At 52.2% G+C, this 274,840-nt stretch overlaps 13 protein-coding genes, 1 long non-coding RNA gene, 2 other non-coding genes and 1 pseudogene across 63 annotated transcripts in view; 8 read left to right on the forward strand and 9 right to left on the reverse strand.

Annotated features, from left to right (window-relative positions):
- Positions 1-2,513: 2,513 nt before the first annotated feature.
- Miox (myo-inositol oxygenase) lies at positions 2,514-18,015 on the reverse strand. 6 transcript variants are annotated; one of them, XM_063243656.1, is made up of 11 exons: positions 16,154-16,185; positions 9,696-9,718; positions 4,274-4,354; positions 4,083-4,163; positions 3,771-3,933; positions 3,512-3,579; positions 3,322-3,431; positions 3,179-3,246; positions 3,043-3,092; positions 2,839-2,951; positions 2,514-2,753 (listed from the first exon to the last, which is right to left on the reverse strand). In XM_063243656.1, the coding sequence occupies exons 3-11, from the start codon at positions 4,319-4,321 to the stop codon at positions 2,645-2,647; spliced, it is 810 nt and encodes a 269-aa protein (XP_063099726.1). In that variant the 5' UTR covers positions 4,322-4,354; positions 9,696-9,718; positions 16,154-16,185; the 3' UTR covers positions 2,514-2,644. The 6 variants fall into 6 exon arrangements, with proteins under 6 accessions (XP_063099726.1, XP_063099723.1, XP_063099727.1 ...); XM_063243653.1 differs by lacking the exon at positions 16,154-16,185 and adding an exon at positions 12,378-12,408; XM_063243657.1 differs by lacking the exons at positions 9,696-9,718; positions 16,154-16,185 and adding an exon at positions 17,889-18,015 and having other exon boundaries at positions 2,839-2,892.
- Positions 18,016-26,372: 8,357 nt separating this feature from the next.
- On the reverse strand, positions 26,373-28,230 carry Adm2 (adrenomedullin 2). The gene is made up of 2 exons (XM_013153498.3): positions 27,968-28,230; positions 26,373-27,331 (listed from the first exon to the last, which is right to left on the reverse strand). Exons 1-2 carry the CDS (start codon positions 28,073-28,075, stop codon positions 27,134-27,136), a joined length of 306 nt encoding a protein of 101 aa, XP_013008952.1. The 5' UTR covers positions 28,076-28,230; the 3' UTR covers positions 26,373-27,133.
- Positions 28,231-32,083: 3,853 nt separating this feature from the next.
- Sbf1 (SET binding factor 1) lies at positions 32,084-58,997 on the forward strand. 6 transcript variants are annotated; one of them, XM_004999720.3, is made up of 42 exons: positions 32,085-32,331; positions 38,596-38,681; positions 38,962-39,099; positions 39,237-39,395; positions 39,477-39,587; positions 39,906-39,929; positions 40,181-40,286; positions 40,418-40,550; positions 40,660-40,768; positions 40,845-40,958; positions 41,077-41,154; positions 41,460-41,573; positions 41,638-41,766; positions 41,846-41,944; positions 42,023-42,227; positions 42,316-42,428; positions 43,613-43,762; positions 44,079-44,147; positions 44,227-44,385; positions 44,471-44,739; positions 44,813-44,985; positions 45,062-45,135; positions 45,218-45,413; positions 45,610-45,737; positions 46,035-46,213; positions 46,306-46,442; positions 46,591-46,756; positions 47,073-47,269; positions 47,356-47,493; positions 50,101-50,178; positions 50,556-50,737; positions 50,814-50,993; positions 51,476-51,577; positions 51,650-51,835; positions 51,909-52,035; positions 52,107-52,237; positions 52,307-52,537; positions 57,336-57,443; positions 57,522-57,730; positions 58,184-58,271; positions 58,343-58,474; positions 58,556-58,997. In XM_004999720.3, exons 1-42 carry the CDS (start codon positions 32,277-32,279, stop codon positions 58,652-58,654), a joined length of 5,661 nt encoding a protein of 1,886 aa, XP_004999777.1. In that variant the 5' UTR covers positions 32,085-32,276; the 3' UTR covers positions 58,655-58,997. The 6 variants fall into 6 exon arrangements, with proteins under 6 accessions (XP_063099754.1, XP_004999777.1, XP_004999776.1 ...); XM_004999719.4 differs by having other exon boundaries at positions 32,086-32,331; positions 46,549-46,756; XM_063243684.1 differs by lacking the exon at positions 58,556-58,997 and having other exon boundaries at positions 32,084-32,331; positions 46,549-46,756; positions 58,179-58,271; positions 58,343-58,479.
- Trnaa-agc (transfer RNA alanine (anticodon AGC)) lies at positions 53,842-53,913 on the reverse strand. The gene has a single exon. It is a non-coding gene; the product is annotated as a tRNA-Ala (tRNA).
- Positions 58,998-60,900: 1,903 nt separating the features above from the next.
- On the reverse strand, positions 60,901-152,868 carry Ppp6r2 (protein phosphatase 6 regulatory subunit 2). 7 transcript variants are annotated; one of them, XM_063243686.1, is made up of 26 exons: positions 152,671-152,853; positions 150,338-150,478; positions 123,812-123,942; positions 123,595-123,724; positions 103,532-103,774; positions 97,041-97,227; positions 84,431-84,568; positions 83,169-83,234; positions 78,412-78,524; positions 78,019-78,132; positions 75,439-75,565; positions 74,200-74,352; positions 71,596-71,811; positions 70,262-70,326; positions 69,217-69,332; positions 67,582-67,667; positions 67,020-67,100; positions 66,551-66,645; positions 66,275-66,332; positions 65,862-65,986; positions 65,458-65,618; positions 64,512-64,668; positions 64,319-64,407; positions 63,341-63,533; positions 61,147-61,359; positions 60,901-61,067 (listed from the first exon to the last, which is right to left on the reverse strand). In XM_063243686.1, exons 5-26 carry the CDS (start codon positions 103,756-103,758, stop codon positions 61,019-61,021), a joined length of 2,829 nt encoding a protein of 942 aa, XP_063099756.1. In that variant the 5' UTR covers positions 103,759-103,774; positions 123,595-123,724; positions 123,812-123,942; positions 150,338-150,478; positions 152,671-152,853; the 3' UTR covers positions 60,901-61,018. The 7 variants fall into 7 exon arrangements, with proteins under 7 accessions (XP_063099756.1, XP_063099755.1, XP_013009121.1 ...); XM_063243685.1 differs by lacking the exon at positions 150,338-150,478 and having other exon boundaries at positions 152,671-152,835; XM_013153667.2 differs by lacking the exons at positions 123,812-123,942; positions 150,338-150,478 and having other exon boundaries at positions 152,671-152,868.
- Positions 79,622-81,115, reverse strand: LOC111757082 (small nuclear ribonucleoprotein E-like; annotated as a pseudogene).
- On the forward strand, positions 81,120-81,441 carry LOC106027934 (cytochrome c-like). The gene has a single exon (XM_063243689.1). It carries the CDS (start codon positions 81,120-81,122, stop codon positions 81,432-81,434), a length of 315 nt encoding a protein of 104 aa, XP_063099759.1. The 3' UTR covers positions 81,435-81,441.
- LOC111757180 (small nucleolar RNA SNORD62) lies at positions 117,211-117,296 on the reverse strand. The gene has a single exon (XR_002791544.1). It is a non-coding gene; the product is annotated as a small nucleolar RNA SNORD62 (small nucleolar RNA).
- A 10,734-nt stretch (positions 152,869-163,602) lies between the features above and the next one.
- Dennd6b (DENN domain containing 6B) lies at positions 163,603-176,254 on the forward strand. Of its 4 annotated transcripts, XM_063243874.1 has the most exons (21): positions 163,825-163,946; positions 165,033-165,152; positions 169,017-169,055; positions 169,126-169,168; positions 169,635-169,747; positions 170,221-170,301; positions 170,823-170,928; positions 171,027-171,106; positions 171,185-171,247; positions 171,361-171,416; positions 171,961-172,083; positions 172,159-172,254; positions 172,357-172,451; positions 172,597-172,662; positions 172,917-172,981; positions 173,073-173,162; positions 173,237-173,290; positions 173,494-173,603; positions 173,686-173,788; positions 173,891-173,965; positions 174,053-176,254. In XM_063243874.1, the coding sequence occupies exons 5-21, from the start codon at positions 169,667-169,669 to the stop codon at positions 174,173-174,175; spliced, it is 1,467 nt and encodes a 488-aa protein (XP_063099944.1). In that variant the 5' UTR covers positions 163,825-163,946; positions 165,033-165,152; positions 169,017-169,055; positions 169,126-169,168; positions 169,635-169,666; the 3' UTR covers positions 174,176-176,254. The 4 variants fall into 4 exon arrangements, with proteins under 4 accessions (XP_013009146.1, XP_003461617.1, XP_063099944.1 ...); XM_013153692.3 differs by lacking the exon at positions 165,033-165,152 and having other exon boundaries at positions 163,603-163,946; positions 170,224-170,301; XM_003461569.5 differs by lacking the exon at positions 165,033-165,152 and having other exon boundaries at positions 163,604-163,946.
- Positions 176,255-177,117: 863 nt separating this feature from the next.
- Positions 177,118-201,950, forward strand: Plxnb2 (plexin B2). 4 transcript variants are annotated; one of them, XM_063243861.1, is made up of 39 exons: positions 177,118-177,245; positions 186,112-186,163; positions 188,473-188,557; positions 189,721-190,816; positions 191,074-191,256; positions 191,339-191,467; positions 191,722-191,822; positions 191,932-192,058; positions 192,302-192,452; positions 193,053-193,167; positions 193,262-193,370; positions 193,448-193,555; positions 193,966-194,058; positions 194,425-194,506; positions 194,591-194,751; positions 194,824-194,972; positions 195,089-195,197; positions 195,381-195,517; positions 195,617-195,787; positions 196,111-196,240; positions 196,331-196,558; positions 196,646-196,822; positions 196,900-197,039; positions 197,172-197,272; positions 197,352-197,581; positions 197,670-197,851; positions 197,956-198,022; positions 198,151-198,297; positions 198,801-198,957; positions 199,072-199,172; positions 199,246-199,330; positions 199,520-199,674; positions 199,754-199,914; positions 199,992-200,139; positions 200,480-200,544; positions 200,694-200,769; positions 200,996-201,070; positions 201,144-201,287; positions 201,371-201,950. In XM_063243861.1, the coding sequence occupies exons 4-38, from the start codon at positions 189,734-189,736 to the stop codon at positions 201,246-201,248; spliced, it is 5,538 nt and encodes a 1,845-aa protein (XP_063099931.1). In that variant the 5' UTR covers positions 177,118-177,245; positions 186,112-186,163; positions 188,473-188,557; positions 189,721-189,733; the 3' UTR covers positions 201,249-201,287; positions 201,371-201,950. The 4 variants fall into 4 exon arrangements, with proteins under 4 accessions (XP_063099931.1, XP_013009161.1, XP_063099929.1 ...); XM_013153707.2 differs by lacking the exon at positions 188,473-188,557; XM_063243859.1 differs by lacking the exons at positions 177,118-177,245; positions 188,473-188,557 and adding an exon at positions 178,485-178,666.
- A 4,029-nt stretch (positions 201,951-205,979) lies between these two features.
- Mapk11 (mitogen-activated protein kinase 11) lies at positions 205,980-212,071 on the forward strand. 4 transcript variants are annotated; one of them, XM_063243879.1, is made up of 12 exons: positions 205,980-206,172; positions 208,019-208,148; positions 208,384-208,442; positions 208,536-208,647; positions 208,719-208,748; positions 208,816-208,863; positions 208,931-209,045; positions 209,370-209,441; positions 209,638-209,717; positions 210,293-210,371; positions 210,454-210,627; positions 210,856-212,071. In XM_063243879.1, the coding sequence occupies exons 1-12, from the start codon at positions 206,057-206,059 to the stop codon at positions 210,933-210,935; spliced, it is 1,095 nt and encodes a 364-aa protein (XP_063099949.1). In that variant the 5' UTR covers positions 205,980-206,056; the 3' UTR covers positions 210,936-212,071. The 4 variants fall into 4 exon arrangements, with proteins under 4 accessions (XP_063099949.1, XP_063099950.1, XP_063099948.1 ...); XM_063243877.1 differs by lacking the exon at positions 205,980-206,172 and adding an exon at positions 206,303-207,094; XM_063243880.1 differs by lacking the exons at positions 205,980-206,172; positions 210,454-210,627 and adding an exon at positions 206,290-207,094.
- Positions 212,072-213,546: 1,475 nt separating this feature from the next.
- On the forward strand, positions 213,547-226,992 carry LOC100725246 (mitogen-activated protein kinase 12). 18 transcript variants are annotated; one of them, XM_063243865.1, is made up of 29 exons: positions 213,555-213,790; positions 213,861-213,990; positions 216,107-216,165; positions 217,032-217,143; positions 217,233-217,262; positions 217,532-217,579; positions 218,003-218,117; positions 218,370-218,441; positions 218,557-218,636; positions 218,717-218,795; positions 218,871-219,044; positions 222,064-222,193; positions 222,398-222,494; positions 222,738-222,835; positions 222,927-223,031; positions 223,188-223,256; positions 223,433-223,559; positions 223,758-223,823; positions 223,971-224,030; positions 224,107-224,196; positions 224,312-224,418; positions 224,492-224,559; positions 224,639-224,894; positions 224,999-225,083; positions 225,625-225,716; positions 225,833-225,889; positions 226,134-226,212; positions 226,426-226,605; positions 226,688-226,992. In XM_063243865.1, the coding sequence occupies exons 1-29, from the start codon at positions 213,666-213,668 to the stop codon at positions 226,913-226,915; spliced, it is 3,018 nt and encodes a 1,005-aa protein (XP_063099935.1). In that variant the 5' UTR covers positions 213,555-213,665; the 3' UTR covers positions 226,916-226,992. The 18 variants fall into 18 exon arrangements, 9 of the variants coding, with proteins under 9 accessions (XP_063099940.1, XP_063099941.1, XP_063099942.1 ...); XM_023565554.2 differs by having other exon boundaries at positions 224,678-224,894; XM_063243867.1 differs by having other exon boundaries at positions 213,605-213,785.
- Positions 226,993-227,117: 125 nt separating this feature from the next.
- Tubgcp6 (tubulin gamma complex component 6) lies at positions 227,118-243,583 on the forward strand. Of its 3 annotated transcripts, none has more exons than XM_003461587.5 (25): positions 227,118-228,147; positions 229,946-230,109; positions 230,962-231,172; positions 234,179-234,352; positions 234,508-234,629; positions 235,012-235,090; positions 235,183-235,292; positions 235,383-235,474; positions 235,563-235,702; positions 236,059-236,208; positions 236,827-236,908; positions 236,993-237,081; positions 237,158-237,273; positions 238,465-238,603; positions 238,817-238,891; positions 239,040-240,327; positions 240,477-240,535; positions 240,619-240,781; positions 240,856-241,024; positions 241,106-241,247; positions 241,340-241,534; positions 241,605-241,737; positions 241,832-242,045; positions 242,139-242,338; positions 242,411-243,583. In XM_003461587.5, exons 1-25 carry the CDS (start codon positions 227,407-227,409, stop codon positions 242,500-242,502), a joined length of 5,139 nt encoding a protein of 1,712 aa, XP_003461635.1. In that variant the 5' UTR covers positions 227,118-227,406; the 3' UTR covers positions 242,503-243,583. The 3 variants fall into 3 exon arrangements, 2 of the variants coding, with proteins under 2 accessions (XP_003461635.1, XP_023421319.1); XM_023565551.2 differs by having other exon boundaries at positions 227,962-228,147; positions 229,946-230,074; XR_010045773.1 differs by lacking the exons at positions 242,139-242,338; positions 242,411-243,583 and having other exon boundaries at positions 241,340-241,527; positions 241,832-242,019.
- On the reverse strand, positions 242,540-251,078 carry Selenoo (selenoprotein O). The gene is made up of 9 exons (XM_003461588.5): positions 250,528-251,078; positions 249,382-249,585; positions 247,813-247,999; positions 246,623-246,753; positions 245,757-246,037; positions 243,863-244,013; positions 243,299-243,484; positions 243,062-243,218; positions 242,540-242,979 (listed from the first exon to the last, which is right to left on the reverse strand). Exons 1-9 carry the CDS (start codon positions 251,046-251,048, stop codon positions 242,806-242,808), a joined length of 1,992 nt encoding a protein of 663 aa, XP_003461636.4. The 5' UTR covers positions 251,049-251,078; the 3' UTR covers positions 242,540-242,805.
- A 3,319-nt stretch (positions 251,079-254,397) lies between these two features.
- On the reverse strand, positions 254,398-261,417 carry Trabd (TraB domain containing). Of its 4 annotated transcripts, none has more exons than XM_063243876.1 (10): positions 261,301-261,417; positions 257,757-257,960; positions 257,592-257,670; positions 257,151-257,317; positions 256,841-256,981; positions 256,275-256,385; positions 256,040-256,179; positions 255,720-255,892; positions 255,520-255,631; positions 254,398-255,381 (listed from the first exon to the last, which is right to left on the reverse strand). In XM_063243876.1, exons 2-10 carry the CDS (start codon positions 257,925-257,927, stop codon positions 255,204-255,206), a joined length of 1,272 nt encoding a protein of 423 aa, XP_063099946.1. In that variant the 5' UTR covers positions 257,928-257,960; positions 261,301-261,417; the 3' UTR covers positions 254,398-255,203. The 4 variants fall into 4 exon arrangements, with proteins under 4 accessions (XP_063099946.1, XP_003461620.1, XP_023421328.2 ...); XM_003461572.5 differs by having other exon boundaries at positions 257,898-257,960; positions 261,301-261,413; XM_023565560.2 differs by lacking the exon at positions 261,301-261,417 and adding an exon at positions 261,049-261,285.
- A 2,952-nt stretch (positions 261,418-264,369) lies between these two features.
- On the reverse strand, positions 264,370-273,749 carry Panx2 (pannexin 2). Its single transcript, XM_063243873.1, has 3 exons — positions 273,470-273,749; positions 265,980-267,428; positions 264,370-265,626 (listed from the first exon to the last, which is right to left on the reverse strand). The coding sequence occupies exons 1-3, from the start codon at positions 273,693-273,695 to the stop codon at positions 265,283-265,285; spliced, it is 2,019 nt and encodes a 672-aa protein (XP_063099943.1). The 5' UTR covers positions 273,696-273,749; the 3' UTR covers positions 264,370-265,282.
- LOC106027942 (uncharacterized) overlaps positions 267,435-274,840 on the forward strand; it is a 20,001-nt gene continuing 12,595 nt past the window's right edge. The window contains exon 1 of the long non-coding RNA XR_001201524.2: positions 267,435-273,334. This is a non-coding gene — a long non-coding RNA (uncharacterized LOC106027942). The remainder of the gene's footprint in view (positions 273,335-274,840) is intronic.

Genomic DNA, 274,840 nt, shown 5'->3' on the forward strand with positions numbered 1-274,840 from the left:
GACAGCTGCTGTACCACTGAGCTATACCCAGGCCCATTGTTGCTGTTGTTTGAGACAGGTCTCGCTGTATTTGAAAGGGAAAAACTGTACAAGAGAGATTGTTCTTTTTAAAACTTTGTTCTCTTGAAACTGCCTAGCTCTGTAACTGCTTCATGGCTTTGTAATTACTTTCTTGACCCCTGTAACCACAAAAGCGTGACAGAAACACTCCAGATGCCTGGTTGTACCATTAGACCAAGCTTTATAAACTGGTGATCATTAATCTACCCTTGTAACCAATGATCTCAACCTGCTGGCTGGTCAGAAGAAGTGCCAGGCTGTTTTGTCTCACCTTTGTACCTCCTTTGTGCCTCCTGCTTGTGCATCGTATAAAAGCCCTAGGCCACCAGAGATCGGAGCCCGACATTCTGGGAATGATCCCAATCAGCGCCTGTCACTGTAAACAAATTTGCCCCCAAATCCTGGGAGTCATTTTGGTATTTCTTGCTATTGCACATTGCCCAGGCTAATCCAGCATTCACGAGCTCACACGATACTCCTATCTCAGCCTCCTGAGTAGCTGAAACAACAGCTACACACCATCCCACCCAGCAAGGATGGAGATTTAACAATATTAACTTCACTGCTTCATAAAGACAGAAAGTTTAATGATGCACTGTGTGCTTTAAAATTGCTAGGGACACCCTGAGCAATGACAAATATCTATAATCCTGGAAAACTGACCTCTTCCACCCTGGAGAACATGGCCGGACAGCCACTCTCTCCGTGCTATTTTGTTGTCAGGGTAACACTGGCTCTTTGAAGAAGGCAGACAGCTGCTTGAAGTACCATGAAAATAGCTCCGGCCTCCCAACCCTCCATGGAAATGAGTAGACACCAGGGGCTGCTGCCAAAGCCTTAGCACAGGAAGGATGGTTGGAGGCAGCTCTCTGGAGGTCTCAGGCTTAAGAGAGCCTCTTGGGGGACAAGGGTGGGGGACAGCAAAGGCAATGCAGCAAGATCCAGTGACCACACTAGGGATCAGAGGTGGGAGTGGCCTTTCAAAACGTCGTCAATTTTGAGGCTTGAGGGTAGAGCACTTAGCATGCACAAAGCTCTGTACTCCTTCCCCTACACTGAAAAAGCAGAAAGAAGTTACTGATTTAGTCTTCAGCCCCTTCGTGGGAATTTGAAATACAATTTCAAGGAAGCCAGGGATCCTTGGTGAGATGACTGACACCTGGCTTGGGGCAGCTTCTAGCTAGGCTGGAAAATGGCGAGCAAAAGATGCCAGCGTCATGCCCTAGAATCTGTAGATTGTAGCATCGCTGGAAAAAGCATTATGCAAATGTGAATGAAGAGTCTTATGACAGGAAAATCATCCTGGACTACTGCGTGGACCCTAAACACTGTGTGAAGTTGGCACAGTCAGACCCCCCTGGGCTGGGGCACACTGATTAGTGCTTGCTGGATCTCCCAGTAGGAACACTTGCCATTTTTTGACAAACTACCATACCTATTGCGGCTGGGGATACAGCCAGTGGCACAGTGCTTGCCTGGCAAGTGTGATGGCATGAGTTTGATTTCTGATAGCAAACAAAACAAAACAAAACAAAACAAATTCCATACTATTTTCCATGATATTAATTACATTTCCCTGACTCTGCATGATTCCCTTTCCTCACACTTTCACCAAGTTATCTTTCTTGGGCTTTTTTTTTTGAGACAGAGCCTCACTGTATAGTTCAGGCTGACCATGAACTCACTATGTAATCTAGGTTGGCCTCAAATTCATGGTGTGATCCTCTTGCCTCAGCCTCAAACACTGGGATTACTGGTGTGCACCACCACCGCAGCTTTCTTTCAACTCTTTTATAACAACCATTCTTATAAGTGAGAGATGATATTTTTATTTGCTTTTCATTTGCATTTTCTGGTGATTCATGATATTGAGAATTTTTCATATATCTGTTAGCTATTTGTCTCTCTGTGCTGTCTTTATCTGTCTCTGTCTCTCTGTCACTCTGTCTGTGTCTCTGTCTCTCTGTATGTATCTCTCTGACTGTCTCTCTCTTCCTTCCTCCCTTCCTCCCTCCCTGAAATAAGGTCTTTCTGGCTTCCCCTGGCTAATCTCAAACTCATGGATTCAAGGGATCCTCCCTTCTCTGTCTCCTAAGAGGCTACAACTACAGACAGAACTATACATGTGTGGTTTTTCTTCGGTTTGTTTATGGTCCTGGGAATTGAATCCAGGGCCTTCACACTGAACTACATCCCCAGCCTTACTTGTATATTTATTTATTTATTCATTCATTTTTATCACAGGATAAGGTCCCACACTCAAACTTGTGATCTTCCTGCCTCAGTCTCCCAAAGTGCTGGGATTACAGGGAAGCATGATGCCGAACCCTGTTTTGTTGACTTTTCTAGATGTGGGGATAAATTGAGTGATTGGTCTCCCAGGCTCTGGAACACAGGAGCCAAGTAGTGCTAGGGCCATGCCTGCTGCCATAAAGAAGAGTCAGACACACATATTGTGTCAAGTTATTTATTGCAAGGAGGGGTACAACTGATCATGAAGGGTGGTGCTGGGAGTGGGTACATGGGGCCCCCGGGAAGGCCAGGGTAAGGGTCATTGAGCCTGAGGGGCCAACGCTGGTCCGGGTCACCAGCTCAAGACACCAGGGCAGTACTTGTCAATGAGTGCCTGGTAGTAGGGCCGCAGCTTGTCCACATCTGGCAGGTCAGGGCACTTGGTGTAGAGGTCAAACTTGCTGCAGGGTGGAGGTGCAGTGAGCCTCACCAAAGCAGCCCTATTTGTCCCCATCCCTCATCCCTGGGCCCTTGGGGAAACCCTACTTGAACTCCTGCACCCAAGGCAGCATATCCAGGTCCCGCTGACTGCACAGTTGCCTGTAGTCACCGCCCGTGTGCCATGGGTAGAAGGAGTGGAATCGGATCATATAGAAGGCCTGCAGACCACATCCGTGGCTCAGGCTGGACAGCCCAGTGGACAGCTCAGCTGGGTCAGGTGCAGCTGCCTGGCCCCACCCCTCTACCTACCTCCTCGGGCAGGGAGAACTTGTTGAACCTCATCACCTGGTACATGTACTCTGCAGGACAGAGGTGTCAGCACAGGAACCTGGAGGTTAACCCTGCCCATCCCCACTGGCTCCCTGCCCGCCTATGCAGGTCTCACCGTCATGGCCCCAGGACATGAGGACATTCTCCAGCCCACAATGGGGTTGGTACATGCCAAATTCTGTGCTGCAACAAGAGATGAGTTTGAGGGGGCGGAGGTGGCCTGGGAAGGGGGGTGACCCACCCTCAGGCAGCAGGCACCTGTATCGAGGGTCCTGGAGGTCAGGATTGTCCTGAAATGTGGAGTCACAGAACACCACTGAAGCCTGTGGACGGCAGCCGACAGGAAAGGTATCTCCAACAACAGCCCACTGGGGAGGATAGCAGCTGTGGTTGGGGGTGCTGGCTTGTCCCCCATGGGGTCTGGCCCCACCCCACTCACAGCTCTTACCTGGGGCTCCCCCCACAGAGCCAGGACCTTCCCTAGGTCATGCAGAAGCCCTACAAGGTGGAACCAGTCTGCAGGAGAGAAACAGGGGAGGCTGGGGGACAGGGGAGGCTGAGACCAGAAGAGCAAACCCTAGACTGAGAGTGAAGAGGGGTCTGGGGCTCCTTCTGCCAGGGTGGAGCCTTCTGGCAGAAGACTCCTCCCCAGCTTTCCCCTTTTAGGGCAGAGGCAGCACATCCACCACTGCAGCTGGGGAACAGACCCTTGTCAGGGTGAGCCTTCCGGATGCCCTCTGCTGTCTGGAAGGCATGGAAGGAGTTAGGAAAATCCACATCTGGGTCTGACTCATCCACCAAGTGGTCCAGCATGTCCACAGCCTCCATGATAGTCATTTTTTTGCAGGAGAAGTCCCCAAACTGGGCATGCTGGCAGGAAAGGAAAAGGGAGATGTCAGTTCCTCCTGCAGCACACAGCACCAGGGACTCTCATGGTTGCAGAGCAGGGCCTCCCATGGAAGCCTCTCTATCCCACGGGTAAGTACATGATCAGTTTGTGGGGGAGCAGAAAGTGCTACCTTCTTCCTGACGAAGTCCACTGTCTGGTACGTGTGCATGTGCTTGTAGGTGATGAAGACACGATCCAGAAGGGGGCCTGACTACAAGTCAGACAGATGGAATGCTGAGTCACTACCTCCCTCTCTGGGATGGGGCCCAGGGTGGGGCTTCCCGAGGGTCCCTGGAGCTATGGGATGGATGCAGTCCTCACAGTGTAGTTCCGGAAGTTGCCCTTGTCTTTGGCCATCTCTGGGTCCATATCAGGTCGGTAGATCAAGGAGGGGTCTGGGCCCTAGCAAGAGGACAGATTTGACCCATTTTACCATTATGCAGCCACCCCAGGAAGTGAGAGTATCCCCACTGGGGCTGGAGACCAGTGGGCTGCTGAGGACACAGCCCCGCCACACATCACGGCAGCCCTGCCTGGCTGCTGAGTCTGAGGAAATCCTGCTGCTGGTGCCCTTATCTATCTGTATCTGCCGTGGTGTCGGCAGACCCTGCTTGGGATGGCGGATGCCAGTGACAGCTGGGTGGAAGCTACCTCCAAGAGGAGGCCAGGGGGTCAGGGCCTGAACCACAACAGGAAGCAGGGAGCCCTTTGACCTGGACACAGAGGCCCAGCAGGAACCCGCTGAACAGGATAGTGATGCTGCTCTTCCCACAGGAAGGGCTGGTCTGGGCAGCCGCTTCTCACCAGTGTAGGATACTCACCATAGCCACCTTCATCCTGAGAAGCAGCAGTGCTCAGAGGCTGAGAGAATCGACTCCCCGTTTATAATGTAACCCCCCCACCCCCCGAGCTATAGAACAGAGCAGTAAGGAATGTTTCACTCCCTAAATCCTCCTTGAGATATCGGGGCAGGACAGGAAGGAATGCATCTGCTAGTCATTAACCACAAGGTGATCTGTCCTCTAACCACAAGGTGATCTGTCCTCTGTAAAGATAAAGATAAGTAAAGGAATATGCTAGATTAGACCAGGACTCTCTGTCTCCATGGTTACTCAGCCCTAGATCCCTCGAATCAGCATCTGCCAAGTCCTGCACCGTTCAAATTAACCAATACGATCTGCTTCTGTAAACTTGCTTGCTTCCCGCTTGTGCCCTCAAAAATCCTGCACAAATTCCCCTCGTGGCCCTCCGCACTCGTTTGCCTGGAGGACCCCATGCGCATGGAAATAAACTTTTTTCCCTCACCAAGAGTTGAGTCCTTGGGGTCTCTTTCCCTGCGGCGTCGGCCCTAACATCTTGGAGGCCCCAGCGAGATAACACGCCTCACAGGAGGTGACCTCAACGGCTCTGCGGTGGGTGAGTACGACCGGTTGCTTCTTATTTTTACTCTGAGGATCAATCTACCGGTATTTTACGCCCCGAGCCAAACGGCTCCGATCTAGGGGCAATTTTTGTTACCAGTTTTTGTTATTTGTTATCTGTTCTCTGTTCTCTGGTGACCGGGGGACGCCCCACACGGTTTTCCGTGACTCACCGTCTGCGATAGGATTTTCCTATCGGTTTGGGGCCCAATCTGTGGTCCGTCAGGGCCAATTCGGAGACACCCTCTGAGGTGACTCGTTCGGGGAATTTCATTCCCAATCTGTGGTCCGTCTGGGCCAATCTGGGGAATTTCATTCCCAATCTGTGGTCCGTCCGGGCCAATCTGGAGGCACCCCCTAAGGTGACTCGTTTGGTGTGAAACTGATGCGTGAGAGTGAGGTGGCCGGCCTGTTTGTCCTGTGTGTCGTGGGTGTTGTGATTGGTTATTTGTTGTATCGCACTTGCGTTAACCGCCCTGTGACTATAGAACATCATGGGATAGTCGACCTCATCCCCATTGTCCCTCACCCTCGACCATTGGTCGGAGGTGCGGAAGAGGGCTCACAATCTCTCCTTGCAGGTCAAGAAGAGTAAATGGCAGACTTTCTGCTCGTCTGAGTGGCCCACATTCTCCGTGGGTTGGCCACCGGAGGGGACTTTCCACCTTCCCCTCATCTTAGCAGTTAAGAACATCATCTTCCGCCCCAGATGAGAGGGCAGGTCGCCTACATCTTGGTATGGCAGGACATCAGGGAGGAGCCCCCACCGTGGGTAAAACCCTTCCTTCCTCCGCCCTCTCCTTGGTTGCCTGTTTAAACTTGTTACTAACTTAGGGGCTTGTTGCCCATTTCTGTTGCAGGATTCATGTGGCTTATTAGATTAAAGGTTCATGATAAGAAAAATTATTTCCTTTAGCTGACCAAACTGTACAAGAAGCTCCCTTTGTTTGTGTCTTTAATGTTGTGGCGCCTTGTTTAATATGTAAGACTTCAATTGATTGCTTGCAACCTCGGCATGCCTTTTAAAAGGAGTATTTTTTTCTCTTCTTTCTCTCTGGTGAAAATGTAAACATGTGCACATATATATGTTTATCTATGGTTGTTAAGAGTCATGTCAACTTTGCCAAGTAAAAACCAGGCGATACTATATTTGAGCCAGTTAAAAGGTTACAGTTTTGTTTTTAAAATACAGCATTTTTATGTGGTAAATAAGTATGTTTTGGACTACTAGAAGGTGACTTCAAGGGTTTTGTTAAGAGCTTTGATTTTGTCTGAGAAGTGAGAGAAAAGGTAATTGACTGGTAATAGTAAAAAGAGGGACAAAGAGTGGTCTTCAAGTAAAGGTGTCTGGCTATGCCAGAATGTGGAAAAAGATTAAAGCTTAGTTTGAGAGGTATTATTGTAAGTTGTAGAAGGCTCAAGAGGATGTAAATTTTATTTGTCTTGATTTATAGTACTACAAATAACAGGTTTGACAAGAAGTAAGTGTGTTCAGAATTTGACAGTATTAGATCAGTTTTGGTAGAAGTATACATAAGATTGTACTTTGCTGCAAAATGTTTCCATTAAAATGAGATTATAGGTGATACTAGAAATAAGATAGAAGTTCTTGCATGTGCTGTAAACATCTGGGAGATTATGCAGCACAATTTTGTTACCTGTGAAAAGCCCTTTTTGTTAAGAATATAATTTTAGTAAAATGATGGCCTGCCACGTGACACCCTTGGACAAGAAGCAGTGTGCCATCCAGATGAAGCCGGCTCTCTGATCCAGAATGCCAAAACCATGTTCTCCTTTTGTGCCACCCTGACTGAACATCCAGAGGTAAGAAGGTTTCCCAATATTGCCAGTTGTTCTCTTTGTAACTCAGTCGGCCCCACATGTTAGACAAAAATTACAAAGGTTTGAGAGGTTTAAGGAAATGCCCCTCAGCCAGTTAATAGAGATAGCACAAAAAGGTCTTTGAGAACTAAAAATTTACAAAAAGATAGCCAAGGTGTTAAAATTGCTCTATGAAAGAAAACTTTTAAAAAACCAGACGAGAGTTTCTGGGGGCAGTTGGGTACTGTAGGCTAAATTTTACTGAAAAGCTTGCCTCTATATGACTCCCATAAGGGAGAAACTCAAAATTCGCTGAACTGTACTGATGAATGTGAACAGGCCCTCCAGCAGCTCAAGCGGGCCTTGACAGAGGCCCCAGCCCTGGGACTCCCTGACGTTACCAAGCCTTTCATCTTGTTCATAGATAAACTCAGGGACATTGCCAAAAGAGTCCTAACTCAGGACATTGGCCCTTGAAAGAGGCCTATAGCCTACCTCTCCAAAAGACTTGATCCAGTAACAGGAGTATGGCCCCCTGCCTTAAAATACTAGCTACTGTGACAATGTTACTTAAGGAAGCGAAGAAACACGCTTTGGGCAAGTGATTTCTGTGGTAACTTCTCACAGTTTAGAGACTCTTATCAAAACCCCTCCTGAAAAAAAAAGGCTCTCAAACACCAGAATTCTACTGTCAAGCCCTGCTTCTAGACCCAGAGTCAATGATATTCAAGACTTCTTCAGCTTTAAACCCAGCCACCCTTATGCCTGATGATGATCCGGAGGAACAAAGGACACCTCTCTCCATGAGTGCGCTGACATCCTCGAACTGCAGCAGAACCTACAGGCTGATCTTACTGACCAGCTTTTGGGAAATGCCGACAACTGTTCGATGAAAGCAGCCTCATCCAAAACGGCAAACGAATGGCCGAGGCAGCAGTGACCACCGAAAAGGAGGTACTCTGGGTTAAGCGGGTAGAGCCTGGCACTTCTGCCCAAAAGGCGTAGCTTGTTGCTTCGACTGAGAGGCTAAAACTAGCCACGGAAAAGAGGGTAAACAGTTTTTTACTGAAGATATCCCTTTGCTACTGTACATATACGTGGAAGCCATCTAAAAATGCTCCACAGATTCTAGACTTGCTGGCAGCTGTCTGGCTGCCTCAATGGGTTGCTATTCCTTACAAGGCTCACCCAACCGGAGATGAAAAATAGCAACCACATCAGAGGGGTCAACCAAGAAAGTAACTGCTCTGATACTAGTCCTCCGACCTTGTCAGAACCAGTCTACACAAAGAAAGACCTACGGTTGGCATCTCAACTTGGAATAAAGTCTCCCACCCCAAGGGGCTAATACCAGTTACCTGATATACAAGTACGGTTACTGGAGACACTAGGGCAGGAGCTGTTATACCGGGCTCGCAGACTACTCGTTTAGAAAAAACTAAACTTGTGGATTTGTCCAGAACTCAGTATTTTATTCCAAAACTCTACAAACTGACCACCTCTTCGAGCTCTAGATGCCCACAGTGCTTGTTAGTCAACTCAGCCAAGAGCTCTGCATTGGAGACCACCCGACATCAAGAAATTGTTCCAGGAGAACATTGGGAAATAGACTTCATGGACATGGTAAAACTTAATTTACAGGGACATTGCTATCTCTTGGTATTAATAAACATTTTTACTGGCTGGGTAGAGGCTTTCCCTACTAAGTCTGAGTCAGCCTTAGTGGTAGTTAAAAGGCTATCGCATGAGATCATACCTTGATTTGGCCTCCCACTATCAATGGGGTCCAATAATGGCCTGGCTTTCATAGCCCGAGTCACCCAAAAGTTAGCCCAGGCATTAAAGATTAATTAAAACTCCACTGTGCCTATCAGCCACATAGCTCAGGGCAAGTAGAACGTATGAACCAAAGTCTCAAGGACATTTTAGCTAAGCTGTTTTCAAAAACTGGCGATAATTGGATGAGCCTTCTTCCCTTTGCACTGTTAAGAGCTAGATATACCCTATATGTTTCTAGAATTTCCCCCTTTAAAGCCATGTTTGGGAGGCCCCCGCCATTGGTTCCAAGATTGTCAGAAGACAAATTAGCTAAAATTACTAATCGAGATCTTAAGTCCCTGCAGACACTCCAACCTGTGTTGGCCTGGATCCACCAGCTGTTTAGACAAAAACACTTGGACCCGCCTTCAGAGACCAAGGCCTCAAGGACTCCAGTCTTGGTTTGATGTCATCACCATGACTCCCTCGAATCCCGCTGGGAAGGACCTTTCACCGTGGTGCTCAGTACCCCCACTGCCATCAAGGTAGCAGGAAAAACTGCGCGGATTCACTACACTCATGTAAAGCCACGGGAAACAGCAGACAACGAGGGACATACTCAGTGGACTACACAACAGACTGGTAACCCTTAAAGTTAAAAATTGACTAAAACATAGTTAGATTATGCTGGTCATGAACTATTTTAGCTTGCTTGTTTTGATTTTAATAACATTGATGCCGACCTTGCATGGCGGCTTTGGTCCCCCTGTAAGCAAAAAAAACAATTGTTAAAGATCTTTGTATGGGAGCCCCCTTTAGAAAATGTAAAACGGAATTCTCCCCATCTCCTTCCCTTGATAAGACCATTACTGACCTTAATCCTAATCCTAGCCATTGCCCCTTGCCTTATTAACCGGATTACCCAATTCATAAGGGGACAAATTTCTCAGGTCAAAGTAATGGTCATAGGTCAACAATATGAACCCCTAGCTACAACATACCTCTAAGATTAGAGGTCATCCACAAGAAAAAGGGGGGAATGAGAGAATCGACTCCCCGTTTGTAATGTAACCCCCCCCACCCCACCCCCACCCCCCCGAGCTATAGAACAGAGCAGTAAGGAATGTTTCACTCCCTAAATCCTCCTTGAGATATCGGGGCAGGACAGGAAGGAATGCATCTGCTAGTCATTAACCACAAGGTGATCTGTCCTCTAACCACAAGGTGATCTGTCCTCTGTAAAGATAAAGATAAGTAAAGGAATGTGCTAGATTAGACCAGGACTCTCTGTCTCCATGGTTACTCAGCCCTAGATCCCTCGAATCAGCATCTGCCAAGTCCTGCGCCGTTCAAATTAACCAATGCGATCTGCTTCTGTAAACTTGCTTGCTTCCCGCTTGTGCCCTCAAAAACCCTGCACAAATTCCCCTCGTGGCCCTCCGCACTCGTTTGCCTGGAGGACCCCATGCGCATGGAAAAAAATTTTTTCCCTCACCAAGAGTTGAGTCCTTGGGGTCTCCTTCCCTGCGGCGTCGGCCCTAACAAGGCAAGGCTGGCAGGTAAATGGGAGGCCTGTGGACTCAGATACATATATATCTGCCCACAGGTTACACAAGTGACCGGACACCACGTGGCCTCTTGGCCTTGGGCCTCAGTAATGAGAGACCATCCATCCTTTGCTGGCTTCAGCAAATTAATGTGTCAGCACAGGAGCGGCCCGGCCTCCTTGCTGCTCTGACCTCAGCTTCCCCGTGCTCTAGGGAGGACTGACCTTTGTAGCTGTCCAGGCCTACTCTGCAGCCTGCCTGTCTGTCCCCTGTTTTGCCCACTTCCATGCTTGCAGCCAGTTCCTCCCAATGAACAGTACAGCAAGACCTCAGTCTACGCCATAGCACACCACACACACGTCTCAGGAAGCAGTGACATCTTTGAGGATGCAGGGATTGTGGGTTGAGCTCATTAAAAATTATTCTAATTCTGGGCTGTAGCTCAGCACTAAAGCACTTGCCTAGCATGTGCAAAGCACATAGTTCACCCCAACACTGTTATTAGGACACTGAGGTTGCATCCCATGGTGACAAAGCATGAAGCCATGAGTGGAGGAGATCAGGTACAAGCAAATTTACTTAACAGCCATGAAGGCAAGGAAGTAAAGCTCCCACTAGGCAGGCAGAGTTTCTGAATGGGATACCCCGGAGAGCTCTTTGCCTGGTTTGGTTTTGCTTTGTTTTGTCTCACTATGTAGCCTAAGCTGGCCTCAAATGTTCTCCTGCCACCTCTTCCTCCTGCTGTGGATTATGGGTATGTGCCACACTCAGGTGCCTAGAGATTTTTAAGTTTTAGAAGAGAGCTTGGACTGCTGTGTAAGTAATATAATCGCTACAGAAGACAACATATTTTTATGTAGTTGGCACAGTGCCTATGGAGGGCCTGTTTACCTCCTTGAGTCGATAGCCCACCTGATCATGTTTTACAGAGGCCCCAAACAGCTAAAGAACACTTTGAAGACATTTTTGTAAAATCTATGGAGGTCTGTGATTCAGTAGACTCTATTCTGGGGTTTCTGACAATTTTGGAGCTGCTGTCCGTATCATCTAACAGAATCTTAACTCTTTTTTAAAAAAATAGTGTTTCATTATGCATTTCAGGCTTGCCTTGAACTCACTTTGTAGCATAAATTGGCCTGTTACTCACAGAAATCCTCCTGCCTCAGCCTCCTGAGTGCTGGGATTACAGGTGTATACCACACCCAGCAGAATTCTTGATTCACTAAAGTTTGTTACATTTTTCCCCCTTGTTTGGGATAGGGAGTGATGATTGCTTTAGCTGTTTTGAGCTGTATAGGGGCAGCGAGGAGGGGTTGGCAGTCGGGGCATCCTCCAGAGGGCTGGTCTAATGGCCTATGACAGAAGTCAGATGAGACCTCTGTGGTGGGTTTTACCCCAAGAACCACCAGAAGTTTAACAGACTAGGCAAGAGGAAACAAAACAAAGGAGGTTGAGTAAGCAGGGTCAGAAGATGCGAAGAAGCAGCACAGCACTGGCATGCAAGGTCCCCCTTCCCACGGAGACTTAAGAAGGGAGCTCCTGGGGCTAGAATGGGTGAGAGATTATCTTGGGCAGGAGTCCAGATCAAGAGGCATCTACACATTTGGAAAGTGGATTTCTTAGAGAATTGAAAGCTATTGACGGCCCTGGCAACAGTGTATCTTTTCCTCTAAAAACAGCAGACCAGTTTTCTGTGAGGGACAAATTTAAAGGTGGCTGGTAAACCTATGGCAGGGGAGCCCCAGGTCACTAGAGCTGACCAAGAAAGTTCTAATTCTAGAAAACCAGCTGTCTATGCACAGAGGAGGGCCCTTAATGTTGTGATGGAGGGGGACTTGATGTGAGATGTTTTAGGTAATGAGAGTGAAAAGAAAATACCTGGAGACAAGGTCATTGTCAGGTCTCTGAACTGGACCCGGGCCCAACTAGGAGAGAAAAATCTCCCCAAACAGATCTGTTATTCCCACTAGCGGGGCATGGTGGACAACAGGAAGCCGGCAGCTGTCCCCACACAGCTCGACCTGCAAAGAGCTGGTTCCATGAAATATCACGAGAGACGCGCTGTGCCTGCGAACCTCCCCTATACCCAACAGTCTATCACCTGGCTTTGGACCCCTACTCAGAGACCCAAAATTTTGCACCTCCCTCAGCCATACCTCCCTCCCCTACCTAAACTTCCCTATAAAAGCATGCCCTCACCCCTGCTCAGAGCTAAGGGTCTTCTCAGCCTTGGCCTGACTACACCCAGTTGCAATAAAATCCTTACACATTGCTTCAATTTTGCCTGCCTCAGTGGTCTCAGTTGCACCTTGGTCTAGTCTAACATCTAGTGTCCCATGTGACAGAGGTATTGAGGTCCCCTGTCCCAAGGGTCTGACCTCCCCTCCCTGGACTCCACCTGGGTGCACTGTGAACCCCATCAACATCAGACCTCCGACCACTCCCTCGCCTGGACTGGCTCCTAATCTCGAGCCTCCCTTCAGGTTGGGTAAGTGATCTTTATTTCATCTCCTCCCTCCTTTCGCCCCTTACTGCACCATCCACCCTTGATGAACCTCAAGAGCCAGTCAAAGTTGTGATGCAAAAAACCCAGGCCTGGTCACGCTCACCCCTGGTCGGGAGCCAGGCTCCCTGACAGCCGCCCAAGCTCAGAGACGTCTGGTCTGGTTGCCCCGTCACCCACTCTGTTTCTAGCCTCGAGGGACTGACGGGAGATATCCCCATTTTCTCTTGAGTTGTACTCGTTCAACTGTAGTGTCTAGTCACCACTGGCTTGAGCTCTCAAGCCTCTCTGTCTCACTCCCGACTTGAAGCCAAAATGCCTCACTGTCTTCTATAGCACAGCCTAACCAGCCTATAAACTGGATAATTAATTCCTATGGTCAATTAACAGGACCTTTGACTTCTTAATCCCCCATAGGTCCAGGCACTGTTTGTTCTCCAGTTCCCTTCACTGTGCGCCTCCAGTGACCCCATCAAATTTCTACTTCTGAGGGCTGGGGATTTAGCTCAGCGGCATAAGCACCTGCCTTGCAAGTATGTGAGTTCCATCCCTGGTACCGATAAAAAAGAAAAAGATAAAAACAAAACAAAACAAAACTTTTCTACTTCTCTCCACACGTCCTCCCACCCTTCTTTGGCTTCCCCAGATTATGATTCAGCCCGCACTACTGACCCCTCTTCTATAGCCCCACCACCTTGCCCACCTCTATCCAACAGCTCCTCCTGCAGTATCCGCACCATCCTGAAATTCTTTACCACCCCTACCCCTTCCATTTCTCCTCACCAACAACCTCAGTCTCAACTGTCCTTCTCCCTCTCATACTCAATCTAGCCTACCCTTTGACCTCACTACCCCCCCCCCAAATTTCCCCTTCCTGAAGTTGCTAGAGCCAAAGGTATTGCTCAGGTCCATGTTCCTTTCTGTCTCAAAGACCTTGCTCAAATCAATTGCTGCCTTGGTTCCTTCCTATCAGATACTTGCACCTATACCCAAGAGTTCCAATACCTAGTCCAGACTTACGATCTCACTTGAGATGACAGCACTGTTGTCCTAACTTCTACTCTCTCTTTCAAGGAACAAGAGCAAATCTATATGATGGCTCAGGCTTATGCTGAGGATTGTTGCCACACAGAGCCCCTCTTGCTGGATGGTAGAATGGCTGTCCCTCGAGCCAGACCTCAGGGGGACTTCAGTGTCACAGACAAACAAGCTCTCTGTCCATCTAAAAGGGCACATGATTACATGATTACTTGCCTTGTTGAGGGACTACAAAAGGCAGCTCACAGATCAGTTGATTATGATAAACTCAAGAAAACTACTCAGACTAAAGATAAAAAATTGGCTCAGTTTATATCTCACCTGACAACCACCCTGACAAAGTATACTATTTTCAATCCAAAAAGTCCAGAGGGGCAACTAATTCTTAAAATGCATTTCATCACCCAGTCAGCCCCTGACATCAAGGAAAGCTCCAAAAAACTGAGACTGGGCCTCAGATCCCACAACAGGAATTAATCTCCCAGGTCTTCTTTTTTTTGGTACCGGGGATTGAATTCACGACCTCACACTTGCCAGGTAGGTGCTTAAGCCACTGAGCTAAATCCCCAATCCAGTCTCCAGGTCTTTAAGGTCTAAAATAACTAGGGCTGGGGATTTAGCTCAGTGGTATAAGTGCCTGCCTTGTAAGCAGGTGGTCGTGAGTTCAATCCCCGTTACTGATAAAAAAAAAAAAAAGTCTAAAATAACTAAGACAAGACTGTCCACTAGCAGTACATCTCTGACCTGCAGTTATTTGCATCCACCACACGAAACCCAAAGCCTAAATCCAATAATAATGCTAAGTCCAAAGGGGCAAAAAGGGGAACTCTTCCCCCAGGACTCTGCTTCAAGTGTCAATAATCAGGCCACTGGGCCAAAAAGTGCCCTAACCCCACACCCCATCCTAAGTCATATCTCTCATGTGGGAGTCTCACTAGAAGTCAGACTGTCCCTTGGCAGCCAGGCTTGGAGCAGGAGTCCCTTCCGAGGGTGCCCCACTGGACACCCTGCCCTCTCCAGTCTCATCGGCTTGACCTCGGATGACTGACACACCCTGAAGATCTCAAATGCCCCCTGGACCATCACAGTCACTGAATGGGTAACTCTTATGGTGGCAGATAAGACTGTTTCATTCTTAATTAACACATGGGCAGCCAGTTCCACCCTCCCCTCTATCTCAGGACAGCTGCTTTTAGCTGATATCTCTATCGTGGGGAATGACATCATATCTAGGCCCCCAAAGACACCCTCTCCTCTGCCAATTACAAAACCACATATTTTCCTCATGCTTTCATAATCATTACAACCTGCCCTGTCCCACTCCTTGGAAGACACAATCTAGTAAAATTGTCTGCTACTCTAATCTGGCCCCACCTCATGCCTCATGGCTCCTCTGCTGTCCCCCACTCCCCTAGCTGTGAGCCCCCCATCACTTCTCCCTTCCTTAATCCCACACTCCTGGGGTAGCTCTAGCTCTTCTATAGCCACACACCAAATTCCCCTCCTGCTCCCCTAAAAGACAGTCACCTGTACCTCACCTGTACCATTGGCACCTGTACCAGTGCCAATACTCACTGCCCAGCTTGGCTCTAAGAGTACGCACATCTATCATCAGTGACCTGTCTCCACAGCCACAACCTTTTCACACCTGTCAACTCCCCCTTCAATACACATGTCCTGGCTTTCAAGAAGCCAGACCAATCATACCATCTGATCCAAGACCTCTGAGCTATCAAACAAATTGAACTCCTGATCTATCCTAAAATCCCCAATCCCCATACCCTCCTATCCCCTCTACCCTCCTCCACCATCCACTACACCTTGACTTCAAAGATGCTGTCTTCACTATTCCCTTTTCCCCCAAATCACAGCCACACTTTGCCTTTATGTGGACTGGCCCAGACATCCACCAATTCCAGCAACTCCACTTGGCCAATCTTACCCTGAGGCTTCCATGACAGCCCTACTACATCAGGGAGGCCCTCACTGAGGACCTCCCCTCTTCCCACCCCACTGCTTCCCACCTTCCAATACGTCTGTCAAAGACCTACTTTTCTGCAATCCCTCTGCTGCGTCTTGCCACCAGGACACACCAACCTCCTCCAATACTTACACAGCAAGGGATATCAAGTCTTCCCCTCCGAAAGCCAACTCTGTAAGACCTCAGTCCTTTATCTAGGCACCCTATAAAAACCCCACAAAACTCTTATCTCCCAAACACATTCATGGTATCACCCACACCCAGATGCCCACTACAATCCAAGAGCTCCTTTCCTTCCTGGAAATTACAGGCTGCATCCACTTCTGGATCCTCATTTTCTCTACACTTGTCAGACTCCTCTATGAACCCACCCAGGACAGACCCTCAGGACACCTAGACCAGAAAACTTTTCCCAATGTGTCTTTCAGAAATTAAAACAGGCTTTACTCTTTTTTTTTTTTTTTTTTTTTTGTCTTTTTCATTTTTATCGGTACCAGGGATCGAACTCACGACTGCCTGCTTGCAAGGCAGGTGCTTATGCCGTTGAGCTAAACCACCAGCCCCAGGCTTTACTCTTAACCACTGCTCTATCCTTTCCAAAACCCATTCTCCCCCTCTCCCCACATGTAACAGAACACAAGGATTGTGCCACAGCAGTTCTGAGTCAGGGTCTAACACCCCATCCTGTCGCCGTTCTCTCCTGAGAGCTGAACCCCACCACCAGTGGATGGCCCTCCTGGCCCCTGTATTCATGCTCTGGAAAGCCCTAAATATCACCCTCCAAGCCCTGATAACTTTATACTCCCCTCATGACTTCCAAGCTCTCTTCGTCTCCTCTCGTCTCCTCCACCTATTCTCAACCCCACGTCTCATATAACCAACCCCATGCCCTCCTCCTTGAGACCATCACAGTTACCTTAGCACCAGGCCCTGTCTTCAACTCAGCAGACACCCTAATTTTACTGCAAACAACAGAGAACAACTCAAGCCCCTCTTGGGAACGTGACTACCCTCCTCCTGCAATTATACACCAAGCTTTTACCCCACATTTCAGATCTTTCTATACCTAAGCCACAGCTCCTGCAAGGTCTCTGCCACTTCAACAACAAAAATGGGATACATAATAGTTACAACAATCAAAACTCTACCTCTCCCCACAAATCCCACCTCATAACAGGCTGAGCTCACAGCCCTGACTCGAGCTCTCCGGCAAAGGGAACAGCAATCAACATTTATAGAGACTTAAAGTGTGCTTTCCACAACCATAGCAGTCTGGGCAGAAGGAATTTCTCACCACTTGGGGATCCTCTGTCATTAATTCCAACTTGATAAAGAGGCTCCTAGGGGTGGCACTCCTGCCACTCAGGAAGGGTCACTGCAAGGGACATCAAAACACCACAGATCCCATAACATAAAGAAACTCCTTTGCAGACCAGGCAGCAAAGAGGGCTGCTGCCTCTGTCAAGACTCTACTCACTCCTCAGGGTGATCTCTCCCTAATAGGCATCACCCCCAATTATTCCACAGAAAAAGTTACAATATCAGCCACTGCCCACTTCTGAGGAATGATTCCTTGACCAAGGAAAATATCTCTTGCCTGCCTCCCAAACTTGCCAGATTCTTTCTTCCCTCCACGACAGCATTTTATAGAGACTACAAACCCTTCATCTCAGTCACCTCCTAGAGGACAACTCTCCGGCAGATCACTGTTCAGTCTGCCACTTAGCCTCTCTCCATGGCTTCCTCCATCCCCCTCCTTACCCCACTCACCAAGTCTGAGAATTCTCTCTGGTCCAAAAGTGGCAAATGGACTTCACACACAGGCCAAATGTTTAAAAATTAGATATCTCCTAGTCTGGCTACACACCTTCCCTTGGGATGGAGAGGACACATCTTCCAAAAAGGGTGAATGTCTTGGCTGCTTCATGTTCTCAGGCCCCTGGTCTCAATCTTCTTACTGTTGTTTTTTGGGCTTTGCCTAATGAGATTTGTAATAGATTTCATCCAAGGACAAGACCAATCTGTGACAGCCAGATGACTTCCCCTGAGGACTCTCTATACTGCTGTCCCGCAAGAACCCCACACTGATCCATGCAGAGTCCCTGCCCACCACAGCTGCCAGCCCCCCATCTACTTTTTTAGGTTGCCTACACAGCCCTCAGTCATGCTTGAAGAAGTCTTAAGAAACTACACCCCAACTCCCCACCCCTTTATAACACAACAGACAGGAATGTCAGGTCTCTGAACTGGACCCCGGCCCAATTAGGAGAGAAAAAACTCCCCAAACAGATCTGTTATTCCCACTAGCGGGGCATGGTGGTCAACAGGAAGCCGGCAGCTGTCCCCACACAGCTCGACCTGCAAAGAGCTGGTTCCATGAAAAATCACAAGAGTCGCGCTGTGCCTGCGAACCTCCCCTATACCCAACAGTCTATCACCTAGCTTTGGACCCCTACTCAGAGACCCAAAATTTTGCACCCCCTTCAGCAATATCTCCCTCCCCTACCAAAACCCCCTATAAAAATATGCCCTCAGCTCTTCCTCAGGGCCACTGGTCTTTTTGCCCTTGGTCTGACCATACCCAATCGGCAATAAAATCCTTGCATGTTGCTTCAACTTTGCCTGCCTCAGTGGTTTTCATTGTACCTTGGTTTAGCTTCGCAGTAATGTCTTGTCTCATTAAGTAAAAGGCCCAAACATTGGGAGAGATAACCCCAGGAATGATTATTAGCATCGAGGCTGGGGGTTTAGCTTAGTGGCATAAGTGCCTGCCTGACAACCATGAGGTTGTAAGTTTGATCCCTAGTACCAAGAAAACAAAAAAAGCTTGTTAATGTTATTTAGTTTTAACATCATCGATGTTCCTGAATAGTTACGATGCTTGTTTTTTGTCCAAAGGAGGGGTGAGAGAAGTTATCTGTAAAACCACCACTCTGGGTTTTTGGGGGGCGTAGTCTCATGCATGTCTCTTTATCGTAGTTCCACATGTATTGGAAGACGATATCACAGAGGAAAGTCCAAGGAGTTCCAGAGTAGGTCTTGTGCCATTCAGGTTGCAGAAGGAATAAGAAGGTGTAAGAAATGGAGATGTGAGGGGCTGGGGATTTAGCTCAGCGGCATAAGCACCTGCCTTGTAAAACAGGCAGTTGTGAGTTCGATCCCCGGTACCGATAAAAAGGGAAAAGACAAAAAAAAAAAAAAAAAAAAAAAAAAAAAAAAAAGAAAGAAAGAAAAAGAAAAGAAATAGAGATGTGGAACCTGGTTTGGTGGTGCGCTCCTGTAATTCCAGCACTCGGGAGGCTGAAGCAGAAAAATTGTTGTGAGTTTGAGACCGGCCTGGGCTACAAAGTGAGCCCAAAGTGAGCCCCAGCATGAACTGCACAGTGGGACCCTGCTCAAAAAGACAAAAGAAGAGAACTATTAAAAAAAGAAACAGAGATGTGGCCTGTCTTGCAATCTGATCATTCCAGCTTCCTGTTGAATGCCATGCCCTCCCAGTATTTTTTTTAATTGGGAAATTGAGGCCAAGGTCCTCTTTCCCCCAGAAGGTAGAACACCCAGATGAGATGTAAAGAAAATCAGCTGGCATTTTTTAGGGTGGGGGGTATCAAAAGAATCCCAAATTTTTGAGGATGTATTTTTAAAAGGTAACGGGAGCTGAAAATAAGCTTCTTGTTGTTGTTGTTGTTAGTGTTTTAAAAAACACCCAAGAGAGAGAAGTTGTCTCTTGTTTTTCCTATTGAAGCACTTTCCAGCCAGGGAATCCTTTGCCACTACCTCTGAAGGCTCAGTTTTTAACCACTACAAACTAGAGCTGAGAGAGGGGTGAGGGTGAGGCTACCAGATTACTTGCTCTGACCAGTGTGCCCTTTGTCTTCTCTTGTGTCCCTGAAGCCCTTTGGTTGTCACCAGAAATTAGACTTTCTCTACCCAAAAGAACTGAAATACTTCTGTAAGTGAACTGAGGATCAAAACTTAGACCCCTTGATAAGTGTTGAAAGGCAATAAAAGCTAAAATAGGGCAGGGTCCTGGCAGCCACAAAGCCAAGCAAGGTAGTTTGAATGTCCTTTTAAAGGTTATGTTTGTCATTAAACCCAAACTCCAAGCGGAGACTATTGTAACCCAAATATCATAATCTCTTTTCTCATCCTCTTTACAGCTTGAGAAATTTTATATTTGTTATCCCTTTGAAACATTATTGGAATCCTAGCAAGTTAATTTCACTCCACTGCAACCCATAGCGTGGATAAAGACACTGAGACAAATTTGTAGTTACTGGCAGCCAAGGGTGAGTCTGGTCCAGGTGAGGGTGCACAGAACAAAGGCCCTGATCCAAGGCCTCACCCAGAATTTATTATCTTGTGAAGAAGGGAGAGGCTCGAGGATGAGCGACTGTGAGATTGGCGGGAATTATGTGAGCAAGGTGAGTTAAGCTGGCCGGGTGGTGAACAAGCACCTCGGCAGTATGCAGGGAGAAGGGCGTGCAGAAAGGCCGGTCTGCATGACTCAGCTGAGGCAGCATCTGGAGGCTGTTGCTTCAGTTTGTGATGTGTAAACTTTTGCACCCTGGGAAGTCATAGCCTCCTATCTTGTGGCTCAAACCGAGTTGACAGTCCCGGAGCTATGTGGCTCTGCCATCTCACTGTGCTCAACCGTTTAGAGGGAACATGGTGTGGGTGCCAGGAAACAGGACACTGCGGCTGGCTTCCAGGATTATACACCAGTATCTTAGCTGGCCTTATGTGCATTGCTTAGAGCCAATTGAAGGAAGAAGGAAATAGCACAGCCTGCTCTGTACATATCAGTACATGGAGGCAGAGTCTGGTTTAATTAATGCTAAAGCAATTGTTTGGCATTCAAGAGCAGCTGCCCAGGTTGTCTCCTACAGAGATCTGGACTAGACCTAGATGGTCACCTGTCTATCAGGATGTCACCCACATGTGGGCCTATGTCATCTCTAAAAAGACAGAACATTTTACTCAGCTGTGGTGTCCATCACCTTTGTACACCTGCATGGGAGACAATGAAGAAAGACCGTTATTGACAGACCAGGGAGGGGAGGTGGGACCAAGCATAAGACTGATGATTTGCGAATTGGTTCTATGCCCTTTACCCACCATTGAGCAACAAGGAGGCTTAGAAGGAACAGCCTAGGCTCAGCCAAACCAACAAGAGCAAAAATTTAAAATAACAAAACATATGTTTATATTTTATAAACATCATCTTTTGCAAACCTTTCTCTTTTTTTTTTTCTTTTTGGTACTAGGGATCAAACTTATGACCTTGCGCTTGCCAGGCAGGCACTTAAGCCACTGAGCTAAATCCCCAGCCCCTGGAAACCTTTCTCAATGGACTTAGATTTTCTAATTTTGTCCCTATCTTTATTTTTGATCTTTGTAGGGAAAAAATTTATCATACAAAATCCTTTCATCCTAGCTGGGGATTTAGCTCAGTGGCATAACAGCCTGCCTGGCAAGTGCAAGGTCATGAGTTGGATCTCTGGCACCAAAAAAAAAAAAAAAAAAAAAAAATCCTCTCATCCCAAAATATAGCTTTATATTTATAATGTCTTTATGTTTCCTTCCTGTCCTACTTATTGGTTACTTTCTGTAACACTCTTAGTAACTGCTTCGATTTTAAAATGCCCCTATCACACTTTTTCTTTAGCCCAGAGTGCATTTATAGATGTTTATATTCCAATTAAGGTTGGTTAAGCAAAGGACCTCTAAATGGTCTTAAGTAGGGGCTGGGGATTTAGCTCTGTGGCATAAGCACCTGCCTTGCAAGCAGGCGGTCATGAGTTCGATCCCCAGTACCGATAAAAAGGAAAAAGACCAAAAAAAAAAAGAAAGAAAGAAAACAATAAATGGTCTTAAGTAGCATCCTTACCTTAGTCCAAGCAGAATGCATTGGAAAAGTTAACCCAGTAATTATAGTTTAACAACTTCCCAACCCACAAGAAGTATTTTAAGCATATCAATTAAACAAAAATTTCAACTCTAATTAGAATCCAAAAGTAAATTTATCAAGCCAAGCTTTACCCAGTGAACTCCTGTTAACTTCTCAGAGGCTCCCAGAAAGGCTTGTTCCCTTCCTTAGATCCCTAGAGAGGAGTTAAATCCAACTTTGTTATTTAATAGGACCCAGTGCAGACTACACACCACTAAAGAGTAGAGGTTTGGGTTGTTTTTTCACTAACCTCAGAAATGACAGACATACCCTTATCTAAAAGCACCAATTTGTCTTACATTCATTAGGCTGGAGAGTAATTTAGCTGATGAGATGGTAGAAGGAGACAGAAAAAGTATGACTCTGAAGGGAATCAAAGGACTACAGGCAAGACCCCCAGAACTCAGAAGCAACCAGGACAAAACATTTAGGGTACCAGGTTATGGAACAAAGGTACTTTATGTTTTGTTTTTTGGACAGGGTTTGTACCCCAGGCTGGCCTGAAACTCCCAGCAATCTTCCTTCCTCAGCCTTCCAAGTGCTGGGATTATGGCTGTGTGCCACCATGCCCAGCCTGACATTTCATCTTTCATTATGCAAACATAAAACATGAAGCTGGCAGTTGCACAGAAGCTGCCTTGAGCCCAGTAGAGCCTACAGTGCTCTGTCCTATGACAAAGTTATTCTTTTATAAGAGTCTTAGAAACAGCACATGCACTAATGGCTTTGAACTGTCCAGCCTGTGTCTGCAAGAGTGCAACCAGACAATTAAATGAGATAAGATACGGGGTCTGTCTTACTCCTGGCCTGGCTCATCAAGAAAGGGAGTCATGATAGAAAAAGGTGACTTGGTATCTCTAATGCCTGAGGTGAGTCAAAGGAGCAACATGTCCAAGGCACCAAGGACAGAGATCGCTCCCTGGCCAGCAGAAGGACCCCACTGCAGAGGAGTACCAAGGTGAGACTCAGCTCAGCCCACAGCAGTGAAACATGTCCGAAGACCTCAAGATTGGTGAGCGTGCTCATCACTTTTACCCGGTTGACAGGGTCCCAATACTCCTTTGAGCAGAAAGCTGCAAAATAAAAACGAAGAGTCTAAGAAAACATAGCCCTTGCCCCCTCTTGGAATCCCAGATTAGGCCCCAAATATGATACTGGAATGCTGGGGTTATATCCCATAGTGACAAAGAATGAAACTTCAGACAGAAACGGTAGAGTCCAAAATTTTTTTTTTTTTTTTTTTTTTTGAGACAGGGTCTCCCTATGCAGTTCAGGCTGGTCTTCAACTCACTTTGTAGCCCATGCTGGCCTCAAACTCATGGTGATCCTCCTGCCTCAGCTAGTATACTGAGTGCTAGGAAGAAATTTTTTTAAAGACATAAAATCAAGAAAGTAAAGTTCTCAGTAGTTGGAAGATGGTTTTTGTGGGTTTTAAAGAAAGGAGTTCAGGTGGTGTTACGGTTGATATACTGCGTCAACTTGAGTTAAGAGTTTAACTAAGAGACTCAGCAGCGAGCCAAGATCCTTACTATGTAAATATCCTTAGCCTGTGCAAGAGGAGGGCACAGAAGTGGTGTGAGTGCCACACTCGCACTGGGTGAGGACAACCTGCTTACGATATAAGGGGAAGAGGTTTGTTCTCTCCACTTCTTTGCTTTGGCTGCTTTTGCTAGCTGCCACCTTGAAGAGCTGCCCCAGTGGGGTTGGGGATTTAGCTCAGCGGCATAAGTGCCTGCCTTGCAAGCAGGCAGTCGTGAGTTCGATCCCTGGTACCGATAAAGACAAAAAAAAAAAAAAGAGTTGCCCCAGTACCATGCCACCCTGCCTTGGAGCCACAAGGTCGGAAATCTCCACAAACAGTGAACTAAATAAACCTTTCTTTCCTTCATTTTGGATGACAGGTATTTTGTCCCAGCAACAGAGAAAAATAACCAAAACAGGTAGTATGTAAACAATATAATCTCTACCTTATAGGAGACTATTGTTTTTATCATCCAATCTAAGTAGTGTTCCCACAGTGCTCAAGTAGGGTTCCTGTGCCTTTGAAACAATGGGCCTCCTGACTGCATTCTGGGAGGTCCCAGACACCCATGGGGTACCTGGAAGGTGTTTTTGTAAGGTCCCAGGAGGGTTATGACTTAGCAGATTCCATTTGGGGCTTCTCAATTCCATTTGGAGCCACTGTGCCTACTGCCTAATAGAATCCTAACTCTTGTCTCACTAATTTCTGTGACAGTACCACCACCCAGAGAGAGAGAGAGAGACAGACAGACAGACAGGCAGAGACAGAGACAGAGAGAGAATTATTCTGACACTTTACAATGCAAGGAGAACCATATTTAACACTGTTGCAATAGGGCAGGGAGATGACTGGAAACTACCAAGAGGGCTGGGGAATCACAGTCAATGAGCAGAATGAGGGTCCCTGAGAAGCTGCTCTGCACCAAGGATAGGAGGCCCTGGAGACCCTGGTAGATTCCTGTGGGGGGAGGGGCCAGATAGGGAGGTTGGGACGATTCTCCATAGGGCCAGGCAGGCCCAGCAAGGACGGGGCAAGGTCAGGCCTAGTCCTGAGGAGGCCCAGGAAGTTTGGCAAGGAGAGTGCTGGGCTCCTGTTGAGGGCTTCCACATACCAACGACTCCTGACCAGGATTTAGGCAACAGAGCTGCATGGTCAGCTCCTGAGGACACAGCAGAAACCAAGCACACACTATGCCTGCCTGGGGAGTGACCATCTCATGGGAAGGGGCAGAGTGGAGAGTCCAATCGAGCGGACCATAAGGGTCAGAGCTCTGGGCAAGAAGCTTGTAGTGGACCCTGTATGCAACAGAGTCCTCACACAGCTGTGTGAGATGAGATGGTGGGGAGTCCTTGGTGACCTCTCCCCACTGAAGATGGCAGCTGTAGCCTGCTCCATCCTCCACATATCCACCTGTGTCATATTTCCTGTCTGCCTGTGGGAATGCGGAGGTGAGGTAATCCTGTGGCTATTGCCCACAGAACCGGTGGCACCGTTAGGTGTGTTGGTGCACACCTCTCATCTCAGCACTTGGAAGGCTCGGGCAAGAGGATAGTTGTGAGTTCAAGGCCAGCCTAAACTACATAGGGAGATCCTGACTCAAAAAAGCAAAAAATAGGCGATGACAAGTCATGAGAAGGTGACAGTGCCTGGAGGGGCTTTGGGAAGGGGCCAACAGAATATGCCAGTGGTGTATGAAGGGCAGCAGGAAGGTGGAGCCAGGGAGACTTCGGGTGGAGATAAATGCTGTGCCTCCTGAACTCAAGTGGAGGCATCCCAGGGTGGTGGAGCATGACGAGGGGGCTGGCATCACTCCAGATGCAAAGCTGTGGGTCATGACAGGCACAGGACAATGGGGGCCACTTCAGGGAAAAGTCCAAGACTAAGGGGCCTTGGCTGAGAGTACTTGTGGATGGAATTCTGGTGACTGACAGCCCATCCTGGAGTCTGGGCTGGAGGACTCAGGATGGGGTTGTTCTTTGAGAAGGGAAATATTGTGTTCTGAGGGGCAGAGTGTGAGGCTGGACTCTGCCCTGTGTACAGGGAGCTGCAGCAGGACATGGGGGAGCTGAGTCTCAGGGCTGAGCTCCTAGCCCTGCCCAGCTGGCCTCCTTTCTGCCATCACTCCTGGGTCACCACTGCCTTTCTACCTCTGTAGCAGCCTTCAGCGCCACAGAGTATATGACCCAGCCTTTCAGGAAGTCCAGCCTTAGCCTTACTCACTCCTGACACAGCTCTTGGCTGAGGAGCCCTGCTACTCCCGAACTTGGTGCAGAAATCTGCTTCTCTGTCTCACTCTGCTGCTGCTGGAACAGGGGACACTTTATACTATCAACCTGGATCTGGTTCCTGGGATGCTAAGGCCCACTCAGTCCCATGGCCTAGAGCAGGGAAGGTAAGTCACCTGGACCAGGTGGCTTTTCAGTTGCCACAGAAAGCACAGAAATGGGAGCCCAGAGGAGCACTTCCAGGACCCAATGGGAAGCCTGCTGAGGACTCTGGGTAGAGGGTCTGAGGGCTGCAGTAACCACAGCTGGATGGCTTAAGTAGTAAGGTGCCTCTGCCAGGGCAACTGACACAGTGATACTGGCAAACACTTGGAAATTAAGTGCTGTGTGAGCACCTGCTAAGTGACAAATAAGCCTTCTGAACCTGGGTTCTGCTGGCCAGTACTTAAGGATGACAGTGACATAACTGACACATGCAAAACTCTGTAAGCGACAGACACGCTCCCAGCCTGTGGTCCTCCTTGTTGACACTCAAGGCCAGTCACCATGCCAGGCTTGTTGGCCCAGACTCTGTCCTCCCCAATCACGGTCCCATGGGTGCCAGCATCGGTTGCCTGTGAGGCCCCGCCCTTCTTTGTCTGTCCCAAACTCCCCTTGAGGTGGCAGAGTCGTCCTTTTATTTTCGTTTTGGTAAGGGATCAGGGCACACACACACTCACACACACCACACCTGCTTCAAGGGGAAAAGGGATGTTTTTGTTGGCCCATAATGGCCCTGGAACCCTTGTGCCACCTCCCTGGTTGTGCACAGGGGACCCAGAGGGGTCTCCACTGTTTCTTCAGCCTGAGCTCCGGGGCTGGCAGAAGTCCTTCACAACCTTGTCCCTCATCCAAGCCTGAGGAGCAGTGTCATCGTGTCTCAGGTAATACACAGAGAGAGGTCCTGGGCCCGGGTAAGGTCAGACAGAAAGGCAAGTCACACCAAGAACAGCATCCACCAGAACCACAGCAGACCACACTGAACCTGTCAGCCTCTCCTGCTTGCTCAGAGAGGCCCCTGGGTGTCCAGGACCCTGGTTTCTGCACTCTGACTTGGGTAGCCCCCTTGCCTCTGAAGTCCTCTTTGGTACCTGATGCTGTCAGCAACCTCTGCTCAGCACCTGTCCTCAGTGTGTGCAGAGTTCTGGGGTGCCCAGCCCACTGGTATGCAAACACTGTGTGGAGACTGGCTGGGTCTGCACATGTGTATGGGTTTACGTGTCCAAAACCGTGTGGGCATAGTTGCTGCAGCACCAGCTGCGGACTGCAGCTATGAGGACCAACCAGATGGGAGCTTCATCAACTGGGATAAGTTCATTCCAGCTGGGCTGGGACCCACAGAGTGTCCAGTACCCACAAAGTGTCCAGGGCCCACATTAGCCATAACTGTGGGGGCTTCTGGGGTCCACAGAAGCTGAGTCCTGCCAGCCAGCTGGCCCTGCTAGCTGCCATAGACGGTGGCTGAGTTTCTGCACCAGGCAGGTTCCCAGCCCACAACCCACTCGCAGAAGCTGGGTGAAGGGTCTCCTGAGGCCCAAGTGTTGCCGGGGGCCTGGGTGTCGTTGGCCACCATCCTAGAGAATCCAGCCCACAGTGGAGGCTAGACTGGCCCTCTCCTGTGGCAGGTGGGGTAGGTGAGGGTGCTGGAGATGCAGACCACTGAGGCTCCGGGCTGAGGGCTCCCTGTAGAAGGGGAGATAAGATCTAAACCCAGTGGCTGGGCCTTGCAGGGCCTCCCCAACCTACCACCCTCTCTCCATCGAGGCTGAGCATTAGGTAGGGGAAAGCCCAGCTGCTTCCCAGTAGCCTGGCACGGGATCAGGGGAAGCCCAGACCCCACACAGCCTGCTGAAGCCAGGGATAGCCCACCATCCCTTTTGAGCCCAGGTCATAATGTCTTGAGAACATCACTTATCTGTGCAGAGGGCCCCTACACACGGTGACACTGTGGGTCACTACCTTGGCCTACCTGGGGGTGTCCTGGCCTCCCCTTCCCCTTGGGGACCCTCTGGTTGGGAGGCCACTCTCCCTGAAGGGCAGAGACAAAGGACTAGCATCCTCCTGCTGCTCAGCCAGGGATAGGGGTGGCACTGGATTGAAGATAAACCCTAGCAATGGGTTCCCCAGGGGAGGTGGAGGGCAGGGAGTGACACAGGCCTCCAGGGCCAGGGGTCGGGAGGGGAACGAGTGTAGTGGCCTCACCTGGATCACGGGGGCACGAAGTTTCTGCGCAAGCTGCGGGAGCACGCGCCTGGGAGCTGCAGGTGTAGGAGGCTGATGCAACCGAGGGCGACAGCGACCGTCAGCGGCCGGGCCATGGAGGGACTACGGGGGTGGGAAGCCCGCACCCCGGGAGCCCCGCTGTCTGGACGCGAGCCCCGAGTACTTGTCTCTCGCGGCGCCGCAGGGGTCAGCTGCCATCCCCGAGCGCGGCGCAACGCTGGGAGCTGGCAGATGGCTGATGTCTCGTGCCTTCGCGGTCTTGCCTGGGGTCCGCAAGTGACCCAAAGTGGCACCCCTGGTGCTAAATAGACCTCGTAGCAGGAGGTGGAGCCCGGCCCCGCCCCCTGCGCCCCCCACCTCCCCACCCAGCTTCGCGAGACCACTCGCGCCGTGGGAGGGGGGGGTCGGGCCCAGAACCTGGGGAGCTCCCTGACTGCTCCAGGCGCCTTCTGGTAGGAAATGTCCCAGAGCCTAGTGGAGCTGTCTGGGTGCTGGGAGCGACCCCCCTCGGCCACCTCAGCGTGGGGGTGGAGCGGCCCCACCGGGAGAGCCGCTCAGTTCTGCAAGATGATCTTTCCGGCCCTCTTCAAGCCTCTACAGCCCTGCTTAGTAAAGTAATGCTTGAGTTCTGTAGGAAGTTTGAGAGTGGAAAGCGAAACCTTCACCTTGGTTCCTTACCGTTGCTGTACACAGGTGTACTGTGGGAATATAACACCCACACCCAAGGGTAAAAACAGCCAGACAGAGACCCAGATTCTTTCTTATGGTTGGCTGTACTTCAACACTGGTGTTCTGTGACTTACTCGGTCCTCTATAAAATGAAACTAGGTGATTTCCAGTCTTTTCATGAGCAAGAACCCCGTGCTGCTGTAAGCTCACAGTGTGACAAGTCCAAAAATTTGCACCAATACACTACCCAAGGTCTTTTGTGATCCATCCTCTGCTTGACACTTCTGAGAGGGGACCATATTGTCTCACTGCTCCCCACAGGCTCTTCTGACTGCCTCACCCCCTGTTGGGCTCATCTAAGACCTGGTTGCCTCCTGCAGAGCACACCACCTTGCTCCATGAGCACTTGTCCATGAATATGTAGATGGGTGTTGTGGTCAGGGCACATTGGAGGGCAGGCAAGCATCAGCTGATTCTCACTTGCTTGTGTATTTCTGCCGGTTGGGGGCAGGAGTTGTTTCATTTGTTGTCAGGAGGTGTCTGGCAGAAGTGGAAGCTGTGAGCAGAGCAGGGAGTGCACAGGAGGCCCCTGCTCCAGGCCCAGGCCTCCTGTTTGCAGATGTGAGGAACTGCTAGAGAGCAGGAAGAAGGTATGGTTTGGACACGCTGTGGCTGGCCTGTCAAGGGACATCCAAGCAGTGGTGTCTGTTGGGTTGACCTCCAGCTTTGTGGGTCCAGGACTGGAGACAGGGCCAGCACGAGTGTGGAGTGTGGATTTGAGGCCTCAGGGACTGAGAGGGAATAGAAGCTACAGTGGGCATTCCCCAGAGAGAATGCAGAGGGTGGCCTAGGACAGCACAGCCTGCCAGCTCTGAAGGGGCAGCAGCAAAGGAACAGGCTCAGGATCCCGGGGCCGAGTCCAGCCTGCAGCTCTGCCTCCTCTTAGTATCAGCCTCTCTTCATGCTCAGTCTGTCTCCATGCTGCTTCCAGGAGGATCTTTTCCAAAACACCACACTGATGAAGAAACTTAAATTAAAATTTCTGTCTTCCTCAGGGAAAGTGAACATCAGTGAGACCGTGGGCAGAAGTTACATGTTCTCTGGTTTAGACCCTGGCATGAGAGAACAGTCACTGCCTTTCTGAGCCGAGGAACTCATCTCTAAAAGCCCATGGCAGGGGCCAGAGTCTATCCTCTGGTCTTCAGGCATTAGCCTGGCTCTTTCTCCTACCCTTGCCCATCCTACCTGAATCAGAGGCTCACCAAACCCCCCTCCATGGCACATTTTTTGCACTTGCTGTATACAGCTGTCTGTGTGACCTTCAAATGAAGTCCCAAGTGCCTTGTTCACTACACTTAGTTGGAGAAGCTGCTTTTAGTGGTGCTGGGCTACCCACAGAAACAGGTGGAAAGTAACCAAGAGATTACTAAGGAAGCCAAGACTATGTGCAGAGGGGTGTGTGGCACGGGTGATCCTGGGGAATATTTTTCAGAGGTGTGCTTGAAGATCACCTCTGTAAAATAAAAAAGGGTGGTAGCTGCATTACAGGAGGGTCTTAGTGTGTTAAAGTGGAGAATGAAGTTTGATCCTGATGGTAAATATCAGAGAGGGGGAGAGAGACAGAGAGAGACAGAGAGAGAGATTGAGTGTGGTGAGGACACTAATAGCAAAGAGTGGGAGATGGGCAAGCGGGCAGATTTTTTGAACTGGTCTTGCTATGTAGTTCAGGCTGGCCTTGAACTCATTGTGTAGCTGAGGCTAGCCTTGAACATATGGTGATCCCCCTGCCTCAACCTCCTGAGTGCTGGGATTACAGGTGTGAACCACCACATCCAGCTTGGTAACTGTAGGGAGGTGGGGGAGAGGCAGGCAGGCTTGGTGATGGGACATAGTTCTGCCGTCTGATGTATCTGTTTCCTCTGGGAAGGCGGTGTGGCTGACCATCCTTGAGACATGGAAGAGCAGGTCAGAGGATTGAGTTAAGTACAGACCAGAAGACAGCTGATACATATCCACAGGCTGAGCATGTGGAAGGGGCATCCTCCATCTATGCTAGGGCTATCTATGGTGTCACTGTGAATCACTCTGTCCTGTGTGGTAGGTGCAGGGCTGGAAAATGTGGGTAGTTAGAATTGTAGGTGGCTAGGTTTTACCAGATGAGGACAGGGAGAAAACAGGAGACAGGAGGGTTAGGGTTAGATGGCAGGCCATGGAAGGTAGGCTAGATGAGGGTTGGGGGAAGCACTGAAGCCAAGAAGCCTGTGGGCTGATGAGAGAGGCTTTCTGGAGTTCTGAACCTGTTAGGAGAAAAGTTTGGGGAGAACCATAGCCCCTCAGGAAACATAAGAGGCTGGGTCAGGAGCAGGTGACCTGGGCAGTGTGGAGTGGTCAGGAAACTTGGGAGAGAAAAGGTGGGCTGGGAGAGGTTATTGCCAGGAATGGGGGATTCTTAGGTTGAGGACATTGAACCTGGTGGCAGGCATTGAAGGAGAGGGGATGAGGATGTTCACTATAAGAACCTGCCAGATTTGCACCAGGACTCCACTAGTCCATGCACACACGGTGGTTTGGAGAGGACTGTTACTGACAGCAGTCAACTCAAGACATTTCAGGCAGAAAGGAGGACTTCTCAGCCCTGCAGCACCCAGTAGTGGGAGGGGCTGTTCCTGGAGGCAGGCAGGGACAGAGTCTTCCTCAGGTCTCCCCTCAGTTTAGTTTCACTGCCAGCATGTAAAGAAAGCCCAGATACCAACGGTTAGCTCCTCTGACCCTTCCTGCACTGGCCAAACTCATCTGAAAACAAACCTGGCACAGGGCCTTCCTGGAAGGCGCCCCACACCTCAGATTACCCCCTCTTCACACTTGGACTTGCAGCACTTCTAGTCTATTGAATGTTCTGCCGCACAGAGACGGGACTCCTACGCAGCCCGAGCCCTCCCAGGACTGGAAGCCCTAAGAACAGGGCCTGGGCATTCTCTTGTCCTCCAGTGCCAGGCTGGCATCCTCGTGGCGACAATCCTGGCCGGATGCAATGTCTTCCAATTTAGTAACCGAGTGGGCAGGGCCCGGGCCATCATGCTCTTCCCCCTTGACAGCATAGGAGTCCAGGGACCTCATCTACAATTTATCTACAATCCCCAGGCTGGGAGCTCTAGGGCGGAGCTAAGGCTTCTCTCCGCCCAGATGCCACAGTACCCAGGGCGACGCCCGCCCAGGTGCAGGTCCGCTCACACGGTATACCCCACCGCCGCCCTAGGGAGGCTTACTGCCCTGCAGGAGTTGCCATCTGCGTCACACGCCAGAGGGTGGGGCCTAGGGTTTGAGGAGCTGGGCGGGGGAGGTGCTCGTTGTACCCGCCCCTCTCAGGGTAGACCAATGATACGCGTCTTTCCCCAAAACTCCGCCCATGCAGGGGCGGGGAAGGGCGCGCAGGCGCACGACGCGTCCGGGCGGGCCGGCTGGCTGGGAAGATGGCGGCGGGAACCTTACCCAGCGCCGCGCCTGAACGGGCCTGGGGTGCCCGGGGTGCGCGGCCCAGGGCCGGGGCCGGGCCATGAGCGCGCCTCCCCCGAGTTCCCGAGCCGCGGTGCCCGCCCGCGCCCCTCGGGCTGCCCCGCGCCTCTCGTTATGGCACGGCTCGCGGATTATTTTGTGCTGGTGGCATTCGGGCCGCACCCGCGCGGTGAGTGCCGCGGAGGAGCGCTGAGGGTCTGGGACGGGGCAAGGCTTCGGCGGACCGAGGGCGGGTGAAGAGCCAGGCGCGGAGGGATAGGCCTGGGCGCCGGGCGACTGTGTCAGAGACCGGGCACGGAACTGGGCGCCAAGGGCGCCCTCAAAGATTCGGGCGCTGGGCCTGTGCGAGGGCCGCTCCCGGTTACCTGTCCGGGGCGGAGGTGGGCAGGGGCGCGTTACCGCAGCCCGGAGGTGGAAGATGAGAGGTGGGAGGTGACAGGGCCTGGGGTTGCGCAGCCTCACCCACTCGCAGTTGGATGGGATGGGCGCTTCTCCTCTTGGCCGCCTGCTGTGAGGTGATGCTGAGCTTCGAGGCCAGGGGTCTTTTGCCAGCCCCTCCTCTGCACCGGGCTTGAGTCTGAGTCTCAGGTTGACTTGGTAAGGTGCAGAGGAGGTGGAGTTCAGGAGTTACTTCATAGAGAGGTAATATTTGACTTAGAAATCATCCTCGAAGTATTTCACATGTGTTTGGACCAGAGAAGAGCCTTCTTGGCAGTAGGCCTACCTGTCCAGACCCTGCAGGCCAAGCCCTGAGTGAGGGATCAGTGTGGTCTTGGGAGCCAGTGTCCAGGAGGTCCCAGGTCTGGGGTCAGCATCTGTATCTGAGAATCCTTGGGAGGTGGGGTAGAGAAAGCAGAGCCTGATGATGACATCAGCTCAGCTTGGAGACAGTGGTGTTGGGGTATTGATGAGCGTGCTCAGTGTGCCAGGCCCTGCACAGCCCTTCCTATGATCTCACTTCTAGCAGCCCACTAGGGTTGTCTTGATATTGCCCTCATCTGTAGAGCAGAATCGGGTGCAAGTCTGAACTGGTTGGGACTCGGACCCTAGCCATCCAGTCGCGGTTGCAATGGGGAAATGTGTCGTTGGGGGCAGCCATGTGGTGAGGCCAGGGTTAGCTCTTAATTCTTGGAGGTCAAGTTGAGTCCTCCCTACCCCGTTATCCTGCTTCTTTTTTTTTTCCTTGCATCTTCACACTCCTTTCTTTATGCCTATAGTGTTGGAGAATCAAACCCAGGGCTTCATATATTCAAAATGAGCACTCAATCTCTGAGCTATGTCCCTCAGTCCTATTCTTTTTATCAGTCCAGGTACCACTGTCACTATCCAACTTTTTCTTTTCTTTATCTTCTTGCTGAGCCTTTGCTTGACTGTCTCCTTGTGTGGTGTCCACCTCCTGGACCCTGCACATTTTCTGAAGTCTCCTCAGCATCTTTTTCAACTCCAGATCATACTTCTGTCTTCTCACTCAGCACTTTTCTTCTTTCTGCTTTCATCTGTCCAGGTATGTGTACACACACACACACACACACACACACACACACATGTTTTTTATGGTTCTGGCATGAGCATGTCTTTCCCTTCAGAGAGAGTTCTTAAAGGTAAAACATTGTCATTAGCCCCCTGTCCTCTTTGCACAGTGGGCCTGACATCAGTGTTTTATTGGCCCTCACAAGGGGCACTGTCTGCTCAGGAACATGTGGCAGTGAGGCCATAGCACCTGGGTCAGAAAGCTGCATACATATCCAGGGAAACAGGGCTGGCTGAGAGCTGCTTGAGGGTGAGTGACCTTGGGCTGGGCTCTGAGGCAGAGGCTTAAGGAACAGAACACTCGGAGGAGGAGGAGGATGAAAGCAAGCATGGGTGGGCTTCCTAAGAAGCTGGCTGTGGCTGTGTTCAGTTTTGGAGCCACATGAGGGCCAGGCACCTCTGGTCTTGTGGCTTCTGAGCAAAATAGGATAGAAGACTGTGGCCCAGGGTACCCACTCCCCTGAAGGAGTGACTCCTATGCTGCCCACCACTGAGTGGAGGGGCACCAAGGAGCCTGCAAACCACTGCCTTCTGGGATTGCAGCTGTCAGCTGCTGTCTGGTCACTCAACCTTAGGCATTTATCACAAGGCCTTAACTATCCCCGAGAGGAACAAGCTACAGCTTGGGACCCTGACCATGGGATGAATACAGAGCTAATCGGTAGGCTGGGGGTAGAGATGGGATCAACCAAAAGGTGCCTGAAGCAGAGGTATACAGGGTGGGGGAACCAGTTGTTTCTGCTTTGCTACCCTATATCTCTGTGATCTTGGGCTGTTGATCAGCTCTTGGTGTCTCAGTTTCCTCATCTGGAACTGGGACAAGTCATGATAACCTAGCCTATGTGAGGATGTGGACACACACATGTGAGATCTTAGAAGGCAGCAGGTGTGTGAACACTTCCAGGAACAGATGGCTCCAGGTGCCTCTGCAGGAGGGGAAGGGCTGTTTGTCAGGCCTGCAAGGGTGGAGCAGCTATGCAGGGGCTTTTTGGTTGAGGGATATTGAGTGGGGATATAGCTTTAGCTGGATTTGAAGATCCTCCCTAGACTCTCTGGATGCATGTATCTCAGCTCTTCGGTTTAGAAGTCTTGTCTGAGGCAGCATCGTGGTTGCTAGTGGTTACCAGCTGGCAACCTCTGGGGAGGTTGGACGGGGTACTGAGGAAGGAGAATGCTTGGGCTGTGGTGCCACTCTTTTACCTCAGAAGGTACCAGCTGGGCCTGGCTCTGGGGCTAGTGAAAACTAGAGGGATTACCCCTGCCCAGCTTCCAACAGAGGTTAGCTGATGTAGTGCAGTTTGACCAGTACTAAGATATCTTTGGGAGCAAGAAAGGCACCTGACCTGACCTAGACCTGGCTTAGAGCTGCCTGGCAACCTCCTTGCTGCCACTGGGAGAAAGAGATTGGACCCCCCAGCATCTGAGAAAAACACCTGCCATCCTATGGCCTGGCCTCTTTCAGTATTGGGTGATGAGCTGGCCACATTCTTGGGCCCCATCTACTGTCCCCACCCATGTGCCTGCCTTTCCTCAGGAGCAGGTTGGGGCTGTTTGGGATGGCTGACATTGCCTCCCAACCCCCATCTGGGGTCCAAGGCCTGGCTCCGAGCTGCTGTGGGCTGACTGTAGGGTGGGGACAGGTTAGGAATGGTGAGGGAAGAACCTGGGAGCCCCTTCTGCTTGTCCCCTCTTGTGGCTGGCTTGGGGCAGCATGCCTGTATGTTGAGGTGGAGCAGCAGGAGGTGCTGTCCTTCTTTCCTTGTCCTTATTATAGCTGGGCTTATCCCAGACAGAAGCTGGCCAAACTGTCTAGTGTGCACGGTGGGTGTACGGTGGGCTGGCTAGAGGAGGATGCCTTCCTAGGCCTCTTCCCAGCACACACTGGCACGCTGGTCTGGGCCAGCTCTCCAGGCATCAGAGCCTGGCATTGTGGATGGGGTGCTGCCAGCAGATGACAGAACTTATGGTCTGTTTTCTCTACTGGCCAGCCTTGCCTTCAGGCCTGCAGCCTGCACGAGGCTGACAGGTGGAAGAGGTTCTCACTGAGGAGTGCCCTCGAGCGCTTCCCTCAACCCCTGGTTCAAGAATAGAAGGAATATCCCTCAGGTGACCAAGGTACCCTCTGCCTTGGGCCACCAAAGAGTAGCGACTGCCCCATGATGCATAGCTGTGCTGATGGGGTTAGTCTTGCACTGTGGGGCAGGGAGGGGAGTGTGTCCTCCTTCCTGTCTACATCTGTGGGGTTACGAGCTCGGTTCCTCATTGCAGATCACCTTAGTAACTGTAGGGTTTGAGTGGGTGGGGGACACTGACGAGACTTGGCAGAACCTCTTTACTCTATAAAGGGCACAACCAAGTTGCAGCCTGGCCCCTGACGGTACAGAGCTGAGTTGCAGGCCATGGTCTCAGAAAGGGCCAGAGCTGTAAGGCCTGTTTATGGTATGCCTGTCTCAGGAGTGCCCCAGGTCCTGGTAAAGCCTGAGGCTCCAAAAGCTGCTCTGTACTTCCGAGGAACCTGTTTGCTTGTGGGGTGTGAGTAGGGCTGGGTGTCAGGAAGATGGTCATGTAGCCAACTGTATGCATTCGGCAGGCCCTAATTAGTCTGTGGTTTATGTGGGGCACAGTGCTTTTGGACAGGTGCACCAGTTGTGGGATGGGGAGGGCTGTAGAAGAGAAAGGAAGTCCCAAGAATCCTGCTCTGGGGTCATGCGGAGAGCTTCCCAAGGAGGGAACACAAGAGGCACAGGGAAGGCGCTCATGAGGTGCTTGCCAGGTTGAGCCACCCATATTCCCTCATGAGGCTGGGGGACACACGAACCTGTGGCAGAGATGAATGGGATGGGGAAGGGATGGTGGGTGCAGTCCCCTGGTGGGTGAGTCTGCTGAGAGCAGCCCTTGGGAGACCCTTACCCAACCTGGCCTTGGGAGAGGCTGCAGAGCCGAGGCTGCTCTCCCTATCATCACACCCCCTCTTCCTTCCTCTGCCTGCTGCCTCGTGGCAAGAACTGGGTGAGCCCTGGGTGCCAGCCAGGGCTGGGCCCAGATGGTGGTTTGGGACTGAGCACAAGGAGGCCCTTGGTGGAGTGGGCGGGGTGGGGGAGGAGCCACGCTCTAGGAGTGTGCATGGCCTCAGCCTGCCCCTGGGGGCTTTGTCTTGGTGGGGCAGGCAAATGTGTGGGTGCGTGTAGGTGGGCAGACACCTGTCCCTCCATATCTGCTGCCTGCCACCCTGAAGGCAGCAGTGGTGTGGGGGGAAGGGAGCAGGAAGCTGAGGTTTTGTGAGTCAGAGTTGGCCCCTCATCGCCCCGCCACCTCCAGGGCAGCAGCAACCTGTCTGGTGCTGTCTTGGGCTCTGCCTCCATGATCCCAGAGCCCTGGTTGCTCTGCCTCTGCCTCTGCTTTTCTGTTGGGGTCAGCTTGCCTGTCAGGCGGGCTGGCTGGGTAGGTCTAAAAAAAGCTGTATGTAAGGCAGCTTCCTGGGACTCAGTGGGGTCCACGGAGAAGCTTTATGTTGAACATCCTCCCCTTTCTGCCTGCCTCTGCTGCTTCTGCTGGTCTAAGCAGGGAATGGTAGACATGATTCTTTAGGAAGTGAGCATCATAGGCCTTTGTCTTTCCCACCATACCCAGCTCTTTCTCATGAGTTTGGTACGAAATGGAGCAGTCACTTGGCAAGAGCTGGGTCCTGGCTCCCCCTGTTCCTGTGGTGGCTCACATCATGCTTCCTGATTTGGCCCTGAAGTAGGTGACCCATGGGCAGAGCCTATGCCCCATTGGTGTGGGCTGGACTTGCAAGCAGTGCCCTGGCCTTGGTAGTGAGGGAGTGCAGGCCACAGGGCACTTGGGGACTGTGGAACTGCCAGGGCAGGCACTTGAGAATATTGTCTTCTGAAACCTGTGCTGAGATCTGTCTCTTGAGTCAGGTGCCATGGGCTTGGGTGGTCCCCCAGCTGCACACACAAGGGGACCAAGGCCACTTGAACTGCAAGCCATAAAAAGTGTCCTAAGCACCCTCAGTGTGGCCCCAGGTGGATAGGTGACAAGGAGCTCTAGTATGCCCAAGTACGTCCTGTACACTGGATATTCCCTCTTGTCTGTGCAGTGTTCCCTGCCTGGTAGGCTGTGAGGGTTGTCAGGCTAAGGGCCCACACTGGGGCTCTGGCCATGGGGGCAGATGCCAAGGGGTATGGCTCAGCCAAATTGCTACCCACCCCCATGGAAGGGCTCCATGCTTCAAGAGATTGGCCTGGCAGGTAAGAGGAGGGCTCTGGCAAGGGTCTGGGGTAAAGGGAAGAACAGAGAACTTGGAGAGACCTGGGCGCTGTTCTCTGCCCTGTGCTACTGGAGATCTACAGTTGCCTAGTGGCCTCTCTACCCAGAGCCATTGTCTTAGTTACTTTTTCAAGGCTGCGACAAAATACCCAGCATCCACAAGTTAAGGGAGGAAAGGTTTATTGTAAGTCACAGTTTGTAGAGGTTTCGTTCCATAATCAGATGGCTCCAAGGCAGGATGGCACGACAGAGGAGCATTGCAGAGGAGAAACAGTTCATGGTAGGCAGGAGCAAAGCAACAAGGGATGACCCTTTTATCTTATCCTGGCTATTAGGATGGATAATACACCCATTACCCTAGTGCCCTTGACTCTAGCATTGTACCATGAATTGGTCTCAGCATTATACTTTCTAGAGCCAGCCATGTCTGAAAAAAACCCCACTTACGGCTGCTTGAGGCTTTGGGGGGACGCCTGGATACAAACTATAACCCATTTTCAGGGAAATGATGGTGGGTCTGGGAGCTCAGGCTGATCTGGTACCAGAAGATGGGGTACATTTCTATTCTGGACCATGATGCCTGGGCCAGTGGGGTATGGAAGATGCTCTGACCCCTTGCTCTTGTTCTCAGGGAGTGGGGAAGGCCAGGGCCAGATCCTGCAGCGATTTCCTGAGAAAGACTGGGAAGACAACCCCTTCCCCCAGGGCATTGAGCTGGTGAGTGGGAAAAGCCGGTGCCAGGGCCTCAGACTTGTGGTGGGTGGGGATGGCTGGGTATTTGGTGTCCATGTGCTCTCATTTGCTCTTGGTGGTGAGGTCAGAGGCTCTTGCTCCTTTCGCCTGGAGGGGCCTAAGCCCAGAAGCTGAGGTGTCTCACATAGGCTTTTGTCTGTGAGCCATTGCCCTCAAGCCCTGGTATCTTGAGGGCAGGTAAGGTGGGGTATCCTCTGCTGCTGCAGTGTGAGTGCACTTGGCTGACTGTGCAGTCCTCCTGCAGTTTTGTCAGCCCAGTGGGTGGCAGCTGTGTCCTGAGAGGAACCCACCAACCTTCTTTGTTGCTGTCCTCACTGACATAAACTCTGAGCGGCACTATTGCGCCTGCTTGACCTTCTGGGAGCCAGCGGAACCCACACAGGTCAGCTGGGCTCTGGGGTGTAGTGTGTGGAAGCTCCCTCTGTTCTGGGAATGTCTCCCACCTGGTGGAGGCCTCAGTGCATCAAGCCCATGTCTGTTTTAGTTGGCCTTGTCCTCCACCTGGGCTTCTGTCTGCAGGAAGCACTGGGCACTGAGGATGCCTCGGAGAGGGAGGAGGAGGCACCCGAGGGAGGCCAGGGGCAGCTGTCACCTGCAGCTGCAACCCTGCCTGGTCAGCTCTTCGCTCCGAAGACTCTAGTGCTGGTATCGAGACTGGACCACACGGAAGTGTTCAGGGTGAGCAGGGATACTATGATGGTGAGGCAAGACACAAGGTGCCCCTGTCAGCTGACTGTCCATCCTGTCTGCTCACTGTAGAACAGTCTCGGGCTCATTTATACCATCCACGTGGAGGGCCTGAATGTGTGCCTGGAGAATGTGATTGGGAATCTGCTGACATGTACTGTCCCCTTGCCCGGGGGCTCACAGGTGGGTCTTGGCGACAGATAACACCCCCCCATACACCCCCACCCCCGTGGTCACAGGTCCTGGTGTGGTCATGGGGGTGGGCCCGGAGCCTTGGGCGCTCCCCTTCTGCTCTCAGAGTTGTCATCTCGGCCCTGTCTGCTCACTGCTTTCACTCTCATACCTGCTCCTTTGGGCTGGCATCTTTCATTCCCGTCTTATCGATCCTTGGGTACATCCTGTCTCTGGATGTTGTGTCTGCTTATCTGTCTGCTCCTTGCTGTGTGCTGTCTGTGCCGGGGTGTCTAACTGTGTGTCCTTTTGCCTGTCTGTCCTGTGCAGCTGGACTCTGTTGAGGAAGGAGCGGTATGGACCCTTTGTTTCTTCTGTCCAACCAGGCCCTGCCCCGCCCCAGGTCAGAGGCAGCCACCCCTGCCCTGAGTTTTCTCTGCAGCACCACTCAGCCAGCAGAGGCAGGGTGTGGCCTTTCCCTCCAGCCATCCCAGCCAGTCCCATCTTGGGGTCTGTCATATACCAGGGCCTGCCTGGGGCCATTGAGCTCTGGGCTGACTCATGTTTTGTTAAGCTGCTGAGCTCTGACCCTTTTCTTTCCACAGAGAACCATTTCTTTGGGAGCTGGTGACCGACAGGTCATTCAGACCCCACTGGCCGACTCGCTGCCTGTTAGCCGCTGCAGTGTGGCCTTGCTCTTCCGCCAGTTGGGTGAGCCCACTTGTCTTCCTTGCCCCTCCTCCCCACTTCCTGTCCATGGCTGGAGAGTGGAAGTGTAGGTTTTTAGTGTGTGCCTGGGGAGCACATGCAGAGCCCATACCATCTCTTCCCTCTTCCCCCAGGCATCACCAACGTGCTGTCTCTGTTCTGTGCCGCCCTCACGGAGCACAAGGTTCTCTTCCTGTCGCGAAGCTACCAGCGGCTTGCAGATGCCTGCAGGGGCCTCCTAGCTCTGCTCTTCCCTCTCAGATACAGGTGCCTCTCTGTCCAGACCCTCCGCCTGGCCTTTCCTGGCTTCTCTGCCCGGCCCTACCCTCTGGCCCTGCCCTCCAGGGCTCACTGTGTCCTCTGGGGCCTGCTGCAGCTTCACCTATGTACCCATCTTGCCGGCTCAGCTACTGGAGGTCCTCAGCACACCTACGCCCTTCATCATTGGGGTCAATGCCGCCTTCCAGGCAGAGACCCAGGAACTGGTAAGGGATATGGTGTGTGTCTGCCTTGCTGCCCAAGCCTGCAGGTCTCTGACCACTTGCTGCCTTTGGTTCACAGCTGGACGTGATTGTTGCTGACCTAGATGGAGGGACAGTGGCTGTCCCTGAGTGTGTTCACATTCCACCCCTCCCAGAGCCACTGCAGAGCCAGACCCACAGCATTCTGAGTATGGTGAGGCCAGGGGCCAGGGTGTGGCTGGAGCTCAGGCCTTTGGGAGCCATTGCCCAGCGGCAAACAAAGCTGAGGCTGGCTGTGTAACTTCACATCCCTCTCGCCCCTGTTTCCGCAGGTCCTGGATCCGGAGCTGGAGCTGGCTGACCTTGCCTTCCCCCCTCCCACAGTGTCCACTTCTTCCCTGAAGATGCAGGTGGGGTTTGTTGATGCTCCTTTTGGCGGCTCATTTAGCTCTGCTGCAGGGTGGGTGGTGGGAGCTCCCTGAAGCCCCCTGCAGGCTGGCCTCGAGCTGGCACAGGCAGAAGGAGCTTGGGAGCAGAGCAGCTGCTATAGGCATCAGATTTGGGGTGGTACACTAGAAGAGCCAAGGCTGTGGGCAGGAGTCATTCGGCTGTGGGGGTGGCAGGAGGGGTGGAAAGGGATGCTGAGGAGCCCACTCCCGACCCGGGGTGGGCTAGGCAGTAGTGGGCCTGGCGCTCACTATGCTGACTGCTCCAGGACAAGGAGCTACGTGCTGTCTTCCTGCGGCTCTTCGCTCAGCTCCTGCAGGGCTACCGCTGGTGCCTGCACATCGTGCGCATCCACCCTGAGCCTGTCATTCGCTTCCACAAGGTAGGCTGCCGGGTGGGGGTGGGGCCCTGCAACCCTCAGGACCGACCTCCTGGCATTCTCTCAGGCAGCCTTCTTGGGCCAGCGTGGGCTGGTAGAGGACGACTTCCTGATGAAGGTGCTGGAAGGCATGGCCTTTGCAGGCTTCGTGTCAGAGCGTGGGGTGCCTTACCGCCCCACAGACCTGTTTGATGAGGTACGCCCCTTGTCCCTGCCTGCCCCTTCCCCCCCTCCCATTTCCCCCTCTCACGCTGTCTCCTGCCCACCCTTCCCAGCTCGTGGCCCACGAGGTGGCACGGATGCGTGCAGATGAGAACCAGCCCCAGCGTGTCCTGCGTCATGTCCAGGAACTGGCAGAGCAGCTCTATAAGAATGTAAGGCAGGTAGTGTAAAGGGAGGTGTGGTTACCTTAGTCCCTGCCCTCTAGCTATCGCCTGTCTGTTTGCCCCCAGGAGAACCCGTACCCTGCTGTGGCAATGCACAAGGTGCAGAGGCCAGGCGAGGCCAGTCATCTGCGGCGGGCACCCCGACCCTTTCCCCGGCTAGATGAGGGTACCGTGCAGTGGATTGTGGACCAGGCTGCGGCCAAAATGCAGGGTACACCCCCAGCTGTGAAGGCCGAGAGGAGGACCACTGTACCCTCAGGACCCCCCATGAGTGCGTAATGAGGGGGGAGAATAGGCCTCAGGCTTGGCCCAGGATGGACATGGTGTCAGGTTGGGGTGAGCATGTCCTGTCTCCTCAGCGGCCATACTAGAGCGGTGCAGTGGGCCACATGTCAACAGTGCCCGGCGGCTGGAGGTGGTACGGAACTGCATCTCATACGTGTTTGAGGGGAAGATGCTTGAGGCCAAGAAGGTGAGGCATGAAGGGCAGCCTCTGGTCTGGGGCCAGCCAGCAGCGTTCAGAGGGGCTTAGGGCTAGAGGACAAGCCCTCAAGTGCTATAGACACTGTGGGGTAGACACTGAGTCTCCTATCTTGAGCCTAGTGGGCAGCAAGACAGGCTTTCTGGGAATGTTTTGTGAGGGGGTGGCATCAGTTTTTAGAAATCATAAGACTTCAGCTGGGTGTGATGGCATGTGTCTCTGATCCTAGCACTGAGGTGGGAGATTGAGGCAAGAGGATGGCAAGTTTGAGCCCTGGGCAATTTAGCAATTTAGTGAGACTTTTTTTTTTTTTTTTTTTGTCTTTTTTGTTTTTATTGGTACTGGGGATTGAACTCACGACTTGCCTGCTTCCAAGGCAGGCACTTATGCCGCTGAGCTAAACCTCCAGCCCGGAGACTTTGTCTCAAATTGTAAAAGGCCAGCTGGAGATGGTGGTACACACATGTAATCCCAGTACTAGGGAGGCTGAGGCAGGGGATTGCTTGGAGTTAGAGGCCAACTTTGGCTACATAGTGAGTTCAAGGCCAGCCTGGGCTACATCGTGAGATACCCTCCAAAAAATTTTTTTTGGGAATATAGCTGAGTGGTAATGGCTTTGGCTTAACCATCAATACTGAATGAAAGAATAAGTAAATTAGAAGACTTTAAAGATTTTCATTATTAAGTTTCTCTTGCATCCTTATCACAAAAGAGTGTAGACCTATATGTTCTGTGTTTTTTTTTTTTAGTTTATAGAAATCAGAACTCAATTCTGCAATTTTCCTGGCTTTCAGGGTATTCATGTAACCACAGGTCCCTTTGTGGCAGCCAGTTTGAGTCTCATTCTTTCCTTGTCTGGCTTGTGTCCCCATGGGGTTCCCTGTGGTTTTATAACAGCCCTCCTGTGGCCTGCTATGTGACATCTGTGCTCCTCAAGCCTGTAGGCCAAGTGACTTGGCCCTCAAGGGCTGGCTTGAGCGTCACACGTCCCTGTCCTCATGTGGAGTTGCTGGGTCAGTGAAGCCCAGTACCTAGGCACACCAGACCCCTGTGGCTTTGGTCTCCTCCTCTATGTTTGGAACTGGACTCTGGGCTCCTGCAACCTGTTGCATTCTCGCCCTTGCCTCCTGGTAGAGACCCTCAGCCCATGTCCCCTTGCCTTGCCTTGCCTGTAGCTGCTCCCAGCTGTGCTCAGGGCTCTGAAGGGGCGTGCTGCCCGCCGCTGCCTAGCCCAGGAGCTGCATGTTCATGTGCAACAGAACCGGGCAGTTCTGGACCATCAGCAGTTTGACTTTGTCGTCCGCATGATGAACTGCTGCCTGCAGGTGAGGTCAACTTAGGCCCTGTCCTGCAGTGCTGTGGCATGTGGGGGTGGGCAGGAGTTCCCTGAGACTTCCTGTGGTCTTCAGGGGGAGTGGAGAGGGCTACAGAGGGTGATCGCTGTGCCCATGGGATGGGGTTTGGCTCTGTAGGGAGTGACGGGGAAGTGGGGAGAGTCCTCCTGGAAGACTCCTCCAACCTTGGGTAGTTAAAGCCAGTGGCTTCGGGTGACCATGGTGGGAGGTGGTGGCCACAGGGATACCTAGAGGTGGGCAGTGTTGGAGGAGAGGGGGTCCCCACAGGCTTTGGCTCTGCCCACAGGACTGTACTTCCCTGGATGAGCACGGCATCGCAGCTGCTCTGCTGCCCCTGGTCACTGCCTTCTGCCGGGTAAGTATAGGGTCCCTCAGCTTCTTCCCTGCTACCTAACTGGCTGCATCCAAGTGACCTCCCCAGTTTGCTTCTGCAGAAGCTGAGCCCAGGGGTGACGCAGTTTGCATACAGCTGTGTGCAGGAGCATGTGGTGTGGAGTACCCCACAGTTCTGGGAGGCCATGTTCTATGGAGACGTGCAGACCCATATTCGGGCCCTCTACCTGGAGCCCTCTGAAGACAGAGCCGCCTCCCAGGTGCTCAGGGTTCTCTGGTCTGGGTGGAATTGGTTAGCCCTGGTTGACCGAGTAGTCGCGGTTGGCTTACCATACACCCTGGCAGGAGGCTGGGGAGGTGTCAGCTCAGGAGGACGAGCGCTCTGCCCTGGATGTGGCTTCAGAGCAACGGCGCCTGTGGCCAACCCTGAGCCGAGAGAAGCAGCAGGAGCTGGTGCAGAAGGAGGAGAGCACTGTGTTCAGCCAGGCCATCCATTATGCCAACCGCATGAGCTACCTCCTGCTGCCTCTGGACAGCAGCAAGAGTCGTCTTCTGCGGGAACGGGCAGGGCTAGGGGACCTGGAGAGCGCCAGCAACAGCCTGGTCACCAACAGGTGGGGCGGGGCCTGGGTGCACTGGGGGGGTCTTAAAAGAGGCAGGGCCTGAGCCTACCTCCTCCCTGGCCAGCATGGCGGGCAGTGTGGCTGAGAGCTATGACACGGAAAGTGGCTTTGAGGACGCAGAGACCTGTGACGTGGCTGGGGCCGTGGTCCGTTTCATCAACCGCTTTGTGGACAAGGTCTGCACAGAGAGTGGGGTCACCAGCGAGCATCTCAAGGGGCTGCATGTCATGGTACCAGGTATGGACTCTGGGCATGGGAGCATTTCCTAGGCAGGCAGCAGCAGGGGCTTGGCATGAGAGTTGCTGTCCCTTAGATATCGTGCAGATGCATATTGAGACCCTAGAGGCCGTGCACCGTGAGAGCAAGAGGCTGCCTCCCATCCAGAAGGTGAGCAGGGACCTGGCAGGCTGTGGGTGTGCGTGCCAGAGAGCTTACGCTGTGTCCTGAGGCCCTGCTTGTGTCTGAATAGCCCAAGCTGCTCCGGCCTCGCCTGTTGCCTGGAGAGGAGTGTGTCCTGGATGGCCTGCGAGTTTACCTGCTGCCAGATGGCCGTGAAGAGGGCACAGGGGGCAGTGGAGGAGGCCCTGCATTGCTCCCAGCGGAGGGTGCTGTCTTCCTCACCACATACCGAGTCATCTTCACAGGGATGCCCACTGACCCCCTGGGTAAGCCTTCGGACCCCTATCTGGCCCTCCTCTCCCTACTAGTTCTTTAGAAGGGGCTTCCTTACCTCTCCTTCCCTTTCCTCAGGGCTCTTGGCTGGTCCTTCCCCACCCACTCAGAACCCCTATAACTAGGCCCTGAGGTCTGTGACCACTCCACTTCCCTTCCCTCTTGCTGACTGACTTGGCCTGTTATAAGTGGGGGAACAGGTGGTGGTCCGCTCCTTCCCATTGGCTGCATTGACCAAGGAGAAGCGCATCAGTGTCCAGACGCCTGTGGACCAGCTCCTGCAGGATGGACTGCAGCTGCGTTCCTGCACATTCCAGGTTGGTGGTGTGGGGCCTCTTCCCATTTCACCTCCAGTTTTGAGTCTGCTGTCCCCTTGGAGGGCTAAGCCTCGAGTCCTTGTCTTGGGTGTGCTGTGCAAGCTGAGTTGCTAGCCACTGAAATTTCCCTGTTTATACATCATGAATTAACATGGGCACCAGGCCTTCCCTAAGGCTTCTGTGGCCTGGCTGCTATGAGAAGGGGGCCTGGGTGCTCACAGCATTGCAGTGGGGAGCAGGCTGCTGATCACTCACACCATGATGCTGTCTGTCTGTCTGTCTGTCTGTCTGTCACAGCTGCTGAAAATGGCCTTTGATGAGGAGGTGGGGTCCGACAGTGCTGAACTCTTCCGCAAGCAACTGCACAAGCTGCGGTACCCACAGGACATAAGGGGCACGTTTGCATTCAGCCTGGGCTCCGCCCACACGCCTGGCAGGCCAGCCCGCATTGCCAAAGACAAGGGCCCTTCCCTCAAGTAATGGACTAGGCCTCGGGGTCAGGGCGGCTGGTACTGGATGTGTGCTTGGCCAGCATCTCCTTTTACTTCTGTGGACCCTTTGCACCTAGAACCCTGTCCCGGAACCTGGTGAAGAATGCCAAGAAGACCATGGGGCGGCAGCATGTCACTCGAAAGAAGTACAACCCCCCAGACTGGGATCACCATGGCCAGATGCCCCCTGAGGACCAGGAGGACGAGATCTCAGGTGAGTGTGGATAGGGGGACCCCAAGTAGTCTCCATCAGGCACGACCCCGAGGAGGACAGGTGGGCTAAGTAGTCTTCGGGCAGTGACCCCTGTGTGCCTGCACAGTGTCAGAGGAGGTGGAGCCCAGCACACTGACTCCGTCCTCAGCCCTGAAGCCCTCCGACCGAATGACCATGAGCAGCCTGGTGGAACGGGCATGTTGCCGTGACTACCAGCGCCTGGGCCTGGGTACCCTGAGCAGCAGCCTGAGCCGGGTCAAGTCTGAGCCCTTCCGCATCTCCCCAGTCAATCGCATGTACGCCATCTGTCGCAGGTGAGGACTGCCAGGATGTGCCAGGAGGATGCAGGCAGGGCTGCGTGGGGTCGAGCAGTGCTTGTGTACCTCCCGTGCTTGCTGTGGGCCTGGCCATGGCTTGTGGGTCAGCAAAGAGGCTACAGGTCTTGGCAGGGGCACCTGGCTGAGCACCAGAGTCTTAGAAGTACTTTTGATCTTCTTGTGCTGAGAGCCATGAACTTGCGTCTTTTGTTGCTGCCACCTTACACTCCTCTTTCTTTGCTGTCTGAGTCCCTCAGGTGGGCACAAGGGCAAGGGCTTGGAGTTGCCCTCACAAAATCCCTACTTTCTACAGCTACCCAGGGCTGCTGATCGTTCCCCAGAGCATCCAGGACAACGCCCTGCAGCGCGTGTCCCGCTGTTACCGCCAGAACCGCTTCCCTGTGGTCTGCTGGCGCAGTGGGCACTCCAAGGCTGTGCTTCTGCGCTCTGGGGGCCTGCATGGCAAGGGTGTTGTTGGCCTCTTCAAGGCCCAGAATGCACCTTCTCCAGGTACCCTTCCTGGCTTCTGCCCGGACCCCCCTCAACTTCCCATGCCCTCCCCACTCCAGCCCCTCCAACTCCTGCCCCTCGCCTAGGCCAGTCACAGGCAGACTCCAGCAGCGTGGAGCAGGAGAAGTACCTGCAGGCTGTTGTCAGCTCCATGCCCCGCTACGCTGATGCCTCGGGACGCAACACGCTCAGTGGCTTTTCCTCGGCCCACATGGGCAGTCATGGTGAGAATACTCGGTGGCAACAGGCGGGCATGGGTCGAGGAAGACTTAGGGGACTATGATAGCACTTGTGATGGACAGTGAGGGGCAGAAGTGAGCTTGGACAGGGATGAGTGGGTTGGGAAGAGGACAGGGCCCTCTCGGCACTGTGGGGAGGATGGGAACCCTGCCTAGACCAGGTGAGTATTCCAGGGTCCTGCCTGCTGTGACCGCAGTCTGTCCACCTCCTCGCCTTTCCTAAGCTGCAGCTCCCCCAGCGGCAGTGTTGTTGGATGCTGGTGGCAGCTCCGAGCATCCCGACCTCCCCTCCTAATCCCTTCTCACTGTTCCGGCCACGGCTCGGCCTCTGTCCTCGTCTCTTCGTGCTGCTTTCACTGCTGCTGTCATTCCTTCCCATGCACTGCCAGATGGCCCTGGCAGCTTGTTCCCCACACTGCGCCCATGAGGTGCCCACAGGTCTCCTGGCCATCATTGTAATTGTGGAGTGCTTTCTGTCCCTGTGGGGTAGGGGTCCACTGTTGCTTTCTGCAAATGAAATGCCGGGCCAGGAGGTCAAGTGTGTGCTGTGCACTGACTCTGGGCTGGGTCATGTCTCTGTGCTGACCCCAGGCTTGTCAGTGCTGAGAGTATGTGGTATTGTGTTCATGCTGGGCAGACTGCTGATGTGCAGTGGTGGGTGGGAGGTGAGTCCTGGGGGCTGGGCACAGGGAGAAGCTTCCAGGCAGGTAGTGTGACCCAGGGCCTGAGGGCCATGTGGGTAGCTCTATAGGGAAGAGAAGGAGGGTTGGGTTGGAGCAGGACATGACCTTCCTTCTTGGAACTCTCCTTCCAAGGCAGTTGCTTCTCTTGTCTGCCCCCTGGCCAGCCCTGACTGGCCCCTTTCCCCTACCTGATCCCATCTTCACCCCATCTCCAACATCTGACTCCCCTAGTCTAGCCACATCTGCTTCTCTGTTCTTTCCTGGTTCCTGGTCTCTGTCTGACTGGCCCTTTTGCCCCAGCTCTTAGATGCTAGGGTCTTGGGGTTGCTGGGATGTTGGTTCTTGGGCCCTGGATCTTGCTGGCACATCAGGAGCCATGTGTCACCTATATGTGTGGGATGTGTTTGTGTCACGTCTCAGTACCGGATAAGTGATCTGGGAGCTTCCTTATTGGGCCTGTAGAGCCCAGGTTCATGTACCCAGCCTGTCCTGGGTGCTGTTGGTGGTAGCAGTACCCACCTAGGGACTGTGTGGGATGTGAGCCATTTGCACACAAAGCTGGGGCTGTCCTGGCTGATTCTGGTGTTCGGAAGGTGATGACACTGTGTCGGGCATTCATTCTTAGCTCCTTGCCCTCTCCCCCTTGACTTCATGGGGTGTGTTTTCCTCTGGGAACAGAGTGGGGTGCACAGGTGCTAGTAGCATCTCCCATAGCAGAGCCATCCTGCAGCCAGGGTGCCACTGAATCTGTCTGCTGTGTCCACCCTGGCTGACCACAAAGATCTACAGTCCTTGTCTGCACCATCTGCTGTCCCCTCTGCCTGGGACTCCTTGCTTCCTGTTGAGCACGTGGTCTCATCTGTGCTCAGCAGTGTTCCTCATAGCACCTGGGTCCTTGTCACCATTTTCTGGGCCCTGGGGCGAGGACCAGGGCAGTAAGCCCTCGTGGTCATCAGTGACAGTTAACTCTGGCCCTGCCATACTTTTCCTTTGGGAATACCTACTTTCTGTACTATTGAGTGTGTTGTGTAAGCACTCTCTCTGCTGCCAAAATCCTGACTGGTGCCAGTAGGTAGCCATGTCCTGAGTGTCCCTGACTACTGCCTACTTCTGGTACTGCCTCCGCAACTGTCCTTGAGAGCTGTCTCAGTGGTGTGTGGCAGGCTTTTCTTGTACTTGGCCTGTGATGACTGCCACAGTGAATAGGGACATTGCCTTGCACCCCTCTCTGTCCTGCGCAAGGCCTCTGCATAGGTAAGCCTGAGGTGGGCTGGTACCAAGACTTCCGCTGTGACCCAGCTGCCTCCGTGCTCAGGCCTCGTGGCCAGGCCTCCAGGCTGCGTCACCCCCGCCTGTAAGTGTGCCCAACGTGACCCCTGTAAGTCTGTCCATCCTGGACTGAACTACACCATCCTTCTGGTCTGGTCTTCCTCCCTCTTCAGGAAGCTTCTAAGCCTCCTTTTCTGGCCTCTGCCTCTCAGGTGCCCCCTGTTGCTGTGTCCTGTGCAGCTTGGTGTAGGCCCTGTTGAGAGTACTTCTGAGTGGTGCCTGCATGATGGGACTTCCCTGAGCCAAGGGGGAAGAGTCTGGGAAGGACAGGTCCCTCAGGGAGGGACTTGAAGACAAGGTTGCTCAGAGCTGTTGTGTGTGGGAAGAGAGGGGGCACTGGGAGGAGAGCCCAGTCTCGGAACCCCCAGTCTCCTAATGCATGGAGCCCTGTAGCCTGGCCACTGGGGCAGGATGATCCTCGTCTAGACCAGATAAGGCTCTTCATCTCCCAAGATTAGAGGCTTGCCCTGACTTTTCTTGGCTCCAGGGGTTAAGTGAGGGGTCTTGGTGGGAACCCCTGGCCTGTAGGTTCCCACGGGCCTGGGGCCAGGCCTGAGACTTCTTTCTGCTGTGCCCCCAGTGCCCAGCCCCAGAGCCAGGGTCACCACGCTGTCCAACCCCATGGCGGCCTCGGCCTCCAGACGGACTGCGCCCCGAGGTACCGTACCAGGGGCTCCTCTCTCACCTGGCGCTGATGGCCCCCAGCGTGAACTGAGTTGTCTTGGTCACTAATGTCTCCCTGCACACCTGACACTAACGGCCCCCCTATGACAGACCAACATAACTGATTCTTTCTCTAGCCGGTTACTTACCTGCCTGACATCCCAGTCCTGCCCCAGATACTAATAGGGCCGCCCCGGCGTATCTCAGCACCGGTGTGGTCCAGCCCTTCTCCCTTACACAGTCCTGCTGGGGCCTGTCAACCACCCCACCCTGCCCCAGAGCTCAACCCTCTCCCCGGAAGCTGGGCTGGCCAGCCTGAGGTAAGTGGTGCCTTGGCCCTGCTCCGCAGTTCACCTGGTCTCTCCTCTACAGGTAAGTGGGGCAGTGTTCGGGCCAGTGGACGCAGCAGTGGGCTCAGCACTGATGTAGGCTCCCGACTAGCCAACAGAGATGGGTTGAGCCCCCCACAGGCCAATGGGGCCCCTCCTGACCCAGGCTTCCTGCGGCCCCAGCGTGCAGCCCTCTACATTATCGGGGACAAAGCACAGCTCAAGGTGACTAAGGTAGAGGGCCGGGGCCAGGTGGGGGCTGTTTAACTGGCATGGCTCACAGTGCCTGGCTGGCTTCTAGGGTGTGCGGCAGGATCCCCTGCAGCAGTGGGAGCTGGTGCCTATCGAGGTGTTTGAGGCCCGGCAGGTGAAGGCCAGCTTCAAGAAGCTGCTGAAGGCCTGTGTGCCAGGTTGTCCCGCCACTGAGCCTGGCCCGGCCTCCTTCCTGCGCTCACTGGAGGATTCGGAGTGGCTGATCCAGGTTTCTGCCCGGCCCCTGCCCCACTGCTTGCCTGGGTGGTAGGCTAAAGCTGGGGGAAGGCTTTATTTGACAGTCTGGGGACCACGAAGATCTGACAGCCACTTCCCCCATGGGTCCCAGTCCCTGGGAAGCAGCTAAGGGTGGTAGTTGCGGAAGATGGATGGGTCAGTGAGCTGGGGCTCAGGAGGCAGTGGTTGGTCACATGCAAAACGAGGCTTCCAGACGTGTTGCCTCTTTTCATGGAGTAAGGGGCTGACACCGCCTCACTGGTGTGTGGTATGCTTCAGAGGGCTGGGGCTGGGGCTGCCATGACTCTCGAGGACATCTGAGTCTACTTCCTTGTCCTGGGGCCCAGAGAGGGTGGGCTATGATGGGCAGCAAGTGTCTCTCCAGTGCCGTGTTGACCCTGTGCTGTGGACACTGCCAGCATCGTGTGGGTCAGGCTGAATCAGAATGGGGTCCAAGGGCTGCCTGTCCTTCAGATCCACAAGCTGCTGGAGATCTCAGTGCTGGTAGTGGGGCTCCTGGATGCGGGCTCCTCTGTCCTAGTGAGCCTGGAGGATGGCTGGGACATCACCACTCAGGTGCGTGGCAGGTGCAGAGATGGGGTGGGGCAGGGTCCTCGGGTGCCATCCTGACCAGTGGTGGTGCTGCAGGTGGTATCCTTGGTGCAGCTGCTCTCGGATCCCTTCTATCGCACACTGGAAGGCTTCCGCCTGCTGGTAGAGAAGGAGTGGTTGTCGTTTGGGCATCGCTTCAGCTACCGTGGGGCCCATACCCTGGCCGGACAGAGCAGTGGATTCACGCCTGTCTTCTTGCAGTTCCTGGACTGCGTGTACCAGGTGGGCAGATGGCCATGTGGGCAGACCTGGACTATGCTCCCCGATCTGACCTCTGGACTCCTGCTGCCTTTAGGTCCACTTGCAGTTCCCTATGGAGTTTGAGTTCAGCCAGTTCTACCTCAAGTTTCTTGGTTACCACCATGCATCCCGCCGTTTCCGCACCTTCCTGCTTGACTCTGACTATGAGCGCATTGAGCTGGGTATGTAGGTTTGGGGGCCTCGGGTGGATGTGTGGTGGGAGCGGCTCAGGCTCAGTGCTGCCTCTGTGCAGGGCTGTTGTATGAGGAGAAGGGCGAGCGCAGGGGCCAGCTGGCATGCAGGTCTGTGTGGGAGTATGTGGACAGGCTGAGCAAGAGGACTCCTGTGTTCTACAATTACATGTATGCGCCTGAGGATGCAGAGGTAAGCTGGGGCCTGGTGGGCTGGCAGCTTCTGTCCAGCCTGGCCTCGTAACACTGGGCTTGCCCCTAGGTCTTGCGGCCCTATAGCAACGTGTCCAACCTGAAGGTGTGGGATTTCTACACGGAGGAGACGCTGGCTGAGGGGCCCCCCTATGACTGGGAACTGGCCCAGGGCCCTCCAGAGCCTTCAGAGGACGAACGGCCTGATGGGAGTGCTCCGCAGAGCCGGCGTCGTGTGGTGTGGCCATGCTACGACAGCCGCCCTCGAGTGCAGCCCGATGCCATATCACGCCTGCTAGAGGTGCGCGTTACTCAGGGCAGGGCCTGGCCTGGCATCTCCTTCCCCTTGCCGAAATGCTAGTGGTGCCTTGTGGGCTGTTGGTCTGGTTACTTGCAGGCTAGGGTGGCTGTGGCTCCCCTGGGTCCATGCCCCATGCCAGGTGGAGTTGCAGACAGTCCCAGAAGGAAGGCTGTCATCACCAGTCCCAGGTCTTAGGACATGGCTCTGCTCTGGGCATGTGTGCTTCTGACAGTTGTGTTAGTTTTTGTCACTGTATGAAATAGCAAGGACAGGCTAACTACTGCAGAGAGATGCATGCTGCTCCACCTGGGAAGTCCAAGGCACAGCACCTGCATCAGCCCAGTGTTTGGTGAGGCCTCTCTTGGCTGCATCACATCATGGCACAGGGCAGTGGCAGGAGTGGATGTGGCACCAAGGCTCTGTCCTCTCAGTACTCACTCAAGGTCCCCTGAGAAGTGCCTTATTCCCTCCTGGAGCACCCTCCCAAACCGGGAGTACCATGGACTTTCAGGAGAAAAACCACACCCCACGGCACCTGGCCTCGCAGGCTCTAGCGGTTGCTGTGGACTCAGCCTGCAGGGAAGACAGGGTTTCCCCAGGAACCATTGCTTATCTCTGTGAGGCTGTGTCCTGTGTATTCTGAAGTGAACAGCAGCTCTTGTAAGAGAGAAGCTTGTGGTCTTTGTTGGCCTTCACTCTGCCATCATGCTTAGCCTCAGGAACCAGGTTTCCACAGGATGGCAGAGAGCCATCCAGGGTTGGGTGACAGTTGGAGATAATGGCTGAACCAGTGCAGGAACTGGGGCGCTGTCACCACAGGTGGTTTGTGTGTGTGCGTGTATTTTTTTATTTTATATATGGTGATTATATATAAAGGTATTTATTTATTTACTTTGTGAGTACCAGGAATCAAACTCAGGACCTTGTACTTGCCAAGCAGGTGCTGCACCTTGGAGGTATATCCTGGCCCCACCACAGGTGTTTTTTACATGGGCTGAGTGTTCAGAAGGAGGTGGGCCTCTCTCTTTCAACTCCTTATTTATTTATTTATTTATTTATTTATTTATTTGGGGATCCCAACTCATGAATTCCAGAGATCCAACCAGGGCTTCCAACTTACGACTTTGCGCTTGTCAGGCAAGCACTTATGCCACTGAGCTAAATCCCCAGCCCAGTAACTCTCACTATGTTGCCCAGGCTGGGCTCAATCTCCTGGACTCAAACAGTCCTCCCATCTCAGCCTCTTGAGTAGTGTGGACTACTGATGTGTACTACCATGTGCATGCTTGCATGCATATGTGTGTATGTGGTGCTGGGGATTGAACCCAGGGCCTCATGCATGCTAGGCAGGTGCTGTGCCACTGAGCTACACCCCAGCTCATGTGGTTGTATTTTTCGTTTTTGTTTTTGTTTTGCTTTAGTAGGGCAGACTGGCCTTGAACTCGCTCTGTGTACCAGACTGGCCACAAACTGGCAGCAATCCTTTTGCCTTAGCTCCCCGAGTCCTGTGATTACAGGCATGTGCCACCATGCTCAGCTGTTCATAGCCTTATCCACTACATAACATCCCCTTTTTTCTTAGTCTCTAAAATTGTCTCTTCTTCCTGGTTGCAGCTCTTTTTGCATTCATCCCGCTTTGGGGCTCCTTAAACTCCTTCTGTCTGTGCACTGATCATTTTAATATATTTTAGACTATGGCTTCTCAGTTTATTTTTTTCTTCTCTATACAATCTTTCCCTTTTTTCCTTCTAAGACTGTTATTCTCACAGATGATAGAAATTCTATGTCTTTTTTTTTTTGGAGAGAGGGTCTCCCTATGTAGTTCAGGCTGGCCTTGAACACACTTTGTAGCCCAGGCTGGTTTCGAACTTGCAGTGATCCTCGTGTCTCAGCCTCTTGAGTGCTGGGATTACAGGCATGCACTACCATGCCCCCCGGCTCTTCAATCTCTTTTTTTCTTTGCAGTTCATTTTGGATGATTTCTGTTGCCTTATATTCAAGTTCTCTGTTCTTTCAACTCAGATACTGTAGTTTTCAGGTGAGCATAGTGTGGATGTCTGTAATCCCAGCACTCAGTAGACTGAGTGTCTTAGTTACTTTTCTCTCATTGCTGAGACAAAATGCCCAACACCCAAAGTTAAAGGAGGAGAGGTTTATTTGGTTCACAGTTTGTAGAGGTTTTGGTTCATAATCTGCTGACCCCAAAGCAGGATGATGCAGACAGGCACTGCAGAGGAGAGACAGTTCGTGGAAGGCAGAAGGTGGCAAAACAACAAGGGTCGACCGTAGTTTTCTGTGTCTTGTGTCTTTCTCAGACTACTTAAGGTGGGCAGCACTCACACCCTTGACCCTAGCATTGCACATGAATCGATCCCAGAATCACACAGTCTAGATCTGGCCACCTCTGAAAAAGCCCCACCTATGACCACTTGAGGCCTTGGGGGAGGACATCTAGACCCAAGCCGTAACAGTGAAGCAGGATTGCCACATGTTTGAGAGCAGTCTGGACTATGTAGTGAGTTCAAGGCCAGCTGGAACTATATAGTGAGATCCTGTCTCAAAAACCCCCCAAATGCTGCACTTTTCAGTTCTGCAATCTTTTTCTCTTTCCCCACTATTTGTGATTGAACCCAGCTCACTTGTACTGAACCATACCTCCAGCTCTTTTAATTTGAGATAAGGGTCTTACCAAGTCACTTGAGTTGTCCAGGCGGGGCTCAAACTTGTGATCCTTCTGTCTCAGCCTTCCAGAATGCAAAGATTATATGTATGCATAAAATTTGCTTTTTTGTTGTTTTTTACGGTACCGGGGATTGAATTCATGAGCTTGCCAGGCAGGCATTTATGCCACTAAGCTAAATCCCTGGTCCCAAAATTCACGTTTTTAACAAAATTATTTCTGTTTGCATGTGGTGCTGGGGATTAAACCCAGGGGCTCACACGTGCTAAGCAAACACTCTACCACTGAACTACATCTGTAGCCTGGGTTCTGTCTCTGTCTCTTTTTTTTGGTCTTTTTGAGACAGTGTTTCACCATGCAGTTCAGCCTGGCCTTCAACTCACTTTGTGGCCTATGCTGGCCTTAAACTCGGTGATCCTCCTGCCTCAGCCTCTGGAGTGCTGAGATTACAGGCATATGCACCACACTTTGTTGGCCTGTTTTTTTAAAAACAGTTTTATGAGATTTCCCCATCTGTTCAACCATTCTGTTAATTTTTTTCTTTAAGTCTTGAAACATGCTTATAATAACTTAAATTTCTTGTGTATTTGTTCCAACACAGATTTTGAGTGTGTCTGGTTCTTTTTCCTTCCTTTGTTGCTCTTCTAATCTTTTATTGTAAGCTGGACATTGTGAATCAGTATATTGTTGAGGACCAGTATTATGCTGTCTTTTAAAATCTTGCGTTTATTGGGGGCTGGGGATTTAGCTCAGCGGCATAAGCGCCTGCCTTGCAAACAGGCAGTCGTGAGTTCGATCCCTGGTACTAATAAAAACGAAAAAAAAGACAAAAAAAAAAAAAAATCTTGCGTTTATTTTTGCTTGTGGCAAGTCTGCTGCAACTGAACTCCAGTGACGGGGGAGTCCTGCAAAGGCAGGGCCTCTCTGGAGTCCTGTCTTCCGTGAGGTCTCACTGCTCTGGGTACAGTCTGGACATCTAGCACTGTGTAACCTCACAGGCCTTCTCTCTGGGTGTTTTCTGCCAGGCCTGTGACACCTTGCTTTGCCTCGGTAGACTTACTGTGGCCAAAGGCTGTGGCAGCCTCTGTGGTTTCTAGGGCTTCTCCGTGGTACTCACTCTCGCAGCCCTGGCAGCTCCCCTTGCCCCAGCACCCTGAGCCTTGTCTCTGCCACCTCAGCTCAACAGGCTGCCTCCCTCAGCCCTTGCACTCTGGGCAGATAGATGGTTGGGTCCGTTGTATGCTCACTTCGTGCTCCACTCACTACTAGTTGTCCGGCAGCTGGAAACGATTGATGGCTTGTTTTTCTTTTTCTTTTCTTTTGAGACAAGGTCTTGCTATGTAGTTCAGGCTGGCTTTGAATTCACTGTGCAGCCCAGGCTGGCATCAAACTCAAGGCAGTCCTTCTGCCTCAGCCTTCTGAGCCCGGGCGTACAGCAGTGTGCTTCCACCCAGCTTTGCTTACTGTTCTTGCCCAGCCTCATACCTGCTTGCTTCTGGAGGGGTGGAGACTAATTTGTCTGACTTGGCTGGAAGCAGAAGCCACCACCCATGGTTCTGTTTGGAAGTCATCTGATGTAATAGATTTAGGTTGCTTTTTTGAGGGAATCATCTTTTTTTCTTTACTTTCTTAATTTTTTTTTTTTGTACTGGGAATTGAGCCCAGGGTCTACCACTGAGCTACACCTTACTGGTGTGTGTGTGTATTTATATATTTAACCTATCCTGTTTGGAGTATGTAGTAGTACTTCGTTATGTTGTTTGATGCCTTGGTTTGCAAAGTTTTTTAGCTCCCCCCAACATTGGTTTTTTGGGTTTTTTTTTTTTTTTTTTTCCTTTTCCTTTTTTCTGTCCTCTCTCTTGCCTTCTGTATTCATTACACATTTTAGGGGTTTTTTTCTCCATTGTATTTTTCCCACATCTTCCTTTCTTTTGTCTTTTCATGCTCCATTCTAGATTCTTTTTTTTTTTTTTTTATAAATTGAGACAGGGTCTCATTGATGGCGGCAATCCTCCTGCCTCTGCCTTCCCACCACTGGGATTACAGGTGTGTACCACCACACCCAGTTGGGTATTTTCTTTTGAGTAGCTTTTCTGAATGTTCATGGATTCTCCCCAGGAGCTACACCGTCTGGAGACAGAGCTAGGCCGACCTCCTGAGCGCTGGAAGGACACCTGGGACCGTGTGAAAGCCGCTCAGCGCCTAGAAGTTCGGCCAGATGGACGTGTGAGTAGGGCAGGTGGGGCCAGGGCTGAGTATGTTGCCAGGAGTCAGCTGACATAGGCCCCTCTCTTCTGGCCCCAGGGCACTCCTAGCTCCCTGCTAGTGTCCAGTGTGCCTCACCACCGCCGCTCGCTAGGCGTGTACCTACAGGAGGGGCCTATGGGCTCTACCCTGAGTCTCAGCCTGGACAGTGACCAGAGCAGTAGCTCCACCACGTCTGCCCGCCAGGCTGCCCGCCGAAGCACCAGCACCCTGTACAGCCAATTCCAGACAGCCGAAAGTGAGAACAGGTACAAGGGCTGCTGCCCACCACTGCAGTCATTTCATAGCTGGAAAGACTTGAGATGTGGAGCTAGTGACGGGGTCCTGGCGTGCTCATCGGGTAGGGCAGGTACCAGTGAGCTTGGTAGTTCCACACTTTGTGGTCACCCCACAAATCTGCATGCCACATGTCCCTCCTCTCTGTGAGTGTCTGCCCTGTGTGTGAGGCTGCTTCCCTGGGACCCAAGGCTCTGGTGTCATGGGACTTGCTATCTCTCGTTATGGCTTTCATTTCTTTCCTGGAGGATGCCCCTGACTCGCAGGCCTGAAGCCCAGGGCTGCTTCATGGCTGTAGCCTTGTTAGGTCAGTTCTGGGGGACAGGAGCCTTGGTCCTGCCCAGTGAAGATAGCAGGTAGGGTGACTGCTGGGCCTTAGCCAGGCTGGGCACTGAGGTGGCCCGGTCCTGGCTCTGCAAGTGCAGGTCCTACGAGGGCACCCTGTATAAGAAGGGGGCCTTCATGAAGCCCTGGAAGGCCCGCTGGTTCGTGCTGGACAAGACCAAGCACCAGGTGAGCAGCTGGTGGCAGGGAGGTGGAGACTGACAGTGCCAGGGCAGTCCTGACTCATGTCCCTCTTCCAGCTGCGTTACTACGACCATCGTGTGGACACAGAGTGCAAGGGTACCATTGACTTGGCGGAAGTGGAGGCTGTGGGGCCAGGCACACCCACCATGGGTGCCCCTAAGACTGTGGATGAGAAGGCCTTCTTTGACGTGAGCCATCCAGGCTTGGGAGGTGGGAGGGAAGGGCCTGCAGCATGGGGGCCATGCACAGAGCAACCTACCTTTTCCTAGGTGAAGACCACGCGTCGTGTTTACAACTTCTGTGCCCAGGACGTGCCCTCAGCCCAGCAGTGGGTGGACCGGATCCAGAGCTGCCTGTCGGACGCTTGACCTCCCAGCCCCGCCCAGGCTGCTCTGCTTTCAGTCACTGCAGACCACTAGGGGTGGGCAGGCCGCCCCGGCCATGTTTACAGCCCCGGCCCTCGACAGTATTGAGGCCCCAAGCCCCCAGCACTTGTGTGTACAGCCCCCGCCCCGCCTGCCTGCCCGCCCGGCCGGCCGGCTCTAACTTATTGTGGTGTCATGGCTGAGCACCGTGCCGGGACGTGGCCATGGTACAGCCCTGTGATGGGCCTGTAAATAGTCCAGCCCTCCAGTTCTGCCTGTGTGCTGGCCCCGGCCGGCCAGCCACAGACAGTTTCTAGAAGAGTCTATATAAAGAGAACTAACAGTGTGCTTGTGTTCGTGCCTCAGCCCAGGGCCTGCTCAAGGGCACCCAGGCCCACCACACGGGTGAAGGGTTGGCATACGGCAGCTTTGCTCTGGGAGGGGCTTCATCAGGCCGCTGGCTTCTCCCAGCTCAGGGTGGTGTATGGGTTGCCGTGCCAGCAAGGAAGGCTCCCCCAATCCCTGGTCAGCAAGGAATGGGGTGTGTAGTGAAGACGGGGAAGATACTAGTCACTTGCCCAGCCTCCTGGTATTGCCTTGGGTTACAGGATGAATGCCAAACCCAGGAAGCCATCTGGGATTGAGAGTCCTCAAGGCAGCAAAGACACTGCCTGGCAGTGAAGGGTAACACCTAGATGCCTGACAGCTCCAGTTCTCAAGAATCTTGCTATAGACACCCACCTAGCCCATGCCCTGGAGTCTCGCCTTAGGACCTGCCCATCCATCTTGAGGCTCTGCCCTCTTTGTCCCAGAGGGCTGGGGCCTGACCTGCTCCCTCCTGTGGTTGCTGTGACCTCACAGCTAGCAGTGGGTGTTGGGTAGGGATGCCAAGGGTGGTAGCCATTGGGGAGCAGACTGGGGGCTGGTGGTGTGGGGCAAGCCCGAGGTTGCCCTTAGCTAGGAGATGAACCACAGTGTGGTGAGGGTGAGGGACCAGTGAAGACCAGGGGCTTGAGCCACTCAGCTTCAGTGCTGTACCGTCATCACACGCTCCTCCCAGGTTGGACAGTGGGTGCTAAGTGCCTAGGTGCCTCTTGGAGCCAAGTAGACAGACCCTGACCAAAGGCATGGGCTAAGGTGAGAGCAAGAGCCCCTTCTGTCTGATTTCATGTTTTGGGGTAATGGGTGAGAGCTGGGACATGAGCTGAAGTCACCTGATTGCCTGTAGGACAGGATGGGGCTGCTTCCCCTCTGGCTATCATGTGGTGGCTGGTCCTTCCCAGTAGGTAAGCCTGGGGTTCTAGGAGGGCAAGAGCAGGGATCCCAGAGACAGCAGCCATGATCCCACCTGGTCCATGTGTTTAACTTCTAGGCTTCTGCGGGAGCTTTTCCTTCTTAAAACACCAAGCTCAGTGTCTACCTCAACACAGAGACCCCCTGCACCTGTGGCCTGCCTGCCCCATCATCACACAGGGCAGACCTAAGGGATGGCAGAAAAAGTGCTGGAAGACATACCCCACCTGCTAGGCTGGAGCACCGAGGCCTAGAGCTTAACAATACACAGGTTTTGTCAGTAAGAAGGGTGCAACTTTTATTGGGGTGCCCCGTCAGATGATCTCAAAACATGAAATGGTGCAGATCGAAGACGCTCAGACCTTTCTAGGACAACACGGGCCCAGCCTGGTGCCCCCTACCCCAGCACCCTGTTGGGTTGTTCCTCATTCCTGAGGTCAGTTCCTGCCAGTTGTACCTGGCACATGCCTACAGGGCCACTCCTGCCAGGCCCAGAGGAATTTTAAGGCAGTCAGAATTTGCATGCTGGTTCAATGCCAGCTCCCAGGGCCCTCAGGCGACTGATCCTGGAGTCTGACCCCACATAGCCAAAGCAGCTCTTGACCCTGTTGGGGGTCAGGTCTTCCCCAAGCCAGGCCCTTACCTCTGCCCTGAGCCAGGGGAAATCCTGTGCTGCAGCTGGGTACAAAGTACAAAAATCTCAGTTCTTCCTGCGTATGTTAAAAATTATCAGTGAAAACCAAGCCTCGGCGTCCATGCCCTTCTTGCCCACCAGGTCCTCAGGGTCTAGGCTGTCCTGACTGCTGTGGGCAGTGGTCAGAACCTGAGACTTTATTGCTGTGGTGGGGCCTGGACCTGGGCGGTAGCCAGGTGTCTCTGTCCTTGAGCAGCACTGAGTGACTTGGCCAGGCAGCGGAGACGCAAGCTGGGTCATCCGACTGGTTCCAACTGCCAGCTTTACCAATGCAGCATTTATTTTAAAATTAAATTTAAAAAAACCAAATTGCATCACCAGGTAGTTTTCTGATTAAGGATGCAGCCTGACCAGGGTGGCCATGGCTGGTGGCAGCAGCGTTACACAGGCCCATTTAAGGCAGCTCCTTCTGGCCGTGCATCTGTCTCCCTGCAGAAACAGAGCAGGGTTGGAGCATTTTGGCCTGCAGGGCCCTCCAGTCCCACCCCAGCCTTGTCCCACTGCTCACCTGTCCTTTGTTACAGTCCCCAAGGTGGCCACTGGGGCTGGGATGGTTGTGACCTCCATGATGGGCCCTGCAGGGAGGGCTTCAGCCATTGCAGTAGACACTACTGGGGTGGCCATGGTTGCCTCTAGGGACACAGCCATGGCCAATGCAGAAGTCACTTTGGAGGGCACAGGGCCAGCAGAGTCTGGTGGTGTACAGCTCACACATTCAGCCCTGGGTGGCAGAGGTGGCTTCAGTTAGGGCTACTCTGACTTCAGTGCTGCTGACTCCGAAGCACATACTTGCCCCCGGCCGTTCCAGAAACCATGCCCAGCTAGACAACTTTGCTGCCTTACGTCCCAAACACCAGGACAAGCTGCCCACCCACTGACCTCCATCCTTCAAAGCAGCACTCAGACCCTGTAAGGTGCCACACTGCCCAAAGCCCTAGGTACCCCTTCTGTGTGATTTCAGTTCTAACCTTGCTCTAGGCACAGGGGTGATGGAGCCACTGCAAGGGCGGCAAAGCAAAGAGTTGGCAGGCAGGCAGGCATTCTAAAACCAGACCCACCAGCAGCAGCAGGTGGAGGCTGGTCTCCTGATCTGCCCCAGGGAGGGGCACCCAGGTGGCAGTAGTGGGCAGAAAGCCCCTCCACAGGCTGGCTTGGGATCACTGTAGTGGTATAGGTAAATGGGAGGTTTTACACAGATGGCCAGGGAAAAAGGGAGCTACCTTGTAAAATAACACACTTTTTACAGCAGGTAAGCAGGTTATAGGAAGCACTAGGGGAAGAACCTAAAGGAGGCTGAGGTAGGAAGATTGCTGCGTGTTTGAGGCCAGCCCGGGCTACACAGTGAATGCAAGGCCAGCCTGGACTACATACTGAGACCCTGTTTCAATACCCCCACACATACATACACACAATAGAAGAACGTTAGTAATTCTAACCCTAAGGAAGTCATTCTACTCAGGAACCCTACATGTACTTCAACCAAGGAGTCCAGCCATGGTGCTCCACTGACAGGTATACGGGGCTCACTAACCCAGGCTGTGCTTGTCCCTGCTGCACATGCCCTGGGGCAGGTGGTAGCTCCCTGTCTAGGGAGGGTCCTTGGGACATGGTCTCGGGTAGCGGTGGTGAACCTATGCCATGTGTGCCACAGTGCACTGAAAGCTCTAAAAGGTTTGTTGGGGGGGGTGGTTTGAGCACTACCCTCCAGCACCCAGGGTAGGCGAAGCCCTACCTAAAGGGGACGGGGAGGGCAGGCCAGGATGTAGGCCTGAGGCCCCTGCATGCTAGTGGGACTGTGAGGGCAGTCAGCCTGGGGGCCCTCACCAATCCTGGCAGCAGGAGGCAGGGACTGTAATGGGGAGCAAACAGCAACAGGTGTAGTTGGCTCAGAGTGGGCACAAAGGCACCGCCCCTCAATACAGTGCTTTGGGAGACTGGCACCTCATCCCCTCCTGATGGGGCCCAGCCACAGGGACACTCCTCATTGTACCTTGAACCTACTAGGAGGTTCTGCGACCCAGCCTATTACTACTGCCAGCTCCAAGCGTCTTAGGCCCATGTTCACCAAGGCCCCCACAAAGCTGGGGGACAGGTTCAGTAATGGATTCCAGGGACTCTTCTGCAGGGGTGAGATGATCTTCCTTGCAGGAAGATGTCCCTGTCTTTGCCCTAGGGAAGGCTATGAGGCACCTATAAGCTGCTTGCACCGCCAAGTCAGGTCTGAGCCCTGGTGAGCAGTCTTGAGACACGCTCAGCCTCTCTAGTGAGCCAGGTGCCATCATAGAGGTGGGCACACACCAGGTAGTCTATATAGTCCTCCAGCAAGGAAGCAGCAGGTGAGGTTAGGAGCCCCACAGGCATGCAGGTGCCCTTCTTCCACCATCGTGGGCAACCCAGGCTCAACACCCTGAGAATCCAGCTGTTCTCTGCAATCAGGGCTCCTATGGCAGGGGCTGCCCTCCCCCGATTTGGTGGGGGGGGACCTTCCCAAGCTATTCGGCCTGTCTCCTCAGCCACTCACAACAGAGAAAGCAGGCCCTCCAGCTCACTGCAGTGCACAGGTATTACTGTGTACACCACAAGGCCACCAGAGCAGCAGGGAGGAGCCCTGGCCTGGCCTCTGCTTGCTCCCAGGGGAGCTGAGAGCTGAAGTCACGGTGTGTACTGACTGAGGGACCCAGGGTGTGTGCCACTCCACACACCTGCCAGCAGCAGCCTCCTTCCTGGGTGGTGAGGGCGCCTCCCGGCTAGGGCCTGAGCTCACAGTTTCTGCAGTGCCAGCCGCCTTTTCCTCATCCTCACTGTCAGAGCCCCCGGAGGAGCTGCTGTCGGAGGCCACCAGGGGGGCCTTCCTCGCGACACACACATTCCAGGCACAAGGGGAGGCAGGACCGACTGTAAAATAAGGAGGCTGTGATGCTCATGAAGGCAGAAGGGCCACAGGGTACAGCTGCCACAGCCTCAGGGCCGCCAAGCCACTGTGAGCAGCACACAACATACGAGACAGAAACCCCTCCTGTGTGGCCCACTGCACATTACTGCACCACACTCTGCACAGAAACTCCCGAGGAGCTGTGCTGTCCACATAGGCAGCGTCCTCACCCTAGACAGGGAGATGTGTGCTCTTGTCAGATGAGGAAGGCTCATGAAGGGGCTCCCCGCAGCTGCACGGGCCTTGCCACTATCTTTTTCAAGCCTGGCACCCAGGACAGAGGAGACAGGCGGCAGCTATCCTTCTATCTGGAGCTCTAGGCCTGGGCTTGGGAGCTTTCAAGCTTGTCTGGCCAAGGGATGGGAGGATGAGGGCTGGGAACTTTGATCGGGCCCCAGGTCAGATTCCTGCCAGTGGCCCATCCCCACACCTTTCCATGCTGCAACCCAGGATGCAGATTACAGACTGAGGCTATGCAGCTGGGTCAAACCCAGCTCTGAGGCAGCCCCTGGGCTTGCTGCTCCTCCTTACCCCTAGGACTAGGGTTCCACCATCTGGACAGTTTCAACCCCACAAGTGTTTATTGGCACAGTCCACTATCAGCACAGAGACATGGCTGTAACTTAGCTTTGGCCACTCCCACTGACCCCAGTGGTAGAAGCAGCCTGCCTAAAACATGGTCACTGGGCAAGGCCAGGTGGCCCAGCAGGAGACTGGGATGGATGTAAACTGTGCTGGTCCTACTTACAGGTTTTCTCTGGGCTTGGGCACTGGCCACTTTCAGCATGGCTGGGGTTTGTGTCCACAGGAGAGCTGCACCTGGGCCCCGACTCAGAGCTGCAAATGAGTATAAGGACAGGGTAAGTCCTCAGGGGTTGTGGGCTCCAGGCCTCAACAGCAATTCCTGGCACAACCCTGCATCCCACCAATGCATTTATTACCAGCAGAAAGGCTGGAAGTCAGTGAACTTGGCCCAGCCTTTCTCTTCTGAGGCCAAGGCGCCAGCTGCCCACACACTAGAACCCACATCGCTTGCAGCTCCTGGGACTGGTGCCGCTGGGATCACTGGCTCATCAAAGACTGCTGTCCATGCAGCCTCTGTCAGAAGGAGATGCAGTGGTCAGGCTGAGAAGGCTCGTGCTCCACAGAGCACAGCAGAACCCAGTTGTGCCTCAGCAGGTGTCTGAGCAGGCAGCACCCCACTAGAGAAGAGACTAGCCTTGAAAAACATACCATGTACCGGCTAATGAGGTACTTGGCAGGGCCTCTGAGAGTCCCCTACTGGCCTCTAGGAGGCCTCACAGTGTTGGAAGTGATCCGGCAGCACCCTACCTTGTCCCTCCTCATCCAATCCAGGATGGACTCTGACCAAGGCAGGGACATTGGCCAAGCACAGGGCCACCTCTGTCCTGGACACTCTTGCTCTCAGAGGCCCTTCCTTCTCCATGTCTTGGCCACATCAGTACCACCCAGAGGCCTCACTGGAGGCGGAGTAGGAGGTGGGTGAGCAGCTGAACATGTCTGAGGGTAGTCAGGCTGGGGTAAGACACACAGCGTCCAGGTGGCATAGGGCAACCCTTCCTCAAGAGACCAGGCAGATACCAGCTGTTCATGTGCAGCCTAAAGTGACCACAACAGAGGGGACTGGTGGGAGCCATCCTGTGGCGGGCACAGCACAAAGCAGATCCCTCACCCAACACAGTGGGAGAACGGCTGGGAAGTTGCTGGTCCTGGGAACACTTAATAAAGGTATGTGCAGGTGGGGGCGCAGGCTTTAGGCATGAGCAGCTGGAGATGCAGCATCTCTAAAAGGAGCCCCAGAGAGGCACAGGCCAGGCACCATGTGCTGTCCTTGAAACAGAGTTCCCTGCAGGGCCCCAGCACTACCTTCAGAGTTACTCTCTGAGAAGCCTTCATTCTGCTCAAGGGCCAGGGGGGTCGCTGCTCCAGGTTTGTTCCTGTCTGCCTCAGAGCCTGCCTTCCTGTCCTGGCCTCCATAGTCCACGCCATTCTTAGAGCAGCTTTCTGGGCTGTGTGGGACTCCAAACCTGGAGGGACATGGGCACAGTCAGCTGCCTGGTGCCCAAGATGGACACCTGACTCTGAAGAGGCAGTGAAGGCCCAGGGTTTAGGGCCCACGGTGAGCCCAGGATGTACAAAGAAGCACTGCTTGTCTCCCGGCCTCAGCTTTGGTCTCCTTAAGAAAGAAGGGCTACTACCTCCCTGGGCCTGAGCTCTGCTTGGCGTCAAGCATCTGCTCTCAGGTTTTGGACAGTGGGTGGGCCCCACACCTGGCTCTGGCCATCACCCGGGAAGTACTGCAAGTTTCCTCATCCTCCCAGATGTCTTCTTCCTCCTCATCATCAAAGGGCTGAATTCGGTCACTGCAGCAGGCTTCAAAGAGAGCTGTGCTGGGCTGCAAGATGGAAAACACACAGACAAGTTTCTGCAGTGCCTAGAGAAGCCAAGGCCCCCATGGCTCCCTGTGTGGCTCAGCTCCCAAGACAGGGACCTGCCTGGCTGGTGGGTGGCTCTGTACACACACACGTGCACATGCATACATACACTGGCGCTCAGCGCCCACCACAGCCCTGTCTACCTCCAAAACCAAGGACCATATGTGGCAGTCTTGAGCCACACATGGTCCCTCTTTTGGACAAATGGCTCTGACGTACCCACATGACCCCCAGCTTCCATCACTCACGCTGTCCTCATCTGCATCAATGTTGAAGTTGATCTCTGCGATCCTGTCAAATGGAGCACTGCAAGAGCAAAGGGGACGCCTTCAGTGCCTCCTCGCTGGTGCTGGTGTGGCAGGCCTGGGTGCTCTGGAGCAGCAGGTGGACATCTGCCATCTCCTCAGGGGGCACCAGGCCACACCCCTGACAAGACCACAGGGAGCTGCCTTGAGGGGTCCACACAGCAGGGAGGGAACTCATGCTATTCCCAGAGACCGAGGCCACAAGACGCCCAGGCTCACTTGACGCTGTCATCCTGGTCTGCAAACTCGTCATTGAAGCCAAACTGATCCACGAAATGGGCTGTCATCTGCTGGATCTGGTACTCAGAGAATGCCTAGGAGAATGGATGCCACCATGAAGCAGACCTTCTCTGCTCGTTGGCTGCTCCTTGGCCACCAGGTGGCTCTGGCAAAGCAGCTGTACACTCCTGCCGTCAGGCTTGGGAGCCATTGTACACTGGCTGCTTGCTCAGAGCGACCATGTATGAGCCACTTTCCTCACTCTCTCAAGTTTAGTATCCCTGGGGACTTGCCAAAGTCATGTGACATGGAGGGTCTCACCTGGACTCCCCTCTCCCCCACACACACTGAGGGATGAACTACTTTCTCCTATGAACTACTATGAAATACCACCAGGACCAAGTGCTACCAAGGGCATGGGCTCCAAAAAAGGGCCCAGCAGGATGCAGAGTGCCGGCCACGCCCTCACCTGCTGAAGGGACAGCTCGTTAGGGAAAGCACCCTCAATGTCCTCGTCCTCACTTGAGGAATGAAGGTGGTGAGTGCTCACCTAAAACACAGGCCAGATGGGGTGGGCATGTGAGGCGGCTGGTACACTGACCCCACCCAGCTGGAGTCCCAGACTCCACCCAGCCCAGCCTAGGGGTCCAGCCTGGCGTTCACCAGATCTCAGCCTGGGAAGTGTGCTGTAAAGTGCCAAACAAGGCCAAGGCCAAGGCCCTGTAACAGCTCAACCTCTCTTGTGCCAAGGCACATCACAGGTCCTAGGCACAGGAAGCTCTTCTTGGACAAACTATGGTTCCTGAGGTAGGAGGGGCGGGGACCAAGGACCACACCAGCTCTGCACAGAGGCCCTCAGGGAGCCAGTCCCACTATGACACAGGAGAGTCAGAGGCTGCATCAGCTGCTTATGGACACACTGGCACATGTGCATGTAGGGTGGGCAAGCAGGCATGTGCAGCCCCTTCTTCAATCTGTCTGCCAGCATCCTCGGCTGTGGCCACATGCCACAGGAGCTGCTGCTTCCTCACCAGGTCCACGGTATTCCTCCGGTTGGTCTCAGTCAGTGTCTCCTCTACGAAGCTCTCCCAGCGTCCACGGCAATCTGCAGGGAGTCCTGTGAGAGAAGTGCTGCCTGGTGAGTGCTCAGGATCCATGTGGACACTGTGAGTACTCAGGAGCACTTCTGGGCACATCCTGGGCCAGGGAGGGCAAGCTCCTGTACCCAGGGACTTGCAGCTAGGAAGAGGCCAGCATAGCTAGGTGAGGTTTCCACAGGGTCTGAGGCCACACTGAGGATGGGGTACAGCAGCCTTGAGCAGCATACTGGGTACTTTCTTGTTCTTATGGGGACTTGACCCTCATCAGAGTTCTGACTGCTTGTTGGTGCATAAGCATACCCTACAGAAGTCCAGAAACACACGAGCTGCAGAGCAACCCTCCTCCTTGTCCCATCACAGTGCAAGCTCAGCAACAACCTGCAGGCTGTGTATCTGTGGTCTGCCTAGGAGCCAGAGCCCCAGGGATTCATGATCCGAAAATGGTGAGAGATGATGTGACAGAGACTCCTGGGCTCCCTCAGCTCTCCACATGCCTCATGCTAAGGAAGCCTTCGTGGGCCTCCACCTCACTCTGCTTGTTTTGCCCCTCTGGAAGCATGAGGCCCACCCAGACCACCAGCCTCCACACCCTCGCAAGGGGCTATGGAGGCAGAGGGCCATCTGGAGCTTCCTCACATCACATCTGCCCTGTGTTCTGGAGCCAGGCAGCACCTTGTGAACCTCCACAGGGAGACCATCTTCTCTGGCCAAGAAAGCCAGGGCTCCAGCCAGAGCGCTACCACGGCCTCAGGCTGCTGACTGCACTGACACCAACTGTGCCTATGCCACTTCCTGGCATCCTCAAGGCCACCTGCCTGTCCATCTGACCATTTCCCACTGGGGAGGCTGGGAGGCCTCTTGCCCACTGCTCAGCCTGAGCACTCAGGTCAGACAACAGAGCCCCGGGCGTGAGGACATGGGTGTGGCCATGTGCTCAGCCCTTGAGAGGGCCAAGAAGCAGTGCCCTGGGGTGCAAAACATCACGATGAGGGCAAGGCTCTTCTTAAGAGGCCGCTCTGCGGGGGTAATCCATTTGGGACTCCTGTCTCCCCACTCCTTTTCTCTAATAAACTTTCCTACACTTAAAAAAAAAAAAAAAGCTGCTCTCCTACATGTTCAGGGACCAGAGCAGGATCTTCCCCCTATAGGGTCAGTCTCCCTGGGTATGATTCTTCACTGCCTGCTCCTAGGAATAGGATGCCTGTGTTTCTCGAGTTCCCCCAAGGCTCACATGAGGAAAACTCCCTAACTGACTGTTGGCTGTGCTGACTTCAGAGCACAACTGACAGTGGGCCAGGACTGCCAGCACTAGGCCTGGCTCCGGTGGCCCATGAGCACAGGACAGCCTGAAGCTCATAGCTGCTGAGTGCCAGTGCCAGACCCATGAACTGTGCTGGCAGGGTCCAGTCTCCTGCACTATATGCTCGGCTGTCAACAGGATCCCATCATGTCTGCCCCACACAGTGGACCACTGGGCCCACCCTGAGATCACTGTGGGACAGCATGAAACTACAGCATGTATGTGGCACCCACGGAGAGCCAGAGGTGACGAGGGTGCAGGCTCACCTTGGATGACCTCACTGATGTGGGTCTGCACAGGCCCCCGCTCTAGGTTCTGCACCACTGAGTTGGCAATCCGTGTAAGGTGGCCCATATTTCCACGCCTCATGCCTCCAGCTGCCCTGAAAGTGACAGAGACTTGTCAGGATGGCCACCTAGCCCTGGCCTTGTCTGACCAGTGGCTGGGAAGGCCAAGTGACACAAGTGCTTGATGCTCATTTCTTCTGTCACCTCCATGTCTCTCGCCCTCTTTGGGTAACCCCAGATCAGTGTCCAGGGAACCTGCCTGGCTCTTCAATGCTTGCTCAGTAGCCTCACCTCAGCACTCAGGGTTATGGAGCACCTACCATACCCTGCAGGCTTAGCCACTGGTGGGCCTGCCAAACTTACCAAGAAGTGCTACGGGGCAGACACTGCTTGTGTATGACAGAAAGACTGTGATGGCAGGCCCATGGCATAGGCCCAGTTGGCTTGGGCAGCAGCAAAGCAGGAACTGAGCAGGGCAAGTGGCTACAGAGTCAGCACTGGGTGCTGCTCCATGGATGTATTTTCCTACAGCAGAGGGGGGCTCTGCTCACCTCCTGCATAGGACTAGCGTGATCCAAACCCAAGAGTCAGGCTCCTGTGAGCCCCCCCCCCCCATTGTCCAGAGCCACACTGTTCCATAGTTGCTTGGACCCTAGACAACATGTGAGACTTGCTTCCTGACCTGAAGGATGACTCAGTTATGTAAAAGACACAGAAAAACTAAAAAATGCAGCCTTGTGTGCAAGTTCTGACAAGTGATACAAGGTGCCCCAAATCCTTGGGAAGACCAGAAATGTGGGCTCAGAAGTATGCAAGGCTTGGTTGGCTAAAACAGACTGGGGAGGAACCATGTGGGTTCCTGGGGTAAGGCCTCTCCCCTGACCATTGTCCAGCCACTCGTTACTTGATCTGCCCTTCTCGTAACTTCCCATGTCACACACTCCTGATGTGTCACACTGAGTGTGGGGTCCTATGAGGTGAAGCTCTGCACTCCACACCACTAGGGCAGTCCCCAGGTTCTTACTGTGTGTGGTCATTGGCTTCCCAGGCCTCCAGGATCCTCTGTACCAGGCAGCACTTCTGGAACAGCTGTGGAGAACAAGACTGGGTGAACTGGGGCCTTAGGGGATGCACCTCCTCCCCAGAGCCATGACAGTGAACCAGGCCATCAGCTCTCACTTCTGTGGGCCCTGCCAAACTCCAGAGGCAGGTACCTCCCAAGACCGTGAGTCTCACACGCTGTGTCCTCCCGCACCCTGGAATGGCCCTCACCTCCAAGTCCCTCTGCCTCCACCTCTGTCTAGAGGGAGCAGTGGGGCTCCTGTGCACCTTGTCACTACCCGGCCCTGGCACATGCTGCTGCCTATGTCTGGAATGTTTGTCTCAGGGCCCCCCAGCCACACCATGGTATCCCTTGCTGGTCTATGCAGCCTCTGTATGTCTCCCTATCCTACCCCAAGACCAGGCACTCTCATCATGGAAACCACCTTCCCTCTGGCCGTTTATCAACTAGGCCTTGGGGGTGAGGCCCTGGATTCTTCCTCTCTGGTGTCAACCCTCCCGGCCCCACACAGAAAGCACCTGCAGCACTTCGGACTCCTGTGAGGCTTCTGACTGGAAACCTGGGCACCCCTATCCAAGTCTTTGCCTCCTTCACATACACAGTGTGGTCCATGCTGTCCCCCAGCAATCCACCCCTCCTCAGTAAGTAGTGACAAATGGGTCTGAGCTCAGATAACCTCTCTGCACTCATAATACCAAACTTCTCCTTGCTTCCTTCCTTAACAAACACGAAAGCTGCTCTTTGCCAGGGACAAAGCTCGATGCTAACAACAGCCAGAACCTAAGAGGCAGATTCTGGGCCCACACAGCCAGAGAAGAGAGGCAGTGAGAGCACAGCTCTCTGGAAGTTTCAAGGCGGGGAGAGAGACGGGTCAGAGGGAGGGCTGATGTGCCCATTTCTAAAATGCAGAGTCCCAGAAAGCTTTCTCATGTGAGAATCTGACATTTGGATTTTCCTCACAGTCTGCTCATGCAGTGTCAGGAGCCCAGCCCTAAGGGGAGAGTGTCCAGAACCTGCTGGGCTGCAGCCTGCCACCACCGTGCACACAGCTGCCTTCCCTCTGGCCACCTTTTCCTCTCCTATCACCAGCTCTGCTCTGTGACCCTGGTAAACGTGGATGTTTCTCATCAGTCAGTATCCTCACGAGTTAAGCAGTACCTTGTGCCTATGAGGGTTAGGGACAACACAGGGGCCCAGGGAGTGCTGGCTGCAGGTGGCAGGCCAACATCCCAAAGGGTCTTGGTCCAAGCAGAGCTCCGTCTGCAGCAGTGAGCAGGGCATTGTTCTGAACTTACGTGGGTCACCATTGTGTTCTCAGGGAGGCTTGCAACAGGCTGGGGGGTCTCCAGGCTCCTATTCCCATTCCCGCTTCCCTGTGGAGGCTCCACTTTGCTCTCGGATCCACCGGCTTCTGCCCTCTCTTCTCCAGCAGCATGGGAGAGAATAGCCGCTATGCACAGTTCCACTTGGAAGTGCAAAAAGTTATTCCAGGTGTACTTAAAAAATAAGTCCTGAGTAAACAGAGGACAGAAGGTTCTTAGACAGCCTCCTCTTGAAACAAGAGGCAAGGAGACTTGCTCCTGAACCTAGCTTCTTAGGTATCTCAAGGGAGTGTCGAGAGGAGCCCTTCACTCTCCCACCTGCTGCTTTGTGTGTGCCTCACTGACTTCTGCTCTAACCCAGGTCACTGTCTTCTTTCTACTTTCCACATGTTTATTCTTTTGTCTCTAAGTTAGAGGCTTAATTCATTAATTTTTTGGTCTTTTCCAGTGTAAGCCAGAGAGCCTGCCTGCCTTCCTTTTATGGTTTTTGTTTTGTTTTGCTTTGCTTTTTTATGCATTCCTCAGTCGACAGGCATTTTGATTGTTTCCAAGATCTAGCTATCACAAATTGTGCTGTTCTAAACATGGGTACACAGATCGCTGTGTCTTTTATGGTTTTTTGAGACAGGGTGGTGCCAGGCAGTTCAGGCTGGTCTGGGACTCACTCACAATGCAGCATGGGCAATCCTTTTTCCTCATCCTCCTGAGTGCTGGGTTACAAGCATGCTCCACTATACCCAGCTCTCGTGTAAATCTTTAAAAGGCTACATATTTCTTTCTAAAACCTACTTTATACTATACATGTTATGTTGTGACATTTTTCTGTTATTCCTCAGTTCTATATCTTATACCTGCTCCATCAGTTACTAGGAGCATGCTAAACCCTCAAACATATGGAACATGCCTAAGATGAGCAGCACACAGGCAGGGAGCCTAAGGTGCATGTCCACACAAGCCCAAGGTAGCCCACATCCAGGCAGCACAGGCTGAAGCCCAGGAAAGGTTCTGGATGCCTTAGGGCTCACTGGTGGGAATGCACAGGGAGTAACTGCTATCAAATGCAAGGGCGGCTCCTCAAGAAGCCATCAAGGGACCACTACGACCTTGGAGTCCCACCCTGCTACACATCAAAGGAGCAGAACGAAGGGCTCAGACAGATGTTTGTACCCCTGCTTGTGTTCATGACAGGATTATTTTCTATTGTTAAAAAAAGGGGGGAAAACCTAAGTGTCCAACGATGAATGTGCTCAATAGATGCAATGGTACACCATTCTACTTTAAGAGGAAGGAAGTGAGCCAGGTGGGGTGTGCACACCTATAATTCTAGCACTCTGGGAGCCTGAAGGAGGAGAATCACAAACTGGAGCCCAGCTTGGGCAACTCTAGGACTTGGTGAGTCATTGTCTCAAAAAAAATAGTCGCCTGCTATACCATGGATTCCATTTATTTAATGTACTTAGAATAGTCAAAGTCAGAAATAAAAAGTAGAATGGATATTTCTAGCAACCGGGAAAAGGTAGAATAGAAAGTTAGCATTCTGTCTGGTCAAAGGAGAAACTTCTTAAATAGTAATGGCAAAGGTTTATGATACTTTACTACAATAAAAATAAAAAAGATTGAGAGAAAATTATTTTGAAGAGTAAAACAGGAAACTGAGTCTTAAAAATGCTCCCTGGTACAGACTGGGATTTTAGTCACAGTAGTGACCACCCTGAAGTCCTGCCCCAGAGAACATCTTCATTCTGGGAACATTTGTGGGAGGTCCCAGTCTTCTGAGAGTGAGGCCAGGGCAGGGCAGAGTGGCAGTGCTACCTGCTGCCAGTCCTCACTGCAGGCACCGCCTCTGTCAGCACCCCTTCCTTGGGCCACAGCTCCCTCGATTGACACCTGCTGTCCACCCTGCTGCCACAGCCTGTGCTGCTTGCCTGTTGTGCCCACCTATTCCTTTCTGCAGGCACCCACAGCATCCCACAGGCCACTGGGAAGCTTCTGACAGATGGAGGAGTATTGCCTATGGGTTTGACTGTCTCAAGGATGACTTTCTCCTGTGGATAACAAGATGTCTCTCCCCTGTGCAGCTGGGGATCGAACCCAGACATGCCAGGCCTCAGGCATGCCAGTCAAGGACTCTACCACTGAGCTATATTCCTGTCCCTTTTTGTTTCTGAGACAGGGTCTTGCCAAGTTACCCAGGATGGTCTTAAATTTCTGTTTCTCCTTGCCTCAGCCTCCTCAGTAGTTAGGACTACAGGTATGTATCACTGCACCTAGCTCAGAACATTTTCTATTCAAGAGCTGAGGTGTCCTTCCTATCTGAGTCAGAATATGAGAAAGGAGATGATAGAATGGGACATCTGCCCTTTGGTCAGGGCAGTTCCATGGTAGAGGGTGGCTTCCTGCAAGCCTCAGGCTGTTGCTCTGTGTGCTCTACCAGCGTCTGTGGAACCCGTATCACTGTGCTGCAGACCTTTCTTCAGGGGCCCCAATGGACCTTGCTGTTGTCTTGCCCGATACATCTGTGTATCTTTCATGCATAGCACATGCAGACACACAGGGCTGACTGAGGTGCCCACTCACCAGCAGCAAGTCCATGGTATTGAGCCGGCAGAGCTCCTGGTTGATGCTGGGTGTGTTTGTGTACAACAGCGCAGCCATGAGGCGCGCACCATGCAGACGGGCGTTCCCCAGGGGCTCCTCCAGCACTCCAATAGTGGTCAGGATTGCTTTCTTCTGCAAACACAGGAGGCACCACCCAGCTGGAACCCTGGGATCAGCATGGCCAGTGCTGACGGGCCACAGCCACTGCTTTATCATCTGACCCAGGCTTGAGGGAGTAGGGAGTGGACATGGGGGTTCTTCAAGGCAGGGTTGCCTGCAAGAGGAAGTGAGGGGGTCCACAGAGGGAAGCACCTACATTTCCCCTCAAAGCTGACAGAGGGAGTAAGGTAGGAAGCTCAAGGAATCTTGTCTGAGCCTGCAGGGCTATGAGATGTGTCCACAGTGGGGTCATCAGTGCCAATCTGAGGGTGAGAAGACTCCTGCCACAGATAGAAGCCCCAGAACTACACCTTGCTGAGAATGCTTTGAGCTCCTTCTGAGGCCATGGCCTCAGCACTCTGAGCTAACAGACTCCCAAAACACTCAAGAGGAGGGGAAAGCTCCCCTCATCAGATTGGATGTGGTTATTTTCTGATGCCTCACACAACCATAACAACTATGTTTTCGTTAGCGGAGTATTACAGGCTGACAAAATAGAATCCCTACCTCCAGCGAGCTTGCTTGCCAGTGGGAAAGGCAGACAGTAAACAAGTTGGTAAGAATGTCATAGGTAGAGTGGGTGCTAAGGCAAAACACCAGTGAAGAGGGATAGGGTTGTATCTGGGAAGAGTGGCTATGACATGAGCCAGAGAAACAGGGGCCCTGGCCGCAGTAGGGCCTCAGGGCCTCTGCACTCCATCCTCCTCAGTATGATCCGAGCACTACCCAGAGCTGCTGGCAGAGAAGGGCTTCCCTGGGGTCATCCCTGGCTCCTATAGGAGCCTGGAAGCCCTTGGCTAGGTGCCCCCAACATGGAAGCTGGGCCTGTGGTAGCTGCACATTGCCCCTTCTCCCCATGGAGGAAGAGATGGCTATTAAGAGATGAAGGGAGGGCATCCAAAGGGATGGTCTTGGGTGTCTACCTGATAGGTTCTCAAACCTATCAGCATGTTCAGGGTAGAGCACTTTCACTGGGGGTCACTCTGGGGTCCTCTCCTTGCATTCCACCTCATCCTACTGTGTCTCTAGAGGCTCCAGCAGTGGTTCATGATGCTTTACCTTTGGTGGGTTGAGAAGAAGCTGGTGGAAGTCCTTCAGCCGTGGCTCAATGCCATTCAGGACACTGATGCTGACAGCGTGCGACCTTTCCAGTCCCTGAGAAAACGAGTCTACCAAACCCTCTGTCCTGTGGATGAGAACGGCAGATGGAGCCTCGGCAGACGCACTATGCCATGTGCACATCTCACACACCTTGCCAACATGCAACTTATCTTTCACAAAGAGCTCTTTTTAATTCTCTCAAAAAGAAATCTCTAGAATGACACTATATGAGATGTCCAACATGACTTGGGGCATGAGAGAGAAAAGAAAGACACATATCGGGGCATGGTGGCTCACACCTGTAATCCCAGCACTCGGGAGGCTGAGGCAGGAGGATCGTTGTGAGTTCGAGACCAGCCTGGGCTACAAAGTGAGCTCAAGGCCAGCCTGAACTTGCAGTGAGACCCTGTCTCAAAAAGACAAAAAAAAAAAGAAAGAAAGAAAGAAAGAAAGAAAGAAAGAAAGAAAGAAAAGAAAAGAAAAGGAAAGGAAAGGAAAGGAAAGGAAAGGAAGAAAAAAAAAAGGCACCCTTAGGAAAATGTTTCCAGCTGACAACTGAGATCACAGGGCTGGGGTGTGGTAGCACATGGCTCACTGCCCTGTTCCCCCTAGGCCCTAGTAGGGCTTGCTTTGAAAATATTTACTGGTGTCTCCAGGCCTAAACCAAGAAGTAGGAGACAGACTGGTCACATTATCTCTTTGGTTTTTCAAGGAAATTTCTCTAAGTGAGATATTTATTTAAATATTTTTCCAATAATAAAAGCAATAGATACTGCTAAAGAAAAAATTCTAAATACATAAAAGGATTTAAGAAAAAACAGAGAAACAGTTGGCTTATCTGTTTTGCTAACTTATATTGTCTCTCCATGGTTCCCTGAATTTATAAAGATAAATCAATATTCTACTTGATGAATATAATTCTACTTTTAGATAGTAAACTAATAACTATATATGGTGGAGGGAAGGAAAGAGGGAATAATCTCACTACTAATATGAAGCCAATTTCTTGTCTTTTCTCTTTTTAAAGGGAAAAAACATAAGCTATGAGTTCCAGGGGTGATGAGGTTCCCCCTAGCATACGGCAATAATGGAACTGCAGTCATCTTAGATCAGACCACTGCCCCACAGGGGAGGCCCTGAGCAAGCACCCAGAAAAACAGCACCCACCATCTTCATGCCTCCTTGAGAGCAAGACCTGCAAGGGCTTCATGGGCCGCTGAGTCCCCACACTGCTGTCTGTAGTCTGCAGTGCACAAGTGACCTCAGATCATCCCACTTTCAATGGCTCTGGCACTGCCCCTGTGCATGCTCAAAGCCGTTTCAAATATCTCCAAAGGTTTCTGCCTGGTATCTGGGAGAGATCTTATATCCTCCATGAACCCAGTCTTTCATCCAAATTTATGTCTCTTGCTGTTTCCCTGTCTTGGCTGAGAACTTGCATTCTGCTGCCTCTGCCTCAATAGGCTCTGATAACTGTGCCTGAGGATAGCCAGTGTGGTAACCTCCCCAAGAGTCACGACACAGGTGTGCCGCCACACAAGCTCCACCTGTCTCTACCCATCATACCAGGACCCTCTCACTCTCCAGACTATCTCTATTTGGAGCCTCTTGAGAAACATGCTCCCTGACTAGCAAGGACCATCTAACAGCCTGACCTTGTGAACTTGCCTCCCGGGCACCTGACTACTGTGCTTTCCATACAGCAGAACTACTGTCCACAAGCTGACCTTCTGGGCCAACTGGGAGCCATGGAAGAGAGGCCACATCTCAGTTACCTTTGTTTCCTAGGACCCCCATGTGAGCAGCATGGTAGGCATTCAAACAACACTTGATGAGTGAGAAAAAAGGTGGAGGATGGCCCTGTGCCTGACTCGGGGCTCATAGACAGATGAGTACGCATCTTCACTTGATTTAAAAGACAAAGATGAGATCCTGCCCTGGCATGGGAGATACCGTAAACACATGAAAATATAGCTGTATGTCAGAGTGGAAGCCCCCGCAGCTAGTGAGCTACAAGGATCTGTTGGAGCAGTGCTGGGAAACTAGCTTACTCTACACACATATAAATGCACGATGCTCATAGTGAGAGCCAGCAAAGATTTGGATGCAAACAAAAAGCTGACCTCTTCTCTTCCCTTTTCTTTTTCCAGCACTAGGGATTAAATCCGGGGCCTTGCCCATGCTAGGTAAACGCCCTACTACTAAGCCACATCCCCAGCCCAGATTGGTCTTGAACTTGTGATCCCCTTGCATCAACCTCCTGAGGAGCTGGAGTTATAGGTGGTATCACTACACTTGGCTAATGTTGCCCTTTGCAACCAGGGGCAGCTATCCACTTTTTTGTGTGTGTGTCAAGGATTGAACTCATGACTGCGCTTATTAGGCAGGTGCTTAAGTCACTGAGCTAAATCCTTGGCCCCTACATTTTTACTTGTATAACCAAAATATAATCAAAGACATAGAGTCCAGCCATTCTCTAGGCACCCATGTCCTGCAATATCAGAGCAACTTGGGTCACTTTCCCAGGGAGAAGCTCACCCAGCCCGCCGTGGCTCCAGCAAGGCAAGCAGCACCTGCATTCCGCTGACCAGGCAGCTCTCTGTCTGGTCTCCATCAAACATGTTCTTTAGAAGCTGCTCCACACAGTCCTGCCTGTCGGGCACACACAGAGGTCAATGCCTGTCAGAGAAGACAGATGTGACACAGCGACACTCTCCTCCATGGAGGACCCCCCAGTGCCCCACTCCAGGCAGAGCTGCAGTGTCCTGTGTTGCTGGGGACTCAAGACCCTGCCTGGGCTCTGAACTGGGGAGCTCATCAGACTCTGAAGCCGAGGTGACTGTCGCATCTCCTGGAGCTCAGCAGGGCTGCAGCACATCTCCATGGTCTGGAGCAAGGCCCACAGCGGGACCCCCCCTCCCCAGTACTCACGACTCCAGTGCTACAAGAAGGGGGTCTGGCTTCAGAGTCTCTTGCAGCTGACTGCTCTGGTCTCGGCTCAGCCTGACAATGTCACACAGTGCCTGAGAAGCATTTGACTGCCTCTGCAAAGACAGGGAAACAGATATCTCAGCCACCAACAGCTGGCAGCAAGACCAGCCCACTGCCAGATTCAAATTTTCCTGGAGGAGGCCAGGTGTGGTAATGTGTGCCTATAATTCTGGCACTTGGGAGGCTGAGGAGGGAGGATCCTTGCGAGCTCAAGGCCAGCCTGGGGTACGTGTGAGTTCAAGGGCAGTCTGAACTACAGAGCAAGATTCTGTCTTGAAAAAGAAAAAAAAAAAAAAAAAAAAAACTTTCTCGGAGGCAGTTTTCTACACAAACTAAATGGCTCATTTCAAAGCAGTTTGGGAAAGATGTAGACTTGAGCTGGGCACTAGTACGCATCTTTAGTACCAGTACTTGGGAGGCTGGAGCAGAACGATTATAAAGTTCAAGTCTTACTTGAGCAACTTAGCAAGACCCTGTCTCAAAATAAAATAAAAATTTAAAAAACAGCCAAGTATGTAGTTCAGCACAACGCCCCTGAGTCAGTCCTCAGTATTGGGGAAAGAAAAAATAGAGATCTGGTTAGTTTTTTTCCTTTACCTACACTGCATGACCACTGTGTATTCAGAATGGGGCCCCAAATGGTCAAATACACTGCACAGACGTTACTCTATAGCTTTGACCCAAGTTTTGAAATATACGAAACAGAGTATATTTTAAATTTAATAAGTAGCTGCTATTATTCAGAATGAGTCCTGTGAACTAAGGAAAAATAGGAAAGCTGCTACAGAGAAAAGAGGAAACTCAATTTTCCTGAAGAGACATGAATACTGCCCCTTCCCCACCTTGACTTAAATGTTCACTGGCTTACAGTGGGGTACTCGGTGGGGGCACAGTATGACCCAGGAAAAAATGCACCCGACTCCCCAAGCATTGGCACATGCGCTGCGGTAAGCCTACTTCAGGGACAGGACAACAGCCAGCTGTCTCTGGCAGTCAACCCATGACATTCACACCTTGAGTGAATCTCAGACAAGGTGGTCTCTTTGCTTCCTACAGAAGCCAACGCAGCCTCTCCCAACCGTCTGGCTGGCCCAGTGGGCTGTCAGAGGACAAATAGTGACCAGGCAATAATGAACACCTTGGACATGAGTTGACACCAATATTTTCTTTTTTTACTTTTTTAAAAAATAAAAACCACCTTACATTTATTGGCTTCCAGTAAAAACATAAGGGTAGTAAAACAATATGAACAAACGTTTTACAAATACTCCCACTTAATCAGCTGCCTTTCTTACATATTACCATAATTGCCATTGCCTCACTTCATGGCTTTCATTGATCATTTTTTGTTGGAGACTCTTGTACCAGAGTAATATTGTCTCCTTTCAGCATGATCTGACCTAGTTGTTTTCTTGACTTTGTTTTAGAATGAATTTCTTCAGCATCATTGAATACAAGGTTCATGTACTCATCCAAACCAGTACTACAGCTCCTCTGTCTGCATACTCACTTGCTCATACAGCCACACCTGAATCCGGGAGCGCTTCTGCAAGGACCTGAGGATGAGGCTGATGGCCTGCACTCTCACATGCTGCACTTTCTGGCCCTGGCCCCTGTGGTGCAATCTGACAAAGGTCACACCAACCACCACGCTCTCTCTAACGGCAACTTCCTTGACACCAACGTTTTCAAAACTGCTGAGATCAGAAAGTGTGTGTGTGTGTGTGTGTGTGTGTGTGTGTGTGTGTGTGTGTAAATACACCCAAAGCATAAACATAGGCCTCTCGGGATATAACTAAACGCTCACCAGTGACTACCACAGAGACCAGTGAGGCAGCTGAGAGAAGCAGCCATGCTGTCACCTACGATGCTACAGTTCAAATGTATTTTTGAGACAAGGCCAGTTCAGGCTGGCCTTGAACTCACTGTGTAGCCAAGACTGGCCTCAGACTTGCTGTGATGCTCCTGCCTTTTCCCTAAGTGCTGGGATGGCAGGAGTGTGCTGCCATCCCTGGCTTGAATATTTGGGTTTCATCCACAGTTCCTGGTTCATGACCCTGACCCACCTATATGACAAAACCCTCCTGCTTCAGAGGGATCCTGCACCAGGCCCTGGGAGGAAGAAGGCTGCACAGAGAGGCCAAAAGGAATCTGAGCAGGAAGTCTTGCTGGGCTTCCCCTCCTGTTCTATTAGCAATCATGCCTACACTCTAAAGTCTTCATAAAAACCCCAGACGTTGGGATTAGGTAGCTTCAGGAGCAGGGAGAAGGTCCTTTGGCCACACCGGAGCAGGGATGGAGGCTCCAGACCCTTTCCTCAATACCCTGCTTTACACATTTCTTCATCTCTACCCTTTGTATTAACTTTATAATAAACCAGGATATGTGTTTCCTTAAATTCTTGCCTCTCAAGCAATTTAATCAAACCAAGGAAGCCTGATTTATAGCCAGCCAGTCAGAAGCACAGGGAAGAAAACCTGAGGCTTGTGACTGGTATCAAAAGTGAGGGACCAATGCTGGTACTTAGCTGTGGATTCATGTGTCCTTGGGCTAAGAGCCAGATGTCTGGCTTCTAAACTGGAACCTTCCTCGTGGTAACTAGGAAAGAGCAGTGACCACTTGGCATGGAAGCTGTAGCAGGTTTAAAAATGGGTGATGTTGAGAAAGGCAAGAAGATTTTTGTACAGAAGTGTGCCCAGTGCCACACGGTTGAGAAGGGAGGCAAGCACAAGACTAGACCGAATCCCCATGCTCTGCTTGGGAGGAAGACAAGTCAGGCTCCTGGATTATTTTACACAGATGCCAACAAGAACAAAGGCACCACTTGGGGAGGGAATATATTGATGGAGTATTTGGAGAATCTGAAGAAATACGTCCCTGCAACAAAAATGATCTTCACTGGCAACAAGAAGGGAGAAAGGGAAGACTTAATAGCTTACCTCAAAAAGGCTACTACTGAATAATAGTCACTGCCTTATTTATTATAGACCAGAAATTTCTCATAGCTTTTTTATGTGTACCATAATTTAACAGATCTCATACATCAGAATTCAAATCATGAGTGGCTGGCAGAATATTTCTGTTGCATAGTCCTGATTTAGGGAAAACTGGCTTATAGTTAAATGGATTTTTTCAAGGTTTTTTTTTTTTTTTTTTTTTGTCTTTTCCCTTTTTATCAGTACTGGAGATCGAGCTCATGACTGCCTGCTTGCAAGGCAGGCACTTTATGCTGCTGAGCTAAATCCTCAGCCCCTCAAGTTTTGATAACAATTCCAGTTCAATAAATACTATCACTGTTTTTCCTTTCTAAATACATGGTTAGACCTGATTAGTAATGTTTGTCTTTTCATAAAGATTGAGAATGCCATCCCAAAACCTATTGAAGGTTGGTTTTATATTTAGATTTATGTAACTACTGGAGAATACTGGGGAAATCCTTCATTCTCAAAACCAAGCAAGATTCCCCTGTTTCAATTTGTGTTTATTAGCCTGTTAAAGGGAGTGGTTGAAGACAAGGAACAATGTTTATATTTTTGGTCTTGACTATGCCAATTTAATTAGAACTCCCTGTATCTAAAAAGTGTTACCTTTTACTTACTTAAAGGTATTTTAGTGTGGTATATGCATAATATGAAATAAGGAATATTTAGTATTTCTCAAAAAAAAAAAGTGAGGAAGGCAGTCCTCGTGATGAAACCCTCAACCTGTGGGACCTGAAGCAAACTCCAACTAGATTCAGAACCAAACTGAAGCAGAAGAGAGCCAGAAGAGAGCCAGCTGGGATCCTAACCAGCTCACCTGGTGTATGAGATAACTCTTCTGCATCTGACATGCAAAGAGATCTGTGTTGTGATGGCTCAGCAGGAGATCCTGAGTTGAAGATGCCTTTTCCTTCTGTGTCCACAGATCACTTTCTATGTTTCTGGAGTTACAGTAGAAAGCTTCCAGGAGGTCCCCAGCCAACTACTCTCCTCATGTAGGCTGACCCCATTCAAATTTAAAGAGCAGAATGTCTGGGCATGGTGGCACACACCGTAATTCCAGTACTTGGGAGGCTGAGGCAAGACGATTTCCATGAGTTTCAGGTCAGCCTGGTTACACAGTGAATTAAAGGCTAACCTAAACTACACAGTGAGACCCTAACTCAAAAAAACTACAGTGAATCTTGAACTCACTAGCCCAGGCTGGCCTTGAACTCATAGCAGTCCTCTTGTTCAGTCTCTTGAGTGCTGGGATTACAGACGTGAGCCACCATGCCCAGCTAGACTTTTTATAAAACATATGTAATAATTTTTTTATACATGTGTTATAATTTGGGGGCTGGGCTAGTTAGTCCTCACTAGCCACATTATACTTGATCTCATCCAAAAATTCAAGAAGTAATCACTTGCCACACTGAAATCCTATGCTGCTTCATTTCTGTTTAGACTACTGGGAATCAAACAGAGGGCCTGGAACACACTAGCAAGTACTCACTGGGCTATACCCCCAGTTCTGTTATGCATTAATTTTTAGTAATAAGTAAGCAAACAAATACCTTCCAAGATGTTAAAACACGATTAAAGGAAAAGATGTATCCAACTTGCCCTCAGAGGAGAGAAGCAACTTGCCTCCCACCCCTCACCTTAGCAGCAGCAAGTGCTCTGACAGCCCAAACACAGGCTTTAATGCAAGCAGATGAGCTTTGTGAGACTCACGTCTTCATCCTGATGTGGATGGATCAACTCCACAAGTCTCTGGATGATTTTCTCTTCATTAAGCCACTGAAAAGAGAGTGGGGGGAGGCCCATCAACATCTCTGCTCACACCTAACTAAATGTAGAGATGTTCCTTTGGTATAGCAGAAATCCACACACCCAGGCTTCCTAGGACAGGCTCTGCCTGACCTAGAATGGACCCAGAGAACACAGTAAATGAATTCTTAAGGGTGCCTGAAAGAGTTTAAGTGGGTGAACCACTTTCTCTTTATCTTAATGGTGCACACACTCTTTGGGACACATCTCAGAATCCCAGGGTGCAGATGGGCCCAAAGAAATGAGCCCTGTTGCCAAGCTGAATGTGGAAGCCAGATATGCTGCAGCTCTCTGTAGTAGCAGGGCTTTCTGGGATCAGGAAGAGCAGAAAGATCCTGGCCTAGCTATATGAGTGCAGTAAAGGCTGAAGCTGACATTCTTCAAGGTCAAGGGCAATGGAGGCCCAGTGTGACCATGTCAGGGTACGGCAGAGCTGGCAAACCTGGCTCCTCTGGTGCATTTGGTGCCCTGTATCTCAGACTCATCTGAGGGTGGAAAACTGACCCACAGGGCTGCTCTGAAAACTGAATAAAGTTACACAAGTAAAGGCTGTATGATGTAGTTGTGCAGGATTCCCACTAGGAGTTACTAACAGCGGCTTATGTGTATGTCATGCATTGTAAATGTCAGCACCTTGAGGAAATGAGTTATCATTCCAAGAGTAGAATAATCACTTATGATACCTGACAATAAAAAGCAAAGTCCCAAAAGCTTGTAGCTTTAATTCAAACTGCAGCACAAAGCCTGCCAAATGACAGGGAACATAAGTGTATCCTCAGGGCTGGGAACCCTTCTCTTTTAAGAGACTACAGGCTTGCCCTCTAACTGACCCTCAGGACAGACTCATCCTAGTGTGACTCTAGGAAAAGTGTCAGCCTTCATGTAGAGCCACTGTCAGTTTGTTTTCTACACAGTTTTGCCCGGTCTTAGATCCTGAGCCCCCTGCTCAAGATCTGGTGGTGCCTTAGGAGAAAGGATGGGAGGTAAACAAAGCTAGCTTCTATTTTAGTACAGTCAACCAGAGAATGCTAGGGGAGGAGGCACCAGGGTGTTCTCAACGGGCTGAAGTAGTACGAGGTGCAGATGGGAACCCTGATGGTGACACCTGCCAAGGAGCGGGATCTAGGCCCCTTCAGAGAATGAGAAGGTACAACTCTGGCACTCACGTGCAGGACCTCCTGCCGAAGCCCCATGGGCTCCACACAGCTCACAAGGCGCAACAACAGGTCCATGAGTGCCGAGGTGCCCATGTGCTTCAGCACCAGGCTGGTGAACTTGTCTTTCTTCTTCAAGAACACAATCACCTGCAATCAAACACACCAATCAGCAAACGGTTAAACACAGCCAGGACACGTCCTCCAAGAACTCTCATGAGAATAATTAACTTCCAAGTATCTGGAGGAGAAGTGATAGAGAAACTTTTCAAAAATGTAGGAAAAACCCTCCCAGGAAAAGTGCAGTGAGGAGTCTGCTGCACGGGCTGGGGCTGGGTTAGTGCTGTGTGAGCAGCACAACCTGTCAAGCAGGGGGGTGCAGGCTGCTGTGCAGAGTCACCACCTGGCATACAGCTGGCTCAGGCTTTTGTAACCCAAATGGATAGTGTGGACAGAGCCGAACTGGGAGGCACGGGTCACTGCTGACAGTCCCCATGTCTGGACACAAACCCCAAGGAGCAGAGTACATATAAGTGGACAGTCCCTGAAAGGAACAGTAGTGGTTGAAAGGCACAGAAGACTGAAGCTTTAGAAAGGAGAAAGAGATGTCATATAGTAGCTGGCGATCAGTGCCAACAGGTGTGGATGTGGGCAGAAAAGTATGAAGCTAGGGAGGAGGGGGCAGAGCACCTCCATGAGTATGATGGGCTGTTCAGGGAGTGGGTTACAGGTGAGAGAAGAGACTGGGGGAAAGCTTTGCTGGTTCCTGTCTCCACACACCTTTCACATGGCCATAGATAAAATGCCTGCCATGTTCAGGTCACAGGGCAGGAGGCGAGGACAGAACCAGAACTCTACTGGAAACAGCAGAGCAGACAAGGTCCACCCAGCTGTGGGGGTCTTGCTATGCTTATTCATTCCGAGAGGATGCTATAGTCTCAATGTATCCCCCAAATGCCATGGATTAGAGACATAATTCCCAAAATTATACTTAAATGGTATTTAGAGGTAGGGTCTTTGGGAAGTGATTAGGTTTAAATGAGGCCATGGACAGCTTTATAAGGACAGGAGAGACTGTACTAGCTGGCAATGTACTATCCTGTGGCATCCTCTGCCTCTGGCCTCACCAAAGGCCCTCAAGCTTGCACTCCTCAGCTTTCAGAACTATAAGAGATAAATTTCTTTACAAATTATCTGGTTTGTGGTAGTTACAGAAAGAGAAGACAGACTAAGACAGATGAGGATGAAGATTAGACAAGGGAAGGGAAGAACAGAACGAAGAGGAGTAAGAGGGAGTAGAAAAGGGTAGAAAGAGGAGGGGAGGAGGAGAGCAGCCTGAAAGGATGACTGCACTCCTAGTGAGAAAGACTACACACAAACAGAAAAACTACACAGGTGGGCAGAGTAATCACAGCACTCAGGAGGCTGAGGCAGGGAATCACTGAGTTCGAGGCCAACCTGAGCTACAAAATGAGTTCAAGGCCAAACTAAAATACATAGCAAGATCCTGTCTTAAAGAACAAAACAAACACAACACGACACCAGAAAAGGAACAAATAACAGCATCAAGACTGAAATGGGACACTGCTACAGATCCTACAGATATAAAGATTATAATGACAGCATTTGGGAGGCTGAGGCAGGAGGATCACCATGAGTTCAAGGCCAATCTGGGCTATATAAGTGAGTTCAGGGCCAGCCTGCAGTGAGACCTTATCTCAAAAACAAACCTCAATCAATCAGTTGCTGGGTATGGTGGCACATGCCTGCAAATCCAGCACTGCACTGAGGAAAGAGGATCCCTGTGAGTTCAAGGCCAGCCTGGACTACAAAGTAAGTTCAAGGCCAGCCTGAACTGCATAATGAAACACTATCTCAAAAAAGATAGATAAATAAATGAGAAAGAGAAGTTAATAAATCAGCTTTATGCTAACTTGTAAAAATTTAGCAGAATGAAGAATTCCTGTAAAAGAATACTTACTAAATTGATGAAAAAATAATCTCAATTATCCTAGAACATCAGAAGAAATGGAATTCATAATCAAAAATCAAAAATCAGGGCTCCCCCTGAAAATTCTATCCCTTAGAGAAAATAACCTCAGATTCTTTCAGAAAACACCGGAGGAAGAGCTATGTCCCACGTGACTGTATAGGAAGTTGGGCATGGTGGGGCAAGAGGCAAGAGGACAGCCATGAATTCAAGGCCAGCCTGTGCTGCACAGTGGCATCCTAGTACTGCAAACAAAAATGGAAAATCCTATCTCATCCTCTCAAACAATTTTATCTACCACAAAAACCAGGTGTACCATTAAAGCTAGGATGCCACTGCCATAATGTCCCCAAGAATAAAACTGTCAGGGCTCACCACACAGGAGTAAAGGAAGAACAAACTTCTAGCCCTTTAACCTATTACTGTACTTGTTAAAACGCATGAGTGTTCTCTTGGATCACCACATGTTCACTCAGCAAATACACCAGCTCTTCCTTATCACAAGGTTGGCATGTTCATGCAGGACAGTGATAAAGAGGCCACCCATTCTTCAAGGCTGAGATGGCTGCACAGAAAAAGACGACATTTTTAAAAGTGTTTCCCAGAACCAGTGAAACGTTATCAGGCTTTTGCCTACCACTGTACCTCCTGCTCATGAACAGAAAGCTTGCTCCACTCATTATAAAAAGGCCAGTCTTACAGCAGGTCAGCTCTACTCTTTCAACTCTTTTCAAGCTGAATTTCCTCCCTCATTTTCTCTTCCTTCCTGATTAAAACCTCTGCTTTCAAGTTTGTCCTCTTTGCTTCAGTTCAACTTTTTTCTCAGTTTAATTTTTTTTTTTTTGTCTTTTTCCTTTTTATCAGTACCGGGGATCAAACTCATGACTGCCTGCTTCCAAGGCAGGCGCTTATGCCGCTGAGCTAAATCCCCAGCCCTTCAGTTTAATTTTTATTACCACTGAGAACAGTTTCTCTGTGTCTTGGATCAACTGTACCAAGGTCAATCCCAGATTCTGACACTGTACTATGAAGACATACCCACTGAGGTGGGGGGAGTGGTGTATGTGCTTCCTACAGAAGACTGAACTCGGGGTCTTCACATTGAGCTACAACTCCATCCCTCCCCTCTTTATATTCAGACAGGCTTTTACCTAGTTGCCAAGTTTCCCAGGATGAGCTAAAGATTCTCCTGCCTCAGGCTTCTACGGTTACATACACAGGATTACACACATGCACCATCACACTGGGTATAAGTTTTTAAAATTTCAAAATAGAAAACTAAACTCACTGATCTAAGTCAGGAGGGTAACTGACGAGAGTGAAACCAGGAGTTAAGAGTGCCATGAGTAATAATCCTGTGGCTTTCACTTTCTGAGGTACAACTAGGATGAGCTGTATTGTGCCTCTATCTGCATCTATGCTGAGCTTCCAAATAAAAGGCTAAAAAGCACCACACAGGAGCTATAGATACAGCACAATGGCACAACATTTGCCTAACATGCATAAGGCCATGAGTTTTATACTTAGAGCCATAAGAAAAAATCTGAATATATAAATCAATGTGAATGTTAATTAGTATAACTCTTGAGGATAAAGAATAGGTGGTAGGATGTCAGAGAAGGCACATCCATTCCTCGCTTGCAACCTGATCCAACAACGGCTGCCTCTGCACAGCCTGCAACCTCAGAGTGCTTAAACAATAATTTCAAAAGGTCAAAAAAAAAGCAAAACAAAAAGGAAGAATATGAGAAAGAGATTATCTATAGCCCACAAAACCTAAAGTATTTACCTTCTGACTTGACAGAAAAAGTTTGCTGACTCCTCCACTGATGATGCCAGAGGGATGGCACCAATTTGAACTAACCTTGAAAAACATTGTGAAATCGTCAGAGCAACTTGCACATTGTATGCATGCTTGATGGAATTAAGTATGAGGCTGTGGCTGGAACACACCTATAACCGCAGCACTGTTAGGCTGAGGCAGGAGGATTGCCATGAGTTCAGTGCTAGCCCAGGCTACCTAACTAAGTTCAAGGTCAGCCTGCGCTGAGACCCTGTCTCAAAACAAAACAAAACAGTATTGTTTGACAACTGAATAAGATGTCTTGTGTTCTGGGTGAATGATTTGGGGATGACACAATGAGCAATGTATATGCCACTGTTGCCCCTTGATTGACAAGTTTTGAAATTTTGTTTAGTTTTTTTTCTTCTTTTTCTCCTTTAAATAAAGTGGACTTAGGGGGGAAAAAAAGATTACACTATGGAAAAAACCACAAAACAAAACAAGATATAAGAGTTGAGGGAAAGTAATAGAATAGATACCATCAAACTATGTTATATGCATATGTGAAAATACCACATTGAAACCAATTTTTTTAGACAGTCTTAACATGTAGTTCAGGCTGGCCTTGAGTTCACTATGGACTCCATGCTGGTCTCCAACTCTTGGTGATCCTACTGCCTCTGCCTCCCGAGTGCTGGGATTACAGGTGTGCACTGCTATACCTGGCAAAAACCCAACATTTTATAAAAGGCACTAATAAAATATTTTTGTAAATATCATTAATTTTCTAGGTATGATAATGGTACTGTGAGCTTGTAAAAGAATCCTTGTCCTCTAGAAAAACATACTGAGACACATATAAGACAATCTGATGTTTGGAATTTGCATCAAAGTTATCTAGAATAGGTGTTAGAAATAAAGGGATTCAAAAGAAGTAAGATTGGTCTTGCCTTGGTTATTTTTCTCGTTGCTGAGACAAAATACCCTACACCTAACATCAAAGGAGAAAAGGTTTACTTCGGCTCCCGGTTTGCTGAAGTTTGAGTGCACAGTTGACTGCTGCCAAGGTACGGTGCCGTGGCCGAGGGACGTACAGGGGAGAAACAGTTCATGGTGGACAGAAGGCAGAAAGGCAGCAAAATAGCAATGAAGGAAGCAGCAGCAAGTGACACCAGCAGCCCTCTTCCTGTCCCTTATGTTCTGCCTGGACTACATGCCGTCGGGGCAGGTAGCACGCACACACAGGGCGGGCTTTCCCAACATCCACACCCAGAATTATACTAAGTCAATCACTGACCAACTTAATAGTCACACACCCTCTGACCACAGCATCACACTCCAGACCCACCTCTGACAAGCCAGCTATGCCCTTCTGAGCCTTTTGGGGAACATCTAGGTACAAGCTATAGTAGTCATGATCATGTGGAATCCGTAACTGAGATGTGGGGGTTCATGGTAGATGATTTAATCTAATTTTTACATGTTTGAACAAATTTTGGTCCTTTGTCTACAAACCCGAGCTCTGGGGAAACACAGAAGGAAGGCTCACTGCAGCCCTGACAGTCATGGCCAGCTGACACCTGGGTGACTGACACAAAGTCAAGTTCAAGTGATACAAGATACAAGGTAGCCCTCATTGAAGGATCCAAGATCTATGTGTATGTGAAGAAAGCAATCTGCAATACTCAGAGTCTGGTACCATTAAACTAGCAACTACGTCTACTGAACCATTTCAGTGGAATGTGTACTACATAATCAATGTAGTCATTCCAAGAGATTATCGTAGGAGGCTTTTAACTCATATTAATTTAATGCATTAAGCACTGGGTAAAGGAAGAAGAGGTATTGCTTTATTTTGTTTTGGTTTTTTGGTACTGGTACTAGGGATTGAACTCACAACTTCACGTTTGCCAGGCAGGCACTGTGCTGCTGAGTTATATCCTGGCCCTGAGCCAGTAAAATTGTAAAGAAATATCTGAAAGTGGCAGAGGAGTATGATCAGGCTAAAATAAATTATGAAGTGCACCATTACACTGTTAACATGGCTGAAGTTCCCCTTACATGTACAACAATGCCCCCAGCCCAGCACGCACACCCTTTCCCTTAGCACTATCCTAGCTCCCGCTGCCACAGTGCCCATCTCTCCACTGCACACATGCGTGTGCATGCACACACACACACACACACACACACACACACACACACACATCTTGTACTGCTGCCCTTCATTTATATTCTGCTTCAAAACAGACATAAAGTGAGACAGTCCTTTCCGGTCCCTCACGATCTGATTTAGGACCTGACAAAAGATGACATTTCCCTGAATATTGACCATATGTCCACAGAATTTCCTCAAGAGAAACAATGACCTTTCTCATAGTTCATGGCGCAGACACAAAATATTGATTTTCTCCCTGAATAGATAGCTGATGATATTAAACAGTTACAGCTAATATTCTGGGGATATTATAACACCTAGTACTATTTAGAGGAAAGAAGTCAACTCAGATATAAAGTATTTGTAAAAGAAATGATTTGATGTCTGAGATGCATTTTGAAACAACCCAGTAGGGATGGGTAAGAGGGAAGAACAATGGCCAAGATGGTTTGCTGAACTTGGCACAGAAAATGTGACACCTTGTCCCCCAGCCAGTACAAATGAAGTCAGTGTCAGTTGCCCAGGCAATAGTTTCTGTTCCAGTTTGGGTTGCTCCTGTCTCTTAGAAATGGCTGGTCACTGTGATGCACAGCTGGTCACTATGGTGCACACTGTATAAACCAGTTCTCAATTGACAAGCCATTCTGCCTCTGTACATCCTGCTTGCTTATCCTATAGAAGTCCCAGACCACCAGAGACTAGGGCCAGATACTTTGGGAGTGATTCTAATCAGTGCTGGTCAACGTAAATAAATCTGCCTCCAAATCTTGGGTGTTTTTTTGGTGTTTCTGCTTGCCACTAATCTGTGCATTGACCAGGAAGATGAACCATGCTGACCTCACCAGGTGCCAACCAGAAGGCACACCCTCAAGATTTCTCGAGTGCCTCGGAGGTCTGGAGGAGGATCCCAGGGTCCTCACTGGAGCAGCTCACATCGGACCCCAAAGGGAGGAGGACACAGTCTGTCTCTCTGCCTGTAAGACCCCTCTAGCTGCCTCAGTCAGTCTGTCAGTTCTGCTCAGTTTGAGCAGAAGTACTTGATTAACTCTTATTAGTTAAAGCCACCCTCAAGGGAAGAGGAATTGGAATGTTTAATCCCTGGGTGCCTGCTGAATGAATGTAGGAATCAGAGAAATGGAGAGCACAAACAATAGACTGCTCTGTTATGTACCAAGACACGTCATAGTGGCTGACTGGGCCCTCACTTGTGGTTCTGTGGTGATCAACATATGGCATAACACAGGCCTCAAATCCACCTCAGCTAAGTTGTGCCTAAGTCCCCATGCAGGTGTGTCCAGGTGGGAACCTGAATGATCTCTTTATGTGGAGTACCCACCTTTTGTCTGTTACACTTTAGAGAACTAGTTAGTTAAAACCCACAGTCCCTGACTACAGGAAAAGGACTATATATATATATTGTCTTTTTCCTTTTTATCGGTACCAGGGATCGAACTCACGACTGCCTGCTTGCAAGGAAGGCGCTTATGCCGCTGAGCTAAATCCTCAGCCCCAGGAAAAGGACTTTTACAGAGTTAAAAATGAAACCAAACCACTCTCAGCATCTCAAAGAAAAAAATGGAAAAAGAGGCCCATTCTTCCTAAGAATTCTACTTTGGTACCCTCATCAGCCACCATAGTTGCTGTCAACCACCTACAGCTTTACTTCCCACTCCTGACTCATCTACTTCTAGCCAACGGAGCTGCTTCCAGCTAGCTATGCCTGCATTCAGCCCAGAGGCCCTCCCTCCAGAGCCTTCTGCTTACACCCCTATCCTGGTCAGATGGCATCATCTAACACCCACCCAAGATGACTGTCAACAATTTCTTTTGCATTCCACATTTTGACTGAGGAAAAATCAGACTGTCAGCCCTGACAAATGAGTTTTGCCCTGTCAAGCCGAAATAGACAGGACAGACTAAGCTCTATCTAATTGGGCCCCTAAGAGCCTGTGGTCATTGCGAAAGTTGGGGTCAAACCTGTACCTTTCCTGGTAGACAATGGAACAGAACTCTTATGTCTTCCAAAGTTTCCTCTGTCAAAAAGTAACCATCACTGGGGCAGCTGGGATTCTTGCCCCTCGTCCCTTCTATACAAACTTTCTGTACAAGCTTACAGCCTGGGAGGACATCTCCATCACACAAAGCCAGTCAGCCTCCTTCTCATTTAACCCTGCACTTTCAACTTTGACTGTTTCCCAAGAGGATAAACAATGCCTGCATCAGCCTGAGACAGGTAACTGTAATCCTAAAGTCCTGAAAAATTTCCTCTCAGAGGTATAAAAGAAAGAGTCACTTCTGGGCCAGGCTATGAACCATGCTGCCTCACCACAACCTCCTCACTGCTGTCAGATGTCACAGGAAGCACAACAGGCATCCAGCCACACATCAGCCTGATAGACTGTTAATTACCTTGGGCAAAATCTCCATGCCAGCAACAATACAGCCATCACTTACACCCAGAGGTTTCTCGCCTATACACCATTTTTGGACCATTCTGATTTAAAAGATAGCCTTCCTCTGCTTGCGAGTTGCTCCAATAAGCTCCTTCAACTGGGAAGATCCTGAGATAAAAGGCCAGCTCACCTGGACTCAATTGCTACAATGGGTTAAGAACTCTTTGGTAAGCACCCCGGTGAGGGCCAGGAGGAGAACCAGCACTCCTGAGATCCAGCCATAGTGGGACTTAGGCTGCTTATTTGCTCGTCCCCGTGGTAAGCGCCCCTGGCAAGGGCCAGGAGGAGAACCACTGGTTCCTGTGAACCTACCAGCATGTGGGCTGAAAATCAGACACTGATTTTCAGTGCACCCCCACCCCGCCCCAGCTACTGGGGATAGATATCTCAGCATCTCTTGGGAGGATGACCATATGCAGTATAGCAAATATGGAGGATTTCTCTCTATCTTTTGTTTGAAGGCAAAGGTTGTTTTCACTGTTTTGTTTTGTTATGTTTCTTTTGCTCTATTCAGTATTCTCAATTGGTTTTATTTTTGGCTTGATTTTGATATACCTAATTGACTGGACAACTATTGTGAAGCTAACGAGATATACTATAGTACCTATTACTACTATCCCAGTATCCTACGTGAAACTCTGTACCAATTTCACTGCATTGTCTCGACTGGCTTTGTTCTGTCTTGTGCTATTGCATTTTTACTACTTTCAAAATAAAATTTAAAAAAAAAAAAAAGAACTCTTCCACTACTTTTGGGGAGGCTCTCACAACACACTTGGCCAAGCTACCAGCACCTTTTCTCCGAGGTTTTTCTGTACCTTCCAGCTCCATCACAGCTCCCCAAGCAAACTGTTTAGACTGTCAAACTGCTAAAATAGAATTCTCCCATCTGATGCAAATTAAAACAACACTGAGATTTCACCTCACCCCAGAAGGAATTAAGACAAAAAAAAAAAAAAAAAAAAAAGAAAAGAAAAAGAAACCAACCAATAGTAAATGCTGGAGTAACTATGGGGAAAAAGAAACACTTTTCCATTGTTGGTGGGAGTGTAGACTGGTGCAACCACTGTAGAAATCAGTGTGGAGATTCCTCAAAAAACTAGGACTAGATGTCTCATTCGACCCAGATATTTCCGTTGTGGGTATCTTCTCAAAAGAATTAAAAACATCATACCACAGTGATATATGTGTGACCATGTTTATAGCAAAACAGTTTTTAATAGCCAGATCTTGAAAACAACCTAAAAGCCCATCCACTGAGGAATAGATAAAAAAGATATGGTCTTTTTCTACAATGGAGTACTACACAGCCACAAAGAAGATAAACTAGAGACTTTTATAGGTAAATGGATGCCACTTGGACCATATTCATTAGTGAAATAAATAAGACACACGTGTAAACACTGTATTGGCTCATTAGTGTGATAAGCTGAAAGAAACAACATATGTATATGTGTATATATACATATATCTACATAAAAAATAGTTAAAGGTAGTTATACTGATTTCTCTGAGTTTATCAAGAGAAATATTTGTGCTGGTATTGTTTAGACAACTGAATGCTAATGTCTTGTGCTCTGGGTCAATGTTTTGGGGATGACAATGTGTAATGTATGTACCATTGTTGTGCAGATTGATGTTTTGAAATTTTGTTTTATTTTTTCTTCTTTTTCTCTTGAAATAAAATGGATTTGGAAAAAATAAAATAAAATAAAATAAATCAAACCTCTCCTGCCTTTAAAACAGTTCCAAGATCTCAAGCTGCAAGCGCTGCCGCAGTTGCCTCCATACACACTGCCTCAGTCTCCTGCCTCCCAGACCCTGCTGGTGCACCTGCCTGGACCTAAAAATGCCTCCTTCTGCTCCTCTGGCTGTCTCCTGTCAGCCAGCCCTTCTTCACAGCTGACCTAGAATCAGCCTTCCAGAGGGTCAGAAACTTGTTACATCTTTAAAAACCTCTTCTGATTAATGACACTTTGAAGCTGCTTAGTGAAAAGACACAAAAACTCTGCTAGAGTATCTGGCAGAAACTGGTTACAAAAAGAAACTCCATAAATTTCTTGGAGCTACTGGATTCTGTAAAATCTGGGTCTGGAGTTCAGAAAAACAATGATGTTTACTCATACTGTCAGGCCTTGGGAGTGCCTAGTGGCCTACCTGTGCAAATACTTGGATTCAGTAGCTGAGGGCTGCATCCCCTTTTGCCTCTGTGCTCTAGTAGCCACTGTCATTCTGATAAAGAAGGCTGACAAGCTCATCTTAGGCCAAGACCTAATTGCCCAGGTGCTACATGCTATGCTGGACCTCTCTCAGTACCAAGAACTCATGCCAAAATTCCTGCCTGACTCTTACGGTGATAATACCACTTAATCCTGCCACATACCTTCCCACAGAGCTGAGCCCAACAGACCATGATTGCCTGGCAGTGTCTGATAAGCTGTTCTCGAGCTGATCACACTTGAAAAAAAAAAAAAAAAACAACCCTGACAGATGCTGAGTACACCTTTATTTATGGATGGAAGTAGCTTTGTTAAAAATGAAGTCCAACAGGCTAGGTATGCTGTGGTCACCTTGGACAAAACTATTTGGGCCAAAACTCTCCTACAGGAATGATCTGCACAGCAAACTGCTTCTTGCTGTTGTTTGGAAACCTGCCACCAACAATGCAAAATGATCTGAACCCCCTCCAAGGATCCAATTGACCGAAACATCAACCCCAGCCACCAGACTTGCTCCTACCATATGTTCTGTAAGTTCAAGATGCTGCACTGGCACCTGTATCTCTGCAACCAGCTCAGGCTTTAGCGTCTGTGTTACTGGCTCCTACCTCCCATTCCCAACCCACACTGAGAAGACAATAAAAGTTTGTAGGGTTCTTCTGTTAAAAAAAAAATCATCCTTAGATATGGGCTACCCTTGATCACTGGCAATGATAACAGGCCTGCATTTGTAGCACAGGTAACTCAAAAACTAGATTAAATAAAAATACAGATAGCATACAGGCCACAAAGCTCTAGAAAAGTTAAACAGCCTGTAACGCACACACATATGACCCAGGTGCATACTAACTACCTCTACAGGTTTTAGAAATTAGCCTTAGGTCAACTAAAAAATTTACCTGAACCAGACAACTCACTCTGAAAAGACGATGCATTCAAAGCCTTGCTCCTGTTAATGGACACTGACAGGTCAATGCATGGCTGCAGCCTGCGGACATCATTCACAGGATTGCTCCATACCTATTCCCCGTGATTTCTGTGTCTTTTCAGGCTGCTTACCCTAGTCCTCGCTTCCCTCCCCTCAGCTCTGGTTGTTGTCTTAAACTTTATAGACAGTTGCCCTAAGAGAAGAAAACAATCTATCAAACACATGGATGGTGGTCACAGGCTGCCATCTGGTCTCCTCAACCTGTGGCCACAGAGTAGAGGGGCTGAATCCCATGTCAGGTTGAGAGTAAGGCAGTAAAGAATAAACTACAGTTGAAAGATGTATTCCCTCCCCTGCAAAAGACCAAAGCTAGTTGCTGGACATAGTAGCACGTGCCTGTAATCCCAGCTGGGAAACTAAGGCAGGAGAATTGCAAGTTCACAGGAAGCCTGGGCAACTCAGTGAAACCTGGTCCCCAAAACAAAAAGGGGCACAAGGTATGGTGGCACATGCTTGTAATCTCAGCACTCAGGAGGCTGAGGCAGGATGATCATTGCAAGTTTGAGGTCTGCCTAGGACAGATACATGGTGAATTGAAGGTCAGTCTGAACCATACAATGAAATCCTCTCAAAAAATAAAAAGGGATGGTGGTATATATGCTCAGTGGTGGAATGCCCTTAGATTCAATTGCTCCTCCCTCGCAAAAAGAAAAACCTAATCACAGGTTATCTGTTTGCTTTGAAGCAATAAATACTCTGGACAGACAGATATGTTTCCCACAAAGACAAATACAAATCTGAACAGGTGGACATCTAAAGTTGTACTATGAAGAAGGCATGGTCTAGTACTTTGTGTAACAATTACAGAAGCAGTCCCCGCTGCAGGCAGGAAGTGCTGTTTACTCCTGAGCAAACCATCACAAACATCTCTGGGAAGACATTTTCTTTTTCAAACTCAAGTCACCTGTCAGCCACCCAAGACTGCTCTACTTGTCCCCGACTGAGCAGTCAAACTCTATCCCTACAGCCCGCGCCAGTTGCACAGTGACAACTGTTGTTATTCAAAACAAGTGGACTTCGAACATAATTACCTGTTCAGTTTTCCTTGCAATGAGATTGCCAATGGTCTTGCTGAAAAAACTGGCAAGCAGAGGGTTGAGTGGTGGTTCTTGGTCCAGGAAGTCATACAGAAGGTTCAGCAGATTCTCATCCCCACCTAATCTGTCGCTGATCTGTGGCACATCACAAGTCAGAAGCTCACAGGCTGTGTTTGGGTATCTAAAAGGGCACAGTCCAAGCACTGGAGGTGAAATTAGACTTCTTCAACTCTCAGGAAGCTGCTTAAACAATCTGCTTCTAAGGAAATGTACCCATGTGATAAAAACAATACATCAAACAGACCTCAGAACAGAATACTGTTCTGTGACCAACTGGTACTTTGATTACTAGAAGCTTGACAGTTTAACACTATTTACATGCTTCTTATCTCCTGTATTCTGACAGTTCCATTCTCTAAATAACCTATCTCTCTTTATGGTACTAGGGTTCGAACTCGCAACCTCACACTTACCAGGCAAGAGCTTATGGCTGCTGAGCTACATCCCCAACCGCTTAATAACTTTTCTTATCTCCCCTCTCTAGGTCTTCCTACTCACTTCCCTGTTTCACTGCACTGTTTCACTGAGGCAAAGTCCCAATCACCAGATTTCTTTCCTCTGCATAGGAAACCCACCTTTCCTCTCCCATCCTCACCACATCCTTGTCCCGTCTCATCAGCAAGCACACACCTAACTGTCTTATGTCTGGAGAAATACCACATCTGCAGTTTACGATACAACATCAACGTAAGCCACTGTGCAAGTAATGTATTTTTAAGAAATGTCAATAGTTATGAAAAAATATACTAGTATGTGAAATCCCATATTGATATCACTGCACTCCCTCTTAAGTATCTGGCAGAATCAGAGAACAGTTGCCACACCAGGGTAGGCACACCTTCCCAATGCCCAGGACAGGCACACCTAAATAACACCTAGCACGAGCATACCTGTCCAATGCCGGGGAGGCACAGTTTTCTAACACCAAAGGGGCACACCTGCCCAATGTCCAGTGCAGGCACACCTGTCCCCAGTGCCAAGACCCAAGCCCTTGAAGCTGGCACTAGTAACAAGGCTTAGAGCTCTGTCTCTTATGTAAGTTTATCTGACAACCTCCGGGAGTATACACAGGGCTCAGCAGTCTGGAACCCAGTGAGAACATCTCGAGAGACTGACTTTCTTGAGACAGAACTGTTTCTACACCAGGGCAACTCCCTGACTCTCTGAACATGGAAGTGATAACACCTATCTGCTCCATAAGATTTCTGTGAGGCAACAGGGGCCAATATATATATAAGTCAGAGTAGCACTTGCCATGCAGGAAGCACTTAGTTGAGGTCGCCTACTATGACCTTCTCTTCTCAACACATGCCAGTGCCAAGTGAAGGTGGTCACGTGGGTCTGCCAGACCCAAGGGTTCTTGCTTTTGAGAGACTCAGAGGAAATAGCTAGCTGAGCATGGTGGTTGTCTGCATGAGGAAAAAGGATTTTGCCTGGCTGTGGGCACAGGTGATCTTCCTCAGTCCCCATGAGGGATCAGCCTCAGAGGTATGAGAGACCTACCAGTCACAAAGACATCCAGCAGACAGACCTAGACACCAGAGAGAGGCACTGTCGGTCCTAAGGCACTATAAGCTGAGTGTGGGAAGAAAGTGGGCCTGCCGGCTGGGTCAAAGATAGGCTTTCCTCTCACTGACCAACCTTTTTGGGCTTTGAGGTTCCTGTCCATAAAATACAACAGTGCTCACCTCATGGGATTGCTGTAAGACGGTACAACAAGAGTTCTGCACAGGGGACAAACACATGGCCACTGAATGCAGGGAGTCAGAAAGAACCAGGTGGGGAACAATGGGCAGCATGGGAGGCCACAACAGGACTCTCTAAACAACAAAACAGAATGCACTGGGGCAGTGGGCAGAGCTCAAATCCATAGGCTCCAGGAATCAGGGAAAGTATAGACGGCTTCACTGAGTTTTCTAGAGTCTGGGCATGATCCAACCTTGTCCACCAAGGAGCAGACAGAGCTAGAAGGAGCTGATACACAAAGGTCGTATCTAGGTAGAAAGACTAAGATTTTCTCCTTTTTCTCTTTATCTGTATTTTATAACTACTTGTCAAATAAGTACTGGTAGCTGGGCGTGGTGGCTCACGCCTGTAATCCCAGCACTTGGGAGGCTGAGGCAGGAGGATCATTGGGAGTTCAAGACCAGCCTGGGCTACAAAGTGAGCTCAAGGTCACAGGGAGAAGTGAACCAACCCAGCACATAACTGAGGGACACCATGTACAACCCAGCAGTAATAAGATGCTCTCCAAAACAATGTGAACTGCACAGAGAGACCCTGTCTCAAAAAGACAAAACAAACAAACAAACAAAAAATAGGTACTGACTCTGTAGGTTTTAAAATTTATATAAGGGATAGGAGTTTCACTTAAATATGGCAGATAGGGCACATAGGCTTATTGATAGTCCTTCTCATGCTTCTACCAAATATTGCAAAGTATTAAAAGGCAAGAAAAGAGGCTGGATGTGTTAGCACATCCTTATAATTCTAGCACTCAGGAGGCTGAGGCAGGAAGATCACAATGCATCTGAGGCCAGCTTGGGCTATATGGAGCGTTCAAAGCAAGCCTACACTACAAAGCAAGGCCCTGTCTTGAGAAAAAAAGGAAGAAAGGAAGGCAGGCAGGCGACAAAGACAAGCAGAAATGACACTAGACTAGGCCTGAAAAATCTGGCTGACCAAGCCTAAGGAAAGTAGACTTTGGTGTCTAGACAGGGCAGCACCATCTAGAAGTGAGGCCTGGTCATCAAGACAGTGGGTAGTGGGGGCTGGGGATTCAGCTCAGAGGCATAAGCACCTGCCTTGCAAGCAGGCAGTCATGAGTTCGATCCCTGGTACCGATAAAAAAGAAAAAGACAAAAAAAAAAAAAAAAAAAAAAAAAAGACAGTGGGTGGCAAAGAGCAAGGTGAGCTGAAAACTGTCATAGAACAGGACACGCAGACCCTCCCTAGGGCTAGAAAGGTTTATTCCAGGGAGAAGTGAACCAACCCAGCACATAACTGAGGGACACCATGTACAACCCAGCAGTAATAAGATGCTCTCCAAAACAATGTGAGGTGCCCCAGGCACTCATTTTGAGTCCACTCCCAGGATGCTAATGTGTCTCTGCTCCTCTCCTGAAGGAAGCAATGGGACAAAGAGAAAAGTCAACCAGCTGTCATCTAACCAAACAACCAGGCACCATTCACTTTGGGCGAAGCTTAAGCACATCCCACTTATAATGTGCAGGGTTTAAGGCCTCACTTTTTTTGTTTGCTTGTTTTTGTTTTTGTTTCTTGAGACAGGATCTTACTTGTAGTCCAGGCTGGCCTTGAACTCACTATGTAGCCCAGGATGGCTTCAAACTCACAGTGATTCTCCTGCCTCAGCCTCCTGAGTGCTAGGATTACAGACTTGCATCATTACACCCAGAAAAGGCCTCATTCTTGAAAGGATGCAACACTGACTAAGGCAAGGCACACGGAAGAGAGTCCAGAGAACAGAAGAGAATTTTATTTATTTAGGTCCCGGGAATCGAACTCACGATGTAGTGCTTGCCAGGTAGGTGCTTACACCACTGAACTAAATCCCCAAGCAGAAAAGAACTGTAAAAATCACAGTAGTCTCAGAAGCAATATGATACACTGAGGCAGTATCTAGAATAGGAACTGGGAACTGTGATTCAAATATCTGGATTGGATGTAGTGCTACGCACCTGTAATCCGACAGAGGCTGAGGCAGGAGGACTGCAAGTCTAAAGGCCAGCCTGGGCAATGTAGTGAGCCCTATCTCAAAATAAAATAAAAAATACGTAGCTCAGTGCCCCACAGTAACACACATACATGCACACTTGCAGAGAATCAGGCAAGGTGATATGTGCCTGTAGCCCCTGCACTTGAGAGATTGTGGCAGAAAGATCATTGGATCCCAGGAGATCAAGACTAGCCTGAGCAACATAGTGAGACCTTGTTTCAAAAAAAAAAATCTGAGAATAAGAAAGTGCTCTCAAAAAAAGCACTCTTAGAAATTAAAAATATAATGACAGAAATTTGAAAAGTTAATAAAAATATGGCAACTTAAGCTCTTCCAATGTAAACCAAAAAGACATACATAAAACATTTACAGCAAAAATAAGAAAAAGTATTCAGGTGATCTAACACCCAAATAGAATCCCCAAAAACAGAATAAAAGAAAAACTAGAGAAAAAATTAACAGGGAAATGATACAAGAAATTTCCCTGCACTAAGGTTCATGAGAGGCAACCAACTTTCCAGGCCCCTTCTGTCCTTCTTAGACAGACATTTTTCTTTCTCTCAATAAATTCTTCCCACTCTTAGCCTCTGTTGTTCCTACAATTCATTCTTGATTCTAGGTCAGGCTGGCCTCAAACTTGTAATCATCCTGCTGGGCTCCCATGTAGCTGACGTTATACAATTCACCCAGTTTCAAGGGAAGAAGGCAAAAGCTCCATTGCTACTTTTAACCAGAAAGATGTCACAGTCACACTGTAAGAGATGTGTAGGACAGAAGATACTGTGGCTACTATCATTGAAAAATAGAATACACCACAAACACTTTGAAATCTCTACTGGACATTCTGTGCAGCACCTTAGCCCATAACTTATCTATTTTTTTCTGCTAGGTTATCTTTTTCCTAAAATGCATTCTGGATGCCACATACCCTAGAGATACACATACTGCAGATACTTTTCTCCATTAAAAAAAAGTTCACAGGGGCTGGGGATTTAGCTCGCACCTGCCTTGCAAGCAGGTGGTCGTGAGTTCGATCCCTGGTACCAATAAAAAGTTAAAAAAAAAAAAGTTCACAAATTTCAGACTGAAAGAATCCATGGAATGCCAAGCGCAATAAATGAAAAAATAAAGCATCTAATATGAACCTTAGTATACATACATAAAATCTGCTACAGGTGAGCTGATTTGTTTACTCTGTTTTATCCACTTACTGATACAAGGTTTCTCCCAAAGCTGTGTGTGATCTTACTTTGTTTGCTTGCTTTGCATTCATCTATTGCTAATTTCTCTCAAACTCTTGGCTCTGCAGCTTTCCTAGCTTACTGATGCCTCTGCCGGAATCCTTATCTGATCATAAGAACCCTAACTGTCCTCCTTCCATGCCTGCCACTTTGTGCTAATTTTTCACCAATGTGGAGACACTTAGAAGAACTGTGGGGGCTGTCAATAATGACGTGACCACAACAGCCTCCCAAATGGTCACCCTGTCCTCAAATCTCTCATTCCAAGCAAGCTCTTTTTCTTGATAAACCACATGGCTCCCACTGTCAGAGAGGACCTGGCTGACCAACATAGGTCTAATATTGGCAAGCTGCCCTGTCATCCAGTCTTACTGTTTTCTTTGAGATACAAAGATCAGCAAAGATTTTCTGTGAAGGGCCTGATAGCAAATATTTTTTGAGTCTCTGTTGAATTGAACTCTGTACTTTATATGGAAGAGTGTGTCTAGCAAGACTCTACTGGCAGACAACAAAAGGTGGTTTTCATGTCTTTGATATGTGTAACAAGGTATTCTTCCTTTGATTTGTTTTGTGGTACTAGGCACTGAACTCAGGACCTTGTGCTTCCTAGGCAGGTGCTGTGTTGCCAAGCTGTATCCCCAGCCCATCCTAAAAATATAGACTCTGAAAATCTAGACTCTTCTTAGTTCATGGGCCAGCAAAACAGGACTTTATCCTTTGCTGACCTGTCCTAAGATTTTACCACCATATGCACGTATTTTACATTTCCTAATAAGCACTTGGACTTCACAGCCACTGTCACTCAACCCCAGCTCTCCCTGGAGACACAGTGGGCCATGTGTCCTCTTCAGGGAGCCACGCCCACAAAACCTGCCACCTAAAGTGTTACCTCAGTTCACATTTTGTCCTCACTCAAAGCCCCAGCCATCTTGACACACTGCCCTTTCCCTTTCTGTCATCTTCTAACATCCTAGTCAAATGCTGAAAATTTTTGCAAATGGTCAGTCTCAGTAATAACAATGACATACTTCCTTCAAGTTGGAGAATTTAATGAAGCATTTTCTAGAGTTTGGTGATCAAATACTTATACTGCACATCTCCCTGGCCTGGCCCTTCTGTTAGGCTAGGGCCAACTCTGCAGCAATTCTATCTGCCTCTCTATCACAGGATCAGTCCTTTTCTTTTTAGTATACTGTCACTCAAAATGCTCTGACCATGCCAACTTAGTTTACAATTACATATAACTCAGAATGAGGAAACAAAACCAGAGATTCTAACTCTTAAACCTCACAAATGACAAAACCCACAATGTCTCATTTCTCACATTGGATAGGTGTTTAAGGTCTGTATCTCCACTAAGAATCATGGCTTTGGCTGTTCTCAAACACTGCCCATGTCCTCCCTGAGCACTGCCCAGCAGTAGGCACGGTCATAGTCTCAATACATACTTGAAGCGGACCTTCTCTTCCATGTCCGAGGGTGGGTCCTGTGTGATGAGGTTCACCAGTTCCTCCATACACTGAGGCCTGCATAGAAAGTCCAGCAGCTTCCGGTTCTGAGCCTTACATTCTTGCAGGACATCATCTTCATCCATTAACTCCTGCAGTGTCACATGTTCCTTGTCCAACAGCTTGTCAATGTGGGATGTGGTATTCAAGTCAAACTTCCAGAACATCGTGATGACCACCGAGCTATAAGCAAGGAGAAAAGGTCACTCATTCCTTCCTACTCTATGACTGTGCCCTCAGCCTTTCTACACCAAAATCCAACAAGTCCATTCTGACATGAATGCACACAAGTCTTGGAGTTCAGGACTGGGAGCTGGGCTTTCCTTAGTAACTGCTCTTCTCCACAGCACACAACCCCAGTCCCAGGACCTGCTCCTCGAGGGTCCTCCTTGCTAGCTCACCTTCCTTGCTATTTGTTCCAGCCTTATCTGCTCACTCAGCGTGCCTCTGGATCCCCTCACTTGCTCTTTGGCTCCCTGAGGCCAACACACCCCGAGGTCTCTCATGTGTCAGCATCAGGGAAATCCCTCCATCCTGAGAAAATGAACAACTCACAACATTAGCCACTTCCTAGTACCCGACCCCTCCTGAGTGAACACTGGACATGTTCTCCTCGAGATCCTACAGAGCTCAGTCTCAGCAAGTCAAATTTAAGACAGCTCACTTTGTGTTATTTTGCCTTTCTCTGCTGCCACCCACCCATAGGCCTTTCTGTTCACTGTTCCCATCTAGCTGCATAATACCAGGGTCACCCGTGAAACCACCATCTCCCTCATACATCATCTGGGCATGAAGTCCTGACACCCCAACCTGAGTGACTGACCTCACTCATTCTGTGCCTCCACAGTTCCCTTCCTGGATCTTGCACAGACTGAACAAATTTGTCCATCCAGTAAGTCTCACAGTAAGTCTGTGGGCCAGGGCAAGTGTTTACTATTGTACTACAAAAAGAAAACATGAAGCCTGACTCTTTAACAAACTTACAAGTTTATTTTAACCTTTCCTCTGCACACCCACCACAGGCTGAGAGAACCAGGAGATCGGCCTCTGCCTCTGGGTGCCACCACCAAAAGGCCACGTTCTGCAAGTGGCCAGTGTGGGCAGAGAGAACCAGCATATCCACCTTCACCCTCAGGGAGCTGCCACCTGAAGGCTCCTTCTTGCAGGCAGGAGGAGCAGGGACACAAAGCCAGGTAGGCCCTGTGCATCCGTAGGCTACCACTGGAGGCTCTTGGTTCCCTCAGGTAGCCATCACCCCCTAGCAGAATCAGACAAACACACACCTGTGTGTCTGCCACCATCGTGGGAGTCCCAGAGTAGACACACAGGCTGAGAGAAGCAGCCCCACCTCTACGCACCCCTCATCATCAGCAAAGCTTCAGTGTAGCTGCACAAGTCTAGAGAAGCCTGCTCCACACCCTGCTAGCTCCCTGTAAATCTGGAATTAGAGGAATCCAGGTGTCTGTCTCATCCCTCTATACTGCCTAGGGGCAGCCAACACGGGAAGTGCCTGGGGCCCAGAAACCAGCTTGTTGAGAGGAACCCAGGAGACCTTCAAGATAAGGATCAAAGGCAGATTGAGACCTCCAGCCCACACAGAACAAATCCGGGAGACACAGTCATGGAAGAAAACAGAAGTCACACCAGAAATCTCTGAAAGGACAGCAACTGAAGTAAGGAAACAGCTCCATGAGATTGTAAAAGCAGTCAAATCAAAAATAATGTCTCAGGTAAAAGGAGAAATCATAAACATTTTGAAAGAATTGTTCAGCAGGTCTAAAGAAGACAGAAACAATAAAGAGGAGCATAGGAAAATGACGGAAACCTTGAATGAATGTAGAAAGGAATTACAATGCATGAAACAAATTCAATGAAAGAGGCAGGAAATTAAAAATTCAATCAAAAGCTGGCAAAACCACTTGAAAGAGACTAAATATAGGCTTTCAACCTTGAAGACAGGATTGCAGCTAGTGATCATGAAAGAAAAGATCTCTTAAAAATAACATGGTATCAGGAACTGACAACCCAACAGCTGCAAGATGATGCAAAGAAGCATAACTTAAGAGTGACAGGTGTAGGTGAAGAAGCAGGGGGCAACACAGATGAAATTAAAAGGATATTCACAGAAGTAATAGAAGAAAACTTCCCAAACATGGGAAATAGATCTGGCATGCAGGTAAGTGAGGCATACAGGACTCCAACTAGCCACAACCAAAGTAAATCTACACCCAGACATATAATAATCAAGATCCCAGAAATTTAGCACAAGAACAGAATATTAAAAGCTGTTAGAGAAAAGAGACAGATCACCTATAAAGGAAAACAAATCAGAATCACTGCAGGCTTATCAACACAAATCATCAAGTCAAGAAGAGTTTGGAGTGAAGTGTTTCAAACCCTGAAAGAAAAAAATGTCCAACCCAGATTGATCTACCCTGAAAAACTATCTTTCAAAATTGATGGAAAAATAAGGTACTTCCATGAAAAAGAACAACTGAAGGAATTCATGACTACCAAACCAACCCTACAGAGAGTGCTAAAAGATACTCTAGAGAGAGATAAGCTGACCATGGTTCCAGGAACAGAAGCAGAGAAGGACCACCAAAAGGGCCAACAACAGGAGTATAGTAGGACAGAGACAAACCAATGTATGCCGGTTGTAACCATTAATGTAGATTTATTGCCTCAGGTCAGCAATAAAAAGAAACACAAGGATAGTGGATCGAGAAACAAGATCCATCTATACACTGTACACAAAAAAACACATTTAACTGGAAAGGAAATTCACAGACTGAAAATCAAAGGAGAGAAAACCATAGTTTCGTGTGACAGGAGAAGAGCAAAGGGGAGGAAATACCTGGGAGGGAAAGGTGGAAACGACTGTCAATTTCTTATTGTTTTATTTTGAACTCTTGCATTGTTTATACAATTTTGTTAGGTTTGGCTTTGTTCTGTCTTGTTTTTTAAGATTCTATGTTGTCACAAGGTAGAGACAGCTATTTTGAATATAATGGTATATATTATGGTAATCATCGTTTCCTATTTGTCATGGTTTATGTTGGTGGCCCCCAGGCCTCATGCGTTTGCATTATGCATTTGTGATTGGTTCACTGTCTAGAGCTTGGATTGATGGTGTCAGTGCTACACCCACATAGGGGTGGAGCCAGTATGTAATCTAACGGTAGGAAGAAGGTATGTCTTGCTCTCTTCCTGGTTTCTGCCTTGCTGTTTGCAGCCACCATGAACTGCGGCCCTGCCATAACAAACCTGCCTTGGAGCCAACTGAGTATAGACTGAAACCTCCAAAAACTGTAAAAAATAAACATTTCCTTTACCAAGTTTGGGCATCAGGTATTTTGTCTCAGCGACAAGTAAAAAGTAACTAAGACACTGTTATATTGCTTTGAAGTCTAATAATGCTTTCATTCATTGGTTTAATTGGTTTTATTGTTTTGTTTGATTTTATTATATGTAATGGTATGAATAGCTATTTTGAAGAAAACAAGATATTATGGTAGCCATTGCTGATTTACTATCATTTTGCTTCGAAGTCCTACCATGCTCTCGTTCTTCTGTTTTGATTAGTTCTATCCTGTTGTGGTTTATTTGATTTTATTATGTGTGATGGTATAGGCAAATTTTCTGAGAAAAATGAGATATAGTAGCCATTGTTCCTTTCTTGTTACTTGGTTTTGAAGTCCTTTAATTCTTTCATTCTTTTGAATGGTTTTATACTATATTGTTATTGTTTTATATTATATTGTTATATATTGCTTGAGATTAATATGTGTGAAGGTATGCTCAACTATTTCAAAGAAAAGAGACATTATGGTAGCTACTGTTGATGTCCTGTTTTCTGGTTGTGAAGTGCTGTGTTGCTTGCATTGTTCCGTTCTGATTTGCTTTGTTCTGTTCTTTTTTGTTTTAGTCTCTTTAAAATAAAAAAATTTTGAGGTGTAGCATCAGGTTATTTATTTGTATTCGTTCTGTTTTCCTGATGTGGGAACTCAGGGCAATACATTTTCCTCTGAGGACCGTTTTCATTGAATCCCACAGATTCTGGTAAGTTGTATTTGTATTTTCATTTGCTTGTAGGGATTGTTTAATTTCTTCTTTAATTTCCCCTGTGGCCCACTGATTGCTCAAGAGTGTGTTATTCAATTTCCATGTGTTTGTGGGATTTTTGCAGTTCCTTTTATCATTAATTTCTAGTTTCATGGTGCTATGATCCAATAACATGCATGGGATAATTTCAACTCTTTTGCATTTATTTAAATATGTTCTGTGGCAGTCTCTTTAATAAATGGTGTTGGAAAAACTGGCTCTCCATATGCCAAAAACTAAAACTAGACCCTTGCCTATGACCATGTACTAAATTAAAATCTAAATGGATCAAAGATCTGAATATTAAAGCAGAAACACTAAATCTATTGGAAGACAAGTTGGGTAAAAACCTTGAAGACATAGGGGTAGGGAGAGAATTCATGAACAGGAATCAAACCATACAGGAAATACTTCCCAAAATCAGTAACTGGGATCACATCTTATTAAAGTTTCTGCACATCAAAAGAAATCTCCAGCATAGTGAAAATAAAACCCACAAACTGGGAAAAAAATCTTAGTGAACTGCCCCTCAAACAAAAGATTTATGTCTAAAACATACAAAGAATTAAAAAAACTCAGACCCCCCAAAATTCAAAGATTCAATCCAAAAATGGGCATCTGAGATGAATACACAGTTCTCAGATGAAGAAATACAAATGGCAAATAAATACATGAAAAAACGTTCATCATCATTGGTCATTAGGGAAATGCAAATTAAAACCACAGTGAGGGGGGCTGGGGATTTAGCTCAGCGGCATAAGCGCCTGCCTTGCAAGCAGGCGGTCATGAGTTCAAACCCCGGTACCAATAAAAAAGACCAAAAAAAAAAAAAAAACCACACTGAGATTCCATCTCACTCCTGAAAGAATGGCCAGGATCAAGAAAACTACCAACAACAAATCCTGGAGAGGCTGTGGGGAAAAAGGAACTCTCTTGCACTGTTGGGGGGAGTGTAGACTGGTGCAACCATTGTGGAGGTCAGTCTGGAGATTTCTCAAAAAGCTGGGATCGGAAGCCCCATTTGTTCCAGCTATTCTACTTCTAGGCATATTCCCAGAAGAACTGAAAACATCATACCACAGTGATATATGTGCACCCATGTTTATAGCAGTTGTAATAGCCAGATCTTGGAAACAACCTAAGTGTCCATCAACAAAGGAATGGATAAAAAAGTTGTGGTATATTTTTACAATGAAGTATTATTCAGCTATAAAGAATGATCACATTAAGATATTTGTAAATAAATGGACGCCGCTTGAGACCATACTCATAAGCAAAATAAATCAAACTCACATGTATAAATAGTGAATAGTCTCCCTAGTGTAAGAAATGCTAAGAATACATAAAAGTATGTGGTAATCATGATTCCCCATTATATTGCTTTGAAGCCTTATAATGTTCTCATTCATTAGTTGGAATGGTTTTATTCTGGGTTGTTTGATTTTATTGTCTGTGACAGTATGAATAGCTATTTTGAAGAAAACAAGACATTATAATAGCTAGTGCTGATTTAATATCATCTTGTTTTGAAGTCCCACCAAGCTTTTGTTCTTCTGTCTCCATCGGTTTTATCATGTTATATGTTATTGGATTTTATTATATGTGATGAACAAAATTTTTTATGGACAAGGAGATAATATAGTAACCAAGGTTTGTTTTCTGTTAGTTGGTTCTTGAATACCCTGTAATACTTTCGTTCTCTTGAATGGTTTTATACTGTCTTACTATGTTTGATACTATAGTGTATGAAGGTATACTCAAATATTTCAAGGAAAGAGATACTATGGTAGCTACTGTTATGTCGGGTTGTCTTGTGGTGAAATACTATGTTGCTTATTATTGTTCTGTTCTGACCTGTTTTGTTATGTCCTCTTTTACTTTAATCTGTTTTAAAATAAAAAAATAAAGACAAAAAAATAAAATTTTTTAAAGTTTATTTTTAAATTATGAATCATTTCTTTTTTTTTTTTTTTTTTTTTGTTGTATTTTTACCTGTACCAGGGATCGAACTAGCACAGTCCATAATCCCAGTACTTTGGGAAGCTGCAGTAGGATTGCCAAGTTTGAACTGAACCTGGGCAACTTCGTTACTTAGGCAGGACTCTGGCTCAAAATAAACAAGGAGGCTGGGAATGGGGGATGTGCCAAGACCATGGGCTCAATTCTCAGAACTGGGGTGGGGTGGAACACACAGTAATAACAGGTAGTATTTATCTTAATATTTTTTCTTAAAAAATAAGACTGTCCATAGTTGTAAACGACCAGGTGTCTGTGGTCCTGATACAGGAGCCTCTACATCCAGCCTCAACCCCATAGCCTCTGATAATGTCCTCTGATCTCAGCTTCAAAACTGCCACTGACTCCAGCCTAACCACACACCAGGCTGTTTTCTGCAGGTGGCTGGGGCACTTCTGGAGTTCCAGGAATCGCCTCGCCACAAGGACACCACACCTTGCTCACACAGACTGCACTTTCCACCTTGCGCTCTTCACAACGTGCTCTCCCAGTAAACCCACCCAGGACCTGACCCCTCAGCCTGGCCGCCTCTGCCTGCTAAGGCTGTAGACGCACACAGACACGTGCCGCGGGCAAGACAGGTAACTTCTGCTGGTGCCCCAGAGCTCACCAGTGAAAGCAGGCGGGTCTAAAGCTATCTGTGGTGACTTTCAAATGAAGTCTGCTTTTTAATAGGCTAAACCAACTTATATCCTCTACTTCTTGTTTCTGTTTTTTAGTGATTTACACTGCTGACTCACTTTGACCACATCATCTAAATTGGTTAAATTATTTAATATAGCACTATTCATACACTGTTACTATTTTAAAATCGGGCAGGGACTATAATAATGTTTCCTCTTTTATCTCACATTAGTAATGCCTGGGTTTTTTTTTTTTTTAACAGTTTTTTATTTTTTTTCCCCTATTACTTGTTCATTTTCCTTTTCTTCTTTTTGGTACTGAGGACTGAACCCAGGACCTTTGCACAGAGCTATATCCCCAGCCCTTTATTTTGCAACAGGTCCTCATTAAGTCACAAGTTGCCCAGGTTGGGCTTGAATTTGAGATCCTCCTGCCTCACTCTCCTAGAGTGCCGGGATTAGAGTACTGCTACCGTGCTTAATTTATTTGTTAATTTTCTATTGCCTGATTTCCTTCTTGTGTTTGTAACTTCTTTTCTGCTTCAATTTACTTCTGGATTCTTATAGTAGACCCTTAGATCACTGGTTCTTAGAACTTTTTTCCCAAATTATAATCACTCAATGGTACAAATTCTTCAACTGCATTTTACAGATTTCAGTATTTTTTCATCTTCATTGAATTCAAGATATTTATAATTTTTCTTGTGATTTGTATTTGAATTATAGGTGAGTTAGAAGCACGATACTTAATTTTCCAATTATCTTAGTACTTCTGAATAACTTTTTGTTATTAATTACCAATTTTGCTGTGGTCAAAAAGCATGCTTGTGCTAGGAGTGGTGGTACATGCCTGTAATCTCAGCACTCTGGCAGGCTGAAACGAGGAGTCCAAATTCAAATCCAGCATGGGCAGTTTAGGCATCTAGAGAAATCCTATCTTACAAAACAAACAAATGAAAAAACTTTAAATAAAAAGAGCATAAAGAAAGAAACCACAAGAAAGAAAGAAAAGAAAAGTCCACAATGTGGGGAAAAAATGTTTTCCAGCTGTTCCTCAGACAAAAGACTTCTATCTAGAACCTATAAAGAATTGAAAAATATGAGACCCCTCAAATTCATCCAAAAATAGGCATCTGAGGTGAATACGTCTCAGGTGAAGAAATACAAATGGGAAATAAATATATGAAAAAATGTTCAACATCACTGCTAATTCGAGAAATGCAAATTAAAACAGCACTGAGATTCCATCTCATCCCAGAAAGCATGACTATTATCAAGAAATCAACCAATAAATGCTGGAGGAGCTCCACTGTTGGTGCAAGCACTATAGAAATCACTGTGGAGGTTCCTCAAAAAACTAGGACTAAAGGTCTCATTCAACCCAGCTATGACTCTTCTAGGTATCTTTCCAGAAGAATTAAAAACATACCACAGTGATATATGTGCACCCATATTTACAGCAGCACAATTTATAATAGCTAAATCTTGGAACCAACCCAAATGTCCATCAGCTGAGGAATGGATAAAAAAAGATGTGGTCTTTTTATACAATGGAGTACTATTCAGCCACAAAGAAAGATAAAGTTGAGACATTTATAGGTAAATGGATGCAACTTGAAACCAATTTGTAAATGAAATAAATCAGACTTGCATGTATACACATATTATCACTGTAATGTAAGAAGCTGAAAAAGTAAGATCCAAAATGTACAACAGATGTTGTGAAATGAGAAGAGACTGTTCAAGAGGAAAGAACAACTGGGATATGAAAAAGAGACAAAAAGAAAGGGAAAAAATACACACACATACTCAACACAGTTAAGGTAGTTACACTACTAATTTCTTGGTTCTTTTGAAAAGAAAACTTTGTGCTAATATTGTTTAGACAAATGAATAACCTTAGCTTGTACTCTGAGTATCTGATTTAAAGACAACAATTTAAAGATACACAATGTATTAACCACTGTTACTCTGCTATTACTCTGTATTAACCATTGTTATTCTGTATCTCTGCTTTGATTTTTTAAATTTTTTCTCTTTTAAATGGGCTGATCAATGTAGTCATGGGTTCAAGCCCAACAGGAAAGGAAAGGGAAGGGAGAGGGGAAGGGGAAAGGGAAGGGAAGAGGAACCAGAATGCAATGAGGAAGAGGAAGCATGCTTGTATGATTTCATTCCTTTTAACTTAAGTTTTTTAAGAGGCTACAAGTAGAGCTCAGTGACAAAGCACTGTCTATGATGTATGAGCCCCAAAATGTAATTCCCAACATCACAAAAAATAAAGATTTGTTTTCTAGCCTATCAAAGGAGCCAACAAATTTTTTCTATAAAAATCTTAACAGTAAATATTTTCAGCTTTGTGGCCACATATGATTTCTGTTGTCCATTTTTCCTTCCTTTTAATAAAAAAGAATAAATAAATAAATAAGTAAATACATAATAAAACCAGGTTACTCAATATTGGCCATTTGTCTTACCAGCTCAAATCAGGACACTGCTTTGTGTTAAATTATTTTTTTGGTTCTTTTGTTTTGTTTTCTGAGACAGGATTTCATTATATAGTTTAGGCTGGTCTTAAACTTATTATGTAGCCTGACTGGCCTCCTGGCTCAGCCACCCAAGTGCTGGGATTACAAGTGTGCATCATCATGCCCACTGATTTGCATTAATTTTGGGGGTAGGAGTACCAGGAGTCAAACTCATGACCCTGCGCTTGCCAGGCAGGTGCCTATGCCACTGAGATAGACCCCCAGCCTCAATTTTTGCATTAAATTTTTAAAAAGCTCTGTCTACACTCTGTCAGCTGCCCATGCAGTTTAACAAACACAATACTCAAAACAATTGCATCAGTGGCCTTCTTTAAGGATTCGCTACAAGAGTACTGGCTCTAGGGCAGTAATTTCATTGTCAAAGGAAGTGATTCCAGAGCAGTCACTCAGGTAACACTATATATAGCTCTTCCAAACGTCTCTCATAACCTGGCAGCCACTCCTGCCCTTTAGAGAGGTGCCTGGCATCATGAGGGCCTTTACTTTCCTTAACTGGCTGATTTAAAGGTCACCTCTAGTTGCATCCTTGAACAAGTGGGTTGTTCACTAGAGAGGTCCCTGCTTCTGTGTGGAGAACTGATACAGCAGGATGATCCTGCCAGTTGTAGCTTGGCATAACTGACGCCATCTTGAGCCCCGCATTTTAGTGCCCTGTATTTGACCCAGGAAAATAGAAAATTACTCAGGGTATAAGTCCCATGAGAAACGCAAAATGAGCTGCACCCACAGGAGAAAAATTATCTGCTCAACAAAGAAGCAGGATACAGGTGCCAACCAAAAATTAATGTAAGATTCTAGCTGAATTGTTTCCGACAGCATGTCTTTTGTGATTCTCTCTTTTAAAAACTCTTAACTTTCCAGTTCAGTGCCACTTGTTTGGACTCTAAAATGGGGCGAGGTGGGGGGTTTACAAGTAGTCCTGAGCTCAGCTAATTAAATTCCAAATTTACCAATTTGGCTCCTATATTGTTGTTCACAAACTCACCTCTCTGCCCATCCTGACAAGTGCCCTCAAGAGTCCCTCAAAACTGCCGTACCCAGTGCCACCAAGATTTTCTACACACTCACCCATAAACTCAACACTCAAGGGAAAGGAACTTGAGGTTCTGTTTATTTATTTTTTCAAGGCAATAGAACCAGCAGTTAAGAAGTAGATTTCAAACAGAAATGTTGCCATATGATCCTGGAGCTATGAAGGAGCCTTTTAAACCAGAACTTTCTATGGTAGAGACTATTGCTTAGAGAACATTAAAATTCAAACTATACCCTATTACCTGTCTGGGTCAAAAGGACCTTTTTAAAGTATTTGTGACAAAAATTCTGGCTTTGTATGTGACCTGAGGCCAGATATGTAATCTCTCCTGCCTAAATTTGCTCACCTGTGAAAAGGAATGATCATCTCCACTACAGTCTCCTGGTGAGGGTTAACTGAGCTAACTCCACACAAAGGGCCTTGGACAGCTCTCAGCACATTTTACTCTCAAAGGGTAATGATTAGCAAGGCATAAAGTTAAACAGGCCTGTAATTCACTCGGGAGGCAGACACAAAAGAAATGCCGGGGTTAGCCTGGAATAACGAGTTCAAGGGCAGGCTGGAATACATACCAAGCAAGATCCTGTCTCAAAAAAAGATCTCTGTGTAAACAAAGGAGGAAAAGATAAGGTTGCCATGTTCATTGAGGTCAGGTTCCTAACTGCTTCCTATGGCCTCAGAAGTTGCTAAACATGAACACACCTGATCCAGAAATTCCACTGGTCTAAAGCCAGGATCACAAATTTGAGCCCAGTATACAAAACGAAGCGATTAAATCTAAGGCCTCACACTGAGCTACATCTGCAGCCTTTTTATTTTGAGATAGTCCCACTAAATTGCTGGTGTGGTGGTGTATGACTCTAATCCCAGCACTCAGGAGGCTAAGGCAAAAGGACTGCCACAAGTTCACGGTCAGGCTGAGCTACATAATGAGTCTAAGACCAGCCTAAACTATACATCGAGTCTCAAAAAACTAAAAAAAGAAAAGAAAAAAGAAAAAAAAAATATATATATATATTAAATTGGTTAGGCTGGGCTCAAATTAACAATCCTCCTACCTAAGCCTCCCAGATTGCTTATATTATAGGCAACTTATACCCTGATTTATTTACCCTGACTTATACCCTGAGCCAACACACCTGACCCTCTAAAATTTACTGGAATTACACTGAATTTCTACATCAGTTTTGGGAGAAACTGTGTAGTTACAAATTGAGTTTACCAATTCAAAACCAAGATTACTTACCTGCCCCATCAATTCTTTTTTTAACTCTTCTCACAGGTGAACAGTGTTCTCCAAGACATCTTGCACTTTTATTACATTTATCCCAAATGCTTTGTATTGGTAATTCTACTATATACACTATTATTTTGTTCTGAGACACAGTCTTCCTGTGTAATGTAGTCTGGCCTTGAATTGCTAAATTGCCCAGGGTGGTCTCGAACCCCTGATCCCCTTGCCTCAGCCTCCTTTTATACACCTCCAGTTATACACCAGCAGCCCCATATATACTATGTTTTAACTTCAATGTGTTTGTTGATGATAAAGGGTCATCTATTTTTGTAAAGTGGCCTTTATATCCAGAAATCTGCTAATTATTATTGATGCAAATTATCTACACATCATTTTAGATTTTCTACATAACAATATCATTCAATGAATAACAATGTGTTTCTTCTGTTTGAAGAATATCTTGTTGCCCTTTTTGTGATTTACTGGGCTGGGTGGGAACCTCCACTACAGTCCTTAGTAGAAGTGGCAAAAGTGAACATCAAGTCTTATTCTCACTTTCGGTTTTCAGTGCAGCATCATTAAGTCAGTATTTGCTTTAAAAACTGTTTTTGCAAATTTTCTCTATAAAGGAAGCCAGGCCTGGTAGCGCACTCTTATAATCCCAGCACTTAGGATTGCTGCAAGTTTCAGACAAGCCTAAACTACAAAGTAAGCCCAAGGCCAACCTGAACTGCACAGTGAGACCCTGTCTCAAAAAAGACCAAAAAATAATAAATAAATACATAAATATATAGGAAGTCCTACCACTTCCATTCTTGTGTGTATATCTGTGTAACTAGAGCTTGAATCTAAGACCTTCACCCCGAACTACATAACCAGCTCTCTTTTGTTTTTGAGACTAATTGCCCAGGGAACGCTTGAATTTACAATCCTCCTATCTTAGCTTGTCAGAGTGCTGGAATCACAGGTGTGCACCATCCTACCAGCTACTAGTACAATATTTATAGTGGTTCCTTAAAACTCATAAATTACATACATTAAAATGTAGTTAATTCAAATACCAGGTATCACAAAATGCTTTAACACCATTGGCTCTACTTACTGACTTATATCAAATTGTTTTCATGTGTTAATTCTATATCAATTTCACCACATAGATATATTAATAAAATTAATGTTTTTGGTTTCCATTTGTTCTGATTTGGGGGACGTTGTTTGTTTTAGGGTGTGTCCTGGGGTTTTTTTATTTTTTTATTTTTATTTTTTTTTGCAGTGCTAGGAATAGAGACTAGGGCCTTACAAAAGTTCTACCCTAAGCTACACTCATGACCCTACCATTCACGTTTATTTGCTCACATACTGTTTTTCATTTTTTTTGAATCTTAGTTCTTCCACTTGGGATCGTTCTTTCTTTCTTTGTCTTTGTTTGAGGCTGGGTATCACTGTGTGATTCAGACTGATCCTGAATTCACTATGTAACCCAGGTGGCTCAAACTCATAGCAATCCTACCTTAGCCTCTGGATTTCTGATGTTACAGGTATATGTCACCATACCTGCATCTGGATCTTGGTTTTCTGCCTAAAACCCATTCCTTAGATTAATATTTAGCAAAGAACTAGGCTTAGTCCATTCCTGATATGTAACAAACACCATAGATGAAAAATTTATAAACAACCCAAATTTATTTCTTAAATCCTAGAGGCTGAGAAGTCTAAAACCAAGATGCCACTGGGTTAGGTATCTGGTGAGTGCTTGCTCCTCACATGCAGTGCCTTATCTATATCCTCCTGTGGCAGCAGGGCAGAAGGAACTGGTGCTTCCCCTGTGCCCTCTGTGGATATGGCCACCAGGTACATTCATGAAGTACAGCCCTCCTGACCCAATCATCTCCAGAAGGGCCAAACCCCTAATGCTCCCACACTGAGAATTACATTCCAGTATGAATTTTGGAGGGATATACATTCAGTCTTAGCAGACCACTAGTGATAAACTCAGTTTTTGTCTTCCTAAAAATGCTTTTATTTCATTTGCATTCTCTTTTTATTCCTCTACCTTGTTTTCTCTCAGTCACTATCCTCTTCGTCTCTCAGCTGCTGGTCCAACAAAAAGGATCAGAAGGGCCCACTGGAATTCACAACAATGAAATATCCTCATTCTTGAAAGATAATTTTGCATAATATAAAGTTACAAGTCAGCAATTATTTACTGGACAATCAGGACAATAGTCCACTGACCTCAGGCTTCCACTGATATATTTAAACTATGTTGTGGTTTGCATCTCCATCCTTTCTCCCTCCCCTTTCCTCTCCCTCCATTATTTTGGTTTTGATTGATTGTTGATTGATTTTGGTGGTATTAAGGCTTGAACTCAGGCCCCTCAGATACGCAAACACTCTAGCACTGAGTTAGATCCCCAGTTCTTTCTATTTTTTATTATGGAAAAGGATCTTGCTAAGTTTCCCTGCTCATTTAACTTCTGAGCCCCCAGGATTAGCCACCTGAGTAGCTGGGGTTGTAAGCACTGGTCACTGTACCTGTCTAAAGTTTGGATCTTAAGTGTCCCCACTGTCTATGTGTTAAAGGCTTGGTGCCCAGCCTGTGGCACTACTAAGAGGTGTGGAACTTTTAGAAAGTGGGGTCCTGGGTCACTGGGGATGCGCCCTTGACAAGGTGTCAGCACCCGGCCCCTTCTGCCTTCTCCTGTCTTTTGCTTCCCTGGCCACTGGCTCCACCATGTGCTTCCACCATGTGCACTCTGCCTGCCACAGGCCCAAAATCCATGCAGCTAGTAGATTACAAACTGAGACCTCTGAAACCAAGGGCCAACATTTTCCCTCAATTTAAATTGCTTTCTCAGGATTTTAGTCACAGCAACACAAAGCTGACTAATACAAGCCATCAGTCTACTGCTCAAATGTAGTTAATCTGGCTTAATCCTCTGGTTCATTTTAAGATCCTTGTCTTTGGTGCTTTGTAATTCTACTCTCTGTTGCCAGGCATAGTGGCACAACCTTAATCCTAGCACTTGAGAGGCTGAGGCAGGAGGATCAGTATGAGTTTGAGGCCAGCCTAAATTACATGGCAAGATCTAGTTTTCAAAAAATAAAAAATTTACTCCTTTTGACTACCTTTTAATTTTCGTATTTCCTTGACTCATTAATTTTCTTAAGTCTTAGGCATTTTTCACTCATTCTGAAAAATCTTTAGCTTCTGTCTTTTCTAATAAGAAATTTGCCCATTTTCTCTTTTCTACTTATAGAATAACAATGAAATGCATGTTAGACATTCTTAATGGTGCAAGCCACTTACCTTCTATGTTTTCATCATTTTCTCTGTGCTTCATTCTGTGTAATTACTTCTCACCTGTCTCTGATGCATTGATTTTTTCTTCAAAACATATAATTTGTTCTTTTTTGTTTGTTTAGGGTTAGAGAGGGTCTCATGATATAGTGTAAGCTGGCCTTTTTAGTATATGTGCTGTTGAAGCAAGCATGTGCCTCGAACTCATGGCAATCCTCCTGCCTCAAACTCCCAAATACTGGAATTACAGGCATGTACCACCACACCTGATGTATAATTTGTTCTTAACCCCATACGCTAGCCAGGTGTGGTGGCATACACTGTAATCCTAGAACTGAGGGAGGCTGACACAAAAGGATTCAAACCTAAAATCCCATCTGGGTAATTTAGTCAGACCCTGGCTCAAAATAAAAGCTAAAAAGGGCTGGAGATGCAATTCAGTGGTAGAGTATCTCTGGTTTGATGCCCAGTGAGAGGGCAGGGGAGAAGTCCACATCTGAATAATTCTTTTTATTTTTTTGACACAGGAATTTTGCAACATTGCCAAGACTGGCTTCAAACTCCTGAGTTCAAGTGATCTTCCTGCCTCAGCCTCCCACCACCGCATCTGGCTGTTCTAATTAATGAAGTCTTGAGGAGCTATTTCTACTGGTTCTAACTCAGGATGCCTTGTTTCCTTGTGCATTTAGTATTTTTGTCTGTGTACTACTAATCATTGTCTTCAAAAAAATGTCAGTAGGGATTTCTGTTCTTCTCATGAATATAAATTTCTCCAAAGAGGTTTTAAATCTGCTCTTATAGGATACCTGAAGACATTACCACACCAAAAACACCTGAAATTTAGACTCAATTTTTCTGAATTACTATCCAGTATAAGCTTAGCTAAAAATTCCCAGAAAATGCAAATATCTTGTCCTCTGGGTAACTGATTTGTGGATGACAATACACAATGTATATACCATTGTTGTTTCAATTGTTGTATTTTCAAGTTTTTTTTCTCTTTGAAATAAAATGAATTTGAGGGGAAAAAAAACTCTCAGAAAGATAAACCCATCACCACAATTCTCAGAGACAAGCTTTCCACATTTTTTTCCTGCTCCTTGCAGTAAAAAGACTGCCACGTCAGGGCAGGAACCCACCTGAGCCTGCAGTGTGGGGCGCTCTCCTCTCGGCTCTCTACCTGGAGAAGTCAAACGCCTTTAACTACTATCTTCTCTCCCTGCAAGATCTCTAAAGCCAAGGCTTCTTTTGTTCAAGTGGCAAACATCCTCGGAGCAAAGGCAGACTCCATCCCACAGTGCTTACCCGACCTTTCTTTGTTCCTATTTTCTGTCACATTTTGACCTAAAAGCTCTTTGCTATCTTGTCAGGTCACTGATTTTTAAATTAGCAATTTTAGTTGTTTTCCATCACACGAGAAGTGAGTAGAAGACACCTTAATGTCACAAAAAACCCGTATGTTTTTCTTAAAATTGTTTTCTGAGACACAATTTCATACTGACATTTGTACTCTCTCACCACTCTGCTGCCCTTTATTCCTGCTGCTGTGAACCCATTTACGTTCCTATTTACACCACCTTTTCCCTCTAGCTCAGGATCTTCTCTCTACCTCTGGTGCTACACAACTCCAATGTATGGCCAGCTTTGGTGGAACATGCCTGTAATCCCTGTACTCAGGAGGCTGAGGCAGGAGAATCATCACAAGTTAGGAGAATTGTCACAAGTTCGAGGACAACCTGAGCTACAAAGTGAGTACAAGGCCACCCTAAAACTGTCTTAAAAAGATAAAAAAAAGTTTCAATGTATCAGCGTGATTCAGAGTTCTAAAAAATTTGTATCACTTGGGATCTTATCATGCTTCCTAAACCTAAGAATTTATTAGCTTGTTACTAATCTTTTATTAGTTTGTTTTATTTGTTTTTGTTTGAGACAGAGTCTTGCTCTGTAGCCCAGCTAGCCTCAGACTCACAGCGATGCTCTTGCCTTTGCCTCCTGAGTGCTGGAATTACAGGAATGCTCCACTACACCTGGCTTTTATTAATTTTTGAAATTTCAAAGCATCAATACTTTGAATAAGTGCCAGGTGTGGTGGCACACACCTGTAACCTCAGCACTTCAGAGGCGGAGGCAAGAGGATGGCTGGGAGTCTGAGGCCAGTCAGGGCTACACAGTAAGTTCAACGCCAGCTTGAACTATATAACGACATCCTGTTTCTTAAAAAAAAACCCAAAAACCAAACCCTTTGAATAATGCTACTCATCCATGTCTTCTATTTTTAAATACTGGAATTCCAACTACACATTCACAATACCTTTTTATTGTAACCTATTTTCTATCTCCCTCTTTGTGCCGTACTCTAGATAATTTTTTTTCAGGTATATGGTCCAATTCACTAGTCTTCACTTGTGTTTAATCTGCTTAATTATATACTGAGTTTTTAATTTTAACATGTTTTTTTTTTTTTTTTCCATTCCTGAAAGCTCTGTTTTGCTTTGTTTTGGTTAGCAAGGTCTTGTTGTGTTCCTCAGGCTGCCCTCAAATTCCTGGCCTTCCTACCTCAGCCTCCTAAATAGCAGATATTACAAGGGTATGCCGCCATGACTTGCTCTCATTGACTCATTATGATACTTTGTTTTTTTATTTGTTTTTATTGTAAAGAGAGAAGAGCAATAAAAACAAAGATACATAATTTCAAAGCAAGATAGTAGGAAATTAACAATGGTTAATATATTGCATATTGTTATCTTCAAAGTAATTGCTCAAATTACAAAGATATAGGCATGAAAAGTTGAACAAATGGGGCTGGGGATTTAGCTCAGCGGCATAAGCGCCTGCTTTGCAAGCAGGCAGTCGTGAGTTCGATCCCTGGTACCAATAAAAACGAAAAAGACAAAAAAAAAAAAAAGTTGAACAAATATAAGCACAAACTATTCTTTTCAATCAACTAATAGAAATTAGTAATATAATTACTTAGTTATCTTGTGTGAGTGCATATAAATATTTTTTCTTTTCTCTTCCTTTTTTTCCCCTCTTCCTTTTCTCCTTTCCCCCAACCGAGTTGTTCTTTCCTTTTGAGCAGTTTCTTTCCCTTTCACAATATCTACTGTACATTTTGGACCTTACTTACTCTTTCAGTTTTTTTACACTAGGGTGACAATATGTTGTGTCACATGCGAGTCTAATTTATTTCACTCACAAGTATGGTCTCAAGTTGCATCCATTTACCTATAAATCGCTCCAGTTTATCTTTCTTTGTGGCAGTACTTCATTGGATAAAAAGACCCCAACTTTTTTATCCATTCCTCAGTTGATGGGCATCTGTGTTGTTTCCAAGATCTAGCCATTACAAATTGTGCTGCTGTAAACATGGATATGCATATATCACTGTGATATGATGTTTTTAATTCTTTTGGTAGGATACCCAGAAGGGGAACAGCTGGGTCGCAGGGAACCTCTAATCCTAGTTTTTTGAGGACTCTCCACACTGATTTACACAGTGATTGTACCAGTCTACACTCCCACCAACAGTGGAAAAGTGTTTCTTTTTCTCCCATAGCCCCTCTAGCACTTGTCATTGGTTGATTTCTTAATAGTATTCATTCTTTCTGGGGAGAGACAGAATCTCAGTGTTGTTTTAATTTGCATTTCTCAAATGAGCGGTGATGTGAAACATTTTTTCATGTATTTATTTGTCATTTGTATTTCTTGAGTATGTAGTATGTATTCATCTCAGATGCCCATTTTTGGATTGGGTCTTTGAATTTGAGGGTTCTGATTTTTTTCAGTTCTTCATATGTTCTAGATAGAAGTCCTTTGTCTGGGGCAGGTTGGTTAAATTTTTTTCGCACTTAGGGGCTGGGGATTTAGCTCAGCGGCATAAGCACCTGCCTTGCAAACAGGCGGTCGTGAGTTTGATCCCCAGTACCAATAAAAAAAAATTACTTTCCCACTCTGTGGGTTTTCTTTTTACTCTGATGGTTATTTCTTTTGATGTGCAAAACTTTTCAATAAGATGAGAGTCCAACAGTTGATTCTTTGACATACTTCCTGTGCAGTTTGGTTTTTGTTGATGAACTCTCTGTCTCTCTTTCGACTTCAAGATTTCTTACCTACTTTCTCTTCCAATAGATTTTGTTTCTGTTTTAATATTTAAGTCTTTGATCCATTTTGACTTTAGTTTGATATATTTTGTTATTAATTCTTATTCTATTTGGCATATCTTCAAATATTGCATACATAATTATTAAGTACTATACTTCACTGATTATTTAATATCTGCAGGCTTTGGTACATCTAACTATGCTAACTCTTCCTGTTGGGATGTTTGTGTGCCTGTATTCTGGTTGTAAACTCATGTTTGCTTAAATTTAATCTACAGAAATTCTGAGGGCCTACACTGAGCACAGTCTCCTTTAAAAATAATTTGTACTTTTTTCAGTAAGAAGCAAAAGAGAACTATCATAATTCTCACTATCCTTGTTTTCCTTTTCTCTTTTGCCCTTTGGAACATCATCTTAATGTTTAATGTATCAGAATGCTCACAAGAATTTATTATTACTTATCCAGTACCTAATTGTATTGTAATGAGGGAACCTTTCAAGAGTACCTAGAATCTAAGAAGCAGAAGTCCATCCCTTCTTTACGCCCTACATACAGGGTGTACCCTAAATGGCAATCATAACGGTACCTGCCTTATTTAATGTATTTCCTGCAAAAGCTAGAACATATACCTGCATGACTGCCCTGCCCACTTTTTTTCTCAGTGCTAGGAACTGAGCTTAGGACCTCACAGGTGCGAGGCAAGTGCTCTAACACCGAGCTAAATCCCTGTCTCCATTTTTTATAGATTACTCTTTGGTTTGGAGAGACTAAGCAACTTGCCCAGAGACACACAGATCCTCTCAAAGTTAGTCACAAGAGGATAAAATAAAAGAACAAAATAAGGCAGAAGAAGAAGGGGAGAGAAGGAGGAAGCAAGGAAGGGGGGAAAGAAGGAGGGAAGAAGAGAAAGGAAGAGACCACGCGCACACCTTCAGATCTAAACGTTCTACTGAAGTCTATCCTTTGAACTCCCATCTATACAATACGTTTGTGTAAATTACAAAATATAGCAGGATCTAATTGCAAAGGAAAATCTTCTTACCTTTTGTAGAAGCTTTTTGTTTAAATTTTGTAGTCAGGCAAAACAGAAAAACATTTGGGTTTTTTTCTTGGAGTATACCCAACTTTAAGAATTCTTTTTTCATTCAATGGAAGATTTTTAATCTCTTTACCTGAAATATAAGAAGAGAAAAACTGAATTTCTTCTTTTACAAAAAAACAATTTTAAGAGTAGAAAAACTGCCACGTGTGACAGATACCTGTAATCCGAGTACTCAGGAGGCTGAGGTAGGATCACCACAAGTTCAAGTCCAACCTGGGCTACATAGCAAAACCGGGTCTCAAATCCCTCCCCCAAAGGGGTTGTCTCTTCGTTTATAGAGCTGGTTTACTAAAATGCAGGCAAAATGACAAGAAAAACAAAAACCATTATCTTTAGTTACTATTCAAAGTGTCAGAAAATTCACGACGAAATTCACCTGAATTTTTCTAAGTTAACTTTATAAAAGAAGAGGCAACTTGGGGCTAGGGGTTTAGCTCAGTGGCATAAGTTGCCTGCTTGATAGCTGCAAGGTCATGAGTTTGATCCCCGGTACCAAAAAAAAAAAAAAAAAAAAAAGAGGAAGCAGAGGAAACAGAAGCAACAGTGTTTGTTGTTTTCTACATAGATTAACAGCAATGATAAGAATCCATCCTAGGGTCAGGGATATAGCTCACAGCACAGTGCCTGCCTGGCAAGTATGAGGTGATGATTTTGATTCCGATACCAAAAAAGAAAGAAAGGATAAATTCCATTCTATATTCAGCTAACTGATTTAGTGTTTAGAATGTCACATTTTAAAAAATCCAGGGTTGGGCTGGGGATTTAGCACCTTCCTTGCAAGTGTGTGGTCATGAGTTGGATCCCTGATACCGATTAAATGAAAAAGACCAAAAGAAAAAAAAAAATCCAGAGTACACTGGCACTGGCCTGTCTTCCTTCTATTCACTGTTTGGTAAGCTGAGGTAGGAGACTCCTTGAATTCAGGAGTTCAAGCCTAATAGAACTGTGGAGGACGGCAGCGGCTGAAAAGATAAGAAGTATGAAAAATAAATGACCTTTATTTTGAGAATGCGGGGAGAGACACCCCCTACCCCCCGGGGTCTGCAATCTCTCCGTGGGACACGTGGAGTGGAGGCACATAAGTAGCCTAGGTTTGGGGTAGAACCTAAGGGGGCATTAGGGATGCACAGGGAGCCCATTGGTGTTCGTTTGGCACCAGAGGTAAATTCCTAGGGGTGGGGAAGATGGAGCTCCTTGGTTCCACCTGAGGCTTTACCGGCTACACTGTCCTGTCTGAGCCAAAACTCTTTCAAAGCCCAGTCTGTTTCAAAAAACAAAACAAATTTGAGCATTGTGGCACAAAACTTGTTATCCCAGCATGCTGGGAGGCTAAGGCAGGAAGACTGCAAGTTTGAATCCATACTGGAACTCAACTTAGCAACTTTGCAAGACCCTGTTTCAAAATTTAAAAACATTTAAAATGGCTCAGGATGTAGCTCAGTGTGAAGACCTGAGCTCAATTGCCACAGGGTGGAAAAAAAACCTGACTATGGTGGTATATTCCTGTAATCTCACCGTTTGGGACACTGAAACAAGAAAACTGCAAATTCAAGTCCTACCTGGACAACTTGTTCCTGTCTCAAAGACTACAAAAATAAGCCAGGTGTGGTGGCACATGCATATAATCCCAGCACTCGGTAGGTTGAGGCAGGAAGATCACCACAAATTGGAGGCCTGCCTGGGCTACATAATGAGTTCAAGGCCAGGCCAAACTATACAGCAACACCATGTCTCAAAAACACCACATTCTTTGTCACAATGGAGGGAGAAGGAGAAAGACAGGGTACTGGGGAAAGAGAGAATGGGAAAAGTAGAGGGGGAGGAATAGAGGGACAAAGGAAAAGAGAAAGGAAGGAGGAAAGGTGGCAGGCAGGCATGCCTGCGGAAGGAACACATAACCCTCACTTCTACTTTAACAGGCAGAGTTGCTGGCATCTACCTGTTCTCTGCTAGCAGCCCCAGCATCATGACCCCTTCTTATAAGCTCCCTGAGGCTGGAGCAGGACCCTCTTCTACAGTCCGTGTCTACCAGTCCAAACTGTCATCACAGCGTGTAGGCGGTGGCGGTGAGGCTTCCATCCCTTCCTTCTGTGTCCTCAGATCTGTTCTAGAGTGCTGGATTGTTTTACAAAACCTTTCTCCCATGCCCTATCCCCCAATTCCTTTCCTTAGGCAGAATACTTTCCTTCTTTTTTTTTTTTTTTTTTTTTTTTTTGTCTTTTTTGTTTTTATCGGTACTGGGGATCGAACTCACGACTGCCTGCTTGCAAGGCAGGTGCTTATGCCGCTGAGCTAAATCCCCAGCCCCAGAATACTCTCTTTGATGCCCACTCAGGAAACAGTCACCTATGCTCTCCCACAGGGCACTATAAACGGAGTAAGGGCAAGCACTCACTCTCCTTGGCCCCCGTGGATATTCTTTTTCTTCCTCCTTCTTTTAAAATTTTCTGAGACAGGTCTCATATAGTTCAGGCTGTCCTTGAATTCACTATGCAGCCCAGACTGGCCTCGAATTTGCAGTGATCTGCCTGCCTTGGCTTCCTGAACGCTGAGATCACAGGATGCGCCACCTTTCTCGGCTCTTTTTCCTTCTTCCATTCATTCTTTCAATTGTTGTTTTAATTACTCTTTTTTATTTTTGGCAGTGCAAAGGATGAAACACAGGCTCATACATCTTGGGAAAGGGGCCTACATTGCCTATTTCCTGTGAATATTTATATATCACCTTATGCCTTCATTTTTTAAATGTTTTATTTTGAGGGGGGTGGGGATTTAGCTCAGCGACATAAGCGCCTCCCTTGCAAGCAGGCAGTCGTGAGTTTGATCCCTGGTACCAATAAAAGACAAAAAAAAAAAAAGTTTTATTTTGAGACAGGATCTTACTATGTAGTCAGGCTGGCCTTGAGCTCAGCATGTACCCCAGACTGGCACTGAACTCATACTAATCCTTCTGCCTAGCCTCCCAAATGCTAAGACTACAGGCATGCACCCCACTACACCCAGTATGCGTTCCAAAAAAAAAAAAGCCCTATTTTTTATACTTTTTCTTCTGCTTAAAATGGAGTAACAGGAACCAGATTTACCTTCCCACCTACCAAAACTTAAAATATGTGATGCAATGTTTTTTCAAGTCACTGGACATCTTTTTTTTTTTTTCCAAATCCATTTTATTTCAAGGAAAAAAAGAAAGAAGATATTCACTGTCATTAATTATTATGGACATACAAATTTAAAACCACAATGAACTACCACTTCAAAAAAAAAAAAAAAAGACACTGGACATCTAACAAGGAAGGACAGTGATTCCTGAAGGAAGAGAAACAAACAAGAGGAGCCCTGCCACTGTGCAGCTGCCGGCCTGATCAAGAGTCAGCCCCCAGACAAGGGAGGAGAGGACATAAAGCCAGTGCTTTCCTGAGTTGAACACCAGCTGGGGCACAGAGTAGCCAAGGTGACCAGAGTGCACAAGAGAACTGGGGAGGATCTTCAGCTGAGAACTGATCAGCGCTTGTGGTGAGGAAGGCACCCAGTCAGGGAAATATCACTCAAAAAGATTTAGAGGAATGTAGCTCAATGGAAAGCATCTGCCTAACATGTGCAAGGCCATGACTTTAATTCCTAGCAATGCATAAATAAAAAAGATTAGAGGGAACAATCCTTAACATTCACACAGGGTCAATGTTGGTTTTCCTCTTCCTAAGTGGAAAATCCTGTAATTTACAGGATTTTGGACACAGTGCTCAAAGTCTTCTCTCAGTGGTGCGGCAAAATTAGTTTACATAAAATATCTCCCTGGTTCTACTTAGCAAATCTTAAAAGCAAGACTCCCCTAAATCAAACCATTTCCAAGTAATTAAATCCATTTCAGAGCAAAGGTTATGAGCATCTACAGGAATACAAAAATACCCAGCATCCAGCACAATAAAGTTCACAATGTATAAATGTGCAGGTATCAATCAAAGCTTACTAGGGCAAGCAAGAGAGTAGGCAAACACAAACTATAATGAAGAGTAAAATCAGACAAAACCAACTCAGAAATACACAGATGATTTAATAGATAAAAGTATCTATTACAGTTGTTAAAACTGCTATGAATGTATCCTATAAGTTCCAAACCTCAGAAGGAAAGATTAGACATGTTAAGTAGAGACATGAGAGGCTAGGGATTTAGTTCAGCAGCACAAGCACCTGCCTGGCATGTGCAAGGTCATGAGTTCAATCTTTGGTACCAAAAAAAGAAAAAAAAGCACAGGCATGGAAGACATACCAGGAGTCAAACAGAATCATCAAAATAAAGAAGGTAGAAGCTGCACATAGTAAGGCATATACCTGTAGTCCTGGTAACTTTGAAGTTTGAAGCCGTATCATTTTAAGTTTGAGATGAGCCTGTAAAATTTATGGATACTCTATCTCAAAATAAAACATAAATATGACTGAGAATTAGCTCAATGGCAGAGCATGCCTGGCTTCGATGTCCAATATCAGAGAGAAGGGAAGGGAAGGGAAAAGAGAAAGAGAAGGTGGAAAGAGGAAACGGAACAGAGAGTTCACTATTCTTCTCCTGCAAGCTCCACCAAAAGGATCGACACACAGTATCTTTTTAGTCAGGGTTTGCAAGGAGAATACAACAATACAGGACACATTATTTATAGTATTATTTATAATTGTCACCCAGTGAATCAAATACAAAGAAAGTGCAGGAAATCTGTCCACATACTAAAGACCTAGAGAATCTAGCCAAGGGCCAGGATCCTGTGGCAATATCCTGTATGAGTTCAGTTAAAGACTTAGAGTCCATAACAATGCCTCCCATGAGTCTAGCTGAAGGCCTGAGCCCACAATGACTCATGCAAGTCTGTTTCACGGATGTGCACTGAGAAAGCCCCAAGGTCAGCAGTGGAAGCTAGACAGTCTGTGTCAGTGGGATGAAAGGTTGTGCACTGGAGTCAGGAAGCAACATGCAAAGTAAGAACCAGGGCTCCCCTGAAAAATACCACAGCCATGCTTAGCAACACTGAGGTCCCGAGCTCCTCCAATGATAAGAACAGTCAAGTTCATATCAGGAAGCCAGCTTGGCAAGCTTTTCCTGGAGACTAAGCAGCACACCATCTTCCCCTCCGGAGTCAGGAGGCAGTAAAGACCACAGCTCCCCCAAAGTAAACTGAAGCCATTCTCAGTGATAATAAGGCCCTGAGCTCCTCAAGGATGCTAACAGCTCAGTTCATACCAAGAAAGAAGCTTGACAAGCTCCTCCAGGAGAACCGATGCAACAGGAGAACCAACATTACTCTTCCTCTCCAATTCTTTTTGTTGTTGTTGTTTGTTTTTTTGATACCAGGAATCAAACTCAGGCACTTATGCCACGGAGCTATATTCCTGGCCCGCCACTTCTTTTTGTCTTGGTAACAATCCTCAGGTGGGCCACTCATACTCAGCACCAGCAGACTCAGTTCAGCTGGTCTTAGAAGCTGACCACCAGGTATCAGTCGACAGCAGTGTCATTTCAGTGCTTCTTTCAGCCCCACTTGACTCACCAATCACCATCTGAGCCTCTCCCACAGCTAAAACTGCACCAGTGGTTTCCTCAGCCCGAAATGTATTTCCTTCCTGCTTTCTGTCTGAAGTTCAGCTATAATGACTTGTTTGGTGGGGGGACAGGAGCAGGGTCTCGCTATGTAGATCAGGACCAGGCTGGCCTTGAACTCATGGCAATCCTTCAGCCTCAGTCTCCCAGTTGTACCCACCTTTACCAAACACGTCTAGGCAAGTGTCATGATGCACATCTCTAATCCCAGTACTCAACAGGCTGAGGGAGGAGGCTTGCTTGAGTTCAAGGCCAGCCTGGGCTACTTAGTTTAAGGACAGCCTAAGTGACACAGTGAGACCCTGTCTCAAAACAACAACAACAACAACAAAAAAAAACCAGGCTAGGATGGGGCCTGGGGATTTAGCTCAGCGGCATAAGCACCTGCCTTGCAAGCAGGCAGTTCGATCCCCGGTACGTACCGATAAAAAGGAAAAAGATAAAAAAAAAAAAAACAAAGAACAAACCAGGCCAGGTGTGGTGGCACACACTGGTAATCCCAGTACTTGAGAGGCTAAAGCAGAAGGATTGTTTCAAAACCAGCCTGCGCTACAAAGTAAGCTCAAGGACAGCCACAACTCTCTCAGAAAGGAAAAAAAAATTAAATTTCTGGGCCAGGCAAGGTAGTGCATGCCTATAATCCAGGCACTCAAGAGACTCAATGAAGCAGGAGCATTACTTCAAGTTCCAGGCCAGTTTGGGCTGCATGGTGAATTTAAGGCCAGTCTAAACTGCACAGCAAGGCTTTCTCTCAAAAGAACCAAAAACAAAAAGAATTAAATTCATGAAACAAGGTACCACTGAGCCATGTGGTGGCACACACCTGTAACCTCAGAATTTGGATGGTTGAGGCAGAATGACTGTGAGTACAAGGTCAATGGGTTTCAGAGTGAGTTTAAGACCAGCTTACACTACCAAATGAGACCCTGTCTCAAAAAAAAAAAAAAAAAAAAGAGGTACCACTGTACTTTGGAATATGAAGTGAATATCTTATTTTTTGTATTTTTACCGGTACCAGGGATCGAACTCACAACCACATGCTCGCAAGGCAGGCGCTTATGCCGCTGAGCTAAATCCCCAGCCCTGTGAATATCTTATTTTAATACACATTTCCAGGTAGTTTTGTTTTGTTTTTGTTTGTACCGAGGATCAAACTCACAACCTCAAGCTTGCCAGGCAGGCACTTGTGCCACTGAGTTAATTCCCTTGCCTCCAGATCTTTTGCAGATGACAGAGGGACCAAGAAATGGAGGGAAGTTGGTTAGAAGGGTAGGGAAGGGGATAAAAAAGAACTGAGATGTATTGTATACATGGGCAACTTCCCACAATGAATAGAATCAGTATGCATGGCAAACATGCACTGATAACAAATTTAAATTTTTACAATTTGCTTCCCATTATTGTTAATAAGTATCCCTGCTACGACCCCTCAAAAAGATAAAAATGAAAAGTGCTATATTTAGTGAATGGAATGGGGAACTATCCTTTTGGGAGAAAAGAGTCACAATTCTACCTTAACGCATTCACTAAAACACTTTTCTGTAAGTTTATCAACCATGCTGGTTTCATCTGTGAATTACACCTTTGGACAGACTCTTACTGTTTAGTGCCATGGTTTATGTCTGTGGCTCCCAGGCCTCATGCATTTGATTGTGCATTTGTGATTGGTTCATTGTTTAGCGCTTGGATTGGGGGTGTGAGTGCTAAACCAGCCTGGGGTGGAGCCAGAATGTAATGTAATGGCAGAAAAAAGGTGTGTCTCACTCTCTTGCCTGTTTTCTGCCTTGCTGTTTGTCATATACTGTGGCTCTGCCATGCCACCCTGCCTTGGAGCCAACTGAGTATAGACTAAAACCTCCAAAGTCTGTAAAAAAAAATAAACCTTTCCTTTCCCAACTTTGGTCATCAGGTATTTTGTCTCAGCAACGGGTAAAAAGTAACTAAGAATTTGGTACCAAGACTGGGGTCGTTGCTGTGACTATACCTGACCATGCTTTTCGAGAGGCTTTGGAAATGGCTTCTGGGCAGAGTTTTAAAAGGTTCGGACATGTCACCTAGATGCATAGAGCTGGAGCAAGTTAGACTGTTCTATAATGGAGATTCTGGTCAGAGCTCAGAAGACCAAAATGCTGATAAAAAGCCTGATGGTAAAAACCAGGCTTGGGAGGTTTCTGCTAAAAAGGACTATGTTGGACTCCCCACGATGTGTGTTATGATTTAGCAAAAAGTTTGTCTGCATTTGCTCATGCCCAGAGACTTTGCCTGAGACTGAGACTAACAGCAATGGACTGATTAATCTAAAAAAGGAATTTACAAAGCAGTCAAATGTTGAGGCTGTGGCATGGCTATTGTTGGAGGCTTTTAGCCAGCTTTAGAGCAAAGAGCCCAGCAGGATAATTTATAACTCTGTGAATTTGGCCAAAAGGAAAATTCCAGAAAGGCTGTAGATTGTAAAGACAAGGTTGAGACTTTGATTGCTAAAGAGAAACTTTGAGAAATAAGAAAGATGTCCGTGGGGCATCCCAGGAAGCAGCAGGACCCCACCCTTTGCAGCCTCAAAACTGCAAAAGTGAAAAGATTTGCTCAGAGAAAAAAGGCTGCAGAGCACCACACTCCAAAATGGTGACAGAGGCCACATGAGGTTCCAGAGTGGCGGCAACATAGAAAAGCTTTTCTTCACAATTAGGTTCACAGCGCTCAGTGATACGGGCAATCGACCCCTACAGCCAAGAGAGAGAAAAGCCTGGCTACTGCTCCAAATGGCAGCAAACCTTGGCAGCATCCACATGGTGCTGATTTTAAGTGTGAGGAAAATGCACAAATTCTGAGGGTGAGATGGCTTTCACCTCAATTACAAAGGGCCTGGGAGGCCAAACTGTGTGCCCCCGAAAGGGCAATTCATAAAGATATAAGGATAAAGCCAAAGGTGCAGTGGAGACCCCAAAAGTTTAAAAAAGACAAAAATGTAGATGATCCGAGAAAAGCTGCAAAAAGCAAGCAGAGAGGATTTAAGAAAAAAGCTGTGGGAGCTGAAATCCCTAAAGTGCCATGGGAGTGGAATCACCCAAGCCTTTTGGAGTTTTCAACCAGATTACTTCAAATGCTGAGTGTTGTACTCTAAGAAAAATAGCTTCGTTATATTTGTATTTAGCAAACTACCTGTAACATGGCCATACCATATATGTGTTTTCCTTTTCCCCCTGGGTGACCTAATTGATATGTTAAGCAATGCTCTTCTCTGTAAAGAATTACAAAACCTTACCTAATTGATATGTTAACCATTGTTGCCCTCTACAAATAACAGATGTGGTGCTAAGATAAGCTAACAGGAGTTGTTAATTACTCCTAGGCTTCCCCATTCTCTGCTGAGGAAAACAGGATTTCTTCTTATCTAAATTTGCTTGTATGTAGGGAGACTTGCTTGTTAGCACAACCCTTACCTGACCTTGCTCTCCCCAAGGAATGTAATCCCGCCATATTTTCTGTTCTGTAATGCACCACACTGCCTTCCCCCTTTCCCTACCCGGTGATAGTCTGTCATAAAATGTGCTAATTGCGCTGCTCTTAAGAAATGCTTAACTTCAAAGAAATTACAGGAAAAATGTTGTGGCTTAACCCTAATCACCAAAAGGGTTAAGTTCCAAATCCTTGTAAAAACTTAAGTTTCAGCTTCTTGTAACTTTCGACCCCTTCCCACATGTTAGTGTTAACGAGCTGCCCTGAGATAATTAACTTTCTACTTTCTTCTCCAAATGTTATTGCAGATGTGCTATTCCGAGATAATGCTTATCTACAGAATGGGAGTAACTTAAAAGGCATCAAAGGCTCCCGATGATGTTATCAGAACTAAGTGGGCAGCTTTACAGTTTCCAGACTTGAGTCAACAGTTACTACATTCCTGTGGTTTTCGGCTTTAAAACCCAACCTTTCTAGCTGTAAGGCGTGCAGTCTCCAAATTGGCTCCCAGAGACTTGTCGCCAGGCCTGGCCTATATAAAGCCTTTGCTCCCCAAATTTAATTTCTTGCTTCCTTGGATTTTATTCCGGGGTCCAAGCTATCACACTGAGCATAAAATTCTAAGACTTAATGTTTACCCTGCTGGATGTTGGACTTGCTTTGTTTCCAGTGCTTTATATTCCCCTGTTCGTAACTTTTAGAATGGTAATGTTTATTTTGTGCCTTTAAACTTCAAAAATGTTTAACCTTGTTTCATTTGTACAGGGGTTACACATAAGAGTTTGCCATAGATCTTAGAAGAGACTTGGGACTTGGACTTTTCAGCAATGCTAAAACTATTAAGACTTTGGCAACTCTTGGAGATGGACTAAGTGTCTTTTGTATAAAGGATGTACATAAGTCCTGGGGGCCAGGAGTAAAATGTCATGGTTTATGTTGGTGGCCCCCACGCCTCATGCATTTGCATTGTGCATTTGTGACTGGTTCATTGTCTAGCGCTTAGATTGGGGGTGTGAGTGCTACACCAGCCTAGGGGTAGAGCCAAGATATAATTTAATGGCAGAAAAAAGGTGTGTCTCTCTTTTGCCTGTTTTCTGCCTTGCTTTTGCAGCCACCATAAATTGCAGCTCTGCCATGCCACTCTGCCTTGGAGCCAACTAAGTATAGACTAAAACCTCCAAAATCTATAAAAAATAAACCTTTCCTTTCCAAACTTTGGTTATCAGGTATTTTGTCTCAGCAAATAAATAAGATACTTAGTTTTTTTTAATTTTGTTTAATCAGCTAGGGTTCACTAGAGATTGCTTTGTGTTGTTTATGAACAGGGTCTTTTACAAACATGGTGGCACATATCTGTAATTCCAGCACTCAAGGTCTCTGCTTCTCACTCAGGTGCTCTGGGCCTCTGCTGGAGGAAGCAGCAAGGTTGTACAGGCAGGGTGGCACAGGTACCATCAATGCAGTGAGAGCAACACACTATATCTTGCCATTTACTCAAGTTTATGTCTTTCATTATCATTTCATTCACTTCACTATAAAAGACTTGCCCATTATTTTCAATTGTTAGGGTTTTTTTGTTTGTGTTTTGTTTTGTTTTTGAGACAGGGTCTCACTATGCTGTTCAGGCTGGACTTGAATTCACTTTGTAGCCTAGGCTGGCCTCAAACTCCTAGTGATCCTCCTGCCTTGGCCTCCCAAGTGCTGGGATTACAGGTGTGGGCCACCATGCCCAGCTTGTTAGACATATTCTTATGTTCCTTAGAATTTTAGATCTATTACAAATCAAATCTTTTTGGTCTTTCATTTTGTTTGTTTTTGAGACACAGTCTCATGATGTACTCCAGGCAGGCCTTGAACTCATGATCCCCCTGCCTCTGCCTCCCAAATGCTGGAATTACAGGCATGTGCCATCATGCCCAGTTCTAGAGCTTTAAAAATCACCTTTTTGCAACTTTGCTGAACTTTCATCAATATAAAGCCTTCCAGATTTTATGTATAGTCAATTGAAAAAATGACAGCTTGTTTCTCTTTTTTTTTAAACTGTCAAGGAAAGGACCTCCACTGCATAATAGAAGTAGTGAAAGTTTCTGGGTGTGCACACAACTATAATCGAAGATTCCAGAAGGCTGAGACAGGAGGATTGCTGTGAGGCCAGTTTGGGCTATATAGTTGAGTTCAAAGCTAGCTTGACTGCATAAGTGAATCCCTGACTAAAAAACAAAACAACAACAAAAATGAAAACAGGAGGAAGAGAAGGCGTGAGAGTAGACACATCTTGTTTTTTACTTTAAAAGAAATGAGGGCTAGGCATTTAGCTCAGCGGCATAAGCACCTGCCTTGCAAGCAGGTGGTCGTGAGTTCGATCCCCAATACCGATAAAAAGATACAAAAAAGAAATGAGCCAGGTGTGGTAATGCACACCTGAAATCCTAGCTCTCAGAAAGCTGAGGCAGGAGGATCGCTTTGAGTTGGAGACCAGCCAGGGCTACATGGTAAGTTCAAGGCCAGCCTGAACTATCTCAAAAACCTTAAAAAACATTTTTAAAAATGCACTGCAGATTTTACCACTAAGTTCTATAGTCATCATATTGTGGAACCTGTCTGAAGTTTCCTTTTCTTCACACTACCTCCGTGGCCATGGTCTCACTCCAGAACTACTAGTTTCCTAAGCATTTTATACTGAGTGTTGAAATTCACTGAGTGCTCTTCTTTATTCAGATAATGAAGTTTTTCTTCTTTTCATCTGTTAAAGTAGTGAATAAGATGAACAGATCTGTTAATGCTACACCATTCTTGCATTCCTTAGAGAAATCTACTTAGTGGGATGTAATTTGTTGGTTCATTGGTTTTTTCATATTCAGGTTATAGATTTATTCATCTTCAGAATGTTTGGTTCTTGTATTTTGTCAACTTCATACATTTTTATAAATTATCAACCATTATCATTTTGACTATTACCCTGCAATGACAAGCAGAAACACTGAAACGACATCCAGGATTAGAAGGCAGATTTATTCATGTCGATGGGCACTGGAGCACTGATTGCGATTACCCCCAAAATATCAGGCCCTGACCTCTGGTGGTCTAGGGATTATATGAGATAAGTAACCAGCAAGTACTCAGGCAAAACGACTTGTCAGTGAGGATTGGTTTATACAGTGTACATCATGGGGACCAGCTACCCATCACAGAGAGCAGCCATTTCTAAGAGATAGGAGGTGCAACTGGAACTGAAAAGGAACTGCTACCTGGGCAACGAAGAAACTGAAGTGTACTGGTGGGAGTGGGGCATTTTCTGCTACATTTCCTCCCTCTTTTATTTTCCCCAGAAAAATCTTTGCTGGGCATATTACATGTGATCTTTTAAGACAAGGTCCAACTAGCAGGAGTAGAAATAATTTTAACTTGTCTATTCTGTAACATTACTCTGGCAAGGTAGTAAGGCAGTTAATCTGATCTAGAAGTGTAGTCAGTGTGCCTTGGATGTAAGTATCTGACTGGTCTATTCTATTAGGGCAACTATCCACAGAGTTTAAGGCCAAAAAAACAAAACAAAACCAGCTAGCAGACGGTGGGGAAGGAAGGACTAGGCTAAATTCAGGTCAATTAACAAAAACCAACAGCTAGCAGAGTGGTGGGAAAGTAAGGACTGGGATAAGCAGCCTGAAAAGAAACAAAGATCAAGGGGACGAGGTATGGAGCAATCCTCAAGTTTCAGCCATGCGTGGATGGGTCAGCATGTGTTGTCTCTTCAGAATGCGTCTCAGAGGACCTGTTCAGGTAAGTTTTTCAGTGAATCTAAGGCTGGATTTCTGAAACTTATAGAGACACTTAATATGGTACCTGGATTATATGTGTGTAGAGGAATATTGACAGATACAGCTGGTCTTTTTACTGATCAGAAGCTGGGTTTTGTTTGTTGGGTGTCTTTTTTAAATCTAGTTTTTGGTTACCTCTGCTTACAAATGCAGGCCTGTTATCACTACCAATGATCAAAAGAAGGCCATATCTAGGGATGCTTTTTCATAGCAGGACCCTATAATCTTCTGTTGTCTTCTTAGTGTGGTCAGGGAATGGGAAATCAGGGTTGGTAACACAACATAGAAGCCTGAGCTGGCTGCAGCTGTACAGAGGCCAGTGCAGCAGTCTGAGCTGGCAGAACATATGGTAGTGACAGGGGTTGATGTTTCTGACAATTGACTCCTCAGGGGTTGCTTAGGCCTCTGGACCAGATTAGTCACTGGTGACAGGTTTTTAAAACAGCAGCAAGGGGGCTGGGGATTTAGCTCAGCGGCATAAGCGCCTATCTTACAAGCTAGCAGTTGTGAGTTCGATCCCTGGTACGGATAAAAAGGAAAAAGACAAAAAAAAAAAAAAAAAAAAAAAAAAAAAAAAAAAAAAAAACCAGCAGCAAGGCCTGGCATGGTTGTGCATGCCTGTAATCCCAGCACTCGAGAGACTGAGGCAGGAGGATTGTTGCAAATTCAAGACCAGCCTGAGCTCCAAAATGAGCTCAAAGCCAGTCTGAACTCCCTAGTGAGACCCTGTCTCAAAAAGACAAAAAATAAAACAACAGCAAGAAGCAGTTTGCTGTGCAGACCATCCTTGCAGGAGTTTTGGCCAAAATAGATTTGTCCAACATAACCACAGCATATCTAGCCTGTTGGACTTTATTTTTAACAGAGCTACTTCCATCCATAAAAAGGGTATACACTCAGCATCTGTCAGGGGTCCATATTTAGAACAGTTCACCCCAGCACAGCATGTGGCACTTGGACAGTTAGGTCTCGATCTAAGGTGAGCTTGTCAGCCTTCTCAATCAGGGCAGTGGCTATTAAAGTGTAGAGGTGCCTTAGAGGCCACTGGGCATTCTTAGGTACTGAAATCTCAGTAAGCATATAGAAGCTAGCAGCTCCAAGAAATCTGTAGTTTTTTCTTGTACCCAGTTTCTGCTAGATATTATAGCAAAGCTTTTGTGTCTTCCCAGCATGCAGCTTGAGTGTCATTAATCTGAAGTATTTTTCAAAGAGGAAACAAGTTTTTGAAACTCAGGTCAATTGGCTTTTGAGTCTAGAACTGGGGTCTTTCCATTTAAAGGTAAAGAGGAGCTACTGACAGGAGCCAATCACACAAGAAGAATGCATTTTTTTAGGTCTTTGCAGGTGTACCAGCAGACTGTGGGCGGCAGAAGACTGAACCAATGTTCACGGAGGGCAACTGCAGCAGACTGGCAATGGCAACTCAGAGATCTTTAACTGGCTTTATAGGTATATTTCAAACAGCTTGCCAGTCTATGAACATTTTGCAGTTTTTAAAACCTCTGGATGTGTGGTTGAGTTTCTAACCAAGTCTCTAGTAGACTGTTTCACATACGTGGGGGTTGTCCCAGGATGAAGTTTCACAATCAGAGGGAGGTGATCAATGGCCCAACCTCTGGGCCAAGCAGACAGTGACAGAATTGTGGAGCCAGAAGGGAAAGAGAAACAGGCTATCTCACAATAGCAAAATCTGTTGTCAAAGCCTCCCTGAAAATAGTGGGAGAGTTCCCAAATCCTTGTGGCAACTGAGTAACTGGTGCATGGGTTAGGAACTGTAGAATGTAAGGTAACGGCTGCATTGTTGATGGCACAGAGATCTTAACAGTGTGGGTGGATGCCTACTTGTGTTTCTTGTGACATCTGACAGTAACAGAGGTCATGGTGAGGTGGCATGGTGTGCAGACCAGTCTTTGTACCTCTGGCATGAGAATTTTCAGGACTTCAGGATTACAGTTACCTGTCTCAGGCTGATGTAGGCATCGTTATCCTCTTGGGAAATAGTCAAAGTTGAAAGTGATGGTTAAACGAGAAGGAGGCTGACTGACGCAGTGTGAAGGAGATGTCCTCCCAGGCTTCAAGTTTGTGCCTGGCAGAGGGGATGGAAGGCAAGAATCCCAGTTGCCCCAGCAATGATAACTTTTTTACAGAGGAAATTTTGAAGGCAGAGAGTAGTATTCCATTGTCTACCAGGAAAGTCACAGGTTTGATCCCAACTTTTGCAAAGACCATGGGCTCTTGGGGGCACAATTAGATAGAGCTCAGTCTGTCCTATCTATTCAAGCCCAACAAGGTGCAACTAATTTGTCAATGCTGACAGTCTCATTTTTCCTCAGTCAAAATGTGGAACTCAGAAGGAAATGAGCATTAGATGATGCCATCGACCAGGATAGGCATGTAAGCAGAAGGCTCTGGAGGGAGGGCCTCTGGGGCTGCATACAGGCAATGGCTAGCTGGAACCAATTCAGTTGGCGGGAAGTAGATGAGTCAGGAGTGGGGAGTAAAGCGATAGGTGTTGGAATTCTCAGCAATGATGGCCTTTTTTTTTTTTTTCTTTTGAGATGCAGGGAGTAGTTTTATTTTTAACTCCATAAAAGCCCCTTTTCCTGCAATTAGCTCCTATTCTATTTCCCTATGGTGTATGTTGTGTACCCCTGGATGGCACAACACACAAAAGATGTCCACTTGGCTGCACTCCTTATGTAGACTTAGGCAGGCCTCAGTTAAAGAGGGCATGAGGCCTGTTACACTACATGTTGATATTCATAGAACCACAGGTAGGGGCCCAATCAGTTCCATGATCAGTGCTTCTCAACCTTGGGGCACAGATGGGGCAACCTATTGCTTATGCTGTGTGTTTCACTTACATGTTCATTCAGCAGGCACTCAGAAGTTAAACATTCCAACTCCTCTTTCCCTGAAGGTGGCTTTAATTACTAAGAATTGATCAAGCTCCTCTTCTGCTCAAACTGAGCAGGACTGGCAAGCTAACTGAAATGGCTCCGGGGACCTTACTGGGATCAGGCAGGCAGGCAGGCATGCAGGTAGGCTGGCAGACAGACAGTATACTCCTCCCTTTGGGATCTGATGTGAGCTGTTTGAAGGGGGATCCAGGAATCCTCCTCCAGACCTCCAAGGGGAAAATCTCAAGGAAATCTGAGGGTGCACCTTCCCACAGGGACATGAAGAGGTCCTTGCTCCATCCACCAGGGACAAGACTGATCACCAGAGGTCATCACGGTTGGTCTTCCCAACCAACACACCAGATGCAACAGCAAGCAGAAACACCAAAACAATACCCAAGACTTGGAGGCAGATTTATTTACATCAACAGACACTGATAGGGATCACTTCCAAAACAGCATGCCCTGATCTCCGGTGGCCTAGGGCTTACATGGGATGAGCAAGCAGGAAGTACAGAAGTACAGTAGGAAGACAGAATGGCTCGTCAATTGGGGAATGAGGAGCAATGGTGCATCATAGCCACAGGGTATGCATCACAGTGACCAGACATTTCTAAGAGGAGCAACCTAAAGTGGAACAGGAACTATTACCTGGGCAACTAACAAACCGAAATATACTTGGGGGGGGGGCATTTTCTGTTATATCTCTCCCATTTTTTATTCCCATTCCCTTGGGTTTTTTTGTTTGTTTGTTTGTTTTTAGACAGGGTCTTATTATTGTGGTTCAGATTGGCCTTGAACTCACTAGGTAGCCCAGGCTGGCCTCTGGGCCTCCTGCCTCAGCATCCCAAGTGCTGGGACTACAGGTGTGTACAACAACACCCAGCTCACCCTCCTGCTCTCTGAAACATCAACATATATCTAAAATCAATTTTTTTCTTTCCAGCTGTTGTAGCACATGCTGTAATTCTAGCACTTGAAAGGCTGAGGAAAGAGGATTGCTACATGTGCAAGCCTCCACTACATAGTGAGTTCAAGGAGGGCCGACACTACAAAGTGAGACCTTGTCTCAAAAAATAAATAATTAGTTTTAAAAAATCTTTTTTTTTTTCAGAGCTAGAGATCAAACCTAGGGCCTCACCTGAGTTCTCTATGAACAAGCTTCATTCCCAGCCCTAGATCTTTTCATTCTACCCAGCCTTCCGTGTTTCCATCCCTCTAATTATTATGCTGCATTCTGGGCAACACAAAGCTAAAAAGTTATGGAATCTGAGTAGGCACTGACTGGCCTCATAAGTACTTCATAAGCATGAACTCTCTGAATCCTCAAAGTAACATTATAAAAACACTGCTACCAGCACTCTTTTACAGACAATACTACTAAGTGCCCAGAAGACAAGAAAACCAAGTTCCCAGAAGATTAATTCCTTCAAGGCCCCACAGCAAGTAAGACAGCTGGAACCCAAACCCAGGTAATCTCACACTAGTCCAAGAATCAGAGTTCTTTAAGGCCAGCCCCTAAAAGTTCAGGCTTCTGTTTACAGCAAATAATTACTGTTTTATAGCAAATAATTCCTAAATTGTTTTAGTTTATAACATAAACATAATTGTTTTGAAGTAACAGTTACTACTAACAAAAACTACTGAATACATTTTAAAACTAATTTCTCTTCTTGCTGGACATGGTGGGGCAAGCCTATAATCCCAGCACTTGGGAGGCTAAGGTGGGAGGAGCGCTTCAAACTTGAAGCCAGCAGGACTAGGGATTTAGCTCAGTGGCATAAGTGCCTGCCTAGCAAGTTCAAGGCCCTGAGTTCAATCCCCGTCGGCCCCCCCCACCCCCGTACTGCAAAAAAAAAAAAAAAAAAAAAAAAAAATTTTCAAGCCAGCCTGAGCTATAAAGTGAGTTCAAAGCCAGTTTGAACTGCAATTTAGAAAGATGCCAGTTTAAAAAAAAAATAGCTGAAGTTGGGACATGGCTGAGTAGTAGTAGTAGAGTGCTTGCCTTGCATATGTTATGTACTGAGTATGTTAAGTATTGCAAAAAAAAAAAAAAAAAAAAACAGGAGGGGAGGTAATTCCATGGTAGAGTACCTCTGGGTTCTATCTCATACAGCAATACCTCAGTGCTTGGTTCCAAGACGGATAATAAGTACCAAACAAATTGTTTTTGCTGGAAAGGCTAGCAAGTCACTAAGCAATGACACCAAGTTCTAACTTCTGTTGAGTACCAAGACACAGCCTCACATCCTTGATGCCTTTTGATGTATTCAGTAGTTACTCCCCTTGAACCTCCAAACAAGATCTTCAAATGCATTGAGAACCAAATTCAGTGAGTTTCAACGCCCTCAAATACCAAGGTATGAACTACTAGGAAAAGAAATTAATGTACAGGACTTAGAATAACATCTCATACATAGAAGACTCTTTGTGTTAGCTGCTGCTTTTTATTGTTAACATGTGAAAGTACCCGGGAATGGAGGATACACCTGTGATCCCAGCACTCAGGAGGCTGAAACAGGAAGACCATCACCTGTTTGAGGCCAGCCTAGGGTACACAGTGAGTTTAAGGCCAACCTGAACTATATAATGAGTCCCTGTTTCAAAAGAGAAAATCTAAAAGGGCTGGGGATATAGTTTAGCAGCATAAGTGCCTGCCTATAAAGTACAAGGTCTTAAATTTGATTCCTACTACAAAAAAAAAACCTAAAAAAATAATATGCAGGATAAGCAAAATGTATCCTCAAGCCAACATCAGTGGCAGGGAATCGGCTGGCAAGACTACTCTGCCAGAGGCCAGTCTGCCTTCCTGTCTGCCCATTGGCCATAGCCAGCCCTCACTCTCCCACAGTGTCTTAGTTCAGGAAGCCATAACAAAATACCATCGACTGGGCTGTTTAAACAATAGGCATTTATTTCTCACCGTTTTGGAGGCTGAAAGTCCAAAATCACGGTGCTGGTCAATCTTTTGCTGATGAGGACTCTCTTCTAGACTTGTAGATGGCTGCCTTCTCACTGGACCCTCACAAAAAGGAAAGAACATCCAAGCTCTCTATAGTCCCTGTGTTTTTATCAAGGACCTTCTATGTGTCAGATGCTATTCTAAGTCCTTTACATTAAATAGTACATCTTTCCAATATTAGAGATTGAACCTATGGACACCACTAACGGGCTATAGCACCAGCCCTCAGCTCCCATCCTCCCAACCTGCGTTTTTTGAGACAGGAGCTGAGTAACTCAGTTGCCCAGAATTGGTTTGAACTTGCAACTTTCCTGCCTCACAGAGTACTGGGATAAGAGGCAGTGTGCCACCACACCTGGCTCTCTGGGGTCTCTTCCCATAAAGGTAATCCTATCTTGAACAAACCACCCTCGTGACTTCATCTAACTTAGTTATCTCCTAAAAGCCTCATCTCCAAATATGAGCAGATTTGGAGTAAAGTTTAAACATATTTTGCTATATGATTTTGCAGGAGGCTAGCATAGACTACATAACAAGACCCTGTCTCAAAAAACAAAACAAAAGCCAGGCGTGGTGTAACACACCTGCAATTCCAGCACTCAGGAGGCTGAGGGAGAAGGATCTTTGCCTTCAGGTTCCTAAATGCTGGGATTACAGGCCTGCACCTAGCCATGATGGCATGGTCTCACTATGTAGTTCAGTTTGCTCTTAACTCACTGTATAGTGCAGGCTGGCCTCAAACTCACAGCAATCCTCCTACATAAGCCACTCAAGGGCTGGGATTACATGTGTTCCCCAACATGCCCAGCTTATGATGGCTTTTTTTTTTTTTTTTTTTTTGAGACAGGATCTCAATGCATAGTTCAGGATGGCCTTGAATGCACTGTGTAGCTCAGGATGGCCTCCAATTCCCAGTGATTCTCCTGCCTCAACCACCTGAGTGCTGGGATTTCAGGCAAGTGCCGCCACACCCAAATGATGGTTATTCTTGATCGTTAATTTGATTTGCTTGAGAGATGCCTAGGAGCTTAGTAAAGCACACTTCTGCATGTGTCTAAATGGGTCACGGGGCAGAACATTGAGAATAATATCTGATTTTTGGTCCCATTCTATTTTGGGCAGACAAAATACAAATTGAACCTAGTGTCTTCACGCTGAGCTACATTCTCAGTCCTTTCAAATCTTTTAAAAATTTTATGATCTTGCAACAAGATCTTGCTAAGTCAAAGTTACCCAGGCCAATTTACAATCTTATTCTCTTGGTTTGCCAGAATGCAAGGATCATAGGCATGTGCCATCATGCTCAGCTTTCTTCATAATTCTCTCTTCTTCCCAGCCACCAGGAGATAAGCAGCTTTCTTCTCCCCTACCCTTCTACCATGACTTTTTTTAAATGCATTTTTGAGACAGGGTCTGGTTATGCAGTTCATGCTGGCCACTAACTTTGCAGCCCAGATAGGTCTTGAACTCTCAACAAGCCTCCTGTTGCAACTTCCCAAGTGCTGGGATTATAGATGTGTGCCACCACACCCAGCTTGACCATGACTTTTTTTTGCTAGCCATGGACTAGATCCTCTGTGAGTCAAAAATCAACCCTTCCTCCATTAAATTGTAGGTGCCAGGTATTTTAGCCCAGCAACGGAAAGCTGACTAATGCATGGCCCCACTAACCACCTTGAGCAAGGGCTCTGTCAATGCCCAAGCACTTCCTATTTTTCAGAAATACATCCTCCTGGCTGTTATACACAATAAAATGAAAAGTGAAAGCCAAAAATGAGCTTACTTCTTGGAGCTACACAACTCTGCTGGATAAGGACAGAACTGGTTGTTCTCATTACGGACCATCATCACCAATGATAAAGGCCCTGACCCCTAACTCTTCCCTCCTGGAGCCAAAACTCCCAAGCAGCCGGCTACCCACAAGGCATCGACTGGCATGGAGACAAGCTGGATAAAGAACTTTGCCCAACATAGAAAAGAGTATCAAAAAGTACCAGGAAGGTCCTGAGGAATCACCACAGTTGACATCCGAACAAGAGAACTAAAAGCACAAGATTTAGCACAAAAGAACTAAAAGCCAAGGACCTGACTTGAGGGTTACACCAGCCACCAGAAAGTGAAGTAATGAACACAGCTAGCTTTTGCAGAGGTCTTACCATATGCGCACAAGACGAGCCTGCTCATTTGAAAGCTTGGCACAGGCCAGGTGTAATGGCCTGTGCCATTACACCTATAATACCTATAATCCCAGCACTCAGGAGGCTGAGGCAGGAGGCTTGCTGTGAATTTGAGCCCAGCGTGGGCTACCTAAGTGAGTTTAAGACCAGCCTGCACTACATAGTGAAACCCTGTCTCAGAAAAAAAAAAAATAAAAAAGGAAAAGTTTGGCACAATTGCATGCTGAATGTATTATTTTGTAATATGTTTGATTCACAAACAAAAAATAGAAGCCTCAGTAATTACACAACCAACCCAAGGTCACCTTGACCTTCATCATTCCTTTTATAACCCCTATGATAACTCCTTTTTGTTGTATTGGGAATTGAATTCAGGACCGTGCACTGCCAGGCAGGTGCTTCTCTTCTGTTAACTAAGCCCCCTTATTATATGGAAATGGAAAGCACAGATTATACCACTGACTAACCTGGAGTGTAAATTCTCTGTGCCTCAGTTTCCTCTACTATGAGATATGGATGATAACAATGCATACCTCAAAGAGTAGTGCAACTATTAAACAAGAAAACACATACACAGTATCCAATACTGGCCTGCGAAAGAGTAAATACCTAAAAAACGTTAGCAATTGTTGTCATGGGGATGGGGGCTGGAATTTCGGGAGCGTCTTGGTCAAAGAAGGCTTCCATGAGAAAACCTAGCTTTAGTTTCACTCATTATAAATCAATGATCACAAACTCCAACTGAATATTAAATACAGTTTAGCAACCCTACTCTGTCACTCTAGGAAACTAGTTTCCCTCTCTTAAAGACAACTGTGAAGACTGAAGTAAGAAAATCACGAGCTTGGGGCCAGCATGGGGTACAAAGCAAGTTTGAGGTCAGCCTAAAATACAGTGAGACCCTGTCTCTCAAAAACAAAAGGGCCGGGATTTAGCTCAATGGCATAAGCACCTGCTGGGCAAGCAGAGGGCATGAGTTTGATCCCCAGTACCACAAAAAAAAAAAAAAAAAAAAAAAAAAAGCTGTGCACGGTAGCACATACCTATAATTCTAGCATTCTGGGAGGATTCCAAGCTTGAGTCCAGCCTGGGCACACTACCTGATTTCAAAATAAATAAAAAAATAAATAAAAATAAAAAATAAAATAACGGGGCCAGGGATAAATGGCACAAGTGCCTGTCTGGTAAGTGCAAGGTCATGAGTTGTAATCCCCGGTACCAAAAATAAATAAATAAATAATTTAAAAATAAAACACAGTAACATGAGGTAGCATATCAATGAAACATATCTGAGCCAAGTGTGGTGGCACATGCTTGTAATCCCAACCCTTAGGAGGTTGAGGAAGGACTGTTACGAGTTCAGGCCAGCCTGGGCTAAATAGTAAATTCAAGGCCAGCCTGAATTACAGAGAGAGAGACCCTGCCTCAAAGAATGAAACACATCTGAAAGCCCATAAAAGTCTACACACACATGTTAAATTAGTTTATAACAAAGAGGCTGGGCATGGTGGTGCACACTTGCAATCCCAGCAGTAGAGGGATCGTCATGAGTTCAAGGCCAGCCTGGATTATATACATAAATTCAAGGCCAGCCTTCTCAATAAAAGTGAGACCCTGTCTCAAAAAAAATTATAACAAAAACTCCAATATAATTTAATGGAGAAAATGGTTTTCTCAACAAATGATGCTGAATTGTATATCCAGATGTAGAAAAAAATATATCCTGAAACCACACCACATCATATTAAAAATTAATGCAAGATGGCTGGATGAGATGCCACATGCCTGTAATCCCAGCACTTGGAAAGCTGAAGCAGGAGGACTTCCACAAGTTCGAGCTCAATTTGGACTACATAGAGTTTAAAGCCAGCCTGAACTATATACTGAGACCCTATCTCAGAAGAACAACAACAACAAAAAAAACACAAAAACAGGAGAAAACATACATATACGTTTCCTTTCCTCTTCTCCCACTCCTTCACTATATATGCATATATACATTATATACACATGACCATATTATAAAGGACTTGTAATCACAATGTATTTCTAACTCTGTACACTAAGAGCAATCTAGTCAGGCACGGTGGTACACACCTGTAATCCCAGCACTTGGAATTTAAAGCAGGAGGACTGCAAATTCAAACCTAGCGTGGGCAATTTAGCAATTTAGCAATTTAGTGAAATCCTGTTTCAAAATTTTCAAAACATTTTGAGCCAAGTATGGTGTCACACACCTATAATCCCAGGAGGACTGCCTCAAAATCAAGCCAGCCTAGGATACACAGTAAGTTCAGGGCCAGTCTGTACTGTATGAAAACGGTAGTCTAAAGGCTCTGGGTTAAATTTTCAGTACTAGGAGATGGCAATAAACAGTGAACAACTTGCTTGAAGGGCATGTCACAAAAGATACACAAGTGGGGCTGGGGATTTAGCTCAGCGGCCTAAGCGCCTGCCTTGCAAGCAGGCAGTTGTGAGTTCCATCCCTGGTACCGATAAAAAGGAAAAAGACAAAAAAGAAAAAAAAAAAAAAAAAAAAAAAAAAGAAGGCAGTCGTGAGTTCGATCCCCGGTACCGATAAAAACGAAAAAGACAAAAAAAAAAAAAGATACACAAGTGAGGCTGGGCACGGTAGTGTATGCCTATAACTTCAGCATCAGGAGGTTGGAGCAGAGATTTAGAAGTTTGACCCAGGCTGAACTACATAGTCCATACTAAACCTCTCAAAAATAACAACGAAAATATGCAAACAGTCAATAAGTATAGAAAAGTTCCTCATCATCCACATTTGTCAAATACACATTAAAAGCACAGTTAAAATAACACTAGCCAGGGGCTGGGGATATAGCTCAGTAGCACCTGTCAGGCACAAGGTTGTGAGTTCAATCTCCAGTACCAAAAAGAAAGAAAGAAAGAAAATAACACTAGCCAGGTAAGGCAGCACACTCCTGTGATCCCAGCACTTGGAAGACTAAGGGTAGAGGATTATCTCAAATTTGAGGCCAGAGTAAGCTACATAGTGAGACCTTGCCTCAAAAAAACTTTTTTTTTTTTTTTTTTGTCTTTTTCGTTTTTATCGGTACCAGGGATTGAACTCACGACTGCCTGCTTCCAAGGCAGGTGCTTATGCCGCTGAGCTAAATCCGCAGCCCCTTCAAAAAACTTTTAAAAAATTAATAAAACTAGGGATGGGGCCTATACAGAGATAGTGTGCCCACCTAGCACACACAAAGGAGGCTCTGGGTTGCATCTCCTGAACCAGAAAACAAATGAGTAAGACTGAAGCCAAGCAAGACATGGTGCTGCCCACCTAAAATTTCATCTACTTGGGAGGGTGAAGCAGGAGGACTGTAAATCGAAGGCTAGTCTAGGCAACTTGAGACCCTATCTCAAAATAAAAATGGTGCTGTACCACCTTGTGATTTCCCATTTTTCCTCACCTTAGACCCGCCTCGCCTTGTAGTTTTACTCTGTAAACTCCCTAGAAAAGGTGGGATCTTTGGCAAGGATCCCTTCTGTCTCTCTCTCAGACAGAAGCCTTCTCTCAATAAATATATTCTGCTCTTTTAAAAAAATGGTTGGATACATAGTTCAATGATGCAACATTTGCCTATCCTGCAGTATATATGCAACATAGTGAGATCATGACTCAAAATAAAAAATAAAGGGCTAAGGATGTAGCTCAGTGCAAAGGTTCAAACTGCAGTACCTTTAAAAAAAGAAAGAAAGAAAGTTGGACTAGGCTGGACTGGGCATGGTAGCCCACACCTGTAATCTTAGCACTTGGGTAGCTGAAGTAGGATCACTTCAAGTGAGGCCAGCCTGAGCCAGCTACACAGTGAGCTCAAGGCCAACATGAACTACATAACAAGACACTGTCTCAACCCAAACAACAGCAAAAAAGTGCCTGGGCCTGTTCTTGTCCATAAAGCTTTACTGGAACACACAGATCTCACACACACATGCACACACACACACACACACACACACACACACACACAAAGTCATAAGTGCCTGATAGTAATCAGCTATTGTTATTTATTACTACCCCAAAAATTAAAATAATAAAGGAGGGCACATTTAGAGTTGAACTGCTTGGGGTACAAGTCCTAGATCTATTGTTTGTTTGCATACCTCAATTTCTTCCCCTGCATCTCAGGGTTGATATAAAGATTAAACAATTCCAAAAAGCATTTAATTCAATGGCACACAATAAATGCTCCATACAATCTGTTACATGTTTTTTTTGTATTTTTACTGGTACCAGGGGTCGAACTCAGGACCACACGCTTGCAAGGCAGGCACTTGTGCCGCTAAGCTAAATCCCCAGCCTCAAATACAATTTTCTCTGCTCTTCTCTTTTTTTGGAACTGGGGATTGAACTCGTGACCATGTACTTGCAAGGCAGGCGCTTATGGAGCTAACTCCCCAGCCTCTGTTATATATATGTTTTAAGTAATCATTTCAAAAGTTCTAAACATTATCTTCCTGCTCAAAGTTGTACACCTGCAGGCTGACCTCTTCACTGAGTTCCAGATTCTTCTACAAGGTACTTTTCCCTAGCAATTCTTGGACTTCAGACTTCTCCCCTGCTTGCAGCCAAAACAAAGCCTTGCTTTCTCCCTCCAATATATACCTCCCCTATGCCTGCTTCTACACCAGTCCAACCTCCCCATCCCAGTGCATTGCCACAGTCCATCTATTTCATCAGGAAGCCTGGAAATCAGCAGTACTTTTAAATGGTACTACCAAAAATTTATCAGATAATGCTATTATGTTGGTATATTTTAATAAAATTAAAGTAATGTCTTGCCCTCCCCTAAAAAAGAAGAAGCCTAATGATATAGGCAATTCTATTAGAGATAGCGGGAGACATTATGGTAACCATTGTTGATCATCTGTATTATGTTTTTACATTATCTATTATGTCCACCCTTTTGACTTGACCGATTCTGTTCTGTTATGTCACATTTGGTTTTACTCTCTTCCAAAAAAGTAATAAGAACCGTGGGAGCAATGAAACCCAAAATGTGTAATAGTCATGGTACAAAAGAGAGGAAAAGAAAGTGCTCTAAACTATATAACTGCATGTATATTTAAGTGTATAAGATAGAAAATGATATCACAGAGTTTTATTGGATCAATGAACAGAACTGTTTGCAGTATCATTGATGGAATGTCCACTTTACAAGCTTTAATTTTGTGACTTGAACAATTATTTCTAAGATGACAATATGTAATCCATTAACTAGTGATTTCCTACTGTTCATTTTTTTTTCTGTAAATCTGTATAACTTGTACCCTTTCCCTGCTTTTTTTTTTCTTTTCTCCTTAAATAAAATTAAAAAAAACAAACAAACAAAAAAAAAGAAGAAGCCTAGAAATCAAGCTAGGTGTGATGTTGCATGCCTGAATTCCCAGCACTTGGGAGGCTGAGGCAGGAGGATTACTCCATGTTTGAGGCCAATCTGAGATACACAATGAGTTCAAGATCAGCCTGAACCACATAGTGAGACCCTGTTTCAAAAAAAAGAAGCCTGGAAATCAGGACTGGGGATATAGCTGGGTAGTAGTTACTTAGCACTGGAAGAACCTGAGTTTAATTCCCAGCACCACAAACAAGGAGGAAGAAAAGGGGATGGCAGAGGTAGAGAAGGTGAATGCAGCAATGACAGGAACACGTAGGGGAACCCGACAGGAGAGGCCGAGTAAAGGACAGCAGGCTGGACAACGGCCCAGGGCAAGACTGGTGGGTAGAACAGCGATACAGAGGGTTTTGTACTGACCGTGGCGTAGCTAGTGGTGGACAGCCCAAGTGGTCAGTACAGCAAACTGGAAGTAGTAACGAGCAAGTGGCAGGCGGAAACGACACAGCGTAGCAGGCAGAGGGGCCATGAAGACAGCACAGGAAGTGACCGGGAATGTGACTGGTATAAAAGAAGTAACGGGAAGCTCGAGGTTAGGCGACAGGCCAGAGAGTGTGAAAAGCGGGGGTAAGCGCCTGGTGACATCTGGGGCCTTAATGTGGGGCAGGACAGAGAGAGGAATCTGGCTGGATAAGAGGACTGGGCCCTGAGAAAGAAGAGAAGCACCAGCAGGCCATGACAGCTGCGATGGCAAAGAGCAGGGCAGCGAGAGTGTGTCACAGCAGTAAGGGAGGGACCACTAAAGAGGGGCACTTCCGGGGCAAGCACTGCCATCAGGGTCTGCTCCGCCCTGACCACGGAGGGACCTTGGCAGGCAGGGAGCACACGTGCATGCTAGTCACTGCACGGAGGCCACTGACAGGCTGGGCGGCACGGAGGGCAGGGCCCTGACAGGCATCCCCGACAAGCACAGGGTGCCGCTGACAAGTGGGGCGATCGCTGGCAGCGAGGACTGATGGGACAGGCACCGGGGGCGTACAGCCCGTCTCTGGGGCAGTGGCCTGGACCTAGGGGACTCTGGCAGGCCGGGAAGCAAAGGGTCCCTGGCACACACGGCAGTATTGGGAAACAGGGTGCTGATGTGCTGGAAAGCCACTAGCCGACTGCAGGGCACTGACACCAGGCTGACGGGGCTGAGGGTGTCGAGGGGCGCCGACGGGAGAGGTGACAGAGCGCTAACTCCCAGGTGCTTGACACACAGAGCAAGGCACACCTTCCAGACACAGCCAAGCAGCTGTCCCTTATCACCGAAAGCTCTGGAAGGCTCAGGACCATGGGGAGGCTGCTGGGGCCTGAGAAGGGCACGGACTGGCAGGTGCTGCCTGACAGAGGAGCGCTGACTAGCCCACTGACAAGGTGCCGCTGCCAGGGAGCCACAGGGGTGCGGCTGGCAAGGTGCACTGATGGGGCGAGCTGAGCGACCCCACCAAAACACACTGACTGCCAGGGCTCGGACATGGATGCTACCGGGGCTGCTGTCGGACAGGAACGCCGAGCAGAGCGCGGACAGTGGTACAGTTCACTGACTGACAGGGCTCTGGCTGACAGGGGCACTGACTGACAGGACACTGACTGACAGGGACACTGACTGACAGGGGCACTGACTGACAGGACACTGACTGACAGGGACACTGACTGACAGGGGCACTGACTGACAGGACACTGACTGACAGGGACACTGACTGACAGGGCACTGACTGATAGGGGCACTGACAGGCACTGACTGACAGGGGCACTGACTGACAGGGCACTGACTGACAGAGACACTGACTGACAGGGGCACTGACTGACAGGGGCACTGACCGACAGGACACTGACTGACAGAGACACCGGCTGACAGGGGCACTGACTGACAGGGACACTGACTGACAGGGGCACTGACTGACAGGACACTGACTGACAGGGGCACTGACTGACAGGACACTGACTGACAGAGACACTGGCTGACAGGGGCACTGACTGGCAGGACACTGACTGACAGGGACACTGACTGACAGGGCACTGACTGGCAGGACACTGACTGACAGGACACTGACTGACAGGGGCACTGACTGACAGGGACACTGACTGACAGGGACACTGACTGACAGGGGCACTGACGGACAGGACACTGGCTGACAAGGGCACTGACTGACAGGGGCACTGACTGACTGAAAGGGCACTGGCTGACAAGAACACTGACAGGGGAGCTGACAGGACACAGACTGACAGGAGCAGTGATGGGGTGCTGACAGGGGCACTGACAGGACACTGGCTGACAGGAGCAGTGACGGGGTGCTAACAGGAGCACTGACTGACAGGACACTGGCTGACAGGAATGACGACAGGAAGTGACAGGACACATACTGACAGGAGCAGTGATGGGGTGCTGACAGGGGCACTGACAGGACACAGACTAACAGGAACAGTGATGGGGTGCTGACAGGAGCACTGACTGACAGGAACGCTGACAGGGGAGCTGACGGGCACTGACTGACAGGGCTCTGACGGAAAGGAACCAAGACAAGGTATACTAACAGAGTTGCTGACTGACCGCGGTGCGGACCGATAGGGCCGCCAACTGACAGTTGAGGAAAGACAAAGGCATGGGCGCGGGCAAATGGGCGAGATGACCGACAGACCAAGAGCAGACGGGGGAGGGCCTCCCTCCCCGCGCCAGGCCGAGGGAGCGGCAGGTGGACAGCCGCACTCACCTGCCCCGCGGGCCGGGGGTCGCGGCGGCTCCTCGCAAGCCCGCGTGGAGGCCAGGGCGCTGGCAGAGGCGTAGCCCGGGCGGCCTGGGGCGGGCCGCACGCACATCGGCCCGGCCCAGGGCGCGGTGCCTTCAGACGGGGGCGCGGCAGGCCAGCAGCTCTGACAAGCTCCGGGCCGCGAGCGATGCTCAGCTCGCTCCAAAATGGCGGCGGCGCGGGGGCGCGCTCGTGCCGGGGGCGGCCGCGTGGGTTGCGCGCGCATCTAGGGCGTGGCCGGTGGGCGGAACCGACGAGGGCAGGGCCGGAACTGCTCCCGGAGGCTGGTGGCGTCAGAATGTGGCGGAGCTGGGTCTGCGTCCGAGGTGCAGGGAGGGTCAGAGAGCGGAGAAGGCGAGAGGAGAACGCAGCGAAGGGAGGGGCAGGAGCTGCCGGTGGTAACCTGGAGCCTCTCGGGTGTCAGGGAGCTGGAACGCAATGCGGTGGGGTGCAGTTTTCCCTTCGCTCTAGGGGCAGGCTGTGTTTTGCTACTAATACTGTTAATTCGTGCACGTGTCATCCATTTTCTACCGCTCCAGAACCACCGCTGATGGCTGAGGTCCCTGTGTGTACACAGTCCAGGAAGTCCTCCTCACCGGCCTTCAGTCCTGACATGCTCAGCCAAACCAGGACCTTGCAGAGGCCCGCCACCCTGCTTCCTACCTGGGCTCCTAGCCTCAGGACGTCAACTTAGGTGTTTTGGAGATGGAAGAGGCGTTGCACAACTTTTGTTTGGTTGCTTTTGGTGGTAGGGTTTGAACCCAGAGCCTTCATACTGAGCTTGAGTTACATCTCTAGTCCTTTTTGTTCATTCTGAGATAGAGATTTGCTAGGATGCTAAATTACTCAGGCTTGGCTTGAACTTGTGATCCTTTTGACTCAGCTTCCCAAAGTGCTGGGGTTACAAACGGGGCACCACACCCAGCCCCCACAGGTTCCTTCTGTTGTTACCGGGGATCCTCCTCATGACCTCGCACGTGCCAGGCAGGTGTTTATGCCACTGAGCTATATCCTCAGTCCTAATACAATCGCCACTGAGCTATGTCCCTGGCACACACACCCCAGGTTCTCTCAGAGTGCTCTGGAAATCCAAAACGTGCCCATTTAACATCTGTAGGAATTTACCTCTAAAATGAGTGTTACTATTTCAGGTGACATCATGGCCTGACTTAGCCTTTTTCATGAAATCATGGGTGTCCCTCGGAAACCAATCTGGGCCTCTGGACGCTTTTTATCGCGCTGGCGGTGCTGAACTTGGCCAGGAGAGGGCGCAGCGAGGATAAGGGCTCCGCTTCTGGCGCTCGGGTGGGTTCCAGCCAGCTCTGTAGCCAAAGATTGTCGGAGAGTTCTCCCCGCACCTCCAGTCCTACTAAAGGGAGGCTTCCTGGCAAACTCCCTGGCGTCAGCCTGCAGCAGTGGGAGTTAAAATGCGTCACTGAGCTTGGGCTTAGAGTTTTTAACACTGTAGTCCTAACACTTGTGAGGCTGAGGCAGAAAGATTGTTGCGCGAATTCAAGCCTGAACTGCAAAGTGAGACCCTGTCTCAAAAAGGCCTAAATAAATAAATAAAATAAAAAATAAACAAGCATAAAACCAAAAAAAGGGTCACCCAAGTGGAGTGACAGGCATGTCCATGGACAAGCACTCTTCTTAACTGACTTTCCCTGTAAGAACCCTAGTGCCATCGGGTTGGGTTGCACAGCAGGGGCAGGCCTGAGGCAAGGAGAAGAGTTGCCCTCACCTGGCTTTCCACACCCTGAGCATGTGCACCCTCCACCTGACGTTGATCCCCACTGTGCTTTGTTTTTCCGCACCCACAGGGGTCCATTCCCTCACCTGATTCAGCAGCACCTGGGCTCCCTCCTACCCTAGAGTGCTGCCTGTCCCGCTATCTGGCTGTCAGCTCAGCATTCCTCCCAAAGGAATCCGTTGAGATAGGTCAGATCTCATCTCTGTCCCTGAGGGCTACAGTCTCCCACAGGCCAGAAACAAGTGTCTTGCTGTTGCCCCCAAGGCTCTGTGTCATCCGATCTCCCCTAGTCTGCCCCTTCTCATTGACTTCCAGTGGTGACACCTGCCTGCCATACCCGTTTGCCCACGCAGTCCTGTGTCCTCACATGTTCCTCCCTGGATATTACTCGGTCTTTACCCCATTGCCTCTTTCTTGGCCACCCTACATCGCACCAGAAGCGTACACCAAGCACACTCTTCTTCACTGGGAGTCTCAATCCAATAAGGGGAGAGAAACCACACAATGATTTCAACAGAGGACAGTTGATGCAAAACTTATAAGAGCCTGGCGTAGTGGCACATGCCTGTAATCCCAGTGCTTGGGAGGCTGAGGCAGGAGGATCATTGCAAATTTGAGACCAGTTTGGGCTACAAAGTGAGCCCAAGGCCAGCCTGAACTGCATAGCGAGACCCTGTCTCAAAAAGACAAAAATTGAATAAAAGTTGTAAGAGGGTTAGGCAAATATGGTGGTACATGCCTATAACCTCAGGACTCAGGAGGCTGAGGCAGGAGAATTGCCACAAGTTCAAGGCCAGACTGGTTGGGCTACATAGGTCAAGAACACCCTGGAGTCCATAGCAAGATGCTGCCTCAAAATAAATAAATGTATATTATAAGAAGGTTAATTATAAAGGTATAAGCAAAACTGTATTTGAGAAAGTCTCCCTGAGGTTGCTTAGTCCTGACAGGGATATGTCTGGCATTCACCTGATGCCATGGACATCCCTGGATTGTCCTGGGGCAGAGTGGAACCCAAAAGCAGAACTTGCTGGGCAGGAATACACTTGCCAGACTTGATGGGCATCACCTGTTGGGTCTAACTAAAACTCAGGGGAGCTGTCCACAGCTGGCTGACTTGGTAAGGACTAGGTGTGTTGGTGTTGTCCTGGAGGCAGAGACAGGAGGATCATAAACTGAAGGCCAACCTGGACAATATAGTGAGACCCTGTCTCAAAAAAAAAAAGCCAAAAAGAGCCCAGCATTGTGATGCACACCTGTAATCCCAGCACTCAGGAGGCTGAGGCAAGAGGAGGCCACAAGTTTGAGGTCAGCCTGGGCTACATAGTGAGCTGAAGGCCAGCCTTAACTATACAGGGAGCTGGGCCTGGGTATTTAGCTCAGCGGCATAAGCACCTGCCTTGCAAGCAGGCGGTCTGGAGTTCGATCCCCAGTATGATAAAAAACAACAACAACAACAATATAGGGAGGCCATGTACTCCTCCCCCACAAAAAAAAAAAAGGTCTAGAGACGTGGTTCAGTGGTAGAGCACTTGCCTACGAAGATGCATAAATAGGCAAGATCCTGGGTTCAATCCCCAGTACCACCAAAATAAAAAAATTTTAAAAAGTGGATCTGGGCTGGGGATTTAGCTCAGCGGCATAAACACCTGCCTTGTAAAGCAGGCAGTCATGAGTTCGATCCCTGGTACCGATAAAAAGGAAAAAGACAAAAAAAAAAAAAGTAAATCTGAGGCTGAAGCAACGACTTGAAAACTAGAGAGTGAGCTCTGTCTTTTTGAGACAGAGTCTTGCTATACAGTGCAGGCTGGCCCTGGGCTCACTTTGTCGCCCTTTCATACGTGTTTGTATTTGTCTTATTTTTTGTTTTTTTGTCTTTTTGAAACGGGATTTCAATGTGTAGTTCAGGCTGGCCTTGAACTCACAGCACTCCGTGTGCCTCAGCTTGTGAATGCTGGGATTACTGGTATGTGCTGCTATGCCTGGCTATGTTTATATTTCAGCGCAACAACTGTGACCCCTGACAGAACGCTTCTATTTTAGCCAGAGAGTGGCACACACCAATAATCCCCACATAGGAGGCCAGGCGGGAAACAGGGAGATAGCGCTCTACCACAAGTGAAAAGAAAATCTCGCTGTGCTGGCCTGGTGGTGCATACCTGTAATCCTAGCACTGGGGAGGCTAAAGCAGGAAGATCACGGACCATTCGAGGCCACGCTGGGCATATAACAAGACTTTGTCTCAAAAAAGAAAAGGAAAGGGGAAAGGAGGAAGGGCTGGGGATATAGCTTAGCAACACAGCACCTGCCTGGCAAGCATGAGGTCATGAGTTCAATTCCCCGTACAAAAAAAAAAAAGGAAAGATTCCCACCGTCCCCAAAATGATATGCACGCTACCAGCAGTTGCTATATATAATCTGATTATGTTGCTTGCACCCAAGTACAGTTGCTGCCCCACTGAAGTTTTTTTCTTTTTTTCTTAATTTTCTATACTAGACTAAATTGTAAAAGTGACTTCTAAAGAAAAAAAGCTAATTGTTCAGTGTGATGACATACGCTTGTAATCCCAGCACTCAGGAGGCTGATGTCTGAGGGTTGCTGTGAGTTTGAGGCCAGCCTGTGCTGCACAGTGAGTTCAAAATCAACGAAAAGTGCATAGTGAGACCCTGTCTCAAAAAAAAAAAAAAAAAAAAAAAAGAAAAAAGAAAGAAAAAGTAAAAGAAAACGCTAATCTCTAACAAATTCCATATTTATTTATTTATTGTCTTTTTCCTTTTTATCGGTACCAGGGATCAAACTCAGGACTGCCTGCTTGCAAGGCAGGTGCTTATGCCGCTGAGGTAGATCTCCAGCCCCACAAATTCCATATTTAAAAAAAAAAGAAAGAGGGGCAGGGGATATAGCTCAGCAGCACAAGTGCCGACCTGGGAAGTGCAAGGTTGTGAGTTCAATCCCCGGTACCAAAAATAAATAAATAAAATAAAAAGGAAAGAAATAACTAGCATGTGCAAACACATAATATAACATGTGATGAGAAAATACATAGAACTACTACGTTTCTTATTTCTGTAATTGGCCAAAAGACATAGTTGGTATGTATTCACCTTAGAGTATACATGTAAGAGTAGAAAGAAGCCAAGTGTTTCTTTTGTTTATACTGGGAATCAAACCCAGGATTAGTTTATGCCACTGATCTGTATCCCCAGCCCCAGGAGCCATGTATTTCTGACACAAAGGGACCAAGTGGTGGGAGAGAAGGTCCAAAGAGGTCAGATATGGTAGCATTTATCTATAATCCCAGCTACTCAGTTTCTCAGGAGGCTGAGGCAGGGAGATCACAAGTTTGAGGTAAAAATGGCCAACTTGGTGAGATTCTGTCCCAAATAAAGAGCTAGGAGTGTAGTATAGCTCAGTGACTCAGTGATAGAGCACCCTTGGGCTCAATTTCCAATACAAAAAGTTTAATGCTTGGAATATGTACAGTACATATATATTTCTTTTTCAGTATTAGGAGTTGAACCCATTAGTGCTCTACCAGCTAGCCACGTCCCAATATTTCTGTAAGTACACATGCTTTGTATTTTAAATTTTTCCCTTTGTTGTATTTTTAATTTTGGGGTAAGATCTACTCAGTCACTAACTTGCCTGGGCTGGGCTCAATTTCTTTTTTGCCTTTTTTAGATAGGTTTTCACTATGCAGTTCAGACTGGCCTTGAGCTCACCTTGTAGCCCAGGCTGGTTTTGAATTTGAAATGATTCTCTTATTGAGAGTGCTGGGATTACAGATATGTGCTGCTATGCCCTCCTGTCAAATCAGAGATTTAGCTCAGTAGTGTAAGTGCTTGTGTGGCTGGCTCAAGGTGTGGGTTTGATACCTGGTACCAAAAAATAAAATTAATAATAAAATAAAATAAAATAAAATCCTCCTGTCTCACCCTCCCTTAACACTGGGATTATGGGCATATATCCTCATGGTTTGCATATTATCTTTTGTTGCTTTGAAGTGGTTAGTGCGGCATCCTGGAACACATTCTACACACTACAAAGCACAGATCTGAGCAGAAACCCTGCACAAGATGAGCAAGGAGGTGCTTCACCTTCATTCGCTATCATCACATTGCTGTGGGGCAAGAAGAGAGAACACTGTGAAAGGAGCAGGAAAAAAATGACTCCTCACATAAAGAAAATAATAATTGTTATAGCTGCATCACTGGGTTTTGGGGTGCTGGAGTCTCCCAGAGGTGGTTTCTTTCTGTCCCGAGCAAAGAATTGGCCAAAACAAACACAAATGGCAGTAATGTAAAGCAATTATTTTTATTTACTTAATTAGGTACCAGGGATCAAACTCATGACTTCGCACTTACCAAGCAAGTGCTTGAACTGCTGAGCTAAATCCCTGGCCCCTAAGAATAGTATTTTAAAAAATAAATAAGGGGCCAGGGATTTAGCTCAGTGGCATAAGCACCTGCCTGGCAAGTGTGAGATCCTGAGTTTGATCCCCAGTACACCCTCTCCCAAATAAATAAGAGCTGGGCTTGGTGGTGCACACTGGTGATCCCAGCACTCCGGAGGCTAAGGCAAGAGGATTGCTGCAAATTCAAGGCCAACTGAGGCTACAAAGTAAGCTCAAGTTCAGCCTGCACTGCAGAGCAGGACCCTGTGTCAAAAAAAAAAAAGATACTGTTACAAACAACTAAACTAGGTAGACATATAGTAGGTAGTTGGACAAGACTGGACCCTGTCAGGGGAGAAGAAAATTCATCAGGACTGTGGCTGCAGGTGCATAAGTTTAAAATCACAATGGTCAATTTCACACAGTTCTCTAAGGGATGAACAGGGGCTTGGGATTATTAGTGTCACCCTTTTAAAAGTTCCCATTATCCCATTAGGAGTGGGCCATCCTCTCTCACCTAATACTAAGACTAAAACTACTAAAACTAAAGATAGCACCAAGACTACATATTATCAACCAAGGTTAATGATGTCATCCATGTGCCCATGCTACCATTAGATCAATATTACAACTCACAATCTTATTGGTAAATCATTATTTTGACCCACATTGTACCCACCTCGTGATTTTGCTCTATAAAACTTCCTTTGCAAGATGAGCTTTTTGGCAACCCAAGTGGGACCCATCCTGTCTCTCAGGAACTACTCATCATTCCTTTTCCCAATAAATTTCCCTACTCTTAACCTCCACTGATCCTTAGAATGTATTCTTTGACTTCAGGGAACACAAACTCCGTGTATTTGACATCCAGGATTTCCCCTATATTAGTAGGAAAAGAAACAGGCTCTGCAAAGAGAGTTTGGGCCAAGTCAAAGTAGGAAAAGACGTGCACCCTACAGCTCAAGGCCAGGCCACCTGTGCCGGAGAGAACACTGTAGCAAGAACTCAGTGTGGCTGTCCTTTTTATGCTGTCCACTCCTTAAGCTGACAGTAGCCACACTATCAAAAACTTGCTCAAGTTCTTGCAAAAAGCCCACATGCAGGGATTTGGGAATTGTTTTTCCCCTGGATGCTGGGATTTGTAATGAACAGGTCATGTCTACTCTTTCAGCCAGTTTGCCACACACTAATTGTTTTAGATAATCTTTCCAAAAGGATAGTAGAAGCCATAAAAACAGTAAAATGACATTTTCAGAGTGCTGAAGGAGAGCCAGTAATGTAGCTCAATGGCATAGTGCCTGCCTGGCAAGCATGAGGTCATGAGTTCAATTCCAAGTATCAAAAAAAAGTGCTGAAGAAACCTGTACTCACTGGGAGGCTGAGACAAGAGGGCTGCCTCAAGTTCAAGGCCAATCTGGATTGCATAGTGTTGCAGCTTGGCATAACTGACGCCATCTTGAGCCCTGCATTTAACTAGTGTCCTGTATTTGACTCAGGAGAATGGAAAATTACTCAGGATACAAGTCCCATAAGAAATGCAGAATGAGGGTGTGAGGGCGATCTAGCTGCGACATCTGTCACCCCATTGATCGCCAGGGTTAGTTCAGCTGATCTGGCTGGCTAGGCGGGGGTCCCCTTCCTCCCTCAAGGATCCATGTGCGTCCCTCCAAAAGCTGCGCGCTTGGTCAAAGAGGACGACCATGACCACCCAGATAGAGGAGGACCGTTCCTCGGTCAAGGGTATACGAGCAGCTGTGCTCCCCTGCTAGAACCTCGAAACAAGCAGTCCGGGCCCCTTTGTAGGAGAACATAGGGTAGTCAAGCTTCCAAGACTCCAGATGCATCCAAATGAGGCACTGCATGGGCAGTCTGCCTTTCTTAAAAAAAAAGAAAGAAAGAAAAAAGAAAGAAAAACAGAACGAGCTGCACCCACAGAAGAATTAACCCGCTCAACAAAAGCAGCAGGATACAAGGTGTCAACCAAAAATTAATGTAAGATTCTAGCTAAATTGTTTCCAGCAGGATGTCTTTTTATGGTTCTCTGTAATTTTCCAGTTTAGGGCTGACTGCAACAGGGGTCCAGAGGAGTGGTCTCTGAGCTCAGCTAATTAAATTCCAAAGTTATCGGTTTGGCCGCTTGGATTCCTATATTGTTTATGAACCCATTTTACATAGTAAACTCAAAGCCAGCCTGAACTACACAGTGAAACTGTCTTTAAAAAAAGAAAGAAAGAAAAGAATGTTGAGGGACTGTCAAGCTGGTGGAATCTCAGCACTCAGGAGGCTGGGGCAGGAGAATTGTAAGCTTGAGCCCAGCCAGGGCAACTTAGTAAGGCCATGTCTCAAAAGTTTTAAACATTTACAAGACATAAATGACTATGAAGTACAAACTGGTCTTAAACTCATTGCATAACCAAGTCTGGCCTTGAAATTGTGGAGATTCTCCTGCCTCAGTCTTATGGTGGCTCATACCACTAACCCCAGCATTCAAGAGGGTAAGGCAAGAGAATTCCTGTGAGTTTGACATCGGCCTGAGCTGCATAGTCAGTTTGAGGCTGGACTGTACCATATAATGAGACCCTGTCTCAAAAAAAAATTTTTTTTGGTAAGCACCAAGCAGAAAACATGTGATTAGTCAGAAAATAGGTTGCATAGTGACCCCCAAAAACCTACCTGGAATCTACAAATATGAACTTCTTTTAAAAACATGGTTTTTAAAAAAAAAAATTTTTTTTTTTGGCTTTTTCCTTTTTATCGGTACCAGGGATCGAACTCACAGCTGCCTGCCTGCAAGGCAGGCGCTTATGCTGCTGAGCTAAATCCCCAGCCCCTAAAATTTTTTTTTAAAGACAGGGTGTGATTATTAGTACAGACTGGCCTTGAACTCAGAGATCTTCCTGCCTCAGTGTCCTAAATTCTGAACAACTGTGAGCCATCATTCCCGATTTATCAAAATGTTTTTTGTTTGTTTATTTGGAGACAGGCCTCACTGTGTAGTTCAGGCTGATTTTGAGCTCAGTGATCCTCCTGCTTCAGTCTCCAGAGTGCTGAGATTATAGGCATGGGCTACCATGTCCAACTTAACAACTTTTTATTTTGTCCTTTTATTTTTTGTAGGGCAAGAGATCAACCCAGAGTCTACTGTCAGGCATGGTGATACACCCCTGTAATTCCAGCTACTTGGGCATCTGGGACAGGAGGAACACCAGTTTAATGCCTATCTGGGAAATTTGGGGAGGTCTTGTCTCTATGTAAAATTAAAAGGGCAGGGGTGATCTCAGCACTTAGATTGAGGCAGGAGGATAGCCATGAGTTCAATGTCAGCCTGAGCTACATAGCCTGAGCTACACCTGGGCTAGGACTGGGAACCAGAATTGAAACAGGTACAAAGAGGGGCTGGGGATTTAGCTCAGCGGCATAAGCTCATGATGAAATTGAAGGGAAAATTTGAATAAGCTTTCTACTCAACCCACAACTGCTTTGTTTTGTTGTTTTTTTGCCTGCAGTGCTTGAGATTTAACCCACTTGCAGCAGGAGCTCTACCATCTGCTCTTATTTTAGTGGATTTTTTATTTATTTTTTCTTTTTATCGATACTGGGGATTGAACTCAGGACTGCATGCTTGCAAGGCAGGCACTTATGCCGCTGAGCTAAATCCCCAGCCCCTATTTTAGTGGATTTTTAAAGCCACCAATTTTTAGCTGGGTGTGGTGGCACAACCATATAATCCTTCCACATTTTGGGAGGCTGAGGCAAGAAGAATTCACCTTTGAACCCAGCATGGGCAAGTTAGTGAGACCCTATCTAAAAAATACTTATTTTTTCTGGTATTGGGAATTGAACTCAGGGCCTTGTGCTTGCCAGGCAGACACGTGTCCCTGAGCTATATTCCTGGCCATACCACCCATTTCAGAGGTGCAAACAACACCAGACAGGTAGATCACAATTAAGTTTGACTGTATATTCAAAAGTTAGTTCCTGGCCTCCCATCTCCTTTCCTCCGTTTCAGCCTACAAAATTCCAAATCTCTACCTGGGCAAAAACAGAAGTGAAACTTGTTCTGCAGCCTCCACCCAAGTGGGTAAAAGTAGGTCTGGCTCAGTAACAACCACCCTGCAGTTGGTAACAGTTTCACTTTGTTTTGACACAAGGTCTCACTTGGTAGCCCAGGCTGGCCTTGAATTTGCAAAGATCTTCCCGTCTCAGCCTCTGGGATTCCTAGTATGCCACCACACCTAGCCATTAACAGTTTTCTTAGCTGTAAAATAGTGTTATTTTGAGTACAATAAGGCAATTATAATGGTGCCGCTCACCACGTGGCTTTATGCCTACATTTCTCTGGTTGGGGCCATTTGGGACTCTTAAGCAAACCTCTTCTAGGCCAAACAGAGTAAATGCTGAGAAAGGGATCTTTTCCACTCCCCTGGCCACTGGGGGTCGATACTGCAGCCTGGTCTAGGCCTAGGCAATATGGGAACCGGGTTTTCACAAAACGCTGAACCGAGGAAGGCCAGTGAAGTCGGGCAGGCCTGGGGCTAACGACGTAGGACGAGGAAGGGTGCCGATCAAAGATGAAATTCGACGGTAAGGAAGTCTTCTAGACACCTCTGCACACCCATAACCCCACGACAGTTGCTGGCTCTCACCGCCCGCCAGCAGGGTCCATTCCCAACTCCCCACCAACCCCTGGGGTTACCGGAAGCGCCGCTTCCCGGAAGTCCCGCCCACAAGTTCGGGCCGCTCTGGCCTGCCAGGTCCTTCTCGCTGTTTCGCGCGGTGGCGCAACTCTCCCGCACCAGAAGGGTGCGCAAGCAGCCAGTGGTAGGCTCTGGGCCGCGGCGGCCGCCCGACTGCTCCGAGGCGGCCGGACCGGCTCTCGCGTTCCCCAGCAACGCGCAGCCGCCGCAGGAGCGGCGGCCATGGAGGCGCGAGCGGGTGCGGGCCCCCGGCGCGCTGGCGGTGGTCTCAGCACGGCGGGACCCAAGTACTCAGGCCGCGCGGCGCAGGGTTCGGCAGCGCCCTGGGCGCGCTTCTCCGCCTGGCTGGAGTGCGTGTGCGTGGTCACCTTCGACCTGGAGCTGGGCCAGGCGCTGGAGGTGAGCGGACGCGGGCGGGACGCCGCTCTTCTCTCCCGCCCTCTCCGTTGCCTCCCCATCCCTGCGCACTCCTATTCTACCTGGTATCGCCTTCCTGCCTGGCCCCGGGCCCTCGTGGGCGCCCCTTTCCACCCAGTTATGGAAGGAGTCACTCCTTCCATAACTCCCTGTAACGAACCTGGTCTCCTCCCCCGTCCCTCCTCCTCGCACCTGTCACCTCCTCAAAGGGACACAGGGCTCCAGGAGCGCTCTCCAGACAGGCAGGAGAGGGTACCTGATTCTGTGTATCCAGAGTCATCCCCAGTCATATCACCCCTGCCCCTGCCCGCACCCAAGCAGAGTCATGCCTCCAGTTAGGTGCACCACCTTTGCGATAAGGGCCGAACCCAGGGCTTCCAGCTTGCTAGACAAGCGTTCTAAATCTCCAGCCCCAAGTTTCTCCACCTTTGATGCTTCCTCATAGCTCTGAATCCCATGCTTAGGGCAAGGCTGACCGCTGATCATGCTTCAAGGATACCATCCATTTCTGCTGAAGTCACCGGTGTCACCTCACTATTTCCCTCTCCCCTGTTCAACTCTTGTGCCTCTCCTATTTAAAAGCCAATGGTGCCTCTCCACTTAGAGGCAGAGCCAGACCCTGTGAACCCCTGCTTGGCCCTCATCTGCTATTCTCAGTCTTGGGTCTCCACTACTGGGCCTTTGACTTCCTATTGCCTACACTCCCACCCCACCCACGCATCTACAGAGGCAGCCTCCCTCTCTCCAGGTATAGATGGAAATGCTGCAGACTCAAGCAGAGTGATCTCTTTAAAGAGCTTTGACACAGACCGGGGACTCATCAGCACAGGGAGACCTGCCATAGGTATAGGTGCCTGGGAGGTAGACTTTACCAACTGTCAGGAGGGTCTTTTGAGCAGCCAGGGGGCCATGAGCTGTCACCCCATCGCTGTAGGGGGTCAGATGAGGCTGAGGAATCACCCTCCAGAAACTAGTGCAGCCTTCCCTGTGGACGGGAAATGTTTCTTAAGGCCCTGATGAACTATGAGAAGTCGAAGTTGGCTAAACAGAAAACTAATTCTTGTCCAGGATCCCTAGGCTCCTGGCAGAGTGCTGAGCACGCTGTGGGGACCTCATCCTGCTGCATACTGGGCCACAAGATTCACTTGTGGAAATGATACCATTTGATGGAGGGGCCTGAGTAGAAAGGTGAGGTGATTTGCTATAGTTTGCAAAATCCACTTTTCTGTTCCTCAGATTAAGCCCCATAAAATCATAAGAGAGTGTTTTTTTGAGACAAGGTCTCACTATATAGTTCAATTCACAATGTAACTCAGGCTGGCCTTGAATTCTTGAGTTATCCTTCTGCCTCAGTCTCCTGATTGCTGGGATTACACCATGCCTGACCAAGAACCAAGTATTGTACACATTTGTGTACAATACTAGCACTAGGGGGCTGGGGATATAGCTCAGTGGCACAGTGCCTGCCTGGCAAGTGTGAAGGTCATGAGTTCAATCCCCAGTACCAATAAATAAATTCCATCACTAGGGAGGCTGAGGCAGGAAATCCCAAATTGGAGGCCAGCCTGGGCTATGTATCCAGACCCCATAAACATACACACACACACACACACACACACACACACACACACACGGCCTTTCCTTAAGGGATCTCATACCTAATTTTCTAAAACATAACCATGCACTGATAGAGGTCACATGTACATGTCTAGGCTCCTGAGGCTGCACAGGCTGTGGGGTAGGGGAGACCCTAGATTCCTGGTGATCAAGTCTGTGCCAAACATGGGGCGGCAGTCTGTAGGGTGGCTCTCAATCACATGACCCTCATCAGGTTTGCATCTTGCCTGTCCTCCCTTTCCTGGAACCATGGGAAAGAGTGGTCTCCTGCAAACTTTCATTCAGCTCACCCTGCCTGAGGTTTGGAAAGCCCTGGCACTGGCCTGGTGCAGGATACCAAAAGAAAGACACAGGCTGCTCAAAAGGGACTGCCAGGCTCAGCTAAGCCTTGAAGGGTGAAAGGAGGCATCCAGCTAGTCTGTTTCAGGTGACTCTTCTCAAAAAGCCAAAGTAAGCCAAGGCAAGAGGTGATTTGTTCATTCGATAAATCAAGTCTGAGAAGTTGTCACCAGACAGGCTCTTGCTCTCCAGGAGTTCATCTGTTAGAAACAGAGTAAATGGTTCTAGACCTATCATGCTCACGGTCCTTTAGCACCACATGTGGGACCCAGGCAGATAAGCCCACCAGAACCTTCATGCAAGACTAGAGAGAAAGTGGGCAAGGTCTGGGGGCGCCTGGAACGTCAGATGAGCTGAAGAGAGGGTCTGGCTCTGCCATGGCAGTCCTTGAAAACTCAGCTTAATATCCTTGCTCATCCCAGAGGTCCTAAGGCCTGAATGACTAGGAGCCGCCTCCATACGGGCTCTTCCTGGGTGGTAGCTCCCACACTCTGCAGTCTTGGTCTTTAAATTATTGAACACTCCAGAGAGCCTTTTGTTTGTGAGGGTTATATCTGTCCATATATGTTACACTAAAATTAAAACAACACTACTAGTTCATTTAAGAAAAAACAGACCTTATGTATTAATGTAATATGTATTTATGAGAAACAACCATGTTTTCCAAAACAAAAACAAGTTAAAACAAGAGGTATAGTTTAATTGAGGGGGACAGAGTTTCACTATGTAGCCTGCTTTGGCCTTGAACCCTCAGTGATGCTCTTGCCTCAGCCTCCAGAGTTCTGGGATTATAGGTGTGTGCCACCCCACTTTTGACAAGAACGGCTCAGGCCTGACCAGATAGAAGCCAGCTAGATTGTCACATCAGCATCCACAGTAGTCTGTCAGGGTTACATGTGTTGGCTCCAGGAGCTGTGTGTGCAGTGAGATGAGCATGAGGGGCCACTACTTAGAATGGCCTGACCTGCGGACCCAAGCGGCTGCTCCTCCACACTCTGAGAACCACTGCCTAGAGGTCCAAGTGAAGCCTGTCATCTCTGGATCACTCAGGATAGCTGAGTAGCCAGGCGTGGTGACCTATGCAGGCTGTCTCTGTAAAAAGGACAAGGCTTCTGGGGGAACCCTGGGCCTGGCTGGTGGATGGGCAGGGGCCTCCTTGCTCAGAGTTTGTTGCATTTGTCCCCTAACTTGGGCATGGCCTGCCTGACCTGAACTCTAGGCTTACCTGGACTCCAGGGCCATTGGCAGAGAGAATCCTCTAGCTGTGAACACAGGTTTCCCTGAGCAGGTATTCTCATAGGAGCCCAGAACACAGATGCAGAATTGAGACAAGGGGCCTACCCAGAGATTCCTCCTTCAACTTCAGGAAGGGGCCCCCTGTAGCCCTGCCCCAGCCACAGTACCCACCTTTCCTCTATCCTCCTCGAAGTGCAGACACAGATTCAGCCTGTGTGTCTCGTAGGCCCTGCCTTTCCCTGGGCTATCTTCAGGCATCCATGTTGATCTGGCCCCACCACCAAACCCCCTTACCTTCCTACCTGCTCCTGGCTGCCTCCTTCCTTGTGACCCATTGGTGCAGGTAGCTGGCAGCCCCTTGAGCCCTCCAAGGTTGAGGTCTCAGTACACTGAGAGACGGATGGACTGGATGGATGGGTGGATAGGTGGGTGAGATTCACTAGGGGAATTGGCTTATGGGACTGTGGAAGCTGAGCAGTCCCATAGCAGGCCATGTGCAAACCAGACACAGAGGGACACTGGTTGCATGGCTTAGTCTACATCTGGAAGCCTTGGAACCAGGGAATCCAAAGGCCTGAGACTGAGAGGCTGGGGTGGAGGGGCCAGTTCTGCTGCATGTCCTGGGGTCCAAACACCAGAGCCTGAAGTTCTAATGTCTAAGGCGAAAGTGGCCTGGCTCCAGGAATGGACAGAGGAAATTGCCTTCCCTCTGCTATGTTTTTGTTCTGTCTGAGCCCCATGGAGGGTAGATCTACACTCAGCCCACCAAGCCCAGACTTTCCTCCGGAAATACCCTCATAGGCACACCTAGCAGTGGTGCTTTCCTATTTCCCTGCTAGTCCTTTATCCAGTCAAATTGACTCCTAAAATCAACCATCACACCTACCTATTCTGGTCCACCCCACAGAAGAATTTTCACACCTTCCACAGACGTGGTATTTGGGAAGGGTCTGTTCGCTGCCAGGTGTTGGGAGGCAGAAGTAACCAGGGAGGAGTCCCTGTCTTCAAGAGACTAAAATAGGACATAGCAGCAAGCCCAGGCCAGACAGGGACGAGAAACAGTGCTGTTCTCCAAGTGAGCAATGTTTATTCTGGGGACAGCAGCTCTCCCCTTCAGAGGTTTCCTCCTAAGTGACTCCTCAGCCTAGGTGTTAAGTAGACAAGAGGAGACCCTGTTGAACGTCAGCCTGGGAAACATCTCAGGGGCCATTGCAAAGGGGCCTTTTTAGTATCCTATGGGGATCTCCTAGCTGTGCCTGCTTGGTCCACTTCCTCCTGCAGAGCTTGCTGATCTCTAACTGGTCTAGACTGGCTGGAGGCTGCTCTTCAGTGGCTGGGTGTTACCTGACTGCCCACTCCTGGGGCTGAGGCCATAGGAAGGCTTGCCCAGCTGGCCATGTAGGTGGCTCCCAGGCCCAAGGAAGAAAAGCAAGCAAGCATTGGGGGGGGGGGCTGGTGAGTAGAAGCTGCCGTCATGGGGCAGGTCAATGCCAGGTGATATCTGAGCAAATGTGAAGAGATGACTGAAGCAGAGGAGAGGCCACAGGACAGATGACTGGCCAGGGACATTAGTGAGGGAGTGGAGGATGAGCCAGGTGGGGGTCTCCAGGCTCCTGGTGGTGTAGACAGGTAGAGTGGCTGGGGCCATGTGCAGGAGGAGGAGTAGATGAGAAGAGGGATACTGGGTCTGGAGGTCAGAGAGGAAAGGGGCACCCATGAGGAGCCAGGAGAGCCTGAGTCAGGGAAGATGGTGTGTAGGGCGGGAGAGGCTGCTGGGATAGAGGGCCAGGAGGAGGTCAGCTCCAGTGGGCAGGTGCTGTGGCCCATTGGCATCACCAAGTTTTCTTTCCTTCCCTGCAGCTGGTGTACCCAAGTGACTTCCGGCTCACAGACAAGGAGGTAGGTCCTGGTGCTGTTGGGAGTGCATGTCCCTAGGAGTCAGTGGCCCTGACTGGGTTCTGTATTTCAGAAAAGCAGCATCTGCTACCTGTCATTTCCTGACTCCCACTCAGGTAGGCGACTCCACCCTTTCCAGCGGATGCTGGTTCTGGGGATGGGGAGACAGGGCGCAGGCCAGAGGCATCGAGGGTGCTTCAGGAATGGCTCATGCCCACCTGTCCTCTGACCTGTGGAGACACAGGAGCCCCATGCTGCACAGAAATCACAGGGAAGATGGCCGAGCAAAAGTCTGGTCTCCCCATTGGCTACCAGGAGCTGGGTCACTGCTCCACTCCTACTCCTGGGGACACGGAAGGTGCTTCTCCTGTGTGTTGTGTTTATTACAAGACCTTAGCTGGGGGTGTGCAAGGTCAGGGTAGAAAGCCTTTGGGAAATGCAGTCCCTTAGGATGGGACTTTTGGGACTTTTGTGGTGGTGGTGGGAGCCCTGCAGGGCCCTTTCCCCCTTGTGTCCACCCCACCAACAGTGGGAGTGGAAGCTCCTAGCCCTGACTTGCAGGGCGCTGCTGCCCCTCCTCAGGCTGCCTAGGGGACACTCAGTTCAGTTTCCGCATGCGTCAGTGTGGAGGGCACAGGAGCCCCTGGCACGCTGATGACCAGCCCTACAACAGCAAGGCGCCCGTGGCACTGCAGGTGAGTGGTAGGTGCGCCCTTCTCCTCCCACCCTTCTAGAGCTGCTGGGCCCTGTGTGGCAGGAAAGGTGCTAGCCATGCTCATTCTTGGGATCACCAACTGCTGCAAGCCTTGCTACCCTGCAGGCCCAGGTGCCAGGTTGCATTGCCCTTTGGGAACTCACCAAGGTCCCCCAAAGTCCTCCCTCGCATCAGGGTTTTATGAATAGAGGCCCCCTATTTCAGTGTCCCTTGCTGTGCAGTAGGAACTGTTCCTGGAGAGGTGCTGCCCACCTGAGCCCAGGAGCCCACGTCTAACTGAGGAAGGTCTCTACCTTCCTGAGGACAGGCCTCAGAGTAGAGAGACCCTGGACTAGAGCCTTCTGCATCCCCAAGCACCACCCACCCTCAGCAGTCCCTGCTCATTTCTTGTCACTATGGCCTGAACCTTGCCAGGTGGCCTGAGTGAGCATAGGTAACACACAGTCCTTCCAGAAGGAGCCAGCACACTACCTTGGCTACGTGTACTTCCGGCAAGTAAAGGACAGCTCTGTGAAGAGGGGCTACTTCCAGAAGGTGAGCCTTGCCACTTGGTTAGGCACAGGGAGGCCCTGCAGCAGCCCATAGTCTGAGCTCCAGGAGTGTCCACCACCCTTCTACAGACTGGCCAAGGCTGCAAGGCCAGGGAGGGTCACTGCATGCCTCGCATCCCCTCCCATCCCCTTGCCTCAAAAACCATCACAGCCCATCTGTCCCCAGGCCCAGACAACCCTGGCCCTCACTGGTTGCTGGCCCTGTCACATCTGCAGGATTAGGACAGCTTCAGTCCTGAACCCAGGCATGTGGCCCCTGGGGAGATGGCCCTGAACCTCACTGCCTCACTGTTCCCTGAGAGTTGGGGCCCTTTCCCACCTTGTTACCTCCTGGTGGACTCAGGGTCTGAGTGTGCCCCTCTGGGCAGTGACCTCTGGGCTTGACAAGGTACAGTGCCCTGGGCTGGCTCTGGCTTGCCTGGTGTCAGGATCCCCACAGGTCCCTGAGTAGCTGGGGTGACCCCTGGAGCTGGCTGCCGTCTTACAGCCCCTGTATCACTGCAGTCCCTGGTGCTGCTGTCCCGCCTACCCTTTGTCCGGTTGTTCCAGTCCCTGCTGAGCCTAATGGCCCCAGAGTACTTTGACAAGCTGGCACCGTGTCTGGAAGCCGGTAGGTGGCTGTCAAGTGTGGCGAGTGTGGGCCCTGTGGGCCTCAGCAAACAGCTTCTGCTTGGGAAGGCTCCTGACTTGGGCCTCCTGTGTCCACAGTTTGTAATGAGATTGACCAGTGGCCAGCCCCTGTGCCTGGGCAGACCCTGAATCTACCTGTCATGGGTGTCGTCATCCAGGTGAGGGCCCCCACTGAGTGAGTGGGCAAGGACATGGAAGCACCCAGCTCCTTCTGGCAGTGCTCCCTTCCTCCCTAGGTGTGCATCCCATCCAGGGCAGATAGGCTGGAATCCAGTCCTCTGAAGCAGTGTGAACAAGAGGTAGGCATGGAGAGAAGGAGCAGGGTTCCTTGCTTCCCTGTGGGGTGACAAACCAGGCGTACCTTCAGGCCAGTCTGCACCCTCAGCCCTGACTGCCTGTCCTCCACTTTCAGAACCTGCTACCAGCCCCTGTGGTCCTTGCAAGTGTCCATGAACTGGATCTGTTCAGGTAAGTCCTGGGGCTGCCCCAGGGAGGGACTGGTAGTCCTGAATGACATTTGGGATGTCCTGTGAAGGGAAGTCCTACAGAAGAGGAAATCTGTGCCCAAGAGTGGGCACTGTAGGCAGGAAGGTTCTAAAAGCAGTGCCTGAAGATGCTATCAGAGATATCTACCACCTGAGGTTGCCCTCTCTGAGTCAAGGGAGCCTGGGCTTTGAGGTCAGCCTGCCCCTGCTGGGCCCAGAGGAGCAGGGCTACAGGCTTGAGGGACAGCAGGGATTGGGATGGATCCCTGCCTCAGTTTCAAGGGTGCTGCAGAACTGCTGGCCCTGTACAGGCCAGGTTCAGGCTGTGTCCAGCTGCATCCTCCCATTTTCAAAGCAGATGGGTCTGGGAGGCCTGGTGACCTGAGGCACGATCAGAGATCTCATACACTTTCCTCACTCTGTTTGCCTGAGTAGAGCCCTGAGTTCACCCAAGCCTGGGGCCTCCAGACCTGTGTCTGACATCTGGGGACCCTGGGCCCTGCCTGACCTCGACTGCCCACTGACAGGTGTTTCCGGCCCGTGCTGACCCATGTTCAGACACTGTGGGAGCTCGTGCTTCTTGGGGAGCCCCTGGTGGTCCTGGCACCCTCACCTGATGTGTCCTCAGAGATGGTGCTGGCCCTGACCAGGTAGGTGCCTCTGTCCCTAGCTATCCTGGCACAGCCAGCACCCTGTCTCACTTGCTCCCCACTGCCCACCCACAGCTGCCTGCAGCCCCTCAAGTTCTGCTGTGACTTCCGCCCCTACTTTACCATCCATGACAGTGAATTTAAGGAGCTTACCACACGCACCCAGGCCCCGTAAGTGCATCCACCCTGCCCTCCCCTAGCCGAGGCCACCTCCCCTGGCTTTTCTCTGCCTCTTCTCTCTGTTTCTCTCTGTTTTTCTCTCTTTCTCTCTAGACCCAACGTGGTCCTGGGAGTCACAAACCCTTTCTTTATCAAAACACTCCAGCACTGGCCCCATATCCTCCGAATTGGGGAACCTAAGATGTCAGGTGAGGGGTGCTGAGGAGGGCTGGGTGGTGGGCTCGGAAGCATCACTCAGCCAGCCTAGGACTTTGTAGGATATCTGAACTCAAGACCTCCAAGCCTGCAGGCATGGCCAGAGCAGTGAGCCCTGATCCTGGCTGTGTCTTGCAGGGGACCTTCCTAAGCAGATCAAGTTGAAAAAGCCCTCAAGGCTGAAGACCCTTGACACCAAGCCAGGTCTGTGCCCTTTAAAGAGTCTGTCTTGCAGTTGGCAGGTCCAGCAGGCCAGCCAGGCCTCCATAGACTCTCTGTCTACTGAGAGGTGTCGGGGGGCAGGTGGGAATATATTCTCCTTAGTGGGTCCCTAGAACCCTGGGGTGGGGTGGGTTGAGATCAGATGCCCTGCCAGATACCCTTAGGGGCTAAGCAGAGCAGAAGGGAGGGAGGCCCTGAAGGACAGAAGGACGGTTGCTGACCTGCCTTCCTGCCAGGCCTCTACACCTCCTACACAGCCCACCTCCACCGGGACAAGGCGCTCCTCAAAAGACTGCTCAAGGTACAGGCTGGGGGGATGGAATCAAGATGCAGGGGCGTGTGTGGGGTGAAGGCTTTGGATCTGGGCTAAGCTGCCTGCTTCCCTCTGGCAGGGTGTACAGAAGCAGCGGCCATGGGATGTGCAGAGTGCTCTGCTGAGGCGGCACCTCCTGGAGCTCACACAGAGCTTCATCATCCCCCTGGTGAGGCCTGGGTAGGAGGGGACATCAGTGGGGGGCTGAGGCCCCAGGCTCACTCCCTGCCCCCACACCTCCAGGAGCACTACATGGCCAGCCTCATGCCACTGCAGAAGAGCATCACGCCCTGGAAGGTGAGGGTCCTGGTGTCCCCATCTCAGAGGACGGAAGGTCTGGGGCAGGCATCCATTGTGTCCTTCCCAGGGAAGACAACTGGGGGACCTCTGGAAGGGCTGGACCAGGTCAGGGGAGGCTCAGATGCATCCAAGAAGCAGAGTACTGGGTGTGGGGCTCTGGGCTATGTTTCCCAGCACCTGGTCACCAGCCTCTGTCTCAGACCCCTCCCCAGATCCGCCCCTTCCGCCAGGATGACTTCCTGCACAGCCTGGAGCATGCAGGCCCCCAGCTCACCTGCATCCTCAAGGGTGACTGGCTGGGTCTCTATAGGTGGGTACGTGGCACAGGCTGCCCCTGGCCACCATTGGCACACTGGGCCAGCCCCTCAGCTGTCGCCACTTGTCACCCACAGGCGGTTTTTCAAGTCACCCCACTTTGATGGCTGGTACAGGCAGCGGCACAAAGAGATGGCCCAGAAGCTGGAGGCCCTGCACCTAGAGGCAATCTGTGAGGCGGTGAGAAAGTCTGGGGCCAGGCTGGAGGGGATGGGGCTGGGGGCTGGGGACTGGGGACAGGGTGGGGGCTTCTGTGACAGAGGACCTGCACTGTTGCTGCAGAACATTGAGACCTGGATGAAGGACAAGTCAGAGGTGGAGGTGGTGGACCTGGTCCTGAAACTCCGGGAGAAGCTGGTAAGCAGCGTCGTCTTTGGCCTGCCCTGCCCAGCCACTACCACTTGGCAGGAGGTGTCCTGCCTCTGACTGCCAGTGCCCTTGCAGGTGCGAGCACAAGGCCACCAGCTGCCTGTGAAGGAGGTGACACTACAGCGGGCACAGCTGTACATTGAGATGGTCATCAGCTCCCTACCCAAGGACCTGCAAGCTGTGTTGTGCCCTCCCTAGGATGGGCCAAGGTGTACCGTCCTCAGGCCTGATCTGCCAAGCCTTCCAGTGTGGGGCCTTCAGCCCAGTGCCTGCTCCCAGCTTGGCCTCCTGCCTGGGCTGTGGTCCCCCCCTTGTGTTGCCTTTGTTCCAGCAGTAAATGCGACATTTGGAACCACAGCCTGGTCCCTGACCATAGGGGATTATGTGCTAGCCTAGCTTTCTGCTCCAGCCCCACCTGCCCTCCACCCTCCACGGCTGCAGAGGGCAAGTAGGGGGATAGAGGGGTGAGAGCCCTGGTTGATTTGGGCACATCCTCTGCCCACCCTCCTATTGCCCATCTGCCCACACCCTAGGTAGCTTTGATGTATCCTTCAACCCAGCAGGCCACCAGGATGGAGGGAGGCAGTTGGCAGGGCCCCTTGCCACCTGCCTGTCTTGCCCTGTGGAGACAGGAGGGGCACCTTGCCCATGTCAGCCATTGTAGAAGGAGAGGCCTCTCTGCTGTATACCCTTTGCCTGCCTGGGGCTATTCAGGGGAGAGGAGTGGTGTGGACACCTGCTGGGACAGCAGGCAGCCTGGCCGTTGAATCCACTACATGGTCTGGGCTTCCCTTCTAGAACCCCATGCACCCCACTCCCCCCACAGGGCCTGAGGGCTTTGGATTGGCCTGATTCCACTGCCCAGCTCCCACAACCCTGTGCAACTGACCTCCTTGGCAGGCCACCTCTGGACTCCACAGTCAAGCTTGGATCCAGTGAGGTAGTGCTGTCACTTCAGGCAGTGCTTTCACAAGAGGGGGACACTGGCGGGGCTGTAGAGAATATGCACTGAGAGGTGCACCAGAACTGCAACTGAGCCCCAGCTGAGCATCACCAGCTGGGAGCTGTGGGCTGGGTCTCCGTACAGACCCCTGGACTCCTTGTCTGAGAGACCAGGTTATGTAGATGCCTGTGAGGCCGCTGCTGGGCCGTGTGCAGCTAGCTCTGTGCCCTGCAGTGCCTGAAGGGGGCACTGGTGGAGGAATTATGGCTAACTGCATTAGTGAGGCAAGGGTAGACTGCACCCGTGCAGACCACTGTTCACAACATCAGCTCCTTCCCAGAACTCAAGTGTATGTTGACCATAGTCTAGGACCACCTGGCATAGGTATAGGACACAGAGAGGTAGACACATCAGTCCCTGGACATGGTTGCCATTATACAGCAGGGTAGAGATGGGGGTTGTGGAGACCCAGAGTAAGGAAGGCTGGCACAGCAGTGTAGGGCACAGAGGTGCCAGCCTCCCCTCTGAGGGCCTGCCTTCCATGTGGTAATGGCATGGTACTGTTGGCAGCTTCCTGCATGACGGGATGAGCACAGGACAGCAGATACCCTGCCATCAGGGCTCCCATGGCGTAGTGTGCCACTCAAGGACCTGTGGGAGCCTCTGTGGGTGGCACCATGGCTTGGTGTGTCCAGTTGAGCCAACAGTGCTGGAGTTGACCCCCTGACCCTGCCATATAGGAGATAGCCTCAGTGTCCCTGCACCAATGCTTTCATGCCTAAGGGCTGCCTCACTTGGCCAGGCACCTCAGCCACCATCACCCCAAGGGCATTCAGGCAGCTCTCCTGGCCCCTAGATCCTGGAGGTCAGTGCTCCTTGAGACCACTGGGTCTTCAGGAGGACATCTGGGGGCCCACCCAGATGGTGCAGGTTGAGGCACATAGGAGTGGGAGGGGTGGGGTGCTATGAGGCCCTGATTAGTGGCTATAGTTGAGCGTGGGCCCCTTCTGGACCTCTGGATCAGGTCAGCTTGGTCTTGGTGCTGACCCCCGCCCCCCAGGTCACTGTAGGAAAGAAAGGTGCAGATGAGTGAGGGCAGAGAGACAAGACTCCCACAGAGGCTCCCACAGGTCCTGGGTGGCAGAAACCAGTTGACCCTCAAGAGTGATCAGTGAGGTCCCTGCCATCAGGCAGAGGCTGGGTCAGGCAGCATAGCAGAGCCACCCTAAGATGGACAGGCAGGGACAGCTCCTCACATCTTTCAGGGTGCCCTCAGTGCAAGAGCATCATGGCTTCCCACTTGTTTGGTATTAAAATACCGTTTTGTGACAAAATGTTTGTCAACTTTTTTGATAAAAAGCTTGTAGCCCTGTCAGACTGGTAATTTTGGGTCCCCGTAGTGGGGACCAATAGAGGCCGGGACTGGACTGGGGTGAAGGTAGGAAGAAGGGGCTGGAGCGGGCCTGGCTGCTTAGGGCAGAGACTGAACGAATGTGCCGGTCGATGTGCTGGTCCCGGCTGCAGTGGCCTGTGAAGTGTGCAAAAGGCTGCCACTCGGGGCAGCCGAGGTGGGGGAAGTAGAGAAGCATGAGGCCTGGGAGAAGGGCACCCACAGAGGCTCTGGGTGGAAGGGAAGCCCAAGGGCTGACCCTGGGCTCCCACTCTGTGCTGCCGCGGAAGGGTCCAGGAGGAACGCAGAGGGATGTCCGCGTCTTCTTAAGTCCAGGGCCCGAGTGTGGGGGCTGGAAGGCCAAAAGAGGGACCTCCTGCAAGGTCTTGTCCTGCTTAACACTGAGGTCTGAGGATTCCCAGGGTGCAGGCGGAAAGCAACCGGGAGCGAGGATGCACAGGGACTGAGGGTGCTACAGGCGCCCCCTTCCCTGGAAGCTCCTGGGAGAGCTGCGAGGCCCGGAACCCCTCAAAGAGACTTCAGTGCTGGGGGGCTCCCGTTCAGGTGGCGCCCAGGTTCGCAGGGCTGGTGGGGCTGGGAGGGCGCTACCAAGCGCAAACTCCAGGCGTCGCAGCTCGTGCCAGGCCGCAGGGCGCCCGACGAGAGGGCGCGGGGATCAGGGCAGAGCCGGGCCCCCCCTCCCCAGTGCCCCACCACCCCACCGCCGTGCTCTCTCTCCCCTCCCCCACCGACCCGTCCCCCTCCCCTCCCCCGCGCTCCCGCCTCTCTCCTCCCGGCGGGGGCGGGGCCGGCGGCTCCCGCGCTCCGGCCCCTCCTCGGCCACACAAAGGCCCGTCTCCATGGCAGCCGCGCGGGCCACAGCGCAGCGCCGAGCTCGGCCCGGGCGCCATCGAGCCTCGGCGGCGGACGTGCAGGTACCGCGGGGGCGAGGGCTGGGCGGCGCGGGCCGGGGCTGCGCCGATGTCCCCGTGTCCACGCGCCTGTCGGGCGGAGGGCGCGGCCTGGGGTTGGGGATCCGGGACTCTGGGGTCCAGGGCGGGCGGGGTCCTGCCTGTCTGGGGGCCCCTGGCCAGCCTCTTGCGGGGGCGTCGTCCCTGCTGGGCCAGCGCGCAATCTCCGGCGCCGGGGCTTTCCCAGGGCCTCGCTGGGCCGCGCAGCCCCAGTACCGGTGTGGGGAGCAGGGGCGCAGAAGACCTGCATATCAGCACTGGACTGCCCAGCGCCCGCTGGGATAGTCACGGCCCTGGCTGTGTCTGTGGGCGCCCAGGATCCAGCGAGTCTTAGACTTGGGCGATCGTGCTGCCCACCTGCTGGTCCTTGCCCACCCCGCAGCTTCACAATGAGGCCCTGGGCCACCTCTGGTCAAGCTGCTGGGAAGTCCCGTCTCTCCCTGGGTAGGGGGGAACTCAGAGCTCAAGAGCCTTGGAGCTTTCTGCCACGTCACTGAACTCTTCTCAGCCTTTTGGAAAGGGAAGGATAGGGTCTGTCTGGCCACCATGGCCGTGTGGAAGTCACGCTGGGGGCAAAGCCAGGCCCCAAAGCCTGGAAACTTCTGGGCGCTCTTTAATCTCTAACTTCAACTTGTCACTGAGCCCTTTAAAGCTGAACTGCCTCGCCCCCACCCCACCTCACATAGGCGGCCTGAGTGGGCACCAGGGACGCACCACCTTAGGGTGCTCAGCCCATGCCCATGTGCTGCCCGGTCCTGGTCCAGGCAGGGGCCCTAGGAAGATAGGGTCCACGTGGGGGTGCTTGCAGTGGTGTGCCAGCTACTAGTAGGTTGTACAGAAATCGCTAGAGAAGAGGAAGAGCAAGCAGTGGGCTGGGCAGGTCCAGGACCCCCACCCTTGTCAGTTGGGCACGGGAGGCCAGAGATCTGGCCAGGAGTTCCTTCCCAAGGAACAGAGGGAAGTTGCTGAGAAAAACAAGGGTTTGGAATGCGACCCCCCCCTCCCCTGCCGGCCGCCTGCCAAGAAGGAATTATTTTGGATTATCCAGCCGTGTCCAGCCACCCGAGAGGGGAGGAGAGGGGCGCCTGCGGCCGTGGGAGAGGGATCCACTTCCGGGCCGTGGGTTGAGAGCCCAGGAGGGAGGGACAGACAAGTCTGGGCAGCTCCGTACCTCCCATGCTGCTCAGACCGGTTGGCAGCAGAGGGGGCGGAGATGTGTCACCTTTGGCTTGGGGAGGATCCTAGGGCTGGCCGGTAGGCCCTCTCTGGTCCTGGAATCTCTTGAGAGAAGCCAGGGAGGGGGGCACTGTGTGCTCTGTCCCCAGCCTGGGGTCTTCTCACATCTACCCTTGGATCCAGGATCAGGGACACACCTAGGACACCTGGTGGGTCGGCTGCCTAGGTTCATCCTGGGGTTTCCTGGAGTTGAGCCTCAGGCCTTCCTCCTGCTCTCTGATGGCTCCCGGACCAGCCACCCACGGAAGCCCAGCCCAGGACTTGCCCATGTATCCCTTACTCCAGCAGGGAGGCGGAGGCCAGAGAAGGTCCCTGGGAGGTACCATCTGGGGTGTTGCTGGGGTCTCGTGGCTGCCCAGCTGCCATGTGGAGACTGCGCTGGGGAGATGGAGCCTCAGCCGAGTCCAAGTGCAGGGAGCCCAGGGGCTTGGCCCTGGCCCAGGCCAGTGGAGCAGAAGAGATTGGATTGGAAGGCACTCGGGTGGGCTGGCAGCCTGGGGAGGGGTCCATATGGCACCCCTCCCCTGTAAGTCTTTCTGGGAACATCACCATGTCCTGTCCCCTGCCTGGTGCCCATACCCTGGGCCCAGTACCGCTGGTCCCTTTGCAGCCATGGGCAGAGACAGGGGCACTGGTAGGAGGGGATCTGGCATCCTCCCTGGCTGGGCGTGACCTGGGAGGGCTGCCCTGGTGCCAGTGGGCAGTGCTCACCTGTGTTGCTCCCTGGTTCCTCACCCTGTGTTAGGCCTCCTGCCTTGTCCACCGGGGTGCAGGGTGAAAGCTTTTCTTCCATTTGGCCTTCTCCTGCCCTGAGTCTGTCTTGTGAGAGCTGCAGAAAGAGGTGGGCAGATCAGAACTCTGACCCCAGCCAGGCCTATGGAGGGGGCTGAGGAAGCCCCTCCTCACCCCATCTTGGATTTCCCTTCTGGTGATGTGAACTTGGGTTTGTGAAAGTAGGTGATTAGATGGGGTGGGGGCAAGCAGAGCCTTCCTGGGGGTAATGGCTATTTGTTTTAAGGGTGGGGCTGAGGGTAGGGCAGGGCCAGATCTCTGACTAATTATAGGAGAGAGAAGTAATTCTGTGCCCTTAACTGAGCGAGGGCTTTGAGCTTCTGGGGCCGGTAGCAAACCTTTGAAAAATGAAAAATCTCTCAGACCAAGTGTTGTTGTTTCCTCTGCTGTCTCCCCTTCCTTGGTTCTACTTCCCTAGGCTGCTACTTCCCGCTCCTGGGGTGTGGGGACTCTGCCCTCCCGCCTTCCCTGCCTGTTTGCCCTGGGCTTGCCTCAGCCCTCCCTGCCTAGCATTTGCAGGGCTGGGCTGGGCCCCTGTGCCCTCCCTCCTGGGATCTCGCTTGTTTTGCTATGTGTGACAGTGACTGGACTCTGGCCCCAGAGAGTCCAGAAAGCCAGGCAGGGTGGAGCAGGCTACTTCAGGTCTGTCCACCCCTCAGTGACAGGTTCCTGTTCAGGGCCCAAGCTGGACCTGGAGTGGAGTTGATGTTTCCTGTCCTTTGTCACTGTCTCCTCACCCTTCTGTGTTCTAGTCCTCACACATGCAGCTCTGAGCCTGAGCCACCTCTACCTTTCTCTAGGAGGGTGTTGGCCTACCCTGGGGTGTTTTGGGGACTATCTGAGCTGCCTGGGGTCCCATGGGCCTGGGTGCTCAACCTGGACTGGGATCAGGGCATGGTGGATTTTGGGGCCCGCCAGGTACCCACATCCTCTTTTCCTCAGCCTTCTGAGGTCTCTGATCTCTCCCCATCTGGTTCCAGCTGTGACCTGGCACAGGGCCTGGAGCCCAGGAGGGGAAGCCCTGAGGTACAGGCGCAGCTCTGCCCCCACCCTGCCCTCAGTCCAGCAAGCTCTGCAGCCCAGTCTTGACATTTCCTGTCTGGGTGCAGAGACATCACCTGGGCGGAGGTTGCCCTTGGCAAAAGGAAGTGGAAAAACTCTGATGTCCATGTCTGCCTTTCAGAAGGCCACCTGTGTCAACACAGCCCCCAGGGGCTTCTCCCTCAGCCAGAATGGCTCTGGCTGCCTGACCCTGGGCAGAGCTAGGTGCATCCCAGGCAGGCCACCTTCTCTGGTCCTCAGCCTTGGGCCAGCATGCTCGCTGTGGGATTGGAGACTGTGGGACCTGTTGGACCCCAACCCCACCCTGGGTGCTGAAGGCCAAGGCTGTTTCTAGGGCCCCTGGAGGCTAGAGCAGGATGTGCCGAAGGCTGCAGGTGTGGCACAGGCTGTTCTGTGATTAGCACATGTCAATCTGGGACTCTCCAGCCGGTCCACAGCTGGGATCTGAGGTCAGCCCAGCACAAGTATGGCTCTGCTGTGTGTGGGGGGTGGTTGTGTCGTGGGGTGGGGCATGGGGCTACTGGAGGTTCAAGAACCAGTGGGTGGCAAGGGGCTCTGTCGTCCACCCGACTCCATGTTCTCAGAGTTGGTGGGTGCCATGGAGGACAGTGAGGGTGAGGGACATGCTGAGTTCAGCTCTGTGCCCTTTGTCTGGAACGTGGCAGCTGCCTGGGACAGAAGAGAAGAGGAACCCTGCTTGGGCCCACTGTCTGCCCCAGCCTTGTCCGCGTGATCCTGGGGCAGTCCTTTCCGGCCCAGCTGGTGGAGAAGTTATTTTGAGTTGAGCTGGGGGTGGGTGGGAGCGGGGGCAGGGCTCCGACTTGGTCCCCCAACTGCCTCCTGGCCTCTGACTGCAGGACTGTGCTAAGGGACCTCAGGAGACAGAAAGGCGGTCAGGATGAGGGAGAGAAAAGGCCAGGAGACCCAGCTGGTTCCCTGCCAAGCCCTCCATTCTGGCGCAGTCCCTCCTTACTCAGAGCCCAGAAGCCCAGGCCCCTGGCCAGGTCCCTCTTGTCCAGGTTCCTCCATAAACAGAGCAGGACTGAGTGGAGGAACGGGATGGGCTCCCTCGTGGGCACATCATGGAGAGGCCAGGCACTTGCCTGCTCCCATGTCCCCACTCTAAGTTGGGGATTTCCTCATAGGGAAAACTCAGCCTCTCTGCCTTCCAGACCTGCATAGCACCCAGATTAGTACTGTGTGCCCGTAGGCTTCTGGCTCAGCCTGGAAAGGAGATACAGGAGCATCGCACTGCCCTACTGGCCCAGCGTACCCACCTCTGCCTCTTGCCCCTTGAAGCCAGTGACCCTGCCTGCCTCTGCAGCCTGCTGGGTAACCTGGGCTGACCTAGCACTGACCCACTTACCCACAGTGCCAGAGTCTGAAGATATTCCTTGGGCTTTGTGTCCTGAGGACAGATTTTGGGACAGGCCCCCTGCTGGCAGCACCCCCTGGCCTAGTTGCACACATGTGTGCCTGCACATGTGTGGTCACGTGTACGGTGGCTGGCACCCAGGCTTGGCAAGGTGCCCTGAGTTAATTGTAGGGTTCCGCTGGGATGGGGAGGCAGGGCCGGGATGACCGCAGAGGCACTGACAGGCTGACGAGGAGATTACAGGCCTTGCTGGCTCCTCACTGGCTGAGGCAGAGGCTCCCTCTCCCCCATACCTCCCACCCAAGCTCCTCCTGCTCACCAAGTCCCAGAGGGGGCTCCAGGTGGGTTGGATCCGGGCCAGCAACAGCCTCCATGGGACTCAGCTGCCCCTGCGGTAGCATCCAGCTAGTACACCACGCTCTCTGACCAGCCAGCTGGGGGGCCTGGGAATGGTGACTAGTGGGGAAGGACAAACATCAGAGCCAGCTTAGGGCTGGGGAGGTGAGGGGCTTCAGTAGGAGTCCTCTGCTGCCAGCAGCTGTCTGGACTCTTCTGTCATTTTTTTTTTGTCTTTTTCATTTTTATCGGTACCAGGGATTGAACTCATGACCACCTGCTTGCAAGGCAGGTGCTTATGCCACTGAGCTAAATCCCCAGCCCCTCTTCTGTCATTTTTATGTTTAACCCTCTGTCCCCTGGCAGTGGCAGCAGGACCCATTTGTGCCCTTCCTCATCTGGCCAAGTTTGGGGTCCTCACGGGGTGTGGCAATCAGAGCCTTGATTCTGGAAGTCAGGAGAGCAGGGGGCAGCTGAGGGGGTGCAGCCACATCCAGGCAGGACACTGTGGTGTCTGGCATCATGGACCGGGTGGTTAGTGGGGAGAGAGGTGATTCTGCTGGTCAAGTGAGTTCTGGATGTGCAGAGTGGGGTCTGGCCTGCAGACAAGAGTGACACAGGCGCTGGGAGCACCCACATATAGAGGCTGCCATTGGCACAGAGTGAGGGGGCAGGGTAGATGCCCTTGGGCTCTCTGCCCAGCGAGCTGTGGGCACCTGAGGACTAGGGCTAGATGAGAAAATCTTGGATACTGGTGGCCTTGGATCTCAGAGAGAGGTGGCCTGGAAGCCGGAGAGGAGGGCATCAGAAGGTGGACACGCTGGAGCAGGGCGACATCACAGCGTCGGGTGACTTTATGCTAGACCCACAGCCCAGACTTTGGGGGGAGGTTGACATAGGAGCCCACCTCGGGAGGGCCAGGTCTGCTGGGGAAGGGGTAGCTGCATACTCTACCTGTTGGGACCTTGGCCCAGTCCTGCAGGAATTCAGTGCTGACGCAAGACCCAGAAGGCTGGGCTTCTGTGTGTCCCTGAGCCACACCCCTGCTCCCTGGGTTGCACCGCCTGCCTGAAGAGCTCCGTCCTCGCCTGGAAGTCTGGTGGGTGGTGCCCCAGTGGGGGCCTGGGATCCCAGGTCTCCCAGAGATGGGGGCGGGGTTGTAGCTGGTTGGCTGGAGGCTGGGATCGACCTGGTGGGGCGGAGCTGCCCCTGCTCCCTCCCCAGCCCGGGACGCGGTAGGTGATGGTGGGTCTTGCACTCGCTGTGCCTGGCACCAGGTGAGAGTCCCCAGGGAAGGCACTCTTGTGCACCTGACTGGCCACTGCTGTCATCATTACCTAGGGTCAGGCTCCCACCTGCCTGTTTTCTGGTGAGCTGGCGCCAGGAGCCAAGGTCCACGTGTTCCCTCCAGGTGTAGGCCTGTGGTGCTTTGGGGTGGTCAGGTAGGTGGGGGTATGGAGGGGCTACCTGTCGCTGGGTCTGTCTGGGAAGGGATGAGGCTGGGCCTCGAGCAGATCTGATCTCCCGCCTCCTTCTGGCTGGTCCCAGCCCTGTCTGTCCAGGGCCTCTGTCCCCAGCTGTGTGGTGACTGAGACTAGGCTCCGTGCAGACGCCGCGCCCCTCCCTTGGGCTTGTTTTGAAAACAGCAGAGGCTTGGATTTGCCTGCGCCCTGGTTGTTTTGTTTCTCCTGATTTGTTTAACGCTCCAGCTAATTGCAGATTTGCATGTTCGGCTAGGGCTGAGGCTCCGCCTCCTGGCTGACAGCTGCGGGGGGGGGGGGGGGGGGGGCAGGCCTCTCCGTGGTGGCCTTGGCGACCTGGCGCCCTCGCTTCGTGGACCTCTGCTGCTGCAGCCTGTCTTGGGGTGGTGGCACCCATCCTGCCTGGCAGGGCCTCCACCTCGGGCCCGAAGGCAGGCCCTGTGTCTCCTAGTTGTGGAGCCTGAAAAGGGCTCACAGTGCTACTCCTGCTATTGCTGAGGAGGAGGGCAGTACCCATGCCCGCCGGTCCTGACCAGCAGGAATGTCTTGTTGCTCCATCTGCTGTGCTTGGACCCCCACCTGGGCTCTCCCTGGTTCCCCTCCTGCCCACAGCCTGCCAGCCGGGGGGGGGGGGACTGTCTGCTCTGCCCAGGCTTGATTTGGGTGTTAAGAAATATCCCGGTCTGTATTTGCAGGAAGATGCAGAGAGAGCCCCCTCCTTACCCTGTGGGAGGTGCCCTCTGGACCACCCCTGGCCCATGGTCTGTTTGGAGTAGGGACCCCTTCTTCAGCTGCTTTGGGCAATGGGAGCAGTCTTCTGTTTCTGCTGCACTGGTTGGGGAGTTTAGGTAGGGGAGGTTGGAATTCTGGGACCTGGTGTGGGGTCCATGTTTTCAGCTCCTCCGGGTCATGACTCTGTCCAGATCATGCCCACAGAGGCTCTTGAGATGATCACAGAGGACGAATCGTAGAGGACTGCTCAGGGAGAGTGTCGGGGCTCTGAAGAATGGGTCGAAGCCTTTACTGCTGCTCTTATTACCGGCCAAGCTACATATGTAGAAACAGATCCAGAGTGACTTCATACATAGGCGAAAGCCAGCTAGACATGGAAAGGCCAGGATTTGAGCATGCCAGTGTGGCTGCAGAGGCTGGCCCTGGATGGGCTGTGCCACAGCCACCCCCTGCCAGTCCCATCTGGGGTGAAGAGGGACCCTCCGAATGCAGAAAGTGGAGCCTGATATGGGACAGGAGGGCAGGGCCGGCTGTGAAGGAGGAGAGAGGTCCTAGTTTTGTTGTCATGGAGGAGCAACCCCTGGCTTTTCCCCCACAAGCACCTAGGAGGGGCCAGGGCAGGGACGGGGGTGGCAGGCGGCCTGGCACACCTGCCTTCGGGCGAGGGTGGGTGGCAGGCCCTGTCAGGTCAGTGGGCTGCTCTGTTGTCGGGAGTGTGGGCCCAGGTGAAGCTGTTTCCTCGTAGCTGTGAAGGGCCTGCGTCTGTGGCCCAGGTCCTGAGCAACCTCCTCCACTGGTGACAACCCCGAGGCCAGGCAGGTCCCTGCATTCCCATGGGGCTGCTTCTCCATAAGGCAGGATGCTGTCCTGCATTTTGGCTGCTGTGTTTGAGAGGAGCAGCCTGAGAGCTCCTTTGACAAAGGCAGTGTTGAGTGTCTGAGTGTCAGGGTCAAAGGACTCCCGCTCCCCTGTTCCTGCAGCCTTGGCTGGGTTAACTCTGCTCTGCTCACCCAGAGCTGGAGGAACTACGCAGCAGTGTGATGCCCACCCTGCTGATCGCTTGGACTCGCTGTGGGTGCAGCCTGGGTCTGGGCTGTGCAGTCTGGTGGAGCCCCGGCCTCCCAACAGCTCTGTGGGACCCCTTTTGGTGGGATACTAGGGACTGCTAGTTTCTCCCTGCTGCTGCCTTGCTTTACACTGAGAAGCACCCCGTCTGTGAGGCTCTGCAGACAGAAGTGGATGGTTCCTCCAGTAAGGATACAAGGAGTGTATAAAAAAAGAAAAACAAAAACAACAACAAAAAAAAAACGGATACAAGGAGTGTGAGAGAATACAAGCTGTATTGCTAAGGCTACAGTGTATCACTCTCAGGCTTTTCATGAATGAATTCATTAGTCCTTGCAAGCCCCTGGGAGTAGTTCACCATTCCTGTCTCCATTTCACAGATGGAAAAATGAGGCACAGAGAAGTTAAGTAACTTGTCCAAGGTCACACAGCTAGTAAGTAGAATTGGGGGTGATAGGTATGCATGGTTTCAGAAAGCAGTTGTTCCACTCAGAGTGATTACATGGACCTAGCTTAAGCAAGCAGACCAAACCAAGAGATTTGTAACAAAAGGAAGCAGTCTCTGAACAAAGAAGAGAGGGAAGTGCAGGGTCCAGTTCTGGCAACGCCAAGTGAATGTGCCTGTTTTAGGGCCAGGCTGGAGCTCTACAGGTGTCTGGGATGGGGAAACAGGCAGGTGGGGTCTCCTGGGAGCCAGGGACAGGTAGAGGTTGGCAGCCCTCGGGTGTGACACAGTCCCTTTGCCTCCTAGAGAGCTTCGATGTAGACCTGGAGCAGAGACTGAGCTGCACGCCGAAGCCTCGGTGAGTGGTGCAGGTGTGCTGCAAGCCACCGCTGTGGTGTCCATGAGGCTCCATCTGGTCCTGTGGCCTGGATGGACGGGCATATAGGGCGAGGTGCTGAATGCCTGCTTGTGCGGATGGGCTGGATGCTGAGCACTGGCTCTGCAACACTAGAGTTGGGAATGTTGAGTGGAGAGGGAGAAGGGCAGGGCACTGTCCGCAAGCTGTCTGTACCGCAGATGGCTGGATTTGTGTGGCTTCTTGGAAGTGAACCTCCAGGCTCTGGCCAGGAAGAGGGCAGCTGGGCCCCAAGGAAATCCCCACCTGGCCCATCATTGGTGAGGGTCCCTGCCGAGTTCAAAACAGGAAGCCTGCTGCCGCCCTCATTCCAGGAACACCGGGCAGGAAGCTTAGCTGGCTGTGCCTGGCGCCTCCTGCACCGCGCCAGCCTGGTTGCTGGCTCTTAGCCATCAGATGGGTGCCCTTTGCTCCCTGGCCTGGCCTGGAGGTCACCTGTTGCCTTCCTTGTGAAGCAGAAGAGCGCTGCCACCTGGTGGAGGTGACCCGTCTCTCCTGCCAGCCCTGAAGACCTTTTGGGCCTTGCTCTACTCACCTTGGGGGCACTGGGGAGAACCCACCTGTGGCTGTCGGTGTCAGGATCCAGTTGTTTTCCTGACCTTCCTCCTCAGTGGGTGGTTGTTTGCTAGGCATCTCTGGTGTGCTGGCCCTGGGGCTCTCTGTCAAGTGCACAGTAGTCAGAAAAGAGGAGGTCACCTTTGTCACCCTCCCCTGGCCCTGTAGGTCAAATGTCCTGGGTGTGAGCCGGTGGTCAGGGAAGGAGGTGGCTGGGGGCCCTGGCCCAGGGCAAGAGCTTTTCTGCAGGGGGTGCCAACGATGTCCCCAGTTAGCTCTGGGTTCAGTCCTGGCCTCGTGGTATTGGGGACCCCTTTGGATGGGAAGGAGGCTGAGGAAGTGTGGTGGAGCTGTGCCCCACTGCCTGCGCCACCCCCGCTGGCCCTGCCCCCGCTGGCCAGAACATTCCATTCATTCCTGTGCTCTGGCAGAGCAGAGCAGGAGACTGTGCCTGTGCCGCAGAGCAGAGCTGGAGGCAGAGCAGAGCCAAGCGGGGGAGCTGGGCACTTCGGGTGAGCAGCCCGGAGGGCCAGCCGGGGGTGCGGCGGAAGACTCTGGGGATGGCTGGGGGCAGGATGTGCTGCCAGGAGAGATACTGGCTCTGCGCAGTCTCAGAGCGACGGGGAAACATCTGCCCCACTTTTCCAGGCATAGACAGCAGAGCCAGAGAGGATGACCCTGAGACCCCAGGGCTGGCGGAGTCTTCTTGTCTCTGGTGGGAGCCATTGTCTTTTGGCCTGGTTGCTGTATCTTGGGTTAAGGTTGGGGTTATCTGCCCTCCCCCAGCACTGTCCTCTCTGCTGCCACTTCCAAGCCATCAGAGGCTCCAGGTCGTGTCACCCACCAGGTCTAGACGCCTCTGGCTGATCTGAGGTGAAGACCCTGGGCTGGGCAGGTGCCGCACTGTCTCCCTGACTGTAGAAGCAGGAGCACCTGGCAGAGGAGGCCAGTGCAGCCCAGCGCTCTGCTGTGGTGGCCGGTCAGGCAGAGCCTTGTTGGCTGCAAGCTTATTTCTCAGTTACATTTCCCAGGAGGGTTGAAGAGGCTGTAGTGGTCAGTGCAAAGGTGCAGGATGGACTTGGAGAGGGCACCGTGGTGGGGCCTGAGCATAGGCTTGGAGGAAGGCTGCACTGGGAGATGCAGGTACATGAGAAAAAGCCAGGCTGTTGGAGCAAGCTCAGCTTCTCCCAGGCCTCAGCATCTGCTTTAGCCAGGGATGAAGTGGGCTCTTTTCTGTTTCCTGGAGGAAGCAGGTAGAGCATGGGGTGACAGAGGAGAGAATGTGGTGGTCACAGGTGGTTACAGGCTGGTTGGCTTGGTAACCCCATCCACACCATTCAGGCTGCCTTAGGCAAGTTTGTTTTCTCTGTGCCTCAGTTTTTTCACCCAAGAAGTGGGCCCATAGTAGTAATTTCTTCACAGGACTGTTGTGAGTTTAAAGCAGAAAGTTACTGCATTCAGAACCTGGCTCATACCAAACCTCTCACGGCGGCAGCCGACGACCAGGTTACCAGTCAGCCACCAGTGGTGCACACTGCAACCACTGTCGTTAGGATGAATGATGTGAAGTTGTTTCTGACATTTGAGGCTGATGACTTTTATTTTTTAAATTTATTTCTTCAGTACTGAGAATTGAACGAGGGCCTTAATAGTGAACTACATTCCCAACCAGTTTTTCCCTTTCTATGTTGAGACAGGGTCTCACTAAGTTACTGAGTCGCCCAGGCTGGGCTTGAATGTATGGCCCTCCTGCCTCAGCCTCCGAGAGTGCTGGAATTCCAGGTGTGTTCCACCACTTCTAGCTATAGCGTTTTGGGTTTTTTTCCCTAAGACCTTTTAATGGATAACAAAACAATGATTATTTTCCTAGGGAAGAGGAGCATGGGGGGGTGGTCTCAAGTGGCACTGCAGGAAGGCGGAGCCTTCTGAGGCACAGGGTGGGGAGGCTGCCATCAGGGCCTGGCTCTGCTGGGTCACCATGGGCAGGACAGATTGGACATGGGGACCCAGCCACAAAGGCACAGGTGTACGCAGAAGGTCACAGTGGGTCTAGGAGCAGGGCGCCCTGAGCCATCTGGAGAGGGCGGACGGAAGGAAGTTCCCAGCAGGAAAGCCTGGGGCTGCCAAGGCTCGAGGGGTCTAGACGTGGACAGGCTCTGCCTGTCGCCGTTAGGTTTCCCCAAGATACCACTGCCCCTGAGTTGAGGGGGCTGCTCATGGGCTTCACCTGCTACTCCTAGGAGAACCCAGAGCCAGATTTAGCAGCACTAACTTCCTTCTCACCCACCACACCTTATCGGTGCAGGTGTGTGTGTGTGCACGCACGCGCACGCGCGCGCGCGCACACACACACACACATCTCCAAGGGCACAGATGGGACCTGTCCTGGCTCTATCTCTTCCCTCCCCAGGGTCTTCCTTTGAGACCTTGTGGATTTGGGGCTGGTTAATTTTGTGCCTACACCTGAGGCTGTGCCCTGGGGGGAAGGATAGGCCAGGGCGGAGGGGTTTCCAGTTCCTGACTACTGTGCTGCTTCACCCAGGATAGGAGGACCTGGCGGAGGGCCGGTACCACAGGTGTGTTCTACTTGGTCACCAGCTGCAGTCCATCTGCCAGCCTGTTCTGTGTGGCGCTGTGCGTGCCACTGACCAGTCGTTCTCTGGGTCCAGGGACAGATTTGAATACCTTCAGGACTTCTGGGTATTGTCTGTCACCTAGGGGCTGGCCTGCAACTGCCTTGAGACCAGAACCTCCCGGCCCTAGGTTAGATTATAGCTTGTTGGGAAGGGCTGGAAAATGGGCTTCCTTTATAAGATCTCCTTCGAGGCAGGGTGTGTGTGTGGGTGTGTAAAGGTAAGAGAGGGGCTGGGTCCTGGGTTTCCTGTTCGGTGAGCCCTGGCCTGGCTTCTGACCTTGGGCTTCCCTGATTGTGTCTCTCCCTGTAGGGTGTTAAGGGCCATGGTGCTGCAGCTCTTGGCCCTGACCTTCCTGGGTCTGGTGGGCCTGGGAACGAGCCCTCGGCCCCGCAGGCAGGACGTGTTCAGCAGCGAGACAGAGCTGAATCACCTGGTAGTGGATGAAGCCTCAGGGGTGGTGTATGTGGGGGCTGTGAATGCACTGTACCAGCTGAGTGCAGACCTGCACCTCCAGCAGCAGGCCCTCACAGGCCCTGCACTGGACAACAAGAAATGCACGCCGCCCATCGAGGCCAGTCAGTGCCACGAGGCGGTGTACACCGACAACGTCAACCAGCTGCTGCTACTTGACCCACCCGGGAAGCGCCTCGTGGTATGCGGCAGCCTCTTCAAGGGCATCTGTGCCCTGCGGGCCTTGAGCAACATCTCTGTGCTGCTGTTCTATGAGGACAGCAGTGGCGAGAAGTCCTTTGTGGCCAGCAATGATGAGAGTGTAGCCACTGTGGGGCTGGTTAGCTCCACACACCCGGGGGGAGAGCGAGTGCTGTTCGTGGGCAAGGGCAACGGGCCGCACGACAACGGCATCATCGTGAGCACCCGCCTGCTGGACCGGGCCGAGGGCAGGGAGGCCTTCGAGGCCTACTCCGACCATACCACCTTCAAGGCTGGCTACCTGTCCACCAACACACAGCAGTTTGTGGCAGCATTTGAGGACAGCCGCTACGTCTTCTTCGTCTTCAACCAGCAGGACAAGCACCCAGCCCAGAACCGCACCCTGCTGGCACGCATGTGCAAGGACGACCCTTCCTACTATTCCTACGTGGAGATGGACCTGCAGTGCCAGGAGCCAGGCGACCCCAGTGACCGCGAGGGCTCTCCCTTCGGTGCCTGCCTGGCAGCCTCCCTGGCCTCACCTGGTGCTGGCCGGGTTCTGTATGCTGCGTTCAGCAGGGACAGCCGGAGTGGCAAGGGCCCTGGGGCTGGTCTCTGCCTGTTCCCCCTGGACGAGGTCCATGCCAAGATGGAGTCCATCCGTCGTGCTTGCTACACAGGCAACCGGGACACAGGCCGTGACATCTTCTACAAACCCTTCCATGGCGACATCCAGTGTGGTGGCCACTTGGCGGTATGTCTCCTCTCTCTGCGTACCCGGGCATGGGCACATGCTGGTTGTGATGCTGTTGGCCCAAGGGCTGCACATGCAGGTGCAGTACAGACCCATGCTGGGTGCTGTGTATGTAACAGGGAACAGTGGACAGGGTGCCAGCCGTGTGGGCCTTTGGTCTTGGGGATGTGTGGGACTGTGTGTGCCTGAGCGCAGGGACCTCAGGAGTAAGGAGGCCACTCCTTACCCCTGACTACTGTTGACATCCTGGTCTGCAGGGCGCCAGTGAGAACTTCCCCTGCGGCTCAGAGCACTTACCCTACCCGCTGGGCAGCCGGGATGGCCTTAAAGCCATCACCGTGCTGCAGCGCGGAGGCCTGAATCTGACAGCTGTGACGGTCACTGCTGAGAATGGTCATACGGTAGCTTTCCTAGGCACCTCTGATGGCCGGATCCTTAAGGTGAGGTCCCGTGCTGGGGCAGGGACTCCCACAACTGCCTGTGTGCCAGGCCCTGCTCCACATACCTGCCCTCGCATCACAGGTTTACCTTACCCCAGACGGCACCTCCACCGAGTATGGCTCCATCCCCGTGGAGCTCAACAGGAGAATCAAGCAGGATCTGGTGCTGTCTGGAAACCTGTCCAGCCTCTACGCCATGACCCAGGACAAGGTCAGCCCAGGCACTGGCTAGGGACCCTTGGGTCTAGCCTGGGTTGTGAAGCGGGGGCAGCCGGCCCAGCACCACCAACTGTGTCTTTGCGGTGGTTTCTGTTTCTGTCTGGAGTCGGTACTGTACCCTCCCCTCTGGTCCTGCCGTGCCTTGTTGTGGTGAAGGGGTTTGGTGCAGGCACCCACAGAGGGAGGGTTGCAGAAGCCCTGGCTGACCCATGTCCAGTGCACCTGCTTACAGCCCTGCTGCCCCAGGTGTTCCGGCTGCCAGTGCAGGAGTGTCTCAGCTACCCAACCTGTGCGCAGTGCCGGGACTCCCAGGACCCCTACTGTGGCTGGTGTGTCGTCGAGGGACGGTGAGCACCTTGGCCTTGGCCCCCAGGAGACACAGGCCTGTCCTGGGGAGACTGAGATCCCACCTGGGGAGTTGAGGGATGCCAAGGCTGAGGCTGCCCTGCCTCACAGGTGCACCAGGAGGACTGAGTGCCCGCGTGCTGAGGAGGCCTCCCATTGGCTGTGGAGCAGGGACAAGTCCTGCGTGGAGATCACGGACACTCAGCCTCAGAACATGAGCCGGCGCGAACAGAAAGAGGTGCATGGTGGATTGAGCTGGGATGGGGTGAGGGGAGGACAGGGCTGAGAGGCACTCCCCCGCACTCTGGCTAACCAGGGAGACTCTGGCCCATCACCCTCCCAGCCTGCACCCGGGCCACTGTAGAGTGGGCAGGAAGAACATGGCACTCTGGAGTGGAGCTGGGGTCTCCCTCTGCAAAGTTGGGCAGAGGGTTTGGGGACCCTCGGGGTCCTGATGCCAGCTGCTCCCCTGATCCTTCAGGTGCGGCTGACTGTCAGCCCCCTTCCAGCCCTGAGCAGTGATGACAAGCTGTTGTGCCTCTTTGGGGAGTCATCACACCTTGCTGCCGTAGATGGGGACACTGTCACCTGCATCTCTCCAAGGCATATACCCAGCACCCCGCCAGGCCAGGGTGAGGCCCCTGCCCTCCCCCAATCCGCAGTGCCCTTTCCAGCACGTGGGTGCTTCTGCTAATCATGGGTGCCAGCCTCGTAGACCCCATGTATGGCTTGTCCTGGGGTCCACATGGTCTATGGGTGGGGGCACCCTGGAGTGAGCCTCTGTGACTAGTGCCCTCCCCAGAGTAAGAGGGCTCCCTGAGCACTGTGGCCTGGCTCCTGGTTGGTCACCTGTTACATGCATTACCCGCTCCTCACTGTCGCTGTCCTCTCCTCCTGCCCGAGATAGCTAGGCTGTCCCCAGAGGCTAGCCTGAATGTGGGTCAGGGCAGGTACCGTGCCCTTGTACCCTAAGTGACGTGAGCAGGGACCCAACAGGGCCTCCTGCCCAGACTCTGCGGAGCCGCTGCCCTCCTCTTGGTGCAGAGAGGTGCAAAGCAGCTGGGCCCCTGGGGAAAAGACAAGCCAGGCCCAGGCAGCTGACACCTGAGCAGGGCACCCGCCCCTGCCCTGCTGAGTCCCGCTCGCTCCACCTCTACAGGCCCCACCTGTCCCTGCCTGTCCCCCGCAGGCCTCCTTTTCCCCTCACTGATGCCACCCCACTGCATCCACAGACCACGTGGCAGTGAGCATCCAGCTCCTCTTTGAACGTGGCAATGTCTTCCTCACCTCCCACCAGTACCCATTCTATGACTGCCAGAAGGCCATGAGCCTGGTGGAGAATCTGCCGTGAGTCTCCAGAGCCCCTATCAAGCCCCACGGGCCCCTTGCGCACCCCTCGCACCCCTCACGCCCCTCACACCCTTTGTGCCCCTCGCCCCAGGTGTATCTCTTGTGCCAGCAACCGCTGGACCTGCCAGTGGGACCTGCTATACCACGAGTGCCGGGAGGCCTCGCCCAACCCTGAGGGCAGCATCATCCGAGCCCACATGGTGAGGCCCAGAGGGGTGGGGGTGGGCCCTCTGCGCAGCCACAGCCTAGCAGTGTCTGACCCTCCTTGCTCCCCCAGGAGGACAACTGTCCCCAATTCTTGAGCCCCACGCCATTGGTCATCCCCATGAACCATGAAACTGACGTGACCTTCAAGGGCAAGAACCTGGACAACCCCACAGTGAAGGTGGGATGCAGGGACAGTTGCTGGGGAGCAACTGGGGAGCTTGCCATGATCACCCCTAGTGTCAGCACCTGGCACACCCCTGCACTCCCCCACTTGGAGTCAATTTGCACTGGGGGTCAGGGAGGAAAGGAGGCTGTGGGGCCTTTTGTGGGGGTCTGAGCACACATACTAGTGCAGGCTGTCAAAAACCCAGCAGCCAGCTGGGCAGAGAATAGGTGCAGGTGTGGCGCAGGTGGTGGAGGTGCCCTGGAGACACTCCTTGGGGACACGCTGAGGCGCTGCAGACACAGCTGGGACTTGAGTGGCTCTGAGGGCCCAGGTGGGCACCAGCTCCAGGAGCACAGAGGAGGGTGGGACAGCAAGGCTCTGGAGGCGAGCTTGTCTGAATATCATGGCTGGTCTGTCCACAGGTCTCGTCCCTGTATGTGGGCAGCGATCTGCTCAAATTCGAAGTGCCAGTGACCAAGCAAGATGCAGGCACGTTCTTCTTTCGGACCCCAAAGGTACAGCTCCAGACAGGCAGTGTAGGCCTGGACCCCAGCTTTGTGGGGTGGGGGGCAGTCATGACCTCCAAGATCCTTTGGGGGCATTGCTGTGGTGGAGCCTGAGGCCCTGGTGCATCTCTGTACATCTCCTTGTCACCAGCAGTCTCGTCCCCTCCACTGCAGTGGCACATGCAGCTCATTTGTGTCCACGTGGTGTATCTGACAGTCTTCCACTTGGGTCACACACTGGCGCCTGCTGACCCTGTGCAGTGAGGGGACCATGTGGAAGATGTGGGTATACAGTAATTGCCCTGGCGACACTAACTGCACACCCCTTTGGGCCGGGGAAGGAAATGCCGTGTGTCCTTGTGTTTTGTCCCCCAGCTGTCCCACGATGCCAATGAGACACTGCCTCTGCACCTGTACATCAAGTCTTACCATAAGAACATTGACAGCAGGCTCCAAGGTGGGTAGGGTGGGATGGGTAGGACATGAGGGTGGCGGGCAGGGCAGCGCTGGGCACTGCTGACCTCTGTGCTCTTCTTCACAGTGACCCTCTACAACTGCTCCTTTGGTCGCAGTGACTGTTCCCTGTGCCTGGCGGCTGACCCCGACTATAAGTGTGTGTGGTGCCCTGGACAGAGCCGGTGTGTGTACGAGACTCTGTGCAGCAACGCCACCTCCGAGTGCCCAGCGCCCGTCATCACCAGGGTGAGTCCCCTGCTCATCCACACATCCCCACCCTGCCTGAACTGCCAGCTCACCGGAAGCTAACACTTTCAGATCCAGCCGGAGACGGGCCCACTCGGTGGAGGCATCCGCGTCACCATCCTCGGGTCCAATTTGGGCATCAGAGCGAATGATGTCAAGAGTATCACTGTGGCCGGTCAGAACTGCACCTTTGAACCGAAACAGTACTCAGTGTCCACCCGGTGAGGAGGCCACCCTGGCCTGGGGCCTGGGTGGGGTGGAGAGGCCAAGGGTGAGCGAGGATGTGGCACGGTGTCGGGTGCCCAGGCAACGGACCGATGGGCGCTGTCCCCTCCAGCATCGTGTGTGTGATCGAGGCGGCGCAGGAGCCCTTCACCGGGGGCGTTGAGGTAGAAGTCAGTGGGAAGCTCGGCCACTCGCCACCCGGTGTGCAGTTCACCTACCAGGTGAGTGCCCGGCCCAGGCTGGCTGGACTCCGGGCAGGACAGCGCGTGTGAGTGGACCTTCCCTGGCCCCTGGGGCTGTGACTGGGCACTCTGCCTCACTGCCTCTCACTTGGATGCAGCCCAGTTGAGAGCTGAGCCTGAGGCTGCCTCTCGCTGACCCCAGCATACCTGTCACTTTTTCAGCAGCCTGAGCCTCACCTTGTGGAACCAAAGCAAGGACCACAGGCAGGAGGCACCACGCTGACCATCAGCGGCACCCACCTGGACACAGGCTCTAAGGAGGACGTGCGGGTGACCCTCAGCAGTGTCCCCTGTGAAGTGTGGGTGTCGCCCACCCTGCCCAGTCTGGCCCTGGGGGTGGGAGCCTGAGTCTGCCCGCTTCGCCTGCTGAGGTTGGTGACTAGCACCTCCTTCTGCAGGACTGAGTTTGGGGAGCAGCTGCAGTGTGTTACAGGCCCCCAGCCCACTCTGGGTGAGACGGTTCTAGAGATCTCCTACGGGGGCTCCCGGGTGCCTAGCCCTGACATTTCCTTCACCTACCGTGAGAACCCAGTACTGCGGACCTTTGAGCCCCTGCGGAGCTTTGTCAGGTGCGTCCCCTTATCCCTTACAAGTGCTCAGCACCTCTCCGGTGCCTTCTGCTGATCCTGCCGAGAGTGTAGTGCCTGGATTGCAGGAGGAGCCCTCCTGAAACCCCTGCACCCACGTGGGCTTCCTGTCAGTTGGCTGGCTGGGTCAGGGTGCACTCTGGATGCCAAGTGGCTCTGTGCCTTGGATGTGACACAACCATTCATGAGCACAGTGCCCTCTCTGCTGCTTCTGTGCCTGGCCACCATGTCTGCCCTGAGCCGGCCAGGTATCTGCCTGGCCTGACTGAGTGGAACCCCAACCCAAGCAACCACCCCCTCCACAGTGGTGGCCGAAACATCAGTGTCACCGGCCAAGGCTTCAGCCTCATCCAGAAGTTCGCCATGGTGGTCATTGCCGAGCCCCTGCAGTCCTGGCGGCGGCGGCGGGAGGCTGGAAGCCTGCAGAGCGCAACGGTTGGTCTGGGCATGTGTTGGAGGGCTCGGTGTGTGGTGGCCCTGAAAACAAACCTGGCAGGGACCTGACAGCCTTGATCCGTCCTGTAGGTCACAGGCACTGAGTACGTGTTCTACAATGACAGCAAGGTCGTGTTCCTGTCCCCGGCTGTCCCCGAGGAGCCTGAGGCCTACAACCTCACGGTGCTGATCCAGATGGATGGGCACCGTGTCCTGCTCAGAACCGAGGCCGGTGCCTTCGAGTATGTGGCTGACCCAACCTTTGAGAACTTCACAGGTGGTGTGAAGAAGCAGGTCAACAAACTCATCCACGCGCAGGTGAGGAGACCAGGGAAGGCCATGGCTGGGGTTGCTGGGATCTGGGGGCTTCCACCCCAATTGGCTGACCTGCTCCCTGTTTCCCAGGGCACCAACCTGAACAAGGCAATGACCCTGCAGGAGGCAGAGGCCTTCGTGGGTGCTGAGCGCTGCATCATGAAGACACTCACAGAGACCGACCTATACTGTGAGCCCCCTGAGGTGCAGCCCCCGCCTAAGCGGCGGCAGAAGCGAGACACAACACACAACCTGCCTGAGTTCATTGTGCGTGGGGTCAGAGGCAGGGCGTGGGCTGGGGTCGGTCCTGCCATGATGCCCACACCGAGCTCTCTCCTGCGCAGGTGAAGTTTGGTTCTCGGGAGTGGGTGCTGGGCCGCGTGGAGTATGACACACGTGTCAGTGACATGCCACTCAGCCTCATCCTGCCACTGGTCATCGTACCCATGGTGATTGTCATCGTGGTGTCCGTCTACTGCTACTGGTGAGTAGACACAATCCCCCCCGCCCAGAGCTTGGACAGCTCTGCCTTCCTGCCTTGGCTCCGCTGCCCACACCCTGCTGGCCTGCTCCTGCCAACCCCTGGTGCATCCGAGAGCCTCTCTGTGCCCCCAAGGAGGAAGAGCCAGCAGGCCGAGCGAGAGTACGAGAAGATCAAGTCACAGCTGGAGGGCTTGGAGGAGAGCGTGCGAGACCGATGCAAGAAAGAGTTCACGGGTATGGGTGCTGGGCGCGGGGGGGCTGCGCCCGCCCTTCACCTGACCCCTCAGGTGCCTCACCTGGCCTCCCCCCACAGACCTCATGATCGAGATGGAGGACCAGACGAATGATGTGCATGAAGCGGGCATCCCCACTCTGGACTACAAGACCTACACCGACCGAGTCTTCTTCCTGCCCTCCAAGGACGGTGACAAGGACGTCATGATCACCGGCAAGCTGGACATCCCTGAGTCCCGGCGGCCTGTGGTGGAACAGGCACTCTATCAGTTCTCCAACCTGCTCAACAGCAAGTCCTTCCTCATCAATGTGAGTGGGGTAGTGGTGTGGGTGAGGTCCACAGGGCCCCCCAAGGGCCTGAGGTGCTGGAGTGGGCTGTGACCCGGCACCTCCACAGTTCATCCACACCCTGGAGAACCAGCGGGAGTTCTCGGCCCGCGCCAAGGTCTACTTCGCGTCGCTGCTGACCGTGGCGCTGCACGGGAAGCTGGAGTACTACACAGACATCATGCGCACGCTCTTCCTGGAGCTCATGGAGCAGTACGTGGTGGCCAAGAACCCCAAGCTGATGCTGCGCAGGTGTGTGGGCACAGGCTGGGGATGTGTGGGAGGCCTGGTGGGGACCCAGAATGTGTGTGTGTGGTGGCAAGGGCTGCTGGGCCTCAGGCATTTCGTGCTTCCAGGTCCGAGACAGTGGTGGAGAGGATGCTATCCAACTGGATGTCCATCTGCTTGTACCAGTATCTCAAGGTGGGCTCTGTGGGGTGTGGGAGAGGAGGAGCTGTGCCCGCACCTTTGCACCCCACCGTTTGGTGCCACGAGCTGCACCTAGTCCCGGTGGACAGTCCTGCTCACGTGGGCACCTTCTGTTGCTCCAGGACAGTGCTGGTGAGCCACTGTACAAGCTCTTCAAGGCCATCAAACACCAGGTAGAAAAGGGGCCAGTGGATGCTGTGCAGAAGAAGGCCAAGTACACCCTCAACGACACAGGGCTGCTGGGGGATGATGTGGAGTATGTGCCCCTGGTGAGTCCTGGGCTGGTGCCATGCCAAGGGCTGGGGTTGCACCTGCTGTCAGATGGGATGACCCAGAGCATTGAGGACTAGCAGCACCAAGACCTGAGGCGAGTGCCAGGCATGGTGGCCCACTTCTGCAATGCCAACCCTTAGGAGGCCAAGGCCAGGAGGATTGTGACCAGGGATGTGGGCTCAGTGCCAGAGCACTGCCTACCTGTGCAAGGCCCTGGGCCCAGCCTGTCTGGCAGCTGGTGCCTAATCTGTGATTGGGGCAGGGTGCAGACTCCCCTGGAGAGGGGACTTAAATGTGCTGACTGAAGCTAAGTGCTGCCCAGAGCCCTGGCCTGCAAGCATGCACGATGGTGTCTGTGAGCATGTGACCCCCAGAGCTACACCCCACTCTGCTGAACTTGGGAACAGAGCTGGGCCATCCTGGGTGCCAGGGTTGGGTGGGGTGGCGGGGTGAGAGTGGCAGCTCTACTTACAGGCCTTGACCCTGTGTTCTCTGGCAGACGGTGAGCGTGATTGTGCAGGATGAAGGGCTCGATGCCATCCCGGTCAAGGTCCTCAACTGCGACACCATCTCTCAGGTCAAGGAGAAGATCATTGACCAGGTGTACCGCACGCAGCCTTGCTCCTGCTGGCCCAAGCCTGACAGTGTGGTCCTTGGTGCGTGAGCCTGCACATGGCTGTGGCCATGGGGGGTGGCAGAGATGGCATCAAGGTGGGGTCCAGGTGGACAACCTGTGTCCTGAGGTCCCACAAGTTGGTTGTGTCCTCCAGAGTGGCGTCCTGGGTCCACGGCTCAGATCCTGTCTGACCTGGACCTGACCTCGCAGCGGGATGGCCGGTGGAAGCGCATCAACACTTTAATGCATTACAATGTGAGTGTGGGGCCGCGATGGGGGAGGTCCCCACATAACAGGATCAGGCCTGGCCTCACAGCTGTGTCTCCAGGTCCGGGACGGAGCCACCCTCATCCTGTCCAAGGTGGGCATCTCCCAGCAGCCAGAGGACAGCCAGCAGGACCTGCCTGGGGAGCGTGAGTCCCTGCCTCCTGCCCTGCCCCCTGCCTGGCCCTTCCAGTCTCCAAACCCACAGGAACCTTGTGCACCCTCTGCTGCCTCCTACTGGCGAGCTTCTGGGCCAGCACGGGACCCAAGCATGGGCTCCAGTCCTCCCTGCACTTGGGCATTGCCCCTGGCCAACCCTTCACATCTGCCTCTCCCAGGCCACGCCCTGCTAGAGGAGGAGAACCGAGTATGGCACTTAGTTAGGCCAACTGATGAGGTGGAGGAGGGCAAGTCCAAGCGGGGCAGCGTGAAGGAGAAGGAGCGGACCAAGGCCATCACCGAGATCTACCTGACAAGGCTGCTGTCGGTCAAGGTGGGCGTGTGGGCAGTGGGCAAGGGCACCTGAGTGGCGGGCAGCCACGCGCAGGCTCACGTGGATCCTTTCCCCACAGGGCACACTGCAGCAGTTCGTGGACAACTTCTTCCAGAGCGTGCTAGCACCTGGACACGCAGTGCCTCCCGCGGTCAAGTATTTCTTCGACTTTCTGGATGAGCAGGCGGAGAGGCACGACATCCGGGATGAAGATACCATCCACATCTGGAAAACCAACAGGTGAGGTGTGCACCCAGAGCCGCCGCCCGCCTGTCCCAGCCTTCACGGCCCCTCACCTGCGCCCCTTGCGCCTGCAGCCTGCCGCTCCGCTTCTGGGTGAACATCCTCAAGAACCCTCACTTCATCTTCGACGTGCACGTGCATGAGGTGGTGGATGCCTCACTGTCCGTCATTGCCCAGACCTTCATGGACGCCTGCACACGCACGGAGCACAAACTGAGCCGCGTGAGTGGGGCCAGGGTGTAGCAGGGCCAGGTGGGCAGGGGGACAGGACGAGACAGGCGAGTTCACAGGACAGCACAGGGCGTCCGGACTGAGACAAGGCGAGTGTGGCCTGAGCTGTGTGCTGTGAATGTGAATTTGCACAGCTCAAAAGGAAGTGGGGCTGACCCCAGGCTGCTGTTCACCTCAGCCTGCCAGGAATCCCCCTGCTTACACAGGCGGAGAAACGGGAGTTTTGCTTGAAAGTAGGAAGTAGTTTTCTTGAGGAAAGCTGTGGGCATCTAGGGGGGCCACACCACCCACCTCGCGTGGACCCTGCATGACTGGGCTGTGTCCCCCACAGGACTCTCCCAGCAACAAGCTGCTGTACGCCAAGGAGATCTCCACCTATAAGAAGATGGTGGAGGAGTGAGTGCCCCTGCCTTCTTCCAGACTCAGCTGGCTGCCAGCAACCCTGGCAGTCAGGAGAGGCGTGGGTGGTTTGGGAAGCTAAGGGGTCCCCCCGGCCTAGCCAGAGCGCCTCTCAGCCCCTTTTGTCCCTGTCCCCATCCCTGTAGTTACTACAAGGGGATCCGCCAGATGGTGCAAGTCAGTGACCAGGACATGAACACACACCTGGCGGAGATTTCCCGGGTGAGCAGAGCCCGGCAGGGCTGGCACTGGACAGTACCTGGGAGGGTGGAGCTGGTGGGGTTTGAGATCTTGAGAGGGAAGTGAGTTCATGTGTGAGGCTGAGCTGCGGTGGGGGAGCAGCTCAAAGCCCTGTCCACCCTCTGCGTGAGGCCCTGGCTGTGCTGCCAGCGTGCAGCCATGCATCCAGCCGTTGCTCTTCCACGCTGGTGACATTGTTGTCCTCCAGGCACACACAGACTCCCTGAACACCCTGGTGGCACTGCACCAGCTCTACCAGTACACACAGAAGTACTATGACGAGGTGGGTCTGAGATCCCAGCGGGTACATGGGCAGCCTCTTTCTGGGCCTGTGGTCTCACCAGTGTCCTCTTCAGATCATCAATGCCTTGGAGGAGGACCCTGCTGCCCAGAAGATGCAGCTGGCCTTCCGCTTGCAGCAGATTGCCGCTGCGCTGGAGAACAAGGTCACTGACCTCTGATCTCTGACTTCTGACTGTCTGTGCTGCCTCGAGGCGCAGGTGTGTGAAGCCTGTGTGTGGCGCGGGTAGCCCCAGGATGCACTGCCCTGGTGTTGTGGTTGAGGTTGCTTCTCTCCCGTCAGAGGCGCCTCAGGCATGGGACGAAGCAGGCCCACCTGTGTAGATGGCAGCATCTTTCTCCTGAGCAATACAGCCCAGGTTCCAGCACCAGCCCTCCTGTGGCACCAGCATTGCTGTGCTCTGTCTCCTGAGGATTCCCAAACGTGCCTTACAAGGCCACAGTGGGCCACTGCGAGTCGTGGGGCCTTGGCCTCCCCTGCCCGAGCACCAGCACCCTCCTTGGATGTCTGGGGCTTGGCCTCCAAGGTGGGTCGAGTGCCTGCAGCCCCCAGGGCAAGTTCCCGGACTGAGTGTCTGCCTGTCAGCCAGAGAGGAGGAGGAAGAAAAGCGGTACGATACCTTCTGACCTCACCTGCCTCCCACGGGGTGCAAGGGCTGCTGGGCCCCACCTCTAAGGTCAAGCTGGACGTCAGACGTCGGGGCCCAGGTGACCAGCAGGACCAGCAGACTGGGAGTCCTGGTCTTGGCCTGTTAGACAGGCTGTCTGGAGGCCCCCACGGGCCAGCTCTGCCAGGACCACCTCATCCATTTTTGTAAATTTTGTTAATTGTAAATCACATTACATCTGTGTTTTTCACTCTGTTGGTTGGCTGGGTTCGTCTCGAGACTGCCCATGTGTCGTCCTCACCTGCCCTAATCCTGGCTCTCGGTGGCTCTCGGTGGCTCTCGGCCTCCTTGCTCAGGCACTGCTGGCTCTAGGGTGGCCACTGTGTGACAGACAGGAGAGCTGCCTGCCTGGGCTTGGGGACTGAGCCAGCTCTGGTGCCTTGTGGGGGACTTGATGGCTGCCCATCTGCCCCCCTCTTGGGATGGACTGCTGGACTGTGGATAGGGCCTGGAAGGTGGGACTGTCTTGATCTGAATGGTCAGTTTCTGCTAACGGAGGCGAAAGGCAGTGCCTTGCAGCATGTGGTTAGTGAGCCCCTACACCAGGGCAGCTCTGAAAGAGGTCATTAGAGGTCAGCTTCCTTTGAGGCTGTGCCAGCCACTCAGGGGCAAGCAGGACCCACATTCTGTGGTCTGAGTGGTACCTTGGCTGGTGGGCCGCTCCTGGCCTCACTGCCTCTACAAACGTGCCAGTGACCATGCTGGGCATGGTCCCTGTGGCTGGGTGAGAACCACTTCATCCTCAAATCCTCCTCGCCTGTGTCCCCTCCACTGTGGCCAGTGGTCTTCATAGAACAGCCACTGAGGCCCATGCACCTGTGTGTGTCGGGGTGGCCCCAGGGAAGCCACGTGGCCCAGGACTGCTGTCTGCCTCAGGGAAGGGGATGAAGCCAGCAGCTGACCTAGGTCCCTGAGCAACACTGCCCTGAATGTCTGATGCTGGGGCCCTCCACCTCAGGGCCTGGCTGGTCTGAAAATCAGGACATGGTGCTGCTAAGTCAGCAGGGGTGAGATGGGCATGGTCAAGTAGTGCTGAGCTGGACTGTGCAGGCCTGGTCCCCAGACTGGATACCCCCACAGTACTTCTGTTCCTTCCCACAGACGTGAGACCCCCTCACACTGGGAGGCTTGGGATGGTGGTTTCCACCCTCTCCTCCCCACCCCTTGGAAGACAGGCAGGTGCGTGGAGAGACAGGCCAGGCATGAATAGTAGAAGGCCAGCAGACCAGGGGTGACCCATCCTTGTAATGTCCCTCTTCCCATTCTCTCGAGTGGAGCAGGAGGAGGGAGAGGTGGCAACAAGGGGCTGTGGTAACCTCAATATCCTTTCTAAAAGCCTCCCTTAGCCTTACCTGGGTGTGGTGATGCAAACTTGTGTTGCCACACTGGGAGGCTGAGGCAGGAAGGCCACAGCAAGCTTTAGAGTCCAGCCTAGCAGCACCAGCTGGCCTAAACCATGTAGTGAGTGAGGTACTGTCTCAAAAATGCCCCCTGGGGCTGGGGATTTAGCTCAGCGGCATAAGCACCTGCCTTGCAAGCAGACAGTCCTGAGTTCGATCCCCGGTACCAATAAAAAGGAAAAAGAAAAAAAAAAGCCCCCTAAATCAGTTTGATACCCCCAGATTGGTTTTCCAGGAAGTCCATGCTGACCACAAGTACAGGTGCAGCCAGGAGAGCCTGAGGGTGCTGGGGACCATGCCGGAGCCCTAGACCTGGGGGCAGTGGCCATGGAGCTGGGGTGGGGTGAAAGGAGCACAGGAGCCCTGGGTAGGAGGGGGTCCTTGCACTGCCCTCACACCTTGCAGCTGCACCTCACCTCAGGCCCTGTACTTTGTAAGCTGGCCTCTCTTCCCTAGCTGTGCCACTGGGCCACCTTCCTGTCCTGCTGACCCGCAGCACTCACCACCTCCTGACCTCCAGTAGGCCCTGCCCAGCCCCTGCAGTGCTAGGCACATCCCATCCTCAGAGGGTGTGAGTGCGTCCTGGCGATGCACGAGGCCTCACAATCAGGCTGCTGACCTTACAGAGGCTGCTACAGTGGTCAGCCCTGAGCAGTCAGGAAGGTGGGGACGGGGCTCCCTCGGGTGGGCAGGCATCTACCCACTGCTCCATTCCCTGCCACTGGGGAGACCTGGGGTGCAGCCTGGAAGGCCTGACTGGTAGCCCGTTGGAACCACCCGCCCTGGCCCTGCCCCTTCCTCAGACAAAGGCTGCTCCCTCCTCTGAGGCTTGGCTGAGGTCCCATGGGCTCCACTGTGGCCGACACTGGGCCTTCAGTGATGCTCCATTAATTCCAAATGAAACCTCTGCCGTCCAGGGAAAGCACTTGGGGAGGCAGGGCAGAGCTGGGGCTGGGCTCTAGACCTCAGGACCAGTTCTGGATCCTGGAGGGAACTGAGGCCTGGGTGGCTTGGGCTTGGTCAAGGCCATAGGAAAGAGACCAGAGGGCTAGGGCCTGGAATGGCTTCTTTTGGCTTGAGGCTGGGACTCCTGGTGGGGGGCACATAGACCTGGGACTGTGCTGACTTGTAATTTGGTTGCAAATTTTTCATTTTTATTTTAGTAGTCTTGCCATGCTAGTAATCAAACCCAAGTCCTCATGCATGCTAGCCAAGAACTACTAAACTACATTCCACCCTAATTTATTTTATTTTATTTTTCTAAATCCATTTTATTTCAAGGATAAAATTTTTTTTGCTCTTTAGATTTCTTGAAATAGGATAAAAATTAAAAAAAAAACTACAACAAAATTTCAAAACATGACAGTCATACATGGTGCATACATTGCACACACTGTCACCCTCCCAATCATTCACCGAGAACACAGGACATCTGCATTCAGTTATCAGAACAATGCCAGCACAAATCGTCAGTCAACTCAGAGCAATCAGTAATACAACTATCATATTATTTTTGTACACAGACATATATATGCTTTTTCTTTCAGCTTCTCACACTGATGAAACAGTATGATGTTTACACGTGTCGTATTTATCTCACTAATGAGTATATTCTCAAGATGCATCCATTCACCTGTGTCTCCAGTTTATCCTCTGTTGGCTGAGTAGTACTCCATTGTATAAAAATACCACGTTTTTTATCTATTCCTCAGCTGATGGGGATTTAAGTTGTTTCCAAGATCTGGCTACAAACTGTCCCAGCCCTAATTTTTAACTTAAAAATCAAATTCATGCTGGGTGCCGCTATAATACCAGTAACACCAGCTATTTTCAAGGCTCATCCATGGGGATCACACATTCCACACCATCATGGGCAACCTAGACACTATCAAAATTAAAGGTGAGTTTAGCTAGGAGGATAGCTCAGTGGAAGAGCTGTTGTGTAGCATGTGTGATCTCCTGGGTTCAATCCCCACAAAAGAGAATGGGCAGGAAGTGAAGAGTGCACATCCTTCACTTAAGCATTCTTTGGAGGCTGAGGCAGAAGGACTGCAAATTTGGGTACAGACTGGAAATGTAATCACATTGTGCCTCAAAAATAGGGAGCTAGCGATATAGCTCAATGGTGTAACGCCTGCCTGTCAAGTGCGAGGTCATGAGTTCGACTCCAGGTATTAAAATAATAGTAATAACGACCGTCCACGGTAGCACACACGTGTAATTCCAACACTAGGGAGGCCAGGGCAGGAGGATGCTTGGAGTTTGAGGCCAGCAAGGGCTACTTAGTAAGTTGAAGGCCAATCTGAACCACATAGCGGACCCTGTCTCAAAACACCAAAAATAAATAAATAAATAAATAAATAAATAAAACGGGATGGGGATCGGACATAGCTCAGTAGAAAGGCCCTAGGTTCAATCCTCAGTACCAAGATAAAAACACTGAAATCGGGTCTCCCATGAAAACTCAAAGACTGTCTTGAAGATCGGGCAATTTAGAACCCGATTTCCCCTCCTGTGGAAGGGGCAGCCCAGCCACACGCAGCCTCTGCCAGGCTAGGCCGGAAGGGCGCCTCTCCCTGGCCAAAGCCCAACCCCAGCGCGTCGCAGGGCCGGGAAAGCCCGGTGGGCTTCCTGGGGGAGGTGACAGCGGCCCGCGGGGACGCCTTGCGCGGCGCCACGCTCCGGCGCCGCCGCTGTCCCTGGTCCTGACGCCGGGGAACCCGACGGGGCTTGGCCGCCCGCGCCCCTCGCGGCCGCTGTCCACGCGGCGCCTCGGTCCGAGAACAGACTCGGGGCGAGGGCGCAGGGTGGAGCCGCGGCGGCCTCCGGGAACCCGCCTTCCTCCGCCCCGCCCCGCCCCGCCCCGCTCCCGCTCTCCGCGCCGCCAGGCGGGGCTCGGCCATGTCGGGCCCGCGCGCCGGCTTCTACCGGCAGGAGCTGAACAAGACGGTGTGGGAGGTGCCGCAGCGGCTGCAGGGCCTGCGCCCCGTGGGCTCAGGCGCCTACGGCTCGGTCTGGTAGGGCCAGGGACCCGCGTGCGGGGCGGTCCGGCGCGGGGAGGGGCGCCGTGGGGGCGGGGCCCGGGAGCTGCGGGGCTCCCGGGGCGGAGGGGTCCCGCGTGGGAGGGGAAAGAAAGGGGCGCGCCCCGCCTCCGCGCCGCGCCAATGAATGGGGGAAGGTTGCGCGGGAAACTTTCCTTCCCACGCAGCCCCCGAGGGGGCCCCCCACCCCCCCGCGCTGGCAGCAGAGCCTGGGGCGCACGGCAGAGCCAGGCCCTGAGCAGCCGCTCTAGATTCTCTCGGACCCGGGCCAGGTCGTCCCTGGGGCCTAGCCGTGCCCCCTACCCGTGCAAGTGCTATTGTTCGGAGGCCTTGGCGGAGGGAATCGGGACCCCTCCCGTAGGATGGCTTCCCACGGGTCCCGCCTCCTCCGCCCCACTTTTCAAGGCGACTTAGACTCCACAACCGGCTTAGGCCTGACAGAGATGCCTGCCTTTCCCCCTGCAGTCGTTGGGCAGCCAAAGGCTCTATAGGATCTTCAGGTGCTAGGGCACCCGACTGGGGCGAGGTCTCTGAACCTACTCCCACCCTTTCCTCCGTACCCAGGCTGGAGGACCGGTGCAGAATCTGCTTGCAGCTGTGATGCTGGCAGCGAGGTTCAGCAAGGGTGTGGACATTGAGATGGGCCCCCAGCACTGTGGGGTGCCTAGGAGGCCAGTGCCAAGTGGCTGCTGCCCAAGGTGGGAATGGGAGGGCAGAAAGGAGGGCGTGTCAGAGGTGCCTGAGGGATGGGCTCCCTCAGACCCCTGGAGGTTGAGCTGGCAGGCAGGTCAGGGCAGCTGTCCATTTCCAAGACGTGGAGGGCAGGAAGCTGCAGGAGCAATGCGACAGTGGCCAGCGAGGACTCACCTCCGGGTTCACCATCTGGGAGTCCCTGGAGGTGAGATTCCCCAGTGAGGGCCAGGTCTCTCGCTGAACCCCGGGTGCTGTTTGCTCCAGTCGACTCTTTAGGTTTGAGGGTAATTCCCGGTCACTGGACTACAGACAAAATGGGGCAAGAGGACTCCTGCCCCCTGTCCCAGGGGTGACTTGAACCCTTCCCTGCTGGCTCCCAGCCCTGGCTATCTTCCCCTCAACATCTACGTCCGTGCTCCAGGGCAAAAGACAATCCAGCAGGACAGAGAGACATGCATTGGCCCAGGGATAGGCTGTGCAGAAGCAAGGCCACTACCCTTCATCGACCCACCTCATGGGACTGAGGAGGGTGGAGGACCATGTCCCCATTTGCCTTGGAGGTGTTAAGGACGGATAGGAGGCCTGAAGAGGAGGAGGCATGAACTGGGGAGGGGGGCCAGACGCCCCCTCAGTTGGATAGAAACTAACTAGATAGCTGCTAGATACTGCTAGATAACTAGATAGCTGCTAGATAACTGCTAGAAACTAACACCGACAGCTGGGTATGTGGAGCACTCCTGTATTCCCAGCTACTCTGGAGACTGAGGTAGGAGGATTCCTGTAGCCAACCTGGGCAACATAGTGAGACCTGGCTTAAAACACCAAACCAAACGCAAAACACCACCACTGGCCGGCCTTCTATTTTGAAAATGCAGAACCACTGGGCCAAGGGGCCTTAAAGGTGCTTTAGAGCTCCTTGGTGAGCCTCCTGAGTGCAGGTGGTGCACCGGATGGGCGGGCCGCTCACTCTCTCTCTGGCCCGGCCTCTCCGTGCGTGGGGTGAGTGGGTCCGTGAGACAAGAAGACCCGGCGTGCGGGGCGGGGAGACGTTGGCAGAGCAGAGAGCGAGCTGGGGGCAGCCAGAATGCCCCCTGAGGCCCAGCCCGCTCCTCACTCTCTCACTTTCTAGTTCAGCCTACGACGCGCGGCTGCGGCAGAAGGTGGCGGTGAAAAAGCTGTCTCGCCCCTTCCAGTCGCTAATCCATGCACGGAGGACATACCGCGAGCTGAGACTGCTCAAGCACCTGAAGCACGAGAATGTGAGTGCTTGACTAGTGGGGGTTACCTAAGGGAGAGGTCCAGGGAGAGTGGGGGGCAAGCCTGAGATGGGCCAATGGGGAGCGGGCTGGTGGGCGCGTGCCCGAGAACACCCCCACGTGAGCTGCCGGCGGTGCCAGTGTGATGGGGCGGAGCCAACGGGAGGCACGTCCACATTTGGGCCCACCGTTGGGGAGGCCTAAGGCTGAACCTGGCTTGCCTTTTCCCTTTGTGCAGGTTATCGGACTCCTCGACGTCTTCACACCGGCCACGTGCATCGAGGACTTCAGCGAAGTGTGAGCGCACACGCCTGGCCTGCGACTGCAGCCCTGACAGCTCTGGCAGGGAGTGGTGGTCCGGCCTTGACCTGATTCCTGACCCCACTGCAGGTACTTAGTGACCACCCTGATGGGTGCCGACTTGAACAACATCGTTAAATGCCAGACGCTGAGTGATGAGCATGTCCAGTTCCTCGTGTACCAGCTGCTACGTGGGCTGAAGGTGAGGGCATGGACTCGGGGCTGGGCCCTGGCATTGGCGGGCTGGACTCAGCAAGGTCTTCCTTCCCACAGTACATCCACTCGGCCGGGATCATCCACCGGGTAGGTGCCATCGTGGGTGTGGGTCCTGGTGGGCTCTGCCTGCGCTCATGCCCCACCCATCCCGCAGGACCTGAAGCCCAGCAATGTGGCGGTGAACGAGGACTGCGAGCTCAGGGTGAGGGCACGTGGGCTGGGGGGGTGGTTAGGACACCTGCAGGGTTTGAGGCCTGTGGTTCCCCCAGATCCTGGACTTTGGGCTGGCACGACAGGCAGATGAGGAAATGACTGGATACGTGGCCACACGCTGGTACCGGGCTCCTGAGATCATGCTGAACTGGATGCACTACAACCAGACAGGTGCAGTCTGCTCTTAGCCAGGAGCCTCTGCAAGCTGGGGGCACGCTGGGGAGTGAGCCCAAGGCCTGAGGGTCCTGGGGGTGATGCCTAGTCTTGGGGCACAGGCAAGGTCCCCCAGCTTTCAGAGGAGCCGGAAACATGGTGGGTGGTAGGTATCTTCCATTCCTGAGCTCACTCCTCCCTCTGCTCCAGCCTGGGCACAGGAGGAAAGGCTCTTCTGTCATGGGCCTGCACGTGACTGAGGGTCACAGGGCTGGCTCCTCCCAGCTCCAAGGAGGGCCTGAGGGTGGGGAGACTGACGAGCCTTCCCACCCTTCCTCACAGTGGACATCTGGTCTGTGGGCTGCATCATGGCTGAACTGCTGCAGGGAAAGGCTCTCTTCCCCGGAACTGACTGTATCCTTGGTCCAGGCTGGGGAGCAAGACAAGCTGGAGTCACTTTCCAGATGGTGGGGGTGGGCTCTGGCCCGCTTCTCTGTCCCCTACTATGCTACCCTCAGTTCCCTGCTCTCTGTGCAGTGCCCCCTGCCCTAGGGGTTGGGGGCTGGTGAAGGTCCATGGCTGGTCAGAGGGTATGTCCTGAACCAGGTAGACATTGACCAGCTGAAGCGCATCATGGAGGTGGTAGGGACACCTAGCCCTGAGGTTCTGGCAAAGATATCCTCGGAGCACGTAAGTCTGAGTCCAGCCAGCCACCAGCCCCTGTGCTGACTAGGCGGGGCTGTGGGGTATGGTGATACAGGGAACATGGGCAGGGTGGGATAGGCCCAGGCTAGGCACCCAACCCTTCCAGAGGTACAGGTAAATGGGGAGAATATTAGTGGTATGAGGGTCACTGAGGACAAATTTTTTTTTTTTTTTTTTTTTTTGTCTTTTTCGTTTTTACTGGTACCGGGGATCGAACTCACGACTGCCTGCTTGCAAGGCAGGTACTTATGCCGCTGAGCTAAACCCCCAGCCCTCTTTTTTTTTTTTTTTTTTGTCTTACTGAGGACAAAATTGAAGCACCAGTGGGGCTGTAGCTGTGGGCAGCGGTGTGAGTGGGGCAGGGAGCACTCTGGCTCTTGCTCCTACAGGACTCTGGGGCCCAGTGTGGCCTGAGCCTCTGGATCCCAGGAGGAAGTGGAGGTCTCTGGTCTGCCTGGCTCCTGCCTAGCCTGTTGGAGAGAATATAAATCAGGGCTCCCTGGCCAGGGAGGTAGGGGTCAAGCAGCCCCCCCCCCCGGACCCTTCTTATGTACCCCCAGGCCCGGACATACATCCAGTCCCTGCCCCCGATGCCCCAGAAGGATCTCAGCAGCATCTTCCACGGAGCCAACCCCCTGGGTAAGGACTGGCCCTGGGACGAGGCTGGGCTCCACCTCTGGCCTGAGAGGTGGAGCTGAGGCTCTCCTCTGGCCCCCTGCAGCTGTAGACCTGCTTGGGAGAATGTTGGTGCTGGACAGTGACCAGAGGGTCAGTGCTACCGAGGCACTGGCTCATGCGTACTTCAGCCAGTACCATGATTCAGATGATGAGCCGGAAGCTGAACCCTATGATGAAAGTGTTGAGACCAAGGATCGAACACTGGAAGAATGGAAGGGTGGGCGCGGGCAGGGCATGGAGAGGTGGGCTGTGCCTAAGTCCTAAGGGCTGTTTCTGCTGGATCAGGGCTTTGCCTGTTTCCTTCAGGAGATGCCCTGCTACTCCCCAGCATGGTCAGGAGGTAGAGGGCAGCACGGGGCAGGCCCTGGCTTTCAGCTGGGTGGAGGCAGCTCCCAGAGGGAGGGGCCGGGGCAGGCATAAGCTCACCTTTTTCCTTCACTCTCAGAGCTCACCTACCAGGAAGTTCTCAGCTTCAAGACCCCGGATCCTCCGCAGCTGCCTGGCAGCCTGGAGATTGAGCAGTGAGACAGGGCCACACTCCAGCCTGGCGGACCTGAGCTGGCCCCTTCCTCAGTCCTCAACTCTAGCCTGGGCGCTCTTACCCTTAGGGGAGTCTACATATGTGTGTGCGCACCAGCGTGTGCCTGCCATGTGTCAAGTCTGAGCAGAGGTGTTCCAGGGTCTCCTAGGTCCTCCCACTCTGTCCTAGCAACTAGGCTCTCCATGAGACCTCACAGTGGGGGAACCTGGATGCCTACGAAAGGCCTCCCTGGACCTGTGTCTTGTCCATCCCGGCTCTGCCTCAGAGGGTATCTGGGGTGGAGGGAGCCCAGATGGGCTGGAAGCCTGGAGATTCAAAGGGAATGTAGTGGTTAGAGCTGCTCAGGTTACAAGTGGGGGAACAGAGGGGCCTGCCCTAGAAAGTACCAACACCTGCCACAAGTCAGAGAGCCAGCCCAGGGCCTGTGCCCCACCAGGCTGGGCACCATCCCTCTGAGGGTGGCATAACTACTGCCACATGTCCAGTCAGAACAGCTGCCCAAAACTTAGAGCTTGCCTGTGGCACATGTGGGCACACGTGTACTCCTTCCTGGTGGTCACATGTGCAGGCTTATGTGAGCCTGCGAGCCAAAGGACCAGTCAAGTAGGAGGCCTGAGTTGGGGTGGTGGTCTCACTCTTTCTCCCCTAACTCCAGCTCCTGGTACCAAGGGGTGCTGAGCCTGGTCCGGCATTGTACCAGCCTAGAGCTCAGGGACCCTGAGGCATCCACATAAGCAGGGCCCAGGCTTTCTCTTTGGGCACAGGAGCTACAACTTTAAGGATGCTAAGGCAGGCAGAACACATGGATGTGGACTTGGGCACTTCCTGAAGCTTGGCCAAGACTGGACAAACCCCTGTCTGCTTGCTACCTCTGACCACTGTTGTGGCTCCACAGCCAGAGATCTGGGGTGCTCTGGTATGTGGGCCAGCCCTCGTCTTCCCTTCTCCCAGAAAGGAGATGACCACATAATCTCTGGGACAGGACCCTGCTTGGAGACATGCTAGAGGAGTGACTCCTCCCTGGAGAGGGGGTGACCTCTTGCCTCTTGGGACCCAGGGAGGTCCAGATGTCAAGTGCCTGCACCAGGGGTGCACAATAAAGGGGGTTCCCTCTTGCTCAGTCTGTGTCCCAGGTTCCAGACTGCACCCTCACAGTCCGTGCTGCTTAAGGCGGTAGGGAGCCAGATCTCCACACTACATCTTCGGTTGGTCTGGCTGTTTGAGACCCACACACTAACCACACTCTGTGGTACTCCAGTGAGACCAGCAGCCACTTCTGGCTCTCAAGAGACCAGGGGAGGATGACAGCTCTGGGGGGGCCTGACCAGATCCGTCCTGTATGGGAGGACGCTGGCTCCCTCCATAGGCACACTGGCTCCCAGCCTAGGTGCAGTCCCTCCCTCAATGGTCAGGGTACCTGGCTGGGGGTCAAGTTGGATGCCTGTGGGACTAAGACCTGCCCTTCCCCAGTGGCAGGACAGTGTCTGAAATAGCTGCTGCTGCTTTTCTGTTTAAGAACAGGAATTCAAGGATAGCTGGTGCTCCTGCACCCTATGGGTGGGCACGGCCTGTGTGCACTCTTTCCCTGTGTCTTGGACTTCTAGAGGCCTGGACAGTGGTTAGGCTGGTCCTGGGGGCGGCAACCAAGTTGTATGTTTGGACATGGATGAGAAAATGGAACCAAACCCTGGTTCCACCTCAGGAATGTGGTCTGACACAGGCTCTGCAGGCCTCCCACAAAGCACAGACAACTTGGGCTACCTGGAAAGATGTGGCACAGGGCACAGGACACAGATGTCTGCAGTCTGAGTGGCCCCAGGCTGCCCCTGCTGGCTGTCAGAGCCAGGTCTTAAGTGTGCCAGTCACTAGCCACAGCCCAGGTGCAAAGCTGTCCTGGCCCAGCTCTGCTGTTGAGCTGCTGATTCATGGCAGCAGGCGGGGTAGGGCCCCGGGGATCCAGTTACCAACAGTGCAGCTGGCTCTGAGGAGTAGACCCCGTGTGCCCTTTGAGACCTATATCTAGCAGACACAGCCTTGGGACTGGGCTTTGAGGAACAGCTTGGGTGGGGATGAGCCAAATGGGGTCTCACATGCTTGGAGGAGGTACCCCACATGCCACAAAAAGAGAGATGTGGGTGTAAAGGTCCCAGGGGCACCCACAATGTCAGCCTTCCACTCTTGTGGGACTGGGGAACAGAGGCCTCAGAGATAGGGTGGGAAATGTACCCTGAATATAGGTGACAACAAAGGTCTTCCTATGGAAAGGGGGAGACCCTGCACTGAGACATCTTTGGGGATACAGTAGGCGATGATTTCTGGCACACAGGCGGAGGGGGGTGCGACAGGAGTGTGTTGGGCAGGTAGTACTATTTGCAGGATGGGGTGAAAACCAGTGGCTCAGGCTGTCTAGGTTGGGGTCAGAACCCTCCAGAGTGGGACAGTAAGGACAGAGCCCCTGTGAGCACCCTCGGTGGAGATCGCGGGGCGGGGCCGCGCGCCCTCCCTTACCGCCCCCAGCCAGCTGGACCGGCGGCCTCGGGTTTCCGGAGGGCCAGAGCGCGGGTCACGTGCGCGGGGCGCTGGGGCCGGTTGGTCCGTGGGCGGGGGAGGGGCCGGAGCGCTGGACAGGGGTCGGAGCTGGCGCGGGAGCCAGGAAAGAGCGTGCAGCCTGCTGTCCCGTGCCGCGTGGGCCTAGTTCCGCGTGGGCCGGCGCGATGAGCTCGCCGCCGCCCGTGCGCAAAGGCTTTTACCGCCAGGAGGTGGCCAAGACCCTGTGGGTGGTGCGCGCCGAGTACCAGGACCTGCAGCCCGTGGGCTCGGGCGCCTACGGCGCAGTGTGGTGAGCGCGGGGCGGCGGGCGGTGGCCAGGGGCGCGGGGCCGCGCTAAGTCCCCGCCCACCCCCCCGCAGCTCCGCGGTGGACAGCCGCTCTGGCGCCAAGGTGGCCATCAAGAAGCTGTACCGGCCTTTCCAGTCCGAGCTGTTCGCCAAGCGCGCCTACCGCGAGCTGCGTCTGCTCAAGCACATGCGCCATGAGAACGTGAGTGCGCGCGTCCGCTAGGATGCGCGCCCGCGCACCAGGAGGGAATGAGGACCCCAGCCAGATCCCCTTCTCCGCAGCTTGGCTTGGCTTGGAGCTGTGTCTGGCTCCCCAGCCCAGGTCCTTCCTGGTCAAGGGGCAGTGACCTGCCCAAGCCTGCCCAGGCCCTCCAGGTTCACTTTCGTGGGGTGGCCCTGGGCCTGGACCCCTTTATGTGTTACATTGGCTTGTGGCCTGGCCTTCCCACCGCCCCCTGGTGGGAGAGCGGTTGTCCTCGTGGTGGGCGGGCACGCACCTGGGCAGAGGAGGGTCCTCCTGGAAAGGCGCCTGACTCTTCCCACTCCAGGCCTCTTCCAGCCCAGATGCACCTCTCTCCCGAGGCAAGTGGCCCCCTGGGATACAGGGCAAGGTCAGGTATTGTGACTGCCACAGCAGAGCCTGGGCAGCTGTGGCCAAAGGTGCCAAAGCAGGCTGCTTGTATCATCAAAAACTCTAAAAGCTTTTCCATCACTACCCTTGGGGTTGTTGGGGTGGTGGTGGATGGGGTGCCACAGTGCTGTCCCTGGGCTTCTCCAGTGGCCACTGCTGGTTGTCAGAGTGGTTCTCTCTGGGGAGCTTTCTTGCAGCTTTTCCTGGAGTCATGAATTCACTGCCAGTCTGGGCACTGACACTCTGTGCCCACAGCTGACGGGCTCCCATGGCTCCTGGTCCTTCTTAGCCACTCTGGTGGGCTACCCGTTCTCTTAGACACCCCATTTCTGCCCTGGCCCTGGGCTTGACCCCTTCTTATGTGGTGTCCATTCATGGCCAGGCTTTGTCACCCACACCTCACACCTGGGCCTTGACCCCGTGAGTGTAGCTCCCCCTCCTTGGTATCATCTCCCCCAGATGTCCCTGCATGCCCCATTTACCTTTCCATCATCCCTGTCCAACTGAGGGCTCCAGGCACCTGTAGTCCTGCTCATCTCCAGCCCCATTTGTGCTAGCTAGGGTCACCCCCACTGTGTCAGAGTCACCCACACAGTGTTAGGAGCCCAATCTCCCCACCACACCCCTGCCCTATCTGCAACTGAGTCCTGCTGCCTCTGGGATGTCCTGAACCTAAGCTGGGAGGTTCTGCCTACTATACCCCACTCCCATGGGAAAACTGAGGCCTGCAAAGGTTGAGTGCTCCACTCAGTGGGAACAGGGACCTGCCCCTTGCTCGCCTGCGGTCACTGTAGGCCTGTTTCTATCACCCTCTGACCCAGTTCCGTGTCCTGGAACTCTGCTGAGCACTCCTTTGCCTCCACCAGGCCCTTTTCTTCCCCTGTATCTGGCCTCATGTGATCACCCAGCTGCCCTCACTTCCTGTCCTTGTTCATTACACTGTGTTCCTGCAAGGCAGCCAGGTGCTCACATTCACCGTCACACTCCTGTTGAAACCCTTCCACAGTAGCAGACTTTTCGCATGTGTGTACGTGTCAGTCCTGCCCCAGGCTCCCTCTTGCTTCTCCTTGGCTCTTCCTGGTCTGGGTCTTGGCCACCTGGCCTTCCTCCCTGTTCCTCAAACTCAAGGTGTTCTCCCTCCAGTCTTGGTCACCAGATGTGTGACCTCTGCTGCCACACCCACCTGCTTCCCCAGCTGCTCCTTACACAGCCCTCCTCAGGGCCCCTGCACACCTTGTCACCCACAAATCCTAGGCCTGCCAGGGTCACAGTGGCTGGCTGATGTCCATTTCCTTTAACCAGGGATTCTAGGTGCCCAGGTCTGGCTACTCAGAGTGCTGCCACTTGACTTTGCTCCAAGAGGGACCTACCAGATGCTGGCTCTTCCCAGGAGGTGGCCCGCCCTGGTCCTGGGTCAGCTTAGTTCAGGGAGGACAAGGCAGAGGAAAGGCTGGATCTCTGGGACTGCTGGGAACCAGCCCAGACGTGGGGCTGCCCCTTCCCGAGAGGATCCTCATTGTCACCATCCAAAAATAGTGTGTGTCTGTGAGCAAGTGTGCCAGGGCTGGGTCGTGCTGCCCGTGGGCACAGGCAAGGACAGCTGTGGGAGAGTTCTGCCACCCTGGATGTGGTGTTGAGCCCTACATCATTTGTGTGCCCCCAACTCTGCCTGATACCCTGCCTCCAGGTGATCGGGCTCCTGGATGTGTTCACTCCTGATGAGACGCTGGATGAGTTTACAGACTTGTGAGTGCCACCTGGGCCTGCCAGGCAGGCTGGGAGAGGCGTGAGCGGCTCCTGGGTGGGGGCTTCAGGCTCTGGGTTGGTTTGGGGCCATCCTGCATTGCAGTCTACGCTACATCCCCACTGCTTCTGAGTCCTGGAGACCCGGCGGAGCTGGGGCCTTCTGCTGTCTCCGTGACAGGGCTGGAGGTGTGAACCTAGGACTTGGTGTTCATGAACAGGCAGGGCCTGTGTTGGAGACCCTGGCACCAGTGCATGCCCTGAAACCCAAGCTGCTGACCTCTGTTGGCAGACAGGGCAGACGTAGCTGGGAGGCCTACCCTGCCCCTGCCCTGAGAAGCCTGTGCCCAGTTGGCCACCTGACTTACATGCTGGCTGGTGGGAGGTCAAGGGGTGGGACAGGAAGGGCTGGAGGGGTAGCTAGTCCTTGTTTCCTGGCTGGCAGAGATCAAGGGCCCACACTAGGCCTGGTGTCCTTTGGAGTTGCTAATGCTGCCTCCCCATGGTGCCACCCATAAGCCCATGCTTTAGACTTCAGTTTCCCTCTCCAAGTTCCCCCTCACCCCCTTCTGTTGAACATTCAGAAACCCTAGCTGGGGAGGGGGCTGGAGTGGATGTGATGGGCGTGTGTTTGCGAAGACGGGGTGGTTCTGAGTGACAGGTGGGACCAGTGGTGGACAGAGCTCGGCACAGAACAGCATGTTAGGGGTGGTGGCCACCCCGAGGCTGGGAGGATGGCTGCTGGCAAGGATGGCTGTTGAGCTCCTGCTGGGATGTAGTCTTCTGGGGTCTAAGCCTGGTCCCTGTAGGAGCTGGTCCAGATCCAGGGCCAGGCCCTGTCCGCTAATGCCCCCAGCCCCTTCCCACAGCTATCTGGTGATGCCATTCATGGGCACCGACCTGGGCAAGCTCATGAAGCACGAGACGCTGAGTGAGGACCGGATCCAGTTCCTTGTATATCAGATTCTGAAGGGGCTGAAGGTGGGGGTCTGCAGGGGCAGCCATGGGAAGGGGTCAGCAGGGCTCTGGCTGGGGTCCCTGAACTGATGGCTGCTTGGTCTTCCCTTCAGTATATCCATGCTGCTGGCATCATCCACAGGGTAAGTTCCCCTCCCTGGCTGTGAGCATGAGAGGGGAGCAATCCCCACCTCCGTTTCCCACATGGGGTCTGCTTGGGGGTGCACACAGGGTCTCATACATGATCCCATTGCAAGCAATCCCTAGGGACCCAGCCCCTGCACTTTCCCTCAAAGGGCTGTAGGGGAAAAGGGCCAGGCCCTGTCCAGTGGCCCCAGCAGGTATCACCCTGGCCATTGGCCTTGCATATGCTCAGGTTGTAGGGCACAGTGGTCGCCTTTCCTCTACCTAGGACCTGAAGCCCGGCAACCTGGCTGTGAACGAGGACTGTGAGCTGAAGGTGTGTCTGGCCAAGGAGGATGGCTGGAATGGGATGGCAGGGTCCTGTCCACCTGTCAGCCCCAGGCGCAGGCAGAGGGGAAGGCCCAAGGCTCTTGGGCCCAAGATGAGCAGCTGATGGGCATGATGAGGCCCTTGAGGTGGCGCTGGGGTACTCCATACCTGCCTCAGTGAAGTGGGGCACCCCAGCTCCCATGGCTGACCTAGGTCAGGCTGTAGAGGTGGGCTGGGAATGTGGAGCAGGGTGAGGAGAACCCTGGTAACTGTCCCTGAATGGGTCCATCTGGGTATAGTGGCCTCTGGGAGGACCCAGGGAGAAACCTTGGGGTCCAGGGCCCTGACCTCGAACCCTGGTACGGTGGCAGAAGCTACCAGCTGGGACCACAGCTGCCTCTTGTACTCCTTGGGTCCCCAATTCTTCCAGATCTTGGACTTTGGTCTAGCTCGCCAGGCAGACAGTGAAATGACAGGATATGTGGTGACCCGGTGGTACCGGGCGCCTGAGGTCATCTTGAATTGGATGCGCTACACACAAACGGGTGAGGGTGCCTCAGATGCAAGGCCCTCTGCACTGCATCTGCCTCCTCCCTTGTTTTCTGTTGTGCTGGGATGGAAGCTAGGGCCTCACATGTGCTAGGCTAGAGGTCTGCCACTGAGCTCCCTGTTTCTTGATGGGGAAGCCCAGGGAGGGAGAGGCAGTTCAGACCCTCCTTGCCTGTGGCCACCCCATCCCCTTGTCTGTGCATGCCACCCCTTGCCCACGGGACACTGATGGGGGGCTTCGGTCTCAGTGGACATCTGGTCAGTGGGCTGCATCATGGCGGAGATGATCACAGGGAAGACGCTATTCAAAGGCAACGACCGTATCCTCCCGCTGGGGCACTGCAGGGCCCCTGCCCAAGCGGTGGGTGGATGCGTGGTTGCATGAGTGTGGGTCCTGCCCTCTGGCCCTGTGCTGTGCTCCTGAACTCAGTGCAGACCTGGATCAACTGAAGGAGATCATGAAGGTGACAGGGACGCCCCCTGCTGAGTTTGTGCAGAAACTACAGAGTGCAGAGGTCTGTGGGGGTTTGGGGGTGGGTGCAGCCAGCTGCCTCTGCTGGGCCCCTGGTTAGCCCCTTACTCTTCTCCTGCACAGGCTAAGAACTACATGAAGGGCCTTCCTGAGCTGGAGAAGAAGGACTTTGCCTCTATCCTGACCACTGCTAGCCCCATGGGTAGCGCTGGGCGGTGGGGGAGTCTGGGGCCCTAAGTGTGAGACCTCACTGTGACCTGGCCTGTGACCCCCCCAGCTGTGAGCCTCCTGGAGAAGATGCTGGTGCTGGATTCAGAGCAGCGAGTGACAGCAGCGGAGGCACTGGCCCACCCCTATTTCGAGTCTTTGCACGACACAGAAGACGAGCCCAAGGCCCAGAAGTATGATGACTCCTTTGATGACATGGACCGCACCCTGGATGAGTGGAAGCGTGAGTTGGGGCTTTGAGGAGGACCTATATCCAGATGCTGCAGAGGCCCATCGAGGGAGGAGATGGGAGCTTGGGGCTGTGCAGCTTGGCCAACATGACCTCTGGCCTGGAGCGTGAGGCAGTGGAGAGGATGTTCCCATAGGGCCTTGAGCCCTCCTGGTACAGGAGCTGGTCCCAGCTGGAGTGGCCCTGAGTTTAAAGCAGCAGTTTTCCCCGCCTTCTCCCCAAATGGCCCAGCCTCCCCATAGCTAGGCCAGTGACCTTGGAGCTGCTTCCACTTGTCTCCAGCCTCTGCTATGACCCTCTTGAATTGTCCTTGTGTCTTCCCCACTCCAGGAGCCTTGCTACTTGGACTACTGTTTGCTCCTCCTCTCTTGCCTGCAAGGGAATGCCCACCTCTTATAGCCCCTCCAGCCACTCTGAGCAGTCCACACCTCACCATGGTGACTTGCTCTGCACTTCAGGGCTGTGTGACAACTATGTCCCCTTATACTGAGGGCCTTCTCTTCCTCTTTGAGGATCAGCCTTAGGCAAGCTCAGTAAACCCCTCTCCCCTGCATCCAAGCCCCAAACTACTCTGGAATGGCAGGTGGTCATGCAGCTCAGCCCGGGGTCTGGCATGTCTGAGGGCACAGGTCAGCACTGGGCCATGCACTGGGTCCCAGGCCTTGCTTTGTCTGACTCAGAGCCAGGGCCACAATCCTGTACCTGGAATGGAAGGGCCTGGATAGGCTGAGGCCCTCAAATCAGGGCTTTATACACTTCTAGCAGCGACTCTCTGCCTCTCTGCTGTGTCATGGGCTTGCTTCTGAGTGATAAATGGCTTCTGCAACCGAGCAAGATAACTCAGAAACCACAGGCCGCAGGGTTCTGTCTGTGGTCCCCACCCACACACACTGTTGCTGGGAGATCCTGTTTTTACTGTGGCTGGAGCCCTGGGAGCTTCTGTTTCCCTGGGAAAACTGGCTTTTTAGCAGTCTTCAAAAAACTCCCAACTGGGCTTGGCCCAATTAGGATTAGCAGAAAGGCCCAGGAGGCCCTGGCTTCTGCCCACGGTGCAGCAAAGGGCAACTGTCTCACTTTCTGCTCTTTGTAGGTGTCACCTACAAAGAAGTGCTCAGCTTCAAGCCTCCCAGGCAGCTGGGGGCCAGGCTTGCCAAGGAGACAGCCCTGTGAAGACCTCTGGGTGGTGTAGGGACACCTTAAGAACCCTGGTGAGGGGCCTCAGCTCCTAGCCTCTCCTGGGAGAGGAGCCCTGATTACTACCTTACCTTGCCCGGGGTTGGAGGCCAAGTAGACCCTCACCCCGTGGACTCTCCTGATCCCTGCTCCAGCGCTTTCAGCACAGGCCTCTGCCTAGCTTGGGCTTCCCTCTGGCCCCCGAGGCAGTCACCCCTCTATCAGGACGCAGGAGAAAGCCTCAGGGCTGGCAGGTCTGTGAGAAGGAAAGGGAGGGATCAGGGTGCCAAGTCAGTACACTGGCTTCCCTGGTTTGTGTGGACACTCCTGCACCCCAGTCTGGGGTGGAAACTAGCCCTTTGCTGTGCCCACCTGGCTGCAAGGAAATAAACCCTTTTGTGGACCTCCCACTCTGACTGTGCAGTCTGATGCCTTAGCACCACTCAGCCCAGCTAATACGGTACAAAGCAGGTGGCTGCTGTTCTTGAAGCTCCTGAGCTCGCCTCCTTAGTTTAGGAATTCGATGCCCAACTCCCCATCCCACCCAGTGGGCCTTTGACCTCCCCCTGAGGTGCGGGCCCCTCCTTCCTATGTGAAGTGACGTCCGCTAACTCAGCCTTGGGACCTGCAGCCCGACCCAGGGTGGCAGAAGGGCAGGGTTCGCAGCCTAGAGTTCCTAGGTCCCCTTCAGACCAAGGTTCCGGGGGGGTAAGGGAGGAGTCACCCTCACCCTCTGATTGACGGCACCCAGGGGCGGGTTCCACCGAGTTCGCCCCGGGCGGCACCGGCGAGCGCGCGGCGCCCTCTGCAGGCCGTTCGAGGCCCCTCTGGCTTGGAGTGGACAGGCCGAGAGCGCCGGCAGTCTGCGCCCCTGGGCCCAGTCCCAGCGCGCGCGCACGCGAAGTCGGTGAGGCCGTAGATTGTTTCCCCGGTCGCAGGCTCCGCCCTCACGAGGCACGTGGCCCTGGTCGGCCAATCGGCGCTCGCGCTCTGGCCGCCACGGGGTCGCGCGCTGGCTGCCGGGCCTTACAAGCGCCCAATGCAGGGCGGAACCCGGGGTCGGATTTGGACGTGAGCTCCTCGTGGACTGCGGTGCTGTGGGCCGCGGTGCTGTCGCCGCCACCAGGCCTCGCTCCAGAGCCTCGCTCCCTACTTCCTCCCCGCCGCCTCGCTTTGTCCCCTCTCCTGCGTCTGACCCCCAACCCATCTCCTTTCCTGTCTGGTGTCTTCTGGCGTTCGAGTCGCGCCCAGGCGCCCTCCCACTCCTGCTCCCTTCCGCACATTCGGGCTCCCGGACCTTCTCGATCTCTGACCAGTGGCCTCCGGGGCTGCTCTGTACGCCAGGGACGTTTGGGGGAGAAGGCCACTGCCTCAGCCCGCGGGAGGGACCCTGGGCTTCCAGACACCAGTCCCCAGAAGGCACTGGGCGGGGGTCCGTGGCGGGGAGTTCCCTGGGGTCTTCGCTGGCGGGGCAGTGCTCAGACCCTGGACAGGGCCTGAGTGCGGACTAGGAAGCCACGCTGAGGATCCTAGAGCGCCTCGGGCCTGCGTGTTCCCGGTGCGGTTTCTGGCTAGGTCTCAGCCGGATCCTTGGCTTTGAGCTGTCCCCGTGCTGCAAAGGGGTGGGGACAGACAGTGCTGTCATCTGCCAGCTGAAGGCGTAACATCCCTCAAGAGTACCATAGTGCAAAGTGACCACAGTGTAAACCATGGGGACTGCTCTTGTGTATCATGAGGACATGATGGCCACCCGGCTGCTCTGGGATAAGTAAGTGTTCTAGTCGGGGTAGGACCGTGGAGGGGACACAGGACACTGAGCATTCTGTCTGCCCCAGCTCAGAGTGCAAGATCGAGTGTCCTGAGCGCCTGGCTGCAGCCCTGGGCGGTCTCCAGCAGTGCGGCCTGGAGCAGAGGTGCCTATACATAGCAGCCCGCGAGGCCTCGGAGGCAGAGCTGGGCCTGGTGCACAGGTCAGAGAAGCCCACAAGCTGGGCACCCCCCTATCAATACCTACTGAAGCAGTCCTTCCCTGCATGCCTCCTTTACCTTGAGGAGGAGGCTGGGCTCTGGGCTAGAGGGAGCAGTGGTGGACCATGGTGTCGGAAATCCCAACCCCTGCCTCCTAAGTCCCCTGTGCCTGTTGGTGACCTGCTTGCCTGCTTGTCCCTCTGCAGCCCAGAGTACGTGGCCCTAGTGCGCAGGACCCAGACTCTGGGAACAGAGGAGCTCCAGGCACTTTCTGGACAGTATGATGCTGTCTACTTCCACCCGGTGCGTCCCTGGGGTACCCCTGTACATAGTTACCCACTCAGATAGCATATCCACATGTCTTTGTGTACCCTGTTGCTGACACCCTGCCTGCCTGTGTCCCCTTAGTCATGCCTGGGACAGTTCCCTGCAAGCGCAGCTTGTTGGTACTTCCAGCACCCAGGACCAGCCTAACTTGGCAGTTTGTGAGCCACAGCTGGCACCGGCAGGGCAGGCAGGGGCTGATCTGCATCCACTGTTCCACAGAGCACCTTTCACTGTGCCCGGCTTGCTGCAGGTGCTGCACTGCAGCTGGTAGATGCCGTGCTGACGGGAGCTGCGCACAATGGGCTTGCCCTGGTGAGGTGAGCACAGCCTACCTCACGTGGGTTCCTCCCATGAGTGGCCCTGTGAGGGATGACTTTGCTGTGCCCCACACCTCACTCTCACCCTCAGGCCTCCTGGGCACCACAGCCAGAGGGCAGCTGCCAATGGGTTCTGTGTGTTCAACAATGTGGCTATAGCTGCTGAACATGCCAAGCGGACACATGGGCTGCACAGGTGTGCCAGGCCGGCTGCAAGGGTGGGGGCACCTGGGCCAGGCAGACAGGTGAAACAGGTGCCTTAGACCCACCCTGCCCCTTCTTATCCTGAGTGGGCTGCTGCCTGGAGGTGAGAGGTCTCACATGTCTGACCCCCACTGCACTCTGAACCCAGGATCCTCATTGTTGACTGGGATATCCACCATGGCCAGGGCATCCAGTACATCTTTGAGGATGACCCCAGGTGAGCTGAGCTTGGGGACATGACCCTTCCATACAATGCCTTTGGGGGGGGTGTACACTGTGCAACCTGGAAAAACACAGACTGCCATGTGATCAGGAATCAATGTTCTTTGGAAGTCATGGGGTGATGGCCAAAGCCTCTGACCTCTGACCTCTGGCCTGACTGGCTTTCAACAGTGTGCTTTACTTCTCCTGGCACCGCTATGAGCACGGACGCTTCTGGCCCTTCTTGCCAGAGTCAGACGCAGACACGGTTGGGCAGAGACAGGGCCGCGGCTTCACTGTCAATTTGCCCTGGAACCAGGTGCTTGCCCTCAACCCTGGATCCTCTAACCCAGCCCACCTTCTCACCTGTACCTTCCCTACCCTCAGCTCTGGGGCTGTAGAATGTAGCCTGGTGAATCCCACCAGATTCCCCCAGAGCCCGGGTTCTAGTGGGTGTAGACCCCAAAGTCCAGTTGGCAGGGCTGCCTGCTGATGCCTCCCCTGCTCTGTGCTACAGGTCGGGATGGGCAACGCTGACTACCTGGCTGCCTTCCTGCACGTGCTGCTTCCAGTGGCCTTTGAGGTGACTGTCCCTAGAGTAGGGGACCTTATGCCTGCCCAGAGGTCTCTGTGAATGGACCTCTGAAGGTGGGGTCTCAGGAGGCTGGGCTGACAGTGAGGCCTCCCTATTGCTCAGGCTGTAGCTGCTTTTTTGCCTCCTCACCCACAGTTTGACCCTGAGCTGGTGCTGATCTCCGCAGGATTTGACTCAGCTATTGGGGATCCAGAGGTGAGAGCCTGGCTGGGTTGGGTAGGCCTCTGGTGATCTGGGCCTAGGTTCCCCTTACACGTGGATCTGGTTCCAGGGGCAGATGCAGGCCACACCAGAGTGCTTTGCCCACCTCACACGGTTGCTGCAGGTGCTAGCTGGTGGCCGTGTCTGTGCAGTGCTGGAGGTGACTGCAGGGGGCAGCTGGAGGGTGCCTGGGTCAAAGGTGTGGGGTGCCCTTCCTGGGCAGTGAGCCCACCCCAGGACCGCTCCTCCCCTTCTTGTCTCTACTTTCTCCCCAGGGCGGCTACCACCTAGAGTCCCTGGCACAGTCAGTGTGCATGACTGTGCGGGCACTGCTGGGTGACCCCACACCTAAGCTGTTGGGGCCCATGACACCATGTCAGAGGTGAGAAAGGAGGAAGGTGGGAGGTCCTGGAATACAAGGCAGGCTGGGCTCGCTACTCTGCTTCTCCCCACAGTGCCCTGGAGTCCATCCAAAATGTTCGGAAAGCCCAGGCCCCTCACTGGAAGAGCCTCCAGCAACAAGGTTAGCACAGTCTAGGCCTGGGCTGGTGGCTGTCACATCGGGGTCCTGTGCAGTGACTTTGACTTGGAGCCTCCCCGAGATGTGTCTCCTGTGCTGAGTCCCAGCACCCACTTCCCAGAGGGGAGGCCCCTGGTACTACTGCCCGGGGATCCTGTATGTAAGGCAGAAGCAGAGGTGACTTCACCAAGGCCTCACCTGGACCAGCAGCACCTCCACCCCACAACCCCCATGCGAATGGCTGTTGTCCTGACTGCTCCACATCCCCGGGCTCTACCCGCTGATATGCTTCATCAGGAGGAGTCAGCCCCAAAGTGTGAGGCAGAAGACTGGGCCAGGTATGCAGAGCAGAGTGGGGGAGGGGTGCCACGTGTATGTGAGTGCCAGTGTGACTGATGTGCTGTCACCTACTGTCTGTGTCCGTCTGGCCTGCCCATCACAGGTCACATGAGTCCCTGGCTCAGGATGAGGCCCTCACTGCACTTAGGAAGCTCCTGTACCTCTTAAATGGGATTCTGGATGGGCAGGTAGTGTTGCCAGGGAGGGCATGGGATGGCTGTGGACGCAGGAGGGCTATGTGTGCAGGCCACAGGGATATGTTACCTTGGGCAGGGATCAGTCTCAGAATAGCCCAGAGAAATGCTTTTTTTTTTTTGGTATCAGGGTTGAACTCATGACTACGTGCCTGCCAGGCAAGTGCTTACTACGGAGCTAAATCCTTGGCCTGGGAAATGCTCTTTGATGAGAGGGAAAGTGGATAACCTCATTTTTGGTTTCAAACATTTTGTTTACAGCAATAGTGTGATTTCACCTCAGTTTTCAAGAGGTCAGTAACTGTAATGTAGTCAGGGTTTGAAAAAGAAGGTATGAACAAATTGGGTGTGGTGGCTCATGCTTGTAATCCCAGCATTCTGGGAGGGTAAGATGAGATCACAAGTTTGAGGCTAGCTGGGGCAATTTAGTGAGACCCCATCTCATAAAATAAAATAATAAAATAGGCTGGGAATGTAGCTCAGTGCATGTGTCTGTTTATCTGGTTTGAGAGTCGGCTGTTACCTCACCTCACAGGTAAGCGGTGGAGTTGCAGCCACCCTGGCACCTGCCGTAGCAGCCACCTTGGACATAGCCATTAGGCAAAGTCTATCTCTTGGAGCCCAGAGGTAAGTTTCACCCGGTCCATGGGTGTCTCCTTCTCTGAAGGCCCCATGGAGAGGGTCCTGGGAATGGACTCTGGGCAGTGTGGAGTACAGCCTGGCCTTAGCTGACTCTTCGTCAGGGTTCTCTGTGTGGTGCTGGGACAGCTGGATCGGCCACTGGACCTTGCTGATGATGGGTATGATTCTTAGGTCTCAGGTCTGTCAACATGTGGGTGGATAAGTACGTGACAGGTTTTTGACTGCAGGCCTCTGTGGGTGGAACACTGTTAATACTGAATGCAGTCTTCATCAGCTGGTTTGACTCTGGTGGTAGCACCAGGCCAGAGGGTCAAAGGTTCTGTCCTGCCCCTCCCTAATGGTCCCCTTGAATTCTTCTCTACTATCTATGTGCATGTGTCCCTTGTCCTCTCTCCCTGAAAGGAGAATTCTGTGGCTGAACATTCGGGGCAAGGAAGCAGTCATACTGTCCATGTACAATGTCTGCATGCCACTGCCAGGGGTGAGTGACAGTGTGTGTGTGTCTGTGTCTGTGTGTTTGTGTGTGTTGGTGGTGTAGGTGCTCCCTGGCATGGTCAGGAGCATCCACAAGCCCTATCCTCTCCTGGTTCCCTGCTTAGACTTCAGGGACTGTGAGCTTGGGAAGTGGGATAGCAGAAACCAGCAGGGAACTATGCCCTAGATGAGGGGCTGGGCTCTGCTGCTGTCCCCACAGACGACAGGAGGGTTCCTGAGCTGCATCTTGGGCCTGGTGCTGCCCATGGCTTATGGCTTCCAGCCTGATGTGGTGATAGTGGCGTTGGGGCTTCACCATGGCCTTCAGGACCCCCAGGCTGCTCTCCTGGCTGCAATGCTCCGGGGCCCGGCAGGTGGCCGAGTCCTGGCTCTCCTTGAGGTGAGCCTGAAAGGGTGGTTGGCTGTGGGTTGGGGGTAGGAAAAATCAGGGACTCACTGCCCCTGCCTCTCCTCTGTTCCAGGAATCTGCACCCCAACTTGCAGAAGCGTTGGCCCAGGGGCTCTATGGAGAGGCGCCCCCCAACTTGGGCCCTTTCTCCCCGGCCTCTCCGGAGGACCTTAAGACCCTGATGAGCCTGCGAGCGCAGCTGCAGCTGCGGTGGGAGATGATGCGGGTGGAGAGGCGCGGTGGCACTGAGCCTGACGGCTCTCCTTCGCGGCAATCCATTCCGGGAACGCCGCTCAGTTGATTAATGGAGCTCCCCCTCCGTCCTGCTGGGAGTCCGCTGTCCCTCCCACCCTATCAGTAAACGTCCGTTAAATAGCATCCGACCCCGTCTCCTTTATTGAACCGGCTAGGACTTCAGTGTACCCCCCCCCCCCGCGGGAAACCTGCCCCGCGCGCCGGAAGTCCGCTTGCCCTGTGACGTAATTCCCGCGCGCCTAGCTAGCCGTCGGGCCGTCGCTTCGTTGTGACGTCAAGGCGGCGGGAGAGTGAACCGGGCCCTTACCTCTCGAGGCGGGCTTACGGGCCAGACCCGCAGACCCCGCCGGCCGCGTCCTGGCCCGGAGGGGGTGCGAGGCCAGCGCGTGCAGTGACGTCCGGGGGTTTGCCCGCCGCGGTCGGCGACCCCTAAGGTTTCAGACTGCAGAACAGTGGGCGATCGCGTCCCAAGTCGCTGGGCTCGGGTAAGGAGGTTGCCTGCCCTTGGCCTCCGGCGCCTTCCGGCTTCAGGGAGTGATGGCAAGCATCACCCAGCTATTCGACGACTTGTGCGAGGCCCTCCTGCCCGCCGCACGGCCTCGCCCAGGGCAACGCAGCGTGGATCGCAGGAGGGCCAAGCAGAGCCTCAAGAGGGTCGCCTACAATGCTCTCTTCACAAGCCTTTTTCAAGAGGATGCTCGTGCGTTGCAGCCCGACCTGTCAAAGCTCCCAGTGCGAAACAAGGTCCTCATGTTGTCCTTTGACCTGAGAGTGGGCGGCCTGGGCCCCGAGGCTGACCGCTTGGAGGAGCTGGTGGAGGCCCTGGAGGCGACGTCTCGCAGCCCACTGCTGGAGGTGGGGTCCGTGTTGACCCTCCTAGTTCAGCTGGCGGGGAGTGGGCCCCCTCAGATCCTGCAGAGAAAACGGGACTATTTCTTTAACAACAAGCACGCAGGGAGAAACGTTCCGTACAGTGGATACGACTGCTATGACCTGAGCGTGTTTGAAATGGACGTTCAGTCCCTCATCGCCAGAGAGGAGTATCTGTGTCACAGCATGATCCGGGAAACACTTCAGGTGATGGAGGCGGCCCCAGGCACTGGCCTGCCCACCGTTGGTCACTTCTCGTTCGGTGACTCCTGTGGTGACAGGTTTGAGAGAGATACGCGGGTCTCGCTTTTCGGTGCCCTTGTCCACAGTCGCACTTACGACATGGAAGTTCGGCTGGACTTTCCTCCTGTGCCGGACAGCGCAGACCTTTCTGGACTGGCCATTAAGGTAGTGTTTGTTTTCCCCGTCTTTCTCTCCAGGGGTTTGGAAAATGCTGTCTTTGCCCTTTCTTGTATCTTGGTAAAGGGAGAGCAGCTCCATGCAGGTCACCAGGTGGCCAGGCTGCCCCAAGGCAGAGAAGTTGAGAGGGCAGGGCCACCCACCCAGGGAGGCACTGTCGAGTTGCAGGCCAAAGCCTTTTACCTAACCTGCAGGGCATGTTGTTAAGTCTCCTCTTCTGCTGTGTAGAGCTGCTAATTAAAGTAAAATAAGAAATATGTTGATCAGTTGCAGAAACCTTATTTAGTTCACATGTGACAAAAATATTTGTTCGTGGTGTACATGCAGTTTGTACTTTTCTTATAACATGGGTATTTATTCTCTGTAGAATTCAGTAAAGGGATATGCTACAGTTGAGTGGTTCTTTTTTTTTTTTTTTTTTTTTTTGGTACCAGTGATCGAATTCACGACCACACCCTTGCAAGGCAGGTGCTTGTGCTGCTGAGCTAAATCCCCAGCCTGTCTAGGTTCTTGTGCGTGGAAAGAATTGCCAAGCACACACGTTGCAGTAAGTCGTTCTGTTTATTGAAGATTATGGGACAGTAGCAGAAAGAGGCAGAACTCTTGAAAGGCTTCCACGCAACTCAGTATTTAAAGGGTCAGACACATTTAACTTCAGATGCCTCCAATTGTGGTCAAATATCTCTTAATCCAGGTTGCCTCTCACTTTGTCTCTCACTGGTGTCGGAGTTAGTATACTGTTATTTTTGTTTTGTTTTGTTTGAGACAGCGTCTTGCTAGGTAGTTCAGACTGTCCTTGAACTCAGTAGGCTGACCTTCAACTTGTGGCAGTCCTCCTGCCTCAGCTTCCCAAGTCCTAAGATTACAGATGTGTGCTGCCATCCCTGGCAAAGAATATACTGTTATTTCTTTACCGTGGAATGTTTAGGTTATTTCAAAACATAAATAATGCTATAGCAAATATCTTTTTTGGGGGGATACTGGGGATTGAACTCATGACCTTGCACTTGCCAGGCAGCTGCTTATGCCGCTAAGCTAAATCTCCAGCCCTATAGCAAACATCTTGGTGTACACAAACTTTTCTGTGTCTAGTATACTACTTTTTTAATTTTTTTTATATATATATATTTTAAGGCAGGGTCTCACTACATAGCACAGGCTGGCCTTGAACTTGGGGCAGTCCTTCCTGCCTCAGCCTCCCAAGTGCAGGGATTACAGGTGTGCACCTCTGTGCCTGGCTGTGTGTCTAATAGGCTTTTGTATTCCTTGAATGGAACTTTTAGGTGAGAGACATTTCATTGTAAGATATTTAAACCAGGTGTGGTGGCTCACACCTGTGATTCCAGGACATAGGCTGAGACAGGATCGCCACAAGTTCAAGGGCAGTCTGGGCTACCTAGTGAGATCTTGTCTCAAAAAAGAAAAATAGGGGCTGGGGATTTAGCTCAGCGGCATAAGCACCTGCCTTGCAAGCAGGCAGTCGTGAGTTCGATCCCCGGTACCTATAAAAAGGAAAAAGACAAAAAAAGAAAAAAAGAAAAATAAGTAAAGCTATATTGATGTTGTGTGTTCTGTGAACTGGAAATTGGTAGCCTTACTGTATTATGTTGGTTGTGTAAGTGATTGACTGTGCTGTGCACACGTACTTAGGGAGAACAGAAGAGACGTGTGCCAGGGCCTTCCCTGCAGTAAGTGCAAGCACATGGATGAGGTTTCCAGCGTCTGACCCACTTACATATTCAGTCACAGGACAAGATGGAGGTTCACTCTTTCCTGTGGTCTCCAGGTCCCTCAGAGCGTGGATCAGTGGGAAGATGAAGGGTTCCAGTCGGCTTCCAATTTAACTCCTGATTCGCAGTCTGAACCAAGTGTGACCCCAGATGTGGACCTGTGGGAAGCTGCGCTCACCTATGAGGTCAGCAAGCGGAGGTGCTGGGAGCGAATCGGATGGTGAGCCTTTTTCTGCTTGTCAGCCCCTCCGGCCACGCACTCTGTGGCACTGTGGCACCTGGCAAGCTGCAGGCGCTGCTTACTCAGGGATTCCAGACGGTTTCAGGGAGTTGCTCTAGAATTAGGTGGCAGATGCAGTCGACGCTGTCTGAGTCCTGAGCGATGAGAGATGCAGCGGGGAAAGGAGGACCCAGCTGTGCTGCTGCCCTCTGTGTGTCCTCATTTTGAGATGCCGTCCACTGATGGCACCCCCGTGTCCCTCTCTCCCTGGGGCCTGGTAGCCCCCTCTGAATTCTGTCCCTAGGATCTGACCTCTGTAGGAACTTCTGTGAGTGCAGTTGTATGGTGGTTTCCCTTGTGACTCGCCACTCAGTGCTCACCACAAGGCTCATTCACATGGCAACAGATGTCAGAATTCCCTTCCTCTTCGAGGCTGAGTGATGACATTCTGCTGTGTGAGCTGCCACACTGTTCATCCATGATCTCTTTTGGATACTTAATTTGCTTCCACTTATTGGCTGTTGCGAATGGTGCTGTTAATGTGGATGTATAAATCCCGTGTTTGCTTTTAATGGGAGAACTTTTGTAGGGAGTGAGTCGTCACCCCGAGGACACTGGCTTTCTGTGGGTGGTTTTGCAGGGCCAGGCTGGGGAGCACTCCTTGGATCTCAGGGTATACGCCCAGAGGTGCTAAGTGCAGCTAGGACTGATGTGGCAGGCTGGGCAGTTCTGACATTCATGCCTGGGTGTGTATTGCATCAGTCTCCTCTCTTTGTTCATGCCTCAAGGGGACACATGCTTAGGGTGGTGCTGCCCATCTGCTCACCCCTTTCCCTTCTGTGTCCCTCGCAGCACTCCTGGCCACAGAGAGGAGCCCTACCTCACAGAGGCAGGACGTGACGCTTTTGACAGGTTCTGCAGGCTCCGCCAAGAGGAACTGCAGGTGCTCAGCGGCAGCCTCCTGCAAGCCCCGCGGCCCATGATGGTGACAGAACAGGAGTTGGTGAAGGACTCACTCAATGTCCTGCTTGGAGTGGCATCAGCTACATTCTCCCTTTGCCAGGTAAGGAACTGGGGCCCAGTCACACACAGTCACCTCTCTGGATTCTAAAGTGTTTATTAACTTCCTTTTACAGACTGACCCACAGTGAGATTTTTACTGATTCAGTGACAGTGGAAACGGTACTTCCTTCTGTGCCGCTCCTATTCTGGGTGCCTTATCTGGGCACGTGGATATTCAGTTATCCAGCTCCATTGCTTGTGAAGACTGTTCTGGCTTGGCAAGGTGATGCATGCCTATAGTCCCAGCACTTGGGGGCTGGGGCAGGATTGCCATGAGTTCAAGGCCAGCTTGGGCTACACAGTGAGACCCTGTTTCCAACAAACAGAAAAAGATAAAGAAAAAGCAGCACCATCCTGATTCCCTGAAGGGTCTTACCCTCTTAGAAAGTTAGTTGACTGTAAAGGTGAATGTTTTTGGACTCAGGATCCTATTCCCATTCTGTGTCTTGCATTGTTACTGATGAGCAAATGGTGCAGGGGCCCTGAGGCACCCAGCCCTGCGGGTTTTTTTCACTTTCCTGCCTTGAGATTGCCGAGGAGTTTTAAAATAGGTCTTTATTTTTCTTTCAAATGTCCTCAGTGAGCTGGAGATACAGCTCAGTGGCACAGCACCTGCCTGGTAAGTGCAAGGTGGTGAGTTCATTTTAGAGTTTGACAGGAATTGCACTGAATCTCTAGTATTACTGCTACTTTTCCAATACTAGTCTTTTCAATCCATGAACATTTATTTAGTTTAGATTCTTTTCACCGTTTCTACAATGTTTTGAAGTTTCTTTTTTTGTTTTTGTTTTTGGTCTGGGGATTGAACCCAGGGCATTGTACATGCTAGGCACATAGTCTACCACTGAGCTACATCCCCAACCCTTTTTATTCTGAGGGTCTCTAAGTTGTTAGGTTGGCCTTGAGTTAGCAATCCTCCTGCCTCAGCTTCTCAGGTATCTGGGATTACAAGCATGTACCATTGTACCACACAATGTTTTTTAGTTTTCATTGTACAAAGTGTAGTGAAAAGTATTTACTATTTATTTATTTATTTGGAGACAGTCCTGGGTCTTGAACTCATTATGTAGCCCAGGCTGGCTGGGAACTTGCATTGATCCTTCTGCTCTACCTCCTAAATGCTGGGATTGCAAGTGTGAACTGCTACATCTGGCAGTATTTTACTTTCTTGCCTAAATTTATTCCTAATTATTTCATTCTTTCATTGATATTGTAAATGGAATTGTTTTCTTAATTTCTTTCAATGTTTTTTATTGCTCGTATATAGAAATGTAGCTTTTTTTTTTGTTTTTTATTTTTTTGAGACAGGGTCTCAGTATGTAGTTCAAGCTGGTCTTAAACTCTTTGAGTAGCCCAATCTGGCCTCGAACTTGTGATCGTCCTGCCTCAACCTCCTGAGTACTGATCTATTGTTTTTTTTTTTTTTTTTTTTTTTTTTTTTTGTGCGTGTGTACCAGGATTGAACTTGCGACCTTGCGCTTGTCAGGCAGGCACTTACCCGCTAAGCTAAATCCCCAGCCATTCTGAATTTTTTTTTTGTACCGGGGATTGAACTCATGACCTAGCGCTTACCATATAGGCACTTATGCTGCTGAGCTAAATCCTTGGCTCTGAGTGCTGAGATTACAAGTGTGCACCTGTATGCCCAACTGTGTGCTGATTTTGAATCTGTAACTCTGCTGAATTTATTAGCTCTGAAGACTTTTGTAGATTCTAGAGGGTGTTTTGTATAAGATGATATCATCTAAAAACAAGTAATTCTGCTCCTTGTTTTCCAGTTTGGATAACTTTTATTATTATTATTATTATTATTATTATTATTATTATTATTTCTTCTGTGTTGGGGATAGGGAACCAGGGTACTGTGTGTGCTGGGTGAATGTTCTACCACTGAGCCACATACCCTTGTTAGGTATTTCCTTACATTTTATTTTTGTACAATCAGTTGAATTGTCCCCACTTTGACTTTTGATGTTAGTAAACTGAATTTGCTTTTATTCATAGTCATTTTCAAAAAATAAGTATATTTGGTACATTTTAGTTACACATAGTGATCATATTCATTGTAGGGAATTAGTACCCGTATGTGATATAGTTTGTCATTTTTTTTTTCTTACTCTAGCTAAATGTTCGTTAGTTCATTAATCTTTCCAGAGACCTAGTTTTTAGGGCCAGGTATAGCTTATTAGTAGAGCCCAGCATGTGTGAGGCCCTGGATCCAGCCGCCAGCACGGGAAGAGAGAGAGATTGGGAGGAGGGGAGGGAGGAAGAAGCCAGCTTTGGCTTCATTGGATTCTGTTGCGTTTCCATTCTCTGGTCTCTGATATAATCTGTGCTATTTCTTTCCTTCTGCTTGTTTTGGGGTTAATTGCTTTCCACGGTTGATGTGACATTGCTTTCTCAGTGGAACCTGTTAACAGCCATCCTTTCTGAAATCACACGATTCTACTGAACCCATAGATGGGTTGTCCTGCGTGTTTTAGAGGAGCTATGAGCGGTGCTGGGGTGACATGTTGTGACAAGTCTTTGGATACTTCACTGTTTCTTTGGACATGTCCCCAAGAGCTGAAGTGTTAGACCTAGCAGCGAATCTGCTTTCATAGGGTCTGTGCCCAGGGAGGTTTGTCTGTGTGTCCTGTGTCGGGAGGAAGTAGTTGTTGGAAGTGTCTGTTTTCTTACATCTGCTCCACAGCGGCAGCAGTGTTCCTGTGTACCTTCCTCCAGGGTGTCTTTTAATTTTTTTATTATTTTTTTTTTTGGTCTTTTTCCTTTGTTATCGGTACCAGGGATCAAACTCACGACTGCCTGCTTGCAAGGAAGGCGCTTATGCCGCTGAGCTAAATCCCCAGCCCCCAGGGTGTCTTTTTATTCAGAATGAGGCTCTTTGGGGTACGCTTTCGAGGCCTTTGCCTTCTGCTCATGGCACTTCCTGCTGTGAATCTTGGAGGACTGGGTGGCAGCCTGCTGGGGTCAGATGCCTCCTGTGTAACCCTCTCTCTGCCCATAGTCTACTCAAGCCTTTGTAGTGGCGCAAGGTGTCCACGTGTCTGGCGCCTCCCCTGAGAGCATCAGCAGCATCCTGTCAGAGGTGGCAGCGTATGGGACCTGTTACACGCGCCTCAGCCACTTCTCCTTGCAGCCTGCCCTGGGCGCCTCGTGTGGCAGGGGCCTGGTGTTCCAGGTATGCCTCTGCTGGCATCTGGGGTGGGGGCTGGTGGGACAGCGTTGTGGGGGCCTGGGCCTGTCTTCTTGGCCCATGTCCTCCTGTGCTGTGACTGCAGAGTGGCAGCAGCACTGCTGATCTAGCAGTGTGCCCGCCTCGGCCCTCACCTACAGGCCTTCACCAGCGGCCTGCGCAGGTACCTGCAGTACTATGGGGCCTGCGTCCTCGCCACCCCATCCACCCTGAGCCTCCTCACCATCGGTTTTCTCTTCAAAAAGCTGGGCCGGCAGCTCCGGTGAGTCTTGGTGTAGGGCTTGAGTCAGGTCTGGAGGCAGGCATGGTCTGCTGGAGCCCAGGGGCCTTTTGAGCCACTCACGCCCCTTGCATGGTGCAGCCCTGCCTGGCCTAGGCCCCAGCTTGAGGGGTTTGTGGATGTGGCCTCAGCCCTATTGTAAACAGGACTGTCAGAGGAGAGGAGAAGGGCAGAGGCCAGGGGGAGTTCGTATTCCAGGCAGCATGGGGACCTGCAGCTGAGGTTGGGGTCCGGCGCAACATGAGGGTGTCTGGCCTGAAGTCAGTCCCTTGGGGAGTGTGAAGATGTGCAGGGGCTTTGCCCATTGGTCTGGTCCAGCCTGAGGGCCCTACACCCAGCACCTGTGATCTGCCCTTTGGTCTAGGTACCTAGCTGAGCTCTGTGGCATTGGTGCCATACTCCCAGGGGCTGGCGGAGGAGAGCCCAAGGCTTCGTTCCCCACTGTGAGTAGTTTGCATCCCTGCAGATTGTGCTGGCTGCCTGCAGGGCAGCATCCATGCAGGGCTTCGCAGTGACCTGCCCTTCACCTCTGCAGGGTGTGAGGCTGCTGTCCTACCTCTACCAGGAGGCACTGGACAACTGCAGCAATGAACACTACCCCGTGCTGCTGTCCCTGCTGAAGACCAGCTGCGAGCCCTACACTCGGTCAGTGCCTGGCCGTGTGGCCACACAGGGCCTCACCCTGGGCAGCCTGGGGGGCATCCTACCCACCTCACTCGCCCCACTGTGAGGCAGGTTCATCCACGACTGGGTGTACAGTGGAGTCTTTAGAGATGTCTACGGGGAGTTCATGATCCAGGTGAACGACGAGTACCTGGGCTGCAGAGGTGAGTGGCCATGGCCACGGGGGGGTAGCCTGGCACCTGGGAGCTGGGAGACAGTGTCTGCAGGCCCCGTGTGTCTTGCCCTGTGTAGACAAGTCTTACTGGACCCACGGATACGTGCTCATTTCCAAAGATGTGGAGGACTGTGTCCCTGTGTTCCTGCGGCACGTGGCGCATGACGTTTATGTCTGTGGGAAAACCATCAACCTGCTGAAGCTCTGCTGTCCCCAGGTGAGACACCAGCCAGGGCAGTGGAGACCAGGCCGTCCAGGGTTGGTGGTGGCTGGGGGCAGCATGATGGCTCTGCATGGGGGATGGGAGGCTCCATGGGCCTTCTCCAGCTCCACTGAAGGGTCTCCTGTGGCAATCTGGCATTGGCCCAGCCAACAGCCCCTGGGGAGAGGCTCATGTGGACGGGGGCTGTTTGCTGTCCCTCACATTGGGATACTTGCTCCTCATCACTGATGAAGGTGATGCCGCTGTATGGTTAGGGATGCTTGGTTTTTGGTTTATTGTCCTGTGTCACTGTGCCCCAGCCCTACCTTTTTTTGCTTCTGCAAACACTCACTGCAGCCCCTCCCTGGCAGCACTACCTCTGCTGGTCAGACATCCCCGTCCCGCGCATCTCGGTGATTTTCTCCCTTGAGGAGCTGAAGGAGGTGGAGAAGGACTGCGCAGTCTATGTGGGCCGCATGGAGCGAGTGGCCCACCACAGCTGCATTAGCAAGGAGGAGAAGGTGCTTTGACACAGGCCTTGGGCTGGCTGGGGTAGGGGCTCCAGGCACTCTACAATGTGCAGGTGGGGACCTCGGCTACGTCAGAAATGCGCCCTGGAGCCAGGTGCTCAGGGCAGGGGCTGTTTTCCTTTTCCCTGGGTTGGTGGCTTTGCCTACTGTGCAGCTCCTTGGTGGCTTCCCAGTGCCCCTGGCTGTGGACAAGACAGACCAGCTCAAGGGGTAGCAGCCCTGGGACACCCACATTCAGGTGGCCTCCCCTCCTGCTCAAAAATGGCTAGAGTGGGACCATTGGGGTCCAGCATACTCTGGGAGAGGATGGATGGCAGATCAGTGCTATTTCTGGGTAAACCCTCCTGGCCTGGCTTTGTGGGGAGGGGGGAAACATGGAGTCCCCTCTCCAAACCCCTTTGTCCTCCCTGGGCATAAGTTAGGGGCAGGGCCTCTAACCACTGCGTAAGGTGCTTAGAGCCAAACACTTTCATGATCTGGCTCTGCCCTCTCACAGTGGGATGGGAGCAAGGGTCATTGCACCTGCTGACCCTGGTCAATGTAGTCCCTCTCCAGCACTGAGGGTGGGGGGGGGAGAATTGGATGCTTTGTCTGTTGGCTTACTTTTAGGAATTACGTATGGAAATTGCAAAACAAGAATTAATTGCCCATGCCAGGGAGGCGGCTTCCAGGGTCCTTCGTGAACTCAGTGGTGAGCATGGCTCCACGTTCTCTGTTGCGGTTCTGGGGCCCTGTTGGAGCTCCCCTGACCGTGCCCCTCCCCTGCCTAATGCAGACCGGCAAACCTCTGAACAGATGGCCTTGGATGCCCGGAAGCGAGAACAGTTCCAGCAGCTAAAGGAACAGTTTGTTAAGGACCAGGAGGTGGGTGGGCCTGACCTCTGGGACTTCTGGCTTCCAAAGTCTGCATTTAGCCAACAACACTGTGTGTATTCTTTAGCGGCGCCTGGCAGCCAGACAGGAGGAACTAGATGAGGACTTCAGCTATGCCCGTGAGCTCCGGGACAGGGAAAAGAGGCTGCAGGCACTGGAGGAGGAGCTGGAGAAGAAGGCCAGGTGCGGCTTGGCAGGCCCCAGGCTGGCTTGGGCTTAGTGATGGTCAGTTTGCTTCCTGTTTTGAAACACTGCAGGCACGTGCCAAGCTAGATAGGCAGGTGTAGTGAGTGGTTAGGGCCGTATTGTACCTGTGGGCTTCCTCGCTGACCTTGAGGGTCCTTGTAGACTTGGGTCCAGGCAAGGTGCACACACTGTGATGCTGTCTTGTCTCTTCATTTATTTTGGTCTTTTTTCAGACAGGGTGTTGCTCTGCAGTTCAGGCTGGCTTTCACCTTGAACTCACTTTATAGCCTAGGCTGGCCCAAACTCACTCCCAAGTGCTAGGATTACAGACCTGCACCACCATGCCTCGCTGTCATTTGTCTTAATTATTTTTTGGTTTTTTGAGACAGAAGTCTTGCTGTGCAGTTCAGGCTGACCTTGAACTCATGGCAGTCCTCCTGCCTTAGCCTCCCAAGTGCTGGGATTACAGGTTTGCACCGCCATGCCCCTCTTCATTTGTCTTAATTATAAATAGTTTCTGCTTGTTTTAAATATCTGCTAGTGTAACATCCAGCAGAGGTGGTCCACCTGCCTAGGAGAGCTCCTGGGAGTCAATCTCCTTGTGGTAGCTTCTTCCCTACAGTGGGGTTTCACAGTTTTAATGGGAGCCCTTCCTAGGAGGGTGGCCTCCTCCTGACTGGTAGGCAATGTCCCACTGTACCAGCCTTAGATGCTACTCATAGTCCAGGCGGGGTTGCACCTTGGGGTTGTGTCAAGTGTGCCTGTGCCCATGTGAGCAGCATCTGTGGAGGAACTGGGTCCAGAGACCGTGTTCTTCGCTTATGGTGGCCAAATTGGAGATAGCCACTTCTTTTTGGGCCCAGCTGCCTGCCAGTGGGAGGCCCAGGCCCCTGAGTCTGTGCCGGTTCTTCCCTGGGCTCTTTGCGCGTAAGTCTGCAGCCCTTTGGTGTCTGGGTGAGGCAGTGCCTGCTCAGGTGAGGCCCGCTAATATTTGTGGGGCAGATGTTTGCCTCCGCCTGACTGAGCAACAGCCTGCCACAGCCTCTTGGTCTAGAGGAGTGGAAAGACCCTCCCACCCCGTGAGGCAAGAGCCTTTGAGTAAGGGAAGTCAGGGCCAGAACCAGATTGCCTGGGCGCCTGCTGGATGGTGCAGGGGATGGTGGTGACCATGTCCTCTGGTGATTGTAGGCAGGCACTGGTGGACCATTACAGCAAGTTGTCTGCAGAGGCAGCGCGTCGGGAGCAGAAGGCCCTGTGGAGAGTCCAGAGGCACCGGCTGGAAAGTGCAAGACTCCGTTTCCTTCTGGAGGAGGAAAAGTGCCTTCAGGTACTGCAGCATATCAGAGTGGTTCCCTGCCCCTGCATGCAGACCCTACTTCTGGCACAGGGGCATAGTCACCTGCAGGTGCTGTGTAGGAGTCTGGTGCTGACGGAGTCCTGTGTGGTGGGAGTGGGGTGCTGTGTGGAGGCTGAGTGCCAGGGGTCAGTGTTGCAGTCACTCTCCAAAGCCTTCCCCTTGTCCTGCTGGATTGTGTTTCAGGAGATGCTGAGAGACCTGTCAGAAGTTCGCCACCCGCTGGAGCCACCGGGTGTCCTTCCGCTTGCATGCTCTGAGGTAAGGGTCTGCCACAGAATCTTGGGCTCTGAGCAGGATGCTCCTGGCCTAGATGTCCCCATGTCCTTCGGCACATGGTGGGCAGAGTCATTTTTGCAGGGTTACGTGGCCAAAGGGAAAAGGAGACCAGATTGCATTTCCATTTCAGGACCTGTCTGGAAGCCTGGAGCACTCAGACGGAGGCCAGACCTGTGATCTAGGGTTCCCGGAGCAGCCTGGGGATTGCAGGGGCGGGCTGAATGTGCTAGCGCCACAGCCCCTACAGTCTCCAGCAGCAGGGGCTGGGCCATTCTCTGCTGGCCTCAGCATTGTGGACTTCCTGCCTACAGACTCAAGGGCTGAGCAGCCTGAGCAGGATGGGACCCCCCTACTGGATCAGGCACTGCAGACCATCTGCTCAGATCTGCTGCCCTCATCCACGACAGAGGCACCCTCGGCAGAGGAGACTCTGCCTGCCCAGCCACAGGAATATGATTTTAGTACCATTCTGAGGCCAGCTGTGACTGCCGCACTGTCCCTAGGGCCTCTGCAGGCTGTCAGGGACAGTGAGGAGCAGCAGCTGTGTGTCAACACACGCGGGAGGCCAGATGAGTGTGGGCCAGACATACACCGGCCTCTTTGTCTGCCACACCCGCTCACACACAGACACGGTACAGCCCAAGAGGCCAACAGCCAGATCCCTGGGGGGTTCCTTGCGCCCACATTGGGTGCAGCTGCTCCGACAGAAGGCCGTGCTACTGAAACAGCTGCTTCTCAGCCAGGCTGGAACATCCATGGTCATGTCTCGGACTCCAGTATCCAAATCGGAGAGAATGTGTCGGACGTGGCTGCCTCCCGGCCACGCTGGAACATCCACGGCCATGTGTCTGATGCCAGCATCCGAGTCGGAGAGAATATGTCAGATGTGGCCACCTCCCGGCCACGCTGGAACATCCATGGCCATGTCTCGGACTCCAGTATCCAAATCGGAGAGAATGTGTCGGATGTGGCTGCCTCCTGGCCACGCTGGAACATCCATGGCCATGTGTCTGATGCCAGCATCCGAGTTGGAGAGAATATGTCAGATGTTGCCACCTCCCGGCCACGCTGGAACATCCATGGCCATGTGTCTGATGCTAGTATCCAAATTGGGGAGAATGTATCAGCTGTGGCTTCCTCCCAGCCAAGCTGGGGTGGCCACACCACTCAGCCTTTTTTTCTAGAAGCTAAGTCAAACCCCCCTAGGCTACCCTGCAGCCTTCCTGGCCAGGGGTCCTGGCCAGGCACCCCGAAAGTGGAGAGCTCTGCCCTGGAATGTGGGCCATCGATCTCTGCTGAGGTGGATCCTGCCACCCACTGCCCTGGAGCAGGCAGTTGGGAGGACAGCAGTCTGCAGGCCACGTCCTGTGCTATAGCCGAGCCCGGCACTGTGGGAGACAGCGTCTCTGAGCAGCCAGGTGAGGGAGCAGCCTGTGGTGGTGGGGTGCCTGGAGCTGCCCATGTACTCCTTGGCTTTGGGAGCCCAGACTGCTGTCTGCTACTTGGGCTGGCACTGTGTTGTTATCCTGTAGCACGATGCCCCTCACGCCTGTTTGTGTATCCGCAGGCCCAGGGAGGAATGGGGACACAGAGGATCTGTCTGCATGCCAGCCTGGGGATTCACAGGTCAGGGTGGACGAGGCCTGAGGGTCACGTTGGGGGGCCCGGGAGTGTGCTGGGGAGCCATGCATTAAGGCCAGCTTCTTTAGGACACAGCCACCCCAGGGCAGCCCAGCCCTGGGGAGGGGGAGGTGGAGGTGGATGCGGAGGCAGAGGCGGAGGCCCGGCGTTGGGGTGAGGAGCAGGCCTACCTGGCCAGCCTGGCGAGGCTGTACCCCCTGGAGCAGTACCCAGACAGCTACGAGGCTATGTGTGAGTTGGGGCACAGTGGGCAGGTTCCTTGGCTAGTGCTTCCCTGAGCCACAAGTGTTGTCTTTGTTTCACAGCAGAGCCTCCTGTCACCCACCTTGTCCATCACGTGCTGCCCTGGGCCTTCACATTCCCCATGGGCCTTCAGGCCCAGCCAGCAGTGGATGAGACTGCAGTGCAGCTGAGCGAGCTGCTGACTTTGCCTGTGCTCATGAAGCGCTCCCTCACGGCCCCGCTGGCTGCCCAGTGAGTCCCCACCACGCCCCAGCCCCCCGAACCCCAGACCCCGGCCCCCAGCCCCCTCTGACTGCAGGCCCCTCCTGCCAGTGTCTCCCTGGTAAATAAGGCTGCAGTGGACTTCTTCTTTGTGGAGTTGCACCTGGAGTCACACTTCGAGGCACTGCGGCACTTTGTACTGATGGAGGATGGGGAGTTCGCCCAGTCCCTTAGCGATCTGCTCTTTGAGAAGGTGACCTTGGCAGTTAGGGTGGGGACAGTGGGTGAGGGGACAGAGGCAGGGCACAGGGTAGGTCTTGGGACACGTGTTTCTTTCCTGCCCAGCTTGCAGCTGGGCAGACACCAGGGGAGTTGCTCAGCCCACTGGCCCTCAATGGCATCCTGAGCAAGGCCCTGCAGTGCAGCCTCCACGGGGACTCGCCGCATGCTGCTGGACTCTCCTTTGCCCTCAAGCACCTGCCTGAAGTCTTTGCCCCCAACACACCAGATGTGCTGAGCTGCCTGGAGCTCAGGTACAAGGTCAGCAGCTCTGTCTGGGGCTGGCGGGAGCCCATGTGCGGGCAGGTGCTGATCGGGGCTTTCTGGATAGGTGGACTGGCCACTCAACATTGTCATCACCGAGAGCTGCCTGAGCAAGTACAGTGCCATCTTCTCATTCCTGCTGCAGCTGAAACTCATGATGTGGACACTTAAGGACATCTGCTTCCACCTGAAGCGCACAGGTGAGGCCATGGGACACCTGTTATCCCCAACCCCCCACCCCATGTGCACCTGTGGCCCTGGCTGCCCCTCACTTGACCCCTGCCCTCTGTCCAGCCCTGGTGAGCCATTCTGCTGGCTCAGTGCAGTTCCGCCAGCTGCAGTTGTTCAAGCATGAAATGCAGCACTTCGTGAAGGTCACCCAGGGCTACATTGCCAATCAGATCCTACATGTCAGCTGGTGCGAGTTCAGGGCCCGGCTGGCCACAGTGAGTGACCTGGAGGAGATCCAGCGTGCCCACGCTGAGTACCTGCACAAGGCTGTCTTTAGGTGGGGCGTGGCTGTGGGAAGCCTGGTGCGGGGGAGCGTGGGGGCTGTGAGACATCAGAGTGGGGCAGCTCACCATGCCCTTGCCTGCCTCAGGGGTCTGCTGACGGAGAAGGCGGCGCCCGTCATGAATATCATCCATAGCATCTTCAGCCTGGTGCTCAAGTTCCGCAGCCAGCTCATCTCCCAGGCCTGGGCCCCGGCCAGTGGCCCCCTGGGGACAGAGCACCCTAACTTCGCCCTTATGCAGCAGTCCTATAACACCTTCAAGTACTACTCCCACTTCCTCTTCAAAGGTGAGCCTCAGAGGAGTGGGTGGGCTGGTGGCAGGGTCAGGGTACAGAGCTGAGCAGCCCTCTGCCCTCCAGTGGTGACCAAACTGGTGAACCGAGGCTACCAGCCCCACCTGGAGGACTTCCTGCTACGCATCAATTTCAACAGCTACTACCAGGATGCCTGAGCAGCTCCTAGAGGGAGTGCACAAGAAGGACCATGGATGGGCAGAGGAAGCTGCTGCTTTATTCAGAGGCCTGTCCCCCAGGGCAAAGGGGATGGGGTGGCCTGGCTCTCTGCTATTCACAAGCACTTGGCAGGGCCTTTGTCCTTGTGGCTGCCAGGCCAGAGCAGCACTGTTGAGCTTGCGTCAGACAGAGACAGGTCAGAGCCTGACTGGACGTCTCTGCTGTCATGGAGAGCACAGGGCTGCAGGCTCAGCAGCTCAGCAGTGCTACAGCCTGGGAAGACCCCTGCGGCATGGAGGCCGCTACGAAGATCAGGTCACACAGAGCTCGGCTGCCCAGAGAGGGGGCTTGCTGCTGTAGGATGGCCGCCTGCTGGCCCCTGTGGCAGCCCCTTCAGGGCCTGCAACCTCCAGGGCTTCTGCATGCTCACCCTCATGCTGGTAAGGGGACTCCAGCAGCTTCAGCACCCGTCGCACCTAGGGGAAAACTGGCGTGAGGCACCAACTGCCACCGCCTGTCTCCAGCAGGAGCAGTGGCAGGGATAGGGGGCATGCTTACCTCTGAGAAGTCCCCATTCTCAGCAGCCTCAATGGCGTTCTGTGCGATGTAGTTCCGCAGGACATACTTGGGGTTGCTGCTGTGCATCACGTGTGTGTGTTTCACTTGCCATGCAGCAGTGTCACCAGCGTCCTCCCTGTCCTTGTCTAGCCGGGCTCTGGAATCATCCCAGACCCCTGTCAGGTGCTCTGGCCCAGCCCTGGCCCAGGGTTGGTGCCAGGACCCAGCCCTGCTCACCTGTAGTCCTGCAGCCAGGCAGCCCAGTGTGCACTGTTACGGCTCTGCAGCTCCTCGGAGGTCAGATGCTGCAGCCGAGACTGCTGTTCCACACGCTCCAGCTCTTTGGTGACATTGGCTTGGGTGCCAATAAGTGCAAAGAGCTGCGGGTTCGACTGGGCCAGCATTAGCATCATGGAGAGCTGGCTGCAGAGGGGTGGCGGCATCAGCCAGAGGTTGGTGGGTGAGGGGAGGTGAGTCCTGTGTGGTCACTGCCCCCACTAAAAATCCTTTCTGCACCACTGACCTGTGGCGTTTTTTCTGTCTCTCTCTGCATAGGGCACCATACCCTGTGGGGGTAGCTGGGAGGCACAGGCTACCTGGGCTTTGCGCCTGTTGTGGGGAGACCACCTCTCACCCACATATCAGCAGCCCTTTCCTCGATGGCCAGTGCGCCATTAGGACCAGATGCTCCACCCTGAGAGGGCACCTGTGTGGGCGTTACACTCCTTAATGCCTCCCTGTGGTCCTTCACCTTCCAATGTTTTATCTAAAAACCCCAAGGAGGTGAGGCCTGCTACGCACCGAGGGTCCATCTGGGGCCGAGAGGCGAGCCGCCGCTCTTCTAGGGAGGCACACTGTGAGGTCAGCGCAGTCAGGAACTCATCCAGGCCTGGTGCCTCTGGCTCAGCTGGGAAGGAGCTCAGCAAGCAGAAGGTGTTGGTGAAGTCGGCACCTGGAACACAGTGCGCTCAGCACAGAGGCTGGTGCCGCCCCTTCCCTCCACAGGTGCTGAGCCTGCCTGGTGGCCACTGCCCCTCCTATGACCTGCAGGGCCTCTGTGCAGCAGTTCACACAGACAGGGCTGAGGCTGCCCTGGCCCTCACCACTTGCTGGTAGGAGGACCCACGGCAACCCCTAAGGAAACATCTGAACGACAGACAGGTGGGAAGAGACTCCAAGTAGATGCTGCAAAAAATCAACTGAGCAAAGTCCATTGGAAGGTGAAGGGCCTGGGGAGGCAGTAAGGAGTGGAGGAAATGAGAGGTGAGCAAAAGGGGAAGGCATACAGAGAACAGGGAAGTGCCCAAGTACTTCTAAGCCAGTAATTTCTGTAGCAGTGAATGGACCCCTGACAGTCAAAAAGGCAGGTGGCAGAATGGGTCAAAGACAAGACCCTGTGCCAGGCGTGATGGTGCAAACTCACAATCCAGCACTCGGGAGGCTGAGGCAAGAGGATCACAAGAGTTAGGGTCATTGGGGCTGGGGATTTAGCTCAGCGGCATAAGTGCCGGCCTTGCAGGTGTGTGGTCGTGAGTTCAATTCCCTGGTACCGATAAAAAAAGAAAAAGACAAAAAAAAAAAAAAAAGAGTTAGGGTCATCTTGAACTACTATGTGGTGTGATCTTGTCCCAAAAACAAAACTCCCAAACCAAACAGCGACACCATGGTCCATGACCTGGAATACACACCAAAGCTGTCTCCAAAAGTATAAAGAGAAAAACCATGATCCTGCTACATTCTGTACTCTCTATAGGAGACTGGCTTCAGATGGGTCGCAAATGAAAGCAAGCAGCATGCAGTGCAGATAACATACTCCTTGTCACCTGAGCTGAGCTTGGTGATACCTGAGCCAGCCGAGAATAAAAACTGCCTAGCATGCCCAAGTGTAGGGGCGTGATGTAGAGATAAGGACATCACACAGTGACAGCCAGTTCATCAATAAGGATGTAGCACAGCTGGCATTCCGGTAACCCCAGCACTCGAGGAAGCTGAGGCAGGTGGACTGTAACACTGAGCCCAGCCCAGGCAACTGTGACACTGGGCTCCAAATAACAAGATGATAAGCACGAGGATGTAGTTCAGTGTGTGGGTTAGGGTTCAACCCCTAGTACAACGGAAAACAAATATGAAATACATGAACCCAACAGCAGTTCCCTGAACACAGCACAGAGCACAGAACTAAAGAAGAGCTGCTAAGAAGGGCTGAAGAGCTGAAGACCTTAATGTGCTGCTTTCAACACTGGACAAAGCACCCGGGCAGATCAATAAAGAAACAGGACCTGAACAATAATCCAATGAGACCAGAGACCGTGGCCAGCATTCTTGGTGTATAGGTCACAGCATTCTTGGTGTATACAGGGTCTTATTCCAGGACACACTGGAGCAAGTCAGTAAAAAAGATTGGTATATTCGCCAGCCACAATGGAATAAGGTTAGAAATTACTTAAAATTATGCACACTTGATGGGCTATGGTGGTACATGCCTATATTTCCATTACGCAGGAGGCTGAGGCAGGAGGATCACCTCTGAGTTTGATGCCAACCTGGATTATAGTTGTAAAGACCAGACTATATAACCAGACCCCATCTTGAGAAAAAAAAAAAAAAAATCCCGAGTACTGCCAAAGAAGATCCACAGAGTAAACTGTGTGTTTCCACAGTGAATGCAGGGTGAGTGCATGCATGCCTCGCTCACCAGTCAGATGCATGGTTTCCAGGAGCTTGGCTACCAGCGCGCCATCCTCCTCTCGCTCGCCCTGCACAAGGCCCAACTTCCTACGCATCTTCTGCAGGTAGTGCTTCTGGAACTCGGTGTCGAACTCCTCGGCCACAATAGTTTCGCCCAGAGCAAGGGGCAGCTCAGGCTCCAGTGCCTCAGCCAGCTTCTGCAGGTTCCACTTGCATACCTCAGGCTGCTTGCTGTAGGTATAGCGTCCAGCGTTGTCTGAGGCATTGCACACGTGGTCTGGATCGTACCTGTCACAAGGCAAGGGGTGCAGTTCCATTGGGACATGCCAAGGGCAGTGCCTGCGCAGTCACCATCCTGCTGTCCTGTCCTTCCAGTCCCAGGCTGAGGGCCCTCATGACCCTAACTCTACCTCCAGAGCTGGAGAAGCAGCGTTCCTCCACTCACCTATGAAACGACCCTTTCTAAAATGCTAACACAACTGGGTGCACACTCCTGTAACTGCAATTATGTGGGAGGCTGATGCAGAGGGATCACATGTTCCAGGCCACCCCACACAACTTAAGTGACTTAGCAAGACCCTGCTTCAAAATGAAGGGCTAGGGACACAGCCATGCAGGGCAGTGTTCCTGGGCTCAATCCCTAGTACTACAGATTAACCCACTGAAGGGAGTAAATGCAATGCTAAGATAGCTCACAGTGCTTTGCTTGCGCCCCAGGGCATTTCTGCTCCAGGAAGAGCTGGACTATGCTGCTAAGAACACTCAGGACAGTGTGGGCAGCAGCTGTGCTCACCCCAGTCGGAGGCACCTGCCTCTCCCCCACCGCCCCCGCAAGCTCATGCTGCCATGTCACTGCTGCTCAGGGCCACTCGCCTGTCCAGGAAGCCAAAGGGCCCATAGTCGATGGTCAGCCCCACGATGCTCATGTTGTCAGTGTTCAGAACACCATGGCAGAAGCCCACACACTGCCACTCGGCCACCATCCGGGCTGTGCGTCGTGTGACCTGGGGCAGGATAAGCGCTTAGTACTCTGCATGTGCATCCCCAAAGCCAGTGATGCCACTTGGCCATCCTTGCCAGGGCCGTTGTGAGCTTTGGCAGGGACCTCCCTGTGTAGGAGTTGAGGAGCTTGGGTACGTGGCTCTTGCTCCTGCATACACCTCAGGCCCAGGTGAGACCTCATGGGAGCCTGCAGGAATCCACAACACTGCCTGACGCTCTACCGTTTCCATGCGACCACTCTGTTCCCCACCCGTCCCAGCAGTTGAGCATCTGGCTTCAGTCACCCTGAGAATGAGACCCAGGTTACAGGGCCCCCCCCATACATAGCCACAAGTATGCCACTGTGCATGGGCTGAGCAGCCTCCATGCCCATCTCCTGGCCCCTGCAGTTCTACCCCACACCACCACATGGTATGTGTCCGAGCTGGGACGCTAGCAGCTGCTGCAAGATGGAGCCCCAGATACCAGCTCAGTGCCCACGTCTCAGCAGTCTGGGTCTGCCCCACTGCAGCCACCCCTTGGCACTCCACCTCCTCCTTGAAAGGCCTTTGCCTATTCCACACCCTAGGCCCTTAAGTGCTGCAGGCATCAGCCAGGCCACATGAGGCCCAGGCCTCCTGTATGCTGGATGTGATGAGATCATATTGCCAGGTCACATGTTAGCACTGCACCATCTGGACGCAGGCAGGGTCAGGTCTGACAGTCCTGGGGCAGACAAAAACCCCAGTAGGGGTGGCCTGAGTCACCCCAAAATCCATCAGCACTGATCAACAGGAGGCACCAGCACTAGCAAGGGCTCCTGCTCCAGCCTGTCCCTGCAGACACCCTTGCTGATGCTGGGGAGACTGGCACAGCCCTCTGGCCACTGCCTTCATGGCATTACCAGGCCTCTGAATGTTCAAATCCGGCAGTGTGCTTGCTGGGCCCCACCATGAAGCTACGGTAGTGACAGGCCCAGGAACAGTAGGGCCACTGGGTAGGAGCCTTCACCCACTGGCCAGAACAGCTATATCCAGCAGGCTGGCTGCGCTGGCCACAGAGGCCATGTGGCCTCCACCCACCTCCCGGAAGAAGGCAGCGTTCCTTGGCACTCGGTCACTGTCACAGGCGTGGGCAGCCTGGATTTCAGGGTAGAAAGAGCTGATCACATAATCAAGCAGCTGGATTCGGATGTCATTCCGCTGCACGCTGGGGCCCGCGCGCCCTGTGTACTCATCAGCCGGCTTAAAGATCTCAAAGGAGCCAAACCTGGAGGGGAGACCCAGGTGTTGAACAGGTCAGACGCACCCAGCCCCTGTGAAGACAAGGAGAGAAAGCGGCTGTGGGAGACCTTGCGGCCCACGGCAGACAGCATCTAGTTGGACAGTGACCATTGCCAGACAGGGCTTGTGGGGTGTTGGGGCTCAGAAACCATCACAGCTATTTCCTGCACCTGAACTCCTAATGGGACCAGCACATGGCCAACATGGTTTTCAATGGGGCAGCTTTCCCTCAGGGTTTGGCAGGCATCTGGGGACATGTCTGACAGTCATGACTGGGGTTGCCACTGGCAACAAGTGGACAGTGGTTGGTGACAGGCATCATCCAAGACACAGGACATATTCACCCAGTGTCACAGATCTGCATGTCCAAGGACACCACAGAGTAAGGTGAGTTTGGCTCTGGCTCCTTCCACTGCCCCAGGAGTCAGAAGCCAGAGACAGTCACAGCCTGTCACAGCTGTAAGCAGCTGGTGGTCATCCGGGGCCTGGCGACGACAGGTGAGCCACAGCCCAACCCAGTCCTCCTGATTGCTCTGGGTCCAGCGAGCTGTTGGGAGTCACTGAAGGTGGAAACTGACCACACATTCAGGGCTGTGGCATGGCCATCCCAACAACGAAGAGCGCCTGGATCGGCCACCTGAAGAAGTTGCTTCAGCCCAGAAAAACACCAAGCCCCTACATAATCTAAGCAATGGGGTTGAAACGGGTAACATCCTTTGGAGGATATAAATAAACGTACTACCGTGGTGGAGCAGCTCCCTTTCCTCCCATCAGGAGGATAAGGGCTCTACCTGACTCCACCTTCATCTCTTCATTTTCTCCGCTCTTGGTCCTTCACCCCAAGAACCTCAAGAGCCACACTGGTCACGGCAGGGAACCAGTTCTGAAAACGTTGGATTCCAGATGGCAGAGACGGGAGCAGGCAGAAAGGACAGCAGATAAGGAGCCTAGACCACCTAGGACCAGGGACCAGGGGCACAGATGTACACTCATGACGATGCTGCAGAGGCCATTTCCTGGCCATTGCCAGGTGGTTCCTTGTCATGAACTCTGCCCATGCACCTTCCTGAGTCCTTCTGTGTGGCAGCCCCTCCCAGGAAACCACCAGGGTTCCATTCGAGCTGGCCTGCCTGGTCCAATCCCAGTGTCACTTCCGGCTGTACCACAGAACAGAATAGAGGCAGGAACTCCTGCACCAAGGTCTCCCCTGGGTGGTGATGTATCTACTCTGTGGACAGGCTGGACCTTCTGAGAGGCCAGGGGCCGGTCCTGGCACTGTCACCTTGTGAATGTGCGCTGTGGACATCCCAAGTCTCCCAGCCTCTGTGAGCAAGCACATTTAGACGGGCCTTGCAGAGCCAGCGTTACCTTATGAAGGTGGGAGCTATGCGCAACACAACCGTGCACTTCTCGTATTTTGGATTACCATCATAGAACACGTCTCGCACCACTGTGGACTCGGATGTCACACAGGCTCCAGCCCGAGTGGTGGGAATTCCCAAATGGAACATGGCCTCGCTGCACAGGAACTCCCGGATGCTCGACCTCAGGACTTTGCGACCATCGGCCTGTCTGAAGTCAAACACAAGAGGTCGCTGTGCCATCAGGCACTTTCCCCCCAAAGGAAGAAGTACAGCTTTTTAGGATGAAAATAGTTTCCTCCCCTGAATTGGGGACTGAGCTCTAGCATGCTGTGTAAGTACTCTACCACTGAGCTACATCCCCAGCCCTTTTATTTTTTGAGACAGTCTTGCTAAGTTGTCTGAGCTGAGCTTGGATTCATTATCTTCTTGCCTCAGCCTTTCCATAATGGTGGGATCACAGGAAAGTGAGACACTGCCTCGAAATAAAAAGGTCTAATGGTTGCTCAGAGCTGAAGGGGTGGCAATGGGGGCTGAGGAAGAACCAGTGGTTCTCAGGATGCAGCCTGGGTCCGAGAGCCCAGAGGATGAAAGGCGTGCACTTGGAATGTCTAGCCATAAAATGCTAACTTACACATTCTTATTTATTCAACCAGCATTTAACTGAGTACGACACAAGTAGGGGCTCAGGAGTAAAGAGTACTGAGTACCCAGGATGCAGGAATACAGACCTGGGCCCAGGCCTGCCTTGGACAACCATGTGCCCTCCGGAGGCAGGGTGGTCTTAGAAGCTCCCTAAACTGCCTGGTGACTCCTGGAGCAAGGGCACTGGCCTGACCCCTGGGCCTTAAGTAAACACGAGTGTGTGCCATGGTGGAATAGGCTCCAAAGTTCTCGGGCCTGTTTACAGGTCAGAGCAGGGACAGCCAATGGCCCTGGCTCTCTCAGGTTAGGCGATGACTGCCCACCCTGTACCATTCACTTGGGGGTTTCAGGGGTGCTTCCTATCTTTCTCTGTGGCCGCGCAACAACTCCGCCCCAACAAGAGCTGTGACCTCTCCCTGAAACTTCAGGCTCCGACCCAGGAGGAATGCTATGCAGCTGAAAAGCTGCCGCAACCCCCGCGTGCCTGGGGCCCCAGGACACCGCGCACCTGGAGAAAGCCGTGGGGCCGGCGCCCTTGAGCTGCATCTCCCAGCGCTCGCCGGCCTCCGTGCACACTTCGCCCAGGTACATGGCCGCGCCGTCGCCCAACTGCCCGGCGAACTGCCCGAACTGGTGGCCGCAGTAGCAGTGCGCGGCGGGCTCGGCGCCCGGCAGCAGCGCGTTGCCGCTGAAGAAGAGCGCGGCCTCTGCCTCGACGCTCGCGTCAGGCTCAGGCAGCCCCAGCAAGGCCAGCGCGGGCCCCGACAGCGCCACGACGCGCGGCTGCCGCAGCCGGGCTGGTCGCGCGCGACTGAAGCAGGCCCCGGCCACGGTCCGCGGCACGGAGAGGGCGTCCTCGGAGCCAGGCGGCGGCGTCTCTACGGGCAGCGCGCGCAGGACTTGGTTGTCGAAGCGCAGCCCCGCCAGCCAGCGTGGGGCGGAGTCCATGGCGGTGGAGCGGGACGCGGGGGGCGGCCTGGCGCGGCCAGCCGGCGGCGAGGCCCGGAACACGGCCCTCAGCAAGGCCATCAGCCCCGCCGGAAGCGTGGCTGCCCGGAGCGGGAGCACTGAGCACCACCCACTTGCTTGCGCGGGCCACGCCCCCAGAAGCTTAGTTCTGATTGGCTGCCTCACCCGCCAGCCCGTAGTGACCCACTGGCTAAGTGGGCTAGTAGGTCCGCCCCCAAAGACCCTCCGGGCATCCCCAAGTCGGCCTGGCAGTTCTGGCCCCCCCCGACCAGCAGAGGAACTCAGTCTGAGGGCTCCAGAAGCACAGTGACGATGTGGAGGCCACACAGGAGGCCCGCTGGGAGCTGGCCAGTTTAAACTCTGCCTGGAAACTACTCTGGGCCAGCAGGAGTCAGAGGACGAGGGCGGGCCTGCAAAGGCCTGAGTCCACACTGGAGGACTGCTCCTGGTTCTGAAAAATGACCTGTTACCTTGCGCACCCAGCGTCTGTGTCTCTGAGTCCGCGTGGGCAGCGATCTGGATAATGGGTGCTGACTCCAAGACAGCACCCATTGAGGACAGCACTCAGTGAGGACAGGCCCAGTTACTCCAGGGGGAGCTAGAGTCCAGGCCAGACGTTTGGGCAGATGCCCCCGTGGTGCCGACCTGGGCCCAGGACACTGGACAAACAGGCATGCTCCCTCCTGGCTGTGCCACCCTTGTCCCAGGACTCCCACCACTTTACACTTCAAGGAGCTGCATCCAGAACGTTCTCCTAGAGCTGCGGCTTGAGTGTGGGACCCCATGTGACCATGTGACTCCAGATCTGCTGTGGGGTGATGTGACCTTGGTGAATCCCTCCCTGCCACTGTAGGGTGCGGGGGAGGCAGGTGAGTGGAGCCCTGCACAGCATACACAGCAGGAGTGCATGCACAATAGCCCCATCCTGCTGACACCCCCCCCCCCCCCCCCCCGCCTGTCTAGGATCCCCACCTCGACTGCCATGGGCCACAGCCTCAGGTTCCAGCAACCTCCTTTGTAACTGTCCTGGGAATCTGGAGTGCCCCCCTCCCCCCCCGACTTCCCAGGCCAAGCTCTCCCAACCCATTGCCCAGTCCTGGGTCCAGTCTGGCTCAGCTTCATCCATGCTGGGGAATCTGATGGGACTGGGCTGTTGAGGGTCTGTGAATGCTAGACTGGCCAGGCTCACAGCCTTGAAGCCTGAGGGGGACACAGCACAGAAAGGCAATGGCCTCCCTGGCCCTGGTAGCTTTCCTCCAACCACACAGGAGTAGCTCGGCCTCCTCAGTACTGCCTGAGAGCTGGCCCACCCTTCTGGCGGGCTTGAGAGTTCAGGGTGAGAAGTCCTACTGCTTAAGCAACACAGGGATCAGTGTAGGCAAGGAGGCTCTGCTGTGGCCTTTTGAGGGTGGCCTGGCTGCAGCTACTGTCTACCCTGCGTGGGTAGTCACTATGGCCACAGTCCAGTGTGCTGGTCAGTGCAGCTGTGTGGTGTCGGTTCCTCTCCCCATGGCCCACGGCTTTCCCGATCAGAGATGCCAAGCTTGCCTCACCATCCAGGACCCCAGGGCCAGCCCTAGGGGAGCAGCTACCCTTCTTGGAGCAGTGGCCTGGCAGAGATATGGGGGCTGTTGAGGACTTGAGGACCCTGCTTTCCCTGCCCCTCTGCCAGTCCCTCCACTCCCAGTCCTAAGAAGCCTCTTGGCAAAGTGGGGAGGTGACAGAAGCTCCGGCCCTACCTGACTCTCCTGAGATCCTTTTGTGCTGACCCAAAACTGGGTGGTCAGACTGGGCCTCCTTGCTGACTCAGAAGCTGTCATGGCATGTGTCCCAGTGGTCCGCAGTCAGCATGGTCTGAGATGCCCCCAGCTGCAGAAGTGGTCACCTGTAGACATGGGCACCCATTTCATCTGTCGCCTACAGCAGGCCCATTTCTGCTTGATCGAGCCCTAGAGGCTCCTTTCCAGCCTGCCCAGTTTCCTGCTGGGATCGAAGTCACAGCCGCAGGACTAGGCTGTGCCCTGGACTCTTCCCACCTAGGTGTCCCCTGCCTGTCCTGACTCTGAGTCACGGTTTGTATTGCAGAGAACACAGCCAGGTGAGCAGTCAAGGGTTTGGGCCACTCAGGCACACACCCTCGCCATCAGCCATGTTCCCTTCAGTGCTTATTTGAAAAATGCGCACCTTAGAGTATTTCTGCTTACCAGAGTAATACCAATAAGACATTCAGAATCTTTAAGACCAAGGTGGAGATGCACATTGCCCAGGCCCCAGCTGCTGTCCACTGCAATGTGTGTGTTGCAGTCTGCTCTGATGCGCCCTGAGTGTCTATCCAGGGCTGAGTTCTCCTGATTTACTTACTTAGCTCTGGGAACTGACCCAGGGTGTCGTATGTACTAGGCCAGTGCTCACCACTGAATTACAGCCCCTCCTTTTAATTTCTGGTACCAGGGATTGAACTCATGACCTTGCACTTGCCAGTCAGGCACTTATGCCACTGAGCTAAATCCCCGGCCCAACAGCCCCTTTTTGAGACAGGGCCTTGTCTTGCACTTCCGGTCCTCCCACAAGGGCTCCTAGAGCCCCGGGATTGGGGGTGTGAACTGCCACATCTAAGCACCACTGTGCCCCAGCTGCAGTGACCTCATTCATTCCCTCAGAGGAGGGTGTGGTTTTGACCAAGCCCCCAGATGTGAGCAGGGCTCAGTGAACCTCCATGCCCTCAGGAGTGGAGTCTGGCCCCTGCCTTGGGCCCACTGTGAACCTTGCTTGCTGCGCTCAGTGCCCGGCAGTAGTCTGGGATGCCTTGCCTCTGGCCTTTCCTGTGTGGGCCCAGGATGTGTTGTCTCAGACACCCCAGTATCGACCTAGAAATGCTGGGCAGTGACCAGGCAAGCCCCCTGGCACAAAGATGTCTAGTTGGGGTGATGGGCTAGAGGACATAAAGCTAGGAGGCCAGACAGGCTGGACAGGGCTGTCGAGGGGCCCAGCCTGCAACCCTTATCCTCTTCACTGTGCCCAGCCAGACCTGGGGTTCCAGCCCTCAACCTGCGCCTGTGGAGAAAAGCCCTGATCAGGGCAGGCTTGGCAGCCCTGAATCCCCAGCCTACTTGCTGGCCACTTAGTTCCTGCACCAAGCCGATCCAGGCCATGGAGGCAGAGACCCAGCACTGGACAGATGGGGCAGACACATGGGCTCAAGCCTACCAGCACCCAACAGCATAAGGGCCTTCGGCTCCTGCCTGCCTTGCTGTCCCCACCATGCTCAGGCCGGCCTGTGAGGCAGGACCCCTGCTGGGTGTGAGTGCTTACCAGCCCAGCGCAGGATCCTTGCTGTCTGCTGAGGTGGGCACCCCAGGGCCCCTTGATTCACCTAAGCCCCATTTCCACACAGTGCACAAGCAGAAGCTTTCAAAAATTAGAATTTATTTTCATTTCTAAGGAACAAGTCCGTGAGTACAAGTTAGGGCTGCCCAGTGGCTTGCAGCCCAGCCCAGCTTTGCAGGGCTTCCCTGATTTGATTGACAGTCAGCACAGGGACAACTAGACGTGGTGGGGCCTGGACACGGTGGCTGGGGCAGAGTGCTGGGCAGAGGCCCAAGGGAAGCAGCATCCTGTTGGCTGCCTGGGCCCACAGCCCTGCTCCGCACATGCTCACTCAGGACAGACAGACATGAGACTCTCCTGACTCACTGGACTTAAGGCTTGTATTTCCTGACATTTGCTCCAGTTTGCTTTTTTTCTTTAAAGTTAAAATTACCTGAGTAAAAAATGTTTAAACATTTAAAAAAGCCCGAAACACAGTCTCTGTAGGCGGAGATGCAGCAGGTGCGCTGCAGCTGGTCTGGGGCAGCCACGGCTCCCCACCCACAGTGGAGAGCTGTGTGGCCCCAGCGCTCAGGCCTGGGACCGATGCCCGGGGCACACAAGGCACAGTGAGGTAGGGTGTGGCCAGGGCCCGGCCCACCATGGACAAGGCCAGCGTGCACCACAGCCCTCCCCAGCCCACTGCTCGGTGGCCCCCAGGCCCCTCCGGCGGGGAACAAGTGGGGCTGCTGGGAAGCCTGAGCCCAGACAGTTAAATAATCCTTTATTGGGTGGGCTGGGGGTGGGCAGGCGAGGCTTGACCTCGACCCCCATGGGGGGCGCTTGGGTGCTCCCAGGAAGGTTCCTGGGTGGCGCTGGCTCCAGAACAGCACCCCTAGGTGAGGCCTCCTATGGGCCTGGCCGGGCCATGGATGCCCTCTGCAGGCAGGACTGTGCCCCCGGCAGCAACAGCAGCAGGCTTGCGGTGCGGCGGCCCATCCAGTACAGGCTGTAGCCCAGCAGCCCGAAGAAGGCAGCCTTCACAGCCAGGCGGGACACACGGCCCGCAACAGACGGTGGGGGGACACTGGGGAGGGAGGACTGGGCTGGGCCGGGCTGGGGTGTGAGCCCTCCAGCCCCAGCCCACAGTGTGTGGGTTCCCAGGGCCCATCCTGCTAGGGGCAGGGGGAAAGGGGGGACTCCACGGGGGTAAAGGGGTGCTCACGTCATGATCTCCTGGATGTTGAGGTCCGTGCTCCAGTTCTTCTCAATACCGGGCACATGGCCCATGCCCACAACACCCACAACCACGGAGGGCACACATTTCCTGGGCTCAGCTGTGGGGGGGCAACGGTCAGCAGTGTGCTGCAAGAGCCACAGTGTCCATGGGAGCCTGCCACCACCGTCACTCAAGGTCAGCCTCACCCTCAGAGGCGCGGGGTAGCTCCAGGCGCCGTGCGGCCTGCCGCAGCATGTAGGTCAGATAGATGTCCCGCTCGGACACAATGGTGCGGTGCAGGTCGGGGAACTCGCCGATCATCTCCGCCATCATCTGCTCCAGCAGGTCCTTCTGCTTGCAGCGCTCCACGTCATCCTTGCTGTGGGCAGAGGCATACTGCCAGCCCCAAGAGACGGGTTGCTGGCAGGGTGGGTCCCGCAGCAGAGGGCTTGCGGCCACCGTGGGAGGGGTGAGGCCTCTTATGAATGGCTTGGCTGGGGCACACATGGGCCAGGGGCTGCCCTACCTGATGGGGTCTGACAGGAAGCACAGGCCCCAGGCCAGCTTGACCTTCTGCCAGAAGGACAGCGCGGCGATGGCCCTCTTGAAGGTGACAGGGATGGGGCGGTCACCCAGGTGGAACTTGCAGAAAGGCACCTTGCTGGCCTGGAGCAGAGGCCACGTTGGGCATAGCCCTGCAGCTCCTGCTGGCCCCTCCTGGGGTAAGGTCCTTGCCACCCCCAGTTGTGCCCAGCGCCTACCTCCTTGAAGGCCTCTCTGAACTCGCCACCAGGGGCCATGCCCAGCTGCTCAGTGATATGGGCTGACACCTTTAGCAGCAGCATCTGCATGAGCCCGGACATGAGTCCATTCTGTGGGAGAGAGCCAGATCAACTGCACCACGCATGTGTGAAGGTGGAAGGCGGCGCTCAGCCCCATCCCTAGGGTCCTCCCATACCAGGCCACACCATAGCCGATAGCCACTTCTGCGGCACATGTCCTTTTAGGAAAGCTTTCTTCATAGCATAGGCAGGGTGTCAAGTGGGGCACCTCACAGTGTCATGGGAACACGTGAGCCACAGGGCTGACCCCAGGCACACAGGGCGAGATCTGCAGCCATGTGGTAGGGCCAGGTGGCCAGGCTGTATCAAGACCCGATTCTAGTCCTGCCCTGGGGTCAGCAGCACCCGTCTCTCCTCCCTCACTGAGACCCACAGATCAGCCCTCCCTTCCCCTTCGGGCTGGGCTGAGTGCCCCTTGCAGGCTACCAGCCTGAACACAGCACATGGGGGACCCGGGCCCTGCCCCACACGCCCAGTGCACACACCTGCCGTACGGCCTGCTGCAGCTTTTCCAGGTTGACCTCCTTGGCCTCACGCAGCAGTGTCCTCTCATCCATCTTCAGCATGGATACTCGGTACTGGCAGAGCTCCACGACCACAACGTCGGGCTGCACCTCACGGATGGTCTGTAAGGCATGGTCATACGAGGGCTGGCCTGCTGCCCTGCGCTAACACCCTTGACTCAGCAAGCCACCGAGTTTAGGGCCAGGTTCTACAGGCATGAACAAAGTGCTCAATGCAGGGCAGGGGTCATAGGGCGGGAACAAGTGGGTGAGGTATGGCTTCAGCCCTCACCTTCACCACATCCCGCTTGCTGTCGTCACTGAAGTGGGCAGTGCCCACCACATACACCCTGCTGCCGTCCTCAGCCACCAGCTGGGTCACTGTGCGTGGCAGGTTGGGTTGCTCACGCCGCCGCTTCAGCTTCATTTCCAGGAGCAGGTTGAAGGCATCCACGTCAGCTGAAGGCACAATGGGCCATGCTGGGCTCTGGGGGTCCGACCCCCACAGCGCATGTCCCGGCAGGCTGCCCAGCTGCTATGTGGCTCAGGAGCCCAGGGCGGGGGACAGCAGGGACAAGGCGCTCAATGCTAAGTGTCCCTGTTGTGCTCAGTTCCAGCCAAGGTACTGGGCATGCAGTGAGGCCCCCCTGGCACCCATGGGCCAGTGCTGTCCATAGCACTCCATCTGTGGGTCCCATAAACCTCACACCCCAAGCTTCCATGGGAGACATACACAGGTTCTGGGCATCTCCAGAAAGCACCCTTGGCACCGCCTCTGAGGTCCCTGATGTCATGATGGTGTCCATGTCAGCCTGGGGCAGAAGAGAAGGGTCAGGTGGTGTGCACATGCCTGGGAGAGGCTGCTTATGAATTTCACCCTCCAGATTAGGTCCCCCACCTTCCCCTTGGAGGGGCTTCCTGCCGGGGTGCAGAAAACAGGGTGCAGCAAGTTCTTGGCAGAGAATGAGCCAGAGGGACCCGAGGAGGCCACAAGGTAGATGGTGTCCCCGTGGGAATGCCTGGCAGCCAACACCCTCACCTCCTGAGGTGGCTGCTCCTCCCCGTCCATGCTGGGTGGTGGCTTCTGAGAGGCCAGAAGAGCCTAGGAGACAGGACACAGTCCTCGCCTGGGGCCTGAGGCTGGGTGAAGGTTTCCTGAACGACCCTTGCTCTCTCTGCCCCAACTGCCAGAGGCGGCTGCTGAGGTCCATGTCCTGGGTGAGGCCTCATTTGCAAACCTGCAGCTTCTGTGGGCAGCCACATGACAGACAGGCAGCGCCCAACCTGTACCCCAGTGGCTGCTCACCACCCAAGGCTGAGGCCTCCGAGCAGGAGCCCCCCAACAGCATTAGCAGAGTCAGCCAGAAGAGGGTGGCACCCTGGAGGCCAGCTCATAGCAATGGGGCTCTTGCTGTGTCCTCACAGAGGACTCCCAGCTCTGGGGACACAGGCCCGGACGCTAGATGCACACAAAGGGTTGACTCCTGCTGACCAAAAGGACACAAATGCCCTGTCAGACCCATGCCTGATGCAGCTGAGGGTCCCACTGAGCTTTGGCCATGTGCCCTGTCCTGTTCAGTGCTCCCTGAACTTGCTGAGTGGGGCTCAAAGGTGTCCCATGCTTCTGGACAGATGCCACCTGTCAGAGTCATTGGACAACCCAACTTCGAACCATGAGCCCTGAGCCTAGAAGCCTAGGGAAGGTTGCAGGACCAGACTGTGGCTGGTTCCTTGACTGGTGCTCCACAGGGCACAGGAGGCTGGCTCTTGGGACAAGGGTGGTGCCTTGCTGAGTTTGGGCCTCAATCTGAGAAATCTTGCTGCTGGATGCTGTAACATTAGAGAACTAAAATACCCCAAATTGCCTTTGGCCATACTGAGGGTCTGTGTGCATCCAAGGGGACCCTCAGGAGGATCCAGGACCCAGGGTGCGGGAAGGGACCCTTGGCCTCACTTCCATCTCATCACTGCAGCACACATCTCACAACTTTCATAGCTCACAGGAAATGGGGAGCACAAGAGTGTGTGGTCGCTCAAGTCCCTTTTCCCTCCACATCTGGTGGCCCTGCTGCACACACAGACCCTGGCGCTCAGCAGTGTCTGCCAGGATGACAGCCACCTCCAGCTCCCCAGCCACAAAAAAGGAAAAAACTGCAACCTCTGGCCTGCAGCATCTCTGGGTATAAACAAGCGCCTGATGTGGCACCCTGGGGTCAGCAGGGAAGGGCAAGGCTGTTCTGAGCCCAGCTGGGCCCCCTGGAAGAGGAAGTGGTGTGGCAGGGTGCAGAGAGGAAGCAACTGGGCTGCAGGGTACAGGGAGGTCAGCAGAGAGCAAGCGCAGCAGCCGGCAGCCCCTGCCTGGCCTCCCAGCCCAGGTCTCAGGCTCTGCCCTCTCCATCCGGGCTTCCAGTCCCAGCCCACCCCACCTGGGTGTCATAAAGGCCAGCACGTCTGGGCAGCACCACAGGCTCCAGTACTCTGCCAGAACCAACAGACATTGGCTCCTTTGAATCTCATTCCCTTCCACAGATGAAACCAGCTGACACAAGCGGGAGGGAAGGTGGTGTGGCTGTGGGCCCTTCCCCTTTATGAACCAGGAAGCCAGAGGACGGTCAGCTGCGGTCCACCCGCAGACATATAGCCACAGCCCCACCAGGGATGGGGACAGCTTTCCAGCCCAGCTTCACCTAGTAAGCAAGCTGCACTTGCTGATGAACAGAGCAGGCTGCCAAAGCGAAGCAGAAAAAAACTTCTTAAAAAAACACCCTGTGCTGGAGGGTGGAGGCTGTGGCACAGTCAGCGAATGGGAGGAGACCACGTTGTCTCAGCCTGCCCTGCCCTGCCCTCCCACAGGCGCTCCAGGTCTGTGGTCCCGTTGATCCACTGGGCCAGCCCCCTCTTCTGCTTGCCCAGGGTGTGCCAGAGCCTGAGGAGGCAGCGAAGGCCCCAAGTTTGCCGTGGGGCAGGAATGCTCCTGTCTCTGGGTGCTGCGAATGGGGATGGGAAAAGCCTGCTGCGCTGTGAACACAGCTTGAGCCTCACTGGGGTCTGGCCACCCTAAAGCAGTGGGGGACCCTGTACCGCTCCCCCGTGTCTCACCAAGGGCAGTGCCTACAGGGAGAGGGGGAGGTGTAAAGGCTACCAAGGTCCCCGTGCGGGGAGCTGGCGCTGTCCCATTGTGTGCATCCACTGGGTACTCAGGAGGTTGCTGATCCTCCCCTCACTGCGTGGCACTTCCGCCTGGAGACCTGAGCCCAGTCTCCACCTCCCTGCCCCCACCTGTGCTTTCCAAACAGGCTCAAACCTTGGCACAGACCAGCAGACCCCCAGCTGCTGCCCTGCAGGGGAACGAATGCCTGTCCTCCTTTATAAAACCCGGCAACTAGTAGGCAGCTCCTGACTTCATCCCTGATTCTGACCCCAGCCACATGGTCAGTTCAGCTCCCAACCAGCTCTCCATGCTACATAGCACTGGGTCAGGCGCTGAACGCCACAGAGAGAGCCGTCTCCCTTGAGGCTGGCTGGCAACCCAAAGACATCTCTGCTGGCTGGGGCTTGGTCTATAACAGAGCTTCCACGAGGCTCCTAACAGCCCGGTCCAAGAGTGGACGGTATCTATTTCCAGCATGGACGCGGCTGTCCACACACGAAACAGGACACTGGCCCGCAGTGCACAGCCTCTGCTACCCGAAGCCACGCAACCCCTGCTCGGCCCCAGCAGTGCACCCTCCACCAGGTCCCTTACTAGGAACTGACCTACGTTTCTCTAAATTGGCACTCCGAAGTCTAATCCCAGGGCGGTGCACTTACAAGTGAAGACGCACCCCGCTATGGGATTCACGCCCCAAGAGTGCAGAGCGGCACGCAGGGGCTTCCGGGGAGCCAGGCAGCGCCCTCGGCAGCATCCAGACCCCGGGCCCGCAGCCTTCAGCAGGTGAGTCTCTGCGCCAGGCCTCCTGTCTTGGGCCACCATCCAGAGCTCAGCCGCCCGCCCCACGCCCCACGCCCCTCGCCCGGCCCTTCCAAAAGTTGCCTCCCCGCCCGGCCAGCTCCCGGCGTGGCCGAAACGCAGGCGCCCACAGGCGACCCCGGAAGCCCTCGTCGCCCGCGAGGAGCAGAGGCGCCGACCTCCTCACTCGGGGCTGGAGCCCGGGTCCGGGGAGCGCACGGCCGGGGGTGGGGGCACCCACCTGGGGACCGGGGGTGCCGGCCACAGCGCCCGTCCTGGCTTCTGCCGCGGGACCCGCCACGGGCGGCCACGCCCGGGAGAGGCGGCCAAACCCCGGCGGCCCGAGCCCCTCGGCCCGGGACACGCGCGTAAGCCCGCGTGCCCCGCGCTCCGCCCTGTCCTGCGACAGTGACAGCGCGCCGCGCCCGAGGCCGCGCGCCCCGGCTCGCAGCCCGCGCCCTGCCAGCCCGGCCCGACCTCCAGCGCGGCGTACCAGCGGCGCGGGGCGCTCCTGCCTCGGCTCGGCCTCAGCCGGCCTCCATGCGCGCGTCCCGCACGGGCCGGGGGCGGGGCTGCCGCGCGGCCTGCCGGGAGGCTCCCAGGGGCCCGCGCGCGCCCGCCCGCCCGCCCGCTGCGGTGGCGCTGGGTCCTAGCGGGCCGCGGCTGCTTGGCGGCCGCACTCGCAGGAACCCAGGCGGTCTGCTCGCTGACCGCGGGACTGGAGGGGCAGGATTGCAGGGGCCGCCCGGCAGGGCGGGATCGGGCGGCCTCCTGGCCCGGCCGTGCGCGAAGCCCCGTTCTCTGCTGCAGCCGGCCAGCTGCCCACTGAGCCTCCCGGCTCCCGGTCTCCTCCGCGGTCCCTAACCGCGGGGGGAAGGACCCCACCTCTGGCCTGGCGTCCTCGTACACCCTGCCCACTCCCTGCCCTATCTCTGGTCCGTTCTGCCCTCTGGCCAGGTTCCCACCGGGAGCTCGCTCACCGGGGCCACTGCCCTTAGCTGGGTGCGATCCCAACTCAGGGATGCTGGGGCGAGGAGGCGGCTCTGTCTTGGCTGCGGGGGAAGGCGCAGGGTCCCCTGGTCGGCACGTCTGTGGGAGGCACCTACTAGTCCTGCCTGCCTCTCCCTGGCGCCAGCGGGAAGAAGGTGGGAAGTGGGGTCGCTGCCAGGACTCACCTGGGAAGGTGGCTTGAGCTCCCGCTGCGACCTCGTACAGAAGCTGCGCTGGGCTGCGGGGCTAGGAGCACAGGGAGGAGAGTCGGGAGTCCTGGGGGGTGCTCAGCCATGCTGGCAAGGAAACAGACAGATCCTGGCTTGGCAGGACCTGGGCCTCCCCGGACTCAGGTTGCACAGCTCCAGCGGATCTCCACAGCTTCCCCAAGCGCACCGGTTTGGGGCAGGTTTGGTTCTGCCACGGTGGGCGGGCAAGAGATGGCCAGGAAGGACCGTGGGCATAAGCCTACAGCCGAGGCCGCGGTGGGGGACTAGCCAAGCTAAGGTGGGGCTTCTTGAGGTGGGCTTGCAGCAGAGAGGAGCCAGGAGGGTGAAGGGTTTGAGGCTCAGCCCGAGGGGTGAGGGAACCAACAGTTGTGTGTGTGTGTGTGTGTGTGTGTGTGTGTGTGTGTGTGTGGCAGTTCTGGGATGGAATCTAGGCCGTCCCACTGAGCTACATCCCCAGCCCTTTATTATTTTAAGATGGCACCTTGCTAAATCACTGAGCTGCCCAAGCTGGGCTTGAGCCCAAGCCTCCCACAGCCCCAGGATTACAGGTCTGTGCCACGGCATTCTTCAAGGCCTCTAGGACTTCTGGAAAGTTGGGGTAACTTATAGGGCCGTGGGGCCAGACCTCAGGTCCCTGGCACCAGCAATAACATCTGCTTCTCTAGGCTCCCTGCAAAAGGTTAGCTCTGTGCAGAGAGGGTCATGTGTTCACTCACAGCAGATTTCTTAGACAGGAACTAACATGTCTGTTCAGGCCACGCAGGCCAGGGATGGGCAGAACCCCTGGTCATGGGCCCACTGAGGCCTTCAAGGGGCTCCCTGGACACCTCCGCCCAGTCCCTCCTGTGTCTTCACAGCAGGAAGCAGGGCCCACAGGAGAGTGCAGGAGCCTGACCCGGGGGTACTGTCTGGAGCAGCAGGTTCCTTGATCCCATGGATACCTTCCCAGCTGGAGCAGGCTCCTGGAATGCGCAGCTGAGCTGGGGGATAGGTGCAGTGGACTGTGAAGCCAGGGTGGTTGGGGACAGCCTCACTTGGGTTTTGTACCGTGTGGAGTTGGTCTGTGGATGTGAGCTGAGGAGCGAGGGATTGTCCTGCACCTGGAGGACAGATGGCCAAGCTTCTGAATTGCTGAGGGAACCTGGGGTCCCTACCCTAGAGGTATGGATGCCAGGCTTAGGGAAATATCCTGTCTCAGCCGAGGGTGAGCTTTCTGACTGGGGGTGATCAGGACCCACCAAAAGTGTATTAAGCCATGTCTCTTATTTTCTGCATTTCTGGGGCTCTAACCCTGGGGCTGTGCTGACCCTGGGCAGCCATCCTTCCAGGGCTGGCAACGACACTGCATGCAAACCACTGGCTCACAGTCCACATCCAGTCAGCTCCCACACCCTGGGCCCTGGCAACCTGCCCAGCCACTCGGGGTGGGACGGGTCAGGCACCAGGGATGCCCTGGGCCCACACCTGCTGAGGCTCTGCAGCCCAGCCGAGCCTAAGCCCCTGAGCTGCACCACCTGCTCCTCCTGGGGATCCACAGCATAGCCGCCTGCCTGCCCACTATGTTGCTCCTCCTCCCTCTGCCTGTCCTTCCCGGTGTGGCCCCATGTGGCATGGGTACCCCTTCTTTAGCACGTGTGAGCAGTCTGTTCTACAGCTGAGGTCTTCTGCTGTGCTGTACCCACCAGACTGGACAGTAATGAAGCATTATAGAGCTGATGATAAACCTACACTTTAAATAAAACTCGCCCCCTGCCCAGGCTGGGCTGTAGTGGCTGCACCTTGGCCACTCCCAGGGATGTTTGGGAGCCCTGCCCTGTCCCTCAGGACTGTTCCAGCAAAGGAGCTGCTGAGGAAGCATCCAGAAGGCCCCGGGTCAGTGGTGGGAGGCCCCTTTCTGACAGCTGACTCCACACTATGGGGCTTGGGGCTCAGCTTCTGAGTCTCTGCTTCCCAAGAGCCTCAACTCAGATGGATGGAGTTGCCTGCTCTGGGTCCCACTGAACCCTGGCCTCTTACCATGATGAGCACCTCCCGCAGGGCACCTGCTTTTGAAGTCTTCCCAGTCCCTGCTGGCTCTGTCCCCCTGGCAGGATGCCTGACTTGCCTCCCACCCCCACGTCTGACCCAAGTGATGTCTCCTTGATCCCCAATGGGGCTCACTCTGTCTCCCCAAGCTGGGGCCAGGCTCCAGCACATTCCTCCGGGACCCCAGGCCAGCATCCGTCACACTGTGGGGTAGAGGCTCAATACCTCTGCACCCTGGTGGGCAGTCATGAGAATTGAGAGAGGCAGGGACCACTCTGAATTTGGGCAGGAGGCGCTGGGCATGGCGGGACCAGTGGTTATCAGAATAACATTTATTGATATGCTCAGTGCTACCTCGTCAATACTGCGTCACACGCCGCGGTGGCTGAGGTAATAGGGTGGGGCCAGCGGCAGCCTGGGCTCCAGGTAACCAAGAGCACAGCTGGCCCAGGAGGGGTGTGGTTATTGCGTTGGACTCCTTCCCTCGCTCACTCTCCTGCTGGCACCCACCTGCCCTCACCCACTGGCTCACATGCATGCAGTGCCCCTTGCACACACAGGTCACTCCACACACAGGCACACTCAAGTTCTCTCGCACCCACACCTGCTCATGAATGCTGGTACAGGGCACTGGGCGTCTCCCCCACACTTGCGTTCACTCCTGCACTTGTACACTCACACCTACTCACATACTATCCCTTGCTTTAAACTCATCCTAGGTCTCCTGATGATGAATATGCTCATCAGTTACAGTAATCATAGTAAAATAAAGTGTATGTCAGGCTACAGGAAGAAAGTGCATGTTGATTTGGGCCCAGGGCTGCCCTCACCCCCACCTGGGGGCAAAGGTCCCTGCAGGGGTGGAGCGTCTTCATAAGTGACCCCTGGGGCGTGGCCCAGTGGCCAGTGCCACCTTCCCTGGTATCCTTCTCAATTGCCCTGGGATGGGGCCCAGGATGGGGGGGCACTGAGCTGTCCTGCCGGTCTTCGCCCATAACAGAACTGGCTAAAAAAATAAACTCTATCTTGCAGCCTGGCGCCCAGCACAGCGCCTGCATCAGGGTGGGTGGCACCTCACTTCAGCCTTGCCCTAGCCCCCTCGCATCAGTGCCTCGGTGAGCCAGGCAGAAGGGTGCTGAGCCCCAGCATGCAGTACAGGCGGGGGTGGCAGTGCCAGACGGGCAAAGGCCATGTCCGTGGGCTCATGCAGGGGCCCAGGTGGCCCATCCCTCAGAACTCCACGGTACTCACAACTGTTCTGGGCTCCTCAAAAGTGGCAATGAGGATCTGCTGGGGTGGGGGGATGGTGATGAGGTCACCCATGTCCGCAGGCACCCGGGGGGCCCCCTCGTCCTCCTCCCGGGCTTCGTACAGTGTGTTGATGTGGAGCAGGGGGTGGGTGGTATTGCGGCTCAGGATGGCCAGGGGATCGGCTTTGCCCAGGCTGGCTGGTGACAGAGGGGCCACAGTGGGCGATGCGGCGGGCGAGCAGACGTGGAATGGGCCCCCAGCAGGAAGTCCAGGCCGGGCCGGCTCTGCAGAGTATGGGGTCTCCTTCTCAGGGAGTGGGGCATCTGTGAACAGTGGAACACAGGCGTGGCAGGGTCTGATCACTCCCCCGCCACACCCCATGCCCCGCCACGGCGTGTCAGTGGCCTTTCCTTCAGCCAGGCCAGTGGGGCGGCTTCGACACAGGAGGACAACAGTCACCTGGGCCAGCACCATGCTCACCCCTGTGGGCTGGGGCAGCTGGGGCTGGGCTCAGTCTTCCTCCTCCTCCTGCTGCCCCTGAGAGCCCCTAGTTGGTCAGTTCTGCACCCCATGCACCCTGTTCCCAGGTGATCCCTTCTCTCTTTCCGGACACAGCGGGCTCCTGGCCTGGGGGACTCTGGCATCTGCCTTCTGCCACCTCCTACTGGCTCCTTACCTTTGGTGGGTGCTGTGGCCAGGCCCAGCCCGCACTCCTCAGCTTGTGACAGGAAGCCGCCTTCCTGGCTGCGGGAGGTGGGCAGAGCTGCAGGTACCGTCTCAGGCTTGGCCTTCTTGGTGCCCAGGATATAGGGGTGCACATCCAGGGAGAAGTGGCGTGCATGCTTCTTGTCTGGGGCAGTGGCAGCACCTGCGTCCCCCCCGCTACCCTTGTAGTGGTGTGCAGCACGGGCGCCTGCATCCAGGAGCGGGGCAATCAGCGTGTCGGTGGCCGTCTTCCTGCGCACAGGCTTAGGCTTCTCAGCCTTGCTGTTCTCCACCCGCATGATGGCCAGCTGCTCCTTGAAGGGCTGCGGCAGCGGGTTGCTGGTGGGGATCCACTTCATCTTCTTTCGTGGCCGCTTGACCACGGGCGGCTCAGCAGAGCCGTCAGGCTCGGCAGGGTTGGCGCTGGGGTCCACAGTCTGGATGCCAGAGTCCCGCACAGTGGGAGTGGCGTCGTGGTTGGACTGGGCCAGTGCAGCCAGCAGCTGCCGCACCACATTGTCATACATGAGGTCGCTCTCATTGGTGATGAAGTCCAGCCGGTTGAGCGACTTGATGTGGTCCCGGTTCTCATTGCAGAACATGGCAAGGATGTTAATGTCACAGAACTGGGAGCGTCGCCACTGCCGCCGTGTCTTGATGCCCACCTTGTGCAGCTTGTCGAAGATGAAGTTGCTCTTGCGGAAGATGAAGAGGTGGATGAGGTTGACGAGAATGATGAGGTTCATGAAGCACAACAGTACGATGTCCACACCCGCGATGATCCGCTGCAGCTGCACGGACGGCAGCTTGCAGCTGACGCGCACGGCTGGGCCCCCACCTGCTGGGCCGTCAGGGGAGGCACCGAGCGCGCAGGTGAACTCATTCTGCTTCTGTGTGGCATAGTAGGTACACAGGTAGGAGATGGGCACCACACTGAGCAGCAGGATGAGCACATGCCGCGCCAGGTACAGCTTGGCCAGGAAGTTGCTGCGGCCCCGGCGCTCCAGGTACTTCTCGAACAGGTTCTGCTCCGGGCTTTTCTCCTTCTCGGCATTCTCAATGATCTCGCGCTTCTCCCGCTCTGTGATGCCAGGCCCCTTGGACTGGATCTGCTTCTCGATCTTGGGTGCGCGGCCCTCAGCTGCCCTGTGGTAGCAGTTGTCGATCTCCTGCAGTAGGAAGTTGAGCTCGGAGGTGAGGCGGGTGGAAGCCAGGAACTCCCAGCCCAGCGCAGGCACGTACATGATGGCAGCAAAGGCCAGCAGCGCATACGGCAGGAACTTGTGCTCAAAAAGCGATGGCCACAGGCTGGCGTCCACGCCGGGCAACGCGTCCCGAAGCTCCGTCCAGCAGTAGCCACGGGCGTACAGTGCCTGGTCGCGGGTGAAGTTGTGCGGGGTGTAACAGTAAATAGGTTCCTCTGGGGGTGAGAGGAAACACAGGCTGGGGCATGAGGTGGGACTAGCCTGGGAGACCAGGGCTGGGGTGGCACCACTGGCAGGGTTGGCCCTGCACTGCCTGGATACTGCTCCTGTACAGCCCCCTCCTATTCAGCTGCCTGCTGTGTGTGGGGACCGCGTCCCCCAGACGCCAACTCCCCCTGGACCAGCTTCCCCTCTCCACATCCCGTCATGGTGATGTGGAGCTCACCCTGAGCGTCCCTCTACAGATTCCTGCCCATTCCAGTACCAAATGCCACAAAGACTGCACGAGGGGAAACTGGGTCCCTGAGAAGCCCAAGACCGGTCGCACCACCTCTTCTGTTGCCTCAATTGGACCAAAACCAATTGAGGTCCTGGTCTTGGCCACTGCCTTGGGCCACCAGACAACCACCATTGGGCAGGGCAGGTGCCAAGGATGTACCTACCTGAATTTGGCAGCCCAAGTGCCAAGGGCCATTCACCCCCGCTCCTCCTAGCTCAGCACACAGCTCTGGCTTGCCATCATGCCCACCCCAGGGCCCTGTCAGTCTCGGCAGCCCCACCTGGTGATCTTGGAATCACCAGGATACAGCCCAGCCAGGGAGACCTCACTGCGTGCTACTGGGGAGTCCTGGGGTGGGGGTGGGGGTGAAGAAGTGTGGATGGGTGAAGGGAGCCCCAGACGGGCAGAGGCTAGGAGCGCTAGGGAGAGCCGGCCCAGAGGCCAGAGGTCCTGGAAAAGCTGGTGATGAGCTGGGTTTGGAGGAGGCCATAGCGTCAGCGCCCGTGTGAGAGGTAGCACTTTACTTGCCGAGCTTGGTCTTCACAGACAACCCTAAAAGCCACAGGTGGGCCTGCTCTTCTCCTAGAGTTTGTCTCTACCTGGTGCCATGCCTGTCCCCACTGCCACATAGGCCTCAAACTGGCTGGCCCTGCAGATGTAGAGTGTCCCCGAGGCGGACCCCTGCTCAGGCTTCCATGGCTCCTTGACTCTGGGATGGGGCTGGCCTGTCTCCTGAGCTGGAAAGGAGTGGTCCCACAGCATGGGTGCGATGTATGGTACCTGCTGCCACCTCGTTTGCCTCCTTGGTCCCATGTGCCACCCAGACCCTCAGTTTCCTCATCTGCTCACAGGTCCCTGTGGGCCAGCTGCGTGGTGAGGCCTGGCCACAAGGGCCCTGCAGGCACCTCTAGCAGGATGCTCCCGATGGCACCGCAGGTTGCAAAGGAGGTAAGGATGTAAGGGTGGCCAGGCTGCCAGCCAGTGGTGAGGGTCTGATCTTGGTGGACAGCAGGGATGAGGGCAGAGGGTACTGTCTGGGCCAGTGCAGATGTCTGAGGGAGGCAAAGGTCTGGCCGGTCCTTCGGCACATGTCCTCCCCTGGGGCAGTGGTGTGTAGACTCCAACACTGGGCCTCCCAGCCCAGAAGCCCTCTGGACACCCTCCTTTCCAGCTTACCTGGCCCACTGCAGGGCCCAGGGTGAACACAGAGCCACAATCACAGCAGGTTGCCTGACACAGCCTGGGGAGGAAAGAGTCTGACCACTGCAGACACGGCCTCTCTGGACCTCTGTCCCGGTCCCACCCTGGATAGCATCTTTTCTCATCCTCCAACAACTTGCACAGCTCCAGACACAGGTCCAGCAACAGAAACCCCAGGCACAACTCTAGGGTACTGCCAGCCCCAGCCACATCTCCATGTCCTGTGGGCACCTGGTCTCCATCTTTCCCAAAGTGAAGCTGGTGCGTTCTGCGGCCCTGCCAGCCCTGGAGGTTGCCTGTCACTCTGGTGTTGGCTCGTGGCCACTGCTGCCTTCTCAGCACCCTCACTCTAGGGAAGTCCAGACACCTGCAAACCCCCATGCTGGAGGAGACACTGTGGTCAGCCAGATCACTGCCCCAAGGTACGCACGCTGCTCTCGGAACCTGAGACTACGTCCCTTACGTGACAAAGCCGGGATCACATTAAGGGCCTTTCAGGGGTGATTCTGGATTATCAGAGGTACAGTGTGATCACAGGGGTTCAGTCTCCAGACACTGGCTTCAAGATAGAACAACCTCCAGCAACTCCTGAGAACCAGCCCTGCTGAGTCCTTGACCTGAGACTCATCACTTACGCTTTACATTTTTGATTTGCAGAATTATAAGACAACATGCTTTGTGTGTATGCGTGTGTACATGTGTGTGCACTATGCACCTGGGCCTGGAACACATTAGGCAAGAGCCCCAGCACCACCCTGAGCTCCACCCCAGTCCTGTGTGTCCTTCTGAGCTTCCTAGTTTGTGTCTAGTGGTGCTGGACCCTGATGCCAGTGAGCTGCCAGCCTCCTGTGGAGGGGACCCTGCCCACCAGCATGGGCAGGAGTGTAGGGAGACCCCTATGGGGTGGGGCACCCACTGAGAAGGGGCTGCTGCTCAGGGGCCACAGAAGAGGGTATATCGTCAGAGGCCCACACAGGAGACCCAGGAAGCACCAAGCTGCAGCCCACACAGGATGATGGGTACCTTTCCTCTCCATGCTGGATGCGCACAAGCAGCAGCCACGCCTGTGGCTGAAGGGCTCCCCCAGATGATATCCTGAAACACCCAAGCGCTAGGGACCCAAGCATGTGGCGACATTAGGCCTAATTGGGGGTCTCCCCAGAAGGGTCCCATAAAACCAAGGAATCCTGGGAACTTTGGCCTCTCCACCTGACCCTAACTCCTAGGCTAACCACAGGGGACTGTTTTCATGGCCGCTCGATCCCACCACTAGTCAGTCTCGGGTCAGAGGCATAGCAGTCTTTCTAGGCCACCCCCCTACCTCCAGCTCTGCAGGGCAGGGAGTGAGCCCCAAGGGAGACTGCAGAACCACTGCACTGGGCCCTCCCACAAGAGCATCAGGGCCCTGGGGTTTAGGTTATCTCAGGCTAAGGCTGATGAGGGCTGACCATGTATTTGCACCACAGGGTCCTCTCCTTACCACATTCCTCTTGGGTGACAGCATGTGCTCCTTCTTTGCACCAGGGACACACATGGGTGTGCAAGTCAGGCTGCATGTGGAGGACATGGGCCCAGTACCCTGTACCTGCTCACTGGACTCACAAACTGTCTACCTTGGCCAGAAGGGCAGTGACCTGGAACAAGGGGCTTGATACACCCAGCAGCCCTGGCTCAGGCCCTAACAGACAGACACCTACATATGGTCCCCTCTTTATGGCAGTTGCCTCCCAGGTCCCCAGGTATGTTTTCATTAAGAGCAGAGGAGTGAAGTCTGCTCCTAGAAGACCACAGCTTCTGACCATACCCCTTCTGCACCCCTGCCCATTCCAGGGCCCCCAACAGTTGCCAGGGCCTCTGGAAGTCCACTGTGTATGGCTCCTGCTTGCCCAGGCACGAATGATTTAAACATGACGTATCCCCCAGGGTCCTGTGCTGGGGGCTTCAGCATTCAGAGATGGCACCTTCACAGGTAACCATCACAACCGAGCTGATGTCACAAGCTTCATCGGCTCCTGAGTTCACAGCTGCCTGGCTTTTAAGAGGCTGGGCCCGCAGGGGAGCTGGTCATGGGCCTTAAGGGCGCCTCTGCCGTGGCAGGTACTCTCTCTGCTTCCCGGCTGCCAGGGATCGACTCTCTGCTGCCATGTCTTTTGCCACGAGGGCTCTGCTGCATCACAGGCCAAAACCAACAGGACCAGCAACCATGGCCTGAAATCTCTAAACCCATAAACCAGAATGTATCTTTCCTCTTTTAAATTCTGTGGGCTTCTGTGAAAGGCTGGCTGACACACCCCCATTTTCCTTGTGTCTGGGGTTCCCTCAACTCCAGGAGTTAGCACATGTCTGGAGGAGCCTGGATGCTTCCAGGTCCTGTGACACTCACAGGCTCTGAAAAGTTCCAGGAACTCATCACCCCGTCCTGGATCCTGACTGAAGCCAGTGGAACCACCCAAAGCTTCGGAAGACGAGGGGAGCTCAAAGGGAACATGGTTGCTTACAGCCTGAGATGTCTCCCTTAACCTCTGTGCTTCGCAGATAGCCCTGCTGGCCAGCCGCATCCTGTGGCCGTGATACTGCCTTGTTCATACTGAGGTGGGCTCCCTGGTATCAGAATGTGGGGTGCATATGGGGTCACCAGGAGTGGCCGAGTCCACATATATCCACAGCTGACCTGTTCAACTCCATCTAGTGGGTGGTGCTGTGTCCCTCAAAAGGACCTGTTGAAGTGCGAGCCTTGTGTCTGCAAGCTGGCTTCATTTTGGAATATAGCCTGCCTATGCAGTTCAGGGTGGTTTTGAAAGCACTATGCAACCCAAGTTGGTCTCAAACTTGCAGCAGTCTTCCTGCCTCAGCCTCCCAACTGCTGGGATTACAGGTATGCACCTGGCTCGTGAGCTGGCTTTTTGGAAACAGGGCTGCAAAGGTCCTGGAGTTGGGTGAGGTCACAAGGTAGCAGGGTGGTCCCTGACATGATTGTGTCCCCAGACAGCAGCAACTCAGGCTCACACAGAGGCACAGGGCAGGTGCAGAGCAAGGAGAAGACACCTACAGCCACAGAAGTGACTCTTGCGGTCACTTCACAGGGACCCAGCCCCACCTGCATCTGGATGTTTGGGTTTAGGCCTTCAAAGCTGTGAGAGATAAATTTGGGTTGCTTCAAGCCACCCAGTCGGCAGTTGGCAATAGCTACCACAGTGTGGCCAAAACCCTACCGCTGTGCACAACTATGTGTGATCTGAGGCCCTGTGATGTGTGTGTGCATACACTGGAGCACATCGAGGTCTGTCTGCAAGTGACCCAAGGCCCTATAATGTCTGTGCACATGTGGTGTGCTCCAAGGTGCCCTGTGCATACCTAGGTGTGGCCCAGTCTCCTGTCCCACTATAGGAGGATCTAATCCTGGGTCAGAGCCTCTGGACGCCAGGGTCCAAGACAACAGAGCAGCAGAGCCCGCACCCTTAGGGTGGGAGTAGGCTGCCTGGAACGGCCAAGGACCTGGCATCTCCACGTCATGGGTCTCCTAAAAGGTGAGACATCTGTAGAGATTGGTGAACCAACTGCCAAGGCAAAGTCTGCCTTTTGCTCAGTGGTTGCAGAGAACAGAGCAGGGCGTGCACCTTGAAGGGTGTACAGGAGCCCCATGATGCCTTTCCTGCCACACCTGGCACCACTGGACCTTAGGCACAACCCATAGTTTTACGGCAGTTGCCTCTCAGGTCCCCAGGTGTGTTTTCATTAAGAGCAGAGGAGTGAAGTCTGCTCCTAGAAGACCCAGGCCCAAGTTTTCCTCAGCCTGGTCTCCCCCTCACTCCCCTGGGGAGCGCCTTTCCTGTCCCCAACAGCTGGCTTCCAGCCTCCTCTATGTTTGGGCATCGGGAGTGTCCCCTTCCCCAACAGACGGGATCAGTGCTCTCTGTCCAGGTCACTTCTAGGACCTCCTCCCACACCTGTGCACATCTAGGGTGACCTGAGGCCCTCCACTCCCACAGGCCCCAGTCCAGGTGCTGATCTAACACCTGAATAACTGATCCTGTCCACTTTGCCCTGGTCTAGGGCCTCTTCCGCCCGCACAGTCTGCTCAGCCCTGGGAGCTGCTGAGGCCACCCGGCCCTGCCCAGCCGCTGCTGCCAACCGGGCCTCCACCCACGGGACCTGTTCTCCACAAGCCTAGACTCGTCCACAGACCTTGCCACAGCCTGGGGCTTCACCACCCCATAGCACGGGGTTAACATCTGAACACCCTTTCCTGGTCCTCACCTGGCCACTCCTCCAGTCTCTCAGACCCTGTTGTGACACAATACAGCCTAGACCGGGCCATTTGCATCTGAGACTGGCAAGGGCGGACAGGCCCAGTCGCCTCGGGGCTCGAGGCTGCGGAGGTAAAACAACAATAAAACGGAGGAGGGGTCTCCGGCAGCCCAGGTGAGGAGGCGGGGTCGCCGCGCCGCGCCGCGCCACGCCAGGCCGGGTGGGCGCGGCAGGCAGCGGGCGCGGCGTGGGGAGCGCCGGTGGCCGGACACCTGCGGGCGCGCTGACTGCCCGCGCCTCCCGCCTCACCTGCGAAGTTCTTGGTGAAGACCAGGGTGACCAGCAGGATGGGAACGAGCACGGTGCCGATGGTGACCACGCGGTCGAATGGCAGCTCCAGCTTGAGCTGCAGTAGCAGCGCGGCCAGCGCGCCCGCCTTGTCGTCCTGCGCGCCGGGCAGGATCAGCTCCCGCAGCTTCTCGCCCGCCAGCAGCGCGGTCGCCATGTCCGCCGACTGCTCCAGGAGGTGGTGCATGGGGGGCGGGGGCGCGGCCCGGGCGGGGGGCGCTGGGGGGCCGCGGCGGGCGGGGGCGCGGGGCGCGGGGCGCGGGCAGGCGGGCGCGGCGCCGCGCGGGGACTGGGGCCCGCCGCCCCGCGGGAGGGGTCGGGCCGCCGCGCTGCAGCCGGCCGGCGCCCTGCGTCCCTCCCGCGGGCGGCGGCGGCTCCTGCCTGGGCCGCGCGGCCCGCTCCCGCCCGGGAGGGGCTGTTTACCTGCGGCAACTCCGCGGCGTGGCTCCGCCCCCCCGGGCCCGCCACGTAGCTGCGGCGCCGCGATGACTTTGCAAAAGATGTTTAAAATGAATGAGAAGAGTTAATAGCGACCCGCTTCTCCGCCTGAGGACGGGCCGAGCCCGGCCACCGCGCCCTGGGCACGGGCGGGGCCGCGTGGGCGGATGCGGGGAGCGCGCGGGGCCTCCGTGGCGCCCGCCTCGGGTCCGCGTCCCGCCGTCCGCGCTGCAAACGCCGCTTGGGCACAGACGTTCTCCCCGCGTGTTGCGGACACGGGCCAGGAGGCCAGAGTCCCCTTTCCCAGCGGGGCCGTGGCACGGAGACGCTGTGGGGCGCCCGCCGCGGCGACCCCTGCCCTCCCGCGAGCCCCTTCACTGCGGCCATCGGCGCGACTCGCACGCAGCCCCGGTGCGACGTCACCCGTGCGGCCGCTGCGCCCAGCTCCCAGCCCGCACCACCGTCTCGCCTCTCGTTTGCTCTGGCCCGCATCCTCGGGCCCGCGCCACCTTCGGGCTCCGGGCCACCTCCGCCGGGACGCTGCTCCTGCTCACTCGCGTCTGGGTCTGGCCTTGGGCAACAACACGGGGCGCGTGGCGCCCTGCCCTGGCCACCCGCAGGACCTTCTGCACCCCTACCTTTTTTTAAAGCAGCATGCTTGGGGGCGGTTTTCTGCAGCAATTCACCCAGTTTGTTTGCTGTAAACCCCTGTCCGGAGCATGGTTCCGGGCCTGCGACTCTGGCCTCCTTCTCTGGACATTTGCCCCATTGGGCTCCTGCACCCACTCCTATTTTCCACAAGTCTGTTCCCTGCATCCAGTTCCCTGCCTCAGCTACCATCCCTACAAGCTCCGCACCACCCTAGAGGAGTGTCCCCGCATGTCCCCATCGTTG

Source organism: Cavia porcellus, unplaced genomic scaffold (assembly GCF_034190915.1).
Source record: "Cavia porcellus strain 051 isolate PalLab524CR breed Dunkin Hartley unplaced genomic scaffold, mCavPor4.1 scaffold_40, whole genome shotgun sequence".
Taxonomy (NCBI): Eukaryota; Metazoa; Chordata; class Mammalia; order Rodentia; family Caviidae; genus Cavia; species Cavia porcellus.

Coding starts and splice junctions, on each gene's coding strand:
- Dennd6b (XM_003461569.5), top strand. CDS start 163,770: ATGGAGGCGCGAGCGGGTGCGGGCCCCCGGCGCGCTGGCGGTGGTCTC. Junction 172,663..172,916: donor GACCCTTGACACCAAGCCAG/GTCTGTGCCCTT, acceptor CCTTCCTGCCAG/GCCTCTACACCTCCTACACA. Junction 173,291..173,493: donor AGAGCATCACGCCCTGGAAG/GTGAGGGTCCTG, acceptor CCTCTGTCTCAG/ACCCCTCCCCAGATCCGCCC.
- Tubgcp6 (XM_003461587.5), top strand. CDS start 227,407: ATGGCAAGCATCACCCAGCTATTCGACGACTTGTGCGAGGCCCTCCTG. Junction 230,110..230,961: donor TGCTGGGAGCGAATCGGATG/GTGAGCCTTTTT, acceptor TGTCCCTCGCAG/CACTCCTGGCCACAGAGAGG. Junction 235,091..235,182: donor CCAAGGCTTCGTTCCCCACT/GTGAGTAGTTTG, acceptor TCACCTCTGCAG/GGTGTGAGGCTGCTGTCCTA.
- Ppp6r2 (XM_013153667.2), bottom strand. CDS start 103,758: ATGTTCTGGAAGTTTGACTTGAATACCACATCCCACATTGACAAGCTG. Junction 67,668..69,216: donor CATCAGTGAGGTCATCCAAG/GTGAGCCTGCAC, acceptor CTTCTCTCACAG/GACTCCCTGCAGATTGCCGT. Junction 66,646..67,019: donor ACGAGCTGTCCCTTCAGCAG/GTGAGGGCGTGG, acceptor CCATTCTCCTAG/GCATTCTCTGAGTACCAGAT.
- LOC100725246 (XM_063243865.1), top strand. CDS start 213,666: ATGAGCTCGCCGCCGCCCGTGCGCAAAGGCTTTTACCGCCAGGAGGTG. Junction 217,263..217,531: donor CTGCTGGCATCATCCACAGG/GTAAGTTCCCCT, acceptor TCCTCTACCTAG/GACCTGAAGCCCGGCAACCT. Junction 218,442..218,556: donor GCTATTCAAAGGCAACGACC/GTATCCTCCCGC, acceptor AACTCAGTGCAG/ACCTGGATCAACTGAAGGAG.
- Adm2 (XM_013153498.3), bottom strand. CDS start 28,075: ATGGCCCGGCCGCTGACGGTCGCTGTCGCCCTCGGTTGCATCAGCCTC. Junction 27,332..27,967: donor GCAGAAACTTCGTGCCCCCG/TGATCCAGGTGA, acceptor TGGATTCTCTAG/GATGGTGGCCAACGACACCC.
- Plxnb2 (XM_063243861.1), top strand. CDS start 189,734: ATGGTGCTGCAGCTCTTGGCCCTGACCTTCCTGGGTCTGGTGGGCCTG. Junction 191,468..191,721: donor ACGCCATGACCCAGGACAAG/GTCAGCCCAGGC, acceptor CTGCTGCCCCAG/GTGTTCCGGCTGCCAGTGCA. Junction 196,241..196,330: donor GAAGCCTGCAGAGCGCAACG/GTTGGTCTGGGC, acceptor TCCGTCCTGTAG/GTCACAGGCACTGAGTACGT.
- LOC106027934 (XM_063243689.1), top strand. CDS start 81,120: ATGGGTGATGTTGAGAAAGGCAAGAAGATTTTTGTACAGAAGTGTGCC.
- Mapk11 (XM_063243877.1), top strand. CDS start 206,943: ATGGGCTCCCTCAGACCCCTGGAGGTTGAGCTGGCAGGCAGGTCAGGG. Junction 208,749..208,815: donor CGGCCGGGATCATCCACCGG/GTAGGTGCCATC, acceptor CCCATCCCGCAG/GACCTGAAGCCCAGCAATGT. Junction 209,046..209,369: donor GATGCACTACAACCAGACAG/GTGCAGTCTGCT, acceptor CCTTCCTCACAG/TGGACATCTGGTCTGTGGGC.
- Trabd (XM_063243876.1), bottom strand. CDS start 257,927: ATGGACGGGGAGGAGCAGCCACCTCAGGAGGTGAGGGTGTTGGCTGCC. Junction 256,982..257,150: donor GCAAGCGGGATGTGGTGAAG/GTGAGGGCTGAA, acceptor CATGCCTTACAG/ACCATCCGTGAGGTGCAGCC. Junction 255,893..256,039: donor TTCCTGTCAGACCCCATCAG/GTAGGGCAGCCC, acceptor CTCTGCCCACAG/CAAGGATGACGTGGAGCGCT.
- Miox (XM_063243652.1), bottom strand. CDS start 17,948: ATGAAGCAGCCAAGACATTCACCCTTTTTGGAAGATGTGTCCTCTCCA. Junction 4,355..17,888: donor CCTCTCCATCCCAAGGGAAG/GTGTGTAGCCAG, acceptor TCCTCTTGCTAG/GGCCCAGACCCCTCCTTGAT. Junction 3,247..3,321: donor CTCCAGGACCCTCGATACAG/GTGCCTGCTGCC, acceptor CTCTTGTTGCAG/CACAGAATTTGGCATGTACC.
- Panx2 (XM_063243873.1), bottom strand. CDS start 273,695: ATGCACCACCTCCTGGAGCAGTCGGCGGACATGGCGACCGCGCTGCTG. Junction 267,429..273,469: donor CTTCACCAAGAACTTCGCAG/GTGAGGCGGGAG, acceptor TCTCACCCCCAG/AGGAACCTATTTACTGTTAC. Junction 265,627..265,979: donor GGCCACAGCACCCACCAAAG/GTAAGGAGCCAG, acceptor CACTGTTCACAG/ATGCCCCACTCCCTGAGAAG.
- Sbf1 (XM_004999719.4), top strand. CDS start 32,277: ATGGCACGGCTCGCGGATTATTTTGTGCTGGTGGCATTCGGGCCGCAC. Junction 32,332..38,595: donor ATTCGGGCCGCACCCGCGCG/GTGAGTGCCGCG, acceptor TCTTGTTCTCAG/GGAGTGGGGAAGGCCAGGGC. Junction 47,270..47,355: donor CCAGAATGCACCTTCTCCAG/GTACCCTTCCTG, acceptor CCCCTCGCCTAG/GCCAGTCACAGGCAGACTCC.